Source organism: Coffea arabica, chromosome 10e, assembly GCF_036785885.1.
Source record: "Coffea arabica cultivar ET-39 chromosome 10e, Coffea Arabica ET-39 HiFi, whole genome shotgun sequence".
Classification (NCBI taxonomy): domain Eukaryota; kingdom Viridiplantae; phylum Streptophyta; class Magnoliopsida; order Gentianales; family Rubiaceae; genus Coffea; species Coffea arabica.
This window is the reverse complement of record NC_092328.1, coordinates 46,759,619-47,047,976: the sequence shown is the minus strand read 5'-3', so window position 1 is coordinate 47,047,976 and position 288,358 is coordinate 46,759,619. Positions and strand designations below refer to the sequence as shown.

At 34.6% G+C, this 288,358-nt stretch overlaps 21 protein-coding genes and 3 long non-coding RNA genes across 55 annotated transcripts; 12 read left to right on the top strand and 12 right to left on the bottom strand.

The window, feature by feature from the left end:
- Positions 1-7,658: 7,658 nt before the first annotated feature.
- LOC113711747 (WAT1-related protein At1g43650-like) lies at positions 7,659-11,313 on the bottom strand. 2 transcript variants are annotated; one of them, XM_027234937.2, is made up of 7 exons: positions 11,056-11,313; positions 10,878-10,940; positions 10,647-10,763; positions 10,316-10,550; positions 10,035-10,193; positions 8,700-8,851; positions 7,659-8,382 (listed from the first exon to the last, which is right to left on the bottom strand). In XM_027234937.2, the coding sequence occupies exons 1-7, from the start codon at positions 11,256-11,258 to the stop codon at positions 8,208-8,210; spliced, it is 1,104 nt and encodes a 367-aa protein (XP_027090738.1). In that variant the 5' UTR covers positions 11,259-11,313; the 3' UTR covers positions 7,659-8,207. The 2 variants fall into 2 exon arrangements, with proteins under 2 accessions (XP_027090738.1, XP_027090739.1); XM_027234938.2 differs by having other exon boundaries at positions 8,225-8,382; positions 8,704-8,851.
- Positions 11,314-17,956: 6,643 nt separating this feature from the next.
- Positions 17,957-23,727, top strand: LOC113710928 (uncharacterized). Of its 8 annotated transcripts, none has more exons than XR_011822174.1 (13): positions 17,958-18,733; positions 18,840-18,924; positions 19,095-19,134; positions 19,223-19,284; positions 20,094-20,165; positions 20,479-20,511; positions 20,866-20,918; positions 21,031-21,106; positions 21,182-21,354; positions 21,475-21,575; positions 21,651-21,754; positions 22,668-22,802; positions 23,174-23,727. It is a non-coding gene; the product is annotated as an uncharacterized lncRNA (long non-coding RNA). The 8 variants fall into 8 exon arrangements; XR_011822172.1 differs by having other exon boundaries at positions 18,836-18,924; XR_011822175.1 differs by having other exon boundaries at positions 17,962-18,924; positions 21,182-21,238; positions 21,331-21,354.
- A 19,773-nt stretch (positions 23,728-43,500) lies between these two features.
- On the bottom strand, positions 43,501-46,440 carry LOC113711582 (WAT1-related protein At1g43650-like). The gene is made up of 7 exons (XM_027234741.2): positions 46,238-46,440; positions 46,028-46,090; positions 45,741-45,857; positions 45,396-45,645; positions 45,087-45,245; positions 44,561-44,712; positions 43,501-43,903 (listed from the first exon to the last, which is right to left on the bottom strand). The coding sequence occupies exons 1-7, from the start codon at positions 46,438-46,440 to the stop codon at positions 43,735-43,737; spliced, it is 1,113 nt and encodes a 370-aa protein (XP_027090542.1). The 3' UTR covers positions 43,501-43,734.
- A 9,080-nt stretch (positions 46,441-55,520) lies between these two features.
- LOC140015298 (recQ-mediated genome instability protein 1-like) lies at positions 55,521-62,334 on the top strand. 2 transcript variants are annotated; one of them, XM_072067365.1, is made up of 8 exons: positions 55,521-56,217; positions 56,729-56,899; positions 57,344-57,489; positions 57,973-58,103; positions 59,135-59,493; positions 59,981-60,091; positions 60,173-60,288; positions 61,922-62,045. In XM_072067365.1, exons 1-7 carry the CDS (start codon positions 55,591-55,593, stop codon positions 60,242-60,244), a joined length of 1,617 nt encoding a protein of 538 aa, XP_071923466.1. In that variant the 5' UTR covers positions 55,521-55,590; the 3' UTR covers positions 60,245-60,288; positions 61,922-62,045. The 2 variants fall into 2 exon arrangements, with proteins under 2 accessions (XP_071923466.1, XP_071923465.1); XM_072067364.1 differs by having other exon boundaries at positions 55,523-56,217; positions 60,160-60,288; positions 61,922-62,334.
- A 708-nt stretch (positions 62,335-63,042) lies between these two features.
- LOC113714762 (pentatricopeptide repeat-containing protein At5g66520) lies at positions 63,043-71,053 on the bottom strand. 7 transcript variants are annotated; one of them, XR_011821900.1, is made up of 5 exons: positions 70,895-71,053; positions 67,952-70,104; positions 67,296-67,476; positions 66,264-66,711; positions 63,043-63,312 (listed from the first exon to the last, which is right to left on the bottom strand). XR_011821900.1 is itself a non-coding variant. In XM_072067363.1 (2 exons), exon 2 carries the CDS (start codon positions 70,005-70,007, stop codon positions 68,106-68,108), a length of 1,902 nt encoding a protein of 633 aa, XP_071923464.1. In that variant the 5' UTR covers positions 70,008-70,104; positions 70,895-71,053; the 3' UTR covers positions 67,634-68,105. The 7 variants fall into 7 exon arrangements, 1 of the variants encoding a protein (XP_071923464.1); XR_011821903.1 differs by lacking the exon at positions 66,264-66,711; XR_011821902.1 differs by lacking the exon at positions 63,043-63,312 and having other exon boundaries at positions 64,728-66,711; positions 68,075-70,104.
- A 10,202-nt stretch (positions 71,054-81,255) lies between these two features.
- On the bottom strand, positions 81,256-84,896 carry LOC113711728 (trihelix transcription factor GT-2-like). Its single transcript, XM_027234913.2, has 2 exons — positions 84,322-84,896; positions 81,256-83,562 (listed from the first exon to the last, which is right to left on the bottom strand). Exons 1-2 carry the CDS (start codon positions 84,660-84,662, stop codon positions 81,855-81,857), a joined length of 2,049 nt encoding a protein of 682 aa, XP_027090714.1. The 5' UTR covers positions 84,663-84,896; the 3' UTR covers positions 81,256-81,854.
- Positions 84,897-104,959: 20,063 nt separating this feature from the next.
- LOC113710980 (sm-like protein LSM3A) lies at positions 104,960-107,926 on the top strand. Its single transcript, XM_027234088.2, has 3 exons — positions 104,960-105,156; positions 106,310-106,405; positions 107,629-107,926. The coding sequence occupies exons 1-3, from the start codon at positions 105,037-105,039 to the stop codon at positions 107,707-107,709; spliced, it is 297 nt and encodes a 98-aa protein (XP_027089889.1). The 5' UTR covers positions 104,960-105,036; the 3' UTR covers positions 107,710-107,926.
- Positions 107,927-108,107: 181 nt separating this feature from the next.
- On the bottom strand, positions 108,108-128,125 carry LOC113710978 (exocyst complex component SEC5A). The gene is made up of 21 exons (XM_027234087.2): positions 127,498-128,125; positions 126,803-126,948; positions 126,627-126,718; positions 124,576-124,770; positions 124,366-124,493; positions 124,066-124,224; positions 123,004-123,108; positions 117,873-117,947; positions 116,462-116,593; positions 116,191-116,361; positions 114,969-115,058; positions 113,691-113,817; positions 113,406-113,616; positions 112,717-112,832; positions 112,397-112,631; positions 111,643-111,736; positions 110,213-110,290; positions 110,068-110,124; positions 109,689-109,838; positions 108,846-109,061; positions 108,108-108,572 (listed from the first exon to the last, which is right to left on the bottom strand). Exons 1-21 carry the CDS (start codon positions 127,984-127,986, stop codon positions 108,330-108,332), a joined length of 3,309 nt encoding a protein of 1,102 aa, XP_027089888.2. The 5' UTR covers positions 127,987-128,125; the 3' UTR covers positions 108,108-108,329.
- Positions 128,126-130,805: 2,680 nt separating this feature from the next.
- Positions 130,806-135,145, bottom strand: LOC113712788 (fructose-1,6-bisphosphatase, cytosolic). Of its 3 annotated transcripts, none has more exons than XM_072067463.1 (12): positions 134,798-135,140; positions 133,614-133,661; positions 133,439-133,513; positions 133,285-133,346; positions 133,118-133,184; positions 132,898-133,011; positions 132,621-132,716; positions 131,980-132,050; positions 131,848-131,913; positions 131,506-131,592; positions 131,301-131,376; positions 130,806-131,150 (listed from the first exon to the last, which is right to left on the bottom strand). In XM_072067463.1, exons 1-12 carry the CDS (start codon positions 134,954-134,956, stop codon positions 131,040-131,042), a joined length of 1,032 nt encoding a protein of 343 aa, XP_071923564.1. In that variant the 5' UTR covers positions 134,957-135,140; the 3' UTR covers positions 130,806-131,039. The 3 variants fall into 3 exon arrangements, with proteins under 3 accessions (XP_071923564.1, XP_027092162.1, XP_071923565.1); XM_027236361.2 differs by having other exon boundaries at positions 132,630-132,716; XM_072067464.1 differs by lacking the exon at positions 132,621-132,716 and having other exon boundaries at positions 134,798-135,145.
- Positions 135,146-144,199: 9,054 nt separating this feature from the next.
- On the top strand, positions 144,200-152,329 carry LOC113712444 (uncharacterized). 2 transcript variants are annotated; one of them, XM_072067383.1, is made up of 8 exons: positions 144,211-144,344; positions 144,608-145,085; positions 146,470-146,548; positions 147,557-147,705; positions 148,601-148,712; positions 148,898-149,083; positions 150,818-150,889; positions 151,024-152,329. In XM_072067383.1, exons 2-8 carry the CDS (start codon positions 144,610-144,612, stop codon positions 151,852-151,854), a joined length of 1,905 nt encoding a protein of 634 aa, XP_071923484.1. In that variant the 5' UTR covers positions 144,211-144,344; positions 144,608-144,609; the 3' UTR covers positions 151,855-152,329. The 2 variants fall into 2 exon arrangements, with proteins under 2 accessions (XP_027091673.1, XP_071923484.1); XM_027235872.2 differs by having other exon boundaries at positions 144,200-145,085.
- A 312-nt stretch (positions 152,330-152,641) lies between these two features.
- On the top strand, positions 152,642-160,190 carry LOC113711033 (protein WHAT'S THIS FACTOR 1 homolog, chloroplastic). Of its 9 annotated transcripts, none has more exons than XR_003453074.2 (5): positions 152,648-152,915; positions 153,493-153,998; positions 157,571-158,419; positions 158,617-158,718; positions 159,772-160,190. XR_003453074.2 is itself a non-coding variant. In XM_027234168.2 (4 exons), exons 2-3 carry the CDS (start codon positions 153,526-153,528, stop codon positions 158,373-158,375), a joined length of 1,278 nt encoding a protein of 425 aa, XP_027089969.1. In that variant the 5' UTR covers positions 152,648-152,915; positions 153,493-153,525; the 3' UTR covers positions 158,376-158,419; positions 159,772-160,190. The 9 variants fall into 9 exon arrangements, 1 of the variants encoding a protein (XP_027089969.1); XR_003453071.2 differs by having other exon boundaries at positions 158,617-158,791; XR_011821907.1 differs by having other exon boundaries at positions 157,571-158,435.
- An 862-nt stretch (positions 160,191-161,052) lies between these two features.
- LOC113711108 (histone H3.2) lies at positions 161,053-161,805 on the bottom strand. Its single transcript, XM_027234267.2, has one exon. It carries the CDS (start codon positions 161,645-161,647, stop codon positions 161,237-161,239), a length of 411 nt encoding a protein of 136 aa, XP_027090068.1. The 5' UTR covers positions 161,648-161,805; the 3' UTR covers positions 161,053-161,236.
- Positions 161,806-163,707: 1,902 nt separating this feature from the next.
- On the bottom strand, positions 163,708-166,948 carry LOC113711906 (actin-11). Its single transcript, XM_027235143.2, has 6 exons — positions 166,785-166,948; positions 165,634-165,704; positions 165,148-165,541; positions 164,446-165,059; positions 164,174-164,257; positions 163,708-163,964 (listed from the first exon to the last, which is right to left on the bottom strand). The coding sequence occupies exons 2-5, from the start codon at positions 165,691-165,693 to the stop codon at positions 164,192-164,194; spliced, it is 1,134 nt and encodes a 377-aa protein (XP_027090944.1). The 5' UTR covers positions 165,694-165,704; positions 166,785-166,948; the 3' UTR covers positions 163,708-163,964; positions 164,174-164,191.
- Positions 166,949-168,659: 1,711 nt separating this feature from the next.
- On the bottom strand, positions 168,660-172,598 carry LOC113712764 (uncharacterized). 3 transcript variants are annotated; one of them, XM_072067385.1, is made up of 4 exons: positions 172,329-172,598; positions 170,138-171,738; positions 169,505-169,672; positions 168,660-169,285 (listed from the first exon to the last, which is right to left on the bottom strand). In XM_072067385.1, the coding sequence occupies exon 2, from the start codon at positions 171,659-171,661 to the stop codon at positions 170,153-170,155; it is 1,509 nt and encodes a 502-aa protein (XP_071923486.1). In that variant the 5' UTR covers positions 171,662-171,738; positions 172,329-172,598; the 3' UTR covers positions 168,660-169,285; positions 169,505-169,672; positions 170,138-170,152. The 3 variants fall into 3 exon arrangements, with proteins under 3 accessions (XP_071923486.1, XP_071923487.1, XP_071923485.1); XM_072067386.1 differs by having other exon boundaries at positions 169,505-169,615; XM_072067384.1 differs by having other exon boundaries at positions 169,505-171,738; positions 172,329-172,597.
- Positions 172,599-174,349: 1,751 nt separating this feature from the next.
- On the bottom strand, positions 174,350-186,952 carry LOC113712353 (probable pre-mRNA-splicing factor ATP-dependent RNA helicase DEAH4). Its single transcript, XM_027235742.2, has 16 exons — positions 186,602-186,952; positions 185,915-186,007; positions 185,715-185,819; positions 185,351-185,568; positions 185,139-185,191; positions 184,855-184,971; positions 184,535-184,626; positions 178,535-178,621; positions 177,935-178,149; positions 177,746-177,838; positions 177,335-177,458; positions 176,559-176,706; positions 175,847-175,916; positions 175,434-175,594; positions 174,983-175,158; positions 174,350-174,870 (listed from the first exon to the last, which is right to left on the bottom strand). The coding sequence occupies exons 1-16, from the start codon at positions 186,799-186,801 to the stop codon at positions 174,720-174,722; spliced, it is 2,103 nt and encodes a 700-aa protein (XP_027091543.1). The 5' UTR covers positions 186,802-186,952; the 3' UTR covers positions 174,350-174,719.
- LOC140015047 (uncharacterized) lies at positions 179,739-180,744 on the top strand. Its single transcript, XM_072066878.1, has 2 exons — positions 179,739-180,245; positions 180,575-180,744. Exons 1-2 carry the CDS (start codon positions 179,741-179,743, stop codon positions 180,607-180,609), a joined length of 540 nt encoding a protein of 179 aa, XP_071922979.1. The 5' UTR covers positions 179,739-179,740; the 3' UTR covers positions 180,610-180,744.
- Positions 186,953-191,138: 4,186 nt separating the features above from the next.
- Positions 191,139-192,066, bottom strand: LOC113713034 (uncharacterized). Its single transcript, XR_003453418.2, has 2 exons — positions 191,928-192,066; positions 191,139-191,764 (listed from the first exon to the last, which is right to left on the bottom strand). It is a non-coding gene; the product is annotated as an uncharacterized lncRNA (long non-coding RNA).
- Positions 191,741-193,557, top strand: LOC113713033 (dammarenediol 12-hydroxylase-like). The gene is made up of 3 exons (XM_027236734.2): positions 191,741-192,230; positions 192,373-192,560; positions 192,657-193,557. The coding sequence occupies exons 1-3, from the start codon at positions 191,741-191,743 to the stop codon at positions 192,861-192,863; spliced, it is 885 nt and encodes a 294-aa protein (XP_027092535.1). The 3' UTR covers positions 192,864-193,557.
- Positions 193,558-198,635: 5,078 nt separating this feature from the next.
- LOC113713029 (dammarenediol 12-hydroxylase-like) lies at positions 198,636-201,383 on the top strand. 2 transcript variants are annotated; one of them, XM_072066614.1, is made up of 4 exons: positions 198,636-199,824; positions 200,485-200,508; positions 200,659-200,846; positions 200,935-201,383. In XM_072066614.1, exons 1-4 carry the CDS (start codon positions 198,846-198,848, stop codon positions 201,232-201,234), a joined length of 1,491 nt encoding a protein of 496 aa, XP_071922715.1. In that variant the 5' UTR covers positions 198,636-198,845; the 3' UTR covers positions 201,235-201,383. The 2 variants fall into 2 exon arrangements, with proteins under 2 accessions (XP_071922715.1, XP_027092530.2); XM_027236729.2 differs by lacking the exon at positions 200,485-200,508 and having other exon boundaries at positions 198,642-199,824.
- A 1,584-nt stretch (positions 201,384-202,967) lies between these two features.
- Positions 202,968-205,812, top strand: LOC113713030 (dammarenediol 12-hydroxylase). Its single transcript, XM_027236730.2, has 3 exons — positions 202,968-204,483; positions 205,016-205,203; positions 205,292-205,812. Exons 1-3 carry the CDS (start codon positions 203,508-203,510, stop codon positions 205,589-205,591), a joined length of 1,464 nt encoding a protein of 487 aa, XP_027092531.1. The 5' UTR covers positions 202,968-203,507; the 3' UTR covers positions 205,592-205,812.
- A 3,025-nt stretch (positions 205,813-208,837) lies between these two features.
- On the bottom strand, positions 208,838-239,141 carry LOC113713035 (uncharacterized). Of its 3 annotated transcripts, XR_011822159.1 has the most exons (7): positions 239,015-239,141; positions 238,704-238,854; positions 236,375-238,257; positions 224,508-230,006; positions 214,106-218,139; positions 209,626-212,504; positions 208,838-209,462 (listed from the first exon to the last, which is right to left on the bottom strand). It is a non-coding gene; the product is annotated as an uncharacterized lncRNA (long non-coding RNA). The 3 variants fall into 3 exon arrangements; XR_011822160.1 differs by lacking the exons at positions 208,838-209,462; positions 209,626-212,504 and having other exon boundaries at positions 214,127-218,139; positions 225,973-230,006; XR_011822161.1 differs by lacking the exons at positions 208,838-209,462; positions 209,626-212,504 and having other exon boundaries at positions 214,127-218,139; positions 237,840-238,257.
- Positions 208,953-210,804, top strand: LOC113713032 (dammarenediol 12-hydroxylase-like). Its single transcript, XM_072068162.1, has 3 exons — positions 208,953-209,928; positions 210,071-210,258; positions 210,355-210,804. Exons 1-3 carry the CDS (start codon positions 208,953-208,955, stop codon positions 210,391-210,393), a joined length of 1,203 nt encoding a protein of 400 aa, XP_071924263.1. The 3' UTR covers positions 210,394-210,804.
- Positions 239,142-247,267: 8,126 nt separating the features above from the next.
- LOC113711133 (dammarenediol 12-hydroxylase-like) lies at positions 247,268-249,880 on the top strand. Its single transcript, XM_027234304.2, has 3 exons — positions 247,268-248,320; positions 249,156-249,343; positions 249,432-249,880. The coding sequence occupies exons 1-3, from the start codon at positions 247,342-247,344 to the stop codon at positions 249,729-249,731; spliced, it is 1,467 nt and encodes a 488-aa protein (XP_027090105.1). The 5' UTR covers positions 247,268-247,341; the 3' UTR covers positions 249,732-249,880.
- Positions 249,881-251,512: 1,632 nt separating this feature from the next.
- Positions 251,513-254,749, top strand: LOC113712011 (dammarenediol 12-hydroxylase-like). Its single transcript, XM_027235287.2, has 3 exons — positions 251,513-252,979; positions 253,503-253,690; positions 253,779-254,749. Exons 1-3 carry the CDS (start codon positions 252,004-252,006, stop codon positions 254,076-254,078), a joined length of 1,464 nt encoding a protein of 487 aa, XP_027091088.1. The 5' UTR covers positions 251,513-252,003; the 3' UTR covers positions 254,079-254,749.
- The last annotated feature ends 33,609 nt before the right edge of the window (positions 254,750-288,358 follow it).

Below are 288,358 nucleotides of genomic sequence, written 5' to 3'. Positions count from 1 at the left end.
CTATATATAACCCCTCATAGTTTGAACTGAAGTGTCAAAGTGACAGAAATGATTATTTGTAACGGAATTCATGAAAATGTCGAAATTACCCTTGTTTAAAAACTAAATGGCTAAAGTGATCTAAATATATAAACATAATATGCATGATACTCTAATCTCATATGATTTTATCATATAGCTCTCCTTACGGTTATCAAAATGCAAGGCATTCTAACCCCTTATGGTTTAGTGTTTTATCATATTACTCCCTTATGTTTTTCAAATTATATACATAACCCCCGTAGTTAATAAATAATTTTTAACTTTACATAGAGGTACTTTTGACATTTTAGTTGACTTCGTTATGGAATGTAAATTCCTTTATTTAGACACTTTAATCCAAATCATGAGGGAGTTATCTATAGCTTTTGAAACCATAGGAGATTATGTGAAAAAGCGCTAAACCACAAGGAGCAAAGTATATTTTGCCCTTATGTTTATGGATATTCATCGGTTGATAATTGGGAATTCGGTAAAAGAAATTTTGGTAATTTGGGAATTGATTTTTTAAAACCAATGTCCGATTACTATCCAAACCTTAGTTTGATAAATTGGATCAGAGAACTGGTAATTCGGTAATATCTGAAATTCAAGATACCAATAGTGAGTTAAAATATTTTAATTTTCTCTAAAAAATTATTGTAAGAAAATAATATCTCATATATTTTTTCAATAAAATTCAATCAACTTAACTCAAACAAACATGATATGCAAAAAAAAAAGGGTTCATAATCCTAAGTTCTAACTCATTATCTCAATTCTTAAACAACATTGAAATAAATAAGAACTTCAAATTTAATGGTTAAGCTCCGACGTATCAACGTTCATTAAAATTTTGCTTCCAAGTATAATTATAATTAAGTTAGCTAATTATTAATTACTAATTAGTATTTAGTGATAGGATTAAGATTTACTCTTATATTTAGTAATATACATAAGTGGGCATATATTCTACTTTTGCCTTCTATTGATTTTTATGCGAAAGAATGGTTTTCACTTAATTGTCCTTGAAATTCTAAGTGGGTATGGACTCCCTCCTTTAATGTTAATGTGCTAACCTTCATTAATTTTTATTTCAATAATGAGATACGGGGATACTACATCTATAAGCCGACAACCAATCACTACAGGCTAATTCCACAGCCACAAATTGGTGCAGAATCGCGAACTATTACAGCTGTGAGTATTGTGTTTGATCCGCTTAAGTCTGATGCGTATAGACTAGTATGTGTGCTGTCAAAAGCAGTGTTCCATGTAAGGGAAGGGAAAGAATATTTCTTGGTACATTCATCAGAAGCTGGAGTATGGAAGGAATGTACGGATGTCAAGGGGTATATTGGAATGGTGCTCTTTATTGGAAGACCTCTAACAGATCTTTAAATGTTATATACTGCATACACTGTCAGTGTATATATTATCACAATTGGATAGATGACACATGAGAAAATTATAAATTTTAAATTCAAAATTTACACATGTGTCATATATCTAATGATGATAGTGTATATACTAACAGTGTATATAAGATTAATCTTATATATATAGTTGTGGAGTAGTGACTAGGTCAAGCTATTGTAGGTTTTTTTTTTTTGGTAGTAACTAGCATTATCTCATGTGAACCAGATCCATGTTTTCAAATTCTACTTTCTTAAAGATGGAAGTCGTAACCAATTGGCTGGATCCGATCTCTTTATGGGTTTCCATTAGATTGTTTTCGGGCCAGTTTTCTCGATGCCATCTGCGTCGTTCTAATTAGAGGGTGTGTCATGTGTGTGTGAGTTTTTACCGCTCATGGTAGAAAAAAAAAAAAAGATGGAAGCCGTAGAGCCTTCTAATTTTTGTTTCAGCCCATCAAAGTGAACTAAAAGATCCAAAATCAAGGCCCAAAAACTAAAAGGTCCCAAAGTGAGCCGAAGGCATTTTAATTGTAGTTAGGTAACCTTAATTCTGTTTACAAGTCATTTGCCCGACTTGCGAAACTTTAACAAAAATTTTCAAGCCCAGTTAATACTAAGAAAGAAACTTAATAGAGTCCTTTTAAGCCTAATCCAATCTTAACGCAAAATCCAGCCTTATTATCTAAGGCGAAGCTTTTACTTGAGTCAATCTACAGACCTGACAGAGAAAATGAACTCGTAATATCGGCCCATTCTAGTGATTGGATTTTGGGAGGAAACTTGGCCAACTATCCAAATATCACAGATGTAAGTGGGAAAGATCAAGATAGAAATGTCACAAACGGCTATGATTATCTATACGGCAATAATGCGGAAGCGGGTGGTTTGGCGTAAAGAATCTATTATAATTCAACTAATGAAATATATGTTCACAGATAATTTAAACATAATCGTTTATAGATAATTGCTTGATTCAACCTTTTTGTTTGCTTTTTATGATTTTTTTGTATTAAATTTTTAAATTTATTACTACTAGATTTTGTTGTCAAATAATGAATCTACATAATTAGGTCAAAGCGAAGATTCTTTTTTTATCACTTGCACACACACGGAGTGTATGTAGATCACTAGTTGGAAGAAAGTCAATTAATCATATCATCCTATATATGGTAATAGAGTTGGAGTAATGCACAATAAATACAAACCTAGACATGATAACAAAGCTACATTGCATTTGTAATCAGAAACACTATGGTTGGGTGCAATCTGTTAAGACTTTCCCATTAGTCTTCATAAGCATGCGAAAATGCATAATCTACGAATCAATATTCTCCTTGTCTCATCAAAAGCTAGACCTTTCATTGTACCGTACATCCAAGAAATGATCCTATGATAGATAACAGGAATGCCATAACAACCCCATTAACTGAATTTCTTATCATGTTTCCCATTTCATTCAGAAAGATAAGACCATGTTTCTACGGTTGATTCTTTATCTGAATCCTCCAAAAGTCCTTCTTCTTGATTGTCAATTGAAAATTGGGTCACACTTGCACTAATCGTAGGCGAGATTTGACCGCTAAGCCATTGGCTACCAAGTTCATATTCATCCTCGTGATGATCACCACCATCTTCGCAAGTAGTGCCACAATTTGATGAACCATGCAATAAATTCAAGAATTCATCCAAATTTAACTTCTTTAGACTCCTTAAAATCTGCTTAGCCTTGAGATTGCTTAATCTTTTGACTAAAACAAGAATACCTTCCATAATTTCGCGCTCGAGCTCTTTTTCAATCTCTCTCCCGAGCTCTTCTCTGATTTGGAACTCCTCTTCTGAAAGATGGCTTGTGAAGAATGAACTTCTATTAGTACTTAAATCTCTTTCAGAAGGTTTCAAAATTGAAAACTTCCCTTGGCTTGAACGGTTATCGTCATTATCATTGATGAAGGCAAGGTTAGACCAAATGACCATGTTTTGATCATTTAAGAAAGGGGGCTCTAATGAATTTGATGAAAAGAAATTGGTGTTCATCTCCCAAGGAAAGATCTGATATTATAGCTAATTAAGGAGTCATAGTGATTTGGCTAAATTGAGTTCTATATATATACTTCAACAAGGTTTCACAAAATGATACGTTAAAGAAAAGTAGAATAATTATATGAAGATGATGGAATGTTGTGAATGCCGGCAACTCTTGGTCAAAATCATTCCCATGTGGAACGACCATATTCCGCCATTACTAGTCTAGTCCCTTTATTTGATTATCTTTTTCAGATCATCATAGCTTGCATGCATGGTTCCCTCTTTGTTATACAAGGTTAAAACTTTTTAATCTCTTAAAATTTGAGATTAAGGCATATGTAGCCTAGACAGAAACAGGCATGCACCCCAATTCTGACCGGCCAAAAACTATATTCAATAAAAAAAAATTTTCTTATGACCAAGTCATGCAAAAATTGAAACCTTTTTCAAGTTCTCATGGACTCAGTTAATATAAACTCTGAGGGACTAAGGCCGGACAAGGTTATTGATTTTCCTTTAAACATGCATTTTTGGCACATCTCTACATCATCTTGCATTCACTCAAGACTATATTAATCTCCTTGAAATTTAGTGATATAATTAGCATAATCAAGTCACGTAGATGAAATACTCTTCATTATATGAAGAATTAACATGCTTCCCATGAAATTCTTGGCTTCCCTTGGCTCAGTTAAACTGTGAGGGGCTAAGGCCCGACAAGGCTATTGGTTATAATTTTGAACATGCTTTTTGCACATTGTTACGTATCATCTTTCATTCAGTCAAGACTATATTATTCTTCAGAATTAGAAATGTACTCAGCATCACCAAGTCACATAGATGAAATAGTGTCCAATATATATATAATGAAGCTGCAACAATCAACAGCATTTGTGTTATACGTCCTAGAACGAACATTACTTGTGCACCCTTCACTTCTACACAAGAGTACTCAGAGAGGAGAAATTCATTCCATGGTATCAAGATGTTTGGACGATTGTAGCTTTGCCATCCATCACACTTTTTGCAGAATGCGAACCATCTGAAGGACTTTTCTTCAAGCATTTGATTTTACGTGCCTTTCCAGTATGGTTTGTAATATAATCTTTTCGCTTGACTCAGGTAAATTATAGATGTTAAAAAGGTTATTGTGGTTTAAGATAATAAAATAAACAAAATGGAATAGAATGAAAGAGTAGATAAGGTATGCACTAGTTCCCAATTGGGTACAATAGCAAATGAATTTTGTTTCTTTTTCGTATCTTCTAATAGAATACATTCCATCCAGCAGACCAGATACAAGATTCATCAGACTCCTGTAGTTGTGGAAATTTAGTTTTGTTTATTCAAGTAGGTACACATGACGTATATGTAGATATGTAGCCAGCTATCTATTTTATTTGGACATGCAATAATCTTTCGAAACGTGGCTGATGAATCCTTATCTGGAATTGAAGGTCTTTTTCAATCTATTCATTCCCTTATGGAGGAGTTTAATGTTTGCAATGCAAATTCGTACAGATATATTATTGTTAATTGGTTGTTTCTGTTGAGAACAAGTATTAGCGCATTACTGAATTTCGTTTTGCCGGCTGAGCAATTTGTGTTGGAAAACGTTTTGTGGATTAGTTTCTGCGCAAACCATCCAATTGTTTTGTCCCCTTATTGCCCGTGAAGTATACAGATGAAAGAGGAAAAAAAGAAAAAGAAGCCAGAATATGGTTTCGATAATTGGCAACTTTCAAGCTGTAGAAGGATAATGTGAGGTAGATTTTGAAGTCATGCTTCTGGTGTAAGTCAGTACATCAGATAAATCAATTCATGCAAGATTTTTGGAGTTAATTTCAAAAATAATGTTGTAACCAAAGCTACTTCTCAGCATGATACTTAATTTACTGGTAGGGGTGATTGAAGGCGCGGCTGAAAATTAGATTGAACAGTAGTTTAACAAAATGTTCTTCGAGGTAGTTGGTTGAGGAAAAAATTTCTCCACAAATTTAAAAAATGTGGAACTGGAAAACTTTTCAATCGAAATATAAAGTTAGACATTTTCAACCACAAAATTAGCTGCACTCTATCATATTCTCGTAGGGCAATACGGAAAACCAAGATTGAAGAATGAGTTATGATGTTTACTCCTAATCATAAGGCCTACAGAAGAAATTATAGCTCCATTCTATCCCAATTCAGTCCTGCACTCCTTTCCCTATATTCTTTTTTGGAAATTATAGCTACACATAGTTGATTTTGGCCGTTGTTATTGTTGAATTTCTATCAATAGTTGTCTTAAAGCCAAAAATTTTAAAAACAACTTTTTACTCATTAGGGACTATTACGAAGCATAGGTTAAGAGATGTAATCGAGTCGAGTCGAACTCGAGTATCGCCATACTCGAGCTTGACTCGACATGCAAGAAGGATGTTCGAACTCGAGCGAGTAGTATTATTGGAACTCGAACTCGAGCTTGATGCTTGCTCACAGAACTCGAACTCGACTCGCATGGGTTCGAATCAATGCAAGCCTTATTGAACTCAATCGAGTTCGAGTTAGAAATTTTCATTTTCTTGATATTTTTTGAGCAAAAAGACATTATTGACCTTTAAAAATTTTCAAACGACTTGAAACATTTCGTAAATTCAACAATCGTTTTGGGTATAAGGGTAATTTTAGAATAATAATATATAAAATAATTAAAATTAAAAAACTCGATAAGGCTCGACGAGCTTTCGAGCATTGCTTCTTGATACTCGAACTCGACTTGTTTGACTTATCGAGGCACTCGAACTCGGATTCGAGTCAAGTTTTTGGCTTATCGAGTAACTCGGTTAACTCGAGTTCGAGTCAAATTTTTGACCGGGCTGCTCGCGAGTTTCGATTACAGCCCTTCCAAATTGAATTACTCCAAAAAACTGATTTGGAGAAGGAAAAACAGAACCAAATGCTTTTTCACTTTCTAATCCCCTCAACACTTGCTTTAGTTGCCAATTTCTAATTCTAGATAGATTATGCTTCACCAGAAGACTAGATCCCTACGACCAAAAAGGTCAAAACTGAAATGTTGTTTGCAAAGACAATGGACTACATTAAAATTAGAACACAATTTCAGTGACTTTGCAAGATGAATCTCCTCTTTTAAACACTTTTCTAAATTAATTTCACTCCTGTCACCAAAATTAAGACTTGAAACCCCCCTTAGTGAGTGTCTAAGCACCCGTTAGCCACACCCGGAATGTCATTTTGGACGCATCTATATAGAACACACAGATGTATTTGTTTGTTATTCCCAAATGTTGAAAGTATTCATCGCAAACAAAATTTGCAAGTTTCGCTCCTCTTTTTTCCCGGGGGTTCTGAATTCTGATATCTTTAACGCTATTTAGTAGGGCCTTACATCTTTCTTAGGTGAAACTATTGATCTATATTTTATACTCCACCAAAATGTGATGAACATTATTTCTAAGGCAAGAGACCTATTTATTTCTTTCATAAGGTCAATTGCAATTTCTCCCCTTCCTCTTGATTATTCGCGTTAAGCACTCAACCTCCTAATTGTCTTTTAACTTATGAAATGCCAGCCAAATTATATTAGCCCTAAGGTATTTTAAATCCTTCACTAAAAAAAATGAGAAATTCTAGATACTATATATAGAAAGTACTTCTGATAGTTTAGGAGCTTCGGTACTATTCTCAAATCATTCATTCAGGGGACAAATTGCAATTAACCCTTTCTTCTAATCACACATACTAATTACTTATCCTACCTAACAATACATTCAAGGTTGGTGGATTGATGTACTAATTCGAAAAATATAAAATTATACACTTGGGCAATTGGTACAAGTGGAGAATCATTTAAGAGAAAAATTTTGTTCTAGTACTCATCACTAGCAGTCAGTGACAAATGCCAAACTTTTGCAGGGGAAAGCTATGAATGGTTATGCAGTACAATAACTTTCTTTTTAATATTTAGAAAGAAAAATTTATATATTTATTATTATTTTTTTGGAAATACTAACATGCACAGAAACCTATGCTCCAAGCTTCAAAGCCAGTCTCAAGTCATGGGACATCCGACAGCATTCAACTGATTACGATAGAGCAATTGGTGGAGGAATAGCTTTTAGCTTACTTAATTAGCTCCTATCATCGAAAATTGGCTTTAATAATACACTCTTTCATCAAAAGGAAGGAGAAAGAGAAAAAAAAGAAAAGTTTATATTAATAAATCACTTAAAGCTAAAAAAGATAATAATACATAATGACTGGAGATAAACTCGAAAGCTAGACTACAAAAAGATGACTTAAGATATTAAAGTAAAGTAGAGATAAAATATTGTGATGTGGAGTTGTGACTGGAGAGTCATAATGCTCTTTACTGGTTTTTTTTTTCTTCTTCTTTTCTTGGATATTGGATGAGAGTAAACTACAAATTTGCAATATAAGATGACTTTTGGTCCTTTGATCTTGTGCCTGAATAATACAAGGAGTCCTTATTTTCATCAGGGACCAATTAATTTAAGACTACTATATCAAGTTACCAATAGTACAAAAATTAAATATTCATTCCTTTTCTTTTTTGGGCAGAATTCATTCACTGATTGACAAAAAAGAAGTCACAAAGATTCTTGAAATGCATCTGTCTGCATTTCTAGTGGAGAATCCATGAATGTGGAGAATTGCCTCAGGCTCAGAGTTCCTATTTGATTTTAAGTAATATATATATATATATATATATATATATATATTTCATCTTTTTTCTTCTCCATCCTCATCACAGGTTGGTGTACAAGTGATGCACTCCAATGCAACCTCTTCTTTAGTCTGATTTGATTTTTCTTCACTTCCATGGATTTCAGTCTCTTTATTCTTGCCCCACAAAAAGCTGTACAGGCCAGCCACTAAAAGAACAGCCCCCAGAACACTGCTCCACAAATAATAAAAAACAGAAATCAGAATCCCACTAATCAATCAGGATAACCAATCACCATAGTCATTCAGATTTTAGGGTACAAGGAATAGGTTGATTAAGTAAAAAAGATGCTTTAAGTATTCTACTTGGAAAAGAAAGGTACAGTTTGTTTACATGTAAATATAAACATACACGTACATGTGAAAATTTGGTTGTCAAGACGTGACTGCATTTTGATAAATTGTGAAAGGCAGCAACAAGAGATTAAATTTTCGATGTTTTATTTGCACTTTTATATTTGTTGCATAGATATGATAAAAGTACAAAACCTGCCCCAATGAAGCGTCTCCTTAAAAATCATTGCTGAAAAGATTGCTGTTAAAAGGAGTGCTATCGGGCTGAAAATGGATGTAAATACAGGCCCTCTCTTGTCCACTACCCATACTTGCAACCAGTATGACAGCCCGGTGACTACAATGCCCTGCAATTGAAGTTAAGTACTGGTCAGTTTAAAGCCAACGTTTTATCTACTGATTTACGTGCAATAGACTGAAAACATTCATCTCCACCCAATAATTAGGTGGTGGTGTCGAATTTTTACACATATCTGATTGAAATAAGGTGACAACACAAAGAAAAAAAAAAGAGGTAATAAGAATGGGAATATAAGCTTAATTTTTGTGGTTGCTGTCTTGCAGAATCAAATTACATCTCCATGTGTTGTTTCTATGATTTTGGTTGGTGTAGAAGAAATAGGATCATATCACAAAGAACAGAACTGGAAATGAAATGTACAAGGCCTCTAACAACTTTTCTTTTCCTTTTTTTTTTCCTCTATTTTTAGGAATTTCAAATTTTAATCTTGTCCACGTCCCATTGGGATTCAGCCATCAGTATACAAGAGCAACGGCCACACTTTGGGATGACAAAGAATGGCTTGAACTGTCCTTGTCCTGGCCCTATGGCTAGCTACTTTTAGGACATCTCGGCCAGCATCTATGCCCTTCTATAGAAAGAGAGGGAAGAGAAACAGGGAAACGTAACACTAGGCTTGAGAAAGCTTCATTTGTTTGTCTAAAAAACTTTTTACACTAACAAGTTTGAATGCATGACAAATTATCACCGTTCAATTTTGGAACTGTAGTATGCATTCAAGGCGATAAAATTATTTCATTTTGAGGGTGTAGGAGATATTAACGCTTATTTTTAGATTCTTATTACTTAATTTTGAAATGAAATGGTACTTTAAGTAAAGCTTGAAAGAATAACAAATAAAGAAAATTAAGGGACATGATTATGTTTCATAAACTAGCTTTCCAATTGCAGGTCCATCAATCCAGACTAATTCGTTAGTGCAAAACAAGCTGTTTAAAAAGAGTGCTTTAATCATTCTGATGTGATTTCTGGTATGTACTAAAAGAAAGATCATTAGACTTTGATGTTTAAGTGGTTATAGTTTAGTTCAGTTTAGATTTGAAACTAGTGGAATTAGGCTTCTCAAAGAGCAACTATGACAAAACTTGCCACCCAAAAGTGATATTACCATCACAAGGCAAGGATACGATCAATATCCCAATCAAGTTTTTCTCAAGATAAAATGAATATATAAGAAATAAAAGAACAAAAAATGAGCAGATAAGTAAAGAAATAAACAAACAACATACACAATAAGCTACGGAGAGAAGATTAATATCCCATCCAAGTTTCCAGGAGGATATGTTCCGCTCCACAGCTGCGCTATAAGCTGTCGAAATCACGCAGCTGAAACAGCACTGCAATGTTGTTAGCCGAAGTTTTGCTGGATACTGCTTGAGAATTGAAGCCTGGAAATTTTTTTTTTTTTGGATATAGTTTTTTGAAAAAGAAGTTTAGAGATGGAATATTAGTCCATGTTTAATGGAAAAATAAAAAAACTTAATTAGGAAGAAAAGTAAAGGCTAAGAACCTGCATAATAAGCCAGATAGCCCATGTTAAGTTTGATCCAAGCATGAGAAGAGAACCTTTTATCCATTCTTCTTTAGTATAGGTTCTTGAAGAATTGTGTGAGGCTTCTTTGCCATGTTCTGAATACAAAGCAGGACCTTTGTAGAAAGTGATTACCATGGCCCCTGAAAGACAAATAACTGCGCCTAACACTTTGGCCATCCCATGCCATTGAGTAATACTTAGGCTTTCAATCCTGTTTACCATTACCAAAACTATGATTTTAATGCTTTTTTTTCTTCAGTTAAATTTATAGTAATATTAATTTTGGTAATTAAAGCTGGGATGATACCTTAAACAGACAGCCATGATGAAGACCATGATTGGTATATTATTGGTCATGGCCGTAGCAAAAGTTGCTGAGGTGTAATTCATTCCAGCATAGTAAAGATTTAAACATAACGTTACCCTGATATTTGTCCCATGGAGAACGAAAAAAAAAATTATGTTAGGAGTCAAATTATTCGTTTTTATTTACATAAGTGAAAAAAAATTGCATCAAGATAATGAAACAATTACATACCCACATAATGACACAAGAAACAGCTTGCAGAGTACATTGAGTGATAGTGGATGAGACTTTTGGCTGCACAAAATAAAGAAAGGAAAAATTTGAGTTAATCCATCAACTTTGGTCGATCGAGGAAAATATAAATTTGAATTAAAAAATTGTAAAATTTTCCAGTGCTTTTTACCCCTACCTTTCAAAGAAAATTGCGAAGGGAGCCAAGGCAAGTGTGGCTAATGCTTGTCTATAGGCAACAAATATTGAAGGTTTCATGCCTTCAGCTATTGCTGCTTTAGAGAAGAGGGACATGCCTGTGTAGATGAATTGTATAATCACCATGACAATACAAGGCTTATGTTTTTCCATGACTGCTAGGAAGTATTGCAATGCCATCATGTTGCCTTCTTAGCTGCTATCTCCAAATATAGTGATGCCGGTGAAGGGAAATGGAAGAGGACACACCAATTTATAGACCAATTCAGGAATTATTTTTCTTGCATGGATGGATACATTTTCAAAAGCCAATTGCATGAGCACTTTTTTCTAGCCCCATGTAAGCCACGTCGAGGGTCTGCGGTATGATGGACAATAGTGACATGATACCTTATAGCTTTTCATTATTTTATTTGAATGAATATGTTAGGTCTTTTAGCGATTAATAAAATCAAGAATTCTACGTCATATATACTTATACTGGATTATTGTTTGGAATACTAATCTGTTTTACGTTCTTAATTTAATTTACTATTGTCTCTTGCTTATTGTTATGAGTATTTATTGGCACTTGGATATGCCATTAATCGTATTTATAATTGTATTCCTCCACATGTTTTATCTCCTGACTACAGGCTGCATGTACATCTTTGAACACTTGTGTAGGGACATAGAAACTTGTACATTATTTGGTGGAAAAACTTTAGAATATTTCAATTTTCTAAGGAAAAATTTTTACATTTCATAAATATATTTTCAATCACTTTTCTACCTCACATATGTTAAATCATTATAACGTATTTTTTCATATAAAAATTTAAAAAAATAGCAAGCCAAGCGGCCCCTTAGCCTTTGTACTATATATGTGCATAAAATGAAATTCTACATAGGTCAAGAGAAATTTGAGATATTTCTTACTGTCTTTTTTATGATGAAATAAATGCAAAATATGTACGTACTTCACCTTATTAAAAAGGCAAGACATAGAAACTTGTTAGAAAATGAAAAGACAAGAATTATCACGAACCTGCCATATATATATATATTTACAATTTATGTGCTTTTATCTGTTAAAGCAAGTTATGAGGACTTAACTGATTTGTTAAATTTGATTGTGGTTCAAAGTTCATTGTAGTGCTTGTGTTTATAGCAGTTAAATCAAATTCAGATTGTGTTATCAAGATAGCATCAAAAAATTAAGGGTAAATTATATATGACCACTATGGATTCACATATTGCTATATGATCTATCTAATATTTCAAAATATCCACATCACCCCCTTATAGTTTCATGTAAAGTGAAAATTTGACAAAAATAAACTCCGTAGAGTCATAAAGTTGAAATATTGCTCTTAAACACTAAATAGAACAATAGCCATTGCTTTTTTCTTTGTACAAAAGCATAACAGAATTATGTGCATAAATGCAAAAACTATGATGAGTAAAGCGAATATTGAGGCAAATTGATAGGGTGTAAATTGTAGTTCATTTCTAGGTAAAAGTTACTAGATAACCATGTTATTTGAGTTTTATCTTGAGTAGAAACTACTTAATTTTGCTCTTATATTGTTCTAATTGGTGAAAAGCTCAATTAGAGAGAAAAATGACTAAAAATGTGGCGTGAAGAAACAATGAAAAAGGAAAAAGTCAAGAGGAACAGGTTTGGCAGGATTGACATGCTTTAGTATTTTGGCAATAACATAAGTTACACAAATTGGATTGAGATGATTCTTGATTAAATTTGAAGCTAAGAGAATACTCTACAACTTTTGTGAAGATATCAAAGTCCAGTTCTCAATTTTTCATAGTCAAAAATCCAAATTACTGAAGTATAGTTGCACGGCAATGCTCTTACAACTAGGTTTCCGTATTTTAGACATATCTTAGCTTCTAGACTTTCAAATGACTTGATTCTTATAGCGTTGGAAAACTTATTCAAAGGGCTATACCTTTTGTGTTTTGAGAAAGAATTGATTCGGCCTCATTGATGGTGTTTTTGGGCTTCAAAGAGGATCTGCAGGCGAACCTGTACCGATCCGCTGACGGATCTAAGACCGGTGCCGGACATTGCAAACGACTTCGTGCCAGACATCTCCAGATTCTTTGGTATTTTAAGCTCAGCCTAATAACATGCACCGGACATTAGGCTGGTCTTCATTGGATAAATGTGCGAAAACGCAATTTTTCGAGTCCAATAGAGCCTATTCCTATCCTGTTTAGGATATATCTTCAAGAAATCATAAATAGAAGTTCTTTAGGTCTTTTTTGGGTGAAAAACATTAGTCTAGCCTAGTTTTAACATCTTTTCATAGTTTATTCTTGAGAGATCAAGATCACATGGAGGCGGATCAAGGAGCGCTCAAGGAGAAGATTGGAGCAAGCCATTGAGAAGTTTTCTTACTCTTTCTCTTATCTTTATAGCAATTCTATGAATTTGTGATTTTAATTTCTTAATCATGTTAAACTAAGTTGTTGCTAGGGTTAGGGTTTTTATGAAGGAATTTGATTAATTTTCCTAGTTTAATTTCTTGCATTTTACTATAATTTATCTATCTTGATTTTAATTACATGTTTGTGATTGGCCATCGTAGACATGCTTTTAGGGTTTGTGTTGAACTGAGAAGGAATATACAATCTTGCACTAGATAGATCAACATATTTAGTCTAATTACGAGAGTAGGTTAGGATTTGTATGACGCACTTATATCAACAAAGTTTTAAAAGCTTTAATTGAATACTTGCGATCTCGAGAGAGAAATAAGATTTAATTAGGCATACTTTAGATGTATCAAGAGATAATCTAAAATGCAAGTGTGTTCATGGTTTGGTAGGAAATTAACTAGATAATTGACTCAAATTCTGGATTAAAACCTGAAACCCTAGACTCGTGTTTATTATTTTCTCACCACTACTGTATTTGAATTGATTATTCCTTTATTGCTTAGTTAGAAAATAAAACTCTTGAATTTGAATTTTGTTATTTTTCAGAATAATTAAAGTAGAAAATTAACTCGTCCCTATGGGTTCGATCCTAGAATACTCCAGGTAAATTATTACTACGATCGACCTGTGCGCTTGCAAGAAATTTTTTATCACAAATCATAGAAATATTAAGTGAATTTTATGATTCCATCATATGTATTTTTGAAGCTCATTTAGTTCAATCACCATAACTGTTGGTACTTTCATTCATTTTTTACATTACATAAAATCATAGGGAGTTATATGGATATTTTAAAACCTTAAGAGTCATACGGTATTATGAGAAACCACGAGGGAGTTCTATATAATTTACCCATAAATTAATTCATTATACTTAGAAAACCCGTTTTCATTTCTGAACATAAATTTTCTCAAGCTCATATATCCAAATATTAATTTTACCTTCTCATAGTTGCATGCCTCAGCTAAATCAACATGCTGTCAAGAAAAGGATGAGAAAGACCTTATCCTAATATATACGCTGGTCATGACCTATGTTTTCAGAACCGGACCGGATAGCGACTCGGCCGAGGTCAGGGGTCAGGGGTCAATGGGTTCGACCGGGGGTCGATAGGGGGTCGAACCGGATGACGTCATAAATAAAAATTATTTAAAAATTAAAATATTATATATATAATATCTAATAATATATTGATATTAATAAAGGTATATTCATATATATTTGATATTTCAAATATATTTAACAAGAAAATACAAAGAAATTAGAACAATCAAGTAGCAATTTATATTATTTAATAAATATTAACAAGTTTAGAATTAAAATTATGAATTTAATTGAAAAATAACATCAAATTTTAGGACAATATTTATAAAATATCAAATATTTGAGGTATATCAATAAGTTTTAACAATTTAGGGGGTCAAAACATAATATTAAAAAGTTTGAATTTTTTTTTAAAAAAATTACTGTTGAACCGGAAAAACCGATTTTTGCCTGGTCAAACCCGATTTTTGACCGAATTTTTAAATTTTCGATTTTTTAATATGACTCGGACCAGCTACCTGGCCGGTTCCCGGTTCGACCGGCCGGTCCGGTCCGAGTTTCAAAACAGAGGTCATGACTCATGAATACTTAAACCTTAGTTATAATTGACATCACGACTAGTTCAATGCTGTTGCCTTCACCAAACCAAATGTGTCAAATCAATCGACCTGGGGTGGCGGGTCATCTTTTATAGACCATATCTCTTTTGGACACAATAATCTCTAGTAAAGTTTTCGTAGTGGACACGATTGGACTTAGCAAAAAAGCCGGTATATTACGTGGGTTGTGATACAATGCCATTGAAATTCGTTGAGTAGATTAGCACTTACAGGCGTGCTCCATGCCTCCATATTAGAAAAAGGGCTACAGATATCCCTAAATCAGGTTTTGCTCTTTGACTTTTTTTTTCTTTGCAACTTTTTACCTTCACTAATGGATTCAACCCTTTATGCACAGCTCGTCTTTCCATGTTAAGGAAATGGGCGAAAAGTTAAAAATGAAAAAAAAAAAAGAAGTAACAGGACTTGTCCCTGCACAAAAATGAAAAAGATCTTTGAAAGTAGTATTAATAGATAATTTTAATTTGAGATTTGAATTAGAATAGAGTCAAAAAATGGAAAGCATAGTAAGAATTAGGGTTATCACATTCAATCCCTACTGAATTGGCGACCGAATTTAAGAATTTGGATTAGGTAATTTGGCGGATGCACTGATCGCATGATGCACAGTACATGTGTAAAATTTTAAATAGGTATGAAATCTGTAAGGAGTTTTTCCAATACAGCGCGCATTGATTTCGAATTCAAATACAAACTTCAATGGATAAGTTGTATCATACATTACTAATTACAATTAGTTCATTTTTTTTCCTACACAATTAATATCATAAGTTTAAACTAGTAAGTAGGAACCAATCAAGCATATATATTTAGTTATAACCATATAATAAACATTGATTTGTTGATTAATGAACTGTAAGCTTATCATTATCTCATTTAAGGGATTAAAAGTTCTATTAACGTGTAATTGAGGAGAAAGAAGGACTAAAGCTGAAAATTTATGTTATTTGGTGGTAGAAATTGGAAATAAAAATTCAACTAAGTGATATTAAGAACTTAGGGTCCCAATTAAATTGAATTCGACAGGAAGATTTTTTCCATTTTTTATAGTAAAGTAGAATGATTTTATTAATCATGAAACCAAATTTGTAGCAAGTGCCGATTTGTTGTTGAAAACAGTTAGTACTGTTTTTGCACTCAATTTCAGATCAAAAGGATAGATTATATATAATCCCTTGTGATTTTATATAATGTTAGATGACCCCTCTAAGGTTTTAAAATAGTCATATAACCCCTATGTGAGTTTATGTAAAGTGAAAAATAGACGGAATGCGTAATCAATCATGGCTATTAGACCGCACTTGCTCTAAAAGTGCATATGATAAAATCATAATATCTACTTAACCCTCACATGGTTTGTATAAATATTCATTTTACCCCCTATAATTTTTATATTTATCCATGTAATCTCATTATTGACTTTACCAAATAACTCCTGAAATTTTATTAATCAAATCAATAGACTTGCTATGCATAAATGCTTTATGAAGATACAGGTCCATTCAACAGAAGAATTTTCTATTCTCGAATCTCCAAGAATGGCATACGTGATTCAATTAGCTCATTGAAGTACAGAATATACGTTCTTGTGGGGTGCTTCTAGAGGTGTCAAAATGGGTGATTTGGACGGGTTTGGTTTGGGTAAAACGGGTAATGAGTATAAGTGAGTCAACCCATTTATACCCATTTAATTAGCTGGGTATAAATGTTAAGGTTCCTGTGGTCCGAGATCGAGAACGGTGAAGTGTCGAAGGATCAGATCCCATTTATACCCATTCAATTAGATGGGTATAAATGGATAAGTCAAAAAATGAATTGGGTAACCCAATTACCCATTTATAACCCATTTATTTTAACTTTTTGTAAATTCATTTAAATTCATTTTTGCAAACTAAATTATCAATTTATACCATCCTTTGCACCCATCATTAGTTTTAAATACTTACTTATAATGCTCAATAAGCCTAATTATCAATTTTTTTCCCATTCATACTCTATGTCACAAAATTACATACTATTTAATAATTCAACAATAAGAACATAAAAATTTGAACTAAGTACTATAAAAGTTAACATAAAAACTTAATCCAAAAATTTGAACCTTTAGCATTTTTTCGTATGTAAATTTAAAATTTTATTTTGAAAAAGTAAGAAAAGAGACTAAAACTTGTCATAAATTGGTAATGCTAAAAAATGAACAAGTTAACAAACTAAGATAAAATAAAATGATAAGATAAAACTAACAAATAATAATAATAATGAAATAAAAGTAGTTAACATTATGACAAAATGAAAAGTTTGAAAAAAAAAATGGGTGGGGAAAGAGAGGAGGCTTAGGGCCAGGGAAGACAATTCTACATGGATTAATTGGGTTTGATGGGTTACCTAATAATACCCGTTTAATAAATGAGTATTCTTAGATAATCCATTTATACTCATATGCAAAAATTTAAGATACCCGTACCCATCTATTCATGGGCGGGTATGGATAAATTTAGTTAAATAGGTTTGTTTGACAGCTATAGGTGCTTCATTGAATTTTCTGGTGGCATATTCTCAAGTACCTTTATACCCTTTTTTCCCCTATCCAATAATCAGCAAAACCCAAAGAAAATATTCTCTAGTGTTTTCATTTTGGTACTTTTTGCTATACTAGGCCAGGCAAAATTAGAAAGACCCAAGATTTATTGTGTTCCGTATTCATTGTATAGAACCGTTTTACAAAGGACAGAGATCAAAGCTTTTTAGCGTTTCCTTCACTTAGTCTAACGTTTTTCAACATAAGTAGATAAAGAGCCGAAGGCCTCTGATGACCTGGAATGGTTTTCGTCGTCCTCTCACGTGCCGCATATGTGAGTCACCAGCCTTTTTTTTTCCGCGCGATGCGCCAAATACTTCCTCTCTAGGGTTTTCTTAAATTTCCTCCGCCGCCGCCGCCGCTTTCTCTCTTCTCCCCTTCTCTCCTTCGCCTCACCTTTATCCTCAGAAGCTAAACCCATCCCAACAGTCCTTGATCAGATCTTTCCCTCTTCCTCTTGCTCTCAAAATCTTTATTATCTCTCCTTCTCCTTTCCTTCCAACTTTATTATTCTCATGTTTACTGCGCCTGCCTGCCGTCCCCAATTCCCCACTCAACTCGCCACACCGGCTACTACGACCAATTTGTCATGTCTCCCAGCTCCGGACGTCACAGAATTTAAAAGCTACCAGTTGCCACTTTCTGCTGGTCCCTAGGCTTTTCTTTTCTATCCCCAGCACTCCACCCGTCCATCCGGCCCAAGCTTACAGCTAGATGAAGGAACAAAGCATAGGCCTCCACTACCCGTGCCAACTGCCTATTTGTTCCGTGTTTTCATTTAACATTTGAAGCTTCAAACCCTGTAAACGATACCTAACCTTTTCCACAATCGTCTTTTATTTTCGTTCCTTGGCTGAGAGACTGCCGACTTTGTCTTGGCTGGGATTACTTTTGATTTGTTGACTTTTATTTTTCGGTCAAATATAGAACCGAAAGTGAAGCATTGACCGCTGCTTCCTCTCTATTGTTTCAGGTACTACCTTGGTTCTTCCGTTACTTTCCTTTAATTAGTGATTATTTTTCTCTCTTCTATTTGGTTGCGTCGATGTTTTGTCTTGTTTTTTCTGGAATGCAGCTAGAGTGTAGATCTGTGGTGGCCCTCTTAGAGATGATCTGAAAGAAAATCTTCAATCCCAGATCTTCAAGCTAAAGTAGTAGACTGAGGTATGTGCGATTTTCTCTAATTTTTTCATTTCATAGGATTTTTTTCTGAATTTTCCTGAAATTTTTTTAGAATAACAATATTGATTTTATTAGAAATGCCTCTACCGAAATTTTTCTGGCTGCTTTTCAAGTTTATTATTGCTAATTAATTGGATTACTGGAATGGACAGGTTGTTGCAGTTAAGCAATTGGATAGAAATAGATTTTAAGGTAACCGGGAATTTTTGGTTGATGTTCTTATGTTCAGTCTTTTATATCATTCTAACCTTGTAAATTTAATTGGTTACTGTGCTAATAGGGACCAGAGGCTACTTGTCTATTAGTTCATGCCCTTGGGATCATTGGAAGATCATCTTCATGGTATCATTTCAGGCATTCTTGTTCATTATCTTGTCAATTGTTTGCGGTTTAGTTATTGCATGCATTTTTAAGTTAAATTTACATGTTTACTGAAATTTACAAACTGCATAAATTTTCTTAAGGAAGGCATGATGACCGTGTAAGTTTTGTTTAGTGAGTTAATTGGGTTTTTTCTACTTAAACTAACTTTTATGTTGATTGCTCTTTCTTTACAATAATGCCATTTATAAGGAAAAATAAAATGCATAACTAATGAAGCCTCAAGGATAGAGCTTAGGCTCAAACTTGCTTATTCTAGGTATGGGGGTCAATATTCGTTTCAGGAAAAGGGGAAAGGTGGGGTTGGGGGCATATAAGTGGCATAGTATGGTGAATGGATGGTTTGGTGTTTTTAATAGTGGTGATAGCTGCTAGCATTGAAGAATCTTAAGTCCTTTAAGGTACTGCCTTCATTATTTTGTCATTTCTCTCCATTTTTTTTCCTTCCATGTTTGAACTATTGTGGTGTTGCTACTTTTTGTAATTATCAGCTGTTCTTTTTGCTTGTTTCATGGTTGTTTGTTTTGATTTTTCTGCCCTGAAATTTTCTGTTGGTTTTTTGTCCGATAAAATCCATCTAAAGATGACTATTATTTGTGTTAGTATGGCTTCTGCCTCCGATTAGTGATGCAAATTTACTTCTTTTTCAATATCGAACCAGCCATTGCATTTAGAATAATGTCTTATTTAACTTTCTGCCTTTTGTTTTCCCTGTATTCTATACTTTTAGATGATTTATTATTGTTTTCCTATTATTGTTGATCTATTAGGGTTCAGCTGCAGAAAGTGCTTTTTCGGGGATTTGATGAAAGTTCTTGGCCACTCCAAACTAAAACCGGCAGGTATACTGTACAAAAGATAAAAGGGACAATTACCTGCCATATTCATTCTTTTGTAGGTTAATACATACTTGAACATTTAAAATTGTACTTATGAGAAAATTGGAATAGCTACTCAAACTTGGTATATTTGTAAAATTTTGACAAGATTGATAAACATGCTATATTGTTTACATGGTATTTTTCTTACTTGTATTTTGCTAAATGGTTTAAACCATGCCATGAGATAGATGGATATATTCAATAATGCACTGGAATGTTTTCTATTTTCATGCTTAATAGTTGCTATTAATTCATTTTCTATCTTCTGTTGCAGCTTCTAGAAATAGCTCAAGTTCCTGATGAACATGTGAGATTCAATTTCTTCTGGTTTCTTTACCTTTTAGCGAAATGCTTTTAACTGTTGGCATACTGCATACAATCTTGTGCAATTTAAACATTGTTTCTTTAAATAACTATTTCTACATAAGGAGGTCCCAGGATTGATGTATGTAGGGGTATAAGCATGTTACATATAACCAGTTAGGTTAATCAGTATGGTTGTTTACTTAATGTGGAGTTAGATCCATCGACCTATTTAGGCAACTAAACAAGGGTATCCAGAATTAGCCCATTCTTGATGTAACATCTTTTTCTTGGGTTACACAATTTCATAGGCATCATTTTGATATTAAAGGATTATGCTGCTCCTCTTTTTTTACAGGTGAATGAATTCAAGTTGATAGAGAAGTTCAAAATTTTCAATCCCAACAACTTGTAAGTGTTATGCTTCTCATTTGAAGCTAAAATATTATTTGCTTCAAGCACTGTGGGCAATGCTTCCTTCATGGAAAATGCAATGGAATGATATATTTCTGCTATCATACAGATGGGTGAACTTGAAAGCAATCAAAAGACTTGTACAAGAAAGTGCACTGAAGATGTAGATTATTCCAAATCCAAAGGTTCTATTTCTTAACTATCTGTTCTGCATTCTGCCAATGTATTTGTTCTTCTATTTAATTTTGTCTGATTAATAGGAAGTAGATGGGGTGAAAGTTCTTCAACTTGAAACTGCTACTGGCGCTACAATAAGGGTACATTAACCTTATCTCTTGTTATTCATTTAAACATCTTTATTTTCCATTTCTTTCCATTTAGGTTTATCAATATGGCATTTCACATTCAGTCTCCTCTCTACCAACAACCAAAGGTAAGAAGTAAAATCATTTACTTTCAGCCCCCACCCCCAATCAGTTCTTTGATCATGCTATTGAATTCTGTTTTGAATACTATATGAATTGCTATTTATTCATGCATTTAACCTTTACAGTCCGACCTGTACACTTTGTCTGATGATGGCTATGTGGTCTGCAACGAGGCTAGGAAAAATCCAACTAACCCAACTATGAATTGGGACCTGAATTTAAGAAGGTTGAGATTTTAGCCCCCTATCTTTCTCCACAGGTTGAATTGTTTATATAGCTAATTGTTTTTTCACTTTTTTAGGTAGGCAACTTCTTAAGTCGTATCAAGTCTATTCCCAGTATTGTTGAACTAGACAGCCTAAAGATGAGTGGTGATGGTGGTTTGGATCTGGTATCACCCTGAAGGTAATACAAACTAACTACTTGTCTCCCTATTACTCTGTTTCCCTGTTACCCTGTTTCTGAAGCTTTATGGATGTATCTGTTCCTTGAAGATTTTCTTGTGATGTGGCAATTTGTGGTTGTACAGTGGTTTGTTATTTCTTATTTAGTGTCCATATGGCATATGCATTAATTTCTTCTTTTCTTTTCTTTTTCCCCTTGTTTTAAGGGGAAAGTGACAATAACTGCAAAACCTGGAACCAAATTAGAAATTCCAGACAAAGTTGTAATTATTGATAAGGTAATATATGCAGCCGACTGCCTTAAAAATTTGGTTCACCGATTCAAAAAAAAAAATTGGTTCATGGTGCATAGCAATTTGGCTTTACATTCTCTATCTATTGCCAGGTTATAAATGGCCTTGAGGATATTTAAGAGGTCTAATTCTCTGGAATTGATGCATAGTTTTGCCATTTTTAACGTTGAAAGAAATATTTGTTTCCATTTGTTTTCTTTGTGCAATTTTTTTTTAAAGAGAAGGTGCTGAAAATTCAAAAAGTGATTGACTACTTTTGAACTATTTAAAAAGATTATTTGAGAGATATTTGGTGAATTATGGTCCATAAGAAAGAATAATTGGCACTGAGAATATTTCAAGCAATAAAAGATGAAATCCCTTCAAAAGTTGTATAATTGAAATTACATTGTTGATGTTAAGTTCCAAATTTTGAACTTTAAGTATCATCAACTCCAAACTTCATATTTATAGGGTGAACTGGTGGTTTAAGAATTATTCTCAATTTCGCAGAATGACGTTGGATGTTAATGTAGGAAAAATTTAATCTGATTGAAAAATTCTTTTGTAATAATCCATTGTTCATTCTCTTCTGCTTGTTATACATGTACTTAACCCAAATCGTCATTTGGTTTTTTGTAGGACTGGTTCCAAAACTGAGCTTGCTCCAGTTTCAGTTTCAACAGGTTCTCGCACTGATGCAATACCATATTCTGGGAAATATGATAGGGTAGTTGGCATGTTGGGTACAATAGAAGCCATCAACGTTCTAAAGCGGTATGTTGGCTAAATTGGCTTGACTGACTCTTGTTAGCCCTCTTGAATTCTTAAATTGTACCATGGCCCAAAATTCAAGGTTGCAGTTGTTTGCTGGTTTGCTTTACCTAAATTTTTCGCTTGTTCGATGGTAGGTAATTTTTTTACGGAGTTGGAATCTTAGAGAATTGCCTTTCCCCCCTTTATGTGTTTCTTGGATCCTTGCTTTACTAATGCTGCTATGCAATGGTCTTAATGCTAATTTTTTCATCTTTTTTCCTTGTATGCTTTGTTCTTTCCCTTATGCTAAATATCTGGCTGTGATTGTTTGCTGCTTTTTGATGTTTTATCTTTTCTGGAGTTTTGTTTGATTTCTTTTGGATTTGTCATAGAGATGTTAAAAAGTAGGAACAAGTTTTTGGATACAAATCTGGAGAAAGTTTGTGGAGCTTCCCACACATTCATTTGGCAACCAAGATACACGTGATGCTTCGTCTGCAGCAATCCACCATGAGAACAAAGCTGTCATGTACCACTGCAAATATCCGCTTTTAAGGTTTATTGATGACTTCATTTTCATGTCAACGTCAAAGAAACGGGCCTCTTTGTTCTTCTCCCGGTTGCAAGGAGGATTTCATGGATACAACTGCTATACGAATAAAGGGAAATTTGGTGTAAATTTTGATATGGATCATGTATCAGGATTCAGGTCAAATAGACTCTATGTGGGTTAACTCTATGGTTGACCATAGAGTAAATTTTGAAATGAAGCTTATGGATTTGAAGCTCAAGATAAGATAGCTGATTTGGATTCCTATTTTCGTGAAACAATTTTGCCTCCTACTTATTCATGTATATTTATATTTAGCTGTGTACACAAATTATTAACTGACAAACATTTTTGTTCCATGAATCCATATGTCTAAGTGGGCATATTTTCTGTTTATCCCAACGCGCGCAGCGCATTTTATGCCTCCTAGTATTTGATAAAGCTACCAATGGAGCACGACAATTGAATGATAAACTTTTGTTTGAGAGCTTCTTTTTCGCGTTTCTCTGGTTCCATTGGTAGAAGAAGAATCCACATTGACCCGTAGTTAGAATGAAAACAAAACGTGATTTTCTGCATGTTAAGCTATATCGAGTGGATGGACACGCCAAAATGAAGAAATCTGACGCTAAATTTTTCTAGGGCAAATTACATTTTATCCCCTCAATGGTTTGATGTTTTTGTACATAATCTCTTTATAGTTTTAAACCTATATATAACCCTTTTAAGGTTTGAATTAAAGTGTCAAAGTAATGGAAATGATCATTCGTAACGAAACCTTTCAAAATATTGAAAGTACCCTTGTTTAAAAATTAAAATGGCTAAAGTGACCAAAATATATAAATATAATACACATGACAAATTAACCTCGTATGATTTTATGTTTTACCATAGAACCCCTTTATGATTTTTAAAATATACATATAACCCCCTCTTTGGTTAATAAATAATTTTCAACTTTACACAGGGGTATTTTTGACATTTTAGATCACTCCGTCATGGATTGCAAATTTTGTTATTTTGACACTTTAATTCAAACTATAAGGAGGTTATGTATAACTTTTGAAACCGTAGGAGGGTAATGTACAAAAAAATACTAAATCACAGGGGGTAAAGTGTAATTTGCCCATTTTTCTTTATTGAAAGTGATATTTCATGTTTCGATAAAGCAAATGCAAAGTATGTTGGTTCTGCTTGTCTATTTTTAGGCATAGCTGCAAGACTTCAATAGCTTCTTCACGAAATTGTAAAAGCAAAACATGTATTTTTTTTCCCCGTTCAAAAGACAGAGGAAAGAATAGATTTGTCACCAAAATGAGTTAGTTGGAAAAAGTAACCAAATTCTACTCAGTAGTGGTTGCAATCAAATGACACTTTTTCGACATATAAGGCGAATGAGATTAATGCCTTTCAACCAATTAATTCAAAAGACACGTTTTAATTCTTTTACAGTTGCAGCAGAAAAGCGAGTCTTCTCATTTCTCTTGCTGGACAGCCATCAGCATTAATCATTTCTCCTCCCCCCAATGCGCAAAATCCAGAATTATATATGTCAAATGTACAAAATTAGGAACTTGGATACTTCGGATTTGGATTTGCTTATTCTAGATTTACTGAATCTAAAACTGATAAGGAACTTGTGGGATTATCTTAACGTCATGGTATGAAAAGAAAACTACCATGTTGATCCTTTTGGTTCGATTATACACACATTTCGGTTAAAAAGCATGGAAAGTAGACATGGACAGAATTTTGCGACATCATCGTTCAAAGCAAATACAAACGGGTTTTGCTTTATTCAAGAAGAAAGACATGGTGCAGCTGCTGGCTTTATTATCACCAAAATAGATGTGATTGATCAAGAATAGAGTGCAAAGTTTCCAAAATTAAGAGTTTAGTGTGCAAAATGCCCAAAATTGAAGTTTGAGGTATAAAGTAAAAAAGTGATACAAGTTTAGGGGTGTAAAGTAGAGTTAGTTTATTTTGTACAAGTTTATTTTGTGATTTTGAAATCATTTTTGTACAAGTAGAGTTATTTTGTGAAATTGTCAAAAATCAGAAAAGATTAGAAGTTTGTTTATCACTACTCTTGAGATTTTTGATAATTTCACTAAGTTCCCTTGATATTTCAAAAATTACACCTACCTCCCTTGCTTTAACATGATGAGTAGAACATGAAATTAACAACAATTGACTAAGGCAAAATGATTATCCATTACCATGATATAAAATTAAGGAATTAACAATGAATTTGGAAAAGTAGCAAATGAAAGCTAAATGAGTTTCTACGTTAAAGTCAACTTTCAATGCCCAATTCCCAAGATTGGTACATCAAATGATTTTTAAGGATGTAAGAATTCTAATCTTATATTAATTAGGAAGGCAACTGCCACGCACACATGGAGTAGCTGCTCATGTAAGTTTTGAAACTACAAATTTACGTATTTTCGATCATCTATAGAAGTAGAAATTTTGTCATATAATGATTCTTGAATATTGTTGGCTCATAAAAACCATGGCATAGGAAAAAATAACAATAATTGAAAAAAAAAATGACATGAGAAACCTTCCGTAGTTAAGCACAGGATAATTCATATTATTTGTGATTTGCCTATTGAAAATACCAAACCATTGGCACATTAAACTGTTCATTGTAGGACCCTAAATAATCTTTATTAAACAGCGAATAATAAAGATTATTTAGGGTCCTACAATGAGCAGTTTTCACAACATCCTCTATGCATCTTCAATTACCAAAGAAAAAAAAATCTTTATTAAACAGCTCTCACAACATCCTCTATATATCTATTTGATATATGTTAACCACGTAATGCTATTTAATATAAAAGTTGTACATGTTTACACATGTAACCCCAGTTGCAGCATATTAATAAACAAAACTATGTGGTTCCATTGATAATTTATAAATGATTTTTTTTTATTGGGGGAGGGGGGGTGGGGGAAGGATTCTAGACAAAGTTTTAAGTTAGCTTTTTAATATGAATTTTTCCGACAGGTGACTACTAGACATCCATTAGTTTTTTTTTATATATATAAAACATGAGTCAATATTATTAATCATCTATCTGGAAATCGTTCAGCATGATTTACTTGACAAAGTAATCTATACAAATGGCAAAAAGTACATTGAACATATCACAGATATATTTGATGTGAAAAATCATAAGATTTAACAGAATTACAAAATATAAAAGATTACACTGTGAATCACAAATCATCAAATCTAACCAATTAAACGAACCACTCTATAGATATCTGTGCATGTCTATTTCCTCAGATCTGCTATCCAACTAGTTCAAGTTCAAAACTGATGTTGAGATTTAACGAGAAGACCCAAGAAATTTTAAATATAACATAACATATAGATCTGAAGAAATTTTTAGATCTGAGAAAATAAATAACAAAAAAAAACTAAACAAAACTCTCACCAGAATAGTTTGGAACAAAAGAAAACTCTCATTAGGATATCCTAGGAGAGACTTTATTAAATAAATGTAAGAACAAAGAAATAGGAAGGGAGAACAAAAGAAGATAGGAAGGGAGACCTTGACTTAAGACCAAGATCTCCCTCCTATAGAGGAAGAAGAGCAGAGAGAAGAAAGAGAGGGAAGAGAGAAAGTTTAGGTGTTTTTAATAGCCATACTAAACATCCATTAGTATATTTAAATTATATCTAATATATTATGTGATTGCACATACTTATATTATTTGTACTTTCTGCATTTCAGCACTTTTCAAAATTAACTATGCTCTTGTTAAAAATAAGCACTTTTAATGAGTGCCAATGGAATATCCGATAGCCAAACCCTTTTAATATACATGCCATGAATATTAAGTGAAATTTAATGGGAAAACATCATTTATGCTCTTCTATTATCTGTTAGCAGAAAGTCTGAAAATTGTATTACTATATCAATCTCTTACGGTCAAATGTCACTTTAGAAATGAAAAGCAACGACTTTCTTATCACTACCAACTCAATGCCCTTTACGTCTTGAAAGACATCTTATCAAAAGTTAAGAGGTGTTAAACTATGATTAAATACTTCGAAAGTTCGATTCACCACACACACCCTAGTCAAGTTGCTAGTCTCCTCCTAAAATTTATCATTACTTAACTGAGAGATTAGAAGACAAGATATTGGAGCTTTTTATTGGTGGAAAAGAAAGATCGATCATGCAGCAGAAGGCAATCAACCGGGAAAGAAAGCAGTATCACTATAATTTGTCCCACCATTTCTTTTTCTTTTGGAGGGTGTGGGGAATGAGTGACATCATGATTTTTCATGAGTTTCAACTTTATGGCATGAATTAATGGATTTTTTTAAATGGATATCCAAAATGTACTCGTTAACGCACTTAATTTATATCAAATTTGTCATATACACACACAATCAAATTAATTTCACTCGTTATGTTTATACACTTTTCTAAATAAATACTAACAATCTTATCAAAAAATTAATAACGGATAAAACTCTTAGCACCCTAGACACCGTCAAACTCAAAATTAATTTCAAGAAATTATTTAAAGAAAATATTCCTATTCACATTTCTTATCTCAAATACCTGCCAGCTACATTGCCATGCATGGTTTGACTTTTACACGTTGAAACTATTGCCCCAAGTCCTATTTTAACGTGTCAACTATCTGTGCCTTACAAGTAAATTCACAGTTTCAGTATATAGAATTTGCCGCAAGTAAATACATGCAAAAGACTTCAATTCATCTATTTTATGAGTTGTATGAGATTATGTCATGAAATCAATTACAACATGCGACTTTTATTTTTATTTTTTTTGTGCTTAACTATTAAATTCTAGACAATAAAATTTTTAAATCACATAAAGGCAATGAAAAGTTTTTATGACCTTAGTCAATCCTGACATAGATTATCTAACAGCAGTTGCACCTGCAGTTACTGAAAGCCTTAAGACAATTGCAACAGTATGAGTAAGAAGAAAAGTAAGCACTTATAGAGAGAGGGCACCAAAAGAAAACATTATTGGACAATTGATTGACAAAAAAAAAAGGATTGAAGATCCCTTTTTTGAGCCATGTGTCTCGTAGTTATCAACTGCGATAAGGTTTGAAACAGCCTGAAAGCACATTTTTCTTGACAGAGTTCAATTCTCTCTTAAAGATGTTCCCATAAAAGTTTATTCCTCAATAGAAAAGAATAGTTTGATTGGTCCAAATCCAATATGGTTCTGAAGTGCAATCTTTTACGTCTAACTTTTCACTGTTTGTCACCACAATCAACCAGGGGTGGCAATTCGGGTCCAAATCAGGTTGGCGGGTCGGGTCTGACCCGAACCGTCAGAAAACTTGTTGACCCGAACCCGACCCGTCAACCCGTGACGGGTCAGGTATGCTGATCCGAACCCGAAAATTTCAGGTTGGCGGGTTGACGGGTCGACCCGAAATGACCCGAAACTTAATTTTAATTTATTAATTTATCACTGTAATTTCTAATAAAATCAATTTCTCACAAAACTAATTACATAATCAAGTAATAAAAATTTAAATAAATAATTCCAAACCAAATCTAAAATAAATTAAACACCATAAAAGTGTTTTATCCCAAACAAAATATAAAATAAATTAAAACAGTATAAAAGTAAAAAATAATATAATATATTATTTGTCCAAATATAATAATTTCAACTTCACACAAATTAAATAAATTCATTTAGGATTAAGTAATTAATGCCTTTGAAAAAAAAGAATAACTTAGTTTAGTTAGATAAAATTATTTTTATGTTTATTAAATTATTTTTAATTCGTAAACGGGTCATATCGGGTCATATCAGGTCACCACGGGTTGACCCGAAATCGACCTGTTTTCTTTTCGGGTTCATCGGGTTCAACCCGATTCTGACCCGAATTCCCGAAACTTCAACCCAAACCCATTATTTTCGTGTTAGGTTCGTGTCGTGTTTTCAAGTCGTGTCGAAAATTGCCACCCTTACAATCAACATTGATTAGCTGAAACAGTCACAGAATTCTAGGATTTGATTGGTCTGAATTACTCCTTCCTTACCAAATTTGTTTGTCGCAATTCGAGATTCCAACTTTTTAAATATCTAGCTTTTTACAGTTTGTCAACACAATTATTAACTAAAACAGTCACCGAATTCTAGGATTTTTTTTTTTTTTATCGACACAGGGGTGTCCGGGTCAATCCTTACGGGACCCGACTAATCCCCTGCGGCCCGGGCCCGGCACCCTAGCCCGGCTCAAGCACGATATGTGCACGGAGGAATCCAACAAAGCAAAAACTCGAACTCGGGACCTAGTGGTCACCGGTTGGAGGTGCTACCGCTGGACCATTCACGCGGGGCACAGAATTCTAGGATTTGATTGATCCAAATTACTCCTTCACTATACCAAATTTATTTGTCGTAATTCTATTCCAACATTTTAAAGTAGTGTCTTGATTGTAACGTTAGTACTTGTATTTTTAGTTTTGTCCTCTAAAGTTCAAAATTCAAAATTCAAAATTGAATCTAGCATAAAACATAGGTTAAGGTAGAGATAACAGTTGAAAAAAAAAGATAAAAAATAACTTAGACTTTGATAAGAGACCGATAAGCGCGAGATATGTATATAACAATTAAACTCAATTCACAGTTTAGTTTTACATTTATAAATTTCTAAATACTCTACATGCAATTTTTTGCTAGTATACGGGTTGTGAGCGAGTATAGGGTATTAAGGATCGATTCCTCAAAGAAGACAGGCGACTACCGGCACTACTAAAATTTTTTTATTATTTAAACTATCAACAAATTAACACAAATAAACTAAACTATAAATGGATAGATAAATGCAAATAAAAACTCCTTGGATAATGGAATCCCTACCTATTCATGTTAGTGCAGCTCGCTAACCAAATGAGTACCAAAATCTCGACTAAATTATGGTGTAATTTACTAATATACGTGATACCCGCTTTCGCCGGTGTATCAATTATACCTATAAGTAATTCATACCTACTTTTGTGATCATAAAATCAACTACAAGTTTATTCACTTCTATGAAATTACATGGAACAAAACCACAAATATATACCTCTACTTTCGTGAGTGTACTCTCTAGATTTAACATTTTTATGAACTAGTATCAAATTTCAATTCTCATTGCAAATCTAACACCTTTAGATGATCATAATTAATGGCCAATTAATCATGATTATAAGAGCAAAAGTGTTAAATAACTCAATCAAGATAATAGTATCAATCAACCAAGAAATCAACACCAAACAATTATAGAAAGTTCAACCAAATATCCATGACATGTACTTTAAAATAACATCACAAACACAAAATCCAAATCTTGCATTAAAAAATTTGGAGTTTAATACAAAGATAAAGATATGGAAAGAAGAGAACCCTTGTTACTAGAACTTCTTGGACCTCTCATACTTCATCTCCCTTGACCTCCTTGTTGAGCCAATACAAATATGGATACACCATAACTTACTTACAATACTATACTAACCTACACTAAATGAAGAGAAAATAAAGAGAGTTACATTTGTTAAAGACTTGTGTCTTGTTTCAAAGGGCAAGAGTACACAACCCTTTGGTTGTTCTTCTTCTTTCTCCCAACTATCTCTCTTTTCTCAAGTTAACTTGAACTAACTATTCTTAAACTAGAAGAACTATGTAGTATATCTTCTCGGTCTTCAAGAGCCAATCTCTCTCTTTTCAATAATGTGTTTCTTTGTTATTAAGGGTCAATAATAGAAGCTCCTAGATCCTTCAAAAGTTGGTACAAAACGTTCTTTTGTGTCTTGTCCAAAATAAAGAAAGAAAGAGAAGCCATGCAAGTTGGCAACTTGCAGCCATCATGAATCTCTTTAACGAATCCCTGGAGTGATTCTCTTAGGGATTGTGGGGAATATTTGTGAAATGACATTCTGGACATAAACCGCGGGAGAAACTGCGGGTGGTTTCCTTGAGGGTTTCTCTTCTCTTTTTTTTTTTTTCTTTTCTTTTGCACTACTTCTTTTAGCATTTGTTGTGACTTCTCAAGCTTCTCATCCTTACTCATTTCACTTTCAATTAAACTTAATCATTTTGCCTACAAAAACAAAGAGGTTTTGCAAGTAGAATGATAAAAATCACAAGTAATTCATTTATCAACTCAAGGTGCAAATTAGTGACACAAAATGGATAATTTATACCAATTAATCTTGCAAATTGACTCAAAAACAATATGAAACACATTCAAAAAGATCATAAAATTAGCACTTATCAGAGACAAATATTTTGGGACATTCTAGAATGAAAGGTTGATCCTTTTAATTAGATGGAGAGAGTAATATTTGAAGAATTGCTTATGGATCAAGTCAAAATTTTTTTTTTATCCTTTCAAGTTAGTTTTTGGATCCATTCAACTGAAATATGTCAATTATGGTTATTATGTGATCAAATAAAAGTCACATGCGTGTCTAACAAAAGTTACAAAGAACTTGAATCAGGTTGCTTATGGATCAAATAAAAAAAAATGTATGCTTTCGAGTTAGTTTTTCGATCCATTCAACCGAAATATGTCAATTATGGTTACTGTGTGATAAAATAAAAGACACATGCGTGTGTAACAAAAGTTACAAAGAACTTGTGCTATTGAACTTGAATCAGGTTTCTAGGGTAACTAACATTTATTCAAAAAAAAAATGTGAATCAGGTTTCTAGGTTTATTTTCTGTCTCCAGCAATATCTATCAGTCAGGTGCTTTGGATAGCATAATATGTAAGTGGAAAAGTTGAGTTACAATCCAGACTTTAAAACATTGTGTGTGTGTGTATGCCACATTTTATTTATGTTGTTTTCCCTAAAGTTTCCAGAATTCGTGCTTATACAGATGTCTTCAAGATTAGAATTCCCATTTTTCTCATCTATGAAGATCTTTTGGATCCTTATCATAAAAAAGAAAAAAGTGAAATAGAACCAGGCTTCCATCTTTAAGTGATCACCATATATTTAAGGGCAGAACTAGCTACTACTATTCCCTTCCGACTGTATTTACGAAACAAGATTACTAAAACCCTACCACTTTCTTTAAAAATGGATTGCTCGTCCTACTAAATTGTGGCTTATCTTAGTATGGAAGCCCATGACAATTTACTTTAAAAAGCCAGTCTTTCTTTTTTCCATTGATTTCGAGACAGCTCGCAGGCAATAGGGATCTTTGCAATCAACTTGATTTTGTTTTGTAGTTTTTGTTTCTATTTGAGCTAAAGCTTTTAAGCCTTTTCAAGATTCCAAGCGGATCCTTTTCACTTTTTTGACCCAAAATGGACTTAGATGGCTTTGTAAATCCTATATAATCACTCACTTTCTTCAGTCAAATGAGACCTTAGCTGGACTAGTTTACTGCAAAAAAAAAAAAGTAATTGAGAAGAGGATTATTTCACATCGAATTTCAAATTTGAATAAAAATTATATACTATAATTCAAATTTACTTGCACAAAAAGTATTTTTATATTATCGGTGTAAGAATAATTAACCTTTTTTTTCAAAGTAGAGAAAAAGACTTCTATGCATTGTGACATAATCATTGGAAAACTTTAGAATAATGCAGTAACGTATCAGTCAATAGAAAGAGAGGACTCTTGTTGGCTAATTGAGTACAGTGTTAAAGTGGTGCATGAACAGTCCACTAGTGTTCGTTTTCAACAAATTTTAGAAAGAGTGAAAGAGAACAAAAGGTGTAGCTTTTGCCTTTTTTTGTTGCCAATCTGTATTTTCTAATTCACAACTTTTAAGGTGGTTTTTCTTTTCATCTTGTCATCTTCATAAGTAACAAAATATCTTCCACAGACCCTTCTTGATATATATATATATGTGTGTGTGTGTGCGATTCTAGTAGAAAGGGACGCACATTATATTTGTAGCAAGAAATTTAAGAGGAATTATTAGAAAAAGTTAACATTATCTATTAAACAAACTCATTGTCCACTACTTGAAACTAATGGGAAAGGATGCTGATAGTTTTGTCGATCTTAAATATTGATAGCAATACTATATATATATATATATATATATATATATATATATATATATATATATATATATATATATATATATTGCTTAACTTGGACTGTCTCAATCCACTACTCAATCAAACATGATAGAAAACCTTCGAAAAAGAAATCAAATTCTCTAGGACAACAGCTTTATTGTTGTTTTTTTTTTTGGAATAATAAAAAGCTAAACAGATAAGATATTGAAGCAAAAAAAAAAGAAAAAGAAATCAGTATACCTTTCCATATTCGAAACTACCATCAATTGGCAGCCTACAAGTGTTTACAAAAACACGTCACTTCTAGAAACTTCAATAATGTGGTATTCCAATAATTTGGCATAGGAAAGTTTGCCACTGACTGTAGATTATGTTCTTCTTGGGGTTTGCTTGCAATAACAAGATCCGACCCTTTTGCTGCTTTACGATTTTCTGATTCAATCTCTTGTTTTATGGCTTACCCTCTACCGTATATATAGTGCACAAATGTTCCATTCCATCCACTAATCAATTAAAGATGAAAGAAAAAGGTGCATTAATTGAGAATTGAGAAAAATGCAGTTTTGGTACCGAAACTTTGACGCACGAGCGGTTTTAGTTCCCAAATTTTGGACGAAAACAAATTTGGTACCCGAACTTTCAAATTTTGAGCACATTAAGTACCCTTGACGATTTTTTTCCAAATTATTACCGGAAAAAGCCATGTGATAGTCACATGTCCGGCCGAAATGGAATTAAAAAAGGCCAAAAATGCAGTTTTGGTACCTAAACTTTGACGCACAAGCGGTTTTAATCCCCAAATTTTTGACGAAAACAAATTTGGTACTCGAACTTTCAAATTTTGAACACATTAAATACCCTTGATGATTTTTTCTCAAATTATTATCGAAAAAAGCCATATGACAGTCACGTGTCCGGCCACAATTGTATAAAAAAAGGCCCAAAAAATGTCAAATGCCATTATAATACTAAGTATTAAATTTAAGGACTAATAGCGTAATAAAGAAAAAATTCAAGGACTAAATAACAACACATGAGTCAACAAAACCCAAGAACTGATACAAATGAGCTCCAATTCCAGACAAATTTTGTGACTTGATTCTTAGATTAATGTACTAGAATTGGAGCTCATTTGTATCGGTTCTTGGGTTTTGTTGACTTATGTGATGTTATGTAGCCCTTGGATTTTTTCTTTATTACGCTATTAGTCCTTAAATTTCATACTTAGTATTATAATGGCATTTGACATTTTTTGGCCTTTTTTTAAATACAATTATGGCTTGACACGTGACTGTCATATAGATTTTTTTGGTAACAATTTGGAAAAAAATCATCAAGGGTACTTAATGTACTCAAAATTTGAAAGTTCAAGTACCAAATTTGTTTTTGTCCAAAATTTGGGGACTAAAACCGCTCATGCGTCAAAGTTTAGGTACCAAAACTGCATTTTGACCTTTTTTTTTCCATTTTCGCCGGACACCTGACAGTCACATGGATGTTTCCGGTAACAATTTGGGAAAAAATCGTCAAGGGTATTTAATGTGCTCAAAATTTGAAAGTTCGGGTACCAAATTTGTTTTCGTCCAAAATTTGGGGACTAAAACTGCTTGTGCGTCAAAGTTTAGGTACCAAAACTGCATTTTTCTCATTGAGAATTCGTACCAGGAAAGACATGCAATAATCTTGGCCCCAGAATGCTCGGGTTATTAGTTTCTTTACTTGAAACATAGGTTCAGATATGATGATCTTGTGTACTGCATATGCTATTTTTGGTGAGATGGTGTTCGTTTTCAATGGTTTCCAGCTTTGGAAATATGTGAAGGAGTTCCACCTTCACAAAATGTTTAATCAAGATTAAAAAACAATAAGCTCCAAATCTCTCTTAAGTTAGCCAACATGGGATCTGCTGGTTCAACATCCAAATGTTCTAGCCCCGAGCCCCAGGCTTGTTCTTGCCCCTTTAGAAAGCCAAGAAGTCCGCCATCAACATCAAAGATCAAAACATAAATTTTTACATTAAGATCCACCACACAACTTACATACATTTGAGGTTAATTATTAATGGATGGAAAGAATCCTTTTCGCCAAATTGAAATCTGAATTAGTCCAAGTTCCTTGAGCACTTGGCGAAACTCGATAGAGTGAACTATGCAAGACTAAGAATAAATGGATCAACCATAATTAAATAATGTGTGACTAGATTGGTAGCTAACCCTCATTGATATATATATATTTTTGGATGGTGGTCCAAAGTTTGAGTCAACTCGGTTCCGATCATTGTTATGGGTCAGGATGTGCCCCTTTGATTAAGGTTCTTATCATACATCCACAATGAAATTGACCTTTTGTGAGGAAATGATCTCGTCTTATCTTTTCCATAAGATCTTAATATATAGTTAATACCCTATTTTTTCTTTTCATTCTACAAATTTAGTAATCAAGTTGATTTTCCAACTTGCCTTACGTTTAATGTCAAGATCGATCAGGCAAGTAATGGTTGTCTTGGTCGACAACTAAAGACATAGAATGCGAGGTGGAATTGGAATCTCCATCACAATCTGAGATATCGACTGAGAAATCGACAAGGAGAACAGAGACACACACCAAGTTGATTATTTTTTCAGAACCTAGATTCATGGAATTATACGAATTCCAAAAAAAGCTGAACAGTGCCGAATCCAGAATTAGATATTAAACAAGTACGTAGAAATACTAAAAGATATGATGCTTATATCTACAATATTGCATATAGTCATTATGCATTTCTATTGCGAAACGAGTAATAAGATGCACAAAACTGAGGACTTGTTAGGTAAACGAATATGGCAGGCTCATTAAAATACAAAAGTGATAAATGATCAAACAACATAATCGGTTAAGAACTAAAAAATAAGTTGTTGGTTTTTATCTTTTATTTTCTAATTTGAAGAACTCCTAAACAAAAGAAATACTGAAAACCAAAAAAAAAAAAAAGAAATCTAAATATTTTTTATTTTCGAAACCACCATCAATTAGCAGCCTCAAAGTGCTTCCAGAAACATGTCATATCAAGATAACTTCAATAATCAGATATTCCAACAATTTGGCATAGAAAAGGTTGCCACTGACAAGAATAGGGTTTCTTTTTTAGGTTTTTTCGGTGCTCTTGCAATAGAAAGATCCGATCCTTTGCTGCTTTACCATTTTATGCTTTCATCTCTTATTTTATGGTTTACGTTCGACTTTGTATAGCGTACAAATGTTCAAACATGAAAGAAAAGATGCATTTGACAATTCGTACTGGGAAAGACATGCAAACTCTTTTGGCCCCAGGAAGCTTGGATTATTTATTTGTTTCTTATTACTCGAACCATGAATTTTTTTTAAAAAAAAAAAAAATTAACCATGATGAGCTATCAGATAGGCTATTTTTGAGATGGTGCTCGATTTTGATCTTAGTTTTAAACATTATATAAAATGCAAGCTCTTATTTTAATTTTGAAAGAGCTTGCATTTTATATAATGTTTAAAACTAAAATAAGAAAAAAAATAAGTTCATTGTCTCTTAATTAGTACCTATTAAACACCTATTAGACAAATTCTATGTCAATTAATCCAAAGAAAGAATTAATTTTGAACTTCGTATCAATAAGCACTATTAGTTTGAAATTTCCATTTTAAGGTTTTACTTATATAATTGAATATAAACAGCTTTTCCATTTCAATGTGTAGCTTCTTTCAATTTTTTTTTTTGATAAAACATAAGTCAATATTATTAATAAACTTACTGGAAATCATCTAGTACAATTTGTTTGATAAAGAAAGCGACACTAATGGTAGAAAATACATTGAACATGTCACAAATATATCTAATATGAAAAATTATTAGATTTAATAGAGTTACAAAGTAAGAAAAATTATACTATGCATCACAAACTATCAAATTTGACCAATTACATGAGGTGCTCCATAAATATCTTTGCATGTCTGTTCACTCAAATATGTTATCCAACTTATTCAAGTTCAAAACTGATGTTGAGATATGATAACAAGATTCAAAAAATTCTAGATCTAACATATATATCTAGAAATAATCTTATATATGAGAAAAAACAATGAAAAACTAAATAAAACTTCCACCAGATTAGTTTAGAAAAGAAGAAAACTCTCACCAGTAAGCATTAGAAGAGAGCAAACTCTTACTAGAATATCGTAGAAGAGGCTTTATTAAACATAAAATAAAAATAGAGGAATAGAAAGGGAGATCTTGGAACCCTCTTACGAAGAAAGAATGATAAAGAGAAGGCAAAAAGTAGAGAGAAAGCACAGAGAATAGGTGGATCGAGAAATTGGATGTTTTTACTCTTTCAACTAATATAAATGAAAATGTCACCAATGTAGGTACTTACTCCTAGATAACAATTTGAGGAATTAAACCTCTCAAATTTAGAAATTATTGTACCATGGAATTATGCAGAACAACCTTATGGATTCAAGGGACCAAATTAGCCCATAACCGAATAATGAGTGCCTAACGCAACTATCCGCAATTGATATTCAAATAATTCGTACGTGGATGCATTAATTTATTTTTTTTTTTTATGAAAATGTTACTAATTCAGTCGATTTGTCAACTTGCTTTAAATTAAATGTCAAGATACCTTAGGCAAGGAATGTTTGTCTTGTTCCTCAACTAAGACATACGAGAGCGGCGGAATTGGAATCTCCATGAGAATACCAACTAGGCAAACAGAGCAAAACCCACAAGTTTACATAGAACCAAAGTTTTTAGAATTATACAAATCGAAAAAGCTAAAAGGTAATGAATCCAGAATTAGACACTAAAGCATGCAGTCGAAGTTGCAAAAGATTATACGGTCACATCCAGAAAGCGTAGAGTTCATTTGTATATTTATCGCAAAAAGAGTAAAAAGATGTAGAAAGCTATTAGGTAAATGAAAATGATAGGCTGATTAAAATTTAAAAGTGGTTAATCAAGAATCGGATAATCTAATTGGTAAACGATGACTAAGTTTCTTGTAGATTGCTTAGAATAAGTAGTGTTTTAGCAACCTCTAAGTCTAAGGTATATATAAATATGGTTAAGGAAGCTTAGATAAGTATACGCCATGCAACCTAAAAGGTGAAAAGTAGTGTAACTTTTAAGAAAGAATGGAGGGTTATCGTCTCCAATCAAATTGCAAAGCACGTAACTAAACATTAATGGTGCATTTAGCATAGGAGACTTATGCTCTATTTCGAAGTTGAATGTCTACATGTTAACCACATACGCTTCACTCTTCTTTTGGATATACTTTATTGTTCTAGCTACTACAAAAGAATTATTGTATAGCATTTGTACGATGTTAAAGTAGGCTAGTGTCCCTTTCATACTTAATTAGGTGGCTTTAATGAAGTTGTGGAATTACAAGAAAGAAGAGAAAAACATTGCTATTGGTATGTACTTCAAGGGAAAATAGATCTTGCTGGCCACAATGGTGGTTTCTTGGGCATTTTAGTTGGACCTTTTGCATATCTACTTCACAGGAATTGAAAAGATTGTAACTTGGATTCAACACCATCCGATTTTTTGTCATGCTATGAAAGATACACTAAGAATTTCTCGGTCCTTTTGCCCAAAACCCTTATCATTCTCATTTACAATAAAGCACTAGGAGCAAAAATTGATGATTGTAAGCAGCTAAATAAGCACTGCATAGTTGTAAGGCGCAGTATTGCGGGATATTCTTTAGTAATATATCCCTAAAATTAATCAAGAGCAAAAATTCAGCGCCTTAATAGTTCTAATTATTATTTAAATTGGCTGAAAAATGAAAGGAATATTAGCTGGAAAATTAAACTTAAGCATATGTTAAGAGAGTATTAACCAGCTGGATGAGCCAGGCAGACCATGGAATGTTGGACAAGAGCATGATTAGGGAACCCACTGCCAACTACCTTTGAAGAGTAGGCTTCACATTGGAATTTGGGGTGTCCTGATAATGGGCTTTAGAAAACTTTATTAAATTCAATTGAGGCCCTTTAACAAAATCAAACTCCATAGCTCCAGAAAGACCAATTTGAGAACCCAAGGCCTTTGCCATTCCATGCCTTTTCTTTTTAGACACAATCTCCATTCTATATATGCCAGTTTGAGTAGGGAGGCCCTCATGGTCAGCTCGGTTGGTTACGGAAACCTCTTTAGGAACCGTTGTCCAGTCCGAATCCCATGATTACTGTGTTCGGGGGCGATGGGGCCTCTCCTCTCGGACCGCACGGGGATTAGTCGGACTGAAGGCCCAGAAACCCCTTGCGTAAAAAAAAAAAAAAAAAGTTAGAGTAGGGGAGAAAAAAAAATAAGGTAAGTTTGTCCAATCACTTGAAGAAGCAAAAATACATAAAAGACATGTACAGTGCATCGCTTAACTAAATCATTGTTTAGCCCCTCGGGGTTAGATCACCTGGTCTTGGGATAGCCATTCAGGTCCCAAGGTCCAGGGTTCGAACCTCTCTTAATGCCTGAGTGCTCTTGGGGGGAGGGGTACTTCAGGTGCAGGGTGATTAGTCTGGCAAAACTGGAAAAACTGGAATACACCCTGTATTGACAAAAAAAAAAAAAAAAAAAAACTAAAACATTGTTTTCTTGTAAGCAAATCAAGGTGTTGATTGACTTGTTTTCTTCACTGAAGGAACTGGGACTTGAGATTTGGAAGGCGAGATTAGTAAAATTATACACTTCTAAAGAGTCTCTTATGTGTTTTGCAAAACTCTTTGGGGCCAAAAACTAATATTTCCGAGCATACAAGTGAAAAGATTTACTTTTTTTCAGAGGATATAAAAAGAATTCTAATATTTTGGGTTCCGGGGGAGGGGGAGATCTACTTTCTATAAGAATACAAGCAAAAATGTTTTAAGAGGATATAAAAAGAATTTGTAAAATGTTGGGGGTGGCAGCTTCTTTCCTACATCTGCTGTGGTTGCCTCAATAGAATTGCCATAACAAACGTTGTGGCAGGAACTGTATTTGTTGCTGCAGCTGCAAATTAAATGTTGCTGAGGTATAATTCATTTCATAGGAGTAAAGATTTAAAATCAGTGTAATCCTGAAAGTTCCATAGAGAATTATCGTATAAAGCTATGTTGAAATAAAAATTTGAGAATATTAGAAGTAACAATATCGGTATCAGAGAAAAAAGAGGAATTAAGCACGTACATGCCCAAGTAAAAGATTTTGTACACTATGACATACGACAAGAGGGAAGTCCTATTCCTGAATAAGGGGGAAAAAAACAAGAATTAAAAAGGGAAACAGCTCCTTTTTCTAAGAAAAACAGAATTAGAGTGAAGACATATATATATATCCATTTGCAAAACATGAACAGATGAAGAAAAAGGCTGTTTTTTTTGAAGCAACCTATCGATCGAGTAGAAGAGAAAAATGGAGCCAAAGCAATTGTTGCAAATGCTTGGCGGTAGGCAGCAAAGACTTCCTTTTGAGATTGCTGCTTTGGAGAATAAGGCATCGCCTGCATAGATTATCTCCACTAAGTGCACTGCAAAGTACGGTTTTTGTTTCTCTATACAGTTTGAGCAACCATTTTGAACCTCCATTTTTGGCTGACTATTTGATAGCTCACCTGCATATCCAAGACTTGCGCTAAAAATATGGCTGCACATAGTCTGGAAAAAGGAATCAATATGGGACTTTAGCATCCATACGCATGAAGAAAGCAATCTATGCATCTAAATGCACATTTTTTTGCATACCTATGGCTAAAGAAAAGGTACAAAAAATGGAGACAATGTATATTAAAGTCTGTCAATTTGGAGCGATGACAACAATGACTTGCTAAGCTTCATATATATATGTAGGGAGCAGTATATTCATGCAATGCTTTAGAAACAGGTACCATTTCCACTATCGTGAAATATACATTTGAGTATTAATCATCGTATGCTTTACCTGAAAATAGGTAAAGGCTTTTCATCGGTCACTGATATCAGGGTTTTTCTTTCTTTTTCATTCTTTCCGCACCTAGATAAATTGGAAACGCTTCCATGTCCACTGCAATCCAACAAATATCGTACCAAACATTCATTTTGAGAAATCGTTCCTTCTCAATATAATATATCCGCCCAAGACATTGTCCAAATATTCGGTGCATGTCTATAAGCTCAATCAACGAGCAAGAGAATTATTGAACGTGTAATTTATATAGAATTAATTTTAGTTGACTGTTAATGTAAGAATCATATTACACTAATACCTTTATATGTATATCACACGATTAAATTTAAACGTGTAATTCATTTTGCATATGTAGCATGCATCTGTACTTGTTAATGTGGGAAAAAAAAAACCTCTACACTGACAATTGACGGTACATAAAAAGTTTATTTCCTTGTATCCATAGAAGTTATTTCCTAGTTGGAAACCTAGCACAGTAACAATATTTTTGAATTTTGACTTCTCCCATCCGTCATTTATGTGTTTTGCAGTCCATTGCTGCTACTTGTACAACTCCACTTTCTTCCTTGTTTGATTCTGATGTTTGGTCTTTTGCTGTTTATTCTTCACTTTCTTTGCTTTTCCCCCACAAGACGGAATAGAGACCTCCAACAAGCATTATGGCTCCACAATAACTGCCAAATTCGACAGGAAGGGTTAAGAAGCAAAGTAATTTTTTCCTTTTCTTCTGCTTGTTTGCTGAATAAAATTAGCCTTGTTCACATGATAGTAAAAAATATGTAATCCTTAGTAACCCTCCCAAATAAAGTATCTCCTTCCACAAAAGTGCTGAAACAATAGCTGTAACAATCATGTTCACTGGGGTGAACATGGTAGTGAAAACGGAGCCTTTCTTCTCTACAGCCCAAAGTTGCATCCAAAAAGCTATTCTAGTGACAATCAAACCCTGCTAGAAAACAAAATCCCCAATATGTGAGCAAGAAACTTGGTGTAGGAAAACTAAGATTTTTGAAAAGTTGGAAAGCCAAAAAATGTGGATCATGTAGGCTGATGTGCCGTATGATTTAGAGCTTGAATATGCATTTTCAGCAACTCATGATTCGTCTGAAAAGGACCTGCCAATCCAACTAGAAAAGATCTCGTCGTTTGTGCTTAAAATAATTAAGCCTCATGATTCATGATTTTCAGGGTGGATTTAGTTTACTCAATTCTGAAGCCTTCTTTTTTTCAATTAGAAAAGATCTAGTTAGCATCAGTAGAATAATTGGAGGAGAATGAGATTGGACAAGGGTTTTTTTTTTTTTTCAGCTCACTTCTTATATTGACATAGCCAGAGAAATATACACAAGAAAGGTTTGAGTCAAAATTTGAATGTTTTCCTTCTACGTTTGAGTCATGATCAGTAGGTAATATTGAATCAGAAACCATTTGGTCCTATTTTCTACCTGAGTTGGCCAAATTGAATAGGTTTGCCTGATCTTGTAGCAATTGGATCGGTAAATCAGAAATTATAGCTTACTTTCATTAAATAGGATCCATAAATCCTCAGAAGTTCCCATGTTTTGGAAAGATTTGTCCATGCATCCAATTCGTTTGTTTGTGCTTTCTGAAGCCTTTGATTCTTCAAGTTTCTTTATTAGTATTTATATGAGTTTGATTATTGTGGAGGTCTGAGTACATTATATTCACTGAATATAATGTGAGTTTGCAGTTTGCCCTTCACCTTAAACTACTTCTACCTAAGGTTGTAATCTTTCTGTCAACTTTTAATTTCTTCATTCTATTCTCAATCTTTGACCATCAGCTCAGTTAAGCCCTTAAAATATTTTTGACAAATTAAATGCACCATTTCGCCCAAAAAATGTAATTAGTATTTGACTTCTTATTTTTGTACTAATATCCAACTTCCTGACAGTTAAGCCCTTTAAAACAATTTCTTTATAAATTTAACGTTTTGCCCCCGCAAAAGATTAAAAATATTTGAGGTTATATAATTAGATTTTAGTTGAATTAAAGTTTGCTCCATCAAAAGAAATTTTTTGGTTTCTCCTACAACTCCATAAGCTCCGCAGTTCTATTGGATTTAATTTATATTAGTACTACAAAAAATGAACAGGACCCTATAAATTATTTTTGATCATATCTCGTAATTTTGTACATCCATGGAAAACCATAAACCATTGAATACAAACTATCGTGAATCAAACTATCAGTTTCAGAAATCATTTTCAACATAATATTCGACTTAAACATCATCCTAATCTCTGGCATATGTCTATGTGACAGAAGTTGTTTCCTAGTTGGAAAGCTATCTACATCCCCACATTTACACGGCAGTAAAGACAAGCATGCAACAAAGGAAACCTGGTACAATTACAACATTATTGCATTGTCACATCCATCACTTATTTACATTGCATTTTACGACTACTACTTGAACAACTCCAGTTTCTTCCTGTTCTGGTTCTGATATTTGGTCTTTTGCAGCTGCCCCTTCACATTTTGCTTCTTGGTTCTTTCCCCACAAGACGGAATATAGGCCCCCCACGAGCAATATGGCTCCACAAACACTGCCAAATTGGATAAGAATTAGGTCAAATGCAAAGTCCTCCTTTTCATGTCATATGCTTGTTTTGCTCACTAATTAGTCCTGTTTTGCGTGACAGGTTTTTTTTTTTTTTTTTTTTGTGTTGGCATTATAAAACTTTATGTACACTAACGAGTTTGGGTGTATATCATATGCGCAAAATGAATTATGAATGTAGCTAATGTATAATGCTTGCAAATCTCTTAACATAAGAAAAGGTCGATAATGTGATAAATTAGATCAGTTGCATCTACATTGGCATGTACAAGTTTTGTTAAAATAAGACCAGTCTATTATATATTAAAAAGCAATAGAATTAGATGCAGTGCTTTGAAACTCAAACTAGCAAGAGACTTGGTCGAATTTAGGGATCAAAGATCAATGGATTCAACAAGTTAAATCGAATATAAAAAAAAAATTGAATTACCAAAAAAAGAAAGAATTAGAAGAAAGCCCTAAAAGCCAAAAAAAAAAACGTACGCATAACATTTGATTTTTAAGAAACATAAGAAAGACGTAGCTATATTTTTTTTTTTTGAAAAAAACATATCCATTATGAGTTTCCATGAACAAGATATGCAACGAACAAACAATGCACGCACGAACTCTCAAACTAGTACACATAAATGAGAAAATGCACCTTCCCAGATGAAGCATCTCCTTCCATGCAAGTACTGAGACAATAGCCGTAATAATCAGACCTAACGGGGTGAACATGGCAATGAAAACGGGGCCCTTCTTGTCTACAGCCCAAAGTTGCATCCAATAAGTGATTCCAGTCACAATCACACCCTGGTTAATTAGACGAGTGAATCCAAATTTATGAGCAAGAAACTTAGTGTAAAAAAAATGAAAAAAAAAATGAGATTTGTGAAAAAATTGGAAAGCCATTAAAATGTGGAGCATGTATTCAGTCGTGCAAGTCAGTTCCTAGGCTATGATATTAATCTTGGTGTCAAATGATACTTGGGGGTCACCACGTTAAATGGTTTGGATCATGACTCATGAGGCACTGAGGCAGGCCAACAAACTCTTGTCAGCAGTTTTTTTTTCTTCTTCTTCTTCTTTTTTGTTTGTTCTGGTTGCAATTTAAAATTGCAAAACTGAGTTATTTAGGATTAATTTATCATACAATAGGAGAAACTAAATAGAAAAGGGAAGCATACACAATATGCCACGGAAAAGAGATTGATATCCCAGCCAAGCTTCCATGATGATATATCCCTTTCCATTGCAAGGGCGAAAACTGATGATTGTAAGCAGCTAAATAAGCACTGAAGAGCTGTAAGACGCATTTTTGCTGGATATTCTTTCACAATAAGTCCCTAAGCAGAAACAAAAGCACTTCTTGAGCACCTTAATTAGTGGTTTTATTCATTGCACTGAATTGACTGAGATATGACAAGAGAATTAACGGAAACAAAATTAAACTTGGTATTGTGGCTTAGAAAATTAAATCAGAGAGAGAATTAAACCAGTATAATGAGCCAGGCAGACCATGCAGTGTTGGCCAACAGCATGATTAGAGAACCCTTTACAAACTGCCCTTGGGAAGTAGTCTTGATATTGGAGCTTGGGGTGTCCTGATGATGGGAGTTTGACCAGTCCATGAAATGCAACTGAGGCCCTTTAACAAAGGCAAAAACCATAGCTCCAGAAAGACCAATTAGAGAACCCAAAACCTTTGCCATTCCATGCCTCTTCTTTATAGACAAACTCTCCATTCTAAATTTCAGTCAGGAAAAAAGAAAATGAACCGATCACTAAAAGAAGGGAGAAGTACATCATGAAATTGGCCAAAAAGTTATTTGACTTGTCACCTTAATAGAATTGCCATAACAAATGTTGTGGCAGGAATTGTATTTGTAGCTGCAGCAGCAAATGTTGCTGAGGTATAATTCATTGCATAGGCATAGAGATTTAAACTCAATGTAATCCTGAAAATTCCGGACAAAACTTTGGTCTAGTTAAAAGCCATATAAAAAATATGAAATTTGGCCATAAAGTTGTACTTGGAAGGTATCTAGCCGTTGAGAATCTTAGAAGTGACAATCTTTGTTTTAGAAAAAGGGGAAAAAAAAAAAAAGAGGAGGAAACATATACGTACCCGAATAAAGAAATGAAGAAGATTTTGCACACCGTGACATATGACAAGAAGGCAGGCTTGTTTCTGGATAAGAAAAAGAAGAAGTATTAGAATGGGAATCAGCTCCTTGTTTTCCAAAGCAAGTTAGAGTGAAAATGAGCATATATAACCAAGTTTGCTCTCTAGAATGTGAAACAGATGGAGAAATTAAGAAGGATTTTTTGTAGTAACCTATCAAGTAGAATAGCAAATGGAGCCAAAGCAATTGTCGCAAATCCTTGGCGGTAGGCAACAAAGACATATGGATTCATCCCTTTTGAGATTGCTGCTTTGGAGAACAAAGCCATGCCTGCATAGACAATGTGTACAAAGAACATTACAAAGTATGGTTTTTGTTTCTCTAAACCCTTTGAGCAACCAATTGAACTCTCCATTTTCGTCTATATTTGATCTGATAGCGCACCTGACATCTATATATATATAACCAAGGATAGTGGTACATTATTAAGTTAGAAGTTGAACACTTGGGACTGCACAGAGAATATGACGTAATTCGGAAAAGAGATCAACATGGAATTATAGCAACCAAATGCATGAATGAAACAAGTATGCTTCCAACAGCACAGTTTTATGTACCCGTGTGCATTAAATTGGAGACAAGTAATGTAAGATCTGTTACTTTGAAATGATAACAACAATGAATAGCAAACCACTTGTATGTATATATATGGTGAGCACTGTGAAATGATAACAACAATGAATAGCAAACCACTTGTATGTATATATATGGTGAGCACTCTCTGAAACTAGATAATTACACGTACCTTGCACGTAAGCTAATTAATAAAAGTCTAATCGCAATAAACTGCATGTTGAAAGCTAATAAATAATAACTCTTTTTTTTTTGGAAGGACAACCTTTTGTTTGTGTTTTTTTTTTCTTGGACAGTTGAAGGAGAACCTTTTGTATTAATTTAACGCATTTAATAATATTTTTTGAGCATCATTTAGTTTGTATTCAAATATCAAGAAATAGAATATTACTTAATTTTCCCAATTCCTAAATCAACTAGCTTAAGGATAGTGGTGATGTCTTTCATTGTCCTCAACAATACCCATGGGTTTTTTTTTTTTTTTTTTTTTGGGTCCTACCTTTAAGATTCATCTCTCATACAATTAAGTTATTATTTTGGCAAATAGGATAACTTGACTTGTTACTTTCATGAAAATATCAAAATTTCTCCCTTAACTTTGTTAAGAATGAAGGACAACTGCGATATACTACATCACACGACTAACAATCTACAAGACACGAAAAAACGAAGAGTGGCTCTATCTATTGCAAATTTATGACTATTACATGTATCAAGTTTTTTTTTTTTTTTTTTTTTAACCAAGGTTTCAGCTTCTGAACGTGAAATATATGCTTGGCCTATATTATACATCCATGGTATTTTTGTTTAGAATTATTCAAGAAAATTTTTTCGATTACGCATGAAGGATTTGTCTAATAAGTGCTCAATGGGCACTAGTTAAGAAAGGTTTCGAATGCTTAATAGGTAATTAGTTCAACGAGGTCTTAAATGTTAGTTTGAAAAAACAAATTTAAATTAGAAAATGTCTGAATGCAAGAGTGAATAATTAATATGAGTGTGTGCACTTAAATGATAAACTGACCATAGATCATGTGTATAAATCAGTGCCTATTGGGTTCCAATTATAAAAATCCTAAAAGGATAAACCTACAACAAGATGCATGAATTAAATAGCAGTTCGTTATTACAAATTTGATAATTTCCTGCATGAAGTTTTTACCAGGGTACTATTCCAATAATATCATCTCAACTTGAAATATATGCTTGATCTATTGTTTAGATTTTTTTTGTTTTTTTTAAAAATAACATATTAAATATGATATATAGAAGACTAATGAGGCTAAGATACCGAATTTACTTGCTTAAAAATGCTCAAGGATTTGATGAGACTTTAGACAAGTTAAGGACTAAATGAAGTTATGAATCCGCTTAATTTGTTGAAGTGAAGGCACCTTTGGGATATATTCACCATGATGGGATGTGCACTAAATACGATGTTGTTAGGATTAAAACTCACTTATTAGTGGGATTAACTATTCATATGCTCCACAGATCGACTTAAAATCTGACCATGTTATTGTGGGGTATCTTTTATTTGCTTTATTAGTTTCACATTAGACCTGAAATAGAAAATTTTTGCCCAGGATGTATTCTGTAAGATGGTTTATTGGCAAGTCTCAAAAAGTTCATTATAACCTAAGCAGGTGCTTGGTTCGTACTCCATGGTTGGTACTAAAATCGGCTTACTATATATAGGTTTAGGTCATTCATCGTTACATGTTTGGCTTGAAAATGGAATAGGTTTTACTCTAGTAAAGAGCTAATCAACTTGAAATCTAACCTCTAATTGGTGAATGATAATGAATAAGATCTAACCCTTTCATTCCCACTAATTAATTCAAATAGTGATTTAGTAAAGAATAAGTATGGGAATCATTCAATTTGATACCTATTTCTACTGCTATTTACCAAACACCCCAAATTTATTAAATTCAACTGCCATTCGGCCATGGATCGAAGCCCTTCTTATTCACAGATACTCATTCCAGGAATACAAAATGTTTGACAATCCCAAACAGCTGTTGTCTCTATTTTTTAGCTAAATTTGAAATTCCATGACTATTTGCCTGATCAGCTCTGTCTCTGTAATTGTTTTTTAACACTTTTGAGTGTAATACATGCATACATGTATACATATAAATATATGTATGTATGGATAAAATGAAAACAAACCTATAACAACTAAGATAAACAAAAAAAATAACAATTGCCAAATATTAATATATATATATATATATATATATATATATATATATATATATATATATATAAAAGCAAGCTAAAAAACATGTGTATGGACATTCTTTTACAAATGGAGGTTATATTCTGGCAAAACCCTTTTGACAGAATTGGTGGAGCACTCGAGTAGGCCTGCTACGTACTGACATGCGTCCCATTAGCTTAATATGTGCATGTTAGACAAAAAATGCGTAAGCAAGCAATTTCGAGTAAGCAACTATGAGTTGAACGGAAGAGGGCAGGAGCGGTCATCAGATAGACCGCTGCTGTGCTGTTAAGGGCCAAGATTTGACCACAAAAACTTGTAAGGTCTAGATAACGGACCAGTTGAGTTACTTGAGCATACTGGAAATAGTAATTGACTCTCCTAGCTTATTTCAAGGATATTAAGATTTCGTCGATCAGATCGTCAAATGTCGAAAAATCATGCAAACGTATTCAGAAAATTTGTCTGTCAAAATGATGTGGAGGAAACTACAGACTACTTAGTTTTTTCGTTTCTTATAGTTATCTATATAGTTCTGACAAAAGAAAATAGCATTTATATGGTCCAATTTGTTCTTGGCCGACCTCAGTACAATAGCGTTCTTAGGCACAAGGGTCCTGGTATAGTCCACAGTCAGAGGCACAAAAAGGAAAAAAGAAAAGAAGTTGGATGCTCAGTAACAAAATCATTTATTGCTTGTATAATGATTGTCTTTGGATAATCAGTATTGGTTAACTGTAATCCAAAAAGAAAAAAAAACTTCTAAAATTCAAAATAATCAACCACAGGGAGTTAAATCATATTCATTTTCCCCAAGAAAACTGCAAAACAAGTTAAGTATAAACTCCTCAACCTTGCATCAAAAGACTTTGAGATCTCCATTTTGGTTATTAGAAATAAAAGGATGATGCTATGTGAATATGCTTAATATTGCAAGTACTTCGTGGTATACATCCAAAATTTGTCTACCATTTCCTTCTTCCTTATCGTTGGATCAAATGACTTTTTTCCATCTTCCACTTCTTGCACCATTTCCATCATTCCATGTAGACCTGTCAATTGAGTTCGGTTAGCCCGAACTCAGCTCGATTGACCCTAAATTTAGTGGATTGAGTTTTATGCAATGTGAGTTGAGTTGAATATGGATCAAAATATTTTGTCCGATTCAATTATGAGTTGAGCTTGAGTTGTACTAAACTCAGCTCACTTAATTCTCGATTTGAACAATATATATATATGCTAGGATTCATATGTGAGAATTAAGAAGATTTGTTTATCTAAATCCAATCATATAATTAAAATTTAGATGAGTAATTTTATGATAAATTATTCTTTTTCGATCTCTAATTGACAGGTTTATGAACATTATGGTAAATTATATTATTTTTGTCATAATATTCAAACTTTTTTTTAGATATTATAGAATGTCTATAGATTAGCTGTTGTTTGATTTAACAAGATTTTGTAAATGTGAAAAATGCATGAGGTGAGTTTGAACCTGCTCGAATTAGCCCAAACACCCGACTTTTTGTGTAAGCTGAGCATATGTAACAAAAATATGAGCTTAACTAAATTAAGTTTGAGCTCAAAAAAAATGATATTTTATGTGAGTTGAGTTCGAACATGTTAAATCCTAGTTCACGTTGACAAGCCTAATTCCATGTCGCCAAAAAACTACGACCTACAAGTATATTTTAAAAAGAGCCCTTTATTGTAGATCAAATCTATGAGATGAAAGTTCTTATTACTGTAGATCATTGTGTTTTAGTTGACGCTAATTAATCCTAGAGTCCTAGAGAATTTGGTCATCTGTCCCTATAACCCCTTTAACCATTAACTGACAAGGCATCATTATTGTAGCCAATTGTGAGCTGACATATGATGGAGAAGATCTTCATCTCATTTAATAAACAGTGTCTAATAGCATTAGAATGAAAAAAAACCATTGCCCGACTCTATTGCCGCCCCTAAAAAGCAGGACAAAAAGTAAAAGGATAATCCCTCGGACGTTGCCATTCATTTTGCTTTATGTTTTAACTTTCAATCCAAGTTAGAAAGTGAAAGGCATTTGACACTAACTTTAAAAGGTTAGCGCATCTTTTTCTTCTTTTTCTTGACTTGGACTTCATACATTGCTTAGTTATAATATTGATCACATAATTTATTACAATAATGAACAGTTAATTACTATAATGTATTATTGGCAGAATATATATTTCAGATTGATAATCAGCAAGCACTTTCCCAAGTCTTTTGCTTGACTTGGGGCAGGTATGGTTAAGATCTCCGTGAGATTGTCTGGTTATTATACTTCTTACACGATTTGGTATTCTCTATGTCTAACCTAATTTCATGGTACAAAGATAAGTACACCAACTTAATGTATTTGTATACTTGAATGTATAATTGTAAACCGGATTTTAAAAAGAAATACAACAATTGCACTGGTTACACCAAAGTTAACCACAACTATCCAATCCCCTTTCGTCCGTATTTTTGGTAAACATGATCCTAAATTGTCTAGATATTCATGTTCTTGCTTTTCGTCTTTTACTCGTCTTTTTTTTCTTTTGTATGTTCGTCCTGAATCCAAACAAAAGGGCAAAGATTACCAGTTTTCTCTCCTCAATGATGACATGCCCCTTATAATCTACCGAAGTAATCAGCTTGTCCAAGAAAAGTTCTGGAAAAGCAGCTAAGGGAGAACATCAGCTCATAGTGGCTGATGAAGGAATTTACATTACCAGACTTGTGCTCCATATGCACATTTCTTTCCACATTTCGCAAGAATGCTTAGTTGTTTGAATTGATTGGATATTGAAAAGCATGCTTCAGATATTAGGACAGCAATTGCCACATGGTTATATCTACATGTCGAGTAGTGCAGGTCAGAGATTGCAGCTCTGGTTCTTGCACATTTTTCTTCTATATTATTAGGTAAACTTGAATATATATTTTCTCTGGTTTGCTAAAGCAGCAAGGTCTAATCCTCCTCTTTTCTCCCCTTATGTCAATAAACACATAGAAACACAGATATTTTGCATGTTTTCTTCCCTACTTAAGCTGTCTGCAGCTTTATCTGAATAAACAGAAGAAGAAAGTTTTCAGAATGACTTCCTACACAATTTATCCAAAAAGGATTTGCAATGTAACGCGTGTATGGATCGCTCTACCAGTGCTGCTGCTAGTTCTGATCCGATAAGACAATACAATATTCTCGTGCTTTTAATGCTTCTCATTCTTCAACTTGGCTATTTTCAGTAACTTGAATTATTATGCCACTGCTAATGAAAATATAGACAGGAGAGAATGAAATGAAAGCGATGCCCCAAGCAAGATTGAACCAGAAGGTGGCATACTGAGATTCGGGGGGTCATGATGATGATGTTCATTACCGAAGGGGCAAATAGATTAATGCATCACAGATGCGATATTAGATGAACTATTATCCAGTTGGATCGATAACCATTCTCTAAAATCAAGCACGTGTCTATATTTCTGCTGAAATTCTGTGCGATTGTTACTTGACGGAAGTGTTCATTACTATTCGGCATCCCCACCACAACTGCATTATCCATTAGAGATGACCTTCAAAGCATTATAGGTGACTTCTACGTGGGGACTCTAGATATGACCCCTATTCTAAATTGGTTTACTTTCCTAAATCTTCAGTAATACTGAATGAAATTAAACCAAACTATCTTAGTATTTAATTTCGTAATTCTTTTAGTTTCTTGTTTTAGTGTCATGTTTGTTTAGTTTCCATATTAGTTTAGAAAATCTTAAATCTATTCCAAATAAGTTGCAATTTACAATTGTGTTTGTTTAGGAAGTTTAGCAATCTATAAATACTTCTAGTGTTTTATTGTTTACTTGAAAAGAGAGTTGAGAAAGTATAGTTTTGAGAAGTTGAGTTGAATCGTAAAACTGAGTTTGAGAGAAAGTTTTTTAGTTCATATTTATGAGTTGTCGTAAGCGAAAAGCTACAACTTGATATTTATTATTATTGAGATTTGAGTTAATAAAATTATTGAATATTTGTTGTGTGTTTTTATTTTACTTATCTTTTGTTATATTTTTATACGTATTAAAATTATGAGTAAATTTTATATACACTGACAATATATACACTATCACGATTGAATGTAAGATACATGAGTAAAATTTGAATTTTAAATTTAAATTTAGATGAATTGTCATGCATCTAATGGTGATTGTATATACAGTGTCAGCGTATAAAAGATTAATTCTAAAATTATTTCTGCTGTGCGTGTTTTTTTTGTGCTAATAAATACTTCTGCCTTATAAGTATTTCTTCATCTAAAATATTAATTGCAACCATACAAATGATTGTCAACGTCTTCATTCTCGAATTGGGATGAAATCATAGACGTGAAATATCAAAAGGGGTAATCATATATGCTCACTAGGCTCTACTAGACACAAATGTCAGTTTTCTGGTGACAAGGAAAAGCATGTTGAAGAGAAAGGAAGTGGCACGATTTATTCCTATTCAACATCTGAATTTCTGTGCTGATTTTTTTAAGCATCAGCAACTGCACTACAGAGCAGGCACTTGGCAAATCACTGTATGCCTAGTGGTCTTGATATGAGGCTGTCATGTCGCAATATTGGATGCAAAGATAAACATCATTTGGGCACTGTTCTTAATACTCCAAAATAATTGTGGATTTTACCATCAATAATTTTTTTGGGGGAAATCGAACAGTTTCTATTCCCTGAAATAGAAAGAAACTTACATATAAAACAACATTTACTTTTCGTATGAGCACCAAGACTGGTGCAACACGTAGAGACTTAATTATGTCTCCTTTTTGTCCCTTGAAGAATTCCGACCTCTATAGGAAAAGTATGTTTGTGTAATACAAAGCAATCTCATGTTTGAACTTATGAAGCACAAATGCGTTTCTAGACGTGTATGTCTTCTTTTTTTACGAAGCATAATACTTTATTCGGTCTGTCGGGCACTCAATCATGCGTTAGATGTAATTCAGGTGTTAAATTTTAGAAAAATAAATTTAATTAAAGAAAATATATAAATATAAAAAAAGATAATAACTATTAATATGAGCATTATATAATACTTCAGGTATTATTTAGAGGTATTAACGGGTGCCCATAGGAAACCCTACGTTATTTTATTACCTATAAATATTCATTGTCAAGATTAAATTACATGACCAACCATATTATCCTAACAAAAAGTAAAATGCTATGTTGAGTAATGTAACTTAACCATGACTAGACATGTCAATGAGTCGGGTCTTACGCAAATCCAATCTAGATCCAATATATTTGGATAAGATTTGGATTTAATTTCTGAAATTCAGACCCTACCCAGACCAAGACCCTATAAGAGAGTCGTGGGTTTGGGTAAGGTCTGGTTTTCTAGAATCCATATCCAAATGCAGACCCATACCTGACCTTACCCAAACTCATATATATTTAATTAAATAATATATATATATTAGAAAATTTATAAAATACTATAATATTTTATGGCTATTGGATCAAATACAGTAAGATTTTATGGCATCAGAATCTGCATTTAGTGTTGATGGCTGGGTGATTGATGAGAATTGCTTTTAGATGTGGTTGAAACATTAGTGACTACTGATGATTGGATTGAATCAAAGAAAAAATGAGTAAGTATTTATAAATCTTCTTATTCTATTATTTATTTGCCATCGGTCTTTAATCAAATGATTTTTATCTCATTCACTATTTTAGTGCTGGATTGTGAGACATTTGCCAACATTGAGGTTTAAATAAGAAAAAGAGGTACAAAATTACTTTTTTTATTAAGACTAAATATTTATATATGTTATGGTTGTTTTCTTTTTTAAAAACTAATCCTAATTGTCATTGTAATTGGTACAAACTTTTTCAAGAAAATGAGAAAAGGTAAAGGCAACCAAATGAAAATATTGATGTGGATGCAGTTGAATCTTTAAAATAATATAGAAGTAGTCAATAATAATTCTTTCTTTGAGTTCAAAATATTGCATTCAATTTGTTGAATGTTAATTTTATTATTTGAAAACAAAAATTGGATGGTATTTCTATTATTTATGGATTCTATATATTTTTAATACATTTTTACTTTAGTATTTTCAGAAAATACCTATGGATGCCCATTGAATATCCAGATCTATAAGGGTTTGGATATGGACTTACTTTTTCAGACCCAAAAGGGTCTAGATCTGGGTCTGAGTCTAATTAAATTAAATGGGTCTGGATCTGAATTAAAGGGATCCAACCCAAACCCTACCCATTGACATGCCTAACCATGACGACTAACATGATTTACAGAGAGCTATTAATTTATCTCTACCTGAGCATTTTTTTGATAACTAAATTATGTGTTATTTTTTGGGTCAAAAACTTATTTATGCCTTTTGCACCACCTGAAGTTGAGAGGAAAGATCAATTAGTAAAGGAGATTATGAGGGATAAAGACCACAAAAAAAAAAAAAAGTTCCAACACAAAACCAATGGACCAATCTGGAATTCTGTTACATCTAGAACATTTACTAAAGCCCAAATTTGGGGAAACAAAAGAAGCCCCAAACCTGGCCCAATAGGCAATACGAGCACTTCAGTCTAAACGGCGTCGTTTCATTCTCTACCGTTCAAACTCTCAAGGGAGGGAAAAAATGCTCAAAACAAATCCGGAAAAAAAAAATGCCGCGAAGACGCCTCCGGGTAGTCTCCTCTTCTTCCTCCGACGAAGACGACGACGTCGTTTCTATCCAACCTCCACCACCACCACCCTCCCACCAAATCCCCCACATTCTACCCGAAGAAGCGTCAGAAGAAGAAGACCAAATCATAAACGACGACGTTGGAACCCGGCTCCAAACCGTAACCCTCAGCTCCTCCAATTCCACTTCAAACACAAATTCAAACTCCCACAACCCGACCCGCATCACCGAACCCATCCCTTTCCACATTTCCGATGACGACGTGGACGACGCCATCATGAACGATGTTCCTGATCCTGACTCTATTAACCCTAGCACTGTAATCGGGAATACTAATTTTGTGAGTAGTAATCCTAATTGCGACGGAATTGACGGGATTTTGCGAAGAAAGGGGCTAAATTTAAAGAGGGAATGGTTTGATGGGTGTATTGGAGCCCTAGAAAGGGAGGTTCCTGGGTTTTCGGGTAACTCCGATGATTTGGTGAAGGCGAAGATTTGTTTTCAGCAGTTCTTGAATGTGGATATGAATTTTTGTGGGGCCGGCGTGCTTCCGAGCAATGTGGCTAGCTTGCATTTGGTTGATCTTAAAGGACCCTTTGTCTTACAGGTGAAATTTTGAATCATATCCAAAAAAGGAAAATGTTTTTGAATTTATAGCATTAGAGCTAAATGCTGCAAACAATTGTAGAATAGGGCATCACTTGGTTGATAGAATTCTTTCCTAGGATTGTCTATAGCTTGCCTTTGGGTGATCTTAAAGGAAAAGACCATTTTTGCTTACAGGTAACAATATTGAACCCTCCCAAAAAAAAAAAAAGATAAAGATGGTGAATTTATAGTATTAGAGCTAAATGCAGAGCACAATCATAGATATTAAGTCCTTGGGGTGTCGAAGAAGAGTGTTTTGTTTAAACTCAAAGATTGAATCTGCATATTGTCGACTGTCATTTGGTTTCAGCTTTATTGAACTATTTAAAGATTTGACCCCATATCTTGTAAAAATGGGATCTTTTTCTTTTTTGAATAGGGGCATAAAGTCATGCATGAGTTTGTAGGGAAAGAGTGGACGGGACGAGTTTTGATTGATGTGACATTTGTTGTTTAATATGTTTGTGTAGGTAGATGAGATAGTGAATATCAGCTGTCCGCTTAAGGATAGGTACCAGGAGATGGCTGCAGGAGTAAAGAGATGCCTCAAGTTATCAATGACGGATGGTGTTCAGCGCATTTCTGGCATGGAATACAGGCCTATTAAAGCTCTTGAAGTTCTTTCCCCTGCAGGAATGAAGGTTTGTTTGAAATTCATGCACTTATGAAATTATTTGTAGTGGCGTTCCTACTTCCATGTCGACGAAAAGAAATTGAGAAGTATGGTGTTCAATCTGTAGGAAAGGGCTAATTAACAACTTGGATACAGTAGGAAAGTACTGTTGTTCAATTTGGAGGTGTGCTTCTCAATGCAGTAATAATGTGGTCTCATTGAACAGGAAAAAGTTACATGTATATACGTGGAAAAATGCCTCGAATAGGTTCTGGATAACAAGCTTGAGATCATAATAAAATATAATGGATACACCTTTCTGTTGGCTATGATAATTGAATCCTATTCTATTTGCTGCTTGTTACAATGCACTAAAAATTGTGGTCTTCATTTTGTTTGATATTTTTTTTACTGTATGCTGTTTTGGGTTGTGTTTACCCAATTTAAATCATGATATAGATCACTGTTGCAGGTTGCTATTTGCAATGTCAATGTGAGACGTGGCATATTGATGTTGGTCCCTGAAGTTATTGAAGTTTTAGGTGGCAAAGTTGAGGAGTTAGATGCAGCTCGACAGAGACTTGTACAGGAAGTAAATAAACCACCAAGGGGAAAAAGGTACTAAAAAGAGTCATCAGATACACATATGCATGTGTGTGTGTGTATGCGTCTGTTGCAATTTTGAATTTTGATTCTCATAATGCATTTGCCATCACTTTGGAGCTTTTTATTGATCGTTTGTGAATCATTTTCATTGTGTTAGTACTCGTTTTCCTGTATCTCATAATGCAGACTGGGTGTTGCTTTCTTCCATTACCTTCATGTTATGATTGAAATTTTCTATGTAAAAAGACTAACTTGCATGGATCAGGATACTGTAAGGTGATGGTAATCAGCTCAAACCAGGAAAATTGACTGGCTGGATGGTTTGTTGGTTGATGGAAATTCTACTTTGGAAATTCTTTTTTGCTCTTGCTGCTTCTGAACCTGTGATCCTCTTATGATGTGGTTTTTCAAATGTCATTAGTTTAGTTGGACGCCTTTAAAACATTTTGGAAGTGTTGTTTCAATTTTCAACCATTGACCTTAACCGAATATCAGAACCAGGACAGGGGTAGTTCCTCCATTAGCTACAAGAGCTACTCGTGCTGCATGGCCTGCAGAAACTGTCAATGTACAAGAGCACATTTACAACTCCAGAACGACTATGCCTCTTCAGGTTGAGGAGCCAGGTAATTACTTCCCTCCGGATCTCTTCACAGTCAGGTAACCTATAAAAATCTCGAGATTCACGAGCTCTTAGAAAACATAGATGGCCAAATTGGTCAACTGTGTCCATGTCTAAGCATCATAAGCAATTCACGGTGTCTACTAATTTGAATGAGCATCCTGGAGTCTGTGAACTGAAAGAACACTTTCATGGTTTACCTCCTTTTGAATGGTATATATTTATAATTAACTAGCCTAAAATGTGGAAGAAAAGGTGTGAGAACAAATCAAATTATTCACAACCAGAGAGTATGTAATGAAAATTTGAATAGTGAGACTGGGATATGCTCTCGACAACTGATCTCTTAGGTTAATATGCTATCTCAAAAACTTAATCTTTTTGCTTCTAATATATCTCCAACCAATAGACTGTAGTATTCTAATTAGACGAAGCTCAGATCATTGGGCTCAAACCATTTCAAATCCATAACCTGGAAAATGAAACGAGCCAGAGCAAGCATATCCCCATTGGAAAAGCTTGGTTCATGGGGAGGTATCTCTTTAAGGCTAAACAGAACGTATCTTGCCATGCATCAGACTCCTAGAAAATTACTTAATGATAATAATGTTGAAAGACATTGAAGTGTCCTTTGTGCTCCTTAATACTCTTGAATAAATGCTGTTATGCATCACCTAGTTCGAAGATATAAAGGTCAAAAAGAAAATTAACATAAGCACTTCTGGGCTTATTTATCTTTTAAAATAGTTAAAGCAATAGCAAGGATTTTGACAAAGATACCTTATTATCATCGGCATCCTCTTATTGTTTCATTGTTCATATTTCTTTCTTTTTCCAATATAAGAGGCATGGGATGATATTGTTTAATTGCATAACTCATTTGCTGGATTGACCATGTATTGCATAAATATCTAGCATGTTATCATGTGTAAGCTGGAACCTTTCCACTGTGAAAGCTGATATTCAAAAGTCTAGATCATAAGACTGGGTTTATTTTCCAGTGCAGTTCAGAGTAAGGTTTTTTACTTGCCACAGGAATTGCATCTGGTATTCCTGCTAGTGATGGGACTGAAGATCGCCATAGGACCGATGCTCAAGCTATTTCACCATCTGCTACTGAAACCAATGAAGTTCATATGGCAACTGAGTCGGAACAAGATGTTGATAGGATAAATAGAGAACAGAATGCTGTTTCCAGTTTTAGGGAAGAGGCTGGACCTAACTTATATTCTAGTGCAACCACGGATGTTCAAGAAGCTCATATGCTTGATGAGTTGGAACACCCCTTTTTATTAACAGGAGATAATGAATCCCCATTCACATACTTGGCAAGTTTGTTGGCTATGTGGGCTGCAAAGCAAGGTGATGTTGCCAGAGTTGAAGGGAAAATTAAGGTATGCATGTACTTTGTTAACTGTATTCTGTCTTAACTTTGATGTTGTTGCACCAGGTCATTACATTAATTGCATATTTTCCTTAACGCAGTTTTCTTTCTTAAATTGGCATTTGACTGTGAACACGTTTTTAGAAGTTGTACTACTTGTGTTTATATTTTATAGGTATATAAATTTAGCCGAGAATTTGGAATTGCCTTTTCTTTCCAATTACTGCTCTCTGCAATCAACTGAGTTTTAAAATATACATTTATGCATTCTTTCTATTTCAAATGCACTTTGACTCTCTCTTTCTCCCTCCCTCCCTCCCTCCCTCCCTCCCTCTCCTGATATTTTGGAAGTTTTGCTTGTCAAGTTTCTGAGAGAAATAGATCCTTCTTCATTTGTAAATGCCTGCTCTTTTATTTCAAATTCCATCAATCTCTCTCATTTTCGAGGTAAGTTCCTCATAAGTGATGAATGCTGTTATGTGATTGCACCTTTGTAGTGCTTTCTTACGGGTGTTAAGGGATTCCAATATAAAAGGAGGACCACATATGAGCTTCTAGTCTACATTGATGACGGCAGCCTCATTTCGGAGATCCTTATTGATCATAATGTGAGTAACTTAGTCTCTTTGCTATCCGAGTTTGTGAGGGTTGCGTTTTGAATTGATTGAAGCTGCAGGTCGTTCAAAAAGGGATTGGCTATTCTCCAGAGGAGGTTTGTGCCGCTCTTGCTTCTTCAGACGCTAGGCGAGTCAGTGAGATGAAGGAGACATTAAAACAGTTTCAGAGTTTCCTAGTAAATTTTGAGGTAACATGTTACTCTTCCTTTGTTATCATCAGTTAATCAGTTTCAGTTTTCATAAGGCTGAACAACAAAACCCCCTTCCATGTTCGATTCAACAACTTGACCTTTTGCCTTGGTAACTATATGGACCCTTCAGTTTAGGCTCTGTTTGGAAGAAAATTTAGGGGAATAATTTCTTTTAACAATCAGGCACCAGTCTTGAAAATGTTGTTTTTGGTAAATGTCATGCCTTGCTTCTGTTTCCATGGGTTTAGATGGCATTGTTTTTGGAATTTTAAAGATTTTCCATTTCTTTTCATGCTATTCCACATTTCAGAAGTTTTTCTGAATTTTGCTAAAATTTTGGATGCGATAAACAATGCGGAAATGCAATTCTCCTGTCACTTATTGAAAACAAATGGAGTGCCTGGTAAAATTTCATCTGGGTCCTTAATGCTTGAATTACAAGAAATAGATCCCTGAACTTTAACCTGACTCTGTACTGTGTAATTCTGAGATGCGAATGTGTTGCAGATTATGAAGATACTGCAGTCCTGTAGACTTGAGCTTTGAAATGCTAAATCAATGTACAGCATTATATCTGTACCAAGATCCATGTCCCCCTTTTAAAATTTTATTCATTCACTTCTATTGACGTCAAGACCTAAAAAGTCATGTTTATAATGCATGTTATGATAAGCTTATTTTTCCACTGTTACCTTCTGATATATCCCCAAAATGCATAATGCATGTAAGTGCACTCTTCAATTACTCCCTGATGCCCTACCAAGAAGAAATGGTGAGAGAACAATAGCAGGAGAGACTGGGGACAGGGAGGAAGAGAGACACTCAGAAGCACTACTAGCAAGAAGAAGATAAAAAGTCAGCTGTATGTAAGAGTTTGATATGGATTGTTAGTAATCATCTGTCTTTGTGCATTGCAAAGGGTACTTGGTCATTTCTTCGGCCACATGGACTTGTGTGTGACAGTTATGCATTTTCTATATTGTCTGTGGGTCAAAATCAAGGTTTGTAAAATCGGGATCCTACGTAGGATCGATTTTAGTTTCACAGGATCGGATCGTAGGATCGGATCGTAGAATCGTAAGATCCTACCAAAAGCTCTTAATTGCAATTAAAGGTTGCAATTCTTTGATAAATTACAAATATACCACAAATATTTTCATTTATTTGCAAAATGGAGCTTCGTATTTCACAAATTTACAAAAAATTGTAGGATCGTACGATCCTACGATCCTACGATTCTATACGATCCTGAACGATCCTGCACGATCCTACACGATCCTGCTACGATTCTATACGATCCTGCAAAAAATTAATATGATATGCGACTCTGCATACGATCCGGATCGATTTTGGTTATCCAGATCGTAGGATCGTACGATCGTACGATCCGGATCGCGATTTTGACAACTATGGTCAAAATATGCTCTTGATAAAGACCTGAGTATCGAAATTTTCAGTTCTTGTTCAAATTGCTCAACTTTTTATCTTTGACCTTATCTGCTTCATACGGATATAATGGGTGTCTCAAATTATCTCATGATAATTCACTATGTCATGAATTTTCCATGTCAAAGTTTATCCTGTAATTCTTTTGGAAGGTACTTGTTAATGCTTGCTCTGCAATTTCCAGGGAACGATGCTTGTAGAGATCACTGCAACATCCTCTATTCCTGTCGCGACTGAGATGAATCAAGGTTGCCCTGCATCTGATGCTTGGTTGCTGCTTGAAAGACTCGGCAGATGTGGTTCAGCTCAGCATCAGCATCAGCAGAATTCTCATTTGAATGCCATCGTCTTGTCCCCTTGACTGGAAATATACCCTTGATGGGGGCTAAGGACCATAGAAGCCTGTAAGATTGCATATGGCACAAGAGGTGCTTCTTAATACCATTAACACATTTAAACCTGTAAGAACCAGGACAAACCAAATTTTGGTGTTCACGTACAACCGGGGTGCAAACACCTCTGCCCTCTATTCATCCCGCACTTTTCTTACTAGTTTTATATTCTACAAAAATTGTTTTTTGAGTTTTATAAGCATGACACGTGATTCCAGTTTGGCATCATATATCATTCATTTCAGATGAGAACTTGAACGAGGACATAAAACACTAAAGGCGCCGCAGAAAATTTGTAAAGCAGCTAAGGTGGGGGAAGAGTGCAGACGGAAAATTGAGGTGCCAAGCGCGCTTAATCTGCATTCGCATATCAACTTTTTAGATGCTTTTAGTTTTAAGTAACATCAAAAGTATACAGGCATGAACATAAACTACATGGAGAAAATGTATTTTAGCAGCTTGAATCAATAATGTTGCAGCCCTTAACGTAAGAAGCATATGCATGGACTGGACAATACTTGTCCAGAGACCAGGTCTTTAGGTCCTTTCAGCAGCTTGGAGAATATTGAATCCTTTTGCATAGATAATAGAAGAAAGCCTACGCTTCACATTTGAGCAGGTGCCCGATCATGTACACGTACAGATCGGAAATAGTCATTCGCAGAAGACAATAGCATTAGAACTACAAAGTTATGCTGAACCAATCTAAGCACACACGTATGATTAAAGAGACTAACCAATACTAGACAAGTGAGCAAACATTTAGCTACCAAGATTTCTGCAAAACAGAACTGAATATTCATTTCCTACCACATCAGTTGACGATTTTAGCATGCAAATTCTAGTAAGTTAATCATTTCCTAATTAGTAATGGTTTGCCACTTTGGGCTAAAAGAAGCTCATAAAAGCACAATGACAACCAAATGACGAGTATTACTATTCCGATTATGTATCCACTGTACTTATCAGTGAAGAGGAGGCTAAGTAAAGTAGAATTCACGTTGCTCTCTCTTGCATTAACACCGTTTAAGATAGTAAGAAGCTGAGATAACTGTGACTAGATTACAAGCAAACTCAGACAAGCCAGCATGTTCTGCTATAGCTTAAGGATGCACAAATCCGGCACACTATATCTCACAAAAGCTTAAAAAGACACCAGCAACTGCAGTGCTCCTAGAGATGGCTGTTCAAGCACCAAATGAAAACATATTAAGTCATGAAGGAAAAGTCCTTTAAGACAGCACACTATATGCAACAAAAGGATGCAAATTTCTGTAGACAAAGCGAAGCAATTTTATCAGTCAGAATGCATAATTTTCTCTATTTGCCTGAGCATTTTGGATGTACATTACATATCATAATGCCAACAATTCAGCAAGAATTTAAGACATGACTAGTAATTGTCCTGTTCTAGATCTGCCAACTACCACCTTTAGTTGTGGAATACAGCAAATTACCTTAATGTCCATATGACAAATTGGAAATCAACAACTTTTAACTCCAAGACAATCCCACAAGGTTATAAAACTTGGATTTTAACTAAATTTGTTAATGCTGCAATATGACAAAGTCAGAAACAAAGAGCTTGTAATAAAGACAAGAAACAAGAATCTTCCAATTTTTTCTTCTCTTTGAAAAGTACCAAATTTCTTTGTGAAAATCCAAATGCATTCTGTAAATTTACAAGTATACATTTAATTGACAAACAGTTGGATCCATGACCTCCAACTAATAGTACAAAAATGTATCTTTCTTTGCCAAATGCTATATGGTTATTCCTTTTTTCAGTAGAAGATAATCAGAGTGCAGCATCAATTTAAGAATTCAAAGCTGATGTGTTGATGGGCACATTTAGTATTTTATAGCTAACAATCACAAATCTCTTAACTTTGGCAGAACCATGTTCTTACAGGTTTTTCAAATTAAGTTACCCACACCAGGGGAAAAAAAAAATCAGAAGAAGTTCTAAGAATAAATGTCCTCCTATGTGGTATATCAAAATGCTTGGAGAAACTACAACTGAGGTTTTCCTAGAGATAGCTATACTAGCATGATCTCCACTCAAATTGATATGCATAGGTGCAAACGTTCATAAAGGCACAACGATATAGGCAACTCAATCATGCAACCTCATCTGTACAGTTTAGAGTGCATGATTTTCTATATTAGATTAAAGAAAATTGAAGTTCAAAAATATGATACATATTCTAATGCTCAACTTTAATTGACATAATTTAAGGATATCATTGTTGGTCATCTTATTTTAAATTTGTACACAGCCAGCCCCGACTTTTAGACTATTGCACAACAATATAACTTTATATTACAAAATCGAAATCAACAATTTTCAAACTCCAGATATTTTTTCCAACAAAGAAGAAGAAGAAGAAGAAGAAGAAAAACCTTGGTGCAAAAACAACAAAAAATTCGTTGTGGGTAAAAGACATAAGGGCAGTTAATTTCATATTTTCCTACTTTTTCTTCTTTTACTGCACATGCGAAATTCAAGTGAAAAAATATCTAACGCATCCAGTAATTTCACAATGGTTATTGACTGATGTGTATGTCTTCTTTTTCTATGGTTACTTGTTTAATTCCTTTTAGCAGAAGATAATTGAGTCTGTTAGCATCAAAATCTCAAAGCTATACATTGATTGTGCACATTTAGCTTTCCACAGCTTACCATCACCCAAAATCGTAGGCACTTAGGATATTCTCATTTTTTTCACATTCTTCTCAAACATCAGCTTTAGATTAATTGCTCCAACTTCTAAAAAAAATGAAGTTTACTTGAAAAACCACCAAGGACTTTACCACGTTGTATTCATCTTTGTTTGCCTTTAGAAGCTACCATGTATTGATTTCAATTTAGCAACATTTGATGAAAGGGAAAATTAATTCTGATTCATACAATTAACAGTTCAAGTTGTATTTCTATACCCAGAGAAGAAACCATAGTTTAAGTATTTAATATACGTTTTCTGACCAATTAAAAGTGATGTGATTATGTACGTAGTTCTTATTCTTTAATACTTTTCCATGCCATGCTTTGCCTCTTGAAATCTTAACTGTTTAAGCATTAGGGGACACAGAAGTGGATTTGTAAATGTAAATAGCTTACATAGGGACAGTAATAGCAATCACCAAAGAGGGCCATAAAACAATTTTCTACCATGGTTCATTTCTTCTCACTAAAAAGAAAAAACAATATATATATGTATATGTATATGTATATATTCAGAATAAAGATCATTTTGACCACAACTTTTTTCACCTTGGGACAAATATCAATATTTGTAAGACTTTGACCACAAAAATGTATGGAAAAACTTATTAATGCTTCAATGCCATCGCTTCGAAATAGTTATTTGCAATTTGTACAACCACATACCAAGGTGTACTTACATATTCTTTTGTATATTGATCAACTTATAGATTTCACACTCACATGTCATGACACTGAAAACAATATCAACCAAATACTGGACTTACTATATCTGGTCTTCAGATAAGAAAGACAAAAAAATTACAACAGTGAAAAATTGAAGAAATAAGAAGGTACTCATGTTTATCCAAAAAAATTAGGCACTAGTGTTACTTTCTATTCTCCATATCACCTCGATCAATTTACTGAGACCCTAACGCATTAAATACATGTTATATGGGAAAGAATGGAGATTAAAAACATTGCATGAAGCAGTCAATATCATGCTGTTCAAAATCTTGCTTGCTTTTATCACACTGTTAGCACAGAAGTTTAGTTTACAAGTGTTAAGGACATCTATCTCCTTTTTGGTATGTGAGGTCTGATGAAATAAAGATTGCACAAAGAATCCCACCCCCACTCCAAATCCTCCACCCCTTAATTAGTTGTCAAAAACATTCAATTATTGAAATACAGAAAAGGAAGTACATTTATAGACTATTAAATGTATAACCGTTTCTCGGATTTCAAAAGTTTTCCTCCTCTCAAATTTTTACACTCTTTAGATCCGGTGTAGTATAAAAAGAGAAGGCTATGCTTCTTCCTTGGTACAAGAAAATTAATCCCAAAGTACATTTGCTATACACACACATATAGCTTCCTGCATATTTTCACTTATCTTCTCTAACATGAAAAGAGTTGTGTTTTACCATTTTCTCAAAACAAAGGCAAAAGAGGAAGAATGCATCAGAAAGGGTCAGAACCCTCATGTCCCTGAATGGCAAATGGTGGAGAAAAGAGCTGGCACTCCTAACACCATAGAAAATTTCCTATTCCCGTGGGAGATGAAGTACGTCATCACAACGAAAGACCTGGGGTTTTCTTTTGAATTGAGTCCGATGCACGTTCAGCAGCACATCCTCAAATACTGGGCCGAATCTGATATATCAAGGTTGGTGAATGATAGAGAGGAAAAGCGACTCTTAATACGTGATATGGACACAAACACCGAACACCGCCTTAGTTTGACATGTGAAGAATCTGGGAGATTCACTATCCAAGGAAACTGGAACAAGGAATTCGTGGAACGACGGAATCTAAAGAAGGGCATGTTGGTTGGCCTGTATTGGGACATTTATTCATCAAGTCTCCATTTCTCTGTCTTGGACAATATAGGACATTAAAAAAACATCCAGGAATGAAATGTTTTCTAAGTGTATGCTTACAATTTAAAGGGTCTAAATCATGTATAAGGGGGTGAGTTTCATCTCCCCCAACCCTACCCTGTTCAAGTCCCCAGCAACCCCCACCTTTCAATGATGGGTCCCTTATGAATATGAATTATCTTGTGTTCATTTAATGTCACAAAGGAATTATCTTTCCACCTTTAGTGATAAAAACGTCTAAAAAGTGAATAAAAAGGCTAAATAAGAAGAGGAAAAATGATCCTTTGCTCTCTCCAATTTTCCCTAATGGATTTGATTTTCCTCTCCCATAATGAGATTCCTACCATTTCATCTGATGTTGAATTTTCTGTAATCATTAAAGGCAAAAAGAAACCAAAAGCAAAAAAAAATAATAATAATAATTAAGGGCTGTGGCAAAATGGGAAAGAAAGGATGAGTTGGGGTCTTAAATGTATTTAATCTACAGCTTCTCAGCTATAATGCACATACAAGGATTACTCAGATGTCAATGTCAATATGTGTGGGTGTTTATGTGGAAATGTATATAAGACTTACATCTGAAAATTTTTTGTCGCGGTCTAGTCAATTTCTTGCAGTCTTAGAAGTTGGAGAGATCTTCTTGAACTAGAAAAAATCCGGAGAGCTGAGTGGTTGGTTCCTTACAGCAGATTCTTGGAGGTGTTGCTGTTTCTTTGCAATGACTAAGAGTGTCTCCAAGTTCACATATAAGCAGGTGCTTCATCAAATACATTAAACACACAATTACAATCGGCGATATTAAAAGTAAATACAAATTATGTCTAAAACAAGTTGTCTGGACACGAATGCGAAGTCAAGAGCAAACCAAGACATACAAATACCATGGAGCTATCAAGATTTGTTACACACAAAAGTTTAAATAGTGCCAAATTTATCACTCCATTGCATTTACAGATATCTACTCATTGTCTCACTACTACATCATTCAGTATATTTGCCTGATATGAAATTTTAGTAAATTAAGCATTTATACATGACCGAAAAATCAACAAATACCTAAAATTCAGGTAGAGAGCTATTTAACATTAATGAAATATAGAGTACCCTAAGTCATCATAAACTCCCTAATGCTAAAGACACTCAAGTGATCAGAACTCTCCTGTCAACTTTTGGCTAACTATTAAACATGTGATGAGTTAACAAACTTGCAAAAAGCCTACAGTAGGTATAACCTTTGGCAGCCATATCCATTCAAAGCAGTGAAAACACCATAAAGAAGCAACTTCATGTTCAAGCTTTAGAACAAGCAAAATGGGTATGGCCCCAGAGAAATTAGATTTCTACTGTTTGCATACTTTGCGTCTTCATCTCAAGTACTCAAATCATCTACCAATAGTCTTTGCATGAACAAGTACCATTCTTAAAACAATGGAACCTGTTCCTGTCACGCACAACAATCTCTCGGTTAACAACATCAGATATCAGTTTAAAAGCAGCATGACAGTCTTCACATACACGAAGATTCTTCATTATCCTAATAGTTTCTCCAGGTGGTGTGTTTATTATTCCAAAAACTAATGCTAACTTTTCACTGTGGTGGTACAGAATCTTCTCTTTTTCTGCCTCTTCTATATCCAATAGAACTACCGAAGTGTTTGGTACATAACCTTTCAGCCTTAGTTGCTGAAGCAAATTTTCCCAACTTGCATATATTTCCTTCACTTGAGGATGACTTTCATCACAAGCCACAAACTCATGGACCAATCCTGCCACAGTGATTGAACTCTGACCAGGTGTCTTCTTCACCCCTTGATCTCTCATCAACTTTCTAACTTTTGCAGCATTCTCCCATTTCTTTGCATTTGCATAAATGTTTGACAAAACCACATAATAGCCATCATTATGTGGGTCTAACTCATTGAGGTGAACTATAGCTTCTTCAGCCAGTTCAATGTTATTGTGGACCCTACATCCACCGAGAAGAGCACCCCAAACAACCGCATTTGGCCTGAGAGGCATGTTCTTGATGAACTGACGTGCCTCTTCAAGAAGACCGGCACGGCTTAATAGATCAATCATACAACCATAATGTTCAATGCGCGGAGCAATGCCATAATCCCTGCTCATGCTCATAAAAAATTCCCTCCCCTTCTCTACTAACCCCATATGACTACACGCATGCAGGAGCCCAATAAAAGTGACCCCATTGGGCTTTGTTCCTGTCTGAACCATCTTGGAGAATAGTTCCAAAGCTTCCATAGCCTGCCCATGCATTGCTAGCCCTTGAATCATGGCAGACCATGAAACAATAGTTCGTTCATCCATATTCTCAAAAACAACTCGAGCAGCCTCTAGACAACCGCACTTGATATACATATCAATCAGGGTATTACAAATACGAACATTTCTTTGGTAACCACTTCTATTAGAGTACTCATGGATCCTCCTCCCAAGATCAAGTGCACCTATATCAGCACAAGCTGCAAGAACAGCCACCACAGTTACCTGATTAGCTCGCAATCCTGCCCCTTCCATCTCCATGAAAAGTTCAATAGCCTCTTTGGGCTTCCCACACTGAACAAATCCTGCAACCATAGCAGTCCATGACCTAACACTCCTCTCAGGCATTTGCTTGAACAACTGAGATGCTGCATTAATATCACCCCTCTTTGCAAATTGTGTGATCATTATATTCCAAGTCACGACATCTCGCTGATGCATTTTATCGAACAACAACTTAGCATCACCTCTTTTCCCACAAGATGCATATAGGTGAACAATCATATTTTGCAAAAACAAATTTGATTGAAATCCAAGTTTCTCCATGTAGGCATGAACATTTCTCCCGTGTAAAAGATCCAACAATTGGACACAGGCCTTGAGAACATAAGAACAAGTAAAACTATCTGGAAGCACATCATACTTCCGAAGTTGACAAAACAACAAAATTGCATCAAATGGAGAGCTACTCTCAGCGAAACTCCTTAAGCAGCCATTCCATACGGTAACTTCAGGTTTATTAACACAGTGGAAAATTTTTTGAGCATGAGGAAAGCTAGAGCTGAAAGCACACACTGAAGCAACTCGGGAAAGTGGAAGAACCGAAAGAGGAGTACCAGTCTTGATGAGAAGGGCTTGGACTTGTTTTAACTCAGATTGAGAGTTGAAGTTGTAAAGAGGACTGCTTTTGTCATAGGACGTCCATACTGTGGTTCCATTGCTGGTTTCATGCAGTTTAGGGCAGGAGAGTGTGTTGGGAGAAGACAGAACAGCAAGGCAGTGAAGCATTTCAAAGTTTACACCAATAACATCCTCAGCAAGGCTTGGCTGCTTGCCACTAACTCCAGACGTTCTATCCAAAACTCAATCATCAGCCACTGGGTATCTACTCCAAAGACAGCAAAAGTTAACCAAATCAATTAATTTTACAACAAAAGCACGGTGCTAAACCATTTCCCACAAAAAGCATATTGAGTTATCATCCGAAAGAAAGATTTTAACAGAAAACTTAATTTCACTGGAAGTTAAATGTATTGTATAGTGGTGTACTTCTTGTGAGAGGGGATTACGAATGCTGAATTCCAATGAAACTTGGGATGCGTAAAACTGAAATATGAATTCATTAAGTCATTGAATTATTAAGTATTAAATCAAATATATTTGAGTATGTATCGCATTCAGTGATAAATAAATAGCTTATCACTCATTTTTTGAAACAAGTTTTGTTTAGAAAATTCAATGACGCTTAATTAATTCGATTGTTCAATTTTTTATTATCAAATATGTTTGAATATGTTAACAGTTTAAGTACTGAATTGCATTATCAAACAGAACCTTAATCACAATCCTCGAATTAGAATGAGCGTTTGATTCTCACAGTCCCTTTCCTTCTAAAACAATCATTAAATCCATTACTGATAATTGTTCTTCAGTATTGACAAAACTATTACCATTGAGCAGATTAAGCAGCAAACTGTTACAGATTAACCAGGCCTAAAATCAGTTAAAGGAAGAAAACAAGAATTCTATCCACCATGTTAAAGTATAAAACTCAAATGGCTAATATAAACAGAACCCAGAAAAAATAATTAGAAATGTCGTCTGTATCATCAAGAATCATAGCAAGTCAAATCAAATTAGCAATAAAAAGACAGATTTTGGAATGAAAAGATTACCTTGCAGGCCAGAATTGGCGGAGATGGGGAGTTGTGGACTGTTTGTTTACCGGGCCGTTGATGGGGATGAAGGGTGTCTGGATAGCGTGCGAAATGCAAGAAGAGTAACCGGCATGAGTGATTGCATGGTTGTTTTTTGGGCGTACTTAGATAAGTAGGTGTGTACATGAGATAATGTTGCATATTTGAAGAAAACATTTCCATTAAACCCAAGCAAAAGCACAAACGTTTAATCTTGCGATTAATCATTCTCACACCGTGTTAGTGTAAGAATTTGTTTATAGGGGCGGGTTTGGATGAATACTACATGTGTATAAGAAGGATTTGAAATTCATATATGATTGCATTTGAATAGAGGGATTTGACAAAAGATTTGAAATCTTCTTAAATTCTTCTAATTGTGTAGATTATTTATGAGGTATTTGAATTTGTAAATCATAAATTATTATAGTGTTTAAAATGTATTTTAACAACTAGTGAATTATGAAATTAAATGCCTTTTAAATGATTCAAATAACTAGAAAGATTTAGGTGGATTTTAAATCCTTCCTTAAATTCTTCAATCCAAACAACTAGAATGATATGTGTGTTATGTGTATATACCTACTAATCAAAAAAATGTAATATTGTAGGAAAGATTAATTCTTATTTTTAATATAAAGGAGAAGAGCACAAAAGGTAAGAGTGATAAAGGGATAGATCACAATGCAAATATCAAAATTTTATATGATATAATTGACTCACAAGTGACTAGGTAAAAAGAACATAGGTGAGGGTTAGGTTAGCTTGTAAGGTGGGAGGGATTGTAAGTAGGAGGTTTTGGGATTAATTAGTTTTACTAAATTAGTTTACCTTCATATTTGAGTTTTAAAATCACTCCTAATAAAATTGAAATTCAAAACGTGCACACCTGACATACATCCATAACCAATAACGTAAACAAATAGATTAATAATACTTTGCTCCCTTGAACTATAGGGATAGTCCCATTTCACCCCTCTAAACAAAAAAATATATATATATGCACTTTACCCCTATCCTAGTAAATGTTGGGCCCTCAAAACATATGAAAATTTTGCTTTTAACTTTGCCCTTTATATTATTCACACATTGCTCCCTTCAACCGCAAAAATCTACAGTTTGCTTTAATAATTAGCAACTCTATATATTATATATTAAACTGATAAGAAAGTTATAGTATAATTATAATACTTAAAACTAACATACTTTTCACCAAAATATTATTGATGAAAAATACCACATGTGTATATGTATGTATACATATATATATATAATAAATTTTCTATATAATTACTTTACTATCAACATTTCCTTGCAATGTATTTTTGTAAGTTTTCATCAAGATAGAATTAAAAACTTCCACAGTAAAAAATATGCTATAAATAATCTCATGTGCCATAATATCTTTTGAAATATATAAAATAAACTTTCAAATCTTTAACCTCAAAAAATTAAAACAAAAACAAGTTACATAAAAATTTAATAAATTTGATATCAACAAAACAAATATTGTAATTTAAAAACATATTTATATCTGTTAGGTTAATTAAGTAAAAGCATGTAATTGTTATTTTTTTATGTTTAAACTTATATTGAACATTATCTTTTGATGCTTAGTTTTTGACAAGTATTTTTAAATTTTTTGTTGATAATGTTTTGTCAACATTTTGTTAATATCAAATTTACTTAATTATTGCATAACTCTTTTTTTTTATTCTTTGAGGTTAAAGATCTTAAAGTTAGTTTTAAATATTTCAAAATATTATTTGTAAATATTATTTATAGCACATATTTAACTATATATGTTTTTAAGTCTATCTTGAAAAAAAAAATTACAAAATTTTGCATTGTAAAGAAATGTCACACAAAGTTTATTTTGATAAACTATATATATGATACTTTTCATCAATAATGTTTTAGCATAACGTCTGTTAGTTTTAAACATTAAAATTATATTATAACTTTCTTATTGGTTTAATATATTATATATAGAGTTGTAATTATTAAAACAAAGTGTACCTTTTTTTTGGACTAAAGGGAGGAACAAAGTGAGAATAATACTAAGGGCAAAGCTAAAAGAAAAATTTTCACTTGTTTTGAGAGCCTAACATTTACTAATGTGGGGGCAAAGTTTATATTTTTTTTCAAGGGGCAAAATATTACTACTTCTATAGTTCGAGGGGGCAAAGTGTTATTAACCTTGAAAAAGTCACTATATTGTCGGTGCGTACAAAGTTAGCGGGAAAATCACAAAAAGTTCCCTTAAGGTTTGTAGTGTTTTGCACTTTACTCTGTAATATTATCATTTTGGCACTTTATCCCCTTAACTAATAGTCAAAGCATTCAACTAATAACTGTGTTGATAGTTAACAAGCAAAGGGCAATGATATCCTTGATAAAATAATGGATAGACAAAACTACCTACGAATTTAGGTCGTGCAATGGTTTTTCCCAAAAATACCCTTTTAAGGGGGAAAAAAGACCGCTCTTACTAATGTATTTTGCAAAGGAAAAAAAGAAAATCATATGTTTGATGATTCTAAATTTTTTTTTTGTTTTACAAGTTGTTTTGGGTAAAGTTAAAAAAGACATTAATTTATTGTACAAATTATACCTTGTAATTTGAACATCCAAAAAATCTCCTTCGGGGATTTTCCAGTGTTCATGATTCTTTTAAAGGTGCTATTTTACCACATCCACAGGTCTTTTGATTTGGTTCTTTTAGATGCTGTGATGAATAACATCAAGAAGAAAAGCAATGCAATGAATCTAAAGAAGTTTGAGACAATTTTTTCCCTTTTTCGGCTGCAAATGTAGGACTTGGAAGTTTAAAAGCTCTGATGAATGGTGAAATGATAACAAAATATTTCTGGGTTTAAAGGGAAACATTTCTTTATAAATAATAGATGGGGGCATTTGCACCAGAAATTTTAACAGTTTAAACAGGAGGCATTTTCATCTAGTTCAATATTTCAACAGATCATTTGCTAAGATGGACTAATAGAGGGGATAAAATGCCAAAAAGATAACGTTAGTGGATAAAGTACAACAACACCACAAACCTTAAGAGGACTTTTCATGATTTTCCCAAAGTTAATCTAAATAAAAAAGCTGGTTGATAATATTTTGGCCCCGAACTTAGGTAGTAGTCACACTTTACCCCTCTAAACTTTAAATAAATACCTTTAATCCCCCATGAAGACTAGTGAAAGTTTGAAATATAAAAAAAAAAAAGCAAGTACAATGATATTATTGCCCTTTTATTCATGAAATTATTTATAACTTAATATCATTTCCTTTCATCGCCAAAAGATTTATATCTTCTCTATCGTATCAATTATATTAAAATATTAAAATAAATAAAGTTAAAGAAAGTTAATATATAGTTTATATCCTTGAAATTTTTCCTGTTAGATTAATGTTTACTTCTCTATATGTTTTATTCAATTTATTAGACTTTAAGTCAAACAAAATGGATAAATAACACAATACTGAAAATAAATACAATTACCAAAATTTATATTAGGAAGAGATTTGGTATCTGTGTTTATTTTAGTATTGTGTTATTTATTCTTTTTTGTTTGACTTAAATTATAAAAAATTGAAAAAAGAATATATAAAAGTTAATACTAACTGACAGGAAAAATTTTAAGGATATAAACTAAATTTAAATTTTATTTAGCTTTTCCCAATTTGATGTTGTTGGCATAGAAAAATCGATGAGATTTCAGTTTAGTGGCTGAAGTTGAGATCCCAAAACCTAGACGTTTTAGATTCTAATTCCTCTGTCCTCTCCTCGTTTCTTAAATCTTATCCCTCCCATGCTAAATTTTTTTTAAAAAAATGGTTAATAGATAAAGAAGATGTATATTTTTTTTAGTAATAAAAGGAAATGATGCTAATTTCATGAATAAATGGACAATACTGTCATTGCACTAACTTTTTTTTTTATATTTTTAACTCTGACTAGCTTTCATGAGAGTAAGGGCCTGTTTAGGGTTGCGGTAACTTATTGAAAAAGTACTTCTCTAGTCGAGTTTTTAATATAAGTGCTTATCAACTGCTTAAGTGCTTTTAAATATATTGTTTAGAGACATAATTCAATAAGTACTTATTGTATTAGATAATGTGTAATTTGAAAATTTCTAAAAGTGTTTATCTCTTTATTTGGTTCATAATATAAAATAAGATGATTAAATTTGATGTTTTATTTTTAAAATCATAAAAGCTACTCTAAAAGTACTTAATTTGAGTTTTTGCTAAAATTACTTTTAACACCAAAAATTCTACTCTTAATTTTATGGGATAATATTCACCAAATGCTTTAAAAGCATTTTTAGCACTTAAAAGCATTTTTTTACTAAAAGTACTGCAATCCAAACGGAGCCTAAAATATATATATATATATATTTAAGGTTGAAAGGGATAAAGTGTAAGTACCCTCAGTTCAGACTTCAGAGGGACAACGCGTTATCACGCCTAAAAAAGCGCATAAATTACATGGGACTTGGAACATCAGTGCTGATTTGCTTTTTGGCATTAAAAGCACTTATTTGAGCCAAGAAGCAATTGTTGACCTTTTCGTGTGCCAGCAACGGTTACATGAACACCATTGACATCTATGAACCCCCAAAAGTTAGGTGTAACGGTTTGAAATTGACACTACTATTTCCACATCTGGTGCCTTGGAAAATATGGTAAAAATATATTGTCAGTTAATAATATATACGATGAGGGTAAAAATGGATTGTTCATTAATAATATCTACATTAATAGTAAAAATTTGATTGTCAATTACTAATATCTACATTATTTCTATTCTCACTTATATTAAGGAACAACCCAACTGGGTCCATATCATCGTGAACTCTCCTAAAACGAGTTGATTGCAAAGTTCCTACTCAAATAAACTTGCAATTAAAACTCATTTCTTGGTAATTTACTTTATCTTCTATAATTTGAATCAAAGTCTAGGGATAAAGATTTTAAAAAAGCCGGAAAAATTGATACTTACTTCTACTCTGACTTATACTTATATTAGAGGAGGGTCAATTGCGCTACTTCTACTTTAATTTATATTGGAGGAGGACCAACTAGGCTAATGCTACATAGTCTTTCGATTTTACGTGGCCAACTCACTTAATACAAGTTGATCGTAAAGCTCCTACTCAAGTAAGCTTGCAAAAGAGCTCATTTTCCTGCAATTTACCTTACCTTCTATAATTTAGAACAAAGCCTAAGACAAAGAGGATTAAAAGGGCAACAGATGCTTGCAAATAACTGTTCAGATTCTGCAGAATGAGTGCACAGAACAACGGACCAAGAATGGTACAATGCACATGCAGAACTCAGTGTGAAGGAGCCACCATAGCTCAATCCGAGGAAGCCACCATAAATAGAGGCCACAGTAGTGGTTAAAATAGCCATTAGATTTGGGATATGACTGTAATTTTTTTTTTTTTACTACAATGCAGATTTATTAGATTTTGAAGTTTATTTGAACATGTGTTTTGAAGGAAAATATGTAAATGATAGGGTGTAAGATTAGTTCTCTATCACATGATATATATTTTATAGTTTGAAGAATATTTTCCACATAGCAATTTTTTTTTTTCCCAAAGGCATTCATTTTACTAGTATGTCAAAATCAAAATTAAAAAAAAAAAGTCATTGGGGTAATACAAATTTAAACATACCCTACTCTTCATTAATTTCTAAAGCAGACATTTAATTGGTTAGTACATGTACTACCTTTCGTACCATTCATATTAAGCCGATGGCTACTCTCTAGCATGCATACCTACGTCAATAATTTGTAGTACGGAAAATAATCATTCACCTGTAACTTTGTGACTCTATTTTGTCTCATTTAATTTCGATATTCCAGCATCCGCAAAAATCATTTTCAGAATTTTTTTACATTAAGGTGTTGGAACTGAGGAAATTTGTAAAAGAATGAACTTTCTTTTTACCCTTTTTTTTTTTTTTTCCATTTTATTCTTTTGGGTAGACTTGGGGCCTGTCACACCAGCACACGGATGCTTTGTATCATCAACGTAGGAGACAACTTAAATGCTTTGCAGAAGCATTGCAGGTAATTATAAAACCCTGAATGTAAAAGTACTAAACTGTCATTTCATTCAGGAATCAGGACCATGGTTCTGTTCTGTTAGATCCAATCTGGTGTTGTAATTTGGACACAAGTTCTTAAAAAGCTTCCATCTCTCTCTCGAGTATTGTGACAAAGCTGGTGAAATCCTAGACACTTGCAGGAAGATGCTGTTAGCTCAGAAAACTCAACTTTGAACAAACTCAAGAACTGAATAATAGTGCTAATAACACTGCTATATATACATACATACTTAAAAGTTTCATCATGATAGTAATAAGGTTGTATTAACATTTTATATGGCATGTTTGAGCAATTTCCACGAAACAAACTAACAAAGATATGTTTGTAAGCATAAAATTAAAACAAAAAAGGAAAAGAACTCAAGAGTGTTGTTGGATCGAGCACAGTGCTAGAGACTAGAGTTGTATGATGGTTTCAAGTTCCAACATGGCTGTTGGAACAAGCAAAAAGCAGACAAAACAAAGATGGATCACATTTCAATCATAGTGGTAATTTGATGATTTGCAGTGCTGAAAACAAGGAATGATTGGACTTTTGTGTTTGATGGGAAAGCTTAGAAATGAGGTGAGATTAAGAAAACAAATAAATTTGTCGATAATACTACTATTCCCTCCGTGTTTCATTCAGACTGTTCTATTTTCTATTTGGAAATATTTCAACATATTTGCCATTTTTTCAAAGTCAAAGTTACTTTTGATTTCTTTTTTTTTTAATGTTATCTCCACCTTTATTTATATTTATACTGAATTTAAACTTTCGAGAGTAATTCTAAAAACAAATTCACTAACATGATCATCAAATCACTATTTTAAAAAAAGTTAGAATCTCGAAATGCGACAAATAATTTGGGACGGAAGAAGTACTTGCTAGTTCTTACTTTTTATACCTACTTTTTTTTTCCATTTCTCTTTTCTATACGGAAATCGATTGAAAATAATATCTATGATTAGTTTTTTGCCCTAAAAAGGGATTTCCCTTACAACATTCTCATTTTTTCGCTTCTCCACATCCTTCATCATTATTGTTTCAAGCAAAACATAGAGCACTGCTAACTTCCATCATCATCAAGTGAAATTTCTGAGCAAAACAAGTTTCTTAAATTCACAAGCTAGAACTTCATTTTTCCTCTTGAATTGACTCACCTTCTCAAGCGTCCACAGCAATAAACAAATTTGGGCCATTTTTCTACTGCTTAGAAACCATCAATTGTTGAAGTTCTTTGTTGTTTCATCAACTCCACAATCATCACTGATCTGATGCTCAAATCAATAACAAGTTGGAAAGATTTTAGTAAATTGCCAAGATGACTTAAATGCTGGTCGAATTAGCGTGGAGAAATCATATCATTTTTCATGCATAAACCTAATGATCATGGACATATGTATATGGTAGACGATAAGCTTCATACAAATTCCTTGACCATTTCTGAATCTTAATCGAATCAATCAACAGAATTAACACTTCAATTCCTCGATCGATCACAAAACCTAAAAGGGTTTCTGAAACATGTTTGAAGATTTTGAGCCTAGCCTATACGCAATTGGAATCCAACTACCTAGCTAAACCCTAAAATGGGCAAAGATTCTGTCCATGCATAATCAAATTAATTAAACTAAGCTGCATGCTTACAACAAGCTCACAATAATTAGGTCATCTATAGTGTATACTAGTATAAAGAATATCAAAAAGCAAATTATATATGTATATTATGTATTATTAGGTTTATCTGCTAAAGGGGTGTTTGGGGGGGGCTAAAGGGAGGAGGGAGGCAAAGATTAGCACAAGTTGATGAGAGCATAGACAGATAGGGCAGACCATTAAATGGAATTTACAACCGCCACCCAGCAAAGTGGCAGTGACGTTAGAATTTCTGCGTCCAAAAAAAGTGATAAGTTTGAAAACAGAGAGAAGATAAGACTTTCTGTGCGTAAGTGTTGACAGCAACGGGAGCCTGCATGTCATATACTCCACTGTTCATCAATAACAGAACAGAATATCTAATGCTGTCCAGATACTAAATAATATATTTCTTCACCACTCAATTTTTGGTCCCACTTTTGGATGGTAATAATTTCCCAAGTCTTTCAATAATTTGGGTGGGGAGTAATTATGTGCAATCACAAGTCAAATAATTTATATGGGTTCAGATTTGGGGTATTGTTCTTGAAAGTGAAATTGAATATTAATTATTTTGCCAAAAGGCAATAATAGTACTCATCTTTCCTTCTTTCTTTTTTTTTTTTTTGGGGTAAATTTCAAGCCAAAAAACTCTTTTGCGACGTTTTTGTTTGAATTTTACTGCACAACATTTCAAAGTTGAAGGCTGCCGTTTAAAAAAAAAAAAAAGCGTCCGGGGACCCTAGAGGAGGAGGTGTTTTCTGGAGTTTTATTGTTCAAGAAAACTTTAAAAAAACAACTTGGGATGTGCAAAATGGACACTAGCAACCCTTATTAGAGAAGTACAAGGGGAAGACACCAACACTTTATTTATTGACCCTTTTCCCAAAAATAAAAAAAGAAGAAGATAAAAGCATAACCTTATAGACATGGATCTTATTCTTATTTCTTTCAAGTGAAAAGCTATTCTAATGTGTTTGAACATTTATTTATTTTTTTCCTTTTTTCACTTTTAGCCTAAAGGAAAGATGACCACCATTGCAAAAAAAAAAAAAGATACTATACTATCTTTAAGCCAAGTGATTTAATTTTCTCTTAATTTCTTGACTACATGATTTTGGTTTTTTAAGACTTTGTACTAATCACCTAGAAAAATTGAAAAAAGAAAAAAACAGTAACATCAAACTAATACAGACATATATAAAAATAGACCTTAACCCAACAAGGCAACAAGTAGGGGGAAGTGCAAGAAAGTTGGGGTGGGGATGTGGGGTTTGTTTCTGTTTGTCCTTGACAATTCTCTCCATTGGTTATATCAGGCAAGAAAAATAATGGAAAGCATCATGAAGAACTAGACAAGTGAAAATTCATGTCCTCCTGATTTCATTCTGCACCATCCGTGATGATTACTTGATCAACATTTTGGTTCTCTAATTAAAGTCAACCGATCAAAACTAAAAATAAAAAAAAAAACTCCATATAATTACATAATTCCCAAAAGAAAAGAATGATTTGAAGTTGGATAGAAAAAGAAGGCATCTCTCACACTTTGCCTTGTGTAGAATGGTGACCCTCTGCTAGAAGGGATCATGTGTCATGTTGGAATCTTCTTAATTGTGTGTGGGGGCCCTTTTTTGTCATGGGAGACTAGCTTAAAGCTTTCTTCTACTAATTATAATTAAGCCCTTTTAAACTCAGATTAAAAGGTGCCTTAAGCACTAGTTAACAAGTACTTTATACAAGAAAAGTGAGACAACTGAAAACGAGGCTTCCTGCACTGTTTTTGGAATGACGAACTTGAATGAATCATCATTCCAATCTCATGAAAAACTTGTTTGTCATAATAATTAAGCAGATGGGTTATTATCAACCAATTGGAAAGTCGGATGGGAAAACTTCACCAGTCTAATTAAATCCAACCAACCAACACGTACTAAAATCAGTCACTATATTTTGTTTCTATCACCTCACAACACAAAAGTAATTAAAATATCGTGTTGTTGGAAAAAAAAATATATACATCACAGATTTATAAAGTTTGGATTGGGTTTTATTTCTCTAAATTTATTTGCTTACATCATCATTCTAATTTCCAATACACCTTTTTACTTTCCCAATTACCTTTTTATCTCACATACATCACATTACAAAAAGTAATACAGTAAAAATATCTCTAATAATTCACAATCCAAACAGACCCGAATCAAAGAAGACGCTCTTTCTTTTGTAGCTAGGTGAACCCTTCTTGAAAAACTTATCTAAAATATTATGGTTTCTACATCATTAGACTCGAAGATTTCGATTTTAAAAACTTTCTTGGAATTTGGAAAGGCATAAACCTCTAGATTTGACATTTGGATCTTAAATATGCATAAAGAAAAGAAAAAAAAAAAAGCATATGGATCTTAGATATTAGCGTTTAAGCATACTTCAATAAGTTAATAATTGAGCACTTGACTTGAGAAATTCAGTGACATAATATAAAGTATGCTCATTTTTAAATAACACCCACATGAAAACCAGTGCTTTCCTTCAGTATCAATGACTATTTTAATGAAGCAAAGAATCACTAAATGTACCCAACAAAGTCTGCTCATCAAAAGACAAAAACACTCTAATTAACCATTTTGTCACATTACACCCCCATTAACAGAATGAAAAATTTAAATACAACCACTATCCTTGTCTGTGTTTATTAATTGAAACTCCTCTCTCTCTCTCTCTCTATCTCTATGAATTTACTTATTTTCTCAAAACAATAAATAAATTATGAAAATTAAACTTATACCAAGCTAACCACTGTACCCTTACAACACCAAACCCCCCCCCCCTAAAAAAAACCCCCCCAAAGAAAGTAAAAAAAAAAAAAGAACCAAATTTTTTTTAAAAAATAAAAGTAAATTTAAACAAAAAAAAAGAAGGTAAAAGTAAAACACCATCCTTTTTTTCCCATATGTATTTCCACTTTCTTTTTTATCTTTACTATTTTCACCACCAGCCAGCCAACAAGCCACCCATCATCTCTGCAGCAACAATTTCATGCCTACCGTTTTTCTGACCCACTGATTCCTTCGTTCTTCTGGCATCTTCCTGCAAATCTGTCCCACCTCCCAAACTCCTCAGTCCCGTTGTCCCCTTTCTTTTTTTTACCACCTCGGCCTCTTTCCTCTTCCTCCATGGCCTCATTCGCTACTCGACTGTGGTCGCCACAGACGAAGCCTGCTTGTTTGTCACTATCTCGTATCCTGCTCCTTCATCTTCGTCCTCATCTTCGTCCCCATCATCTTCGTCATGGTCATTTTCATCCATGTTATCGCTCCCGTGATCCTCCATTGCAGAATCCGGCTGCTGCTGCTGCTGCTGTTGTTGTTGCTGCTGCTGCTGTTGTTGATCCTGTTGTAACGGCCACTGTTGTTCTGGTCTAGCCATGATTGGCACCATGGGATTCTCGGGTTTAACATTTGGGTATCCAGAGGCAAATGAAGTCGTTTCCCCTTTTGCTTTTTCTCTGTATAAAGCATCGAGCTGGTGGAAATATGGACAAGTTTTTGAATCCTCGGGTCTTTTCTTGCTGCTCTCCTTGACTTTCTTGAAGTATTTGTTGATGTTTTCCCACTTCTCCTTGCATCTCTTGGAATTTCTGTTGTACCCCAGTTTACGCATTCCTGATGATATTTCCTCCCAGAGTGGCCCCTTGGGTCCATTTTCTTGATACTTGACGTCAAGATTGGTTCGCATACGAATCAAAGCTTGAACTTCAGCCTTAGGCCAGCGAGAAGAGCTCGGTTGCATGAAATTCTGAATCCCGTTATCCGTTTTATTAGGACTGCTTTCCAGATTCCTCGTTGGCGCGGCCCCCATTGTTGCTTGTGTGGGTGGTTGTGGTGCAACTGCAGCAGCAGCAGCAGGTGGTGGAATTGGTGTTACAGGCGTTGCTTGTGGGACTGATACCGACATCGACGGAGGAACCATAGGCGGCGGAGCAGGCGGCGGGATTCGAGTTGTTTCTGGCAATTGGAGTTGCGCTGGAAGCCGAATTGGAGTAGTATTAGGATTGTTGGGGTTTTGCTGTTCAGTGATCTTTTGCAAGAATGCAATGACTGCTGCATCTTTCGCGGCCGCCATGGATCTTTCTTGGACTAAAAGATCGTGTTCTCGATTAATTCTAGCCATCTCTTGAACTCTCCACGCCTCTTCTCTTATCATCCGGTCGCGCTCCCGTTTCTCTAGTGTGTCCAAAAACTTCTTCTGCAACTCCTCTTGCTTGTCGATCACATTCTTCATTAGTCTCTCGAAAAAATCCTTCCATTTCCTTTTCCTCAAATGCCGCCTTCCGATATCCTCGTCGGACGAAGTAGATGAAGATGAAGAATTGGACAACATACTCGTCGATAAACTGGGATGATGAGGAAAACTAGTGTTGCTCGGATGATGATGATGATGAGGAGGAGGAGGAGGAGGATTTGCAGCGTTCGTCGTTGGCGGCGGCGGATGCAAGTGTTGTGATTGAGAAGGTGGCAGTGAAGGGATGGTGGGAATAGCATTGCTAGTAACATTTTGGGGCAGAAAGTTTTGAGCAAAACTTACTGGATTTGGTGAGAGCGGAGCCGATGAAACAGTGCCATGTGATGAGATCGGAGGATTTGAAGCTGCAGCCTGCATTGGCACGGCCATTGCCGCAGCCGCCGCCGTTGGAGGCTGAGGCCTTGTTGGAGGTTGAGGCAATTGCATTGAGGGATTAGTCTCAAGTGCCTCCAATTGATCAAAGAAGCGATAAGTTTTGCCATCTGCTTTTGAAGCTCGGCCTTCTTTGGTTCTCTTGTGGTACTTGAAAACATTCTCAAACTTTTCTTTACACTTCTTTGAGCTCCGTTGATAGCCAAGTTCAGCCATTTTCCTGATAACAACAGTTTTTGTCAAAAGAAAAGGAAAAAAGGAAAAGAAAACTCCATTTTCTACTTTTGTCCCATCTTAAATTCATCGATAAAGCAAGCACTTAAGGAAATCTCACATAAAATAAACACGAGAGAATTAACTATAAGACTCTTTAAGTGCAAACAAGATAATAATTAACAGACGAATCAGAAGGAAGAAAAATGAAAGAGCCAGGAAAGGTAAGGAAAACAAGCAAACTTGAGAGAGCACATTTTTATCATGGGAAAAGAATTCATCAAATATTCAACCACTCCTTTCCCGTCCCGCAGAAGTACTTTTCATTCAGCTTGAATCGTGCTAGTAAAACGAGATGAGATGAAAGAAAGAAGTTCAGGTGGGCACAGAGTTAATTGGATCAAGGTTAATTACATGATGAGAGAACCAAAACAAAGAATTTACTGCCCCCCTTTGTTCTTTTTAGCTTGAATTAGAAAGAAAATGCCAAAAGGAAACCAAAACAGATCAGCGAAAACCCCGGAAAATGCAAAAATCCGGAGAAACTGCTGAATTTTAGTAAGCTGAGCTCAAACACAATTGCCCCTTTAATCAAAAAGCCATAATTCAATACAAACATTGATCCACAAGGGATCTTTTACTCCACCCCAAAAAAAAATTTATATTTTCTTGAAAAAGAAAGAAAAGGAGAGAGAGAGAAAGAAAGAAAGAAAACCAGCTCACTTGAACAATTCTGAATTCTAATCACTAACTTCAGTATTAATACCTGGAAACTTCTTCCCATAATGGACCTTTAAGACTTGAGTCTCTAAAAGCAACATCCATTTCAGACCTTATTTTTAGGAGGGCCAATGTTTCTTGTCTAGGCCACCTATTACCCCCAGCTGCCCTCTCACCTTCTTCAATCCTTGCCTTTTCATCCTCACTGAATCCACTCGGGATTGCTCCTCCCGTCCCACCGCCTACTTCGCCGCTTCCACCACTATCATGGGGAGCGGCTCCAGCTTCTATTGCTGCCGCTGCCCCAGTGGCCCCCGCAGCCCCGGCCTCAGCTGAATTGCCTCCTATTAGGCCACCAGCTGAGGAAGAAGATGTGCCCAACATCATGACAAGAAAAGGAAAGAAAGAAGAAGAGGAAGAAGAAGAAGAAGATGAAGAAGAAGAAAAGCTCCTTCTTTTGCTGTTGTTGTGGTGATGAGCCTTGCCCTCTTGGGGGGCAATTACAGCTGAAAAATAAAAAATATACTTATCACTAAAAGATGGTGAATTCTGTGGGTTTTATGAAGATGAGGGCGTGGTGAATTTAATAATTTATTTCGGTGGGATCTGCCTGTCAATCTCACACCCTCCCTTCCCTTCCCTTCCCTATAAAAAAAAAAAATTTTTTCCTTCAGCAAAAAAAAAAAAAAAATATATATATATATATATATATATATTGCCTTTTTTCATTCAAGAACTCTCATGGAATCTTTACCAGTAGCATCAGTACTGCAAGATCTTGCAGTAGTAATAATAATAACAACAACAACAATAATAATTCGCTTCTTTTTCAAATTTCGGGATGAAAAAGGTCGAAACTTTAAAGAGCACCCACAAGGGGTCGTCACTTGGGCTGTCTGTGGAAACTGAATAAAAAAATATATATATATGACGAAAAGATTAAATGTGTATAATATATATATATATAAAAGGTATGTGTATTAGTAGTGTATGTATGTAGAGAATGAATGTATATACCAATAATACGTGTAGAGATAGATGTACAGGAATGGGGGAAATGATCAGCAAAGCAGTAGCAGCAACAGCTGCAGAAAGCGACGATGGTGATAATAAGTTGGTTTTTGTCTGTCCAGCTAAATATAGTTAAAAGCCGGCCCATGTAGGTCAGCTTTGCTTTTTGGGCGTTTTGGAATTCAGTGGCTGTTGGCTAAGCTTTGTGGGGGGGGGGGGGGTTTTTGTGAAATGACCATAATGGCCCTAACATGAATCCCATTCCAGCCATTGACCCTTTCTTTTTTTTTCTCCTCTCTCTCTTTTTTTACACATCCTGCTGCTGGATGCTAATCTGAGTCAATTTTTTTATTGGATCACCTGATCATTGATCAGGGATTTTCTCGTGTAATCTCAGTATTTTTTTAAAAAAAAAAAAAAATTGGGGGGGTTGTCGTTGGTGGGATGAAATTACGAAAGTGCCCTTTTCGAAGGGTTTTTGCCTGGAGTGATTTTTATTACAATTGATATGAGGGTTTAATGGATTTAATCTTGGGAGACTATGGTGCTTGTGCAGCCACGTATGGTGAAAGGGACAATTGGGAAGTTTGACAAACTCGGTTTTGATTGTGGCTCATAAGAAAATTTTTTTTTTTGCCTAAGTAGAATTTCGATAGGTCTTCGTAAAAGTGGGTTCCATTGTTGAATTAAACTAGTTAGATGTAGGTCATTTTATTAGGCAAAGCCATTTATGAATTGAAGTAAATAGTGGCCAATTCTGTTGGGTTTGCAACCAACCGTAATAAATATGTGTGTCATGAAAAATGTTGCCCCAAAAAAAAATAAATTAATTGGGATATCCTCTCATCTTCCCTCCACACTTGTTGTGTTTGAAATTATATCCAGAAAAAACTATTGTTCTAAATTTTGTTTAAAAATTGTGCTCTTTGTGAAGGTCAATTGATTGATTCCACAATTATGGGATGAAGATGAACAATATCACATAATAATAGTAATACTAATACATCATGCAGTTTTGGAGCAAGCAAGTCTTTTTCTTCACATAACTGATGGATCATATGATTTTAGCAAACTTTTTGGTCGTGGTATGATCTTTTTTTCCAAATTCCAATGGTGGAAGATTGAGTCGATAGCCAATTAATTGGGAAACAGAAAAACAGGAAGGAATGAAGACCAGCTGTGCTCAGTCATGATTTTCTTGCAACTAATCATTGGAAATTTATTGCATTTCATAAACCCTGAAACAAAGTTCAAGAAACTCATTGAAGTGCGAGCTTTTTGGCAAATCTTTTAAGAAGAGACCTAAGCACATAAGAAGGTTAATAATAATGAAAGATAAGAAGAAGATAGTAAGTTGACTGTTTGAAGTTAACAATTAATTAGTACTATATACATATGGATTAATCTTTTCTACACTGACAGTGTATACACTGTCAATACACTGTCAGCGTTGGATGAATGACAACTATGCAAAATTTGAATTTGAAATTCGACTTTTGCACACATGTCGTGAATCAAATGTTGATAGTGTATATACTGTCAGTATATATAAGATTTACTCCATACATATAATCTCCTAGTTTGAAAAGTGCAAGAAGATGAACCGTATATGAAATCGGAAAATTAACTTAAAAATATGAGAATAACGGTTTATGTTAAAATTAGAGATTAAGTGAATCTCAAGTAACAAGTTTTTTGAAACTAAATCTGGCTATGTTCCTGTTGGGACAGAATTTCCCTGTTAACCAATTTAGCATAGAAATCAATCTATGCTGAAGTTTTGTGTTTTTTGTCAATTGTACAACTTATAACTTGATGTTGAAATTTATGTGTAGGGATACATGTATATTTCCAACCTGCAAAACTCAAAAAGTCATCAACTTATATGCTCTTATATATTTCATCTTTGATTGAGATCATATATAAATATAGGATTTACATTTATCACTTGTATAAAGTTCCCAATTCATAGGAATTTGATTATTTTTCAGCTTGAACATGTTAGTGAAGAAAATTCAATTATACACTGCAATCATAAAATCGCGTTCCATCTTAAGAGGAGGCAATGTGAAAGCTTTTCCAATTATTGGCAAAAAAAAAAAAAAGTAAAAAACTCCTCCTGTCCTTGCTTCTAATTTTCCTTTCAAATCAATTTTTGTATAACATTTTCTTTTCTACTTTGGTAACCTCCTACCAAAGGACATATGAGAAAATTAAGTTACCATGTATGTCGCCTTTTGGAAGTTTTGATTTTTTTTTTGACTTTTCAAAAATTAATTAATTTGCAAATCTGGAGGCGGTCCAAACATTTCCTTGTTTGGCCAACTTGAACGGTATTGTTACGTGATGAAAAGAACTATTGTGGAAGAAGGTAAATGATTGTTCAATCTGGACCATCTCCAACCTATTTTTCACTAATATTGGCCAAGCTTGAGTAGTTTGTGAATAGGTCCTTATTGACCTGGTTTTTTTGGCAATAGCCTAACCTATTGGTTAAATGGATTGAATTAGTCGATTGGCTCGACCAATTCAATCCATTTTTTTTCCCCTTAACTTCTTATCTTTCTAGCTAGGTCTTTTAACCAATCGGTCGCTTAACTTAGAGTAAAATTTTTTTTTCAATAGTGCCATTTTAGCTTTATTACCTTGCTTTTGTTTTGTACAAGCCTATCATTCCTAATATGTCTTTTTTTTTACGACAACGATGACATTTTTATAACCTAATATATCCTAATTTAAGGGAGATGGGAGCCTACAGAGACTGTATAAGGGGCTAATAGGTATAAAAACCTACTAAATCAAGGAAGTGCTCTTGCACCTCCTTTGGATTTTTTTCAAAGCAAGTAGAGTTCGAATACCTGACCTACAGTCCTCTTTTTGGTGGCCACTGAACCAAATCTCGGTGGTTCCTAATATGCTATTCATTAGTAGTAAACAATTAATCGCTTTAGCCAAATGATAACTTTGGAAGCAAGAAACCAGCTCAAGCACATTATTATGTTATTCCAAAGATGGGATCTATTAGCTGTCAATGTTGAAAGTTTTTACCGACATGATGCTGCTGTTAATATTTTAAAAGAAAAAGTAAGAGAGAGGTAAATGCATTAAAAAAAATTCTATGGTAGAAAAACTCAAAACATAATAAATAATGCACACCCCAGTTTGCGTATGATTGCAAATAACTCAATGGCACTATCAAATTATGAACATACTACTATTAAACAACATTTTTTTTAAAAAAAAAAAAAAGAGTAAAGAAAGCAAAGGAAGGAGCGGCCAACCAATAAATAATTCAAAGTACTGGACCCAATCAATCAATAAGCCATTAAATGCACAAATCAACAATAATTACACACTTATGAATGGGCTATACTCTTTACTATCATTACGTGTAAAATTTAAAATCGGATAAGAACATGGGGGGAATCAATCATGTACTAGGGCTATTTTGGTCAACTAAAAAATCAACAAATATCAAATTTTTTTTTTAAAAAAAAAGAGGGTTCATCCGAGGGCATAGTGGTAATTTCGCATGGACCAATATGGTAGGTAAACATCAGAGGCAAAATTGGTATCGTCTATTTTAGAGAGAGAAAATGGTGACTAGTCTTCTTATCATCAATTACGTACCCTTCATCTCTTTCTCTTTCTCTTTCTCTCTCTATATGTATAGGTTTTTTTTATAAATGTTATGCATATCTGTATGTATACACATACATGTGTACACTTGTAAATATTATGGACTCATATGCGATTGCTTGCTTTACAAAACAACAAAAAAATTTTTTTTTACTAGTTTGTTTTATGTCTGCGCTTCGCTGGCTGTGTGGGATTCTCTCTAGCTGTCGGAGATGCCTTCCCACTATGCCACTAAATTTACGGGTTCAACCGTACATGTCTCTCTTTTAATGCCTGCCTACGCCCTTATCCCTATCCCTCCAAGATACATACACACACATACACACACCACACATACATATACATAATTTTGGCTAGTGAATTCAAATTAAATTACTTATGAAATGATAATCTTACAAATTATTGGTCAATAGATACCCGACAATGTGTAAAAGATGAAAACATGACGTGTTACAGAAAAAATGAATTTTGCTTTGACGATATATTTTGTTGCGATTAAAAGCATTAAACATATTAGTGATAGCGATTGCAAGGCGAAATTCATTGTGGATATTGATGTGTAGGTGTTTGTTTATGGGTATATATGTACAAGTATTTAGTGCGTGTATATCATGTGATTTTCAATGAATAAAAATGTGTATATAAATGTGTATATATATATATATATATATATATATATATATATATATATATATATATATATATATATATATTTACTAGTAAAGGGTAAATGGGCGGCATTCACTTTATTTGGCCTTTCATTAATTCATAAGATTATGATTCTCTAGGGTAGGGTTGGCATTTACAAGCCAGTTACAAGTGGGTCACATGCCACAATCAAAGATGTCACCGAGAATGTAAAATCTATTTCCCACACGAAAACAAGAATATGCCCGCAGCCACACAAGCACATATACTCGTACATGCCAGCACAAATTGGCTTCACCGGCAAAGATGGATTACTTTTTCATAAAAGATGAGTGTGTTCGAATTATATTGTTAATGTGAGATTGTATTGGTGAGCAATTCGTAAAAATCTCTACAAACGACCTATAATTTCAGGAACATTCTCCAATCTGCGATGATGACCGGAGTCTAACCTACGCAAAACTTTTTCTTACCCAAATAAAAAAAAACATATATTCATGTACTTTTTTTTTTCCACACTACTAGTAACGGTCATACAAATTGATAAGTAAACGAAATAACTTTTGTTTTTTCAAACAAAAAAAATTTATGTTTGTGAAAGGAAGGAATTGGAAACAAATATATATATATATATATATAATTTGTGACGGTCCCGTTTGGATTGTTATTTTTAGGAATTTTTTTAAAAATGTATTATAGCAATTTGGTATATTTGAGGTAAAAAAGTGATTAAGAAATGTATTCACGAAAAATGTAAAAAATTTTCTACCGAAAACCACAATCCAAGCAATTTTTCACTAAATTATGGATAGTTGTCAAGTGGTACGCATCGTTGATTACGCGTTATAACATTGTTAAAGAAGATTAAAAGATTAGTTAGTTGCTGCCAAGCACTATGCAAATTTGATTTTGTTCCAATAGATTGATTCTCTCTAATTTTTTTAATGTGGATTAACGTAAATTTGATCGTTAATAAGTCCAGGAATGTACTTCGAGTGTAGTTGGAATCAAAATTTTCAACACAATTGGAATCATTTGTTGCTCAAATCTGTAATCAAATGTTCATGGGAGTAGTTAGGTTTAGAACTGGGATTTCATTAATCATTGTAAATTGTAATTAAATATTACCATGCATTTGAGAAGTTACGTGGTATGAGTTGGATGAGGCTGGATGTCAACATCAGAAAATGATAATGAATTAATCTTGGTTTTCAATCATTTCAAAGCTAGCGTTGTAATTTTTGACATCCACCAAAAAAAATTTGGACTTAATACTTTGATTGGAAATTGGAAATTGTGGACAGATTTCTTGTTCTTACTACTTCCAAATGTATGCGTTGAGGTGTAACTTTGTACCTACCCTTTCATTACATGTTTTGCACCAATCCTTAGTTGACATCTGAAATTCGAGAATCTTACTTTCAGCTTTCACATTCATGAGAAAGAGACCATGTTCCTTACACGTTATAAACGGTATAGCATGTAATTTGCATATTGTGGATTATCTTCAAATAAATTTAGACTTTGTTTGGATTGCATTTTTTGAGATTTTTTGTAAAAAAAAAATAACTGTAGCGATTTAATTTATGCAAAATAAAAAGGTAATTGAAAAATACGTCCACAGAAAACGTAACAATTTTTCTTTGAAAATCTGCAATCCAAACACACACTTAATGTAAAAGAAGAAAAATCAAAAGGGTTTTAAAAACTTGCTTATATAATTATCTTTAATCAAAAGGGTTTGAATAATCTAGGTCGAAAAATAAATAATCATTGTCTATTATTCATAAGAAATGAGCATTTTCCTTTTCTTTTTTTTTGTTGGGGCTTCTTGTGTTACCCTTGTCCTATATTGTTTTTTTATAGCCACCGCATTAAAGCTTCTCCTTTCTCTTTCCCTTTTTGGCACTGCAACCCAGAGATTGATGGCTCTGAGATTTCAGGGACTACTTAGGTTTGTTTGTTACCATATGCACCCAAAAATTGCACAAGTTGAACAAAAAAGATTGCAAGTTCAGTTATTCCCGTAGTCATCAAACAGTGGCAGTTTTCAAAATTATGAATGAGGTTGTCTTTTACAGCACAAAAACTGCAAATATTTCAGCTCCCTTTCTGTAAAGAGAGTTTCCCTTTTGAAGTCACGGCCTTCTCCTCAATATACCCTCCAAAAATAGCAAAAGAGAGCCCATGTGCCCCATCTACATCCCACAAGGGTGTGGTAACAATTTCTTGATTAATTACGTATGGCATTCGGAATTAAATTTAGTTATGCATGAGTCATGTCAGCCTTTAACTTACTTTACGTGTGAAATCTTCTATCACGAAACACACAATAAGTCAAGCATTCAAACTTTCTAATTTAATCCTACGTGAAATAGTATGTAGGTGCATCGCTAAATATTGTGTGTACATATACATATACGTACAATACAGGGTTCTTCTATTTTGTGCTTTCAGGGCATAACAAAAAAAAAAATATAGTAACAATTTAAAATGTAAAGACGTTAGATCAGGTCGGGAGCGATGTTGGAGGTTTTTCCATCAACTCGCCGTTTTTTCGGAGTGAACAAAAAAAAAAGAAGAATAAATATACAACACATACAATACAGGGTTCTTCCAAGGTAATTAATCTATGTTTACCAAAATTTGATTTATACGTGCATGTACGTAAATGTAAAAATCATGTAAATGCGAGGGGACGAACTACTACATATTAAAACCAATATATTATCGATAATTGAACGGCCAATTTTTTTGACTATCGAAAAAGTTCAGTGGCCATTCGAGTAATTGTTCTCGTTTGATGGAGAATTATCATGTGAAAGGAGGGAAGTTTTGCCTAGACGGAAAGACACGTCTGTCATTCAAGTCCCAACAAGGAGTTAACTATTAAGGCGTGTGACATGGACCAATATGAGCTGTCTGATCTAAACATTGCTGGCCCCATATGGAAAAGCTACAATATTCACAAAGGGGAAGGGGGAGTTTAATTTGAATATGGTAGGCATGTGAATGTAGGCATAAATCATGTGTCATCCATGTGGTTTAACCTCTCCTTTTTCTTCAATTTTATCTGGCAATTGGCAATAGCTAAGCAATTCCACAATCCCACCCAAGTGGATTCTTCATGTTCTCTCTTTATCTCCTCCCATCATCCTACCTTTCTTTTTCTCTCCTCCACACCCCTTCCCCCCCCCCCCCCCAACAAAAAAAGAAGAAAACCTATAATAATAATACTCATAAGAACAAAAGTGATGGCTATTTTTTTATCAAAATTTTACATTCCCTCATGGAGCCCACAGAGGAGAATTTGTGACTCAACCCATTCTAGTGACCATAACCATACAATTGACCATTTGCATCAATTGGTTTTCAATGAATATCAATTATTGAATGTGACCTGTCAACTAGGCTTGTTCATCATATTTACTTATACTACCTCTTTAAGTTATTATCCATTAATTGGGGACTGTCAATAATGTTATGTTTGTGACCAATCAAACAAAAAAAGGGATCAAACTAAACATCTAAATCAAAATTTTGACAAAAAAAAAAAAAAAATCTTACTCATAATATCATATTGTCAAACCCCCGTTAAATGCGGAGCCCCAAATTATAGTAGCAGCAGCACATGATGGTTTAAATTCAGCGTTTTTTCTTGTCAAATTAATGTTACTACTATCTTCCACCGACCACTCTACATCAAATAAGCAAATTCAATTGTAAATTCAGTAAGACGCAAATTCAATTGTAAATTCAGTAAGACGCTTCACTTGTAACTGAAAAGCCATCTGTTCGAGCCATCGAGAGGGTAAGTGGGAAACCATTATGAATCCTTTTTTTTTTTTTGTAAAAAGCAAAAAAAAGGGGGTAATGCAGTACGTATGATGAAATAATCTTTTCATTATTGTAACTGGTTTACGTATTGTTCCCTTAACTTTGTTCTTCTTGAAAGTTTGTACTACTATAGTTGGCAGGAAACTATTCTTCAAGTGTTGGCTCTGGTGCTATATTCTTGATTCTAGATCTCTCTAAAAGCATAAAGCATGTACTAATTAAGTTATGCACATATAAAAATATATTTAATTCCACTGTAAAATTAAGCTTAGGAATGGAGCAAAACCAAACCTTTGCCTCATTGGCAAGATATGCTATAGCATGTGCCAAGCCTTAATTGCACACCTAAATAGCTCACTCAGACAAAGCTACCTTTAGACTACACATGAAAAGAATTATGCTAATGTGTTATTAACAAAGCATGATAGCATGTGAAGTTGCTACAAATCCATCATGTAATCCACATGCCAATTGTTGATAACAGTTTTAAGGCTGGCATTATCAATGGGGTTTGTACTGTCACTGAGCTAGTTTAGCAAGCTAAGCTAACTCATCAACACACACACACACACACACTCAACTCAAAAAGTGTGTGTGAGATTGGGAGAGACTTTGCAATCATGCATAATGCTCCAATTGGATTAGTTGGATAAGACATCCCATGAGAGCAAAATTGGTATTAGATTCTTGCTTTGGGACTATGTTAACTTAGCTCTAGTACTGCATGTGATTGGGATGATTTATTTTTCATGGCATATACAAGCTTTTGAGTTTTGAGTGTTTGGTATAGGAAGCTAATTAAGCACGTCTAAAAGAGAAAAATGAAGTTTGGCGGTGCCAAACATTGCCCTGCTAGGGCAGTTATACATTCCTATCCAGGCTACAGGTTTTTTTATTCTCACCAAGGAATAGCCTAAGATTGATCAAGCACCTTTCTTGAAGCTTTTCATGGATTAATACACAAGTTTATTTTGCTAGAATTTCGTTCAAGAAACAAGGGACAAGCCACGAATTGTTGGAAACAAAGTAGGGTTTCTCAAAACTTGCAAATCTTGGCAGGAAGGAGCAAATGCTTTGAAAACTCTCAAATCTGTAGGAGGTGAAAATAGAGCTCTTTTTTTCTTCTTCTTTTTCATCACGGGGCGGCCGGAGAAGAAGAAACGGATCGAGAAATTAAAATTGATATGATCAGTTGTCATATATGCAACTAACTATTTTCTCCCGATTAGTTGGATTAATGACAAAGAAAGACAAAGCCAAACTGCTTAAACTCTAGACGCATTTAATGCTTGTCAAAGTAGTTTTGCATACAAGTTTAGGGAATCACGTCAAATACACTACAAGCATGAACTTTTCTTGTCTCTAGGGAATTTGGCAGGAATCGTAAAATACTCGAGCTAGCGTAATAAAACATGAACTACAGTAGTATAATTAGATGAATGTCTGATCTGCACAACAAACATACATCAAATGAGAATCCAGGAGAAAAAAACAAGAAAAGGAGGAGAATGGCAGGCCGAAAATGAGAGGAGAGCTAAAAGAACTTGTCCTTTGTCAAAATTCTTGGCAGCTTCATTCAATTTTTTGTAGAATTGCTGTTGACCTCGTCTGAAGATCATATGTATGCACCTTCTATTCCATTCAATTGATCAAAGTCAACTGAGAATCAAGTGGATACAAACACACACATATATATAAGACATATTAACAAACCTTCTTGAATTTTTCTTTTATTATTATTTTAAAAACAGTGATCGATCAGCACCAAGATGGAGGCTGGCCAGTTTGTGAATTCCAGGAAGGAAAAACAAGAAGTTGGACTAATTAATGGCGGACTGGCTTAGAGATAGTGATGGAAGTTCAAAATTTTCTTGGAATTGCTTTTACCTCTTAAGCCTAATACGACCGTAGTTTAACTATTTGGCATGACCCTTTTACTTATTTACTTGAAGGTTTTCTATTTAGAAATTGTACATCCAGTCCATATTGCAGATAATATCAGTAAGGATTTTATGTAAGGTTAAGAAAGAAGCCCGCGAGACCTGATCTACCCGTCAAGGTTGAAACTCCAAAAATTAAATTTAAATTTCGCTATCTGCAAATTTCTTCTAATTATATAGCAGTATTGATTCCACTATTTGTGGGTGAATTGTGAGTTATTTGTTTGTGTTACTGCTGCCATTTTGAATTTCTTGTAATATATTATCAAAAAAAAAGATTATTGCAAAGTCACCAATTAATTTGTACCACTACTCTCCACTACACCAGCTATAATGCTAGCTACTCTTTATACGACAAGAATATGGTTGTCTATGCATTAAGTTAGATTTTTGGTGATTGTACCTGCAAAATTATGGTACTCAAAAGTATTACTTCATAAAAGAACAAAATTATAAAAAAAGAAAAAGCTACTCCTTCATCAGAACTAATTATAATTATTCAGATCATACAACCACCATTAAGAGTCGAACAAGATCTAAATTACTTTTCACATGCATTAAAAAGAATTTTTTTCAAAAAGAAAGAAGTACTAAAAGGTAATTAAAAAGAAGGAAGAAACCAAAAAAGAAAGAATAGATGTCATAGCGGCGTAACAATGATTGACAAAGAAAGTGGTGGAAGGGGTCCCTCCCTGTTGCAAGTTAGGGGCCCATATGGACCAAAGAATGCACTCCAAAAAGCCCATATTCAGCACCAGAGTGAACTGATGGTAAGAGTTCCCATGTGCTTGCCCACAAATGCACATTAACACACACACATAAAAAAAAACACACACACACACACACACAGAGAAATTATTGTATATACACATACATACATATGTGTGTATATATATATATATACAAGTTCATAAGTTCAGTGTGTGTGTGTGTGTTTTAGATACATACATATGTGTGTATATGCCAATAATTTCAGTGTTATATATATATATATAGACACACACATGCATGGGCTAAAGCCTTTAAAAAAACACACACACACATACACATACACACACACGTCCACTTCTCTTTGTTATTTAACTTTGTTACTCACGTCCACTTCTATTCTCTGATGTGAGGCATAGAAATGGATAAGCTTGATTAATGTTCCATGTGTACTTTATAGGGGTTTCTTGTGTCTATTTTTGATAAAGATAAAACATCAGCTGCTGCCAAGGACTTTCTCCAGTCCTGCTTTTCATAGCACAAATAAGATACTTGTTGTCGCAAAATTGATATTGATCATTTAAACTATGCAGCAATCCTGCCAAATGACTTAGGTTGCATCGACACCAAAAAATGAGATATTTTGAGTGTGCGATTGATCCTCAGATACAATTGTGTTTTTCTCTGCCAGTACTAAAGATTTTGTGCCACTAAAAAAATTCCATTTCACAGAATAAAACAAAGGGTTAAAAACAAAAAAACCCCCTGTGATATACCTAATACACAGAAAAGCTCCTCGTGGTTTCAAAATATACAAAACGACACCTCATGTTTTGAACTAAATTGTAAACTAACAAAATTCGTTAAACTTAACAAAATCCGGTAAACTTAACAGAATCCGATAAATTTAACGGTAAATTTAACGGAATTCTGTAAGTTTAACGGCCAAGACCGTCATTTTCGTTAAGTTTGATGAATTCTGTTAGTTTACAGTATAGTTCAAAACATGAGGTGTCGTTTTGTATGTTTTGAAACTACGGAGGGCTTTTCTGTATATTAAGTGTACCACAGAGGGATTTTTTGTTTTTAACCCTAAAAGAAACTACTTTTTATAGAAGATGCAATATTATCTGCTTTTTCTTATTTGCACAAGTAAGTTGAATATGATTATAGTTTGTTTGTTTTTTAGTTCTACTTTTACTTAGTTTAAAGCTGAAAAATTTAAAAATACAAATACCACATCTACTCTTTTCAATACCATTTTCTTTTGTTCATTTTTTCCCCCTTTACAATATATGCAACTCTATTTGAGAATCAATTTTGCAACTAATAAATAAAATCTGGAGTCAAATCATGCTCGTTATCTACCTAAATTCTCTGCATTGAGACCTGCCAAATCAATTGCTCGTGTCACAAAAGTAGAGCTTTAAATGGACATATAATTTAATGACAGCAAGGAAAAACCGGAGTACCAGATAAGGTCAACTTAATGCTTCACTGTTTCATAATTCTTGCTTTTCGCAATAGCTCTAATTTAAACCTACCTTCTTCTAGAGCTGCAGCAATGTATCTATTAGAAGATAATTTTGAAATTTTTTGTATCGTTCGGATCTATTGCATCCATCAAATTGCAATTTCTAGTGTATGTCTAACCTGCTAACAGGACAGGACAGTGATGTAAATCAAATTATGCCAGACGATTTCCACCAATCTGCTAATAAAATTTACTTTTTATGAGGAAAAAAGAAATTTTTTGACCTACCTTCTCTAGTAGAAGTCATGCTAGGTAGCTACAAATTTCCAACCTCATGTAGACCATGACTCCATGCCAAATAAAACATCAAAATTTTCTTAATTTAACATTTGCCTAGAGTTTTCGTTGAATGTATAACTTCCCCTTCCCCCCCCCCCCCCCCCCCCCCCCCCCCCTTCCAAAGAAAAAATCCCAGTTCGGACTGTACCGAACACTGACCTGTCTCGTGCATGAGTTTTTTTGGTTGGTTCATGAATGCACACTTTCATTTCCCCATTGATACTTGAAAGGAACAAGGAAATTGACCCTCACTACCACAATTTGGTGGCCCGGCAATGGCCGCATGCAATTGTTTGAGACAATATGGGACCTAAACCGTGTTGCAGTGACGTGGCTTACATCCGAGCCATATATTTTAAATTTATCATTTGGTTTTCAAATGCATTTTGTCTAAGATTTTTTTGGGGGGGGGGGGGGGGGATTTAAGGGAGACTTTAAACCTTCATGGAAACCTAATTAATACTATAAATTACTCTTATCAGTTGAAATGGAGGAGGGATTTTAGCTGAAGTATGATTAGTTAGGAATTTATGGGTATTAAGAGGCACCATCTTTTGTTCCGTGATCCATCAGAAGAAGCCCAAATGGTTAATAGTATCCTACGGTGGGAAATTAAAGACATAACCGCCTTCCAACAAAGATCCTAATGTTTTTGTACTTTCGGGCAAAAATGATCAGTGAATAGCTATGGAGAATGGACCATATCCAATAGGGTAGCCTTCTATTCCTCAAATTAGGAGAGTACCTTGTATAATTAGCATAGACCTAACAAGGGATAAGATGCACTGAAAATTTGTCAAGTTCTCCATCACCAATAAAGGACCAACATATCATAAGAAATGTTTGAAAGTTCATTTGGTAAGTAAAAAGAGTAAAGTAGTGCATGTGTTCATGCCTTTGATTAAAAAGCTTTTGTAGTAGTTGTTTGGGTATTAATCTAAAACTAGTTGATGTTGTTGAAGAGAGAGTTTGTACAAAGTAGACGAGTTACTAAGATCATTTTATCAAGAATCCAAATTGAGGCAATCAAAATCATGCATGTGTATCAAAGTTTATGAAAGAGGTCGTTCTCCTTGTAACAAGCTTGAGGAAGGAATGAATGATTGATGTAGTGTACCCTAATATAATGGTAAAGTTTTATTTGCTTTCATGACACGTCAACTCCTTTGAAAATTCAAGGGTAAGATAGTGATACAATGCCAGATAATTGGTTCTGCTATTGCAATGATTTTACCAAGTCTCTGCCGAGGGAAAAGCAACGTCTAAGAATCACACGGTTATCTGACTAATTAGCTGTCACTTGATCTGAGTTCTGGAGAAAGGATATTCAAGTTGTAATGTATGTAGAATTATGCGATGTGAATACTCTGATTCTAGACAAAAAATACGACAATCATAGACTAATTAGGTAAGTTTTTCTTCAAAAGAGACTCCAAACTTTACAAGACGGAATAAGCAAAGGAGAGAGATACATTAGAGGACTTCCGAGTCGAATCAATAATCTAACAGTTACCCTATTAATCATAGTTATAAAACCCGGCCCGGTCAAACCCGTCATTGGACCGGGCTGGGTCTCTAATTAGATCAATTAAGCAATGGAACCGTTGACTGGTCAACGATCCAATGGTTCAACCAGATTAAACCAAAAACCTGGCCGATTTTGTGGAGAAACCGGTTTTGAGGAAAAAATTTTACCAAGTTTTTTGTTGAGATTCAAACCTATGACCTTAGGTCAAGGTTGATGACATGCTCACCACTAGACCATTTTGCCACATGTTAGCTAAGTATCATTCTTACACTATATTAACGTTTTATCAATTTTATGTTTATTCTTTTTTTATTTCTTCAAAACAAATTTATTTGGAATCTTTTAATACAAACTTATGACCCCCAAATTCTATAAATTATAGAATAAATTTAAAAAATAACATATTACTTAATTTATTTTAAAGACAAATATTGTTTTTAATAATTTTTTGCACTTAAAATTCGTAAGTAACCTAGATAATTACACTAAACATAGATAAAATTTTATACTTGAAGTTTGGTGGATTACTAATTAAATTTATGTTTTGCTGATTCTTATATGAATTAATTATTCTATAGCAAATTAAATTGAATGAGCATTTGTTATGACATTATTTATTACAATTTATATCATATATCCTATATCAAAAATTACAAGATATAATATTTAAATATATTTAGTGATCCACTGATTCAACAACTCACCTACTGGTTGAACCAATGATCCGTTGACCTGCCTCCCTTTCCGGGCCGAGTTTAATAACTATGCTATTAATGTCCCCATCGAATTGTACTCCATATTCCGTACTAATTTAGCAAAATTAGTACTCCGTACCCTCAACTGAATTGCAACTGAGAAAAGAGTAACAGCTTTATGTAAAATCATGGACTAGTCTGAGCTAAAATGAGGCCCACATATGAGTAGGTCAAGTCAAGTTGGGCCAAGACAAGCTCAACCCAGTTGACACCAAGCGACGATTTCTTTTTTTTTTTTTCTTTTTTTTTTCATTTGATGTAGAAAATCAAATTGGAAAAAAAGAAGAAGCTGCGTATGCAATTCCAGAAATGACTTTAAAACTTATGAAGCAGTGATGCAATCATTGTATATCAATCAAATGTTCTTGTGGCTGTACAAAACAATTTGGTTTGATTTTAAGTGCAATACGGAATAATTGATAGGAAACCATTTTTGTCACATATTCATTGTTTTAAAATAAAAAAGAGAGAGAGAACGAAAGATATTGGAGTTGACCAATCCAATTTTGTACCCAATATGCTAAAAGAGCTAAGGTTAGGTCTTAACATCACCAAAATATGAGTACTTTTCAATAAAAAGGATGGAATTTTCTTGCTTTGGAAAGCTGCCCAAATGAGAAAGTTGCTTGACCCAGAAAATAAAATGATGTAATTATTAATTTTATAGGGATAATTTCAAAAACCTCCCCTAAGATTTGTGAGAATGGCTATTAAGATCTTTGAGATTTTGAAAATTACACTTGCCTCTTCTATTTATTTAAAATGACGATACTAGCCTTAGCATATTAATGAAACTCTCTTGTTTCTTATATTTATACAAAAGTAGGTTTTACAATTAGTTTTTCCTTTTCTCTTTTATTTCTCCCTTTTATATTTTGCTAGTGAAACTACATAATTATGAATATCTTCCTAGCCTCTATCGAGACCAAATATCGAACTAGTGACTTTTTTCTTTTTAACAACTTTGAATGTAATTCAATTTTTCAGCTGATCCTTTTTTTCCCCTTTGGTATCAATATTAACAATAACTCTAAAAGAAATAGCCTAAAACCATTATAAATTTTTGGTAGTTCTAATGCTAAAAAATCCACAAACTCTAAAAAAATTATGGCAACAGTTTCTTCTCCATCTTTGGAAAAACTATGGGCCTGTTTGGTACCCTAATTTTTTACCAAGTTTTTTAGCTACTAGTTTTTTAACAACTTTTGCTACAGGAACCCCAAAAAACTTTTCAAAGTTTTTTACTTACACATTTCAAAAATACACAAAAAATTTCCCAAAAACTTTTCTTCCTCCCTCACCCAACCACCACACCAGCCACCACCCCCACCACCTCTCCAGGCGCCGGTAACCTCAAAAAAAAATTTTCTATCCATCACCCTCACCCCTTCTCCTCCCCTCTCCCTCCTCTGCCACCCTCCCCCTCTCTGCTCTGCGATCTGGTCGCGCAACCAAATTGCAGAGCAGAGAGGGGGAGTGTAGCGGAGGAGGGAGAGGGGAAGAGGGGAGGGGAGGGGAGGGAGGGAGAGAAAAAGCTAAAAAAAAATAATGCACAACTGCCGGCCAGATCGCGTGAGAAGGAAGGGGAAAGGGAGGGGCGGCGGAGGAAGGGGAAAGTGAGAGGGAAGGGTCCGGACCAGATCGCGTCGGGGGAGAAGGAGGGTGGCTGGGGTAGGGAGGAAGGGGGAGGGGAGGGGCGGCGAGGGAAGGAAGGGGAAGGGGAGGGTCCGGACCAGATCGCGTCGGGGAAGAGGGAAGGAGAGGGGAAGGGAGGGGCGGCGGGGGAGGGAGAGGGCTGGGGAGGGGAGGAGAGGGAGGGGTGGCGGGGGAGGGAGAAGGGAACAGAAAAAAAGCAAAAAAAAAAAAAAAAGGAATCACCTGGAAGTCTCTGACATGGAAGTCTCGGGAGAGGGAAGGGGGTGGGAGAAGGGGAAGAAAGGGAGGAAGGAAAAGAAAAAAGAAAGAAAGAAAAAAAAAAAGAAAAAAGAAAAAGAAAAGGAAAAAAAAATTCATCTTACAAACACCTAAAATTTTTTCTTACAAAAGTTTTTCTACAACTTCTACAGTGATCTACAGTAAAATTTTATACAAACAGCCAAAAAACTCACCTTCCAAACAGGCCCTATGTCTCCAGTAAAGCATTATCAAAAGTAGCCTATCTTAGTAAAAAAAAAATTTTGTTGTTGTAGTTGTTTATCAAACAAAAAAGAATAGTATTGAAAAATTTGAATTTTGTTCCTTATAATTGTGCTAAATTATTTTACAAGGGAAAGTAAATTAAACTTTATTCAATTAGGCATTTTATAGTATTCATTGAAATTTTTGACCAAGTCAATGTTATTTTGAGTTTGGTAATATAAGTGTTAAATCAAGAGATGTAGGTGCAATTTTTGAAAGTTTCAAAGAATTTAGTGAAATTGTCAGAAACTTCAAGAGAAGTTTCCAAAATTATCCCTAATTTCAAATATACAAAATTTGGACATAAGTAGCCTAATGTCTTAAAAATTTACATGTAAGTTAGAAAATTATTTTACAAAACCATCATTATAGTTTCAAGGTACTTTAACACTTAATTAGAAATTTCTGATGTAGAGTTGCAATAAAAAAAAATTCAACTTCACATCATGAACGGCATATTGGCACTCTCGTCTAAACTCTAAAGAATACATGTACTTTGATTAAGGAGTTAAAAGGGTAAAAAACCAAAACCATATTCTCAATTTTGATCATTCCATCCATATCAAAACTTAACATTATTGGACATTAATTGGCCTTTGACACAAATATTGTAGCTAGGAAATCACAATACATTAGTATAATTTAATTTTCACTTAGGTCTAAACCTCATTGAATAGTGTCTAAAATTTTCACCTTGTACAAAAAATAGTTTACAAATTACAAGTAGGGGAAAATGGCCAATTTCGTCCCTATACTTTTTTATAGTGTCAATTCAGTCCTTATATAATTTTTTTGGCCAATTTGATACCTATACTTATTTTGCGATACCAATTGAGGAACGCTGCGGCGGCGCCACCACGTAAATTCGATTAACCTACTAATTGAACAACTAAGCAGGGGTATTTCGGACACTTCACCGCTTCTTCATTTTTCACCTTTTCTTCTTCATCTTGCTTATCACCATCCACAGAAGCCATAGCCGAAGTAACAGATCCATAGCCGGAGTAACAGATCCATCTCACTCCAACTCGAGGACAGATGCTGGTGACGTACGCGAGACCAGGCTTTCAGCAGAGTCCTCAAATACACAAGAAGGAATGTCATCTTGATTATGTGGCTGGGAAACCGCCATTGAGCTAGACTGATTATTATATTCATGATTGACATTAAACACTTCTCAGACGCATTTTGATCAACCATGGCCCTAGCTTCAAATTCAAGTCGTTTCGCTTCAGAGGCTCTTGAAGCTTCCTTTATAAAATAATAACCCGACCAGATCCTCTTTCCCTTAAACGGGTTGTGAATTTCTACAGCCCATTTTCCCCATTTCCTCTGCCTGAGACCTTTGTATTTGGAAGAGGAAGGCCTTGATTGAGGTTAACTCTACAGTTTAGCTAAACCAGTCTTCTTCTTGGGGTTGTTTTTCTCCGCATTATTGCTCTTGACAGGAATTTTTAGCTTCCTGTGCAACAGCCATAGCCACAGGCTAACCAGGTTGCCTTTTCAACTCCACAATAGGGAGAATAATTCTTTTCAATCACCCTTTCATCATCTAATGAATCAGTATCAGTAGCATTCAAATCGTAACAAAAGACCCGAATCTTCCTCACGGGTCAGTACCACTTCCAGCAGAATCTGAAAAAGTTTGACAAATTCAACAATCAAATTAGTCAAAATCAACTCTTTACTACTGCGCATATAACTAGCATCAAAAACCAATCCAAAAATCAATGCTAACAATATGGATTTCGAATTAGACGCCCATTTAGCTACCTTCATCTGGATTCGGCTGAACTGGTTCCTGATCATCAGGGGCCTGAGGTGGTGGCGGATCTTCGGCTTCTTGAACTGGCTGCTGCTGCAGCTTCTGCAGTTGTGGTTCTTGATCAGCTGCCATCTTCGCCGCTTGATCACCTCCAATCCTACGCGATTGTTTACGCCGCGGTCGGCTGGAATGCGGGGCAGAATGCTCCTCACCACTTTGAGGAATTGAAGTTCGTTTCTGTGCAGCCATTTTTGGGACTTCTTTTTGTATTTTCCCTTTCTTCCTCCCTCTTATGGTTTCCTCTGGCAACTTCCAAACCACCCCTTCTTTAATGGGTTGCGGAGATTATTTGGAAATAAATAAAAGGATTGAAGAAGACGATGGTTGCAGGCTATGGGGACGATAATTGACTGGGGAGAGTGATGGAAGAGTTGCTGTCTTTTGCTTCTTTTTTATCCTTCTTTCTGCCTTTCGAAGTTGGAACTTGGAAGAACGGTTCAACCCAGCAGTGAAGTGTCCGAAATACCCCTGCTTAGTTGTTCAATTAGTAGGTTAATCGAATTTACGTGGTGGCGCCGCCGCAGCGTTCCTCAATTGGTACCGCAAAATAAGTATAGGTATCAAATTGGCCAAAAAAATTATATAAGGATTGAATTGACACTATAAAAAAGTATAGGGACGAAATTGGCCATTTTCCCTTACAAGTAGTAGTAACTTTTTTTTTTTCCTTTGAGGGTCAAATAGTAGTTACTTCAAAGTGTGCACACAAATCCACATACTCCAAGTATTAGGAGGGTTAATGTTGTTATTTAGTAAAAGACCAAAGAGGGTCATAGTTTTGGTTACTAAGCAGTAGCATAGAACCAAAGGCAACATAGCAAAATACAAACTAAAAGTGTGTAATCATCAAAAAAGGGGGGAATTGGAGGTGGTAGACAAATGGGGAGCACGGAGGAAGAGAGTGCAGTGAAGGAGCCATTGGACCTCATCAGACTGAGCCTCGACGAGCGCATCTACGTCAAGCTCCGCCACGACCGTGAACTCCGCGGCAAACTCCATGTATGCTTCTTTCCGGTTCTTGATTATTATTATTATTTTTTGGGTCTGTTTCTTGTTTTGTTTACCTATTTTTGTATGTGTTCAAAAGCTACCTATTTTCTTGTTTGTATGCATTTGTATGTGCAAAAGCTCGCTCAACTGGGTTCGATTAAAGTTTTGTTTTTGATTTTTGGGAGCGTGCCCTTTGGGTTTTACGAGTAATTTGTGATTGAGCATTTTTTTCAAGCCACATCGAAAGGAAGAAAAGGGAAAAAAGAAGCCAAGAGAGTAGTTTTTTATGTTTTTATGCAACATTCTGCAGTGGATTCACTTGGATTGGATCAAAGTTCTGCTTTTGATGATTTTTTTTTTTCAATTTTGGCGATTTTGCAGCAAACCCTTTTGGGTTCGATAGGAAATTAAAGACTGTAGAATCAATTAAAAGGAAGAAAGAAGTCAAAAGAATGTAATTTAATGTCTGTGGAGACGTTCACGTAGACAATATGGATTCAATTGATTGATTGATTTATTTGTTTGCCGTTTGGTAATTTTGAAGCAAACTCTTTTTCTAAGAGGAGTACTTCGCTATTAAGCAGTAGAGTGAAAACAAATAAAAAGAAGAAGAGAGAAAAATCTATTTTTGGGCAGTCGAGCTATTCTATTTCAGAGATTTTGTCATGGTGGAAAGGGGAGGAAAGAGAAGAAAGAGTATGTGGGTTTTCTGAGTTTATGGGGTTTATTTACCTGACTGCAGTCTGCGAACTTTTTAAAATTCACCTTCGTTTCCGGTGATGTATTGACTATAAAAGTATGTCCTGGGTTGATGATTGAAAAAAGTTTTAATCATTCTAATTAGTCAGTATATGGTGAGGCTGCTGCATATAGTCCTTCTAAGCCCATATTGACCAGATCTTTGAGAATGGGGTCTGGGTAGACTGTTTGAGATTATGCAATGTGATGTTTGTGGTGATGGAATTAGAGATTCTTGTTAGCCAACTCATGCCTCTTGGACTTGCTTACTTTCCTCACGCAGATTTCAAGGTAACTGGATTTCTATACAAACCGTAGATTTATTCTATTTTTAATTATTTGCCGCTCTTCTGATAAATATGTTAAGTATATAGTCCACGCTGTCCTGCAATTTATATTCTTCTGTGTGTTGGAAAATTTTCAGGCCTATGATCAGCATCTAAACATGATACTTGGCGATGTTGAAGAAGTTGTTACAACAGTGGAGATTGATGATGAGACTTATGAGGAGATTGTCAGGGTAAGCATATTTTTATCTCGTGTTGCTTAATTTGTGTTTTTTCTTTTGATGCCTTGAGCGGTTTAACTGCCGCCTTGTCTAAAGTATGAACCATAAATGCATGATAAGTATGTTTGACAGAAGGAAAGAAAGTGGAAGGGGTTTACAACTTGATAGATTATGTTGACAGAAGGAAATAGAGTTAATAAGATTTTGGGACATAGTAAATGGGATTTTAGGCAAGAGAATGGGGCTGGGAAGATGAAATTCTTCCTTCTATTGATATGAAAAAAGATTGCTTATAGTCTCACTCCTATCTAACCTAGCTGATTAGCAATTTCACTTTCATGGCATAGAGATAGCTGACTATGCAAGTTTTCACTATTGGCTTCTTCACCAAGTACCTTGTTTTGTTGAAGCATTACTTCTGTTGCTCCCTTGAGGAAACTATCATTCAATATGAGATATCTATCTAGTATGAGTGTGCCGAATGACCACTTTTATCACGTCCATGTCATGACACAAGGATACATAAATGATTAAAATAAATTATAGTTAGCCAAGATGAATGCAAGTGCATAAATTGCTGCAAGCACAAGATTAGAAGGTAAAAAATGCAAAGTTCGATATTGTGAAGATTCTCTTTAGGCAGGTATGGCATGAGAGGAGTTAGTCTCTAATTTCTACTCTTGGTCCCTATATCAAAGCACTGATGACTCGATAATTTGTAAAAAGAGTTGACGAAATAGGATATCTGCAAGATACAAAAAAAATCTGAACAGTAGTTGATGTCTTTTTGTACATGCAGACTAGTCAATTCTGTGGCTTAAATGTGTGTACCTCTTTGTGTATGTATATAGTACATAAGTTTCTCCATGCTTGCTTAGAACCAATGAGTTTCTTCCCCCATATAAACAGGCAAATATAGACAAAAGAAGACAGAGAGAAACATCACGTAGAGCACTGGTGCAAACAGATTTTTCCTGATGAGAGCAGTGTTACTTAAAAGCAACATCTTGCTTATACTTGTATGAAAATGGCCATCACTAGTTCCAAAATATACCCCAGATTTTTTTTTTTGAATTACACTGATCAGCCAAAATTTTAAGTGGAAGAATTGAGCTTTTATTTGGGTAAAAGGAAGTGTGTTGCAAATGATGTATTAAATTGTGTTTCTTAAGAAACAAAAAAAGTTCTGTTTATCTGTACACTGCTTTCTAACATTGGTATGTTACCTGCTGCAGACCACAAAGCGTAATGTTCCGTTTCTCTTTGTAAGAGGAGATGGCGTTATCTTGGTGTCGCCACCGCTTAGGACAGCTTGAGGAAGAGGAGGATCTTCTCTTCATTAGTGTCGTATTACTACTACTACTACTGTATTGCTTGCCTTTTCATTATTTGTCAGTTTTAGAATGACTGACTTGAAGCAGATTCAGCAATGATCAATGGAATGAGATTTGAATGCAAGAAAAAAAAAATTTTTATTTTTGGTTGGATTGTACAATCAAATCTTAGTTCATCGATTGAACCTATGTTTGGGAAGATGTTGATTTGGGCTTTCTCCATTTAACTATTCGTTCATCATGTTGGCTATTGAAAATGGTTGTGGTAGTACTCATCGTAGCCTTACTTGTTGATTTAAGATGACTGCAATAAGCAGATCAGGTACACGAGTCAAATTTTATAGGGCAAGAGCCCTCAACTCCAATCAAACAGCTCTCAATTAACAAATTGGCCAACAGAGAAATATTTTACAGTTTCAATCTGTAACAATTCAGGCGTAATAAAAACTCGTACAAAATCATGCTCTTGATGCAAAATGGGAGGAGAATAGACAGGGCCAGCTAGGAAAATTTCGTAGTGGGGAAGGATTTATGAATTAACTAGAATACAACAAATTACAGAATGCGGTTGAAAAAGAATTAAACAAGAATCACAAAGTTAATCATCTACGCCTATGCCTGGAGAAACTTGGGGACCCAAAAGATTGAGAGCTTCTAAAATTTCGACTGGGAGAATCCATTCCTCCTCTAAAAGAGTCCATTGGCCCTCTAAAAGAAGCATAAGCTGCTTTTGCTGATTCTGGAACCGAGTCTAGAGGAATTGATTCCACAAAACATGCTGTATTAATACGCGTCCTCTCAAGTTCAGCTTGAAGGAGCTCGGCACTATACTGCTGGGCAAGTGCCTATAAGAATCAAAGCCAATTTGGAAGCAAGAACAAAAAAATCAATAATATCATTTTTCATAAACATTGAACCAAAAAGAAAGCCTGAGGCACAATTATTATGAAAATCATCTTTCAAGATATGAGTTGATCTTGAAGCAAAGTAACTGTCATGTAGGGGGGAAGATTTGAAGCGAAAGCAAACATCTGAAACATAAAAAAAAAAAAAAAAAAGGCATAAACTCCTGGCCAAGAGGTCCAAGAATGTTGCAAGAAAAACAGAGAGTTCCTTACTATTAGGTCATCTGGAGAGACAGTCATTCCTTGCTGCCTTTCATCAGCCATGACATCATCACTTCCACGTGTAGGACGACGTTGATGACTTGGAGTTTCAACAGTTTCTGAGACGCTCTCGGTTGCTTTTTCCAATAGATCTCCTTGTAAAGACTTCAGAGATTCTCTTGCATCTGAAGTAAAATATGGATTCAATATTGTCTCAAAATACTCCAGCTGCAGAAAGTTCAAGACCATATTCAACTGTTAGAATAAACAATATTCTGAAGCATCATGGAGAGAGAAATTGAATATGGCTGATTAACACCGAACAAGAATACACCATGAAATTCAAGTTCTGTTTCTTTTGTTTGCAAAAGTTCTTTATAACTTTCAACAACGTCTGTGAAGGTAAAATACACTAGTGTCTTTCCTTTTCTGGTAGTTTTCCCCTTTCTACTTATATTTCCCTTCTACCCTTTTCCACACCCAGTTCACCATCCCACAAGCCTCCCACAGAAAATGAAGTGAAAAACTGAAACAAGTTGTCAGTCCATTGCATTCTACCACTTTCAATTGGCATTAGATCATCATGAACCGAACCGACTAACAACTGCATGGGAAATATCTACAACATGGGTAGCAGACATAATTAGTTATTGCGTTGAAGACACATTTACAAGAATTTGTAAAGGCTAAGGATTGGGGAAGTCTTTGAGCAAGGGGTGTTCCTTGTGGGGTTATATCACTTTAACAACTTGATGGAGTGTATGGCCTTCTAACCTCATAAAGCTCAGTGCCTTACATCAATAAAAATTACAAAATTAGTATTAAAAAGAACTAAAAGAACAATTATCAATTCACCTCAAGCATGAGCTGACAGAAACCATTTGCATCCAATGCCCTAAAATCTTTCATCTTGTTCTCATGGAAAATGCTCAGGAAAGTGTCAATCAGGCCTTCAACAAGGATACCAAGCGTCTTATCCAATAAAGGCTTACAACAAGCAAAAACCTGCAATTGAGAATTAAAAGAATGATTTGGCATGACATGTCAGAATATTTAACAATTAGTTTTTCTTGAGAATATCCACCAAATTGTCAGCGAAACTGCAGACTTGACTATTTTTGGTTCCTTATGGTCCATAAAGCCAATATAGACATAGAACCAACAAGAACCATCAGCTAGGCATACATCATAACAGAAAGGTTTTCAATGAGCCTGGAAAAGCATGTAAAAGTACCTCAGCATGCACAGCCACCAGAGTGTGCAGCAACTCCACAGTCACATCTCGCACACCCTGCAAGCATACAGAAAAGTAATTAAACAAACATGTCTTTGAAACCTAAAAGAAACAAAAGTCAGAGGAGAATAAAGTGTGTGCTCACTTTGACAGTAGGTGCTCCGCCCCATTGAATTCCAGCATCCAGCAAATAGTTCACAGCAGCTGTTCTGATCAAGTTTGTCTAAGACAAACAGTTGACCCAAAAAAAAAAAATTCCAGTGCAAGGAGGTCCAGCATTAATAATAGGAAGAAATGGAGTTGTCTACTATGCTACCATCATACATGAGAGAGTTAAACCAGACCCATTTAATTTTGCTATCATATTCAACCGCTTGCCAAGCTCTATATGCACTCCAATTTATCCTTCACAAATAAAAGTTTTGCAAGGTTCAAACATATAAAGTCTATGAATGTCCATCGATTTTTTTTTTCCTCTTACCAGATTTCTTGAATATGCATTTTGTTAAAAGCTTGCAATGGGACCTCACCTTTATGGTAGCACATAAAAAAATACTTCTGGATTTAAGATTAGCTTCAGTAAAAGAATATAAAGGTTATACAATAAGCCCAATCCTCAAGATACAATATTCTATAAATTTCAGTAAATCTTTACGAGGCAGGCACAAAAAGTAGCAGTGTGTTTTTCTTGGACAATCTTAGTTGTCATGGTTGCAGTATAAATTAACTCATCAACAGTTACTTTGATGGGAAGGTCAATTAATTCCTAAAAGAACATTGTCGCTTTTAGTAGAAAGGCAGATCTGAACATGTTAACAGAACCAAAAATACATTTATGTGTGTGTTTGTCTATATATATTAGGTCAAGAAGATTTTGATATAGATGTGATTACTTGTTTCGTCTCACTTCGTCATTTGTGCAATGACATCTTCTACCAACTCATTTGACCCACAACAACAAAAACATCTCAGATTTGATCCAAAATAGGGGTAACAAAGTGAAAAAAAAATGAAGAACTGTGTGTGCACAGATAGCCGACATGACCAGTCATCAATTTTTACACTAAAGATAGATACATGTCTCCAAGTTCCTCAAAAACCTAGTTGGAGTAAGGATAATGGATAAATGCATGACAGTCAGATGAGCATCCACTGGACATGGACACTTGCTCCAACAGCAAAGATTATATTAGACAGAGTTTCTTATCCTGCTAATTTTCTCACTACAGTTATCTTTTCAGCCATGGGCACAGATTGTGTTTCCTGAACCTCACTAACCACCTTCCCATCTAAACAGGATCGCAATCGCAAGCAGGCGAAGGAAGCTGCACACTTCTGATTCCATATATAACTGATGATAAAATGGTCATCTCAGATTAATATTCTACTACTGTCCATCACAGAATCAAACAACTAAAAGTTTAAGTTTTAACTCAAAAAAAATAAAATTTAAACTGTAAGTTCCATCAATTAGACAAAGCAGTAGGTGCATATAGAAGATCAGGTACTGGAGAATACAGCTGTACAATTTTTAAAGGCATCCAAAGATTTGTAAATGCTCAAAAATGCTCATACCTTTGCAAGAGTATACTGTGCAAGCACCTTTTCTTCAAGTCCAGAGAAAGACATAATCAACTCTTGAATGTCAGTGTCCTCCTCATCTTTTACCCTAATGGACATGGATAAATTAGCCCACCGTCACAAGTGCAACCACAAGTTTGAATCAGAAAAGCTACCTTTCCAGCATGACTCAACCATTACCCAACATAATAAGAACTTCGAAAGAGGTATAATAAAGAGTACACATGTGCATCCCACAAATAGAGGAGAAAAGGGTTGTAAATTTCTAATTCTGCTCTGGCTGATAATCTGATACTTTTCTTGTGTCCTAGGAAAGGTTACTCAGGATTATCATTCAGACTACATAGGAAGAGGCTAGCAATTTCTTCTTCTTTAGACATTTTTCCTTGCCATCTGCTTTGCAGGGGGTAACGGTTGGGAGAACACTAGCAAACTAATTGAAAATCATGGTAAGCAGATATTAGTGGATTTATAGATTGATTGAAAGACAACCCAAACAAAATATTGCCTCAACCAATGTGGATGAAAAAAATTGTGCAAATGTAACAAAAAATATAAATGCCACATTCAATCCAGCTTAGACAAGTCATTCACAACCATATTGCTAGCAATTGCATCAACCCTCTTTCTGGGTCGCACTAGTCATTTTAAAAATGATTTACACACAACAGAGAAGCCTAGTATCACACAAAACATAAGAGAAGTTTTGGTCCCAGGAAACATTCAAGTCAAGGGACTATTTAACTACCTTGGAGGGAGCCATATCTGTTTGTACTTGAAGTGTAATTCACGAGCAAGTTCATCTTTGCAGTATCCAATATTGCTCAGGACCATCAGCAGCTGTTGATGTGCATCGGTGACACTTCCTGGAAGGGGATCAAATGATTTCTCTTGAAATTCACTAGAATAACCATTTACAAAACCTGGACTTCCTTTGCTTGTTCTGTTCTCTGCAAGCTCGCTGCCAATTTGCTCCAGATGAACTAATACAATCAGAAACTACACTAATTAAGGTTCCATTTTTTCGGCTATGATTTCCACCAATGAAGCATCAACTTATCTTCATACCATTAAAATCCAGCAAACAGTTTAGAAAGGCAATTCTAACAGATTCTTGTATTTCTTGAAGATGCAAAAAGATGTCTTCTGACCTCGTCGCCTCATTCTTCAGAGACTGAATCATCCTAAAAGGTTAAAAATTAAATAACTGCATTACAAGGATGATACGAAATAAGACAGTTGCAAACATTGTTAGATGCTAAGACGTTCAGAATGGACCAAGTTCATAATAATCTCAAACATACTTTCAAACATTCACCAAAAAAAAAAAAACCCTGCAACTCCATGCGTCCTATACACTTCTGCATTCTCACCTCCCCCCCCCCCCCCCCCACCTTCCTTTCTATTGCATGGGTTGGGTGCATGGATGAGGTGGGATGGGGTTAGAATAGGCTTGGGGAGAAGGGCAAGGGAGCAGCAGTGTGGCGATGGTGAAGATCTTAGAAGTCCTATGGTATTGGATTGTAGGTGCTTCCATTCAAGCGTGAGCAGACTAACATACAAAACATAACCAAGAAAAGGGCAATAATTAATCTTTATGCATATCAAGGTGTCTCACCTCAGGGACTTCAAGATAAAATTTACAATACCTCTGTAATTCATAATCTAACCCAATTCTACAACGGTTGAAGAATTTTCTAGCAAAGTAGGGAAATTCTCTCCAATAACAAGTAACAAAGAAATATTTTCATACTTACTCATTGATCTGATCCATTGCTGACACAATAAATGCACGAAATGCCAGAGGCAAGGAAGAGATAGTGTAAGGAGATTTATTCCTTTCCAAAATAGACACAGGCACCCAAGATTCATCTTTCGATATCTCTTCTGTTGAAGTTCGCATCCATGAGCAGAGCCGTAGAATGTATATTTTTGTAATCTCACACTGAAGCGTTCGGAGAACTGTTACTGTAGATTATTACAAAATACATTAAAACAATTTCAAAGATAATAACCTGAAGAAAAAGAGGATATGCGAATACCAGCAATAGAAGGTGCTGATTCTTTTGCTTCGAAAGCTTGGCATGCTTTAGATATCTCTTTTAGAGATGCAATCAGTGATGGCCGAAGAACATTGGAGTCTTCGAGGTCACGGAATGTGTTGAGAACCTGGACAAGTACTTTGAACATTTAAGGGTGTTTTCATCTAATATTCAAGCGTTTGAAGGAAGAATGCTAAAAACAAGGAACAATCAGAAGAAACATGCTCTAAAGAGCATAAATGCTTAACTGACCTAAAATAACAGGTTATGCATATAATAAATGTACTTGGATAGACCAACATGAACCTTAAAAACAGGTTAAGCGCACAATATATAATAGCCGAGATAACCAACTTATCCCTTGAATTTGTACAGCCAGTGACACTTCAGCTCAAACAAGTCAAGCTCGAGAAATAAAGTTTCTTATGTGGCTGATGTGATGCTTGAACTAAGGAGGAAGTGCCAAACATTTACTGAATGTTTAAGTTTCATCAGCAACACTCCACACAGATGATCGGAAAGGGATGCAATGGCTTTCAACCAGGTCAAGTGGCACCTTGACATATGGAAAATAAATAAAAATGTTTGAATGTGTTTTCAAGAGTCAAGACTCCTGCTTTGATAACAAAATCTAGTTCCTTTCATTTCAAAATATACAATGTCCTCAAAGAGTACTCCACTATGGTGGCATTGCACCTTCAACAGAGGGAAAGGGCTTTAAAGTCATCTAGAAACTGAAATGACAGAGGAAAAAGGGGTGAAGAAAGTCTCATTTTCTCCTAAATCTTTTCTCTCTTTTTACTCTCAGGTATGGTTCGTAAAAGGATAAATAAACTATGCCTAAACATCTTCACTGTAACTGCTGTATTCAAGATTCTGCTTGTCACCAGAAGGGCAGGCAGAGACTGCTGATATGCATGATTCTTTTGTATGATCAGTTCATTGCCTTTATGTTAGTGTAAGAGCTACAATAGTCATTTGCATGTTGAAGACGTGTGTCATTAAAAGTATTTTGGCCTTTGATCATTTAAGGGAGAAGCAGTAGTGTTCCAGTCTTTCCCTTGAACATCAAATTTGACCCCAGTGCACCTCTTGGGCCTTTACTAAACCGTAAAGTCTATTAACCTACATGACTAATGTGTCCCCTTCTTCATCCATCTTGACCTATAAATTTTTATCTGAGTTTACTTAAATATTCCACATCAATGTCCAGTGTGGTGGTAAATATGCACTTGAGCACATTACACTTCTTCAATGAATTTACTACGAAAATCTTACCTTAGACTCATAAGCTGATAAAGTATTGCGTATCATCCCAGCAACTTCATCAAGAGAATGACTTGAGTACTTTCCATCAGCAACTTTTTCCTGAATTTTATTTGCATAGTTATTAGTGCTTGAATCAGAAGATAGTTCTGAAGACTCGAAATAAGAAACAGAGATACAATCACATAAAATTTCAAGGTTGATTTATTCCTAGTAAGCTATGAAAATTTAAATACCAAGCTTTCAACAGCGGATTAGCATATCAGCACAACAAAGAAAATGTAGATGTTCTACTCAAGATCACGTCATGACATTGGAATCCTTTCATAATGACAAAGAATTCTAATATTTGAGAAAGATGGAAATGCAATTGACCTTTGAATTAGTAAAACAAAAAAGAAAACAATACACACACACACATATATATATAATATATGCTAATGGTATGGTAATTTTTTCTTTATTTTAGTTCAGTTTAAATCCTTAGGCCAACATGTACTTGTGGAGAACTGGTGGCAAAACTCCCAAGTATCCTCAAGCTTTACCTGGTAAGCTCCAATCCATCTAGTCTCATGCTATCTTGTTGAAGAAAATGTGAATTCCCACAATCATAATTCCAAAAAATACACATGCTAGATAGTGTCACGCCCAACATTTACAAATTAAGTTACTCAGGTACAACAAATGTTATAAGTTTAAGGGAGCACTCTCCCATTCAGGGTATATGGATTCATGCAACGGGAAAACATAAAGGCTTAAAAATATGTCATTGTGCTTTTCTTTCCAAATATCACAGAAGAAAGAACTTAATACCAATACCTGTAAAAATTAAAAAATCATTTAATCTCAACATAACCTTTCACGTTTAGGACTAACCTTCTGGCTAATCACTAACACTGTTCTCTAAAGTTTACAGATAAAACTAGAAATTAAGATGCTAAATATTCAAGAAATGTATCAATTATAGTCTTGAAATAACATTACGAAAAAAAATTACTCGAGATTTCCTTTATCCAGCAATAAGCTTAGCAATTAAAGGAAAAGAAAATAGAAGAAAACTGCAACTCTTAACCATGCCACAAGCATCAAATCAGAAATGAAGAATATTATAAGAAAATAAAAATCAAAATTTGATGATGTCGCTAGACCCACAGGCCAATTCAAAAGAAAAAATTTTCAAGAGATCCACTCTATAATTGATAATCAATGAAGCATCGGGATAAAAGATGAAAACCTTAGCAAATTTCCCCGTAGAAACAGCAAGGGCTACTTTCCAAAAGGCAGGTACATGATGGATAAGTACAGCAGTCAACCGACGGATGTACCTTCCTCTTAGGGCATCAACTTCTTCGCTAATCATGCCAAGTGCTTGTTGATCTCCCACATGTGTGTCATCTGCATCCAACTGACAACCACACATCCAAAAATGTCAGCATTATGGATTTCTAAATGAATTGGCAATCAGAAAAAAAAAATTATATTAGGGTCATTAAAACTGCACTTACAGACTGGTCTTCTTGAATTTGCCTCCATTTTGCATCCGATAGAGCTTTTTCATGCATCGCATTCTGCAAAGCCTCCATTCTTATTTCATGATCTACAGTGCACTTTTCAAGCAAACCTCGAATTCTTTGATTCTGACAAATATACAACATAGTGTAATTCAGCAAAATGTCCTGCTGCTCAATGTGATCAGAAAATTCTTCCAACTTACATACTAGTATATCAAACAAGAAATTCTCTACAACCAGTGTGGAAGTGGAACTAGCATTGACAAATTTGTGGTTTATAGAGTTGCAAAAACACAGTATGACTTGCCAGATCCTTTTGAAATTATGAAGAGTTCAAAGTTGTTGCCGCTCAAAAGAGATGAGGATAAATACCATACATCAAGAACTAAAGTAAATGTAATATATTGGACGCACTCTTACTCAAATGTTTCTCATTCCACTTCATGCTTCTTTTCAAGTACCTCCCATGACAAATGGCCAGAGTTTCATATAAGTCCATTGACTTCAACTATACAAATTACATTTTATGGAAGTATATGAAAAACCTATATGTTCTATAGGAACTTTGGTTATTTTTCTCCCTCTTCCTATTTATTTCATTTTATTTATTCATTACTCAGTTTTGTTTAGGAGTTCTGCTTGCTTGTTGCGCTACTATGGGTTAACCGACTTGGCATCAGAATCTTGCAAATCAATTCATTCATCCATCCAAAAGTAGTAGTCTTCTCCTTTTGGGCCAGATGTCGCAGCAGGGTACACATGCAGTTTCAGTTAAAAAGCTATTGGAGTTTGCTACTATTTTGAATGATTTCTTTCAGAAGCTGAGATCTAACTACTAGAATTTATAGCCTGGTTACGTACATCACAGGACTTTATAAACAGATGAATCACGTTCAAGAATAAAATACAGGATTTACTAATAGTGATTGATCAATTATAGGGTTTCCATAAAATATGATTTTGCTTCCTGATTTGCAAATCTATGGGTTTCCTTTGTCATGTCTACAATAACCACCTTGTAGTTAAACAATTCTGTTGAAGAAATCTAGCATTCCACAAGTGTTAATGTTTTAAGTAGACATAAATGTTCAAGTTAAATAATAAAGAATTATTCATTAATCACGCAAATAATTCTTTTTACTGGAAGATGGAATCTAAACCACATCAGAAGTAGTTCACTTCAGTTCCAGTGGAAGTAATCTCCACAATCATATCAGGTACTTGTGTCATTATACTAAGGACATAGGTCATAGAATGCCATATATTTGCCCTGAGGAACTTCATGTATATAGTAGTTGTTTTCTGCCAAAAGTATCAGGCAATCTTGAAAGTGACCATTTTACTACATCCTCCAAACAAATTTAGAAAGCAAGTTGTATATTTTACGAGAATAGAAGTTTCTCACCTGTATACTAAGGTAATGCCATACAGGATCCGACCCAGGTTCCAGCTCCAATAAAAGCCTTACAATGTTTTCAAGCTACAGAAAGCATCAAAACCAGCATGAACAAACATGACAATATAAGTATGTACAAGCAGCTCCATAAAGCAGGGTAGATGCAAGTGCATGGATTTCTGACATATCCAAATGAAGAACTACGCACCCTAAAAATGCAAAGATGCATTAATCAACAGCTATAAAATGATTAGAAGCCAGGAGATATGTCAACAGGTATCTTGGGAGGAAAACATCTAGTCACACTATTATGAGTGACCAACTAGTATTTATAGGAGTACAAACCTAACAGACTATTTACAAGAATACCCTTACTAATTTATTATCTATAAGAATACTAATATTCTCCTAACACTCCCCCTCAAGTTGGAGCATATATATCATAAGCACCCAACTTGTTACAAATATATTTCACCCTAGAGCCCCCTAAACTCTTAGTAAATACATCAGCCAATTGATCTACAGACGGTACATGAGATGTCTTGATGACCCCGTCAAGCAATTTCTCTCGAATGAAATGACAATCAACTTCAATATGTTTTGTCCTTTCATGAAACACTGGATTAGACGCAATATGAACAGCCGCCTGATTATCACACACTAAATTCATAGGCTGTTTATGTTCAAACCCAAGTTCCAGTAACATGCTCTTCACCCAAACCAACTCACACACAGTGTGAGCCATAGCGCGGTATTCAGATTCTGCACTTGATCTGGATACAACTGTTTGCTTCTTACTCTTCCACGACACTAAATTACCACCAACAAACACACAATATCCTGTAGTCGATCTTCGATCTGAGGCAGAACCAGCCCAATCTGCATCACTATATCCTTCAATATCATTGTGTCCATGATTTTGATACAGCAACCCTTTTCCAGGAGCATTTTTAAGATACCTGAGAATCCGTATAACAGCATCCCAATGACTAGTACGAGGGGTATCAAGAAATTGACTCACAACACTCACTGCAAACGAAATGTCAGGTCTCGTTACAGTGAGATAATTTAATTTACCCACAAGTCTTCGATATTGCTTAGGATCATCAAGTAATGCACCTTGATCTCCTGCTAATTTCACATTGGGATCCATAGGAGTATCCACAGGTCGGCAACCTAACATCCCAACTTCACTCAACATATCGAGTACATATTTTCTTTGACATAAATAAATCCCATATTTAGACCGAGCTACCTCAATACCCAGAAAATACTGTAGATGACCTAAATCCTTTGTCTGAAAGTTTGCCTGCAGATTGGATTTAAGTTTCTGAATCCCCACAACATCATCACCTGTAATCACAATGTCATCCACATAAACAACTAATAAAATTTTACCAGCATTAGAATGCCGATAAAATACAGAGTGATCTACTCCACATCTTGTCAGACCGAACTCCATGACAACACTACTAAACCGGCCAAACCAAGCCCTCGGGGACTGTTTCAATCCATATAAGGATTTTTTCAAACGACAAACCAACCGCGGATTCTCCCCCTGAACAACAAATCCAGGAGGTTGTTCCATATATACCTCTTCTTCCAAATCTCCATGCAGAAATGCATTTTTCACATCCAACTGATGCAATGGCCAATTATAAGTTGCTGCCAAAGAGATAAGAAGACGGACAGAGGTAATCTTTGCAACAGGAGAAAATGTTTCTAAATAGTCTACTCCATACACCTGAGTAAATCCTCTAGCTACCAACCGAGCCTTCAATCTATCAATAGAACCATTAGGCTGCACTTTTATAGTGTACACCCATTTACAACCAACAACAGGCTTACCTGAAGGACGAGGGACAAGATCCCAAGTACCATTTTGTTCCAAAGCAGACATCTCTTCTTGCATAGCTAATCTCCAACCAGGATGATTAAGAGCATAGGTAATAGACTTAGGAATAGAGATAGAATCAAGAGAAGCAACAAAAGAAGAATATGACATAGAGAGACGAGAATAAGAAACAAAATTAGAAATAGGATGGGAAGTACAATGTCTCTTACCTTTGCGTAAAGCAATAGGAAGATCTAACTCAGAGGAGGGCGTCATACCTGGATTTGAAGATTGAGAGTTAATTGGTGAAGTGCGTGGCATATCAGGAACTTTCTCAACCATGGAACGACGAGAGTAAACTTGAAGATGAGGACGAGATAATCGAGCTATGGAATCTGGTGGACTAGACAACTCAGGTAATAAAGGGGAAGGGACTGGTAAAACAGGAGAGGAAAAAGAGGGACACTGGTCTAATTCACAAGACATACTTTGCTTGATAAAATACGGAGTGGATTCAAAGAAAGTAACATCAGCACAAGTAAAAAATCGATTTAAAACTGGACTGTAACATCTATACCCTTTTTGCGCTCGTGTATATCCTAAGAAAATACACTTAATAGCACGAGAATCTAATTTATCCACCCCGGGAGCAAGCTGATGAACAAAGCACACACATCCAAAAATACGAGGAGGCAATTTAAACACAGATTCATGAGGAAAAAGAATGGAGTGAGGTAATTGACCTCCAAGAATATTAGATGGCATGCGATTAATTAAATAACATGCAGTTAGAATTGCATCACTCCAAAATTGTTTGGGCACATTCATGTGCAACAATAGTGTTCGAGCAATTTCGATTAAATGCCCAATTTTTCTTTCAGCAACTCCATTCTGTTGTGGAGTGTGAGGACAAGAGGACTGATGAATAATACCAGACTTAGTCATAAAGGTATTAAAAGGAGTGGAAAAATAGTCTTTCGCATTATCACTGCGAAGTATACGTACAGGCACACCAAATTGATTCTTTATTTCTGTAACAAATGCACAAAAAATGGAATATAATTCTGAACGATCTTTCATTAAATAAAGCCATGTAACTCTGGAAAAATCATCAACAAAGACTACAAAATATTTAAAACCTAACTTTGAAGTGACTCGACTAGGACCCCAAACATCAGAATGAACTAACAAAAAAGGTTCAGAAACCCGTTTATTGACTCTAGGAGCAAAAGAAACACGATGATGCTTTCCTAACTGACAAGACTCACATTCTAACGAAGATAATTGATTCAAAGTAGGAACCAACTTTTTCAAATTTTGTAAAGACGGATGACCTAAACGACAGTGAATTTCAAGAGGAGAAACAGTAGCAGGACATGCTATCGGACCATTGAAGTTGAGAAAATAAAGACCATTATGCTCATGCCCTCCACCAATCATCCTCTTTGTCTTCAAATCCTGAATGACAACAGAATCAGGAGAAAAAGTAACTGTACACTGTAGAAATTTAGTGAGCTTACTAACAGACATTAGATTAAATGGCAAATTGGGTACGTAAAGAACAGAAGATAGCGGAAGTGATGGATTAATTTCTACAGTGCCTAGTCCTTTAACTTTAGTAGTAGATCCATCAGCTAAAGTAACATGAGGAAAGGGAGTTGACTCTTGAAAATTAGAAAAAATTTTAGAGGTACCTGACATATGATCAGTAGCCCCGGAATCAATAATCCATGGGTCATTACCTTTTTGTGCTAAAGAAGCAGAGGGAAGAGATGCGTGATTTGTAGCTTGGTACTGTAGGAATTTAACATAATCTTCCTCAGATATAGTAACAGTTTTCTGGGACCCATGTGTTGAAGAACTTGATTCAACTTGGTCAGTGATAACCGTATTAACAAACCTTTCAACCATAGCGAATAGCACATCAAACGAAAGAACGGGTCAAAACTTGAGACAAACGCGTGAACAGTAACGGCATGAACAGTAACTACGTGAACAGTATCGGCGTGAACAGTGCCGTGAACAGTATACGTGAACAGTGCCGCTATGAACAGTGCGGCGTGAACAGTGATTTGCTAGATGTTTTACCCTAACCCTAGGACTTTTGCTCTGATACCATGTCAACAGGTATCTTGGGAGGAAAACATCTAGTCACACTATTATGAGTGACCAACTAGTATTTATAGGAGTACAAACCTAACAGACTATTTACAAGAATACCCTTACTAATTTATTATCTATAAGAATACTAATATTCTCCTAACAAGATATAAACAAGATCTCTGCACGCAAACACACACAAGCCAGATCATTTTAACTAATACAGAAATTATTTTGCTTTCAACAAATTTCTGACCTTCCTTATTTTAAGTTACTTTTGACCCTCCGTATTTTTGGGAGGGTGGGGGGGCCTGGGCTGAACAAGTAATGCTTCACTAATTGTTCCTCAAATCAGAAGCCTAATCTCCAGCCCAACTGTTAGTCCTTTGACCATTTACACAGCTTTGTTGGTAAAACATATCCACTATAAGACAAGAAAGCAATTTTTTCCCCCCAATCACAGTGATTCACGAATCTATTCTACCAACAAAAAAAAAAGTATATAAGAGTTTTGGTCATGGCCCACAAATTAGTTCATTAAACATTCCAAATTATGCTCAAATTTAAATTTCTACTTGTTTTTCTCTTTGTGATCAAAATCTTGAAATTCACCAACCAATGCAGAAACCAGCTACTGTATGAAATGCAAGGAAAATTGGGCCTAAGCCATATGTGTGTCTGCCGTTGCACATCTGTCCTTTCCACAGAATATAAATTTTTCCAACACAACCAACAAAATACCTTGTCTCAAACCATATTGCTTTTCTCTTAGGTTATTATGCGTGTGACACTACAAAAGAAACTGTATTCCAGTTTTATTTGGGGAAATGACTCATTAGCAAGCCATAAACCACTAAGCAGGCCAATTATACAGTCCTCTAATACTGATCAGATTTTTTTTTTTAACCAATTCTACAGTCCTCTAATACTGATTAGAATATTTTTACCAGTAAGCAGGCCAATTCTACAGTCCTGTAATAATGATCAGAAATTTTTAAGTCACTTCAGAAAGATATCTGCATGTACTATCCAACTTAAACCATGAGACACCTTACTAGCATTCCAATCTTTAATTTTCACATTTGCCAATTCACGGCATAAAACTCACTTCAACAAACAATTTGGAAGAAACAAGCATATTTTAATCCTTATTTTTTGCTGATGTTCATGCACACAGAATTCAAAAGTAGGATAGAAGAACTTTACATTTGTCAGTTCAATATGCGGATCTTCCATGGATTTATAAAGCATGCCCTTGAACTCTTGCATTACTTTTTCAACCTCCTCAAGTACACGTTTAAGAATTCCAACCTGTAATATGTGCTATGTAAGTAACCAAACAGGGCATACTTATAGAAACATCTAGTATCATTGGATCTAACTTGTAGTTTCTTTACACATTAAGGCATGCTTCATTACATTCGTAACAAGACGTTTATCAATAAAACATAATAGCCAAAAGCATACAAATGTTATGGACGCAATAATGCATATCCCTTATTAGAGACAGATTCTTCACTTTGCATTATAATGAAGGCACAAATTAGCTATGATAAGATAAACTGGCTCTAACTTTTGTTAGTCATGCTTTTATCAATTATAGAAATTTTTGACCCTGCTCCAGCTAAAAAAAAAAAAAAAGATCTATAAATTATGATAAAAGCATGACTAATTTCAACAAAAAACCATTCCATTGACATGTCCTCGCCCAATATCAAGTATATGAACATAAAAGCAAAAAGTTTTACAATTGAAAGCAAAATCAAAGTATGTCTAGATTTATATTTGTGTCACTCTGAAGTCTCAAAACAATGGTGGAAGGTAGATTTGATGTTGTCGCCTACAACTAGCATCCCTATTTACCAGGCTAGGAACTTCAGTTCCTTAAACATTAAAGTACTAAATGACAGGTAAAGACATGGTATTCTCCAAAGCCTTCCCAGGTTCTTGGTCAGAAAGGATATCTGCCTCGTTAGGAGGAATTCAACAGAAAAAGATTATACCAAGTATAAGAGCCAGCAAAAGATTGCAAGTCATAGAACTTGTGATTGTCCGCAGCTTATTCACACAATGAACAAAACTGAATTAATTTGACAAGCCAAGTGACCAGAAAAGAGATGTTGAGCTTGACACATATATGCGTTAACAAACTGAGAAAACTAAAACCTATAAAAAGAAAAATAAAGGAACAAGATACACTTAATGAAATTTGCAACTCATATTATGCCGATAACTAGAATGAAAACACTCAAGGGACAGATACTGTACATGGGAAGGCAGAACAATGGATTTCGCTTTCCTGTACTCCCGAACTGCTAAGTCATATTCACCCTTGCTAATATTCCCACGAATTGCGCTTGGCAAATTAAATAGAGTCCGGAATCTCTGCAGCATTCCTTGCACAGACCTGATCTTTTCTGCTTGAGCCTACATAGCAAATTAAAGTTGTCAATTTGCAAAAGGAAGATAAGAAAAATAGAGTGAAAGAAGAAAATCAAGACCCTTGAACTGGACATCTGTACAGGGATCAAACTCCAAAATCAGTATGGTATCGAACATCCTACTAACCTGTCTCTCAAATAGAGACTCAAAAGCGCGATTAGCAATTGAAGTGACTCCATGTATGCAATTAAACAAGTGAGACGTCCCAGAACCCTCTGGGTCTTCTTCTATTCGTTTCAACTTTGACTCAATATCTGTTATCAGCAAAGTTAGTCTGATTATCATCCAGACTTTGTATGCAAATGAAAATGAATTCTGATAATGCAAAATACTCACCATCAATTGTTGTTTTACAAGAAACAAAACAATCAAAATTTTCTTTCACCAACTGCTTTTTTGCTTGTGTACGCCCTTGAAGATCATTTTTCAAAGCCAAAGCACCAGCTTCCAAGTCTGCTGCACTAGTGTCACAATGTACTCGGGAAAGAAAAAGCCTTGACTCAAATTTCTCTGAGTAATAATTTAACCTATCTGCAATATCCATTGAAGCCATTATAAGGAACTGACTACCCAGTGTCACCACTGACAATAAGTAATACAGTGAGACTTGGTAACCATTAACTCCAATACTTGTTCTCAACTTCTTATATTTCATGACATATTATATACTTAAAAAACAAAACAACTAAAAGCTAAAATGCATCAATAAATGCTGATAGATTCTGAAATTAAAGATCAGCAAAATTTCTCATTAACTACTGATGAAGAAAAGGAAGTCAAGGGAGAGAAGTAAGATAGTTGAAAGGTGAAAGAAGAAATGAAATAGAACACATAAATAGACAACCAAAGAATACCTATATTCCTTTCTTTTGATACAGAACCAAAGAGTATCTCAACTAGCATTATTTCAAAAGTACACAAAAATAACCATTTACATTGTTGGATTAATAAGCTTGACCAAGTCTCAAGATTACTGTGTGCTAAAAATGTCACTCAGCTAATGCACACGTAAATAGGACCAACTAAATCATCCAAGAGGAACTCGTCAAAAAATTTTACATGAGAGCAACATTCACTTTTAAGGCAACAAATTAATATTTCCTCTGACCTCAGGGATTCCCAAAATTAATATATACTCCTTGATGCAAGTCTTAGTTGCCATACACAAATGCAAAAAACTCCAACAAGAAGGAACGAGTATAGAACTAAATAGAAAAGGCACAAAAATGAGCAAACAAATACAAGAAAAAAAAATCCACGAGCCCATTCTTCTCTTCAATTTGCTTTGTTCTAAAGCATTTTTAGGACACCATAAGACAAGAAGCCAGCCTTCTGGCTGACAAGTTGCCATAGTGTCAAATTTAGAAAAAGACTATTGCAGTTTTTGCCACTTTAAAGGTGATATTTTCATTAACTCCTCTTGTTGAGACTTCCACAAGGTCCTTGCCGAGGTTTATAGCTTTCTGCTCTACCTTTTTTTCTTGCTTTCTTTAAGTTTCGCCCACATATAATTTGCTGGCATTAGTAAAGTTCAGATTTTGGGGTTTGTCCTGTATCACTGAACAATCTATTAACATCTTCCGTCACTTAACCATAATATGAACCTCAATCAACCTGCAGATATGCACAACTTAACTCCACTAAAGATCATACATACCTTAATATGAACCTCAATCAACCTGCAGATATACACAACTTAACTCCAATAAAGATCAAACATACCTGAAGGGTGACAGATCAAAGATGCACTAAAGTTCTAAACCCTATAAAAGAAGCGTGCCCCCAAATATAAAGCAACAAAAGGACTTAAAGTTTCTGAAGCCTTAAAAACAGTATAGAATGCATAAGCATGAATTGTTTGGTCAATGGTTCCATGTCCTCAAACAATACATCTACTTAGCTCCGCTGAAGGTGTTTGCAGGTCACTCAGCCTGAAATCAGGGGATTCTATCCAACTAAATATATTAACTACGTTCAAATTGGAATAAACATTGAAAAGTCCAGCAAAATAATGGGAAGTTAAGAATTTGTTGTCAAGACATATGAGCAATAAACTTCCTCTATTGCCCAGATAGCAAAGCTACTCTTTTTCAAAGATATGGAAATCGATCTGTTACCACTGAGTACAAAACTTACAATCATCCTGGTGTAACAGACAAATGTAAATGTCAAACAATTTTTATAGATTATTTGATAATTCTATTGAAGCAATATAAGATGACCAAACAAAAAAAATGCAACTTTTGACAAGGAAAATTATTTCATATTAATGTATCTGATATATCAGCTAAGACTTCTTTACCAATCTAGTATCTGATGTTCAGATTTTTTTTATAAACTTGTTCTGGTTAACATCAGTAAAGAAGGTTCTAGTTAAAGCTGCATACCACGAGCATTGGCATCTAAAGGTTCTTTATCAGCCATGGATGATGGGGGTCCTGAATCGCTCATCAACCTGAATGTCTTGTGATTAATTATCCTGAAACATAATAATCAAAAGCAGATGAGTAGAAACAAACAGTGAGAGGTGCGCTGCAGCATTACCAGCACAAAAAAACTTTACCCCAATCCAAGAGGATCTATCCACTCAACACCACGTGGAAGCGACTGTAGACTGCTAAGCCCCTTTTTAGCCAATGCAGCTGCCTCAATCTTTGGAACAGCTGGGACTGCTCGCGTTTCCCTCATCTCACGAACCCGCCGTCCCAACTGGCCAAAAAGTTTTATTTCAAAATGCCATTTACCAAAATGAAGTATACTAACTAAAGTTTAGGCGAAAGAGTTTCCCCTAATTCAAAAAGGAGCCCCAGCCAATCAGCATTGGCTTACTTCACTTCACTTCATAAGAATTAATAAGCACGAAAGACTATCATTGAGCACGATACAGGCCTTAAATTAGAAAACCATAATTCTCACAAAAAACTCCAGTAAATACTGATCCAAACATCCCCTTCCCCAACTTCCCACCTCTCCCAAAATTATAAAATCAGAAAATAAAAAAGATGTGGGTATAAACCATGAGAAAACAAATTACTTGAAACGCCTAGAGTGTGCATAAGGGTCGGGGTATCACCAAAAATGAAAACAAATACACCAAAACATGAAAATTACATCAATCCATCCAGGATGTTTTGTTTTTGTTATAGGAAGGGGAAGGCAAGACCATATTGACACCTATAAGCTGAATGCTGAAAAGGAAGCAGAACAATTCTGAAATGGGACCAACAAGAACTGCTGAGTATATACTCAAAACTTCACCTCAGATTCATCAACGTGCTTCCAGCAATCAGGCTCACCACCATCCCACCTATCATCATCCCTCCCTCCTCTCTCTCCTCCGCTCCCAGCCCGTCCTCTCCCCACAAACCTAGCCCTGTCTTTCGACGAGGAATCCTCATCGCCGGACGAAATGCTAAGCATCTCCACCTCCGAATCATCATCATCCTCCACAACCTTCCTCTGCTGCTGCTGCTGCAGCACCTGATTACTCCCACTCCTATTACTATTACTACTCCCACTCTTCTGCTGCATCCTTCCCGTCGCTACATTCGAATTCAAACTCGAATTCCTCCCAGCCGCCACCGCCGCCGGCGCCGGAGCTCGCTGCGGCGCTGGCTGGACGTAATTCCGAACAGGCTTCGCAGGTTGTTGTTGAGAAGACGGCTTGCGGTAATTGAGATCGCGCTCGGCCTGCTCGCGCAACGCGATCTGCAGGAGCTCGTCTTCGTCGTCACTGTCGCTCGACATTTATTACTGCAGTTTTGGAGATCTTATTTATTTTAATATTTTTAAAAAATATGTGTAGATACAGAAATGTGTATGTATAGGCGGGCACGCAGTAAAACGTGTTTGTGCGTGTGGAGTTTTGGATCGGTGGAGAGTTTGTGGGCGAAATGATTAAAGAAGTTCAATAAATGCCGGGGGAAAATTATGCAGGTGGGGAAGGGGACGATGAAGAAGGGGCAGATTCGGTGTGCTGGTCAGATTCAGGTTTTTTCCAATCTTGAATAGTATCTATTTGCCACGTGGAAATTTAAAAAATTATTCTATCTTCTTCTATTTCAGTTTAAAATTTAGGTTAATAACACTTTGGCCCCCTGAGTTTTGAGACTAATCATACATATTTTATGACTCTCAACCTCAAAAATATATACATTTCAGCGCCTTTGGATAAAAGTCAAGATTAAAATTCTTAACTTTACCAAACAATAAAATAGGTGAGTGTTATGACTTATCACAACATTGCTCTTTTGTTGCCGAAATTTTAAAAAATAATAATAATTTTAGTTTATTATGATTGCCCTTTTTTGCCCAAAAAAATTGAAATTTGATTTAATCTTCAATTTTTGCCTCTAAATTTAAAAATAATGCATAAGAACATGTTTATAAAATTTTGGTTAATTATTTACTAATTGACTAATTTGACAAATAAAAAATGACAATAATATAATTTTAACGGTTTACATAAACTAATATAAGAAAAAACTATTTTTTAAAAATAACAAGTTTAATAATCTTTGCTATTTATCATTATTCTATGATTTAAAATCTAATAAATTAAACAAAAATACATTAAAAAATGAACATTAATCCAACAAAAAAAATTTTAAGGATAATAAACTAAATGTAAACTTTTTTTTAGCTTTTTATCAATATGATATTCTTGTACAGTGGATGCCATATAGATAACGTATATGATTTAACAATAAAAGGAAAAGTAATAACAACCCATAAATCAAAGGGCAATAATCTCATTGCAATAATATATACATTTCTAACATTTGAATAGTTTTCATGAGAGTGAAGCATATATTTTTAAAGTTGAAGGAAGTAAAACTCAGTTATCTCTAAAGTTTAGGGGGACCAAGTGTGATTAACCTCAAATTATATGCTTGTTGAGTTAATTACCTGATACAGCTCTTCTAAATCATTGAAACTCCCTCATAGATGTCAATTTTGCTTTACAAGTGAGATTTCATATACAATTATTTTCGTGTAAGATAATGTCTTATATCCTGACGGTATATATACTTTCACCGTTGAATGCATGATACATAATTCGAATTTGAATTTGAAATTCAAATCTTATTTCAAACTCAAAAATATTGCATTTGTTTGGAGCTTCTAGAACATATAAGTACATAGACATTGACCAAGGAACCTTAGTGGGAATCTTTGGTTGAAGCTTAGTGTGCAAGATTTTCATGGTACCAAATATACGCTGTAAATCAAACAGGAAAGTTGTTACAAATGTCAAGCAGATCAACAAAAAAGAGCAGATATATTAACTCAAGATATTATGTAATATATGGATTACGCGTCTATAAGTTATCATGCAGCCGCCTTAGATATTTTACATTATTATACTTTTCAAACTTCTGCTTGTATCATTTGCTACAACAAATTACCAAAAGTTGAATACCCAAGTAGTTCCTTATCTTTTCCCTTTGCCTTTCCAAGGGTACGAAAATCCGTAGCAGTTTCACATTTTGACTGAAAACAAGAGCATGAATTGGAAGAAGAAAAAATATTTTGACAAAATGTCGGTGTACTTGGAAGCCTGTTTTTTGATGGGGTTTTATTATATAAACTTTTTAACAATTTTGTCTACAATAACCTTAGAAAATACTCTACTAAAGTTTTAAAATACACACCTAAAAACATAAAAAATACACGTCATATTTCTCTTCTACCAATACCCTCCCCTTCTAGCCTACCGTCTCGCTGGCGTTGGAGGTCTCTTTCCCTCTCCTCCTCTCTCTTTTTCCTTCTCATCCCTCTCTCCTTGCCTCTTTCTCCTACTCTTTATGTGTGTACTTATATATTCTTTGTGAGGTCGAAATGTGAGAAGAATTTTTCATTGGTTGGGTTGACATTCAATTGTAGCTTAGATAAGGTTAATTAGAGAGTTGTAAAACTCTTTGACTCAACTAGAGAGTATGGAAACTTAGTGCAAGCAAAGGGTGAGTCCTTCTTTGTACGAGCTGATTTGTATGACCAACATTGGAAGAACCTCTTTGTAATTCTTAATTGGTTGAGGGCATTCAATTGTAGGATAGTTAACATTAACTTGAGTAAAGTTATAAAACTGTTTAACTCAACTAAAGAATATTCAGAGCGAGCAAAGAATGAGCTTGCGTCTGTATAAGATAGCTTGCTACGCCATCAATTGAAGAAACTACTAGTAGAAGAATCAACTCTAAATTTGGAAGAAGTTTGGAAGTGTAATTGGTTTGTGTTTCTTTTATTTTATTGCTCGCTTCTCTTTTATTCTATTGTATTACTTTATATGCTTGAGCATGTGATTACTTAAGCTATTTTTGGATGACAAAATTGGGCAAAAATTTATAACCATTCGCTTGATTTGTGAACAACCTAATTCACCCCCTTTTCAGATTGCTTAGAGCCTTATAGGAGTTACAAGGGAAGCTGCACGGTGTATAGGTAAGTTTTTGCTCTCTCTTCTTTGACAGATTGCGAATTGTTTTAACTTTAAGTAAGAATAATTTTTAGTACGGTATACCAAAAGAAGATGTTTTAATCAGTAAAGATGTACAAGTGAATAATGAGGTAGAAATCTACACATGCTTCTTTATGTCAACATATGTGCATAGTGCATCTCTATGTCAGTTGTGATAGTCACTGACATGAACCACAATCTTGACACACAGAGTTTACCGCAATACAGTAGTTTTGCAACTTGAAAGAAAAACTAAACGAACAGTTTGTTTTGCTCCAAGAAATTAGCAGTCAAAGCCTCCAGATGGACCAAATCAACAAGGTAAAAGAGTTTCACATATCTATGCTTTCTGCTCTTCAGCGTAAAGTGCTTTGATCTCTTCAACATCATCATAACTACCAAGAAATATTGGTGATCTTTCATGAATCTTCTTTGGAACTAGGTCAAGTGCCTGCGATAAGAATATTTTTCATTACATACCAAACACATCAGGACATCCTGATTTTGATTGGTTTAAGAGGTGTTTCTCCTCAAAAAAGAACAAATGCATCCACACTCTTACAGTTGTTATGTCACGCAGATTAAAGTTAAGCAATCTTACCCGTTCCTTCCCAGTAAATGCTTGTCCTCCAGCTTGTTCCATCAAGAAAGACATCGGGAAGACCTCATATAGAACTCTGTTTCAGAGGTGCACCAAATTTATTGGTTTGGATGATATTTGCTTCAATCAAGCTCCTTAATACCCATAGTTATGAATGGAAAAAAGGATTTATCCTTGGTATGTTTACAAGAAAGATGAAACTTACCTCAATTTCCCGTTAGGACTTTTCTTATCAGCTGGATACAAAAAGATACCTCCATAGAGCAATGTCCGGTGAACATCGGCTACCATGCTGCAAATGATATTGAAGTATAAGAAATTAGAGGATTGAGGTTGTCTTATCTCATTAATGCTGAATTTTCTCATGAATCCAGACTTTTACAGAATTCAGCTCTTCAAAGATTCTAGCCTTGTTTCTTCATTTTCTTGGCTAAAGGGGAAAGGGAACAGAAAGGTTGCTGAAGTTGTATGGATAAAAGAAATCTCCAGCAGACCCCTACTGATGTTGTCTCTTTTAGAATTAGCCTGCGAGAAGAGAAATTAGTACCTCCCAATGTATCTTAATGATTTAGCTGATGAACCATCTTTTGGGAACTTGCATTTCTCCACATACCTGAAATTCAAATATGTTAGACCTGAGATGAAGGCAATGTTGACTTCTACATGCATTTAGACATACTTAGCTGTCGGAGCATCCCAGTTCCTTGCATTTCCCTCATTTACAGAGTATATCTTTCCTTTCTTTGGAATCTGAGCAGAAAAAGCGCAATTTGAGACCAGTTAAACAAACCAAACAGAAAAAATTATGGAAAAGAAATCAGAGACCTAATTATACAATCTCAAGATCAGGCAGTATGAACAAACTGATGCAAATTTGTCTGGAACCTAATAAAACCTTGATTACATTAAACATGGTAAGAATTTGGACAAAAAAATATAAATTTCAGGTGCACGTAAGACTTAACAAAATTATCACTCACAAATGGTGTGTTTACAGATGGTTAAGTTGTTATAATTAACATGCTAAGAAATTGATGAATATGCTGCAAGATAACGTTCTGGACAGATCGCAAGGGAAGGAGCGGTAATAAGAGCAAGAAAGACAGAACTATTGCTCCAACAAGTACATGAGGATTTTTGGAGAATGTCAGTGGATTCGCATTGATACCATGTACTCTTAGTGATCAGTAGTATTCTATGCACCAGACAGCATGCAATTGTCCACGTTTTGGAGTAATCATTTGCTTAACAATGCAAAATAAAGAGGCCGATCAGAAGAAAGTATATGGTTACAAGACATTTTCTACGCAGTTAACGTACTTTTTTTACCTTAATATCTGGATGAGTCAGTATGAACTCTCCAAGAGATGGATCAAGAGTAAATCCATTAACACCACTTCCAGTGCTCAACACAAGCTGTAAGTCATCAATCACAAGGATGAAACAACTACCCTTAGTTGCTACGATCATGAAAGACACGACCACATCAGACACATAATGTATTCCTAAAGCCTTAATAGTATTCATAACAATTTTCAGATCTCCTACAAAACAAAAACAGAAGGTAGACATATGTAACAGAATGGAAAATCCATACCGTGCAAGAGCTACCGTACATGCAGTAGCCAGCAGCTACCATGTCCTTCCCAGGCTGCAACGCGTCTTCTAATTTTGGTTCACTGTGATCTTTAATCATGTAAATACCAAAAATCTAGAAGAAAAGGGAAGATTATCAATGATGGCAGCATTATCATATAATTTCTTGAATCAGGATCTATATGTTCAAATTCCTTGAAAGCACATGTTGACAAACATACAGTTCCAATTGAGACACCACAGTCGATGTTGGAGGATCCATCCAAGGGATCAAACACAACACAATACCTGTTGGAGTTGTAAAGGTTATTTCAATATATCAAACCTCAAAAGAACATGTCCTTGAATACGAGAAAATTTACAGAAAGTGGAAACCATGAGCACGCACTTCCCCCGCTTGGATGGCTCCACAACAATGGCCAGTTCATCTTCTTCAGAGACGAGAATGCACTGTTTAAAAATTCCAGAGTTGGGCATAAAATTTAACACGTTCTGTATAGATATTTGATAGCAGGAGGAGAAAGAAAAACAAAATGACTTACTGTTCGACCGCTGCTGACCAGAGCTTTGACAAAAACTTCATTTGATAGCACGTCAAGCTTCTTTTGCTCTTCACCCTTAATTATGAGAGTTTATCCAGCTTATTAGTCAATGAAGGAATCGATATGGAGAACTCAGAGGCTATTGCAATATGAACCCAAATTATGCTTAACTCACCTGCACATTTGTCTCACCTGCAAGCCCAATCAGCTTGGCCAAGCCTGCCTGCAAAGCATATACTTCAAACAGACAAAACTTGAAGCAGAGCAGAAAATCCCAAATCACTATTGTTCAAGCATTTCATCTAGTCCTTGACTCCCAAATTAGAAAAGGCATGAGAATCCTGCAACTAGTGACTATTCTGATTCTGGAGCTTCCAATCAGCATAAGCAAATGGACAATAACTTGGACCTAAAAGCTCAAAAAAATCAATGCATCTATTCCTTTACGACTCCCTACATCTTCATATTTGAGGCACTAATGCTGCCAAACTCGCTCTGAACTGTCATGCTGTCTATTCCACATATAGCAATTAAGCAAGGACTTATCATCTGGAATCTAGTCTACACTCAATCCAGTCCTTGATGCAAACTAATCCTTTTTATCTTTAGAACCAGAAAACTTTCAGTGAGAAGCCCCAACTACTAATGCAACAACAAGAAAGATGCACATCAATATGCATGACCATATATATAAAACAGATCTTTCAAAAAAGATTTAATTTGGTTTCTGATTTCTAACTAGAAGATGAAAACATCCCTAGCCAGCTCTCCTCCACAAGATGAAACTCTCCTAGTTAATCAGCAGATTTGTGCACCATATATTGCTGCATACCCCAAATTTCAGCTAGGGAAGGAAAATAAGATATTCATTGCCGTAAACTGTAATAATAACAATGGATTATTACACAGATTAGTACAGATATCTACTGAATTTGTGTATCACCCGTGTGAATATTCTAGTGTGTAAAATTCAAATACAACGAGTATAATATACAAGTGGCAGTACAGTTGATAGCTGGCGATTATATGACCACTACATAGTGGAGGAGGTCAGGAGTTCAACACAAGTGGCCATCGGGACAACCTCCTCAAACTAATCAAATACAGAACCCCAACAAAATTGAAATACAACCGAAAAGATTGAGAAACAACGAAAGCAATTTTCTTGGTTCATAGGAAACTCTAATCCTTTCGACCAAACAACCAAAATCGTTTTGGACCTGACGTGAAAAGAACGAAATCTTGTATCATGCAAGACATGGGATTTGTGAATACTTTAGAGTAAAACATGAAAATTTACTCACACAATCAAACCGAACAGAGGGAAAATGTTCAAGAAAAGAAAAGAATTCTGGGGACCTTGTTGACAGCAGAACAAACGAACTTGCAGCCCAGAACAATGTGACTGAGCAAGATAGTGAAATCCCCGCGAGATTCAGCGTGCTTGGACTGCTCGTTCAATACAAACCTGGTTATGGTCATCAAATCAGTCCTGTGTGCATCCGCTGAATGATCCATTTCTTGTTTTTTGCAGCCTTACAAATTCAAATACCAATATGAAGATTATCAAGAATTGATGGGATCGATGGAATTTGCTCTTCTTATCTTAGGAAATAGTAGGCTGGAAGCAGTCGAAGTCACTGGTGGTACTCAAATCAAGGAGGAAGGACTAGGAGAAATAAGGCGCAGCTGACGAGGCCACACGAAGACAGAGGATAGAGATCCATGCATTTATATACTTCCCACCTCCTGAGGTTATTATTAATTTCCGGCCGTTGAAGATTTGTTTAAATTATCATATATCTCCCAATTGGTTGTATTTGATTAGGGGAACCATTTAATGGGTTGACTTGGTACTGAAAAAAAAAAGTTGTTTTCTCCTTAGATCATGGAATTACAGGTTGTATAATGTTTATGAACAAAGACAAAGTCCGATGGTATGGATACGGATGAGCTAGACAGCCTAGATTTAAGCCCCCTGTATAATGGGTGATTTGACAATGTTCTCAGCCGTTGAGTTATTAGAATTGGAAAAGGTTAATTGATTGTCCATAAAGTCATAAGGTGTTGAAGGTTGATAGTTTTATTTCACTATTATAGATTCAATTTTTGATCATTCTATACTTTAGTTTTATTCAACCGCAAGTATTTTGGCACCTAATCCCTCGTTTATGATTAACCATTTTTGGTTTATTACTTAAAGCACACACAAATATAAGTCGTTTAAAGACAAATATTCCGTCATAAATTGAACTTCACGAAGTTCAATCACAAATAAAACATATCAAATTTAAAATTTTTTTTCCTGAGATCTGTATTATGTGATTAAATTACCGTTTTTAAGCGTTTAAAACAAGGGTCTCTCTTCAAATAAAAGCACAAGAATAAAGAGTTAAATATGGGGAAAAAATTTAAAAAATTGTGACAGCTTATGTTTATTTAGAGAACTTTATAAATTATCAAAGGCTATTTGGTATGTTTATATTAGGGATTGAACTCGAATGTGCTATTCAAAGTGCAAGTGTGTAACCAATCTCAAACCAACCACGTGACTTGTAGTACTAAAATATTGAAATTACAATTATTTGAATTTTTACTAAGATCTTCTTTAATAATTCATTTCAATATTTTAATTTAACGAATTTAAATTTTAATATATTCATTTGTGTTTGATAATAAAAAATTAAATATCTAAATTAATTAATTAAATAACACTGAATTTTCGAGATAAAACTTACTCTTAAAAATAAGTGATAAATTATTTACTTATCACTTAATATGATATACATTCAAATGTATCATATTTAGTATTTAATGATTTAATAATTTAATAGATTCACATTTTAAATTTATCAACACACTAAGTACTAGTAATTTAGAAATGATTCTTTTTTTTTTGGTGAAAAAGAAATGATTCTAGCTGTACTACTCCTTCAGAATCTGGACAGTCACGGTGGTAACGTATACGTATACCAACATGGGACAACCGTTCTTGAAGGTTATGTGTATTTTACACATAGCATAACTTTATTTATACATGATGTAACTTACTTTCAACAATATATAATTTTAAAACAAAATTTTATGAATTTCACATATATTATTAAAAACGAGGTACAAGATGCGATCGCTCAAGAACGATCCGCCCGATGACCGTCTCTGCCCCAAATCCGGGATGAGGTTATCTGATGTCAACGAAGTTGCAGATGACACGTGGTAGAAAAAGGAAGATTCATGGCATCAGTGGTGGTCAACTTGCTGCAGAGGATAACGCCTCTCGGCGTCTTCTTTATTCTTGTTCTTATTCGGATGCCGCCTCAGATTTACTTCTCTGCCGTCACAGAAGCCGTTAAGACCCATCGCATCGCTTTCATCACGGACGGGATTCTGATCTAACGGCTTACGATGTTGACGGATTTCGAGGAAATTTGTACTTTTTGATTATTCTGGCTATATCTTTATTTCTGTATTTATTTACCTAGGAATTATATTTAGGATAGGGGTAATAATTCAGGTACCGATAACGTCATTTTCAGCTGCTTAATTATTTTGGTTATTTTTTTGCTTTTCCTTATATGGGTTTTCCTTTCTTTCTCTTGGTTTGGTTTTGATTATCATACTGCAGTTTAAGAAAAAGGAAAGAAAATTATATTTTCCCTCAGTTTTTACGCCAAATTAGAGTTTTTTTTCTGGTTCAATAATTGCATCTATTAATTCATAGCATTTTGTCTCTCAAGTCCCTCTATTTATTACTTTTTTTTTCCTTTTATTTGGTGCATATAAATATGGAAATTGGATGTAACCGAGTATTCAATAAACTAGGATTTTTTAGGGTCACTAGAAGCAACAAAATTAGGGTAAAACGTCATCACTGTTTCAGCTTTGTTAGTAGTTTTATTCTATTTTCTCAATTTTTTTTTGTTGCTTCTCTAGGGATTGTTTTCATTATGAAACATGCCCCGACCCGAACTCTTTAGATCCGAGTTGGCACACCAAATCAGAGGAAAACGACGCGGTCCCACACAAAGTTTTCTCAGGCGAGTCACAGATTGTTCCACAAAGTATTTCAAAAAGCAATTTCGATCCCAAAACCTTTTGTGTCTCAAAGAATCGCTGCTATCACTGAACCAATCCCGTGGGGTTATGTTCTAGGGTTGCTTCCTATTATCTTTATTATGAGTACTAATTGTTTCTTTTGAGATTTTTGTAATAGTTTGGAGAAGATTAGGTGTCTTTCCTCCATCTCTATGTCGCTTCTCACAGCAAACTACCTTGTATATATGAATATTAACTCCAACATATATTATTAACCTTAATATGATTCATAAAAGAGAAATTATATGTAATCTATTTAAACCAAATTTCTCAACACTGAAATGCTTCAAAGTTAGCATAAGACCATAAGACAGTGTAAGTGTGCTCAAACTTAGATATGGTTTAATTTGTACAATTTTAATTAGAAAACTTGCTCAAAAGATAAACCTCGTTAAGCTTGGAAAAATCAGAAAACTAAATGTAAGGAGGTAGGATTGGAAGTAGAGAAAAAGTTTAGGAAAAGGAGAAGCAATTTCATGGCTAATTGATCAGAATATAGACGAAAAAAAAAAAGGTCAGACAACTACGGTTCTGACATTGGATCTGTATAAATCTATGGGACACAGCCCGGCACCTGACACACCAATTTTTTTTTTTTAAAGTTGTCAGGTGCCGGGCTGTGTCAGCCCGGCACCTGACAGCTTTGGAAAAAAACTTCATTGTCAGGTGCCGGGCTGTATCAGCCCGGCACCTGACAGCTTTTTAAAGCTAATTCAATTTTCTGTCTTATGATTCAATTGTTAAGAAGCCGCAGAGTTTTTGTATTTATGAGATGTCGACTAATAAGTGGTGCTTCTTAGTTGGTGGAATCTCACCTTAGTATCCAGTTGTTTAAATTTGTTTAATGGATTAATTAAATTAGTTTAACTAAAATTGATGTATTTAGCATAACTTAAGTATAGATATTAGTGTTATTAGTTTAATACAATTTACTTTATTATGCAAATTAGTTGATAATTAGTTTATGTTATTTAGTAAACAATTATTTGAATTAGTTTAGTCGATTAATTAGTTGAATTAATTGTGGAATTAGTTAAATTTAAGAGGTTCGATTAAATGAATTTAGATGTATTTGGCGAGGTTAGTTTATGTTATTTAGTATATGTTATTAGTTTAATTAGTTTAAATGAATTTCGATTAAATGAATTTAAATGAATTAGTTTACTATTTAGGGTTTAATGTTTAGGGTTTTAGGGTTTAGGGTTTAGTGTTTAGGGTTTAGTGTTTAGGGTTTGGGGTTTGATCTTTTGCATGATGCAACATGTCACAAATTGGAATTGATAATTACTAATCATATCACAATTTCAGCCTTACGCTATTTTCTTGAGAATAAAATGAGAAACTATAAATGAAAGAGGAAAATTCAAAATTAAAAGAATATGGATACTAGATAATTGTATTTCAAGTCAAGTGATTTGAATATTTTTTAATCATTTAAGGAAAAGATAGAATTCTACAGTTTCTCTTTTTCAATTTCAATCATTAAGATATCAATTTTTGTGAAAAAAGAAGAAAATTTAAAGAAACAATAAAGTGACAAAGAAAATATAATACCACAAAAAAGGAACAAAAAAATGCCAGAGAAAGAAGAGTTAATAATAGTATAGGTATAATTGTGTCCAATGCAAGATAAAGCGAGACAAAAAAATTGTTAGGAGCTACCGTGAAAAATGATATATATTTTAAGAAATTTAATTACGACGCCTGGATTTGCTTGGATTGTAAGTTATTTGGGATATTTTTACTGTAACACTTTTTGTGATGTGATGTATATGAGATAAAAAGGTAATTGGGAAGATAAAAAGGTGTATTGAAAATTGTAATGATGTTGTAAACAAATAAAATTGAAGAAATAATGCTCAATCCAAAATATTATAAAAATTTTTGTCAAGATGCCTTGACCCAAAAAAATTTTTTTTTTCACCTTTTGCGTGTTTGTAAAAGTTGAATGTCAAATGTGTTTTTTATTTTTATTTTTCTATACCGATTCAAATTTTGACTCATACTTATAGCAAAAGTTACAAGCACCATTCTCATTGATCTAAACTAAAATAAGCCCAGCTAGTAATTTTGTTTACTTTTCCTATTTGCCTCTTTTTTTTCCTGTGTATAATTTCCGGCTACCCCGTTTCCTGAATCAGCAGCAACATATGCAACTTGAGTTGGAATCCGTCAATACTTAGTTATGCTATAATAATATTGAACTCTGCAAGGGTACATACTAGATTCAATTCCATGCCAATTTTGACACTTTCTTTGTCAAATTTTTTATTTTGGTTGACCTTTATCAGATTATATAGTGCCCTATTCAAATTAATCTTCATGCAACACAACTTTTCGGGTCTCTCTCTTTCTCAACCAAAACACAAAATGGATATCTTTGGTTTGGGATGCTTTGATGGGCGCCGGGCTGTGACAACTTAAAAAAAAAATAAAGTGGTGTCAGGTGCCGGGCTGACACAGCCCGGCACCTGACAACTTTTTTAAAAAAAAATTGGTGTGTCAGGTGCCGGGCTGTGTCAGCCCGGCACCCATAGATTTATACAACCCCATGCCAGAACCGTAGTTGTCTGACCCTTTTTTTTTTACGTCTATATTCTGATCAATTAGCCCAATTTCATCAGTTAACATACTTTTCGTATTGAGAGGCAATTTGACATTGCCCTTGAACTTTAATTCAATCTCAATTACCTCCTCATGTTTTACACTTGGTAGATTTGCAAAGGCCTTAAAGGCGAAGCTTAATTACTCGGTAGATTTTTTGTCTTATTTTCTAATCCACTCCCTATCCTACTTTTGATTATATTGTCATGTATCCTTCATAAACATCTTATATTGTAATCTTTTTTTTAAGTCTGTTATCTTGCATTTTGTAACCTAAAAATATTACAATGGGATATTTATGAAAGATACATGACAACGTAATAAAAGTGTGACAAGAAGTGGGATAGAAAATTTATTGCATTTTTTTTTCACTACTAAGCCCCAGCTTTTGAATAATAGAACTAAAAGCTTATTTGAGGGAAAATTTCACTTTTGCTCCCGTCAAACATCACTTAAGCTCAATTTGCTCCCTTGGCCCTTGGGTTTCAGTACTAAACAAACTTCCACCCTATAACAGTTTAGGCTGTATGTTTAACCACCCACTAGTCTGAATAACTGAAAATACAAGAATGTCCTTTAAAAAGTACACATTAAGTTGAATAATATAGTTATGAAAATTAAATGATGTTAAATTAGTTCTTTTATGTCTAAAGATAACACAATTGTTTAAATTGGCATTTAAAGACTCTGTATAAGATAAGAATGCAATATGTTTTCCACGTAAAACAAACAAAAGTACAACAATTGCTCTCTTTATTTGTTGCATAATTTTGTAAAGATTAAATCTTGTATATACTGACAGTGTATACACTATCATAATTGGATATACGACACATATGCAAAATTTGAGTTTCAAATTTAAATTATGTGTCATGCATCTAATGATAAAAGTGTATATATTGTCAGTGTATAGAAAATTAATCCTTTTGTAAACACAAACAAGAAAATAACAAAAAGATAAAGACAAGTGCATGACCCATCCTTTTTTTTTCCATTTTATAATTGTATCTACGATCATAACGGAATAGTTTAGCATAAATGCATCTACGTTATATAACACATGGAATATCCTTGAGATAGCGTTTGTTTATAAGGAAAAAATGTAAAAAAGTGAAAGAAAGTTATTTTTTTCTTTTATATGACCTTTTTACCATGGAAATTAAAAAATTTTCTCACTTTTCTGCATTTTGTGTCCTACAAAATTTGTAGAATTTTGGAGGAAAATTGTTGATTACTCGCAATAGTTTGAATAACTGCCATTCACTATACATTTTCTTTCAAAAATTTTCTTATCAAATAAATATACATAAGAAAGTGATTTTCTCTTTCATTCATTTCACTTTCCCACATAACTTTTCCTTTAATAAAAAAAAAGCCTAAGGCTAAAAAATTAGGCCTTGTTTGGATTGAGATTTTTCCCCAAAAAAATTTTATGTTTTCCGTAAATATATATTTTTTAATCACCTTTGTACCTCATACACATGAAATCGCTGCAATGCATTTTTCTATAAAAACTCCAAAAAATCGCAATCTACCCAAATCGATAAAATGATTTTGATTGACATCCATTCACGTTAGCAATATTGCATTTTTGGTTGCGATAATTCTTCATATTATCTATAGAGAGCAAATTCAGTAGAAGCTTTATCAAAGTTTATTTTATAAAAAAAAAAAAAGGAAGTTTATTTTACAAAAAATAAGCAAAAGTGGGCACCCATCGTGACATGTGAAGGGCATGACTTTACGAGGTACTCACAGCTGCATTCCATGAAACAAGTGGGTGTTTGTTGTATCATTTTTTTTTTTTTCCATGAAACTGTCAAAGAAATATACTCCCATTGGAAATCACAGAAAGAATTAAGTTGTCCAAATCTGGCTACAGGTGTATCATAGACAATTAACATTTCTGAAGGCTGACTGGGCACATCGGGCCAAGTGTAAGGAGAGGTTTTAGTAGTTAATCTGGAAGCATTATCCTTGAATTTTATGCTTTTTGTATAAACACACTTACTTGTTTTCGGTCCCAAGACACCAAAAAAGGAGCTATATATACACTTCATGCAAATTAATCTCTTCCGGAGTTCTATCCTTGAGTTAATCCAGAAGCATTTTGTCCTTGAATTTTATGCCTTTTACATAAATACACTAGCTTGTTTTCGGTCTCAAAACACAAAAAGGTTATTTTGGCAAAAGACTCCTTTCTCTTCATGCAAATATCTTCTGGATTTCAAGGCGTAAATACGATTTCATCTCAAAGCAAATTCTTTCTTCAACAAACAAAAACAACAATAGACACATGCAATGCACATGGAGGAGGAGGACGACCATGCTTTGCCAAGAGCTCCGATCCTTGGTGCTTTATAGCACTAACTTTCTAATTAGAGGCTAAAGGGTTCATGTCTCTTTGAGTACTCACTAAATGTGGATGCTCTTATGATGGTATTGCCCCTGTTCTATAAAGGTTTTATGGTACTAGTCTTAGTTGATGTAAAGAAGAGGAGTTTGCTCTAGTGTAAAACTTCATTTCTTGATCAATGTAAAAGTTCTAATTTTGCTCCCAACAAAAAAAATCATACTAAGCTTCCATTTTACATTCCTTTGGGTCTCGAGACCATGTAGCTCTTATCATACTGAGGGCCTGCTCTAGTTTATTTGAACTTTTTATAATCCATTTCAGGTGGTGGTGCTTGAAAAATGCGAGAATTGGTAATATATGCAGTCACGAGTCCACCATTTTTAGGGTCTGTCTGCGGTCACCCGCTAACATATATTTCAGATGTCATATGTTTTGCAAATGATTGTTTGGATTGTGATTTTTTACAGAAAAACTTTTACATTTCCTGTATATAATATTAAATAGAAACAGTATATAAATGCACGGAAAAGTAATAATTATTAATACGTGTATAATTGAGCACCCATTAGAAATATCCTTCATTTTAACCTAAAGTCTTGCTATTAAAAATCTATTTTCGGAATTGAGCCTTCAAATTTAAAGAAATAAACTAAACAAACTTAAGCAATGCATAATTACATATATCGTTAATGTCACGTGTATGACTAATGATATTATCATCAAATTCTCTTGGGAAACACGAGGAAAAACAGCTCAGAATAGAAATTCATGGACTGAAGACGTAGATCTCGAATCATGATGATTCCATCATAAGAGATCCGCATCCAAGTCATAAAAGTTGAATATATCCAATCAAATCCATTCGTTCCATAGCAAGAATCTCAGACCTCAAAGGAGACGTTATTGGTTCCTCTCCGTAAAAGGCAAGTATTCCTTCTCCCTCACCTCACCTTTCTTTCATCACCCAATCCATTGTTTAATTACCTCTCATGCCAACAACCTACTTAACCACCCTTAGGGAAAAAATACATGAAAAAAAAATACATGAAATTAATTCTTGAATATATACTATACACATACCTAAATCAAAGAATATCTTGAACAAAATACCTTTTAAAACTCGGTTCAAGATACTCCCTCCGTCCCACTTTGATAGTCCTGATTCTTTTTTCACACAGTTTAATAAAAAATAGTTAACTTTGTTGGAACAATCAATTTAGGTAGCTATTTTCTTAAAATACCCTCACATTAATTAGAGTACAACTTTATGAGAACTTGAATTGATGGTAAAAAAAAGAATCAACTCTCATTAAATGGAGTAGGTTTATAGTAACAACAACTTACATTGAATAAGGGTATTTTAGGAAAATTAAAATACAATTACATTCTTCAATTGGAAAGTGGACTACAATTTGGGACAGACGAAAAAGGAAAACAGGACTGTCAAAGTGGGACGGAGGGAGTATTAAACAAAAATTGGGTCAAATTCAAGTACATAGCCAAATAACTTAAAATGTAAATATAAATAATTCATGGAAGTTCAAATAAACCAATAAGTAATCCAACGCTTTTCTACCCAAAAAAAAAAAAAAAGTAATCCAACATTTTAGACGATTTTTAACTCATTACAAGACGATAAAGCCTGACGACATCGTTTCCACATCCTTTCTCATTACCTGGATTCTCCTAGAACGACATCGTTTACCACAGACTACATTCCGTTTTCGTTTCATAATAAAAAATCCACCTCAATTTAAAACTTTCCGAACCCAGTTCAGAATGCGTTATATAATCAGCACCTAGATACACATCTATACAATACATATCTGTGTCTATAATCCCTAAATCAATGTTTGTATAATAATTTGATTCAGTTTTCTGTTTCAGTGATCTGTGTATTGAACATCATCTTATTGACTATACTTCTGTATTTTGTATGTAAAATCAGATTTATACAGCAGAATTGTAAACCCCTGATTGTTTTTTTCTCCTTCTTTTGTTGAGTTAAAACCCTAATTTTTGTTAAAGATCAAATTTTTGATTGTCTTATCTGATTTATTCGTACATTATTTATATATAAGTTTTAGTTTCAGTTGATTTGGTTAATTAATCAGAAATGGTGGATCAAGAAGAGGAGGATTTGAAGATGGCGTTGAGGATGAGCATGCAAACGGAGCCGCCGGAGCCGAAGAGGAGTAAGCCGGGGGAGAATAGTTCGGCCGGCGGTGGGGAGGAGTCGGTGGAGTCGCAGGAGATGAGGAATCGACGGATGAAGCGGGAGTTAATGGCCGGGGCAGCGGAGAAGCGGATGATGGCAGCGAAGAATGCTGCTAACGCGGCGGCAGCTATGCCGGCGACTGTGGCGGTGGCAAAGGTGGAGAAGAGCGGTGGGGAGGAGAGAAGGTGCGGTGGTGGAGTTGCGGCGGAGGGGGTGAGTAAGGAGAAAAATATTGGCCTGTTGAAATGTGAGAATAGAATGGGGAATTTGGGGAAAGAGCTATCTTTGATGGAGTCTCAACAGTTGTTTTTGATGATTTTTGGAGGACATGTCACAAAAGATATACTTGCGCAGTGGAGTAACCAGGGCATTAGGTACTGATCATGATTGTTGGTTAAAGTTTTGTTTTTCAGTGTCGTTGATTTTTTTCTTTGTTCATCATTTTGGGGACTTCATTCGTTACTCAAATCACATTGCGTTTAGTTGTATTGCCATATTTTTCTACAATTTCTTGGCTTATCAAGCTTGTTATGTTGTATATTCTTAGTGAAGGGTGCTTGAATGGTGAAGTTTTGTGCTTTCCTGGTTTTCTGATAGGCACTGACTTTAAAGTCCTCAAGTAGTTTCAATAGATTCTTCCATCTTTTTATGTAAAAGGTCATTACTCCATTGGGAATCAGTAATTATGAGTTCATTGAGAAGATTTCCAGGAATGAGAGAAGGAATTTGGCTCTAAGATGTAGTTGTGCAATTGTTGTCAAGAGTTCTGCAGGTTGAGTTACTTTGTGCTGTTTTAGAACTGCAGAATTCAATTGAATCATTGAAAACTTGAATACTTTCTTCCAAATGGCGGCATTGGCGATATTGTGAATGCTTTACTTGCAAGTTTTGGTTCTGAGATGCATGATCATTTTTTAATATCCATTGAATGCTTTACTTGCAGGTTTTGGTTCTAAAATGCATGATCATGTTTTAATATCCATACAAGAAGGATGACTTTCCGAAGAGTTTGTTACACGTGTTCCCAATTAATTGTCAAGTGTCATAGTTTGACTGATGTGCACATTGAGACGCTTTATTTTTCATGTGTAATTTAGTGCTCACTTTATTTCCCTTTTCAAACGTTATATCATTCCATTCTTGTTCTGCGATATTCTCACATTATTTTCTTTCATCATGTTGTACTATTCTTGTTCTTGCATGGTTTTTTAGAACCTTTATCTTATTGTGCTTTTGTTCTTGCGAGATTCTGTCTTATTACTTATGTTTTTAATGCTTACACTCCATACTTGTTCTCGTGCAACTGTGTGACTCATAATGAATCTCAGAGGAAACATTAATAAGAGCACCGACAATTCACCACAAATGTTCCCGAAGTTATATAGATGAAAAGAGTATAGATTCAATTTTAAGAACTCTTGTCCTTGCAAGGAGCAAATTTTTTGAAAGACGATGCGCTGGCTTCTAAATTGGAAAAATACCTGTATGATCCTTACACCCTTTACTTAATGCTACTATTTGTGATAACTTTTTTCTTTTATTATTTTGGTTCTTGATTGCGTGCTTACTATTTGGCCACTTTTTGACTCGTGTACGTCAACAACTGTCACGTGAAGTCCGATGTGAAACTTTTGTCATTTACTTATCCTTAATTGCCAAATGATTTCTACATATCCTACTTGACGTTTTTGGGTTTTCCTTATATTGAATTGTATACCTGTTATTTGCATATCTTATGGGAATATAATTTCTCTACAGGTTTAGTCCTGATCCAGAGACATCTATGGGCTTAGTTCAGCATGAAGGTGGGCCCTGTGGCGTCTTAGCAACCATACAAGTAATGCTTTGATTCCTCTACTTTTAGTTTCCTATCCAACTATAAATCGTATTTGATTTTTTGTCAAAATTTATGATATTTTCTTGTCGTAAGATCCCATATCATTTAATTAGTTACGCTATTAATGGGAAGGAGGTTTTTGACGGACTTGTGACCGGATTGTATAGCGATACAGTTTTGACTTTTTATGTGAAATAGTTGAAGATTTGTTGGTATCTTAATTTTGAAACTGTTGTCAAGAAAAGTGAGTGAGATTGTGAATGATAAGGTGTCATATTTATACATGGTTTAAGTTCTGATATTATATGTCAGACTGAATTTCTTGAAATTGGAGATTTGCGGAGATTGTCAAACTTTATTGAATGTTTGTGCAAGTTTAGTTCACCCAGGATAATTGACGTTGTGATTTACCAATCTTGTTAATTTGATTGGTGACTAAATTTGAAGTTTCTAAGTTTTTACCTACAAAAATGAAAATTTTACTTTGAGACTGTTGGAAAATGATATGACTCATGATTTAAATGGTCTAGTTATCATATGATTTGTGTTTATATGAGTTGTAATGTTGGAAGGATCATTCTGAATAGCTCTTACACTAAATTTGATGCTTAATCCAAAGAAGGTTCATTCACTTGATCTCTCTTGTTGGAAAATTAAGTTAGCATTGCAATTTTATGGGGTCCTGTGGACTGGAGTTACTAGATATTGAAATTCAAATTCAATGCAGGACTCGAATTTATTGTTGATGCATTTGACACATTCATATTTTCTAAAACCTCTAAAATCCAGGAGTACTATAGCCTCTGCTGACTTATTACATTGTAAGCAATTTTGCATCTCCAGATGGTAATACATCTAAGCTATGATGTTCAGATTGCATTTGTTGTAACTAACACCGCTTCCACGCTTTCTGCCAATTTTGCTTGTTCCTACTTAATGTTAGCCTTGTTGAGTCTTGTTTCACAATAATAAGTTCCTTGTTTTGACAAAATATGTTTTCTTGTGCAGGCTTTTGTTCTCAAATATCTTCTTTTCCATCTAGAAGATTCAGGTGATTCTGCACCAGGCATTGCCAGAATTACAGATCCAAGATCCTCCAAAAGTGAATGCATTGCAGCAGATATTTTTTCTTCCCTTTCAGAAGACAGAAAATCCAGGTCACTAATCTCTGATTTCTTCCCTTCAGCCCTGCGTGTCCTGCTTGCTATCTTTCTCTCTCTGTCATTTCTCTTTTGCTGCTTGTCAACCAAAAAGGTAGGGACAAGTTGAGGGTTATGGTGTGCTGCTTATGGTTGACAACCTTATGTCTTCGCTGTCATTGTATCTGAGCAGCACACAATGTTAGAGAATTTTAAGGATTTTTCATATGATCAGCTGCAGATTGTTAAGTAGTAATCAACTAGATTGTATATTAGTTGGAAGGATTACCTACTCAACAATCAGCTCCCAACAAAACCACCTGTAGCATGCCTCTATAAATTGTAAGCTAGTTTTTTCCTATCTAAGCTTTCATCTAAGAGTAAAAGGGAGAGGCAACAGCTAACTTTTCACAAACTACCAGTATTGGAAGGACTTCAATGTAATCTTCACACTGTTGTCTATGTATGTTTCACCCTCAACTTCATCTTTCAGTTTGTATGTAGAGAGGGAGCTAGTACGCTTATCTCTTTTCAACCTGCCTCATTTAACAGGTTGGGGTTTTATTTTTTGTATCTCTTTAAAATTCAACCTTGTAGACCACCCGCAATCTGATCTTAATGCTCTTTTGAGTTCAGTCTCTCTGATCATTGACATAAATGATACCCATTGAAGTTTTGTGTGTACCTTTTGATTCCACTACGCCTTCTTGAAGTTAATAGTTCAAATCTTTAACGTAACATGATTTGTATGAGTTTGGCTTTTTTTTTTCATCGAAGATACATAATCTTGGTTAAGACGGTAAAGTATCAAGTGATGTGATGTGAAATTTTTGCCCTTTATTTTCAACTGTCTTGTGTTCTCCCTCTCTATCATTTGTTCAAGTATTAAACAACTTTTGTCTTTTTGTGGCAGAGCTTTGGTGAGAAGCATGTGTGAAATACTCTTTCTCTGTGGAAATAATGAAACAGCTGTAATAGCATCCATTGGTGTTCTTCATGGTGATGAGGACAGTTCAAAGGATGAAGTAAGTTTGTAAAGAGTAGCACACTTTATTTGATTTGTGGTTTCGCCAGCTTGAAAGTGCAGTTATTGAGTCATAATTTTTGTGTTAAATTATTCTTACAAAGTTATTATGTCTTGTGGATCTTATGCTGATAACATTTACTCATGAGCATTCTTTCTCATAATTCTGTTTGACACCCAACACAGGTCATCTTAAAAGTACTTGAAGGATTTGCAATTGAATCAGGGCTTGACTTGCAGAAGGCCCTGAGAGTGGAAACTTATACTTCAAGGACTAGTGCAGTACAAAGACTTGAAGCAATGCTTCCCATTTTCAGAAGTCGTATGGGAGCAATCCTGTTCTTAATATCTGCTCTGCTGTCTCGTGGACTGGTTTGTTATATCTTCTTGAGAGTGCTTACTTCATGTCTTTATTTTTCTTAAATCATTAGGAAGAAGCTACAATTCCTCTATGTGATTTGGGTTTTAGGCTTCATCTGAGTAGCATGCTATCATGATTGCGAACGTCATTGTTATAGGATGAGCTATGATACATGAAGTTCTATTGTGAATCCAAGGTGATAAAGCTCTTATATAACTGAATGGTTGGGAAAGAGGGGGAAAGAAAAGGAAGAAAGGAAAAAATATTTTTGTTTTTTAAGGGAAAAGAAAGTCCCGAATGAGCACACATACTTTGAGAAACTGGTAAGGCGTTTCCTTTTCTATGCTTGGTGCTGCTTGAGCTGGACCTATTCTGAACCAAAGTTTTGGATCTATGTGTACCCAATGAGGTATGCAACTCAATTATCATGAGTGCCAAAAGGAAAATATGTTTTCCAAATTTAGGAAAATATATAAAAGCATAGAATGCTATTGATAAGAAAACCCTAATTTTAGTTGGCAGAGAGGCGAAGGAAGCTAATTACTTGTAGGTTAGTTACTTTGGTTCTAGTGCATATATTGTGAACTTTGCAGGAATTATTAATTCTTACCCAGGCAATTTGTAAGGAGAAAAAATGGCAATACTCGAGGGACTTTCCTGTTTTTATATGGTTGGATTAGCATAATTTTGATACCTTGGATGTTCATCATGTGCATGCATCATTTCCATGCAATAAATGTGATCCATGGTTTGAGTGGGTGATTTGAGCATTAGTAATTATTTGTTTTTGGAGAAAACTGGGCAGTGATTAGTGATCATGTGTAGGACAGCAACTAACTGGAGTTGAACTGTCATTGATAACAAAATTTTACTCCTTTTACTGTAAATGGTATATGCTTGAGTTTTGACCTGGCATAAGTTTTTGTTAAGATATAAAAGATGTGTATTAGGTAGTAGAAAATTGAGACAAATGGGAACTAATTTTAGAAGTTGCATTCTGAAAATAAAAAAGTACAGTCAATTTGGAATAGGTGGATAACTTTAAGGAATTTTAAATTGATTTCATGGACCATATCAGTGGATGCCTTGCATAAATGGAAGATCCAAATGAGAATGTTCATCAAACAAAGGATTTTTGTCGCTTGCTTTGTCAGCTTAATGGCCTTCATTGATTCTGCTCTAATCTCGTATATAAACTGATCTCATTTTTTAGACCATTCTTTTGGAAACTGTGGCAGATTCTTAAGAATTGGAGAAGATGTTTAATTTTGGCTATTGTGTGGGTATGTGTGTTTTTTCTTTTTTCTTTTTTTTTTTTCTTGTGAGTCCCTGAAATATGTCACTGAAATTGTTAATCCATGCAGTTATGCTAAACATGTGTCAGTCAGCTAGTTTATTTTTACACCAAGTGATTATTTTTGAAACTTTCTTTCCTACACTGAAATATGACGTGCTATTTGTCGGTATGGAGTGAGATGGAAGTGCTGCAGACTGATGTCTATCTATGTATGCAAAATACTATTTCTTGCGTCCAAGTCTAGAAGTTGCTTGAGTGCATTGTAGTGCAATATTGGAAATGTCCTAGTATTTCACACATAAAAAGCATAAGAGTTCAATGATTTCACATGGGTATATCTATCTAGAAGTTGCTAAAGAAGTGCACCCACTCGTATATGTATATTTTCTGCAGTTGTCTGTCATTTATTAACACACACAGTATTTTCTTTTTTATCCCGTTTGGACAGGATTCAGTTCAAGCAGACAGGGATGATCCTAGTCAACCACTGGTCACTGCTCCATTTGGGCATGCCTCACAGGTAAAGTGTGAGCTTCAAGAAAACTAATATTTTCTCCTTTGCAATCATTCAAGATCCTCTCTTGATGGATAACCATAAAGGGTTTGCGTCTTCTGTGTTTGGTTTCAAATCAACTTAATGGTTTCTTGGAACAGGAAACTGTGAACCTCCTGCTTTCTGGGAGGGCTGTTGCAAATGTGTTTAATGGAAGGATGGACCTTGGCAGTGGCATGTTCGTCAAAGGCATTTCATCAACTGTAGATGTCGGATTTCTAACTTTGCTGGAGTCGCTGAACTTCTGCAAAGTTGGTCAGTATTTAAAGTGCCCAAAGTGGCCAATATGGGTTGTGGGCAGTGAATCTCATTATACAGTTCTATTTGCTCTTGATACCAAGGTTCAGGAGGAAAATGAATTTGAAAGCAGAGAAACAAGGATCAGGAGGGCTTTTGATGCCCAAGATCAGAGTGGAGGTGGTGGGTTCATTAGTGTTGAGGGTTTTCATCAAGTTCTGAGAGATACAGGCATTAACCTTCCTACTGAGAAGGTGGAGCACCTTTGTAATACAGGTTTTATTGTATGGAGTGAATTCTGGCAAGTTCTTTTGGATTTGGATAAGAGTTTAGGAGGTTTGAAGGATTCAACTGGGATGATGGGCAAGAAGGTATTTGATCTGTATCATTTCAATGGAATTGCAAAATCAGTCCTCAATGGAAGCCAGGCAGCTTCCGGAAATGAAATCCCAATACAAAGACCAAGACTAACCAAATTGCGGGTTTCAGTGCCTCCAAGGTGGACGCCTGAGGAGTTCATGGCAGATGTAGCAGTGACCTCCAGTTCAGGAATCAATGAGCCTACTAGAAAGGAGACTGCTGCTGAGGCGTCTAAACCTGAACCCTCTCAGCATGCACCTTTGGTCGACTGCATTAGAACGCGATGGCCTCGTGCTACTTGCAACTGGGATGGGGATGCACCAAGTATTGTTTGATTGGTTACCTACTTATCTCCTTGCTGTTCATTCGCCTTGCCGGGGATGGAGGTCCAGAGTCTAATACTGATCGGAAGTAATCATGCAGCATCAAAAGCGACAGCTTACTTTCAATTCCGCGCTGGAGATTTCTGATGAAATAGAGGATGTTCAAAGCTGCAGCATTTTTAAATAAAAAATGCAAGACTGTTTTGTAGTATATGATTGTAACTTTTTTTTACATTCTAATGTAATTTGGAGCTTTTTTTTTACTCTGAAGGGGAGAAATGAATTTTTTGGTATTGGTTGTACCAGCTTCCCGAATTCATTTGTATTCAAAACTTCTTAGCCATTGATTAGAGAGTCCTGATTATGGGGATGGCCTTAATAACTGTCGAGTAGGTGATGCCTTGTGTTGTAACTATAGAGACTACCCTCATCTCCTCTATCGATATGTACCCATTTTCAGGCTTATTCAGAACCAAATTTTGTGAAATTTTCAGTTTTTATTGATTTTCGTTCGACAAACACTAAATGGATCTGTTGGGGGCAGACTCCTATATTGATCTCCCGGAGTATTTGTAAAAATGATCGAGTATGTTATTTAGACTGTAGAACATTACCTATTTCAGCAATTTCTTGAGTGCTGAAAAAGGTATTTTATATTTTGGCATTGTCATATCGGTATTCACAGGAGGTAAACTTAGCAATTCTCTAATGCTATAGCTAACGTGGCTAGTGATGATTAGTTTTTGATATTGTCGAATAGCAGTATAGTAGGACTAGCAACCATAAATTAGACTTATTATTGTCTTCTTTTTTTCTATTTCTTCTTCCTCCTCGATTTTTTTTTTTTTTTTTTGGGCTCAATTAGACTTATTTACACTTAACTTCTTTTTTCTTTTTTCAACTTTTGTCCATCCCAGGCTACAGACCACAGTGTTCGCGTTCCAGATACACTCTACCTGATTTTGCCGTATTTGGGCTCATAAAACCAAAAGAAAAGGCAAGAAGAACCAGGAAACTGACGAAAGCTGCTAAACTGCCAACAATTATACCACTTCCCATCCTTCCGGTTACAGGTTTCTATAGTTATCTTCACTTTTTCAATTCTTTCCTGAATTGATGTTATGGTTTTTTTTTTTCTTTTACTTGCTGAACTACTTGAATCTTCTTATCTGGGCTGTCAAGAATCGGAATGGAGAATCAAAATGTTTGAGCAAAGAAAGCTTCTGCCCCATTAAGAATAGCAAAAAGCATTCTTCTTCTTCTTCTTTTTTGAAGTGTTGGGGGTTTTACGTGGACTTTGGAGCTTAAAGATTGCGTTGTGAGGGGGGAAAAAACAAGGAAAGACAAATGATATTAGAAAGCTATAGTTGAATTTGGAGTTGCGTTTGAGAAAAAAATACATGAGGTGGATCAAAACTTTTGATTTGGTTGAGAATGTAAAGTTCCTGGAATTAAAATAAAGCTCTAAATTTGTTTGTTCTCGTTGGTATGTTTGAAGAAGGCCTAAAGTTGTTTAATTGTGATATAAATTGAAACCAAAGTTCGAATTTTTTTTCTTCTTCTTGTTTAATTTTTAGTAGGTTTATATGAATTTTGCGTATTTTTTAAGAAGTTCTTTTGATTAATTGTAGCATTACATTCTGGGCTCAGGTTACCTAAAGTTGTAGAGCATTAAAGGTGTATATGAGATGTAATTCGAAAATGGCGATAGGCAAGCATCTCAGAGGTATTTTGTATTGGAACCTTGGCATATTTGATGGCCCATATAGGTCTCACGTTCACAGGAAATTTTCACTCTGGTCAATGAAGAAAGATCCTGATCTTGAATCTGCTTTATCTCGCAACCGTCGTTGGATAGTAAATAATCAAATTAAGAATATCATTTTTCGGTGCCCGAATCAGGTGGCATCAGTCAAGTTTCTTCAGAAGAAGTTCAAGACTCTTGATCTTCAAGGAAAAGCTCTCAATTGGCTTAAAAAGTATCCCTGTTGCTTTGAAGTCTATCTTGAGAATGATGAGCAGTATTGTCGATTAACAAAACAAATGATGGCTTTGGTTGATGAGGAAGAATGTTTGAAGGATATGCAAGAGCCTGTGTTTGCAGAGCGATTAGCAAAGTTGTTGATGATTAGCTCAAATCAAAGGCTTAATGTGATTGTTAGGAGAATATTAGTATTCTTATAGATAATAAATTAGTAAGGGTATTCTTGTAAATAGTCTGTTAGGTTTGTACTCCTATAAATACTAGTTGGTCACTCATAATAGTGTGACTAGATGTTTTCCTCCCAAGATACCTGTTGACATGGTATCAGAGCAAAAGTCCTAGGGTTAGGGTAAAACATCTAGCAAATCACTGTTCACGCCGCACTGTTCATAGCGGCACTGTTCACGTATACTGTTCACGGCACTGTTCACGCCGATACTGTTCACGTAGTTACTGTTCATGCCGTTACTGTTCACGCGTTTGTCTCAAGTTTTGACCCGTTCTTTCGTTTGACGTGCTATTCGCTATGGTTGAAAGGTTTGTTAATACGGTTATCACTGACCAAGTTGAATCAAGTTCTTCAACACATGGGTCCCAGAAAACTGTTACTATATCTGAGGAAGATTATGTTAAATTCCTACAGTACCAAGCTACAAATCACGCATCTCTTCCCTCTGCTTCTTTAGCACAAAAAGGTAATGACCCATGGATTATTGATTCCGGGGCTACTGATCATATGTCAGGTACCTCTAAAATTTTTTCTAATTTTCAAGAGTCAACTCCCTTTCCTCATGTTACTTTAGCTGATGGATCTACTACTAAAGTTAAAGGACTAGGCACTGTAGAAATTAATCCATCACTTCCGCTATCTTCTGTTCTTTACGTACCCAATTTGCCATTTAATCTAATGTCTGTTAGTAAGCTCACTAAATTTCTACAGTGTACAGTTACTTTTTCTCCTGATTCTGTTGTCATTCAGGATTTGAAGACAAAGAGGATGATTGGTGGAGGGCATGAGCATAATGGTCTTTATTTTCTCCGTCTGTAGATCAATTGGCTGATGATTTTTCCAGAGTTACATGGCTTTATTTAATGAAAGATCGTTCAGAATTATATTCCATTTTTTGTGCATTTGTTACAGAAATAAAGAATCAATTTGGTGTGCCTGTACGTATACTTCGCAGTGATAATGCGAAAGAATATTTTTCCACTCCTTTTAATACCTTTATGACTAAGTCTGGTATTATTCATCAGTCCTCTTGTCCTCACACTCCACAACAGAATGGAGTTGCTGAAAGAAAAATTGGGCATTTAATCGAAATTGCTCGAACACTATTGTTGCACATGAATGTGCCCAAACAATTTTGGAGTGATGCAATTCTAACTGCATGTTATTTAATTAATCGCATGCCATCTAATATTCTTGGAGGTCAATTACCTCACTCCATTCTTTTTCCTCATGAATCTGTGTTTAAATTGCCTCCTCGTATTTTTGGATGTGTGTGCTTTGTTCATCAGCTTGCTCCCGGGGTGGATAAATTAGATTCTCGTGCTATTAAGTGTATTTTCTTAGGATATACACGAGCGCAAAAAGGGTATAGATGTTACAGTCCAGTTTTAAATCGATTTTTTACTTGTGCTGATGTTACTTTCTTTGAATCCACTCCGTATTTTATCAAGCAAAGTATGTCTTGTGAATTAGACCAGTGTCCCTCTTTTTCCTCTCCTGTTTTACCAGTCCCTTCCCCTTTATTACCTGAGTTGTCTAGTCCACCAGATTCCATAGCTCGATTATCTCGTCCTCATCTTCAAGTTTACTCTCGTCGTTCCATGGTTGAGAAAGTTCCTGATATGCCACGCACTTCACCAATTAACTCTCAATCTTCAAATCCAGGTATGACGCCCTCCTCTGAGTTAGATCTTCCTATTGCTTTACGCAAAGGTAAGAGACATTGTACTTCCCATCCTATTTCTAATTTTGTTTCTTATTCTCGTCTCTCTATGTCATATTCTTCTTTTGTTGCTTCTCTTGATTCTATCTCTATTCCTAAGTCTATTACCTATGCTCTTAATCATCCTGGTTGGAGATTAGCTATGCAAGAAGAGATGTCTGCTTTGGAACAAAATGGTACTTGGGATCTTGTCCCTCGTCCTTCAGGTAAGCCTGTTGTTGGTTGTAAATGGGTGTACACTATAAAAGTGCAGCCTAATGGTTCTATTGATAGATTGAAGGCTCGGTTGGTAGCTAGAGGATTTACTCAGGTGTATGGAGTAGACTATTTAGAAACATTTTCTCCTGTTGCAAAGATTACCTCTGTCCGTCTTCTTATCTCTTTGGCAGCAACTTATAATTGGCCATTGCATCAGTTGGATGTGAAAAATGCATTTCTGCATGGAGATTTGGAAGAAGAGGTATATATGGAACAACCTCCTGGATTTGTTGTTCAGGGGGAGAATCCGCGGTTGGTTTGTCGTTTGAAAAAATCCTTATATGGATTGAAACAGTCCCCGAGGGCTTGGTTTGGCCGGTTTAGTAGTGTTGTCATGGAGTTCGGTCTGACAAGATGTGGAGTAGATCACTCTGTATTTTATCGGCATTCTAATGCTGGTAAAATTTTATTAGTTGTTTATGTGGATGACATTGTGATTACAGGTGATGATGTTGTGGGGATTCAGAAACTTAAATCCAATCTGCAGGCAAACTTTCAGACAAAGGATTTAGGTCATCTACAGTATTTTCTGGGTATTGAGGTAGCTCGGTCTAAATATGGGATTTATTTATGTCAAAGAAAATATGTACTCGATATGTTGAGTGAAGTTGGGATGTTAGGTTGCCGACCTGTGGATACTCCTATGGATCCCAATGTGAAATTAGCAGGAGATCAAGGTGCATTACTTGATGATCCTAAGCAATATCGAAGACTTGTGGGTAAATTAAATTATCTCACTGTAACGAGACCTGACATTTCGTTTGCAGTGAGTGTTGTGAGTCAATTTCTTGATACCCCTCGTACTAGTCATTGGGATGCTGTTATACGGATTCTCAGGTATCTTAAAAATGCTCCTGGAAAAGGGTTGCTGTATCAAAATCATGGACACAATGATATTGAAGGATATAGTGATGCAGATTGGGCTGGTTCTGCCTCAGATCGAAGATCGACTACAGGATATTGTGTGTTTGTTGGTGGTAATTTAGTGTCGTGGAAGAGTAAGAAGCAAACAGTTGTATCCAGATCAAGTGCAGAATCTGAATACCGCGCTATGGCTCACACTGTGTGTGAGTTGGTTTGGGTGAAGAGCATGTTACTGGAACTTGGGTTTGAACATAAACAGCCTATGAATTTAGTGTGTGATAATCAGGCGGCTGTTCATATTGCGTCTAATCCAGTGTTTCATGAAAGGACAAAACATATTGAAGTTGATTGTCATTTCATTCGAGAGAAATTGCTTGACGGGGTCATCAAGACATCTCATGTACCGTCTGTAGATCAATTGGCTGATGTATTTACTAAGAGTTTAGGGGGCTCTAGGGTGAAATATATTTGTAACAAGTTGGGTGCTTATGATATATATGCTCCAACTTGAGGGGGAGTGTTAGGAGAATATTAGTATTCTTATAGATAATAAATTAGTAAGGGTATTCTTGTAAATAGTCTGTTAGGTTTGTACTCCTATAAATACTAGTTGGTCACTCATAATAGTGTGACTAGATGTTTTCCTCCCAAGATACCTGTTGACAGTGATGAAGCTGAATGAATTGAAGAGGAACTTTGGCTTTCCCGATGACTACTTGATTAGAATTGTACCAAAGTATCCTGAATTATTTAGAGTTGTTAATTATACTGGAAGGAGAAGTTCAATGGAAATCGAGCTCAAAACATGGAACCCTAATCTAGCAGTTTCTGCAGTTGAAAAAATAGCTCTAAAGGAGGGTCGACCTCCAAGTTTTTCTTGTTCATTGCCTTCTTCCTGGGTAAAATCTTGGGAAAGGTTTGAGGAATTTAATTCAACACCATACATTTCACCATATACTGACCCTGGTAGTTTGGTGGAGGGATCAAAGGAAATGGACAAAAGAATTGTGGGTTTGGTGCATGAATTATTATCACTGACCTTGTGGAAGAAAATGTCAATTCTCAAGCTAAGCCATTTCAGAAAAGAATTTTGCTTGCCTGAGAAGTTAAATGTCTTGCTGCTTAAGCATCCTGGTGTCTTCTATGTCTCAAATAAATACCAGATTTACACAGTCCTTCTTAGAGAAGGATATAGTGGATCTGAATTGATTGACAAGGATCCGGCAGTCATAGTGAAGGATAAATTTGGAGAACTCATGCAGGAGGGGCTTCACGAATATAATCAAAGGCACTATTTGCTAAATTTAGAAAAGAAGAGAAAGAAAGGCATGATCACATCCACACCTGAGAAAAAGAATAATTTGAGAAATGAAATGTCTGAAAATGAGGATCAAGGTGGAGATATTGGTGGCATATTTGACCCAGAAGAAAGAAAGCGATTTTACAAAATTCTCTTTGATGACAGTGCTCCATGAATTTCAAACAGAGCTCTGCACATATAACAGGATTCTGGCTGCTAGTGAGACATCTTTTCAGTTAATTTCTGACAATCTTCTAATGTGGAAGTAATAAGTCATTGAACATATTTTTGGTTTTAAAAAACTTCATGCAATTATTATTGGCAGAAATGAAAGTTCTGTATGATTACTTGACACCAAAATCACTTCCTAAAGTTACATTGTATGCTGTTTTGCTTCGATGGTCTTGCTGGTTCAGGAATAGGTGAATGGCCATTTTGTTGTTCTATTCCAATATGCTGGCTGTGTTGATCATGGGATAGAGGAATTGTCTTCCTCGTTATACTCCACAAGAAAAGAGGTGCAGTGTTGTGGTATTCTTTGTGGTCTTTAATTGCTATGAGTTTGAGGACCTGAACTTGGTTTTTATGTTGGTGAGTGATTTTTAATCATTTTTTTTTGGTACAGTTGATGGTCAAATATACTCAAAGATGAAATTACACAGAAACATACTTGAATTAGTAAAAAAAGGTCTTTATTGTCCTTGGTGCGTGTTTGGATGACAAGTTATTTTGTGTTTCAGTTTAATGTCCATTGGACTTTTAAGTTATACGCTGCATTTAACTGCACTGGGAAAAATCTTGGTCCTTCAAACTGAATAATTTCAACCTATGGTTTGTAGTTAAAGCAATTTCTTGCCTTGAACCAAATCCATATGTGCAACTTCCTTTAGTTCTTTTAGTAATTTCAGCATGCCCCAGACTAAAATTTGGAGCCATCCCTACATATCGACAAATAGGCAGCTAGATGTCTATCTCAGATATGCTCAGTATGGGTGAAGGCTAATTACTGCAAGGCAGTTAATAGCTCTTGGATGTTAGAATGGCAAATTCTTGCTCCTTGGAGATTCCCCAATATAAAGCAAGGTGTTGGAGTTTACAAATTTTAGGAATTTCTTTTCTGATAAGTTTGCATAAGGGCCTCTAAAGAGGATTGAGGGCAAAAAGGCTTTTGACTTGATTATGCTGAGACACATACACATCTGTGTGTAAATATTGACTCTGACCATAAACTTCTGCTGCTAGAATATGAACTTTTGATGTAACTATGTATCTGTCATGTTCATTAAATCCATTAGAAATCTGTGAATTAGTTTTAAAACTAGTTACAGAAACAGAATAGCGAAGTAAGATATAATAAGCTCATCTGCATATGTTTTTAAATATTTTTTCTATCCACCTTTTTGGGGTATCTTTCTGATTCATCTCAATCGATTTTGCATCTCATGATCGGTGGTCACTCTGATGGTCAGTTTAATATCTTGAGATTTGATTTGAGATGTGAGATATGGTAACTTGACCTCCATGACCGTTAATTGTGTTTTATTGATATATGGTACCATGTACTTGTGCAGTGTCTGGGCAGAAACCCATGCTGAAGTACTTGAAGCCTTGGGTGCCTCAAGAGTTGAGTAAGATGCCAAGAGCACGTGGATATGAGCGAAAGAGATTCTAGGCTGGAGGGAACTTTGCAGATGTCATTTATGGTATGATTCTTGATTAACACCGTTCAAATCATGTTTAATTTTTTTGGCTGTAGAGGTAAACATAACCAGTTGTTAATGCGGATCATCAGCCCTTGCACTTTAATAGGTTTGTGCTGAATACAAGCACGGTTGCTTAAGGATGCTCACTGGTTCATGTAGTTTATCTTTGTTACCCTTTCATTCACCATATATGTAATATGTGATTGTAATTTGTAAAGGCACCATTGTTTCTTCTGATAAAAAAGCAGCGCACATCCCCCATAAATGCAAGTTCCTAATATTTGTTCTTCGTGGCTCACTTTTAAGTAGCTTACTTATCTATTTACATTGTAGAAATCCTCATCCCAAGTGTTCTTTAGTCGAGATCTAGTAATTGCAGAAAAATGAAGAGCTTCCTTGCTATAGCCTTGCACCTGATAATGGTCATGTAATTATCTTATCATATGCTCTGTATGTTTATGGTTAGCAATAGGTAATTTGTTTAACCATAAAGATTCAGTCTCTTCTTCATACTGTCTTTTAGTCCTATTCCTTGGACCATCCTTCGCTGCTCGGTCATCCAGGTGATTATGTGGTTCTTGCCTATGTAACAAAGGTTATTACTGTCTAATGATTCTTCTAGTCTGAAAGGCTTTTAACAGTATTTTACTTGTCAAGAAAGTTTAGATGTCAGCATAACTAAAAGACATCTTTCAATAATAAAAATTCAGAGGCACAGACTCATAGTCAGATTAAAGCAGATAACGTAATGCAGTTGGCACAGATACTCATAGTCAGTCAGATTAAAGCAGATAACGTAATGCATTTGGCAGCAACCTTAGCGTCTAATTAATGGAACCTCTGTGCTGAAGTTTCCTCGTTGAGGTACATCATAAAAGTCAGTTTCTTGGGTCAGTTTACTGGTGGCAAGAAAGCAGGTGCAGCAACTTGTTGCGTTAATGGCCGTGATAGTGTGGTGGGATATCGACAGCTATACCAGCTCCATGAGAAAGATCACTGCAAAAGTTATATTGAATTTGTTTGACACAATAATCTTTCTGTAAGTTCTTTTGGAACAGCTCCAAAAGCAACCATGCAAAGACGGGCGCTACAAATTACTGCATCAATTATATCAAATTGTTATATTATAGAGTAACAGTACTAAAAGACTGAAACAAACATCATAAGATTTTCATTCATTTCACCGCCAAATTTTCATTACGAAAACAAGCCACAAGGCAGAAGAACATACAACCAGCCCATCTCAACATTTCACTGATTTCCTCCAACTAAATCTAAATTTATCGTCTAGATCTAAAATAAACTGAACCCATTATCGAAAATCACAAGTTACTCAAGCCCTTTCACCCCTAATCCTCCTAGCCAGCTGAATATCCTTAGGCATAATAGTAACCCTTTTAGCATGAATAGCGCAAAGGTTAGTATCTTCAAACAGCCCCACCAAGTACGCCTCAGCAGCCTCCTGAAGCGCCGCAACAGCACTGCTCTGGAACCTCAAATCAGTCTTGAAATCTTGAGCAATCTCCCTCACAAGCCTCTGAAACGGGAGCTTCCGGATAAGAAGTTCAGTGCTCTTCTGGTACTTCCTGATTTCTCGCAGGGCTACGGTTCCGGGACGGAATCTGTGGGGTTTCTTCACTCCGCCGGTAGCTGGGGCGGATTTCCTGGCAGCCTTTGTGGCCAGTTGCTTTCTCGGGGCCTTGCCTCCAGTGGATTTGCGGGCTGTTTGCTTGGTTCTGGCCATGATGGAAAGATTCGAGTCTTGGGTCGTATATGTTTGTGAAAATGCCTGAGCTGAGAGAGATTTCGTGAAGATTGTGATGATTTGACGCTTGGGGAAGCAGAGTATTTAAAGATGAGAATGGAGTGAAAATTTTTGAAGTTTTCGGGGGAAGAGTTTGGCGGGGGTGAAAATGGATCGTTGGATTTGAAGGAGGAATGGACGGCTCAGATTCGAAATCAGTTTACTGACGCGGATCGCGGTCCGGGTGCCTTTCCTTTTCCCTTTCCCTAAGCCTTGTGTAATTGTTTTAGGCGCATGAGGTTCGTGGCACTATAATTACTAATGGGTAGTCAAATTAATTATTTGTTCCAGAGAATTTAAGCTTACATGGATGGAGTATTAGTCAATGGAAGAAAATGGAAATTACTAATTACCTGTAGTATTAATCTTAAGGTTCAAGTGAATGAATTTTCTTGACTAACTTGAACACGTGCCTGACTAAGTGACCTTTCACATTTGTTTGTAGCACTAAACAATTCTTCACCAAAGTCTCAATAGCTAAGATGGTTACCTTCACTGGGCTTTAAGAGCCTGTTTAAATTGCTATTTTCTCCGAGTTTTTCTATATAAAAAATGTACTGTATTGATTTGATATATAGAAGGTAAAATAGTGGTTAAGAAATGAATCTATAAAAATGTAAAATTTTTTTTAAAAAAATGGTAATCCAAACAAGACCTAAATTATTCTCAACGATAACGCTTAAATTGTGGTGCTAGTAGTTCCTTATTACTTTTCTATCATTACCTTTTCATTTCAAACTTTCAAGGGAAATGGCAAAGAAGGAAAGAAAGATGAACGAAGACTCATTAGTCATTCAAAAGTCTATTTAGAAAGTCAATTGTAAAAGCCAAATCATCTTTTACTTTGTGATTTTCTTAAAACATACGTCACATTTTGACAGTTTAACATTCCAATGACTTACATGCATGTCTCTCACGCGCTTTATTTGATCCTAATTGACTGATTAATTGTTAAATTCAGCCCAAATTGAGAAATTAATTGCCAATTATCCTTAATTGGCTGAAAATTAATTGACGAAAGGTGTTTGTGATGAAATAATGGGGATAAAATTGGCTCATCCCCCAAATAATAGGAATAGAAAAAAGGTAATTCTTCCCAAGCTAGTCATTTTATTAAAGTAACTTCGATGGATATCATGCCCCAAGCAAGGTTTGTAAAATCGGGATCCTACGTAGGATCGATTTTAGTTTCACACGGATCGTAGGATTGTAAGATCCTACCAAAAGCTCCTAATTGCAATTAAAGGCTGCAATTCTTTGATAAATTACAAATATACCACAAATATTTTCATTTACTTGCAAAATGGAGCTTTGTATTTCATAAATTTACAAAAAATTGTAGGATCGTACGATCCTACCGATCCTGCTACAATCCTACGCGATCCTACATAGATTAATATGATTTGCGACTCTGAATACGATCCGGATCGATTTTGGTTATCCGGATCGTAGATCGTACCCGGATCGCGATTTTGACAACTATGGCCCCAAGCTCCTTGCCACAAGATTATGTACAAAATCAACATAATAAGACAAACCCAAAACGCTACCAAAGAAAGGAGAACAACCAATATTCATGTTTTCCATTTTTCTAGGTCCAATTTTATTGAGATCGTTTGATTTATAAAGTCCAATTTTATTGGTTTGAATCCTTGAATTGGTTTTACTTGTTAAGCTTAGAGAAATATATATTGCATTTCTTGTTGACTAACTTGAAGACGCGTTTGTTTTGAGCATTTGACCAGGCATTTATTCTATCACCTATTGAATAAGATTAGAGAATTCCTGACCAAAGCCTTTTGCAGAATAGCAAAGATGGTTCAAACAGCTTGTTCTACAGGATTGGTATGTTTAACATGTGCTGGAAAGTACCTAAAGCAGCAGCAGCAGCTGATTACTTTTCAGCCATCCGGATTACAGAGCATAATGTGATAGAATGGTGGAAAGGTATCCACCATGACAATTAACTTTCTGGGATATGCATGACTCGAGAGACAGTATCTATGAATTTCGGTTTCAACGCCATCTAATGTTTACATTCCAATGCCTCAACCAACACATATCATAAGATACACAGAGTAATGGAAGCAAAGCTAATCCATTGAACGTCAAAAGACTAAAATAAAATGCCCACAACCTTATAGCAATTACTATGTATGGTCTAACAATGTACCAAAACTGCAAGCCAATCAATCCAAGCTACCAACCAACAAGCTTTCTCATTTGACCAGAATTAACACCAGAACGCACTCTTCCCCTGGAATAAGAGCGGATCCATTAGTCATGCACTGGACGACAATTTTACAAGATCGATCTCATGGACAAACCACCTTAAGCAAGGAAAATCTGAAATAACTGGCTAACTTCCCATTACACTATTGCTTCACCCGTATTTCTACTCATTCCCAGCTGAATAAACTTGACGACTCATTCAACACGATACAGTAAATGGACAAGCAGACTTACCAAGTTTGCTAACCAGCTTCAGAAGCATTTTCTGTGAACAATTGCAGGACCGGATTCATCGTATTCAGCCTTTGAGATCCACATCTGCATGATTAAACACAATACAGCAGGATTGTCAAGCATTGGTCTGGATTCCAAAAACTCAAAACAGTAGATATACATCCATCCCCTTCACTGTTATTGTTAGATTTAAAAATTTCCCTCTTTTGTTTCATTTAGTCGTCGTTGATTAATTAATTCTATACATGTGAGCCAGCAAAGGAGATAATTACCTGTTGGAAGGTACTTAGGGATGCCAAGATGGAGCCTCCAATCCAAACACTGTACTTCCTCTCGGGTGGCGCGACCACCTTGATTTTCATGCTACTGGGAGCAAGAGCAGTTATTTCCTTACTCATACGATCAGCAATACCTGGGAACATAGTTGAGCCACCGCTGAGCACGATATTTCCATATAGATCCTTCCTGATATCTACATCACACTTCATGATTGAGTTGTAGGTCGTTTCATGAATTCCGGCGGCTTCCATTCCAATCAAAGGAGGCTGGAATAAAACCTCTGGACAACGGAATCTCTCAGAACCAATGGTGATCACCTGTCCGTCTGGTAGCTCATAACTCTTCTCAATTGAGGAGCTGTTCTTTGCAGTCTCAGCCTCCTGTTCAAAATCTAGAGCAACATAAGCAAGTTTTTCCTTCACATCACGGACAATTTCCCGTTCTGCGGTTGTCGTGAATGAGTACCCTCTCTCTGTAAGAATCTTCATAAGGTAATCTGTAAGATCACGACCAGCAAGATCCAAACGCAAAATGGCATGGGGAAGGGCATATCCTTCATAAATAGGAACTGTGTGGCTCACACCATCACCAGAATCAAGAACAATACCTGTCCAAGAAAGAAAAGCAGTATTGTTATTTTGATAAAGAACCGACAAGGGCAAAAATTTCAATTTACAGGTCAACATGAAACATACCAGTTGTACGGCCACTAGCATACAGAGAAAGGACAGCCTGAATAGCTACATACATGGCTGGCACATTAAAGGTCTCAAACATAATCTGAGTCATTTTCTCCCTGTTTGCCTTGGGATTAAGAGGTGCCTCCGTGAGGAGGACAGGATGTTCTTCTGGAGCCACACGGAGCTCATTGTAAAAGGTGTGATGCCAAATCTTCTCCATGTCATCCCAATTACTGACTATACCATGCTCAATGGGGTATTTCAAGGTAAGAATACCTCTTTTTGACTGGGCTTCATCACCAACATAAGCATCTTTTTGTCCCATTCCAACCATGACACCAGTGTGCCGGGGGCGACCAACTATACTGGGGAACACTGCCCTTGGAGCATCATCACCAGCAAATCCAGCCTGCATAGTAAAAGTGATAGGAACTGCAATGAAGTGCTGTAGATAGACAGAAATGGATAACCAACATGTGCGGCAAGAAAATTATTACTAACCTTAACCATTCCAGTACCATTGTCGACAACAAGTGGTTGAATTTCCTCTCCCTCAGCCATCTTACCTTAGCCTGTTATGGATAAACCGAATAAATAATACACTTTGGAAGAAGACTACATGAAAGTCAGATTGCATAGGAGCCAAAACCAAAGCATTTACCCAATTGAAGCGTGTGATAAATGTTGAAGCATAATGAACATGTATAGATATAAAAAATTGCACGTTCTAATACAGATACATTTGTAAAGATTGATAGCTTTAAATTCAATTTCTAAATCAATGATACAGACATGTCGACTCCTGAAAATTATTTTGGTAAGCAAATTTTTTTAAGGTTAGAAGAAACAATTGAAAGTGTAAAGCTCATAAAAATTGCAATTCTTGGTCATTTGCTATCTGTAAACAATTCATTAGTTAAAGAGAATGAGAAACTGAATTGATCCACTCCCACGCTAGATGGCGCTAAACACGTAGATAAGAACTAACCATCCTCTTTTACTCTTAACGACTTGGACCAAATATGAATCCGATCATTATCAAATCATAAAAAAAACATAATCCTCTGATTTTCTGAGTTGTAATTTCTCTTCAAACAAAACAAGGTCAAAACAAGAACCAAAAAGAGAAAAACTGAAACTTCAAAACATAAATTTTCCAGGATGAACATACAATCTGAACTTCTACACAAGGTATTTACCATAGCAGTAAAACTGCAACTAAAGAAACGATCAAAGCTAGCTAAAACATGAACAACAAAAGGGATAGCAAGCACAAAAAAGAATAAGGAATCAATTTTTATGAAGATTCTTCTAAATATCCAAGAAATCAACCAGTAGTCAAAGATCATCATTAATTAGCCAATAACTACAGATCATCCCACAGAACATCTACAACATATTTACACATAATACTATGCAGATCGGAAGTATGAAAAATCAAGAATTTCACTTCACAGATGATCAAGCCAAAATTTTCAGTCAATCGATACTCAACCAATAAGAATATGACAATCAAAGCCACATTTAAGAAAAAAAAAAAAGCTTATTTAAGTCCAACCCAGTTCAAGAAACTAAACAGAGGTACCAAACCTCAAAACCCCAAATCAAATTCATGACAATCAGAGGCAACTCAAATGAAAATACAAGCTTACCTTGATAAAAGCAAGCGGTTGCTGGGTGTTTTTTCTTTCTGCTTTAGTTTGTTGAGAGAGAAAAAGGGCTGGCTTTTTCCAAGAGAGAGCGCAGTAGAAACACTGGGAAGAATATTAATAGGGAGCAGAGAATGATGACTATGATGACAACTTCTATATTTTATGCTCCTTCAAATGAATTGAAATTCAGACCAAATGCAAATGAGAATTCTCCTACTCATTTTTCTTTTACCTCAGAGTTAATTGCAATATGCATCCCTCAACTATAATTTATTTTGTCATACCCCAAACAATCAATTTTATGGGACATTTTTTCCAAAACAGTTATAGTGTGATTTTGTTATGTTGTTTAATAGAAGCACTTCATAGCCATAATTTACATCAGTCCACACTCAAGTTCTCTTATTTAATTAGGGATATTTTACCATTTAATTCAAAAAAATATTATCAAAATTTATTAATTTTAAATCGATTTGAAATATTCTACAAATTGATAGCAAAATGCTAATAGGTGATTTTCCCGAAACACAAATTTGCAATAAACATTATGTTTTTATTTTACAAGAAAAGAAAAAAAAAGGTCTAACCTTTTACTTTACAGTTTTTTAGCACTTATTTTGTAAAAAAAATTATTTTCCTAGGGGATGGCTAGTTGGCTCTTTCGGCCAAGAATTTGTCATGATAGTCACTTTCTAAGAAAAGAATGAAAGGAAAAAAAAAAAAAGAGCAAGAATTAAAAATTATCAAATTTGGTTGATGGATGACTTTTGACTAAGCACCCATATGCTTTCCCATTAACTTCTTTTAATTTCTTACAATTAAAAAAAGGAAAGCTTTGGAAACTAAACTACCTGAAATATTTTTTTTTGGGAGTAATTTCCATTATTTTTTCCTTTTTTTGGTTCCTATTTGTTTCATATCTTTTATTCCATCACATCACTTTTGAGCAAAATAAAGATAATAACCTCAAATGAAAAAAAAAACCCCTCAAATCTAAGTATTTCTTTTTTTTTTTTGGTGTCTATCCTCTTCTTGTACCATTGACTATTTTGTTTTGTTTACAATTACATGATATTCAATTCGGCCCCCAAATCCCTTTTTTTTTTTCTTTTTTGAAGGATTCGGCCCCCTAATCCTTACCAATTTGATCTGATTATGACTACTATAAATTGAATAATGAGCTACTTTGGCCAATCAAGGAGATTGGATGAAATCGTGGAATTGCCATTGCTGGATGGTGCTTTTTTCTTGTAGTGGAGAACCATAAACAATAATAAACAAATGGAGAGGAGGCTTTGGTAGATTCTCAATTGTGCCATCTGATCAGATGACAATTCAAACACGTCCACACTCAAAACTTTGTAAAGAATTCAGTTGAATTTCAGAAAAACTTCATTATAGATTAGCATCAGATTTTTTATGCAAATTTACATGATTATGTCCATTTTTCTGAGAAGCATACAACATTTGGGATTAAGAGGAAGAGAACAAACCCTTCCAAAGCTCCTTTTTCTTCATTCTGGACAGGAATTATGAAGTAGACAAATATTTGTACAAACTCTAACCTTGAATCTTGATTGCTTCTATTATTAGATAAAAGTCCAACCGGAGAAAACAGCCCATGACTTAGAAAGTAGCCAACCTTTAGCATCTGGAAAGTCGGCTGTCTGATGCAATAAGCATGTGGATGAACCAGTGAGAAAGCTAAGCAAAGCGTACTTTTCTTTGATGTCATGAGTGGAAGAGATGTTCATTTGGACCTCTTCAGCCGACCAAACGAAAAGGAGTTTGTGTTTTCCAGTGTGATTGCTTCCACATTGTTTGTAATCATGTTTGCCTCTCTTACCACTTCTTTCAAGGGGATAAAGGAAAAAAGAAGGGTAAAATACAGTTTCATATTCGTCATTAGCATGCTTTAATGTTTGACAAACTCTCTAAGAAAGAAGCTCAACTATTGCTTCAGGAACAAACTCTTCAAGTCCTAATGTCAGACCTGAATTTCAAACACTACAACATAAGACACTGGTGTTACTAGAATATAGTCAATATGCTAATACAAGAAAGGAGAGCAAGTAAATTAAGGCATAGGCCAGCCTATGCCAGTAAGGAAGTGGAACTTTGTTTATCTGATGTTTTGTAGCTCCACATCCTCCCATGCTAAACTGATGACACGACCGGGGCCTCAAAAGCAGGGGTCACGGAGGCACTTTAAAAGAGTGACGTAGCTTCATCTGCATGAATCTTTACTGTTGTGCATCATACAAAAATTGAAACAAATGATGGCCTCCCAGATAATAACTTCTTATCAGGGTACTCATCCTTCCCAGTAAAGTGAGACTAATAAACTTATCCGAAACCAGGTGCAATATTAAGGGTGCTTTAAGAAAGATCTCTGATACAATATTTGCAGAACCTGAACTTCTGGGGAATGCAATCCTGCATTACTTATCGTTAACACCATATTGCAAGTGAAGAGATTGTTCCAAATTGGGATGCAGTATCTGAAAACATATCAAGTACCAATTAAGATGATTGGCATTGTGCTGAATGTGTCATGCATGGGAAGAAAAGACAAAAGCAAAGGGAATTAGGTATAGCTGAGATGTTCCAAGACACTTGCGAATATACTATAAGACAGATATGAAGAGAAGAGATCAATAATGAAAAGAACACACTATGGAACAGAAACAGCAAGAGACTTGAAAGTTAAAAGAAGATACCCCTGTGGCAGGTCTTCCGAATAGGATTAGCAGAGCAGGTGAGGCCCAGACCAGATTACTAACAGGTCTACTTGGGGGAATGACATATGCTCGGGAGGCCATCCTGATAAGCTGCATTAGAAGACATGTACTCCTTCCAGAGTTGATCAACTTTGAGAAACCCAATGACTGAGACAACTTCATCAGGATAATCAACTTGACAGAAGTCAAATACAGTCATGGTAACAGGAATCAAGATCACATAATATCGATGAGAAAGTGAAGTAATGACCTCACGTTGATAACTAACAGACATGCATCAAGAATTGGCCAAACAAGAAGTCATTACAATTTTCAGCAGTATATGCAGCGATAAATGAAATCCCTCTATTTAAAAAAAAAAACTAGCAAGGAGTACATCATGGTTCAAAATCAAATTTTAGATACCTATGAGAGGTGAGTGGGGTTGAGCCAAGAAAATTATAAAGTACGTCACAAACAACACTGAAATTTGGTCAAAATAGGATGAGTCAATTGGAAACTAATGAATTTTCACTGTCAAAATGAAATATCTCAAGCAAAATGTATTTTAGCACCACAAATAGATCTGCGCACAACACTAAAAGAAGATAAATTTATACTGCTACGACCGACCTGGAAGAAGATACACTAGGAGTTTGCATTTGCATGTCCCCTGGAAGGTGGGAGCGTTGCTTGTAATCTCCTTATCAGCTTGTCCAGGTTTTGCAATTTATCCATCTGTCCAATCTGCAGTAAGTACCTCTCCAACATTCTATATGATAGCTCACTCATATGTCTACCTCTCTCCAACATTTGCTTTGAACAATCATAAGCTTCTTCAAACCTTCCTCTGGAACATAATCCAGTCACAAGAAGATCTAAAGCATGACTGTGAGGACAGTGTCCTTTCTCCAGTAAATAACTCCACAAATTCACACCCAAATCAAGTCTTTGGTTCTCACAGAAGTATTTCATTAACATAACAATTGTCCGTGTCTTTGGCACAAAATTTCTCTCAATCATCTTTTGATAAAGTTCCGAAAGAGCAGCAATACCATATGATCTCATTAATCCCAAAAACATTGTGTGATATGTAACATTGTCAAGCCCGATATTTTTGTCCTCCATTTCATTCATTAGAGCGGCAGCCGATTTTACATCTTTACACTGAAGGAGAGAGCTCAGGAGGGCATTATAAGCCCCAATATCAGCTTTCAAGTTTCTCTTGGAAATTTCATCAAAACATTCTTTTGCCTTTGTAACATTTCGAGCTATCCCAGCACCGTGAATCAAAGTAGTAATAGTCTCTACTGTGGGCATTATTTTACACTGTTCCATTTCTTCAAAGAGTCTCAAGGCATCGCCAAGATAACCTTTTTTACAGTAAGCATCAATTCTAATGCTATAAGTCACACTATTGGGCTTAAAACCTCTTTTAATCATCTCATGATAGAACAACTCAACCGAAGTAACACCGCCTGATTCCTTGAATCCCAAGAGCAAAATATTCAATGTTTTGGTGTTGGGAGAAAACCTAGTGTGGAGCTTGTTGAAAACTGATCGTGCTTCTTTCATCTGCCTTTGTGTGCTGAAAGCTCGAAGAAGTATGTTGAATTCTTCACTCCCAAATTGCTTCCCTGAAAATATACCCTTCTCCATCCTCTGAAATGCTTCAAGAGTTTCTTCATAGGACTGAAATTTCGCAATTCTTGATATCATGATGCTTATCGATTTGAGAGTAAGCAGGATAGGGTGTTTATCCCTGATTGTTCCCATGAGTTCCCAAGCTTTGTCAAAATAGCGCATTCTTGTAAGTATGTGGAGTGTCTTCTCAAAAGCATCTGAACTTGGAACATAATGAGGCTGACAGAGACAAAACCTGAAAAATTCATATGCCTTAATGCCATTTGAGTGCGCACCAAACAAGTGACCAAGGACATTTTCCACAAAGGTTGTAGACAGAACACCTGGAGGTATCTCACGGCGAAGTGTGGAATGCAGCCTCTTATCAGGAAAAGGATGGTCATTTATAACTGTAGCAATTCTTTCAATTGCAACATCCGTCTCTGACAAACAGTGAAACCAGCTAGTTTGTTTAAAGGCAATGTTTAAGTTCCGATGAATTTGAAACTTATTTGTTTGTATTAAGAAAAGCATGATCTCTTGCTTCACTATAATAGATTGGAATCATGAATTCGAGCTGTAGTATCAATAACTTGTATCATCATGGAAACCTGTTAAAAATACACAACATCTTTAATAGTCTTTCAGCAACCAAATTTGCGAATCAAAAAGAACAATTATTAATGAGCATGGCATGCTCTCAATGAACAGATTATCAAACAAACAACAACACGGTCTGTAAGAAGTTCAACATTACATTTTTAGCTTAAAGGGTGTTTCGAAAGTATCTTGGATACACAATTCATGAAGAAAGTAGATCCTATTTCCATCCTAGCCGTCAATTTTGGCTTCTTCTATTAGTAAACAACTATCCCATCAGCAGAAAGAAGCTCAGAAGCCATTCTATATAGGCAAGATCAAAATTTCGGACTACAATTACGAACGTAAACATGGAAATAAATAACAAATTCCACAATGCGAACAACAAAATTAAATTAAAAAACATTTTTAGGTAATAATATGTATGCCTGTTCAGTGAGAGTGTCTGTCTAAGCAGCTTCCAAAAATCAAGTATGAAAAATACCAAAGCTGAACCAAAAAAAAGGGTTCTAGCCAAAAAAAAAAAAAAAGATCAAACAAAAACAACTGCTGTGGAGCAATAGATGGAGTCTAAAGTCAAATGAAACAAGCAGAATAGTACCCAACAGATATGCATCGGTAAATCGCTATGTTGAAGCCCATCTATCGCAATGGAAGCAATGGCGATACAAGCCCGTTTATATGGAGGTTTTACCCATTTAAAGTGGAGAAAATCCGGCCGCAGACGGTAGAGAAAGGGGTGGAATTCAACCGGGCATGGAAGTGCAACGGAAAATCTAAAGCAGAGGGTTTGTGGATTTAAAATTGGGTTAAATGCACTAAACCCCTGAACGTTGCGCTTTGCCGGAACTAATTAAATAAGTACTTTGCGCCTTAGTTGATATTTCAAGACAAAATTATCTTTACTATTTTATTTTGTTTCTTTTTTATTTATTCATTCCCTTATTTCTTTCCCACTACTTTCTTTCATCTTTTTTTTTTATTTTTTACTATTTTTATTTTTTCACTTCTCTTGGGTAACTATTTTGTTTCACTTTCCTATTAGTATTACTAATATATATGCTTATTATAATATTATAATTATTTATTACTAGAACATCCCTTCTTGTGTTATTTATTGACACTATTAAAAAATTCAAGACGGCGTAAAAAATTGATATATGCCTATCATAATGAAAAGAGTATATATTACCAGCAAATTAACTATTTAAAAAGATATTAGCAAACTAGAACTTTAAATTACTTAATATGTAAAAGTATATCCCAAAAAATAAAGTAACTAATATTTTAATCGTTTTTATGTATAGTTGATTAACCACTATGTTATTATGAAGTGTATTCCAAAAAAAAAAAGTAACTAATTTTTAATTCTTTTTATATATATAGTTGATTGACCACTAATATATGTCATTACGATATGAATTTGTCAATGTTGTTACTAAAAATTAATTTATTCTAAACTCTAGACCTATTAATTTAAATAATATGTGAAATAGTTTATGCACTTAGATAACATATACTTTATTATAACATAGATTTTAATGATCATCATTACTTCCAATGACAAAAAGTAAAAAAGATAGAAATGAATAAAGAATCGGTTTAAGAAGATTAAAATTGATAAATAAATAAAAATAGCAAAGAGAAGAAAGTAGTTATTCATAGGAGAGAAGGGAGAAAAATATGAAAATATAAAGAAAAGGAACAAGTAGAAAAGTATAAAAAAAGAAATAAAATAATAATTAATATGGAAGGGGCTTTTTTATCCTAAAATATAAAGTAGTGGGAGCAAAGTTGCCTATTCATTCATTGAGTGATCTCTCCTTCTCTCTATTTATTGATACGGTCTATATTGTAAACACCATACAGATTACAAATTCTTGTGGTAATCACTAAATTCTATAGAAAAAAGACCTATAAGTTGACCATACTAATTTAAGACAGTATAGCAATTAAAAATTTGATGGTGTGAAGAGTAATGTAGAACCAAAATTGAAAAAGCAGGCACAGCAGCTTCACATTTGAAGTAGGTGAGCTATAGGATGTTGTTGTTATGTTAATTAGTACGGGTGTTAAGGAAAAAAAAAACGAAAAATCAGCCTAACAAATTTTGTTCGGATTTTTTTTTTGCCGACAGTGTGTTTGGATTGTAAGTTTTTTGAAATATTTTTACTGTAGCACTTTTTGTGATGTGATGTATGTGAGATAAAAAAGTAATTGAGAAGATAAAAAGGTGTATTGGAAATTGTAATGGTGATGTCAGCAAATATATTTGGCCAAATAATTGGCTGTCCAAACACATTACAGTATAACCTAATCTATCCTATTCTACAGGAAAGGAGAGCCTAAAGAAACTGTGTAAAGAACTAATATATATATAGACTTGACTAGATCAAAAGGGTACTCTAATACCACCTTTAAATTTTTTTTCACTGCAAGTAAGGTTTGAATCCCGACTTACAACTAAGTCCTCCTTTGGTGCCCACTGAGCCTTGGCTCAGTTGTTAAATTTAGTTCGGATTTTGGATTTCAGTAAATTGGAATTTCATAGATATCATAATCCTCAAGAACGAATACAATGTACAGCTGAATATATCAAATCAAAGAAGAAGTTCCCACGAGTTGAGACCATATTCTGTTACCATTATATCCTCAATGATCATTACACTAAAGTTGAAACAAATCTTTTTTTCCGTACTTCATCCACATATTATGAATACCGATTTACAGAGATTGCCAGTGTAACCACAGAAAATTCTGTGAGCTCTTATTTCTACATAGGCAAGCCCTATCAACAATTGTAAATTGACTGATTTTCCATTGGGGCTACCCGTCCAGTAAGGCGTCCCCGGGTGCTGTCTTATTCTCAGCTTTACAAGGGAGAAAGTTCCATGGAAACCTGAATCTGAGAAATCATGATGATCAAGAAGCTAGGTAGCACCAACATATTCCTCGGCAGAAGTAAGACTTGAGTTCGTCCAAGTTATTTGGACTATTTAATGCCTTTACGTGCAAGAAAACGCTCACGAGCTGCTTGTATCTTGCTATCATGGTCATCTGGAAGCTTAGGAAGACTACTATTTTCCTTCCTCAAGTCTGAGTTCTCCACATGAACGCTCTTTTCAGGCTCAGAGAATCCACCACTGTTTCGAAAAAGAATAAGTATTAACCAAGCGAAAAAAATGAAAGAAAAATGCAACTTATTAATGCAGAAATACCAATCCCTTGAAACAATAATCTTTCGTGTAACTACACCTGAGTTTTTCGACGTTTAGCTTCTCAAGCTTCCTTGTGATGGGCATGACCCACGGCATTTCAACTGCACAAACATTGCGCATAAAGGGACGTGTAGTGGCAATAAGTTCGTGATACACTACATAATTCGGGAGCATGCCCTCCTCATCTGTCCTCAATACAGAGGATGGGTGCACCTGGAAAAGGAAAATGTGAAAAGCAAATGTTTAAGATCCCAAAGCTCAAGGCTCTAGGCAACACCTAAAGGCAAATGTTGGACTAAAAAAAGTAATATACCAGCATGTATCTAAACCAAGCAAAATTAACACTAGTCTCTTTTGGCACTTTACCTTGGCCAAACAGAATTCATTTCATCACATAAGAACAATTTCACATTAGAAATGAAACATTTATGCAGTTTTGTGGCACAGTAAATGACAAATCAAGTTGCAAAATTCTTCTAACACCCTACCTGAACTAGTTGAGACTTAAAACCAATAGTTCGATAACCATTATGACGAATCATTCTCTCAGCAAGCTGATTGGCATAGCCCGCGCATAAAGCTTTTCTCAAATTCTTATAATCCTGTTGGCTTTCTCTCCTTCCTTTCCTTGTTCTTACGTCCAATGACTCTGTTATTTATGGACAACGCAAACTGAAAATGAGACATAATTCTTGACAAAAGTAATATATCGACTGATGTTAAAATAAACAACAAAGCACAAAAGCCACAATCTTAGATGACATGGTAGAAATCTATCATCAGTGTTAGTGGAGTTCGAACTAAAACAACATAGTAAAAGAAGAATTTTAGATAAGTCTAGTGAAGATAAAAGCTCAACAGCTATATGTAACACAAAGGCATAGTCTTGATCATGTCTGACCTTTCGCACTTTTCTGCATTATCTGAGATAACTGTTTCCTAACATCCTTGACAAACATCATTCCCCGCACCTGAAACCAGTAAATTCATTGCCAAATTATATATTTCATAGCTAATTCAAGTCTTCATAATACCGAACCATTGGGTCAGCCCAGTGACTAGGGGAGAGCTCGTAGAGTCTTCCCTGCTGCCAGCAGGTTCAGGGTTCGAATCTTATGCCTGGCAGTTAGGGTTTTGGGGGGGGGGGGGGGGGGGAGGAGTGGGAGGGGGCGTGGGAGGGATAAAAAAAGAAGTCTTTATAATACAGTTAGAGAAAAAAATTGTAAATGCATGTTAGTTGTATATCCTACATTGATATTCCAAGGATTTCCAGCCATATATACATAAGATGTTGGGCCACTCCACTCACAGCCAATTGGTTTTGAGATGGAAGTCCAAGTTATTTAACAATGCAATTAGAGGTTATTGATCAACTTCATATATTTCTCCACTACAGCAGGTAAAGCCTTAAATTCAGAATGAAAAACAATTCCATATGTTTACTTCATTTCTCCAAATTAAGTTACTTTGCCTAAAGCCTGAGACACCAATCTAAAATTCACGATAATATGTGTCTATGGATGCATGGCTCATTACATAACCAGAAGATAGACTGATAAACTGAGCAAGATTTTTGAAACATTAAGGCCAAAAATAAAAGACATAAAAGACACCTGCAAATTGTTATCTTTACACCAGTCCACATTGTAGTCAGTCCGATGCCACTGCTCATATATCTGAAGCAACTGGATGTGATCTCCCCATCCAGAACCATCAGGAAGGTTCGAAGGAATATGCTTTCTCTTCTTTTCAGAGATCTTGCTACAGAACAAACATCAGACCAATAACTAAGTCAAGTAACTTTGTGACGAAAAATCAGAGCAGCATATACTTGTAGTTTGCAGACAAGCAAATTATTAAGCAAAACGGTGAGATTGACTCAAAAATTTATAAGGTTCCTGACCTGTCACACCGTAACCAAAACAAAATGATGTCCACCTTAAAATGAAAAAAAGTTGGTTTTCTTTGCCTTTGGCTCTCGTTTTTCCTATTTTGCTTTTGATTTCTGTTGTATCAGTCAAAAACTGGAATTTCTTCTTTGACAACTTAAAATTTGCTTTAGCTACTTAGCATACACATTATATCTGCTCCTACTTGTATGAACAATTAAATGCCACAAGACTAGAACAATCACATTGTGCATGAAATTAAAAAGAAAAGAACATGTGTCTATCTTCAATCAGAAGCAAGAAGCTAGAAAGTATTAGTTTGACTTTGCTTTCCTGAAAGACAAGGCCTTAAATTTCCATTCAGAAAAATTGAACACCAAGTGTTTTTCTTTGTAATACCAGTATTTGCTTAGAACTTGATCAATGTTTCAACCACGCAACCATCTAGCTGATAACCACAAAATAATAAGCATATAAAAGCCACAGGGAAACAAGTCTACCTTCGACCAGAAATTAATGTTGTTTCAGCAGATAGCATGGCGGCTACAGTCAAAGCTTGGGATAAGCAGCCACACTCATTGGCTTCCAAAAGGGTCCTGGAAAGAGATGGTTCCAAAGGGAGCTCTGCATAGACCAATAATTTTCCAGTGAATTTATCATTCACAGAGAGAGAGAGAGAGAATCTTCGTCAGAATTGAATTCCAAATTTTCTTCTCTCTAAACAATACAATCTTCTAAAAATGAGATACAGTATAAGCCTACCTAGAATACGTCTACTCCAACTACTTTTGTCTTAGTGGTTGAGTGCATGGCTCTTCTTTAGCTCATTTGTGTGTGTTATTCTAAGTGGAGAATGGTTGAGGTAATATTGATTCATATAGCAGTGTAAAAATCACATGAGAGTTCTATACCAGCCATTGTTCGTCCAAGGCTTGTAATTGAACCATCTTCATCAATAGCATCAATCAGATATAGCTGTTTGAGAGCATCTTGCAAAGACTCAGCTGCAGTCAAAAGAAATTTTCAATCAAACAATGCATCACATATATCAATATCAACAGAAAAAGGTGCAGTGCTATGATATAAGAAATGAACCGCACAGGAAGGAGGATCAAGAAAATCAAAACTTAGGATATCTATGTCAGGAAGGTCCAATGACTTCAAATAAAGAACACTTCCAGCAAGAGAAGATCTCTGTATTTCAGGGATTGTAGCGTCCAAAAAATCATCATGATAAACAATTGAAGGGTACAAACGATAGCATTTCCCTGCACGTGTCCTTCCAGCTCGTCCTGCGCGCTGATTGGCTTGCACCCTGCATTACATCAATAGGTGGAAATTACTATGCATATATCTAAGACTGAGAATAAAATGCCCACACCGAGCATTGGAAGTTGAACACTAGAGTTCAGTTCAAAGGAAAGACCATATTTATAGTTCTTGTGTTTTGTTGAAAAAGTAAATATTGCCAACAAACAAGAATGTCTAAAGTAACAAAATTGCCATAACAATGATTCCTCCTACATGCAAACAGTTTTCCCTCTATGAAAGATTGAGTCTTTCAAGAATGTCATTAAACTCCAGTATTTGAGTTAGAATCAACATGGGACCAAACTCAAGCTTCAACATTAGCCTATGATTTCATAAGTAAACTGAATGAGATAAACATAGTAAAAGACAGAAAAAGTAAGTTTGCTTACTTGCTAATCTGAACAACATCAAGAGAGTACATTCCAGTTGATGGATTGTACTGCCGTTGCTTCACATAACCAGAATCAATTACATACCTATCATGTAAGCCACATATAAGTATGAAAGATAGCTACTAAAACTGGAAGAAAAGGGGGCCAAAAAAAAAACACTCTTTTCACATTCTCACATTATAGATACAGATTCCACAGTAAAGAGTAAAATGAAGAAACACAACAACAAAAGGAAAGAAGACAAACTAAGGGATAGAGACAAGACAATCCAAGTCATTCAGCACTCCAGCAATAGAACAATGTAGCTGTTGAGATCTAGAATATCTTTTTTCTATGTATATCCCATGATTTCTGCTATATCCCATGATTTCTGCTCTATTTTAGGATAGAATAATTTACTCCTAATGTATTTTAGGATAGAATAAATTAGCTCCTAATTTTTTGGAAATTACAGATTTCATGGAATTGACAAAAGTCAAATTCCATTTGTATAAATGTTGTACAGAGTCTGGAACAAAAGATATGACAGAACAATTCAGTTCTTCTTTTTGTTCATGGTATCAGAGCTTTTGCTCTTGGGACCTCTTCTTGTCAGCCTTCATTGCTGAGAACTTTCCTTTTTTTCAAGTCTTATTGCCAAGTGCAATTTCCAGCCTTCATTGCTGATTTTTTCCATTAGGCCTTCATTGCCAATTTTTCTTTGAAACCTCCACCATGTCTGAAACTGAAACATCAGAAATCCACTCCAATACCAAATCAGAGGAGACCTCAAATATTCCACAAACAGGGGATTTGCAGAGTATCCAGGCAGCCTACAGGCTCAACGGGAAAAACTATTTGAAGTGGTCACAATTTGTTCAAACATTTCTCAAAGGAAAGGGCAAAATCAGCCACTTGCTTGGAACTGGACCGAAAAAGGGAGATCCTAAATTCGCTGCTTGGGATGAAGAGGATTCTATGGTCATGTCATGGCTGTGGAATTCCATGTTACCTGAAATAAGCGATACTTGCATGTTCCTACCAACATCTCAAGATATATGGACTACTATTCGACAGACCTATTCAAAGGCAGGAGATGCTGCCCTAATCTATGAGATCAAAACAAAGATCTCAACCACTAAACAGGGCAACCTTTCTGTTACTCAATATGCCAACCTTCTGCAAAATCTATGGCAGGAACTGGACCAATATCGGCGTGTTCAGATGGTGTGTAGTGAAGATGCAGCCACCTTGAAAAGCTTTATCGAAAAGGATAGAGTTTATGACTTCCTTGCAGGTCTGAATGTGGAATTTGATCAGGTCAGAATCCAGATATTGGGGAAGGAAAGATTATCATCTCTGAATGAGACAATATCATTGATTCGAGCTGAAGAGAACAGGCGAGAAGTCATGTTAGAGCCTAAAACATTAGAAGGCTCTGCAATGATTTCTACAAAGTCAAATAAAGACACAATTTGGTGCACGTACTGCAAAAAATCAAGCCATACGCGAGATGATTGCTTCAAACTCCATGGGAAGGAACAAGTCCTTAGTCGTAAAGGAGGATTCAAAGGGCGAAAAGCCCACTTAACTGCTGGAGAAGACCAAACACAAGAAAAATCCAACCAGGCTGGTATGGGAGAATTCAAGAAAGAAGAAATCGAAAAGCTAAGAAACCTCCTAAATTCCCTTGAAAAGTCCTCTAGTACGTGTTCATTGGCTCAATCAGGTAAGTACCTTAACTCTTATGCTTTAAGTGCCTCAAGCATGTCTTCTCTAGGCTCTTGGGTCATCGACTCAGGAGCTACTGATCATATGACTCACAGCCCAATCAGATTTAGAACATACAACCCATGTCCTGGAAATAGAAAAATTACTGTTGCGGATGGATCTCCTATAACTGTTGCAGGCCAAGGGACAGTAAATCTATCAAATTCTTTGTCCCTAAATAATGTGTTGCATGTCCCAAAATTGTCCTCCAATCTCATATCCATCCATCAAATTACCAAAGATCTGAACTGTAGAGTAATTTTCTATACTACTCACTGTGTTTTTCAGGATTTGGTTACGGGGAGGACGATTGGACTTGCTAAGGTGAATGATGGGCTTTATTACCTTGAGGAGATGAGTGGCAACAAGAAGAACAAAAATCAGTTATCCCTCACCTGCTCCTCAAATAATAAATCTGAAATTTGGCTTCATCATTTCCGTCTTGGTCATCCATCTTTTATTCTACTTAAAAGCATGTTTCCTTCACTTTTCAAGAATGAAGATGTTAGTAGTTTTCATTGTGATACATGTGAAATTGCTAAACATCATAGACTATCATTTCCATTGAGTAATACAAGATCTACGAGACCTTTCTCTTTGATACATACTGATATTTGGGGGCCTTGTAGAATTTCTAGTATTTCTGGAGCAAAATGGTTTGTCACATTCATTGATGATTGTACTAGAACTACTTGGTTATTTCTTATGAAAGAAAAATCAGAAGTAAGCAGTATTTTTCCAATGTTTCATAAAATGATTTGTACACAATTTGGAAGTCTGATTAAAAGAGTAAGATCTGATAATGCAAGAGACTATGTTAATCAAATTCTCTCATCTTTTTTCCAAAAAGAGGGTATAATACATGAGTCATCTTGTGTAGATACACCCCAACAAAATGGGATTGCTGAACGAAAAAATAGACATTTACTCAATGTGACTCGAGCAATTTTGTTTCAACATAAAGTTCCAAAAACTTTTTGGGGGGAGGCTGTTTTAACTGCTGCACATTTGATAAATAGAGTACCTTCAAAAGTACTAAATAATCAAAGTCCCATTGCTGCTCTTTCTGTTTTTTACCCTGATTTTAATGTCTCTTGCACATTGTCACCAAAAGTGTTTGGTTGTATTGCTTTTGTACATGTTCATGCACACCAAAGAGGGAAACTTGATCCAAGAGCTTTAAAATGTATTTTTGTGGGATACTCAAACACAAAGAAAGGATATAAGTGTTATCATCCTCCTTCAAAAAATTTTTTTACCTCCATGGATGTCACATTTGTTGAAAATGAACCTTATTCTCAAAGTAACAATCCTCATCCCCAGGGGGAGAGTTCTTGGGAAGATAAGGAATTTCTCCTTGATCTTCAAAGTCCTACACTAAACTTAAAGTCTTTCAAGCCTGACCATACACCAAATTCTAAAGGAGAACATACTAGCAGTGAACCTGAACCTGAATTTGAAGTTGAACATGCCAGTAAAGAAATTGAACCTGATCTTGCAGCTGAGGGAAAATCTGGTTTAAATCCAACTACACCACTCAAGGTCTACTCAAGGAAGAAAGTTCATATTTCTGAACCTGTGCAAATCCAAGAATCTGAACCACAATCAGGTACTGAAAATTCTGTTCCTTTGTGTGTTCAATCTGACTCTGCTCCTTGTGAATTTATTGATTTAGACCTGCCTATTGCTGTTCGAAAAGGAACACGAGAATGCACTAAGCACCCAATCTCAAATTTCGTGTCTTTCCATAGACTCTCTCCACAACATAAAACTTTCCTTACCACCATCAACTCCATTTCAATCCCACAAACACTACAAGAGGCACTTAGAAATAAGAACTGGTTACATGCTATGAAAGAGGAAATGAATGCCCTAGAGAGAAATAAGACTTGGGAAATTGTAAACCTGCCCAAAGGAAAGAAAACAGTGGGGTGTAAATGGGTGTTTACTTTGAAATATAGAGCTGATGGTTCATTAGAAAGGCATAAAGCTCGGTTGGTTGCAAAAGGATATACACAGACATATGGGATAGATTACCAAGAGACCTTTGCACCCGTTGCAAAAATGAATATTGCGCGTGTTCTTTTGTCTTTAGCCGCTAACTTTGGTTGGTGTTTACAGCAATTTGATGTTAAGAATGCATTCTTACATGGGGATTTAGAAGAAGAGGTGTACATGGAACCCCCACCGGGTTTCAATGAAATGTTTTTTAAAAAGAAAGTGTGCAGGTTAAAGAAAGCATTATATGGATTAAAACAATCGCCAAGGGCTTGGTTCGGAAGATTTACTAAAGTGATGCTAGCAATGCAATACAAACAAAGTCAAGGAGATCATACTTTGTTCATAAAATATTCAAAAGGAGGTGTTACAGCTCTACTTGTATATGTAGATGACATCATCATTACCGGGGATGATCCAATTGAAAGAGAAACACTCAAAAAGTGCTTAGCAAAGGAGTTTGAAATTAAAGAACTAGGGAGGCTGAAGTATTTTTTAGGCATTGAGGTGGCATACTCAAGTAAAGGCATCTTTGTTTCCCAACAAAAGTATGTCTTAGACTTGCTTAAAGAAACAGGCAATCTTGGATGCAAGGCAGCAAGTACACCCATTGAGCCTAACTTGAGATTGAATGAAGAGAAGGATGATAGCACAGTAGATAAGGGAAGATATCAGCGGTTGGTTGGGAAACTGATATACTTGTCCCATACAAGGCCGGACATAGCATTTGCTGTAAGTGTAGTAAGCCAATTTATGCATGATCCAAGAGAGAAACACTTGCAGGCTGTCAATAGAATTCTATCCTACCTCAAAGGGACACCAGGTAGAGGAATTTTGTTCAAGAAAAATGAAGGATTGCTCATAGAGGCATATACTGATGCTGATTATGCAGGTTCTGTTGTAGATCGTAGATCAACTTCAGGATATTGTACATTTCTTGGTGGGAACCTAGTGACATGGCGGAGTAAGAAGCAATCGGTTGTTGCAAGATCAAGTGCGGAAGCAGAGTTTAGAGCTATGGCTCATGGAGTTTGTGAATTGCTATGGCTCAAAATAATACTTGATGATCTTAAAATCAAGTGGGAAGGACCTATGAAACTCTATTGCGACAACAAGTCTGCCATCAACATTGCACACAATCCAGTGCAACATGATCGCACAAAGCACATCGAAGTTGATAGACATTTTATTAAAGAAAAGCTGGACAGTGGCATGATTTGCACTCCATATGTAGCATCAAATAATCAATTGGCAGATGTCTTAACTAAGGGAATGCCAACTTCCAACTTTGAAGACATTACATGCAAGATGGGAATGGAAAATATCTATTCACCATCTTGAGGGGGAGTGTTGAGATCTAGAATATCTTTTTTCTATGTATATCCCATGATTTCTGCTATATCCCATGATTTCTGCTCTATTTTAGGATAGAATAATTTACTCCTAATGTATTTTAGGATAGAATAAATTAGCTCCTAATTTTTAGGAAATTACAGATTTCATGGAATTGACAAAAGTCAAATTCCATTTGTATAAATGTTGTACAGAGTCTGGAACAAAAGATATGACAGAACAATTCAGTTCTTCTTTTTGTTCAGTAGCTTTACCTCATTAACCAACTTCAAATTGATTGCAAGCAATCTCATCCCTTTTTTTGGGTGAAAGGGGAGGGGGTGTGGTTGGTTCAAGTTTTCAGACCAGCTGCTATAGAGGATACACGTTTTACTACACGAGATAAAAAGCCGGATAATCACTGGATGTTCAAAAATTATCATTTTGAGTATTTACATCACCATGCTGTTTCAACAATGTGAGCTTGCGCGCACTAGAGAGAGAGAGAGAGTTCAAGATCTTCACAAAGTTTCTTTCGGTCAATGCCACAAAACCAATTTTACCTACTGTAACCCAAAAATGCTCAACAAAAATTACTTCTATATTGCAAAACTTAAGATACCTCAGAGTACAAAAACTTATCTTATTCAGAAGAAATGGTTAACCTGTTAGGTTCACATTATATTAGGGTTGCTAAGGCAAATTTTAAGCACAAGAAAAGGCATTATATTAGGGTTGCTAAGGCAAATTTTAGGGTTGCTAAGGCAAATTTTAAGCACAAGAAAAGGAATTATATTAGGGCTGCCAAGGCAAATTTCAAGCACAAGAAAAGGCATCAAAATCCTCAAGGGTTAGCAAATTAAATAAAGCAGATGTATTAGAAGTGCTCGATTGCCACTTAAGTGATAGCTTGCTTACACAACACCATCAACCGTCAAAGAAGTTTCAGCAATATTTGTGGCTACTATTAATCGCCTACAGTTTGGAGGTGGACGACTAAATACGCGAACCTGTAGAAATAAAATAAAAGTAGAGTCTCAGATCTACAGAAAACATAAGAGATTGAAAACATTTAGCAAGCTTTCATTGTGTATTAAGTTCTTTAAACGAAAAGAAAAAAAAAGGTAAATTACAGGACAATTATAACATTTGAAAGCTTCAGAATCTGAAGTCGGAAGCAACCACCAAGTAGCAAAATGAGGATGAAAAAGGCAATACCAAGGAGATGAAAGACTTGCCTGCAATTCAGGAGGCAAAGATCCATGCAGCGGAAGAACTATGGCATCCATGCATGAGCCTTCCTCAAGGCTTTGAATTCTCTCCTCCAACTTCATTACCAGCTTCTCTATATCATCCTACAGGTGATATTTAAATTCCAATAAACTAAAACTAAACAAATGCATAATAAATTAAAGATATATAAACAATTAGTGACAATAAAATGTGTAATCCTGTGCAAACATAAAGTACATAAAGTTTTGAATATATTAGCATAATACAATTCCAGGAAAATGGAAATAACCTGTCCAGTCATAAATATAAGAACATCTCCTTCCGGTTCCTTAACATGTATATCTACCAAAACAAGCTGTCAGAAAGACCACAGGAAACAGCTAACTAGACCAAATAATTAAGTCACTGGTGCATGTGATGCAATGGTAATCACAAAAGTTTGAAAGTAATAAAGTAGCTTTTAGGGTAAAAACTGAAATGCAAAATTTCCTTCAGTCTTACCGACGGCTGCTTTTAGAGAAGCATCAATGTAATTTTTTGGCCGTTCAGAGCTATGCAGTATTTCCACAGGAAATAACTTCCCTGGGACATTGAGGATGGGGCAGTTAGAGAAGAATCTTGATACTTTTTCACCATCAAGAGTAGCTGAAGTGATTAGAACCTTTAAATTGGACGCTCGCAATTTAACCAAACGTTTCATCAATCCCACCAATATATCCCTGATAAAGATATTTCGGCAATTTAAGTTGATTTAAGTTGCTGACCAACAGACCAAAACAAGAATAATGGCTACAACAAACATGCAGGCATTACAGAAATCCAAATCTAGTCTATACATTGTAAGAAGGAAGCAAATCAAACATACGTATTCAGACTCCTCTCATGAGCTTCATCCAATATTATTACTGAGTATTGATTCAGCTCTGGATCGGAAAGACTTTCACGAAGAAGGACTCCATCGGTTAGGTATCTACATATAAAGCATTCCATTTTATAATTGCAAAATCAAGGAAAGAGAAATACATTTCTAACAGAATCAGATTTTTCACAAGTAAAAGCACTTACTTAATGCATGTTTTCTCTGAAGTTCTATCTTCAAAACGAATAGCATAGCCCACTTCCTCTCCAAGTTGAACACCAAGCTCCTGGGCCACTCGACTGCATGCAAAGACAAGCAGGAAAAAGGGGACGTGGGAAGTGGGGTTGGGAGGAGAAAGAAAGATGTCAAGACGTTTGTATGAATTAGAGTACATTATATCCAATTCCTCCAAGAACTTACAATGCACACAAATATATGTGAACTGAGCCACAGACTATAAAAAACAAATGTGGCATCTGATTCCAGTAATAACTTACTATCTTTGGAAAACTAGTAAATCTATCTATAATTTTATTGAATAAAAAAGCAGCATATTTCAGTAAAGAACCCAATTTCAGAAACCATGCCACTATATCAAGATTAAAATCACTAGAATCCGTTAACACCATAGGAATCCCTAAATAAGATTAGTTAACTAGAAGTCAACGACATCAGCATTACGACTTTGATAATATCATTAATTATTTTTAATTTATGCGAACCTAAAAAATCAAAATTTCAAAAGCAGCTTATATTATCTCATTTTTTCCCTATTCCAGCTCCTCAAATGAAAATTTAAACAAAAATAAAGCTCAAAAAAGGTAAAAGAACCAGAAGAAAGCTGGTAGTTCCTCAGATATCTCATTAAATTTTGGAGATTTGGAGAAAATTACCGAGCAACGGAGACAGCGGCAACGCGGCGGGGCTGAGTGACGGCGATGGCTCCGGATTTAGTGTAACCTCGTTTGTGAAGGATTTGAGAAAGTTGAGTACTTTTCCCTGAACCAGTCTCTCCTATAATCACAGCCACAGGGTTTTTGTCCACTGTTTCCACGATTTTATCTTCGAATTGGCGTATCGGAAGGTTTTCCATTGCTCCAATTTCAGTTTCCCAATCGATAATCTGTAGATGATTGATTGGGGCTTTGGTTTGAGGAGAAGAGGGTTTATTAAGGGTTTCAGAAAGAGGAGAAGAAATGGAAGAAGAAGAAGAGAAGGCGTTATTTTGGAAGTTTAAACGATTCAAAATGCAGCCGCTTTTATATGGTATAGTGGCCAAAGGCGCGTAATGCGTAATATGCACAAAAGCCACGCCTTCGATGTAAATTTCAAATTAAGGTTCAAGGACAGAGCACTAGGGGATTGTTACGGAATGCAGCATAGCAAGGTCCAGGTGTGATCTTCTTAGTAAAAATATTAGTGAGTGCTTCAATGTCAGTGCACATCAAGTGCAAGAGAAGAGCATATCCTAACCATGTTCGAGAATATTAGACGATTGATCATGTATAGATTGCAAGAAAAAATTGAATGGATACCAAAGATTAAGGGCAACATATGTCCGAGGATATATGATGAAGTAGAGGTCATAAAGTCCAAAATAGTTTTGACTTTGAAGCAAGCACATCCAGCTGATGAAGGAATATGGGAGCAAGCACATCCAAAATAGGAATATTGGATTGTAAATCTTAATTGTGGAACATGCACCTGCAAGGAATTGGACTTAAACATGCATACCTTGTGTTCATGTATGCACTGCATTGGTTAGGTTATGTGCACACATATTACAGTATAGATAGTCATAAAATAGGATATAGTTATGTTGTTATGCCAGCTCCAAAACAGAAGGATCGGGTGGATTCACAATCTGATCGAACAAACACTTCACAATTAAGAAGAAGGCCAGGAAGGCCTAAGAAGGTGAGAAGTAGAGGTCCGGATGAAGAGACGGGTAGTAATGCTACAAGATTGATGATAACTATTGTAAATGAGCTAAGCGGTATCACTATATTATTATATGAGTAACAAGAAGGGGGATTATATACCATTGTAGTAATTGTACACAAGTAGGATACACCATAAAGAAATGCATCATCTAAAAAGATTCAATGGACGACAAACATCTAAGAGTGAATCACAAGTAAATTTCAATACTCTTTATGTTGGAGGGTGCATAATAATATTACTATCATTAATTTGAATTTTTTTTTGTTGGAGGGTGATAGGGAAGTTGAGTTAGCAGTTAATAGTCTTGCAATATCTGCAGCTTTAAGTCAAAGCAATTCAACTACTGTAGCACAGTCGAGAGGACAAGGAAGGGACACAAGCATGGGGTAGTAGAGGTGGAGGTAGAACTCTAGGGAGTTCTAGTGGAGTCAAAAGAGGTAGGAGTGCAGGATGAAATTCGACAACTTATTATAGAGTTGCAAGAGCAATAAGTTGTGTTAGAACAATAGTCGACAAAAGGAGGGTAGGGGAAGAGGTAAACAATTTGCTACTTATTAAAGAGACAAACAACAGCCAGTGGTAGAGGTGGGAGGGATGGCAAGAGAGTAGTAGCGAATTATGGAGTAGAATTATTTGGAAACTGCAATGGTATAAGATATATCCACAAGAAAATCATTTATACTTGCTGATCGGGTATTTAATCTCGACAATTCACTTTAATGTACATAGTTGCATCATGATGTTTTAGAGTTTACTTAACAAACTTGCATTTTCAGATAATGAAAGCAGTAAATGTAGGTTGATCACATATTCAACCTACTTATCTTGTATGTGTGACTATTTTTTGTTTTAGTTTTGTTTTTCCTACAAAGTTAATTAAGTTTGGGTTACTTATGTGATTATTTCTATTATACAGACACAAAAGACAAGGCTTGGTCCAATAATCTTCTCTTCTCAATCTTTTGTTGTTGGCTTTCATGCATGTGCATCAAGCATACCGGTGAAACAACTATTGCTTTGTGTTTGGTAGACTCAATTAGTAGTATGGTAATGGTATTTTTGTGATTTAGTCTTAGCAGGCTTCTATATGGGGCCTTAAACGTCATGCTTTGATACCTTTTGTTCGTTGCAAGACCTATAATATATTTAACATATGATATGTTAGCTTGTGAAGAGGCAGTAATATTTTGTCAGAATCTGTTGTTTTCTTTTGAGAAGAACCTTTTGGTTTTAATAGAATGTCACAGCAATTGTTTTGGATTAGCTGTTTTTTGGGGTGTTTTTTAAAAACTTTGCAGTAGCAGAGTTTTTAGAGTATATTTTGGAATTTTTTACAAAATATTTTGGAATATTTAAGAGTAGAAGAGTTTTTAGAATATATTTTGAAATATTTTTTAAAATTTTAAAAAAATTTAAACTAATTTTTAGATTACCTTTTAGAGTACATTTTAAAAATTTTTATTGTATTTGAAAAACTAGTTTTTGAAAAATACTCCAAAAACAGGGGATCCAAACAGAGTAGGACCTGTAAAACATCAAACGGAATATTTCTAGATGGGTAAAGTGCGTATTCTTTTGATTGAAGGGGGCAAAGTGTCATTATACCAAAAAAGAATTAAGAAAACACACATCATAAGAAAATGAGGTGACAAAATTAATCATATTATTAGCAAAATGGATTGTTAATATCTAAATTTTGATCAAAAAGGGGAAAGGTTTATCCTAAATAGTGTCATACATGTTCTCTTTTTTTTTATATTTTTATTTTAAAAACATCATAGCGATGCTAGTTAGCACGATAGCTTGTCCTTGGGGTGGCAATCGGGTCGGGTTCGGGTTGGCGGGTCGGGTTGAGGCCTAAGTATAACAAAGAACCTGCTGACCCGAACCCGACCCGCCAACCCGAAACGGGTCAGGGTACCTGACACGAACCCGAAAATTTGGCGGGTTGGCGGGTCGACCCGAAATGACCCGAAACTTTATTTTAATTTATTAATTTATTACTGTAATTTCTAATAAAATCAATTTTTCACAAAATTAATTACATCATCAAGTAATAAAAATTTAAATAAATAATTTCAAACCAAATCTAAAATAAATTAAACACCACAAAAGTGTTTTATCCCAAACCAAATATAAAATAAATTAGAACAGCATAAAAGTAAAAAATAACATAATATATTATTTGTCCAAATATAATAATTTTAACTTCACACAAGTTAAATAAATTCATTTAGGATTAAGTAATTAATGCCTTTGGAAAAAAAGAATGATCTAGTTTAGTTAGATAAAATAATTTTTATGTTTATTAAATTAGTTTTAATTCGTAAACGGGTCACATCGGGTCATATCAGATTACTACGGGTTGACCCGAAATTGACCTGTTTTCTTTTCGGGTTCATCGGGGTTCGACCCGATTCTGACCCGAACTCCCGAAACGTCAACCCAAACACATTAATTTCGTGTTAGGTTCGTGTCGTGTTTTCGGGTCGTGTCAAGAATTGCCACCCCTAGGCCTTGTCCTAATAATTTAGGCTCATACCTGCTAATCTATACTGGAACTTTTAAAGGCTTCAGTTTCCGTAATAATGCGTCTATTTAAATTTTTCTTTGTCCAATTATAATGGTCTGGGTAAACAAATTTTCTACTTGACATTATGACAACACGTATTGAATAATCATATACAACGAGCTATTATCTTTATTGGGTAAAAGTAAAATGCCAAATTCATGCAGTGATCCACCTTTGTTTTGTAACATCTAATCCGATAACTAGCTCTAATATATAATTGACAATGAAGTGCGGTTTAATTAGAAAGACGTTTTATCAGTAATTGACAAGTCACGGATTCGAATCATCAAAAGAGTAAGTAGAAAATCACTATTGATTCAGAACTGTTTAAAAAGAAAAAAAAAACTCTAAAATGTAATAGTCCTAAGCCAAATTCCAATTCTAACTTCTAAGCATGATAGAACAGGATTTTAGTGTACTAATAATTATTTGAATCCAACCAATGACTGCTTGAGCATCAAATCATTTGTATCAGAAGTTTAATATTACATCAACATGGAAAAGGGTACCTTTTAAAAAAAAAAAATTTAATTAGTGTGTGGGAAATACGAATACATTGGTAATGAGGAAACACTTTTCTTTTTCTTTTTCTTTTTAATTTTTATTTTCACTTCTTTAATTGTACATTAAAAGAAATTACTTAACGAAGGACCTCTAATCACCAAATTTTTTTTTAATCTCATCATTTCTTTGGTTAGTCTGCAAGAATTAACTTACTGTCCAATTAATTAATGAATATTCAATATAAACGTACAGTTAACAAGTTTGCATTAATGGTCATTGTCAAGCATTTAAATGAACATAAGTTGCTAAATGATCCAGACAAATCAAGACCTATGATTAGTTGTTAATAATTCAAGCAATTATAGTTAGTCGACAGAAAGATTCTTATCAATGTTAGCTGGAAATCAGTATATGTAAGGATTCAAATATGCAATTCATTACTAGTTTGAGTAACTGTGCTTTCCTTTCTTGATCTAATCTTTGCTTCCCGTCTCAAGACTCTCAAGACAGCTAGCAAAGGCAAACATGGTGATGGAATTTCAGCATCTCCTTCTGCTTCTTTGGTTTCTAATTCCAATCCTATATCTGTTTCTTCACCAGTTTATTTTGAGAAAAAAAATCTCAAATTTCAAAACCCAACTTAGCTGCTGAAAAGCCAAGGCTACCGCCAGGAAGATCAGGCTGGCCTCTTGTAGGCGAAACATTGGATTTTTTCTCCAGAGCTAACCAAGGTTGCCTTCATAAGTTTGTAGCAGATAGGAGGAAGAAATATTCCTCCAATATTTTCAGGACATCATTGATTGGATTCCCTGTGGCCATCTTCTGCGATGCTGAGGGCAACAAATTTCTGTTCTCCAACGAGAATAAGCTTTTCAAGCATTGGTTGCCGAGCGCATTTGACAAACTCTTTCCCAAGTCAAATAACAAGCTCAACACTGAGCACTCAAAATCACTGCGTAAACTCCTGGCGTTCATTCTTAAGGGCGATGTGCTTCGATAGTACGTTGGTGAAATGGATGAAGTAATGAAACATCATCTGCAAACAGATTGGAATTGCGAAAGAGTAAAGGTTAGTGATGTTGCAAGAAAGTTTATATTTAAATTGGAATGTCATATATTCTTAGGAATCGAGAATCAAGGAAAGATTGATAAACTTCGAAAGGGTATCGAGGAGGTTACGGATGGTATGCATTCAGTACCCTTAGATGTTCCAGGATCAGCTTTCCGTCGCGCCATTAAAGCATCAAAGCTGATGCGGGAAGAGTTTGAGGAAATGATCAGGCAAAGAAAGATTGTCTGCCTGGATTCACCATCGGGAAAAGACTTCATATCGCACGCTCTTCAAGCTACAGATGACAATGGACAGCCGTTTAATGAAGCAGACATTGCTAGCCATTTACTAGGTGCGCTTCAGGCTGCCTATGGAACCTTACACCACACAATCACCAACATCATGATGTATCTAACAGAGCATCCAGATGTTTACAGCTCGGTCTTAAGAGGTAAATCAATAGCTAATTCTGCTCCTGCATCTGTATGTTTACGTTAGGATGAAACAGAAGAATATGTTTTCATTTGTTTGAAAGATTTTCAAGCTAAAAGATCTTTGCTAATAGTAATATGTTTTCCATGAATGGGGGAAAGAGCAAAAAGAAATTGCACGTCTAAAGAAATCAAAAGACAGACTCAGTTGGGAGGATCTAAGGAAGATGAAGTATTCATGGAATGTTGCATGTGAAGCTCTGAGACTGAAATCACCAGCACTCGGGGGATTCAAAGAGGCAATTACTGATGTGGACTATGGAGGATATACAGTCCCTCAAGGATGGATGGTAAATAAATTTGACATTCTTCTGCCTTGTAAATCTTGAGATTAATTTGTTTTCAATTACCGGCCAAGGATAAACATTTATGTTTGATGTCTGCAGATGCACTGGAATGCATATGCCACGCACATGAACCCAGAATACTTTCCTAACCCTGAAAAGTTTGATCCATCAAGGTTCCAAGGGGATGGTCCATCTTCTTATACATTTGTCCCCTTTGGGGGAGGAGCACATATGTGCCCTGGATATGAATATGCAAGGCTAGCCATATGCATTTTTCTGCATAATGTGGTGACCAAGTTCAGATGAGAAAAGCTGATTCCCAATGAGAAGATCTTGCATTATCCAATTCCCCGCCCTGCTCAGGGCCTTCCAGTTCTCCTTTATCCTCTTTAAGGACTAAGATTAGACCATTATATGTTTCCTTCATCCCCTCTAATATGCTTATGATGAAAAGACTTCCAAATATTCTGTGTGAAGGTCATATAATGTTATCTTATGGAGATGAAGCAGGCTGTTGTGTTTCTCAAGCTGACTTTAGTCTATGATACTGGGCTGTAAGTAATTCGCATTAATATTTCCAAGTAAATTTCTACAACTAAGGAAAATATTTGCAGTAATTCACTAATTTGTAAACAACTAAGGAAAGTATTTGACTTTCCCATCGTCCTCGACGCGGGGCAAGCGGTCGTCGCCTGGGGGCACCCAGGGCATCTTCGACTTTTCAATTACTATAACTGAGGGTTTTTGGGTCTCCTCAGGCTTCTCCGGCCGCTTGGGCTTCTCGGCCTCCTCAGGTTTCTCGGGCGGCCTGATCTTATCTGGCTCCATGATCTCAGTGCTCTTAATGCCTTGGTCACCCATAATTTGTCGCGGATTTTCTCCGGGCTACAGCACACCACGGGGATGGTCACCAGATCTCGCTTCTCATCATATACATGGTCTCTGATTTCTCTTGTCCAAAAAAATTGAGCATCACCCCAAACAAAAAAAAAAAATCAAATTCTTGTCCGTACGAAATAAAGCCACTAACTGAGCAAAGACTAAAAAAGGGGGAAAAAAAAAGATGCAAAACAATAATATCACCACATTTGAGGGATGGTTTGGAAAGCTAGCAAGAGAATTGGCTTACCTTCTCAGCCATGGTTGATGAGGAAGGCAGTCAGTGACGATGGGTGGATCTGATCAAGAAATGGGAAATTTTTTCTTTCCTTTTGGGGGTTTTGTGGGGTTTGTGGGGAAGGCAGAGTAGGGAAGTGGGGAAATATGCTGATAAATGGCTGAATTAGACAGTAGGCATTACCCCATCATTGACATATTCCCAATTCCCACAAAAGCACGGCTCTAGTCATTACGTAAGGTGTTTCTAGGGATAATTTCAGGAGGTTTCTAACAATTTCACTGAGTTCCTCTGAGATTTAAATAATTACACATACCTTTATTGATTTGATAGTTTTAGTAACAAAACTTAAAATAATATTGAATTGGTCAAATTTTTAAATAAATATCCAAAAAAATATCCTTGTGTAATGAGTTTTAATTTACTTCCCTATAGAATTATAAAATTATTTAATGTAATTATAAGGAAAAGGTATCTAATTTTTCATGTTCATACCTACTATTTGATAAACAATTATAATAATAATTTTATCACTATGATACGATATTTTTTATAGTATTTTATTATGGATTTAGATTTATAAGATAGAAAATAAAACGTTGAAATAATTGATTCAGAGTTTATGAATTTTTCGAGTAATGGGATTATCATAATTTGGTATTGGTTTTGGGCAATTTCTTTTTGATTTATTGTTAATTTTAATACTAAAAAATAGAAAACAAAGATTAGTAAAAAACATTGGATTACGTATAAAGTTAACTCATAAAAAAAAATCACTAGTTCGATATTTAGTTATAATAGAAACTAGAGATAATAGTGATAGTTCTATAGTTTTATTGACAAAAAATTAAAATAAAAAGGAATAAGAAGAAAAAATAATGAAAAAATAATTTTAAAAGTCATTCTAAGTATAAGTATACCAAATAAGGGAATTTCATTAAAATATTTAAGGGTAGTATTATCATTTTAAATAATAAGAAAAGTATATATAATTTTTCAAACTTTAGGAAAGCTCTGTGAAATTATCAGAAATCTCAGGGGAGGTTTCTAAAATTATCCCCATTTTCTACTTACAAGTAGTTTGATTTACTATGGAAATTATGATCGAGCTTATCCATGCACCCCCCGCATAGGTCAACCATCCACATGGTGCTATCACAATTATTGTTTGGATAGTGTATTATTTAAAATATTATTTGGAATAATTACTGTAACACTTTTTGTGATGTGATGTATGTGAGATAAAAAGGTGATTGGGAATATAAAAAGGTAAGTTGGGAAATGTGTTTGTGATGCAAGCAAAATATTATTTGAAATAATTGAGGTATCCAAACACTCGTTTTCCCTTTTTTGGGGTGTGGCATCAATCTTCGACTTACTTGTAACTCCTCAATGTTAATATTATTATTATTAATTTAAGGATAATTTTTTTATACATTATCAATGTATAATTTTTTCTACACTAATAAATTTAAATCATATCACATAATATGAATTCTAATCAGATATATGTGACATATATTCAAATTTGTTAGTTTTTTGGATGTATAAAATATTAATCCTTATTTCAAGTAAGCGTTGTACGAGTTAGCCAGCTAGCTCCAAAGGTTTTTGCTTGTATGTTTCCTGAAATGCTCCTAAAATTACATTTACCTTTACCGGCAGCCAAAAGAAAAAAAAAGGTAAATCATACAAAGTAAAGCATGAAAGAAAGCCAAAAGCAAATGACGAAGGCGGAGGAAAGACTCTGACAACACCGACTGTTTTCAGGCAGACACGTACCAAACTTGACAATCAAAACTAGAGAAAAATGCACTTTTGTTACCCAAACTTAGCACTTTTAGTCTCCAAATTTCGACGAAAAAAAATCTAGTACCTAAACTATTAATTTTTGAGCACATTTAATATCCTTGACGATTTTTTCTTAAATTGCTACCAGAAAGAGTCACATGATAGTTACATGTCCAACAACTATTATATAAAAAAATGCCAAAAAATGTAAAATATCCTTTTAATAAAATTATTAGTTCTTAAACTTAGTATTTAGTGTTACAAGGATATTTTACTTAATAAAATTATTAGTTCTTAAACTTAGTACTTAGTATCAGAAGAGTAATTTACGTGACACTTAGTGTCAGAAGGAAATTTTACATTTTTTTGGTATTTTTTTATACAATAATTGCTGGACATATGACTATCACGTGACTTTTTCTAGTAGCAATTTGGGAAAAATCCGTCAAGGGTATTAAATTTGCTCAATAGTTGAAAGATTGGGTACCAAATTTGTTTTTGTCCAAAATTTGAGGACTAAAATTACTCATCTGTCTAAGTTTGGATACCAAAATTGCATTTTTCTCATCAAGACTATGACCAATAATGATACCTGCTCGCTTATAGCTGTGGATTTTTTGGTGAGTAGGGACTACTTTTAAAGTTCTCTTTGCTATCAAGTTCTAAATTTGAATCATAGTTGGGACATGGGACATAAAGGACGTAGAATAGAGTGGAAAGGTCAATATATATATATATATATATATATATATATATATATATATATATATATATATATATATATATATAGGGATAATTTCAGAAACCTCCCCTGAGGTTTCTGACAGTCTCACTTACCTCCCCTGAACTTTGCAGAATATCAGATACCTCCCTTGTCAGATTATTGGACCCTATTTGTGATATCATTGATGATGAATTGACAGATATACCCTCATAACTTTTGATATATTTTGAAGCTATTTTGACAGAATTAGTTAAATGAGTAATATAGAGATAACTTTTGATATAACTTATGATAAATACCTTCTATTTCACTTTACACTTTTTATTCGTAGTACAATCACCAATGAAGAGTTTAGCACTAGTGTTACCTTTCTTTAAAGTCATGTATTTCATGTTTTTTTTTGTAAGACAATTATCTAGTGTAACTCATTACTTATATTTGGGTAAATTTGGTTTTCAAAAATTCAATGACGTAAATTGTATATTACATCATCTCATAAAGTGATGCGACACAATTTGGGTTATTGAATTTTTTGAAAATCGGATCTACCTAAGTTCTGGTATTCAAACAAAGCTTGTTGAATAAATTCGACTAACTACAGTGTGAATTAATTTTTTTTTTTTTTTAAAATCTCAACTAAAGTATCTAGCACTAAAAAATACTTCATTTCATTTTTCACAGAGAAAATCACAAAAAGAGTTATTAAACTATTGAGAATTTGGTTATTTGATCGTTACATTATTTATTTAACTGCAATTGCCATTCACTCAATTAACCAAATAGTGAAAAAATTTTTGTGACCTAACGAGTAAAAATTTATACTTTTAATCACTCAAATTATAAAACTATACATTTTTTTTATATCACCAGAAGTATGTTTCAATTAATTGAATGATCATATTAGCTAAATAAATGTCTAATAGCTAAAACAAAAAAATATAAATAGCATTGTAACATTGCTTGAAGAAGCCATCTGCATTGTCTCTATCTGGTTCAACTTATTGCTTCTTTTTTTTGCTTTTGCTTTAGCTCAAGTTGTGGATAAGCAAAAAGGGCATATGTGGAACACAAATATCATCTCACTCCTCAAAATATTTTTTTAATGCTCATTTTTCTGACATAGGCGGATCTTGTTACTCCAACTATAAGTTCAGGGGAGGTATCTGATATTTTACAAAGTTCAGGGGAGGTGAGTGAGACTGTCAGAAACCTCAGGGGAGGTTTCTGAAATTATCCCATATATATATATATATATATATATATATAGCTACTCACTTAAAAGGAAAAACAAAAAATATCTTTTGGTTATTATGTACTAAAAGATTACAAATATTGTGAGCAAAATTGAACAAGTAGCTTTTCAAGACTATTTACCACAACCACTTTCATGAACCTTTTTTTTTTTTTTTGGGGGGGGGGGGTTTGGGTTGGGGGAGAAGGGCCAAAAATCGAATAATTGATAGAGCAGTGGTGAGAACCCTCCTAATTAACTGCAGCTGTTCCATGGTTAAGTTTTAGGTGTATCACCAATTCAAAAACATTAGGTACGCCTTGTTAGCATGTATGGTAATACTGTACAGAGGTTGACGCTGATGGTCAATTATTCAGTCACGACGACATTGCCAATTTGCCAGCGATATGGTAGGCATAATACAAACTAGATACGCATCCTTACATGGAACGATTACCCTGGAGATGCAGAATCCTTTCGAGTTTCCTCGTGTGCTGTTCTAAAATGTAAACCTTTTCTGCTTTTTTTTTTTTATATATATAATTGTCAATAATTTCTTTGGAGTTTTTTTTAATCAATATGACATAATACAGTGAATTTAATCATCAATTTAACCTGTTGTTTTCTCATTAACTGTTTATAGCCTATTGTCTTCTTATTAATCATGATTTTCTTCTAAACCAATATGTATATAAAAGATAGTTAAATTTAATTATCACACTTAGCAATATAATAATTGGAGATAATTTTAACACATACAATAATTAATTGGAGATGAGGAAAATAATTGGTGAATATAGTTGTAAACGGGCAGTTTTAATTTTAATTATAAAAAATTTTTAGATTTAATTTATTGAAAAACTTTTCGTTTTTCTTATTAGTTTCATGATTGAAATGCAATAACTCTAATTAAAAGAGATCAGGATAATTTAAGTATAATAAAAACTAAGATCAAAATATGCTTACACACTTACACTACCTATCGCCAAAACTCATTCTACTTCTTTTTAATGTGTTAATAAGTTCCACATCTAAAACCCAAAGATACAGAAACCACAATTAATTGGCTGCCGTCCAATGCTGAATTGGTCAACGGTACTTACATATTTTAAGACAGGAAGAAAGCCTTATGCTTAGTCTAACCATTATGTAGGAGTCTTATATTTGAAGACTGCCATCCCAAAATCTTTAATGCACAGATAATTAAAGTAAAGACTATGACACAATTCAATGAAACAATAGTCAAACTGACTTGATTACCAACTTGATCCAATGAAATTAAAGATTCTTTACGGTCACGGTTGGGCATTTATTTCAATTGTCTCTCATAAGTCTTGCTCATCAACCAAAGAGTTACTTGCTGCAGAGTGCAAATTTTTGCTGCATCATCTCCTATTCACATAAAGGTAGCAAATAACACTCACAATGATGGGATTATCATACAGTCTGTTGTTTCTTTTATTCCTCGTTCCTTTCGCATATCTGTGTTTTCCCAAGCTTTGGCTGAGGAAAAAGTTGGCCATTGCGAACAGCAATTCTTCTTGTCAAAACCAAAGGCTTCCACCAGGGAGAACAGGTTGGCCTTTACTAGGTGAAAGTCTGGAATACTTCACCAAAATTCGACAAGGTGTTCCTTACCAGTTTGTCAAAGATCGGATGAACAAGTATTCGTCCAAGGTTTTCAGGACATCATTGATTGGACAGCCCATGGTTATACTATGTAGTGCTGAGGGAAACAAATTTCTGTTTTCCAATGAAAGGAAATTGGTCCAGGTTTGGTGGCCGAGCACAATGGACAAGATTTTTCCCAAGTCTGATCATAGACCTAGCAGTGAACATTCAAATAGGTTAAGGAAACTGCTTCCATTCATTCTCAAGACAGATGTGCTTCGAGAATATGTTGGAATTATGGATGCTGTAATGAAGAAACATTTGCAGACAGAATGGAACTGTGAAGAAGTGAATGTGGGTGAAAAGGCAAAGAAGTACTTGTTAACATTGGCATGTAATATATTCTTAGGCCTTGATGATCCAGAGAAAATTGACGAACTTGCGAAGGGTACAGAAGATGTAGGAACAGGTATTCATTCCATGCCATTTAATTTGCAAGGAACAGCTTTGAATCGTGCCATTAAAGCATCAAAGCTTATGCGTAAAGAGGTGGAAGCACTTATCAGACAAAGAAGAAGTGATGTTTCAGAGTATGGTCCATCTTCGGCAAAGGATTTCGTGTCACACATGGTTTTGGCAAGAGATGATAATGGTCAACTCCTCAGTGATGGAGATATTGCTAGCCATTTAGTAGGTTTGGTGCAAGCCGGCTATACAACTATTCATAGCACAATCACAATTATCATGAAGTATCTTTCTGAGCTTCCTGACATATATACTTCTGTCTTAAAAGGTATGTTCAAGAACTAATTACTTAGTGCTTCAAATAGCCTGATCTGGATGTTCTATAATAACCAAACGATCAAAGGAAGAAACCTAATGTCAGCTAGAATGATGCTCAGTGGGAAGAATTATTGTCTTTGACCAGAAAGACAGTTGGATGAGTACCTAAATAGAGGAAATTACCTGACTAGCCAAGCATCCACAAATTTAGCGATCAGTTTGCTATGTTGTCTGATCATCCTGCAACACTGCTGTCGATAACAGAAAAAAGATAGAAAAAGGAAACTTAAATGGAATTTGACTTGGTTCTTGTTTATAATTGTTTAAATGGTAGATTCATGCTCTCTTTTGAACCATCAGTTTCATATTTGGGTGATTCCCTACAGTCAGGAGTTGTAACTAGAAGCACGAGGGTATTACTACTTTATTTCTGTCAGCACAACTGCTTCAGGTATAACTTGATTCGTTTCAAGCATTTATGGATGAGCAGATAATATATACTACTAATAGAATAGATATATACTTCAAATATAGTTTTCTATCAGAACATTCTGCTTCAGATATAGCTTGATGATGTCAAGTATCAATGGATGAACGTAAGAGAGATAGTACTAATAGAATAGATACTTCAAACATTCCAGGGTTTGACTCAAATTTCTACCCTTTGCAGCATCCATTCCCCTTTTTCCCACAGGTTGGTAACGTGATGCGATGACAAGAAGTTAGCTTTATGCATATTATTATTGAGGAAGTAGCAAATGAACTTTTTTTTTTTTTTTTGAATTCTGGATCTAGAACTAATCCAATTAGCATTCTCCATGTATATTGCATATACTCAATAAAGAACAAAAGGAGATCGCCATTATTAAGGAACAAAATGGTAGACTCAGTTGGGAGGATTTAAGGAAAATGAAGCATACTTGGGATGTAGCACTCGAAGTGTTGAGAATATATACACCAGGAACTGGAAGTTTTCGAGAGGCTATCACTGATTTTGTATTTGATGGATATACCATCCCGAGAGGCTCAAAGGTAAAACTCAATATTCGTCTCTCCTAATTCTTGATCTTAGTTCTTGGTTACAAAACGTTATATCAAAATGAGTGTGCTTTGCTTACAGATCCACTGGATTTTTGATGTAACACACAAAAACCCCGAGTACTTCCATGATCCTGAAAAGTTCGATCCATCACGGTTTCAAGGTGATGGCATGGCTCCATTTACATTTGTACCATTTGGAGGCGGAGCTCGTATGTGTCCTGGAAATGAGTATGCACGGGTATCAATACTCATTTTTCTGCATAATGCTGTGACTCACTTCAGATGGAAAAAGCTAATTCCTGATGAGGAAGTTTTGCATTATCCAGTTCCAAGGCCAGCTCAGGGACTTCCCATTCGCCTCTATCCTCACCAACCTTAGGCTGTTCTACTTCGTTTTCTTATAAAGTTTGCATGGATTGCCGTCTTTAACTTCATTTTGGCTCGCTTTTTCTATCTGTATGACTGTTGTTCAGATTTCTATCTTTCCTACATCAAGTTGAAGAATAAAAACTGTTTAGATCTTCCTTACTTTGTCAGTCCTTTTTTTTTTTTTTTGTCGAAACGATAGCTTTGTATTTCATATTCAACTCTTTACAGTATTTGGACAAAGGTTCAAACAAAAGGACAGCAGTCCTACATATGTCAATGATGCATTAGCATCTAAGAGTGCGACTAACCCATTCTTCATCTACCCAAATGTTAAGAGCATGCATGCTCAGCTTAATACTATCTACTTTCCCCGAATTAGCAAAAGAGAAAGAGCACTGATGAAACAAATTACAAATGGACTGAATGTCCCCAATAAGAGTAGAAACCCGCCAATTGTTATATCTTGAATCCATTATAGATTCCACCAGTCTTCTGTTGTCCAGCTCTACTTTGATGTGCCTCCAGCCTTGGTTGGCAGCTTTTAGTAAAGCTAGTCTCACAGCTTCTGCTTGATCTTGTAATGGATCCCCCGACATTCTTTCTCTGAGTGCCCAGGCTGCTTGTACTTGACCAAAGTTATCAGTTGCTGTGATTCCTATTCCCACTATAGGCTGACTTTGATCTTGTTGGGTATGAATCTTGAGTAGCATCCTCATGCCTCCTTCGTTCTGATGTTGATCAGTCCACTGTTGTACTTCTGTTTCCTGAGTGATCTTCCTTGGTTCCTTTCCTTTGTTAGCATCATCAAACTCCACCCATTCTTTTAGAGCCTTCTCAAACTCTCTTTCCTTTTGGTTAAATTCTCTATCATTCCTAGCTTTCCAAATCTGCCAGAGGATGTTGATGGTTGCATTCACCTGATCTGCATCTCCTCTGCTTTCCTGAGCTTCCAGAATTGCTGACCACCATTTCATGAAGCAACCTTGTAGATGATAGGATAGATGGGTGTGTTGTTAATCCTTGTACTTCTTGTTAATTTACGTCAGTACTTAACAGTGGAAGTAACCTCAATTAACATCCAATAGCCCCCAAGAATAAGTCAACTTCACTCTTCTAATTTTATTTTCTTAAAGTGTTCTTTAAGATGAATCTTGCCTAGCTAACAGTGTGCAAGGAACCTCATCCAATACGTAGATGGAAGCAAGGCTAATTAATCATTGCAGAGAAAAGTGTAACCCCTTATATTCAAGGGTTGATCCAAATAACTTTTGAGCAGAACTACGGGTTCAAAATGATTAATCTAAGTTATGGCCTTGTAAGATTCGTCCAATCCTTACACTCTCTTGCATAGTCAAAATCATAACATACGAGTAGCTAACATGTTTGCTCTATATCAACTGTAACACTTTAGACCTGAGAATCGATCCAAATAACTTTTGAGCAGAACCATGAGCTTAAAAATTAATTATCCAGGTTACTAAGTAGCCATGGGTTTAAATTTTTATACAATTCCTTTGCTAGCCACATTTTCGGTGTGAGACTAGGTCCTCACACAAAGAGTACAAAAATATTGGTCAACAAGCTTTTTTTTTATTACTTTTTCAGATCTTGAGATCATCAAGATGTTGCTAGCCATGTGGAGACTGCACATCTAAAACTTATAAATCTATTATTTAATTCCTCCACATCTCGGAAATTAGAGCCTTTGATGAAACAAATCTAGTCACTGTAATAACACAACGTCTGGTTTTGTTCATTTTCTTGGTTCTTCTCAAATGCAACAGGCTTTTTTTTTTTTTCTTTTTTTTTTCGACACGGGGGTATCCGGAACTATTGGGCCCGACTAATTCCCTGCGGCTGTGAGAGCCCTGCCCCAAGGTTCACAGCGCGTTAGCTCTCCCAGGGGTTGATCTAGTGACCTGCCCCTAAAGAGGGGACTACGGAAACCAGTCGATCTGCCCGGGGGGCTGCAACAGGCTACTTGAGTGGACTGATTTGAAGTTCAAAAACAGAACAACGTCTTTCAAATCTCCAGTTATCTATTTTGACTTCACTGATTTGAAACCTCCAGTGATATGTTCATCTACAAGTTAGCTGGAACCACCATGAATGCAGCTAGGATCTTTCTTCGTTTCCAAGATTTATCATACAAGGGTTTTAATCTGCAGTGAGAAACTTCATTCCAGGTCTTAGAGAGGTTCTTTTCTTTCCCTCTTCTTTGATGATCTAATATACGTTTCTCATCTTGGAGCACAAAGAATCAGCAAGTATCCTATCAAGGCAATGGAATTATCACAGATTTTTTTGCTTATTTTGTCGCTGGTTCTTTTTGTATATCTGTGTATTTGTAAGCTCAGTCTGAGAGATAAATCTCTTGTTGCAATCAGCAAATTTGCTTTTAAAAACCCCAGGCTTCCACCAGGCAGAACAGGCTGGCCTCTTGTAGGTGAAACTTTGGAGTATTTCTCCAAAATTCAACAGGGTGTCCTTGAAAAGTTTGTAACAGAGCGGAGGAACAAGTACTCCTCCAAGATTTTCAGGACATCATTGATAGGTTACCCCATGGCTATCTTATGTGATGCTGAGGGAAACAAATTTCTGTTCTCTAATGAGAATAAATTTGTCAAGCATTGGTGGCCAAGCACAATTGACAAGCTCTTTCCCAAGTCAAATAATAAGCCTAACACTGAGCACACAAAAGCGTTGCATAAACTCCTGACTTTCATTCTCAAGAAAGATGTTTTACGAGCATATGTTGGTGTCATGGATGCAATAATGAAGCAGCATTTGCAGATCTATGCCGAGTGCAAACTAGTGAAGATTGGTGATATGGCGAAAACGTACATATTCAAATTGGCATGCATTACATTCTTAGGCATCGACAATCAGGGAAAGATTGATGAGCTTGAAAAGGGTATAGAAGAGATAGCAACTGGTCTTCATTCAATGCCCTTAAATTTTCCAGGAACAGCTTTGAATCGTGCCATCAAAACATCGAAGCTGATGCGGGAAGAGTTTGAGTCAATGATTAGGCAAAGAAAGATTGATCTTTCGGTGCATAGTTCATCTTCAGCAAAGGACTTCGTGTCACACATGCTTTTAGCAACAGATGATGGTGGCCAGTTTTACAGCGAAGCCGACATAGCTTGCATTTTAGTAGGTTTATTGCAAGGTTCCTACACAACCGTTCACAACACAATTACTAACATCATGATGTATCTTACAGAGTTTCCTGATGTTTATAACTCGGTCCTACGAGGTAAGACCAATATAGCTGTTTATGTGTTTAATCTGGTCATGTTTTGAATATGTTCATAATAGTAACTAGTTGGTAGAGCTTCCTGATTTGCATTAATTCAACTGAAATAAATGATTTAATAGAAGTAGAATGGCAATCAATGGTAGCTCAGACATTTAAAAAGCCAATAGAACCAGAGATGCAGGCGTAATAGAGATAAAGATACATTACCCCAGAAGCATCTTGGTTCCAGTTTAGAATTGTTGTTGGTAATTTTCCAAAATCAAGACTTATACTACTAGATGCAAGATAAGCAATGGTAGTCAGCATAAGCAAAGATGCCCCCTGCACAAGTTAATGCTTATAATATGATATATTACTGGATAACTACTTACTGAAGATTGCAAATGATGAAATATGTAAGCTAAAGTATATGTATAGGAAGTAACTGAGAAACATTTTTTTCCTTTTCCTTCTTCCCAGTTTTAGAATTGATAATCGTTAAGTCAGGTGCTTCCTACATTCTAATATTTCTTACATATTCTGGGGAAAGAGCAAAAAGAAATTGCAGATCTAAAGGAGCCAAATAACATATTATGTTGGGATGATTTGAAGAAGATGAAGTATTCATGGCAAGTTGCATGCGAAGTTTTGAGACTAAAACCACCAGTACATGGGGCATTCAAAGAAGCTATCACTGACTTCAACTATGCAGGATATACAATTCCAAAAGGATGGAAGGTACATTCTGCTTCTGCGCTCCAAAATCTCAAGCATGGTACTTGATCAACAGAAATCTCAGACATGTCATTTTGTTTCACTTCTGCAGATTCATTGGATCGCACACGCCACACACAAAAACCCTGAATACTTTCCTGACCCTGATAAGTTTGATCCATCAAGATTTCAAGGTGATGGTCCAGCTGCTTACACTTTTGTCCCATTTGGGGGTGGAGCACATATGTGCCCTGGAACCGAGTATGCAAGACTTGCAATACTCATTTTTCTGCATAATGTGGTGAACAAGTATAGATGGGAAAAACAAATTCCTGATGAGAAAGTACTACATTATCCATACCCAAGACCGGCTCATGGACTTCCAGTTCACCTTTATCCTCACAAGCCTTAAATTGTCCGTAACTGTTCTTATTTGATTGTCCATTTCCCTTCTTCTCTTTTCTTTTTTATTTCCCTCTCGGCTCAGAAAGTGAGATGTAAAGGGCCAGTTGTTACCCCAAGAAGGCATTAACTACACTTGATTCGTGTCTTTTCTTGATCTGTAGGATGCATATCTAGCAACTAGCAACTCAATAGCCGTTACTTGTCAATCTACTGTCTCCTTTTGTACAATCATGAGTTTGACCCTTCAGCACAACCGTCAGCTTACGGAATAATTAAATGTTTTGTGAATGCTGATAAAAATTGGAAGTCAATTGGTTAGCAGGTGAGCTTTTGCAACCTGAATCATTGCCTCATGAACTTACAGAAGTTACAGGAGTACAACACTAGAACTCCCTCAAACCAGTGAAATATAATTTGAAAAATTGAACTTGCATTACTGTATCCTTGTGAAGTTTAAAAAATATTTGTATTTTTTATGGCAAATTAAGGAAGTGCTAGATTGAAGGTCCAATTCTCAAGCTCAATTCATCCAAAGTTGAGCAACATTTTCTCTGGGAATTGTGGACAAAATTAGCAGGAGCTGTACTCAAAATTATGATCCACTAGGAGCTCTATTCTGAATATACCAGTGCTCATGTAAAGTTCGTCTATGATAAATATGTATCCTATATCACGTTGGTAAGGGTTGTTATTCCTCTTTTTTTTTTTCAAATTGATAATTCCTCGTTTTAAAAGAAGGATGCTACACCCAACTAAAAACAAACAAAAGAAGAGGAAAATGAAATATACATTTCTAGAGGAATTGGATAGAAAGCGTAGGTTCTTGATACAACTAAATCTTCAAATTTATAATACTAAGAAGGTGACAACGAAGCATGGCCTAATTGCAGATTTTTTGGTGAGTGGAGACTGCTTTTAGAGTTATTTTCACTATCAAGTTCTAAATTTGAATCATAGTTGGAACGGAAAGGATGTAGAATAGAGTAGAAAGGTCAAATACATACACACACACATATATATAGCTACTCACTTAAAAGGAAAAACAAAAATATCTTTTGGTTGTTATGTACTAAAAGATTACAAATATTCTGAGCAAAATTGAACTAGTAGATTTTCAAGACCATTTACCATAACCACTGTCATGAACCTTTTTGTTTTGTTTTTTTTTTTGGTTGTGGTGGGGGGAGGAGGGGAGTGGGGGGGATGAGGGGGCAAAAATCGAATAATTGATAGAACAGTGGTGAGAACCCTCCTAATTAACTGCAGCTGTTCACCACTTAAAAAACATTAGTAGGCCTTGTTAGCATGTATGGTAATACTGTAAGATGCTGATGCTGATGGTCAATTATTCAGGAAGGCATTGCCAGCCATATGGTAGGCATAATACAAACTGGATACGCATCCTTACATGGAACGATTACCCTGGAGATGCAGAATCCTTTGGAGTTTCCCCGTGTACTGTTCTAAAATGTAAACCTTTTCTATTATTTTTTTAATATAATTGTCAATAATTTTTTTGGAGTTTTTTTAATCAGTATGACATAATATAGTGAATTTAATCATCAATTCAACCTTTTGTTTTCTCATTAACTGTTTATAGCCTATTGTCTTCTTATTAATCATGATTTTCTTCTAAACCAATATGTATATAAAATATAGTTAAATTTAATTATCACACTTATCAATATAATAATTGGAGATAATTTTAATGCATACAATAATTAATTGGAGATGAGGAAAATAATTGGTGAATATAGTTGTAAATGGGCAATTTTTAATTTTAATTATCAAAATTTTTTAGATTTAATTTATTGAAAATTTTCATTTTTCTTATTAGCATCATGATTGAAATGCAATAATTCTAATTAAAAAGCATGCAATAAATTTAATTAAAAGAGATCAGGATAATTTAAGTATAACGAAAACTAAGATTAAAATATGCTTATACTTTTCTACTCCTTATTGCTAAGGCTCATCATACTTTTTATATGGTAATAATAAATGATGATGATTGTCAAATATGTAGTCCTCACTCCATGAAGTACAATCATGATTTTGAAGCTAAGCTAATGGATTAAGAACACTAATAAATGGTAAAATGGGAATGGAAGCACAACATGATCAATGCACAGAAATCCCCATGAAAATAGTCCAATTATTACAGTCATCAATCGTTAGCGAGGATAAATGGTTATAAGCAAGCAGACGACTCTGAAGTTGTTCAGCAGGATAGATCAAAATTAGGAAATTTATATGATATGATATTATATTTTATTAGGTTCATAAGCGACTCCAAAGCTTACAAGAGTGCCAATATTATTTACACGATATTACATTTGAAAATTCAGAAGAATCGAGGTTGCAAATTAGCCCGCAAATTATATTGGTCTGGGTAAAAAAAATTTCTACTTCACATTATGACAACACGTGTTGAATAATCATATACAACGAGCTATTATCTTTATTGGGTAAAAGTAAAATGCCAAATTCATGCAGTGATCCACCTTTGTTTTGTAACATCTAATCCGATAACTAACTCTAATAATATATAATTGACAACGAAGTGTGGTTTAATCAGTAAGACGTTTCACCAGTAATTGACAAGTCACGGATTCGAATCATCAAAAGGGTAAGTAGAAAATTACTATTGATTTAGTACTGTTTAAAAAGAAAACAAAAACTCTAAAATGTAATAGTCCTAAGCCAAATTCCAATTCTAACTTCTAAGCATGATAGAACAGGATTTTAGTGTACTAATAATTATTTGATTCCAACCAATAACTGCTTGAGCATCAAATCATTTGTATCAGAAGTTTAATATTACATCAACATGGAAAAGGGTACCCTTTTTTTTAAAAAAAAATTTAATTAGTGTGTGGGAAATACGAATACATTGGTAATGAGGAAACACTTTTCTTCTTTTTTTTTATTTTTATTTTTATTTTCACTTCTTTAATTGTACATTAAAAGAAATTACTTAACGAAGGACCTCTAATCACCAACTTTTTTTTTAATCTCATCATTTCTTTGGTTAGTCTGCAAGAATTAACTTACTGTCCAATTAATTAATGAATATTCAATATAAATGTACAGTTAACAAGTTTGCATTAATGGTCATTGTCAAGCATTTAAATGAACATAAGTTGTTAAATGATCCAGACAAATCAAGACCTATGATTAGTTGTTAATAATTCAAGCAATTATAGTTAGTCGACAAAGAAAGATTCTTAACAATGTTAGCTGGAAATCAGTATATGTAAGGATTCAAATATGCAATTCATTACTAGTTTGAGTAACTGTGCTTTCCTTTCTTGATCTAATCTTTGCTTCCCGTCTCAAGACTCTCAAGACAGCTAGCAAAGGCAAACATGATGATGGAATTTCAGCATCTCCTTCTGCTTCTTTGGTTTCTAATTCCAATCCTATATCTGTTTCTTCACAAGTTTATTTTGAGAAAAAAATCTCAAATTTCAAAACCCAACTTAGCTGCTGAAAAGCCAAGGCTACCGCCAGGAAGATCAGGCTGGCCTCTTGTAGGCGAAACATTGGATTTTTTCTCCAGAGCTAACCAAGGTTGCCTTCATAAGTTTGTAGCAGATAGGAGGAAGAAATATTCCTCCAATATTTTCAGGACATCATTGATTGGATTCCCTGTGGCCATCTTCTGCGATGCTGAGGGCAACAAATTTCTGTTCTCCAACGAGAATAAGCTTTTCAAGCATTGGTTGCCGAGCGCATTTGACAAACTCTTTCCCAAGTCAAATAACAAGCTCAACACTAACCACTCAAAATCACTGCGTAAACTCCTGGCGTTCATTCTTAAGGGCGATGTGCTTCGAGAGTACGTTGGCGAAATGGATGAAGTAATGAAACAGCATCTGCAAACAGATTGGAATTGCGAAAGAGTAAAGGTTAGTGATGTTGCAAGAAAGTTTGTATTGAAGTTGGAATGTCATATATTCTTAGGAATCGAGAATCAAGGAAAGATTGATAAACTTCTAAAGGGTATAGAGGAGGTAACGGATGGTATGCATGCAGTACCCTTTGATGTTCCAGGATCAGCTTTCCGTCGCGCCATTAAAGCATCAAAGCTGATGCGGGAAGAGTTTGAGGAAATGATCAGGCAAAGAAAGATTGAGTGCCTGGATTCATCATCAGGAAAAGACTTCATATCGCACGCTCTTCAAGCTACAGATGACAATGGACAGTTGTTTAATGAAGCAGACATTGCTAGCCATTTATTAGGTGCGCTTCAGGCTGCCTATGGAACCTTACACCACACAATCACCAACATCATGATGTATCTAACAGAGCATCCAGATGTTTACAGCTTGGTCTTAAGAGGTAAATCAATAGCTAATTCTGCTCCTGCATCTGTATGTTTACGTTAGGATAAAACAGAAGAATATGTTTTCATTTGTTTGAAAGATTTTCAAGCTAAAAGATCTTTGCTAATAGTAATATGTTTTCCATGAATGGGGGAAAGAGCAAAAAGAAATTGCACGTCTAAAGAAATCAAAAGACAGACTCAGTTGGGAGGATCTAAGGAAGATGAAGTATTCATGGAATGTTGCATGTGAAGCTCTGAGACTGAAATCACCAGCACTCGGGGGATTCAAAGAGGCCATTACTGATGCAGACTATGGAGGATATACAATCCCTCAAGGATGGATGGTAAATAAATTTGACATTCTTCTGCCTTGTAAATCTTGAGATTAATTTGTTTTCAATTATCGGCCAAGGATAAACATTTATGTTTGATGTCTGCAGATGCACTGGAATGCACATGAACCCAGAATACTTTCCTAACCCTGAAAAGTTTGATCCATCAAGGTTCCAAGGGGATGGTCCATCTTCTCATACATTTGTCCCCTTTGGGGGAGGAGCACATATGTGCCCTGGATATGAATATGCAAGGCTAGCCATATGCACTTTTCTGCATAATGTGGTGACCAAGTTCAGATGGGAAAAGCTGATTCCCAATGAGAAGATCTTGCATTATCCAATTCCCCGCCCAGCCCAGGGCCTTCCAGTTCTCCTTTATCCTCTTTAAGGACCATTATATGTTTCCTTCGTCCCCTCTAATAATATTCTGTTTTGTATAACAATATTCTGCGTGAAGGTCATATAATAATGTAATCTTACAGAGATGAAGCAGGCTGTTGTGTTTCTCAAGCTGACTTTAGTCTATGATACTGGGCTGTAAGTAATTCGCATTAATATTTCCAAGTAAATTATTGATAATTCCCTGTGCTTCTTGCATCATATCACGTGATCCCTCCAAAATTTCAAAATATCCATATAAAATACTCCGTCTATGTAAAGTGAAAAATAGACAGAAAGCATCTCCGTCCATTGTCATCTAGTCAACTGCCTTAATCTAGTTTTTAACTAACGCAGACTGTGAAAAATAATATACCTAAGCTAAATCATAGTTCTAAGCATGGCAATAAAGGATTTTAATTTGGAGCAGTGGTGATTTAATTGAGTTAGTGGTGATATAATTGAAAATATTACATGACCATTCAGGTGTGTCACACATGCACAAAAAAAAAAAAAAAAAAAAACTTTTTTTTTTTTTATGGAAAATTTTGATATATTTATATTGTCGCGCCCCATTTTTTCGCGATGGAAAAAAGAAGGTGTTTATAAAAAGATGTGATTTTATTTTAAAACAAGTGACAAAGGACCTAGAATGGGACTTAAAAAAAATGCGACAATTTGGGTCCAAAATTTAGTCTAAAAGGGTTTTTTAGAAAAATAAGAGTCGCCACTTGGTATTGAGTTTTGGTGTACCAAGTCACCCAAAAATAAAGTAAAATAAAATAAAACCCTTTTGACAACTCCAGGTCTTTGAAAACAAGAGAAAATGGGTTCGGGAGTCACGGTTGAAGAAAGGGAAGGCAAAGGTTCAATTGACTCAAACCTAAGGCACCCTTTCAACCTAGTCTACGCTAGTTGCGAGGTTTAGTCAAAATTTTCCTAATCTAACCCTTAATTTTATCATATTTGGATGTTTCCTATATGGATGCAAATCTAAATATATCGAAAGGGACAAAATGTTCATTCAAGGGGTTTAATTGAACCAATCGCATTAATTGCGAAGGCCAAAATGATTCCTTGAAAGTGTCACGAATATGCAAATGATGAAATTAAAATAAAATAAAAGAAATTAAATTATATACATATATATAAGTGATCAAAGAAAAGGAGAATGCAACATAAAGGGTACGGGAGGCAAAACTCGTGACATAATTTTCTTATACATGGATTAATAGGGTACTTAAACTAGAAAGTTATAATCACCCATTTCCCATGTTTGAAAAATAATTATCCTAACATGAACAAGCAAATGAACTAGTTTAAATGAGATGCAATTCTAAATGACATGATTAGCACCTATAGCGGGTAGGGGATAATATAATAGGGAATATCATGCAAATGAGAAAAGATCCTAAAAAATGAAAATATGCATGAAAATGTAGTGAATAGCATACAAAGATGAATCTAGCGCAAGATGACCTAAAGGGTCTAGCGTTGGACTAGTCCATTTCTAAAAGTCCTTACTAGCGTTGGACTAGCAAGTAAGCGGAGGGAGAAACCACAACTAGCGTTGGACTAGTGTGGTGACATCATGCATTAACAATTCATAGTGAAACAAATAAAGCATAAATTAAAACAAATAAACACATAAGAGCACGTAGCACATAACACGTAAACATAATATCTAGATGCCAAAATCCTAAGAAAAGCGGATAAAACACATAACACATAAGCCACATAAACACGCAACCTATCTATTACATCGGGGAGCGCCTAACTACAATCTAGAAAGGAAAAATATAATGAAATAAATCTAATTATCCTATCTATTACATTTTGAGGTATTTAAATGCCTCTCGAATCATTATAAAAATTAACTGAAACATATGTAAGAAAATTTGAATGAATATTTAAATCAAATAAATAAAGCATATAAAGATATATAAACACATAGGAACACATAGGAGCACATAAGAGCACGTAATTGACATTGAAATAATAAAATAGGAGTACCTCCCGTTTGAAGTGGTGACTAAATGGAGTCAAATTGTCCTAATTATACTCACAATGAACAAAAGGATCATGGCACCAATTTAATTGAAAAAGAAAATAATAATACAAGCACTAAATTCGCACTAATATGTCAGACGTAAAGAAATTTAAGCAAATCTAAAAATTACAAGTTAAGTATATTCAAAAGTAGCATAATTAGCTATTAAAGAAAAGAAACAATCATAATAAAGAGAGTCAAAATTCATCAGGGACTGAATTGCAAAAATTGAAAAACTGTTGGGGACAGAAATTATATTTTCCAAAGTTCAGGGGTCAAAATTAAATGAAAGATAAAATTCAAGGACCAAAATGCAATTAAATTAAGGACCTTAGTGAAACAAATTTAAAATGTTCTGGGCCGAAGTGAAACTACTCCAAAGGTCAGGGGCTAAAGTGAAAATTTCGGTTTCTGATTTGGGCAAGGAAAGGCTATCGGGCCATCATTTTATTTCTTTGGGCCGAACACTGCCTAAGCCCAGCCAAAAGTCCAAGCCAAACGAGCAGGCTAGCCCATCTTTTTATCACTCAAGCCCAACAAAAACAATGCATGGGCTCTAACCTTCTAACCCAACCGAAACCCAAAAAAATAAAACAAAACCCATTTCCAAAACCCAACCAAAATTAACTCTTGGCCCATCAGAAAAAAAACATTAGCCCAATTTCTTTTCTTTTTTCTTCTTTCTTTCTTTCCTTTCTTTTCTTCCTTCCCCAATCGTTTCTTCTTCTTCTTGTTCGGCCAGCTGAAGCTTCTTCAGCTAGTGGCCATGGAGGCTGCCGGTGGCGCCGCCGCCGCCGACCGCCGCCGCCGGTGACCTCTCCGGCCACCAAAAATCCTCAAAATACACCTCCCCACTCCATTTTTCGCGTAGATTCCATTTTCGGAGTTAGTTTTTACAAAAGATGACCCAAAAGTGGTCAAAATGCCAAGAAATCAGTTCAGTTTTTATTTTTTTTAACCCCTTAAACCTTCACCAAAAATCATGAAAATTATACTACAACACTCTTACAACTTCTACAATACAACTATGATTTTTTATTTGACAAGAAACAACATAAAAAGGCTAAATTAAAGCAAAAACAGCCCCTAAATGAAGAAAAATACTTCCATGCCTTTAAAGCTCAAAACTCCAAAATATTTAGATATCCCAACATTTTCAGATCTTTGCTAGTTAATGGTCACCCATTTTGACAACAACATGCACAATATTCAGCTTTTTAATCCGTTTTTCCATTTCGGCATTTTATCAAGCATTTAACATGCATTCACAGGCCCATTTCTTTTCCCTTAATGTCATTCGTGGATTACTCCAAAATTTCAACAAACACCAGCAGCAACAACAAGAAAACAGCAGGAACAACCAATAATACATGAATTCAACATGATAAATAGAAAAGATGGGAAATAGTTCAATGGAAGTGTTAATACCTCTTATGACCTTAGTTAAAATTTTGATGAAATTCCAATCTCCTCACGCCCGATTGCTTGCCTTCTTGTGTTTGATTCTGTGTGTGTATATTGGGAGAGGGAAGGGAGCCGGAAGGAGCTTTTTTTTTTTCTTTCTTCTGTTCTGTCAGGGAGAGAGCCGAGAGATGTACATTGGGAGAGAAAAAGAGGAGCTTGTGTGTGTGTTTGGTCAAAATGATTATTTTTTACCAAATGACAAGAAAGTTGAGTGTAGGAATGGGTTAAGTGTATTTTGTGGGGAAAATGATGAAAATGTGTAAGTTTAGTAATAATTTGATTTTGACTTCATTTTTTATTTTTTTTATTTTTTTTTATTATTATTTTTTTTTAGTTTTATTTTTGTTGTTGTTTTGTCTTCTTTTTTTTTTTAAACAAACCTGCAAAATTGAGAAAAATGCACATTAAAATGCTAAAAAATAAATAATTCATTAAATAGAAAATTTTGAGAAAATATTAAAAATCGACAGAAATTTGGTGTCTACAGCTTGCCCCTCTTTGTCTAGAGTTTCAAAGAAACTCAAGACAAAGACGTAGACACCAAATTGCTTACCTGTCTCTTGTAACTGCACCTGAACTAAAATAAACAAGCCAACACTTGGCTGAAATTATTGGACAAAATGATGCAATAACATTGCAGAAAATGTGACCGAACTCATGTAGAGTTACCTACGTATCCCACCATGGGAATCAGGTCAAACGTAGTTCGAATGCAAGTGAACCACAATGAAACAAGTGCATTGACAAACTGCGGTCTTTGCAAAGTCGAAAAAGTTTGAGCTCTCAGAACTTCTAAACAGGAAATACAAAATGAATGTTAAAGCACAATTATTAACCAAATAATCAAGAGAAACGGTCAGTGGGATGCGACTCGAGCCTGCCGAGGTTGGTGGGATAAAACCGATGCCCAACGAAAATAAAAAATGGTCAGTGGGATAAAATCCGAGCCTGCCGAGGTTGGAGGGATAAAACCCATGCCCAACGAAAATAAAAACGGTCAGTGGGATAAAACCCGAGCCTGCCGAGGTTGGAGGGATACAACCCATGCCCAACGAAAATAAAAAACGGTCAGTAGGATAAAACCCGAGCCTGCCGAGGTTGGAGGGATACAACCCATGCCCAACGACAATAAAAAACGGTCAGTGGGATAAAACCCGAACCTGCCGAGGTTGGAGGGATAAAACCCATGCCCAACGACAATAAAAACGGTCAGTGGGATAAAACCCGAGCCTGCCGAGGTTGGAGGGATAAAACCCATGCCCAACGACAATAAAAACGGTCAGTGGGATAAAACCCGAGCCTGCCGAGGTTGGAGGGATAAAACCCATGCCCAACGAAAATAAAAACGGTCAGTGGGATAAAACCCGAGCCTGCCGAGGTTGGAGGGATAAAACCCATGCCCAACGACAATAAAAACGGTCAGTGGGATAAAACCCGAGCCTGCCGGGGTTGGAGGGATAAAACCCATGCCCAACGAAAATAAAAACGGTCAGTGGGATAAAACCCGAGCCTGCCGGGGTTGGAGGGATAAAACCCTTGCCCAACTAAAATAAAAACGGTCAGTGGGATAAAACCCGAGCCTGCCGGGGTTGGAGGGATAAAACCCATCCCCAACGAAAATAAAAACGGTCAGTGGGATAAAACTCGAGCCTGCCGGGGTTGGAGGGATAAAACCCTTGCCCAACTAAAATAAAAACGGTCAGTGGGATAAAACCCGAGCCTGCCCAACGAAAATAAAAACGGTCAGTGGGATAAAACCCGAGCCTGCCGGGGTTGGAGGGATAAAACCCATGTCCAACGAAAATAAAAACGGTCAGTGGGATAAAACCCGAGCCTGCCGAGATTGGAGGGATAAAACCCATGCCCAACCAAAATAAAAACGGTCAGTGAGATAAAACCCGAGCCTGCCGGGGTTGGATGGATAAAACCCATGCCCAACGAAAATATAAAACGATTTTGAAATAACTTTTGAAATTGCAATTTTTTTTTTTTTTTAAATTTGCCCCAGTGTAGAGGCCCCCTTTTTTCCTCTCTCTTTTTTTTTTCTTTTTTTTTTTTTTCAATGTTGATTTGGAATGTATTACCAAAATTGGAGCTCACTCCTTTGAATATTGGCCTTAGTGTAAATCATGTTTAACAAGTGCCATATTTTTCATGTTTTCGAGAGAACAGAAAGAGTGATCATATAATGCCACCACCATGTGATCCTTTGTGGTCTTTTTGGCTTTGAGAACTATGCAAGCATGATCTTTTGGATGTCAAAACTGCTCCCCAGGAGTTGTGCTGCAACTTATGTTGAATCTTCTCAATTTTCTAGCATCAGTCAGCCATACTCCACCGTGTATCACAAATCAACTTTTCTAATGATCAGATTTGAATGAATGGCCAGTATTTCAAGTGTCGGCATCTCGCTTTTCGTTCATGATTCTCTTGTGCTCCAAAATCTCACCTTGATGACCTTAACCTTTCGGATTTTCACAAAGGTCACACCTTTTATTTTATTTTGTTTTCATTTCCTATTTTTTCCTTTTGTTTTCCTTCTCTTTTTCTTTCTTTCTTTTTTTTTTTTGTTCCTCTTTTCCTCTTTTTTTTTTTTTTTTTTTTTTTTTTTTTTGAGAAGACATTCTTTCAGATTTTCACCTAATGAACAAATCTTGTCAACGACCTTTATCAACTCAGAAATGTATTTAAAGAAAGGATGGCATCAGCGCGACAACCCTTCCCATTTAAAATGGTGAAGGTGTATTGACATCAATTGCCATTTGATTAAGTGATTTTTATTAGAAATACCACTAAAGCGGAGGTCGAGACTTTATGATTTTTATGATGGGGTCATGTGGGGTGTGGAAAAAGTGTTAAGCCTTCAAAGCAAAATCTTCAAAGAGGTTTCAAAAACCCTAAGACCGCATTCTATCAATATTTGCCCCAGTATGAGGGTATTAAAACCGAAAAAATTGCCACAGTTTGGCTTTTGACTTTTTTTTCTTTTTTCCTTTTTTTTTTCATGACAAATAGGAGATAAAAATTTACCCCAGTATGGGGTTTGCAATCTTTAGGAGGGCTATCAAATGAAGGGTTAAATTATTCTGGAGGTTCAATGGGGAAAACTAGGGGTAAGATGTTCAAAGAGAAAAGAAGAAGGCTCGCCTTTGATCCGTCATAAATGTTATTTCAAAAAGAAAAATCACATAATCAGATAAAGAATTTATTACACATGTCTGAATTGATTGGCAGAAGAAAGACCTGTCCATCCAGTTCTGTAAGAATGGACGTTCCTCCGGATAGCACTCTTCGAACAATAAATGGCCCTTGCCAAGTTGGAGCAAACTCTTCTTTAACCTCCTCCTGAATCGGAAGAATTTATTTCAAAACCTTATCCCTCACTTCAAATAAGCGAGATTTGTCTTTCTTGTCATAACTAACGAACCATTCTTTGATGATAGCACTGTCCATGACAAACATTCAACCTCTTTTTCATCAATTAGAGACAGCAACTCATTGTGCTCCTTAATCCATTTGAATTCTTCTGCCTGAGCCTTTGTCAAAATATGCAAGGACGGGATCTCAGTTTTGGCATGTATTACCATTTCCATTTCAGCATAAGAGGGCAAGGTGTTGCCCCAACTTAAAAATGTAATCTCCAATGAAATGCTCCCAGAGTTCAATTGCAAAATTTGCAAAATTGAAGGAAAAACTGTCTTTTTCTTTTTCTTTTTTTCAATCCTTTTTTTTTCTTTCTTTTTTTCATTTTTTTTTTCATTTTTTCATTTTTTTCCCTTTTTATTATTCTCTTCTTTTTTTTTTTTTTCATTCCCCCTTTCTTTTCTTTTCTCTTTTTTCTCTCTCATTTTCTCTTTTATTTTATTCCCCTTTTTTCTTTTCTCTTTTTTTTTTTCAAGTTGGCTGCTGAAGTATGTACTCCTTTTGAGCAAATAGCCGACCCTCCACTTTGCAATGTAGCATTATTGCAATTTTTCCTCGATCTTAACCATAAACACCTGCACAATGGGGATTTTTCAAAGCACTTGAATTTTTTGATTTTTTTTTTAAGCAATGATATAACAATTAAGACTCATGTAAAGTATTGACTTATCAAGATTTAAAAATATATATATATATACTTTATCTTGGACATACCCTACAAATGAATTATAAAATTTTGCCTCAATGTGAACTTATTTGACAACAATCTCACAAATATATTGCAAAGAATTTGCCCCAATTTGGGCCTATTATAGAATTTTATCGAATGGTTCTCCATTTAACCAGACAAAACCAGAAAACTGTTTTTTTTTTTTCAAAATTTAGAAAGCTAACATGCAATGTGAATAGAAACTATATTTTTCAAATGAAAAAATTAAATGTCATATCCAAACTCATATAGAAGATTCCATGCTAAATCTCTCAAAATAGGACCAAATTGCAAAAGATCTCTTCCTCATTTTGGGATCGGTGTTGAGGGAAAAGGGGTCCCTTTTTTGTTAGTTCATCTTTTAGAACCAACCAAATGGGTATTATTCATGATTTTGAGGTGACTCAGGGGAATGGTATGTCAGGATTTGTCTTTTCTTTTTTTTCTTTTTTTTTTTTTTTTGTGCCCAAATTGTATCCAACACATTCAATATCACATCTTGGTGAAAGCAAATAACTTATCACTCTTATTTTTTTGAAAAAACTCAGTCAACATATAAACTATATAGGCTTGTAATATATGGGTAGAAACGATAGCTAAACATATGAAAACAGGTTATGGCCTTATGATCATGAGTGATTGGTAGATTCCTTAGAGACAATATTTTCACTTCAAATTGTCATGAAAAATAAGTCAACAATGGACTTTATGAGCTTGTAATGTGACTTGACAACGATAGCTAAAATTTTCAAGGACAACGCACTTAAGATTGCATTCCTTCCCAAAATTGCCCCAATTTTGGATTTAAAATCCGGGACCCCATTTGACTCTCTTTCTTATCAATCCTCTTTTTCTTCAACAATCACTAAGGGGAATGCAGCATGGGATGTCTTCGTATTTTCTTTCTTTTCTTTTTTTTTTCTTTCATCATTTTTTCATTTTTTTCATTTTTTTCTTTTCTCTCTTTTCCCCCTTTTTTTTTTTTTTTTTTTTTACCAATACTGATATCCCAATGTCAATGATAAAATTGAAAACTCCCTAATTTGGAGTGTAGATGGCCCCTGTTTCTTTTTGATATTGAAGACCAAAATGTCAATGGTAGAGTCAAATTCCCCCAACTTGTAATTTTTCTCTTGCAAAAATTTTGAGCATCTTTGCCATTTTTTCAATTCTCAAATCTACTTCCCCAGTGTGGGGGTGCGATCATAAGTGCTTTTGAAACGAACCACCAATTTAGGCTCAAATGAGGATGCAAAGAATGGATAGTGTTTGGATAGTAGAAACAACGGCCAAAGCATCATTCTTATTTTTCATGACAACCAAAGTAAAGAATAGCCCGTTGAGAAAATCCATTTCCTTTTGACGTGTAAAATTATGATCACTAAGGCTCTTATTTGAAATGAAATTGTACTTTTGAAAGGTTCAAATGGGAGAACAATTGATAAAATCTGTATAGATATAGAAACGAAAAGCCTAAAGTATCATTCCAAATTTTCAAAACAAATAAGAAATAATGGACATTTTTGCTTTCACTCAGATGTGGATTGAATTTGGTTAGACATACCGGACATTTTCATGGAAAAAAAAATTATCTCACTTTGAAGCTAGTCAGCCAATGCGACTAACCTTGGAGGTTCAATGGAAGTGGACACAAAAATGAAAAGGAAAAAGTGTCGGGGTTGATATTTTATGAGAAACTGTCAAATTTGAATGACCTCTTTTATTTCGACTACTCCCATTGAATAGTTTAGATCACAAATCTAGTGTATGCAAAGAATTTTGGGGATTAGACATACACTCATGAATTTTCGAACAAGAGGTCGAAAAATTTCAATTTAGCCTTATTCCTTAAAATCTATCAGGAAATCTCTCAATGAGCAAATAAAGAATGAATATATACAAAACAATAATTGTCTAAATAAAAACTTTATTATTCAAATGTTTGAAATTTTTTTTTTTCAAATATAATACATGTGAGCAAATAAAAATCTCTAAAAAATACATTTTCAAATATATAAACACTTTCTCTTTCTATCTTTTGAGACAAAATATGTTAGAAACAATGAATCAAAAGATTTTTGAGATACTTTACACTAGCGTTTTCAAATGGATTTTTCATTCATTTTTTTTCATCATCATTTTTTTTTTTTTTTTTTTTACATTGTAGGATCTGCCCAAGAATCAAGTAACACTTGTAATTTTCAAAATTTATCAGATCAAAAATATTATCAGATATAGGAAAAATATTTTTACCTTGTTGAAACAACTTTTATAAATGCAGGGGAGGGGGAAAAAATAAAAGCAAAATACCCAGAGTTAGTAAGCAAAACTGCAAAATCGGTATGCATGTCCTATGGGGGAACCCTTTTATGCCAAGAGTTGGCCTAGTATGAAAAATGCAATCCTCTGGGGTAAGCACCATACAATACCTGATGGATCCGATCGACTTATTGAGATTCAATGAAAAGACAATTTTGAAAAAACTGGATAATTAGAGTGACAAGAGACAATTTGTCCTAACAAAATGAGGACAAAGTCCGAATGGATTGATTGCTTTGATTAACACATAAAAAAATGATATCAAAATCAATTTAGTGTGTAAAACTTACTTTTGAAAGGATTGAAATGTCTCGACTAGTTTCTTCGGTGAACCATAGATCGAAACTTTAAAAAAGAATAAATAGGTTAAATGAATCGAATGAAATTGATGATTAGTTCAAAAATTGACTGGATTATCCTGAAAGTGAAAAAAACCGATCCAATGGATTGGATGAAATTGAGAATTTATTCAAAAAATTAAAATTGATTAAATGAATAATGAATTGAATGGAATTGATGATTAATTCAAAATTGATTGTATTGTCCTAAAAATGAATAAATTGGTCAAATGGATTGGATAGAATTGACAGTTTATTCAAAAATCGACTGGATTACTGACCAAATGAACAGAATGAAATTGATGATTTATCCAAAATGAAATTGAATGAAAATGAAATTAAAAATGAGCAAAATTGTAAGGATCGAATGATCTATAAAAAAAATTGATTCAATCATCTTAGATGTAAAAATGGAATGAATGAAATTGATGATTTATCAAAATCAATGAAATTGCCCTAAAAATAGGTAAACTGGTCACATGAATTGAATGAAATTTAATTTATTCAAAATTGACCGAATCACCCTAAAAAAGGGTAAATTGATCAAACGAAATTGATGATTTATTCAAAATTGACTTAGTCCTAAAAGTGAAGAAATAGGAAAAAATGGATTGGATGAATTTGATGAATAAAATGGTCCAATGAAATTGATGGTTTATTCCAAAAATTGATTGAATTGTCTACCCATTGAAAATTTTCAAAAATTCATTATGATTCATTAGTCTATGAGCCTTCGGAAATCAAGATTTGGCCTTAACATACATATCATCTCAACAATGAGAAATCATTTGTGAATTTCTTCAAGTCAATGTCCTTTAAGCAAGGGATTTTTACCAACTATGTTGAAAATGACCAAAAGATGATTGTTAGATGCTCATATTCTAATGTGCAAAAAAATTGCTCTGCCGTCTTCGAAAAGATCGGATCTTACCTTACCTCGTGCACTACCCCTTTGGACAGTACAAAAAATATAAACGTGCAAGTCTCATTGGATTACATATCCGAGACACAGAGTGGCTTATTTCTAACGTGGGATCCCCTATGCGGCATTCTCTCTATAGTTGATGCATGATGCCAGTTTATTAAAGCAAATAAATATGCAGTACATAAATGAAACGTGATCTAAAGGAACCTCTTTTTGTATGCCGGGGTGAGCTTAAAATGAAATGTATTCATGCTGCAAATGAGAAGCATTGAATTTAAACGTGTCACATCAATTAGGGTAGGCTCCTAAAGAGTATTATGCCAGGACTCTTATTTCCTAGGGCTTATGAATGCAATGGAAACAAGAACCAAGAAAAGTTAGTTCAATCAGATAAATACACATAACACATTGTAGCAAAACAATACAAAAAAATAAAGCAATAAAAGGAAAAGAGGGGTTGGATCCCTCCTCTCGTGAATAGTGTCCCTAATAAGGTAAGGCAGACTCTACTCTAGGTAAACTATCATGGATGCATGAGGTATTGGCTCACTAATGCATCTAGACCTGATAGGTTTTAGGTCCCCGAGCCTTCAGACTCGTAACCAAGGGTCATCAATCCCAAGGTTCGTTGTCGGTGGCTCGAGCGATTCCCCAAACACCGCTACGCACACATCGTGTCACGGCTACGTGTTTGAGTGAATCTATCAAAATCCTCAATCTTCAATTAAAAACTGAAGGCTATCAACCCAAAGTTTAAAATGGAAGATTGAGTGACCCCTCGGAACATGCTACGCACACATCGTGTCGCGATCACACGTCCAAGTGGGTCGCCTAATCCTAATAAGGTGGAGTGGCGTGACAAGCCACTAAAAAGAAAAGAAATGAGGGATAAAAAATAAAACGTATGCACGTATGCTAGTGCTTGGTTTGGAGGGGAGGAATCGAGAACCAACGCGAGGCTCTAGGGTATTATCCCCCCCACCCAAATGCAATGCAAAGCGCGTGACAAATAAGTAAATGAATAAACCATTCATCACATACATGAAAGACAAGGAACGAATACGAGTGTGACATGCAAAACATCCTAAAAAAGAAAAATGCAACCTAAAACATCCAAATTTGATAAATAAAAGTGTTAAAAAGGGAAAAGACAACTAAACCAAGTGCTTGGACTCTCTAACGTCCCCAGTGGAGTCGCCAAGTTGTCGCGCCCCATTTTTTCGCGATGGAAAAAAGAAGGTGTTTATAAAAAGATGTGATTTTATTTTAAAACAAGTGACAAAGGACCTAGAATGGGACTTAAAAAAAATGCGACAATTTGGGTCCAAAATTTAGTCTAAAAGGGTTTTTTAGAAAAATAAGAGTCGCCACTTGGTATTGAGTTTTGGTGTACCAAGTCACCCAAAAATAAAGTAAAATAAAATAAAACCCTTTTGACAACTCCAGGTCTTTGAAAACAAGAGAAATGGGTTCGGGAGTCACGGTTGAAGAAAGGGAAGGCAAAGGTTCAATTGACTCAAACCTAAGGCACCCTTTCAACCTAGTCTACGCTAGTTGCGAGGTTTAGTCAAAATTTTCCTAATCTAACCCTTAATTTTATCATATTTGGATGTTTCCTATATGGATGCAAATCTAAATATATCGAAAGGGACAAAATGTTCATTCAAGGGGTTTAATTGAACCAATCGCATTAATTGCGAAGGCCAAAATGATTCCTTGAAAGTGTCACGAATATGCAAATGATGAAATTAAAATAAAATAAAAGAAATTAAATTATATACATATATATAAGTGATCAAAGAAAAGGAGAATGCAACATAAAGGGTACGGGAGGCAAAACTCGTGACATAATTTTCTTATACATGGATTAATAGGGTACTTAAACTAGAAAGTTATAATCACCCATTTCCCATGTTTGAAAAATAATTATCCTAACATGAACAAGCAAATGAACTAGTTTAAATGAGATGCAATTCTAAATGACATGATTAGCACCTATAGCGGGTAGGGGATAATATAATAGGGAATATCATGCAAATGAGAAAAGATCCTAAAAAATGAAAATATGCATGAAAATGTAGTGAATAGCATACAAAGATGAATCTAGCGCAAGATGACCTAAAGGGTCTAGCGTTGGACTAGTCCATTTCTAAAAGTCCTTACTAGCGTTGGACTAGCAAGTAAGCGGAGGGAGAAACCACAACTAGCGTTGGACTAGTGTGGTGACATCATGCATTAACAATTCATAGTGAAACAAATAAAGCATAAATTAAAACAAATAAACACATAAGAGCACGTAGCACATAACACGTAAACATAATATCTAGATGCCAAAATCCTAAGAAAAGCGGATAAAACACATAACACATAAGCCACATAAACACGCAACCTATCTATTACATCGGGGAGCGCCTAACTACAATCTAGAAAGGAAAAATATAATGAAATAAATCTAATTATCCTATCTATTACATTTTGAGGTATTTAAATGCCTCTCGAATCATTATAAAAATTAACTGAAACATATGTAAGAAAATTTGAATGAATATTTAAATCAAATAAATAAAGCATATAAAGATATATAAACACATAGGAACACATAGGAGCACATAAGAGCACGTAATTGACATTGAAATAATAAAATAGGAGTACCTCCCGTTTGAAGTGGTGACTAAATGGAGTCAAATTGTCCTAATTATACTCACAATGAACAAAAGGATCATGGCACCAATTTAATTGAAAAAGAAAATAATAATACAAGCACTAAATTCGCACTAATATGTCAGACGTAAAGAAATTTAAGCAAATCTAAAAATTACAAGTTAAGTATATTCAAAAGTAGCATAATTAGCTATTAAAGAAAAGAAACAATCATAATAAAGAGAGTCAAAATTCATCAGGGACTGAATTGCAAAAATTGAAAAACTGTTGGGGACAGAAATTATATTTTCCAAAGTTCAGGGGTCAAAATTAAATGAAAGATAAAATTCAAGGACCAAAATGCAATTAAATTAAGGACCTTAGTGAAACAAATTTAAAATGTTCTGGGCCGAAGTGAAACTACTCCAAAGGTCAGGGGCTAAAGTGAAAATTTCGGTTTCTGATTTGGGCAAGGAAAGGCTATCGGGCCATCATTTTATTTCTTTGGGCCGAACACTGCCTAAGCCCAGCCAAAAGTCCAAGCCAAACGAGCAGGCTAGCCCATCTTTTTATCACTCAAGCCCAACAAAAACAATGCATGGGCTCTAACCTTCTAACCCAACCGAAACCCAAAAAAATAAAACAAAACCCATTTCCAAAACCCAACCAAAATTAACTCTTGGCCCATCAGAAAAAAAACATTAGCCCAATTTCTTTTCTTTTTTCTTCTTTCTTTCTTTCCTTTCTTTTCTTCCTTCCCCAATCGTTTCTTCTTCTTCTTGTTCGGCCAGCTGAAGCTTCTTCAGCTAGTGGCCATGGAGGCTGCCGGTGGCGCCGCCGCCGCCGACCGCCGCCGCCGGTGACCTCTCCGGCCACCAAAAATCCTCAAAATACACCTCCCCACTCCATTTTTCGCGTAGATTCCATTTTCGGAGTTAGTTTTTACAAAAGATGACCCAAAAGTGGTCAAAATGCCAAGAAATCAGTTCAGTTTTTATTTTTTTTAACCCCTTAAACCTTCACCAAAAATCATGAAAATTATACTACAACACTCTTACAACTTCTACAATACAACTATGATTTTTTATTTGACAAGAAACAACATAAAAAGGCTAAATTAAAGCAAAAACAGCCCCTAAATGAAGAAAAATACTTCCATGCCTTTAAAGCTCAAAACTCCAAAATATTTAGATATCCCAACATTTTCAGATCTTTGCTAGTTAATGGTCACCCATTTTGACAACAACATGCACAATATTCAGCTTTTTAATCCGTTTTTCCATTTCGGCATTTTATCAAGCATTTAACATGCATTCACAGGCCCATTTCTTTTCCCTTAATGTCATTCGTGGATTACTCCAAAATTTCAACAAACACCAGCAGCAACAACAAGAAAACAGCAGGAACAACCAATAATACATGAATTCAACATGATAAATAGAAAAGATGGGAAATAGTTCAATGGAAGTGTTAATACCTCTTATGACCTTAGTTAAAATTTTGATGAAATTCCAATCTCCTCACGCCCGATTGCTTGCCTTCTTGTGTTTGATTCTGTGTGTGTATATTGGGAGAGGGAAGGGAGCCGGAAGGAGCTTTTTTTTTTTCTTTCTTCTGTTCTGTCAGGGAGAGAGCCGAGAGATGTACATTGGGAGAGAAAAAGAGGAGCTTGTGTGTGTGTTTGGTCAAAATGATTATTTTTTACCAAATGACAAGAAAGTTGAGTGTAGGAATGGGTTAAGTGTATTTTGTGGGGAAAATGATGAAAATGTGTAAGTTTAGTAATAATTTGATTTTGACTTCATTTTTTATTTTTTTTATTTTTTTTTATTATTATTTTTTTTTAGTTTTATTTTTGTTGTTGTTTTGTCTTCTTTTTTTTTTTAAACAAACCTGCAAAATTGAGAAAAATGCACATTAAAATGCTAAAAAATAAATAATTCATTAAATAGAAAATTTTGAGAAAATATTAAAAATCGACAGAAATTTGGTGTCTACAGCTTGCCCCTCTTTGTCTAGAGTTTCAAAGAAACTCAAGACAAAGACGTAGACACCAAATTGCTTACCTGTCTCTTGTAACTGCACCTGAACTAAAATAAACAAGCCAACACTTGGCTGAAATTATTGGACAAAATGATGCAATAACATTGCAGAAAATGTGACCGAACTCATGTAGAGTTACCTACGTATCCCACCATGGGAATCAGGTCAAACGTAGTTCGAATGCAAGTGAACCACAATGAAACAAGTGCATTGACAAACTGCGGTCTTTGCAAAGTCGAAAAAGTTTGAGCTCTCAGAACTTCTAAACAGGAAATACAAAATGAATGTTAAAGCACAATTATTAACCAAATAATCAAGAGAAACGGTCAGTGGGATGCGACTCGAGCCTGCCGAGGTTGGTGGGATAAAACCGATGCCCAACGAAAATAAAAAATGGTCAGTGGGATAAAATCCGAGCCTGCCGAGGTTGGAGGGATAAAACCCATGCCCAACGAAAATAAAAACGGTCAGTGGGATAAAACCCGAGCCTGCCGAGGTTGGAGGGATACAACCCATGCCCAACGAAAATAAAAAACGGTCAGTAGGATAAAACCCGAGCCTGCCGAGGTTGGAGGGATACAACCCATGCCCAACGACAATAAAAAACGGTCAGTGGGATAAAACCCGAACCTGCCGAGGTTGGAGGGATAAAACCCATGCCCAACGACAATAAAAACGGTCAGTGGGATAAAACCCGAGCCTGCCGAGGTTGGAGGGATAAAACCCATGCCCAACGACAATAAAAACGGTCAGTGGGATAAAACCCGAGCCTGCCGAGGTTGGAGGGATAAAACCCATGCCCAACGAAAATAAAAACGGTCAGTGGGATAAAACCCGAGCCTGCCGAGGTTGGAGGGATAAAACCCATGCCCAACGACAATAAAAACGGTCAGTGGGATAAAACCCGAGCCTGCCGGGGTTGGAGGGATAAAACCCATGCCCAACGAAAATAAAAACGGTCAGTGGGATAAAACCCGAGCCTGCCGGGGTTGGAGGGATAAAACCCTTGCCCAACTAAAATAAAAACGGTCAGTGGGATAAAACCCGAGCCTGCCGGGGTTGGAGGGATAAAACCCATCCCCAACGAAAATAAAAACGGTCAGTGGGATAAAACTCGAGCCTGCCGGGGTTGGAGGGATAAAACCCTTGCCCAACTAAAATAAAAACGGTCAGTGGGATAAAACCCGAGCCTGCCCAACGAAAATAAAAACGGTCAGTGGGATAAAACCCGAGCCTGCCGGGGTTGGAGGGATAAAACCCATGTCCAACGAAAATAAAAACGGTCAGTGGGATAAAACCCGAGCCTGCCGAGATTGGAGGGATAAAACCCATGCCCAACCAAAATAAAAACGGTCAGTGAGATAAAACCCGAGCCTGCCGGGGTTGGATGGATAAAACCCATGCCCAACGAAAATATAAAACGATTTTGAAATAACTTTTGAAATTGCAATTTTTTTTTTTTTTTAAATTTGCCCCAGTGTAGAGGCCCCCTTTTTTCCTCTCTCTTTTTTTTTTCTTTTTTTTTTTTTTCAATGTTGATTTGGAATGTATTACCAAAATTGGAGCTCACTCCTTTGAATATTGGCCTTAGTGTAAATCATGTTTAACAAGTGCCATATTTTTCATGTTTTCGAGAGAACAGAAAGAGTGATCATATAATGCCACCACCATGTGATCCTTTGTGGTCTTTTTGGCTTTGAGAACTATGCAAGCATGATCTTTTGGATGTCAAAACTGCTCCCCAGGAGTTGTGCTGCAACTTATGTTGAATCTTCTCAATTTTCTAGCATCAGTCAGCCATACTCCACCGTGTATCACAAATCAACTTTTCTAATGATCAGATTTGAATGAATGGCCAGTATTTCAAGTGTCGGCATCTCGCTTTTCGTTCATGATTCTCTTGTGCTCCAAAATCTCACCTTGATGACCTTAACCTTTCGGATTTTCACAAAGGTCACACCTTTTATTTTATTTTGTTTTCATTTCCTATTTTTTCCTTTTGTTTTCCTTCTCTTTTTCTTTCTTTCTTTTTTTTTTTTGTTCCTCTTTTCCTCTTTTTTTTTTTTTTTTTTTTTTTTTTTTTTGAGAAGACATTCTTTCAGATTTTCACCTAATGAACAAATCTTGTCAACGACCTTTATCAACTCAGAAATGTATTTAAAGAAAGGATGGCATCAGCGCGACAACCCTTCCCATTTAAAATGGTGAAGGTGTATTGACATCAATTGCCATTTGATTAAGTGATTTTTATTAGAAATACCACTAAAGCGGAGGTCGAGACTTTATGATTTTTATGATGGGGTCATGTGGGGTGTGGAAAAAGTGTTAAGCCTTCAAAGCAAAATCTTCAAAGAGGTTTCAAAAACCCTAAGACCGCATTCTATCAATATTTGCCCCAGTATGAGGGTATTAAAACCGAAAAAATTGCCACAGTTTGGCTTTTGACTTTTTTTTCTTTTTTCCTTTTTTTTTTCATGACAAATAGGAGATAAAAATTTACCCCAGTATGGGGTTTGCAATCTTTAGGAGGGCTATCAAATGAAGGGTTAAATTATTCTGGAGGTTCAATGGGGAAAACTAGGGGTAAGATGTTCAAAGAGAAAAGAAGAAGGCTCGCCTTTGATCCGTCATAAATGTTATTTCAAAAAGAAAAATCACATAATCAGATAAAGAATTTATTACACATGTCTGAATTGATTGGCAGAAGAAAGACCTGTCCATCCAGTTCTGTAAGAATGGACGTTCCTCCGGATAGCACTCTTCGAACAATAAATGGCCCTTGCCAAGTTGGAGCAAACTCTTCTTTAACCTCCTCCTGAATCGGAAGAATTTATTTCAAAACCTTATCCCTCACTTCAAATAAGCGAGATTTGTCTTTCTTGTCATAACTAACGAACCATTCTTTGATGATAGCACTGTCCATGACAAACATTCAACCTCTTTTTCATCAATTAGAGACAGCAACTCATTGTGCTCCTTAATCCATTTGAATTCTTCTGCCTGAGCCTTTGTCAAAATATGCAAGGACGGGATCTCAGTTTTGGCATGTATTACCATTTCCATTTCAGCATAAGAGGGCAAGGTGTTGCCCCAACTTAAAAATGTAATCTCCAATGAAATGCTCCCAGAGTTCAATTGCAAAATTTGCAAAATTGAAGGAAAAACTGTCTTTTTCTTTTTCTTTTTTTCAATCCTTTTTTTTTCTTTCTTTTTTTCATTTTTTTTTTCATTTTTTCATTTTTTTCCCTTTTTATTATTCTCTTCTTTTTTTTTTTTTTCATTCCCCCTTTCTTTTCTTTTCTCTTTTTTCTCTCTCATTTTCTCTTTTATTTTATTCCCCTTTTTTCTTTTCTCTTTTTTTTTTTCAAGTTGGCTGCTGAAGTATGTACTCCTTTTGAGCAAATAGCCGACCCTCCACTTTGCAATGTAGCATTATTGCAATTTTTCCTCGATCTTAACCATAAACACCTGCACAATGGGGATTTTTCAAAGCACTTGAATTTTTTGATTTTTTTTTTAAGCAATGATATAACAATTAAGACTCATGTAAAGTATTGACTTATCAAGATTTAAAAATATATATATATATACTTTATCTTGGACATACCCTACAAATGAATTATAAAATTTTGCCTCAATGTGAACTTATTTGACAACAATCTCACAAATATATTGCAAAGAATTTGCCCCAATTTGGGCCTATTATAGAATTTTATCGAATGGTTCTCCATTTAACCAGACAAAACCAGAAAACTGTTTTTTTTTTTTCAAAATTTAGAAAGCTAACATGCAATGTGAATAGAAACTATATTTTTCAAATGAAAAAATTAAATGTCATATCCAAACTCATATAGAAGATTCCATGCTAAATCTCTCAAAATAGGACCAAATTGCAAAAGATCTCTTCCTCATTTTGGGATCGGTGTTGAGGGAAAAGGGGTCCCTTTTTTGTTAGTTCATCTTTTAGAACCAACCAAATGGGTATTATTCATGATTTTGAGGTGACTCAGGGGAATGGTATGTCAGGATTTGTCTTTTCTTTTTTTTCTTTTTTTTTTTTTTTTGTGCCCAAATTGTATCCAACACATTCAATATCACATCTTGGTGAAAGCAAATAACTTATCACTCTTATTTTTTTGAAAAAACTCAGTCAACATATAAACTATATAGGCTTGTAATATATGGGTAGAAACGATAGCTAAACATATGAAAACAGGTTATGGCCTTATGATCATGAGTGATTGGTAGATTCCTTAGAGACAATATTTTCACTTCAAATTGTCATGAAAAATAAGTCAACAATGGACTTTATGAGCTTGTAATGTGACTTGACAACGATAGCTAAAATTTTCAAGGACAACGCACTTAAGATTGCATTCCTTCCCAAAATTGCCCCAATTTTGGATTTAAAATCCGGGACCCCATTTGACTCTCTTTCTTATCAATCCTCTTTTTCTTCAACAATCACTAAGGGGAATGCAGCATGGGATGTCTTCGTATTTTCTTTCTTTTCTTTTTTTTTTCTTTCATCATTTTTTCATTTTTTTCATTTTTTTCTTTTCTCTCTTTTCCCCCTTTTTTTTTTTTTTTTTTTTTACCAATACTGATATCCCAATGTCAATGATAAAATTGAAAACTCCCTAATTTGGAGTGTAGATGGCCCCTGTTTCTTTTTGATATTGAAGACCAAAATGTCAATGGTAGAGTCAAATTCCCCCAACTTGTAATTTTTCTCTTGCAAAAATTTTGAGCATCTTTGCCATTTTTTCAATTCTCAAATCTACTTCCCCAGTGTGGGGGTGCGATCATAAGTGCTTTTGAAACGAACCACCAATTTAGGCTCAAATGAGGATGCAAAGAATGGATAGTGTTTGGATAGTAGAAACAACGGCCAAAGCATCATTCTTATTTTTCATGACAACCAAAGTAAAGAATAGCCCGTTGAGAAAATCCATTTCCTTTTGACGTGTAAAATTATGATCACTAAGGCTCTTATTTGAAATGAAATTGTACTTTTGAAAGGTTCAAATGGGAGAACAATTGATAAAATCTGTATAGATATAGAAACGAAAAGCCTAAAGTATCATTCCAAATTTTCAAAACAAATAAGAAATAATGGACATTTTTGCTTTCACTCAGATGTGGATTGAATTTGGTTAGACATACCGGACATTTTCATGGAAAAAAAAATTATCTCACTTTGAAGCTAGTCAGCCAATGCGACTAACCTTGGAGGTTCAATGGAAGTGGACACAAAAATGAAAAGGAAAAAGTGTCGGGGTTGATATTTTATGAGAAACTGTCAAATTTGAATGACCTCTTTTATTTCGACTACTCCCATTGAATAGTTTAGATCACAAATCTAGTGTATGCAAAGAATTTTGGGGATTAGACATACACTCATGAATTTTCGAACAAGAGGTCGAAAAATTTCAATTTAGCCTTATTCCTTAAAATCTATCAGGAAATCTCTCAATGAGCAAATAAAGAATGAATATATACAAAACAATAATTGTCTAAATAAAAACTTTATTATTCAAATGTTTGAAATTTTTTTTTTTCAAATATAATACATGTGAGCAAATAAAAATCTCTAAAAAATACATTTTCAAATATATAAACACTTTCTCTTTCTATCTTTTGAGACAAAATATGTTAGAAACAATGAATCAAAAGATTTTTGAGATACTTTACACTAGCGTTTTCAAATGGATTTTTCATTCATTTTTTTTCATCATCATTTTTTTTTTTTTTTTTTTTACATTGTAGGATCTGCCCAAGAATCAAGTAACACTTGTAATTTTCAAAATTTATCAGATCAAAAATATTATCAGATATAGGAAAAATATTTTTACCTTGTTGAAACAACTTTTATAAATGCAGGGGAGGGGGAAAAAATAAAAGCAAAATACCCAGAGTTAGTAAGCAAAACTGCAAAATCGGTATGCATGTCCTATGGGGGAACCCTTTTATGCCAAGAGTTGGCCTAGTATGAAAAATGCAATCCTCTGGGGTAAGCACCATACAATACCTGATGGATCCGATCGACTTATTGAGATTCAATGAAAAGACAATTTTGAAAAAACTGGATAATTAGAGTGACAAGAGACAATTTGTCCTAACAAAATGAGGACAAAGTCCGAATGGATTGATTGCTTTGATTAACACATAAAAAAATGATATCAAAATCAATTTAGTGTGTAAAACTTACTTTTGAAAGGATTGAAATGTCTCGACTAGTTTCTTCGGTGAACCATAGATCGAAACTTTAAAAAAGAATAAATAGGTTAAATGAATCGAATGAAATTGATGATTAGTTCAAAAATTGACTGGATTATCCTGAAAGTGAAAAAAACCGATCCAATGGATTGGATGAAATTGAGAATTTATTCAAAAAATTAAAATTGATTAAATGAATAATGAATTGAATGGAATTGATGATTAATTCAAAATTGATTGTATTGTCCTAAAAATGAATAAATTGGTCAAATGGATTGGATAGAATTGACAGTTTATTCAAAAATCGACTGGATTACTGACCAAATGAACAGAATGAAATTGATGATTTATCCAAAATGAAATTGAATGAAAATGAAATTAAAAATGAGCAAAATTGTAAGGATCGAATGATCTATAAAAAAAATTGATTCAATCATCTTAGATGTAAAAATGGAATGAATGAAATTGATGATTTATCAAAATCAATGAAATTGCCCTAAAAATAGGTAAACTGGTCACATGAATTGAATGAAATTTAATTTATTCAAAATTGACCGAATCACCCTAAAAAAGGGTAAATTGATCAAACGAAATTGATGATTTATTCAAAATTGACTTAGTCCTAAAAGTGAAGAAATAGGAAAAAATGGATTGGATGAATTTGATGAATAAAATGGTCCAATGAAATTGATGGTTTATTCCAAAAATTGATTGAATTGTCTACCCATTGAAAATTTTCAAAAATTCATTATGATTCATTAGTCTATGAGCCTTCGGAAATCAAGATTTGGCCTTAACATACATATCATCTCAACAATGAGAAATCATTTGTGAATTTCTTCAAGTCAATGTCCTTTAAGCAAGGGATTTTTACCAACTATGTTGAAAATGACCAAAAGATGATTGTTAGATGCTCATATTCTAATGTGCAAAAAAATTGCTCTGCCGTCTTCGAAAAGATCGGATCTTACCTTACCTCGTGCACTACCCCTTTGGACAGTACAAAAAATATAAACGTGCAAGTCTCATTGGATTACATATCCGAGACACAGAGTGGCTTATTTCTAACGTGGGATCCCCTATGCGGCATTCTCTCTATAGTTGATGCATGATGCCAGTTTATTAAAGCAAATAAATATGCAGTACATAAATGAAACGTGATCTAAAGGAACCTCTTTTTGTATGCCGGGGTGAGCTTAAAATGAAATGTATTCATGCTGCAAATGAGAAGCATTGAATTTAAACGTGTCACATCAATTAGGGTAGGCTCCTAAAGAGTATTATGCCAGGACTCTTATTTCCTAGGGCTTATGAATGCAATGGAAACAAGAACCAAGAAAAGTTAGTTCAATCAGATAAATACACATAACACATTGTAGCAAAACAATACAAAAAAATAAAGCAATAAAAGGAAAAGAGGGGTTGGATCCCTCCTCTCGTGAATAGTGTCCCTAATAAGGTAAGGCAGACTCTACTCTAGGTAAACTATCATGGATGCATGAGGTATTGGCTCACTAATGCATCTAGACCTGATAGGTTTTAGGTCCCCGAGCCTTCAGACTCGTAACCAAGGGTCATCAATCCCAAGGTTCGTTGTCGGTGGCTCGAGCGATTCCCCAAACACCGCTACGCACACATCGTGTCACGGCTACGTGTTTGAGTGAATCTATCAAAATCCTCAATCTTCAATTAAAAACTGAAGGCTATCAACCCAAAGTTTAAAATGGAAGATTGAGTGACCCCTCGGAACATGCTACGCACACATCGTGTCGCGATCACACGTCCAAGTGGGTCGCCTAATCCTAATAAGGTGGAGTGGCGTGACAAGCCACTAAAAAGAAAAGAAATGAGGGATAAAAAATAAAACGTATGCACGTATGCTAGTGCTTGGTTTGGAGGGGAGGAATCGAGAACCAACGCGAGGCTCTAGGGTATTATCCCCCCCACCCAAATGCAATGCAAAGCGCGTGACAAATAAGTAAATGAATAAACCATTCATCACATACATGAAAGACAAGGAACGAATACGAGTGTGACATGCAAAACATCCTAAAAAAGAAAAATGCAACCTAAAACATCCAAATTTGATAAATAAAAGTGTTAAAAAGGGAAAAGACAACTAAACCAAGTGCTTGGACTCTCTAACGTCCCCAGTGGAGTCGCCAAGTTGTCGCGCCCCATTTTTTCGCGATGGAAAAAAGAAGGTGTTTATAAAAAGATGTGATTTTATTTTAAAACAAGTGACAAAGGACCTAGAATGGGACTTAAAAAAAATGCGACAATTTGGGTCCAAAATTTAGTCTAAAAGGGTTTTTTAGAAAAATAAGAGTCGCCACTTGGTATTGAGTTTTGGTGTACCAAGTCACCCAAAAATAAAGTAAAATAAAATAAAACCCTTTTGACAACTCCAGGTCTTTGAAAACAAGAGAAATGGGTTCGGGAGTCACGGTTGAAGAAAGGGAAGGCAAAGGTTCAATTGACTCAAACCTAAGGCACCCTTTCAACCTAGTCTACGCTAGTTGCGAGGTTTAGTCAAAATTTTCCTAATCTAACCCTTAATTTTATCATATTTGGATGTTTCCTATATGGATGCAAATCTAAATATATCGAAAGGGACAAAATGTTCATTCAAGGGGTTTAATTGAACCAATCGCATTAATTGCGAAGGCCAAAATGATTCCTTGAAAGTGTCACGAATATGCAAATGATGAAATTAAAATAAAATAAAAGAAATTAAATTATATACATATATATAAGTGATCAAAGAAAAGGAGAATGCAACATAAAGGGTACGGGAGGCAAAACTCGTGACATAATTTTCTTATACATGGATTAATAGGGTACTTAAACTAGAAAGTTATAATCACCCATTTCCCATGTTTGAAAAATAATTATCCTAACATGAACAAGCAAATGAACTAGTTTAAATGAGATGCAATTCTAAATGACATGATTAGCACCTATAGCGGGTAGGGGATAATATAATAGGGAATATCATGCAAATGAGAAAAGATCCTAAAAAATGAAAATATGCATGAAAATGTAGTGAATAGCATACAAAGATGAATCTAGCGCAAGATGACCTAAAGGGTCTAGCGTTGGACTAGTCCATTTCTAAAAGTCCTTACTAGCGTTGGACTAGCAAGTAAGCGGAGGGAGAAACCACAACTAGCGTTGGACTAGTGTGGTGACATCATGCATTAACAATTCATAGTGAAACAAATAAAGCATAAATTAAAACAAATAAACACATAAGAGCACGTAGCACATAACACGTAAACATAATATCTAGATGCCAAAATCCTAAGAAAAGCGGATAAAACACATAACACATAAGCCACATAAACACGCAACCTATCTATTACATCGGGGAGCGCCTAACTACAATCTAGAAAGGAAAAATATAATGAAATAAATCTAATTATCCTATCTATTACATTTTGAGGTATTTAAATGCCTCTCGAATCATTATAAAAATTAACTGAAACATATGTAAGAAAATTTGAATGAATATTTAAATCAAATAAATAAAACATATAAAGATATATAAACACATAGGAACACATAGGAGCACATAAGAGCACGTAATTGACATTGAAATAATAAAATAGGAGTACCTCCCGTTTGAAGTGGTGACTAAATGGAGTCAAATTGTCCTAATTATACTCACAATGAACAAAAGGATCATGGCACCAATTTAATTGAAAAAGAAAATAATAATACAAGCACTAAATTCGCACTAATATGTCAGACGTAAAGAAATTTAAGCAAATCTAAAAATTACAAGTTAAGTATATTCAAAAGTAGCATAATTAGCTATTAAAGAAAAGAAACAATCATAATAAAGAGAGTCAAAATTCATCAGGGACTGAATTGCAAAAATTGAAAAACTGTTGGGGACAGAAATTATATTTTCCAAAGTTCAGGGGTCAAAATTAAATGAAAGATAAAATTCAAGGACCAAAATGCAATTAAATTAAGGACCTTAGTGAAACAAATTTAAAATGTTCTGGGCCGAAGTGAAACTACTCCAAAGGTCAGGGGCTAAAGTGAAAATTTCGGTTTCTGATTTGGGCAAGGAAAGGCCATCGGGCCATCATTTTATTTCTTTGGGCCGAACACTGCCTAAGCCCAGCCAAAAGTCCAAGCCAAACGAGCAGGCTAGCCCATCTTTTTATCACTCAAGCCCAACAAAAACAATGCATGGGCTCTAACCTTCTAACCCAACCGAAACCCAAAAAAATAAAACAAAACCCATTTCCAAAACCCAACCAAAATTAACTCTTGGCCCATCAGAAAAAAAACATTAGCCCAATTTCTTTTCTTTTTTCTTCTTTCTTTCTTTCCTTTCTTTTCTTCCTTCCCCAATCGTTTCTTCTTCTTCTTGTTCGGCCAGCTGAAGCTTCTTCAGCTAGTGGCCATGGAGGCTGCCGGTGGCGCCGCCGCCGCCGACCGCCGCCGCCGGTGACCTCTCCGGCCACCAAAAATCCTCAAAATACACCTCCCCACTCCATTTTTCGCGTAGATTCCATTTTCGGAGTTAGTTTTTACAAAAGATGACCCAAAAGTGGTCAAAATGCCAAGAAATCAGTTCAGTTTTTATTTTTTTTAACCCCTTAAACCTTCACCAAAAATCATGAAAATTATACTACAACACTCTTACAACTTCTACAATACAACTATGATTTTTTATTTGACAAGAAACAACATAAAAAGGCTAAATTAAAGCAAAAACAGCCCCTAAATGAAGAAAAATACTTCCATGCCTTTAAAGCTCAAAACTCCAAAATATTTAGATATCCCAACATTTTCAGATCTTTGCTAGTTAATGGTCACCCATTTTGACAACAACATGCACAATATTCAGCTTTTTAATCCGTTTTTCCATTTCGGCATTTTATCAAGCATTTAACATGCATTCACAGGCCCATTTCTTTTCCCTTAATGTCATTCGTGGATTACTCCAAAATTTCAACAAACACCAGCAGCAACAACAAGAAAACAGCAGGAACAACCAATAATACATGAATTCAACATGATAAATAGAAAAGATGGGAAATAGTTCAATGGAAGTGTTAATACCTCTTATGACCTTAGTTAAAATTTTGATGAAATTCCAATCTCCTCACGCCCGATTGCTTGCCTTCTTGTGTTTGATTCTGTGTGTGTATATTGGGAGAGGGAAGGGAGCCGGAAGGAGCTTTTTTTTTTTCTTTCTTCTGTTCTGTCAGGGAGAGAGCCGAGAGATGTACATTGGGAGAGAAAAAGAGGAGCTTGTGTGTGTGTTTGGTCAAAATGATTATTTTTTACCAAATGACAAGAAAGTTGAGTGTAGGAATGGGTTAAGTGTATTTTGTGGGGAAAATGATGAAAATGTGTAAGTTTAGTAATAATTTGATTTTGACTTCATTTTTTATTTTTTTTATTTTTTTTTATTATTATTATTTTTTTTAGTTTTATTTTTGTTGTTGTTTTGTCTTCTTTTTTTTTTTAAACAAACCTGCAAAATTGAGAAAAATGCACATTAAAATGCTAAAAAATAAATAATTCATTAAATAGAAAATTTTAAGAAAATATTAAAAATCGACAGAAATTTGGTGTCTACATATATCGCTTGCAATAGTGTTATCTATAAGAGTCATTGTCCAGTTCATTATCTTTATGCTGAAAACCAACGTCAGAATCTTACCAGAAACAGCAAAAAAAGTGAAATACTTTTACATGTACCCTCCAACTTTTCACTCCATTAAGAGTTAAGACACTACTAAATGCCATAGAAAAATACACGCCTGCTACTCTGCAGCGTTAATGCGTCGTCTAACATGCGTACACTGCTTTACTTTATATGTAGATGGATAGATAAAATAGGAGTAGTAATAATTCACTAATTCGTAAACAACTAACGAAAACGTTTAATTGCCTTTCCAAACTAATTCGTCCAATCACCTTTTCCAAGGGGTTTTGGGCGATGAACTGGCTCCTTCGGCTTTTCAATTACTACAACTGGGGGTTTTTTGGGCTCCTTAGGCGGCTCCACAGGTTTCTTGGGCTGCTTGATAATAATCCTAATATGTGACTCCACGATCTCTGAGTTCTCCTGTCCAAAAAAATTGAGCATCACCCCAAAAAAAAAAAAACCCTCAAATTCTTGTCCGTACAAAATAAAGCCACTAACTGAGCAAACACTAAAAAAGGGGGAAAAAAAAAGAGATGCAAAACAATAATGTCACGATCATTTAGCAAGAGAATTGGCTTACCTTCTCAGCCATGGTTGATGAGGGAGGCAGTCAGTGACGATTGGTGGATCTGATCAAGAAATGGGAAATTTTTTCTTTCCTTTTGGGGGTTTTGTGGGGTGGGTGGGGAAGGCAGAGTGGGGAAGTGGGGAAAAGGACGTAGGCAGGCGGCAATATACTGATAAATGGCTGAATTAGACAGTAGGCATTACTCCCATGAGAAAAATGCAGTTTTGGTACCTAAACTTTGACGCACAAGCAGTTTTAGTTCCCAAATTTTGGACGAAAACAAATTTGGTACCCGAACTTTCAAATTTTGAGCACATTAAATACCCTTGACGATTTTTTCCCAAATTGTTACCGGAAACATCCATGTGACTGTCAGGTGTCCGGCGAAAATGGAAAAAAAAAGGTCAAAATGCAGTTTTGGTACCTAAACTTTGACGCATGAGCGGTTTTAGTCCCCAAAATTTGGACAAAAACAAATTTGGTACTTGAACTTTCAAATTTTGAGTACATTAAGTACCCTTGATGATTTTTTTCCAAATTGTTACCAAAAAAATCTATATGACAGTCACGTGTCAAGCCATAATTGTATTTAAAAAAAGGCCAAAAAATGTCAAATACCATTATAATACTAAGTATGAAATTTAAGGACTAATAGCGTAATAAAGAAAAAATCCAAGGGCTAAATAACATCACATAAGTCAACAAAACCCAAGAACCGATACAAATGAGCTCCAATTCTAGTACATTAATCTAAGAATCAAGTCACAAAATTTGTCTGGAATTGGAGCTCATTTGTATCAGTTCTTGGGTTTTGTTGACTCATGTGTTGTTATTTAGTCCTTGAATTTTTTCTTTATTACGCTATTAGTCCTTAAATTTAATACTTAGTATTATAATGGCATTTGACATTTTTTGGGCCTTTTTTTATACAATTGTGGCCGGACACGTGACTGTCATATGGCTTTTTTCGATAATAATTTGAGAAAAAATCATCAAGGGTATTTAATGTGTTCAAAATTTGAAAGTTCGAGTACCAAATTTGTTTTCGTCAAAAATTTGGGGATTAAAACCGCTTGTGCGTCAAAGTTTAGGTACCAAAACTGCATTTTTGGCCTTTTTTAATTCCATTTCGGCCGGACATGTGACTATCACATGGCTTTTTCCGGTAATAATTTGGAAAAAAATCGTCAAGGGTACTTAATGTGCTCAAAATTTGAAAGTTCGGGTACCAAATTTGTTTTCGTCCAAAATTTGGGGACTAAAACCGCTCGTGCGTCAAAGTTTCGGTACCAAAACTGCATTTTTCTCTTACTCCCATCATTGACATATTCCCAATTCCCACAAAAGCACGGCTCTAGTCATTACGTAAGGTCCAAGGGTAACGAAGGTGTTTCCAGGGGAAATTTCAGGAGGATTCTAACAATTTCACTTAGCTCCCCTAAAATTTAAAAAATTACACATACATTCTTTGATTTGATAATTTTAGTAACAAAACCTAAAATAATATTGAATTGGGCAAATTTTTAAATAAATACCCAAAAATATCCTTGTGTAATGAGTTTTAATTTACTTCCCTATAGAATTATAAGATTATCTAATGTAATTATAAGGAAAAGGTACCGAATTTTTCATGTTCATACCTACTATTTGATAAACAATTATAATAATAATTTTATCACTATGATACGATATTTTTTATAGTATTTTATTATGGATTTAGATTTATAAGATAGAAAATAAAACGTTGAAATAATTGATTCAGAGTTTATGAATTTTTCGAGTAATGGGATTATCATAATTTAGTAGTGATTTTGAGCAATTTTTTTTGATTTATTGTTAATTTTAATAATAAAAAATAGAAAACAAAGATTAGTAAAAAAAATATTGGATTACGTATAAAGTTAACTCATCAAAAAAATCACTAGTTCGCTATTTAGTTACAATAAAAACTAGAGATAATAGTGGTAGTTCTATAGTTTTATTGACAAAAAATTACAATAAAAAGGAATAAGAAGGAAAAAGAATGAAAAAATAATTTTAAAGTCATTCTAAGTATAAGCATACCAAACAAGGGAATTTCATTAAAATATTTAAGGGTAGTATTATCATTTTAAATAACAAGGGAAGTATATGTAATTTTTCAAACTTTAGAGGAGCTCAGTAAAATTATCAGAAATCTTAGGGAGGTTTCTAAAATTATCCCCATTTTCTACAAACAAGTAGTTTGATTTAGTGATGGAAATTATGAGCAAGTTTATCCATGCATCGCCCCATGGTGCTATCACAATTAATGTTTTTGATTTTTTGGGGTGTGGCATCAATCTTCGACTTACTTGTAACTCCTCAATGTTAATATTATTATTATTATTATTTTAAGGATAATTTTTTTATACATTATCAATGTATAGTTTTTTCTACACTAATAAATTTAAATCATATCACATAATATAAATTCTAATCAGATATATATGAAATATATTCAAATTTGTTAGTTTTTTCGATGTATAAAATATTAATCCTTATTTTAAGTAAGCAGTTGTACTAGTCAGCCAGCTAGCTCCAAAGGTTTTTGCTTGTATGTTTCCTGATATGCTCCTAAAATTACAATTACCTTTACCGGCAGCCAAAAGAAAAAAAAAAAGGATATCATACAAAGCAAAAGCATGAAAGAAATCCAAAAGCAAATGACAAAGGCGGAGGAAAGACTCTTACAACACCGATCGTTTTCAGGTAGACACGTACCAAACTTGACAATCAAAACTAGAGAAAAATGCAGTTTTGGTACCCAAACTTAGGGTCTGTTTGATAACATAAAAAAGTGCTGAATCTGAATTTTTTTAGACATTCAGATGTTTTGAGTGTTTGATAAATAAAAATCTATTTACTGAATTTGTTAAGCAGTGCTAAACCTGTGTGTATTTTTTTCAGTACAAGAATTCTAACTGAATGCTTAATTCTGATAAGAATCAATAGAATTTACTTCAGCTATCTTATCTTATCTATCAAATCTATTATTGTTTGTTAATTATGTTCAAAATTCTTATCTAACTAGTTTTGTACCCGTTCGTTGAACGGGAATCGTCGAAAAATAATAAACTTTAGTCAATTTATAAAAATGTCGATATAAAATACATATTTTATGTATAATCTATTATAACTTGTCTTAAGTATATTACTATGTGTGCATTGTAATGTAAAGTATTCTTATAATATAAATTTGAACATCTAATTCAGTGAATAATAATTTAAAAATAGAAAAAATAACATTCAACAATACCATAACATTCAAAAACTTGAAAATAAATAAAAAGTGCAATAAATAGTATCAAATAATATTCTACTATTCAGAAACTTGTTTTTGTTTTTTTCTGTTTGAACATTTTCCTCGATTTGTCCGTGAAAATCAGCATTTATTGATTTTCTATTATCACTGCACGATAGCAAAGTGGGATAACTAAGTATAAAAAAAATAAATAATTTATCGCATTCAAGTTTGTGTATAACAATACGTATAAAGATTATAATTAAGTAAACGGCCAGAGTCTTTTAATTAACTAATGAATTTGCAGATATATCTAATAGAGATATTTATGTCTCTTGTATTTATATCGCATTACTTTCCAGTGCCTTTTGTTTTTGGTTGTTTTTCCTGAAGGCAAATTAACAAACATCGTAGTATATGATCACAAAAATCAATTAACAAACATGTTAGAAAAAATTTTACAAAAATAACGATGAAAGTACTTGTTTAAATCCTATGTCTTCATACAAAACAAATAGAAAATAAAACAAAAAAAACAAAATTCAAGATATGTTACTAAGCTCTTACAATTGAAGATCAACATGCCTTTTATATATATATATATATATATATATATATATTGAAAGAAGATGTACCTGATAATCAAGAGGAGTGGAAACCCAAAATCGATGCTTTAATATGCCAACCGTTTGCACAGGAAATACCTAACCATGAATTTGATGCTTGAAATCAATATATTAGAGGCTATATGTAGTGTAGACATAGGAAATAAGAATTGATAAGAATACAAAGAGATATTGATAAGAATATTAAAAGTATGTTTATCTTAATTTAAGTTGCTTAAAATACATAACTTTGGGTAGGAAATAAAAATCCTATAATATTAAGAATTCTTATAGGAAATAAAATCATAAACGTCCAAATAACTTTGGGTAGGAAATAAGATCTTATGTGACCCGTACTATGCACGTATATAAACCTGTACTTAATAAATTTACAAATGCGTTATCAAGATAGATTTTACCGACCTTAAAAGACCACCTCCACTATATCGAATCCTTTAAGTGCATGGACTCCTATGGTGTGGGTCCACACACGAAATACACCCCACCATCTTGTATTGTGATTAAGGAATTATTAGCAGAAATATATTAAAAAAAAAGACGGGCGGAGGACACTACGGACGGAGGCCTTTCTCTTGGATTGGAGGACACTACGGACAGAGGGTCGGGTAGGGGCCGTCGGGGTGCAAAACTTTAACAAATATCTAATGTTTTGTCTCATCTTTCTTTAGCTATGATAATGGGATTTTATTTCTTTGGTTGATGACACTCCATTTTCTTTATGGACTTTTCCAGAATTTTTCAATCAGATGAAGTGCCATTTCTCTTTGTACAACAATTATGCATGGGGACTGTGAGTCTTGTAAAAACTTTCTCGGGCTAATTTTCTTTAATTTCCATGTCTAGATTGTTTGTATGTTGTTCTATATATGGGTAGATTATCTTAAAATAAAAAAGATCTATGATAAAGTTGTTAAAAAAAAAGAATAGGACACTATAAAAAATATATATTATCATTTATTCCTATATATAGATTTATGTCTCTTTTATTTATATCGCATTACTTTCCAATTTCTTTTTTGGGTAGGAAATAAGAATCATATAATATTAAGAATTTTTATAGAAAATAAGAATTGATATATATATCCAAACAAAAAAGGAGCAAGCCATGTAGAAAACTACTTGCTGTTTCGTTAAGCCCCGTAGGAAAGAGAAAATATGAAGGGATAAGTATGAGAATACGATTTTATTATATATATATATATATACGATTAAACAACATAATATTTTCAATCTAACAATTTTTAGTTTCTCTTTTCTCCTTTTTTAATGACTTTTACATATTCTCCATACTCCTCATATAATATATTTCATATTTTATATTAATTTGATTTAAAAATAAATATTATCATTTTCATACCTAACAATTTTAAACTAATTAAATCATAGATTCTATTTTTGAATGAACGGATATAAGAGCAAAATTGTCAAATTAAATTTATTAAGCATTCAGCTATAAATATTTATCAAACAGTATAAATAGATTTAGTATTAAAATTCAGACATTCATATATTTTTTTCAGTGCTTAAAATTCAGCAAATTAATTGTTTCAGTATTCAGATTTCAGACTTCAGAATTCAGATTCAGTTTTATCAAACGGAACCTTAGACAGATGAGCAGTTTTAGTCTCCAACTTTCGGAGGAAAAAAAATCTGGTATCCAAACTATTAATTTTTTAGCACATTTAATATCCTTGACGATTTTTTCCCAAATTGATACCAGAAAGAGTCACATGATAGTTACATGACCAACAACTATTATATAAAAAAATGCCAAAAAAATGTAAAATATCCTTTTAATAAAAATATTAGTTCTTAAACTTAGTATTTAGTGTCGCAAGGATATTTTACTTGATAAAATTATTAGTTCTTAAACTTAGTACTTAGTGTAAGAAAATAATTTTCGTGATAGTTAGCGTCAGAAGGAAATTTTATATTTTTTTGGTATTTTTTTATATAATAATTGCTGGACATATGACTATCACGTGACTTTTTCTAGTAGCAATTTGGGAAAAATTCGTCAAGGGTACTAAATTTGCTCAATAGTTGAAAGATTGGGTACCAAATTTATTTTTGTCCAAAATTTGGGAACTAAAACTACCATCTGTCTAGTTTGAATACCAAAACTGCATTTTTTCCAACAAGACTATAACCAATAATGATAGCTGCTTGCTTATAGCTGTGGATTTTTTTGTGAGTAGGGACTACTTTTAAAGTTCTCTTTGCAATCAAATTCTAAATTTGAATCATAGTTGGGACGTAAAGGAATTAGAATAGAGTGGAAAGGTCAAATATATATATAGCTACTCTCTTAAAAGGAAAAACAAAAAATATCTTTTGGTTATTATGTACTAAAAGATTACAAATATTGTGAGCAAAATTGAACAAGTAGCTTTTCAAGACTATTTACCACAAATACTTTCATGAACCTTTTTTGTTTCTCTTTTTTTTTTTGGGGGGGGGGGGGCGCGGGGAGAGGGGCCAAAAATCGAATAATTGATAGAGCAGTGGTGGGAACCCTCCTAATTAACTGCAGCTGTTCCATGGTCACCAATTCAAAAACATTAGGTACGCCTTGTTAGCATGCATGGTAGTACTGTACAGAGGCTGACGCTGATGGTCAATTATTCAGTCACGAAGACATTGCCAGCGATATGGTAGGCATACTACAAACTGGATACGCATCCTTACAAGAAACGATTACCCTGGAGATGCAGAATCCTTTCGAGTTTCCTCTTGTGCTGTTCTAAAATGTAAACCTTTTCTGCTTTTTTTTTTTATATAATTGTCAATAATTTCTTTGGAGATAATATAGTGAATTTAATCATCAATTTAACCTGTTGTTTTCTCATTAACTGTTTATAGCCTATTGTCTTCTTATTAATCATGATTTTCTTCTAAACCAATATGTATATAAAAGATAGTTAAATTTAATTATCACACTTAGCAATATAATAATTGGAGATAATTTTAACGCATACAATAATTAATTGGAGATGAGGAAAATAATTGGTGAATATAGTTGTAAACGGGCAGTTTTAATTTTAATTATAAAAAATTTTTAGATTTAATTTATTGAAAAACTTTTCATTTTTCTTATTAGTTTCATAATTGAAATGCAATAACTCTAATTAAAAGAGATCAGGATAATTTAAGTATAATAAAAACTAAGATCAAAATATGCTTACACACTTACACTACCTATCGCCAAAACTCATTCTACTTCTTTTTAATGTGTTAATAAGTTCCACATCTAAAACCCAAAGATACAGAAACCACAATTAATTGGCTGCCGTCCAATACTGAATTGGTCAACGGTACTTACATATTTTAAGACAAGAAGAATGCCTTATGCTTAGTCTAACCATTATGTAGGAGTCTTATATTTGAAGTCTGCCATCCCAAAATCTTTAATGCACAGATAATTAAAGTAAAGACTATGACACAATTCAATGAAACAATAGTCAAATTGACTTGATTACCAACTTGATCCAATGAAATTAAAGATTCTTTACGGTCACGGTTGGGCATATATTTCAATTGTCTCTCATAAGTCTTGCTCATCAACCAAAGAGTTACTTTCTTGTGAATGTGGCAAATATACGTAGTTGTCAATGAGAAATGCCACTTCAAATTGTTTGACTTAGTTCCTTTCTGCAGATATTGATCTAATGTCTTGACAAAAAGTATCGTGCATGTATCTGAGCGAAGGAAGCAAGATTGTCTTATAGTTTAAATCATAGCCGCCGGTAGTCAAAAGATGAATTCAATTGCGCTAACGGATTTTCTGTGTCATTCTCTGTTTTATTTTTTATTATATTGCTATTTCTCCTTCATAAATATCATGTTTTAGTTCTTTTTTGTTTCTTTAAGATCCAATAACTATTAATTCAGTAATACACAAAATTTAACAAACTCAAAAAATCAAAATGCATAAAAAATGAGATTTTTTATGCATTTTCTGCTGTATTTTTTAATTTTCTATTATATATTGCTTTTTTGAAGCTGTAGTATTTATTTTTTACTGAATTAATAGTTATTGAATTATAAGGAAACAAAAAAGAACTAAAACATGATGTTTATGAAGGAGAAATAGCAATATAATAAAAATAGGACAGAGAATGACACAGAGTGTGGGACAGAAGATCCGTTGCGATTCAATTGCCTTATGGAGATTGATTTTTTCTTATGTTTTCTTGTTCATCAACGTGCTTCCATTGGTTATTTAATATCATCACTGATCTCACTGCAAACTACTAATACTCGAATTAGGACTAATCTTAGCAGAAACGGGGTTAAGGTCAACCAGCAATTATTTATTTATTTTGTTTTTTTATAGAATTTTGGAGACATGGTTAATATATAAGACCGCTATGGGAGATGGGCCTTGCTGCAGAATGCAAATTTTGCTGCATCATCTCCTATTCACATTAAGGTAGCAAATAACACTCACAATGATGGGATTATCATACAGTCTGTTGTTTCTTTTATTCCTCGTTCCTTTCGCATATCTGTGTTTTCCCAAGCTTTGGCTGAGGAAAAAGTTGGCCATTGCGAACAGCAATTCTTCTTGTCAAAACCAAAGGCTTCCACCAGGGAGAACAGGTTGGCCTTTACTAGGTGAAAGTCTGGAATACTTCACCAAAATTCGACAAGGTGTTCCTTACCAGTTTGTCAAAGATCGGATGAACAAGTATTCGTCCAAGGTTTTCAGGACATCATTGATTGGACAGCCCATGGTTATACTATGTAGTGCTGAGGGAAACAAATTTCTGTTTTCCAATGAAAGGAAATTGGTCCAGGTTTGGTGGCCGAGCACAATGGACAAGATTTTTCCCAAGTCTGATCATAGACCTAGCAGTGAACATTCAAATAGGTTAAGGAAACTGCTTCCATTCATTCTCAAGACAGATGTGCTTCGAGAATATGTTGGAATTATGGATGCTGTAATGAAGAAACATTTGCAGACAGAATGGAACTGTGAAGAAGTGAATGTGGGTGAAAAGGCAAAGAAGTACTTGTTAACATTGGCATGTAATATATTCTTAGGCCTTGATGATCCAGAGAAAATTGACGAACTTGCGAAGGGTACAGAAGATGTAGGAACAGGTATTCATTCCATGCCATTTAATTTGCCAGGAACAGCTTTGAATCGTGCCATTAAAGCATCAAAGCTTATGCGTAAAGAGGTGGAAGCACTTATCAGACAAAGAAGAAGTGATGTTTCAGAGTATGGTCCATCTTCGGCAAAGGATTTCGTGTCACACATGGTTTTGGCAAGAGATGATAATGGTCAACTCTTCAGTGATGGAGATATTGCTAGCCATTTAGTAGGTTTGGTGCAAGCCGGCTATACAACTATTCATAGCACTATCACAATTATCATGAAGTATCTTTCTGAGCTTCCTGACATATATACTTCTGTCTTAAAAGGTATGTTCAAGAACTAATTACTTAGTGCTTCAAATAGCCTGATCTGGATGTTCTATAATAACCAAACGATCAAAGGAAGAAACCTAATGTCAGCTAGAATGATGCTCAGTGGGAAGAATTATTGTCTTTGACCAGAAAGACAGTTGGATGAGTACCTAAATAGAGGAAATTACCTGACTAGCCAAGCATCCACAAATTTAGCGATCAGTTTGCTATGTTGTCTGATCATCCTGCAACACTGCTGTCGATAACAGAAAAAAGATAGAAAAAGGAAACTTAAATGGAATTTGACTTGGTTCTTGTTTATAATTGTTTAAATGGTAGATTCATGCTCTCTTTTGAACCATCAGTTTCATATTTGGGTGATTCCCTACAGTCAGGAGTTGTAACTAGAAGCACGAGGGTATTACTACTTTATTTCTGTCAGCACAACTGCTTCAGGTATAACTTGATTCGTTTCAAGCATTTATGGATGAGCAGATAATATATACTACTAATAGAATAGATATATACTTCAAATATAGTTTTCTATCAGAACATTCTGCTTCAGATATAGCTTGATGATGTCAAGTATCAATGGATGAACGTAAGAGAGATAGTACTAATAGAATAGATACTTCAAACATTCCAGGGTTTGACTCAAATTTCTACCCTTTGCAGCATCCATTCCCCTTTTTCCCACAGGTTGGTAACGTGATGCGATGACAAGAAGTTAGCTTTATGCATATTATTATTGAGGAAGTAGCAAATGAACTTTTTTTTTTTTTTTTTGAATTCTGGATCTAGAACTAATCCAATTAGCATTCTCCATGTATATTGCATATACTCAATAAAGAACAAAAGGAGATCGCCATTATTAAGGAACAAAATGGTAGACTCAGTTGGGAGGATTTAAGGAAAATGAAGCATACTTGGGATGTAGCACTCGAAGTGTTGAGAATATATACACCAGGAACTGGAAGTTTTCGAGAGGCTATCACTGATTTTGTATTTGATGGATATACCATCCCGAGAGGCTCAAAGGTAAAACTCAATATTCGTCTCTCCTAATTCTTGATCTTAGTTCTTGGTTACAAAACGTTATATCAAAATGAGTGTGCTTTGCTTACAGATCCACTGGATTTTTGATGTAACACACAAAAACCCCGAGTACTTCCATGATCCTGAAAAGTTCGATCCATCACGGTTTCAAGGTGATGGCATGGCTCCATTTACATTTGTACCATTTGGAGGCGGAGCTCGTATGTGTCCTGGAAATGAGTATGCACGGGTATCAATACTCATTTTTCTGCATAATGTTGTGACTCACTTCAGATGGAAAAAGCTAATTCCTGATGAGGAAGTTTTGCATTATCCAGTTCCAAGGCCAGCTCAGGGACTTCCCATTCGCCTCTATCCTCACCAACCTTAGGCTGTTCTACTTCGTTTTCTTATAAAGTTTGCATGGATTGCCGTCTTTAACTTCATTTTGGCTCGCTTTTTCTATCTGTATGACTGTTGTTCAGATTTCTATCTTTCCTACATCAAGTTGAAGAATAAAAACTGTTTAGATCTTCCTTACTTTGTCAGTCCTTTTTTTTTTTTTTTTTTGTCGAAACGATACCTTTGTATTTCATTTTCAACTCTTTACAGTATTTGGACAAAGGTTCAAACAAAAGGACAGCAGTCCTACATATGTCAATGATGCATTAGCATCTAAGAGTGCGACTAACCCATTCTTCATCTACCCAAATGTTAAGAGCATGCATGCTCAGCTTAATACTATCTACTTTCCCCGAATTAGCAAAAGAGAAAGAGCACTGATGAAACAAATTACAAATGGACTGAATGTCCCCAATAAGAGTAGAAACCCGCCAATTGTTATATCTTGAATCCATTATAGATTCCACCAGTCTTCTGTTGTCCAGCTCTACTTTGATGTGCCTCCAGCCTTGGTTGGCAGCTTTTAGTAAAGCTAGTCTCACAGCTTCTGCTTGATCTTGTAATGGATCCCCCGACATTCTTTCTCTGAGTGCCCAGGCTGCTTGTACTTGACCAAAGTTATCAGTTGCTGTGATTCCTATTCCCACTATAGACTGACTTTGATCTTGTTGGGTATGAATCTTGAGTAGCATCCTCATGCCTCCTTCGTTCTGATGTTGATCAGTCCACTGTTGTACTTCTGTTTCCTGAGTGATCTTCCTTGGTTCCTTTCCTTTGTTAGCATCATCAAACTCCACCCATTCTTTTAGAGCCTTCTCAAACTCTCTTTCCTTTTGGTTAAATTCTCTATCATTCCTAGCTTTCCAAATCTGCCAGAGGATGTTGATGGTTGCATTCACCTGATCTGCATCTCCTCTGCTTTCCTGAGCTTCCAGAACTGCTGACCACCATTTCATGAAGCAACCTTGTAGATGATAGGATAGATGGGTGTGTTATTAATCCTTGTACTTCTTGTTAATTTACGTCAGTACTTAACAGTGGAAGTAACCTCAATTAACATCCAATAGCCCCCAAGAATAAGTCAACTTCACTCTTCTAATTTTATTTTCTTAAAGTGTTCTTTAAGATGAATCTTGCCTAGCTAACAGTGTGCAAGGAACCTCATCCAATACGTAGATGGAAGTAAGGCTAATTAATCATTGCAGAGAAAAGTGTAACACCTTATATACAAGGGTTGATCCAAATAACTTTTAAGCAGAACTACGGGTTCAAAATGATTAATCTAAGTTATGCCCTTGTAAAATTCGTCCAATCTTTACACTCTCTTATGTAGTCAAAATCATAACATACGAGTAGCTGACATGTTTGCTCTATATCAACTGTAACACTTTAGACCTGAGAATCGATCCAAATAACTTTTGAGCAGAGCCATGAGCTTAAAAATTAATTATCCAAGTTACTAAGTAGCCATGGGTTTAAATTTTTATACAATTCCTTTGCTAGCCACATTTTCGGTGTGAGACTAGGTCCTCACACAAAGAGTACAAAAATATTGGTCAACAAGCTTTTTTTTTATTACTTTTTCAGATCTTGAGATCATCAAGATGTTGCTAGCCATGTGGAGAGTGCACATCTAAAACTTATAAATCTATTATTTAATTTCTCCACATCTCGGAAATTAGAGCCTTTGATGAAACAAATATAGTCACTGTAATAACACAACGTCTGGTTTTGTTCATTTTCTTGGTTCTTCTCAAATGCAACAGGCTACTCTTTTTTTTTTTTTTTTGACACAGGGGTGTCCGGAACCATTGGGTCCGACTAATTCCCTGTGTCTGTGAGAGCCCCGCCCCAAGGTTCACAGCGCGTTAGCTCTCCCGGGGGTCGATCCAGTGACCTGCCCCTAAAGAGGGGACTACGGAAACCAGTCGATCTGCCCGGGGGGCTGCAACAGGCTACTTGAGTGGACTGATTTGAAGTTCAAAAACAGAACAACATCTTTCAAATCTCCAGTTATCTATTTTGACTTCACTGATTTGAAACCTCCAGTGATATGTTCATCTACAAGTTAGCTGGAACCACCATGAATGCAGCTAGGATCTTTCTTCGTTTCCAAGATTTATCATACAAGGGTTTTAATCTGCAGTGAGAAACTTCATTCCAGGTCTTAGAGAGGTTCTTTTCTTTCCCTCTTCTTTGATGATCTAATATACGTTTCTCATCTTGGAGAACAAAGAATCAGCAAGTATCCTATCAAGGCAATGGAATTATCACAGATTTTTTTGCTTATTTTGTCGCTGGTTCTTTTTGTATATCTGTATATTTGTAACCTCAGTCTGAGAGATAAATCTCTTGTTGCAATCGGCAAATTTGCTTTTAAAAACCCAAGGCTTCCACCAGGCAGAACAGGCTGGCCTCTTGTAGGTGAAACTTTGGAGTATTTCTCCAAAATTCAACAGGGTGTCCTTGAAAAGTTTGTAACAGAGCGGAGGAACAAGTACTCCTCCAAGATTTTCAGGACATCATTGATAGGTTACCCCATGGCTATCTTATGTGATGCTGAGGGAAACAAATTTCTGTTCTCTAATGAGAATAAATTTGTCAAGCATTGGTGGCCAAGCACAATTGACAAGCTCTTTCCCAAGTCAAATAATAAGCCTAACACTGAGCACACAAAAGCGTTGCATAAACTCCTGACTTTCATTCTCAAGAAAGATGTTTTACGAGCATATGTTGGTGTCATGGATGCAATAATGAAGCAGCATTTGCAGATCTATGCCGAGTGCAAACTAGTGAAGATTGGTGATATGGCGAAAACGTACATATTCAAATTGGCATGCATTACATTCTTAGGCATCGACAATCAGGGAAAGATTGATGAGCTTGAAAAGGGTATAAAAGAGATAGCAACTGGTCTTCATTCAATGCCATTAAATTTTCCAGGAACAGCTTTGAATCGTGCCATCAAAACATCGAAGCTGATGCGGGAAGAGTTTGAGTCAATGATTAGGCAAAGAAAGGTTGATCTTTCGGTGCATAGTTCATCTTCAGCAAAGGACTTCGTGTCACACATGCTTTTAGCAACAGATGATGGTGGCCAGTTTTACAGCGAAGCCGACATAGCTTGCATTTTAGTAGGTTTATTGCAAGGTTCCTACACAACCGTTCACAACACAATTACTAACATCATGATGTATCTTACAGAGTTTTCTGATGTTTATAACTCGGTCCTAAGAGGTAAGACTAATATAGCTGTTTATGTGTTTAATCTGGTCATGTTTTGAATGTGTTCATAATAGTAATTAGTTGGTAGAGCAGGCAATCAATGGTAGAATGGCAATCAATAATATACCTGATTTGCATTAATTCAACTGAAATAAATGATTTAATAGAAGTAGAATGGCAATCAATGGTAGCTCAGACATTTAAAAAACCAATAGAACCAGAGATACAGGCGTAATAGAGATAAAGATACATTACCCCAGAAGCATCTTGGTTCCAGTTTAGAATTGTTGTTGGTAATTTTCCAAAATCAAGACTTATACTACTAGATGCAAGATAAGCAACGGTAGTCAGCATAGGCAAAGATGCCCCCTGCAAATGATGAAACATGTAGGCTAAAGTATATGGACATTATATTTACTATAGGAAGTAATTGAGAAACATTTTTTTTCTTTTCCTTCTTCCCAGTTTTAGAACTGATAGTCGTTAAGTCAGGTGCTTCCTACATTCTAATATTTCTTACATATTCTGGGGAAAGAGCAAAAAGAAATTGCAGATCTAAAGGAGCCAAATAACATATTATGTTGGGAGGATTTGAAGAAGATGAAGTATTCATGGCAAGTTGCATGCGAAGTTTTGAGACTAAAACCACCAGTACATGGGGCATTCAAAGAAGCTATCACTGACTTCAACTATGCAGGATATACAATTCCAAAAGGATGGAAGGTACATTCTGCTTCTGCGCTCCAAAATCTCAAGCATGGTACTTGATCAACAGAAATCTCAGACATGTCATTTTGTTTCACTTCTGCAGATTCATTGGATCGCACACGCCACACACAAAAACCCTGAATACTTTCCTGACCCTGATAAGTTTGATCCATCAAGATTTCAAGGTGATGGTCCAGCTTCTTACAGTTTTGTCCCATTTGGGGGTGGAGCACATATGTGCCCTGGAACCGAGTATGCAAGACTTGCAATACTCATTTTTCTGCATAATGTGGTGAACAAGTATAGATGGGAAAAACAAATTCCTGATGAGAAAGTACTACATTATCCATACCCAAGACCGGCTCATGGACTTCCAGTTCACCTTTATCCTCACAAGCCTTAAATTGTCCGTAACTGTTCTTATTTGATTGTCCATTTCCTTTCTTCTCTTTCTTTTTTCTTTCCCTCTCGGCTCAGAAAGTGAGATGTAAAGGGCCAGTTGTTACCCCAAGAAGGCATTAACTACACTTAATTCTTGTCTTTTCTTGATCTGTAGGATGCATATCTAGCAACTAGCAACTAGCAACTCAATAGTCGTTACTTGTCAATCCACTGTCTCCTTTTGTACAATCATGAGTTTGACCCTTCAGCACAACCGTCAGCTTACGGAATAATTAAATGTTTTGTGAATGCTGATAAAAATTGGAAGTCAATTGGTTAGCAGGTGAGCTTTTGCAACCTGAATCATTGCCTCATGAACTTACAGAAGTTACAGGAGTACAACACTGGAACTCCCTCAAACCAGTGAAATATAATTTGAAAAATTGAACTTGCATTACTGTATGCTATGGTATAGTGACCTTGTGAAGTTTAAAAAATATTTGTATTTTTTATGGCAAATTAAGGAAGTGCTAGATTGAAGGTCCAATTCTCAAGCTCAATTCATCCAAAGTTGAGCAACATTTTCTCTGGGAATTGTGGACAAAATTAGCAGGAGCTGTACTCAAAATTATGATCCACTAGGAGCTCTATTCTGAATATACCAGTGCTCATGTAAAGTTCGTCTATGATAAATATGTATCCTATATCACGTTGGTAAGGGTTGTTATTCCTCTTTTTTTTTTCAAATTGATAAGTTCCTTGTTTTAAAAGAAGGATGCTACACCCAACTAAAAACAAACAAAAGAAGAGGAAAATGAAATATACATTTCTAGAGGAATTGGATAGAAAGCGTAGGTTCTTGATACAACTAAATCTTCAAATTTCTTATCCTTATACTATATAAGAATGAGTTTAGGGTAAAGATGTTCTTTGGATTTCAACCGTAAGGGTAGGGCTATTTTGGGAATGTAAGAGTTTGAAGTGCAATTGGAATATTGAATACAAGTCATTATAGCTAATTTAGTTTTGTTGTAATTACTTAGATGTCCTTTTAGACATTTAAAGCTAGGGGTGACAGATATCCGATTGAACATTGGGTATAACTAAATTTAGCTTGTGTTTTAGTGAAATAACATAAAAGCCCTTCTAATCATTTAATTGTATTAACATCCAAGTCTCTTAATTTCCTAAAGCATTTCTTATCAGTTATCTGCAAACTTATGATATATAGATATTAAGACACAATTAATGCCAATTAGTAGAGAAGTTTGCTTTCTTGGCCGTTACCCCCATTGTTCATATTCATTTCATTTACTTACAACTTTCTTTCACCACAATCATGTAGCTTATTAAATTTGGATATTGCTATATTAGCTACTCCTCTTCACCATTTTGCAACACCTTTCTTAATAAGTATTTTCTTTAGCCAATCTACTTTTTGCTTGTAAGAAATCTCAATAGGTATGTTTTTTTTAACCAATCTACTTTTTAGTTGTAAGAAATCTGTAATCTTGAAGGTTGTATGTGTGATAATTTTTTAGTAGTTTAATTCAATTGTCCATATTAGATAGGCATGATAGGGAGGAGATCACATTTGTTAATTATTATTTGTGGTTTAAAGTAAGTTTATCATTATAAATTTTCCCATATGCAGATTGCATCTACTTTTGTTGTTTTAACTATTAGTTATGATAATTTTCAAATTGTTTGTTATTTTATTGATGATTCCATTTAAGCAAATTTTTTCCTTCATTTGATTTGCCAATAGGTTTAACTATCTACTTAAAACTATTTGGCTGCAAATCTAAAGTATGTACTTCATTACTTTTAATTGTTTTCTTGAATTGAGTGGTCTAAGATGTTTTAGTACTTTATTTGACGTGGTTATTCCTCTAAATTAGCATTTTAGTTGTTGTATATCTTTGCAACTAGATCAAAAACTGATATTTAGTGATTGTAATCCCTATCCAGAAGGAGATGCTTTACTATATGTTCTAAATCATACAATAAATCATAATTGATGGATTGGTGAATGTGGAGATTTCATGATGATATGTCTTTGGAATCAATATAAATTCAAGAATTTGGCTTGCAAGAACCGAAATTCCACTAGCAATGATTTTCTTCAAATATGCTAATTGTTCAAATCTCACTTATATGACAAGATAATGTGGTGGATTGCCCTTATATTAAGATCAAATTCAAAATAAACAATAGATTTTAATATCCATAAAGTGCATAAGCATATATAAATAGGTCTTTTATTTTATTAGGTTAGATGCAAAATAGTTGATCGTATCTTATAATTTTGTTTCATTGCATATTAGTATATTTTTTAACTCAATATGTAACTTATGATTTTTCTATTTAACATCATATATTAAAATTGTCATACTTCAATTCTTATACTACAAAATACCAAATAATAATTATTAATCATATTTAATTATAAGCACTAAACTCCCACGCGTCGCATGGGCTTTTCCTCCTAGTTATAATACTAAGAAGGTGACAACGAACTAAACGAAACATGGTCTAATTGATAATATGCTTCACCTGTAATCAAGAGGTTTATGGGTTCGAGTCATCACATGAATAAGTGATGAACCATTATTGATCCTCTTAAACAAAATATGACACTAATGATGCGTTTGCTAAAATTGAAATCTAAAACCTGAAATCTGAAATATAAAGTTAGAATCCGTTAAGTGAATTAATTATTAAGTATTAAATCTGTTACATTTAAGAGTATATCATATTAAATGATAAGTGAATAATTTATCACCTATTTTTTGGAGCAAGTTGTGCCTAAAAAATTCAATGTTATTTAATTAATTCAAATATTATATTTTTTATTATCAAACGCATTTAAACATAGTAATATCTGAACTCATTAAATTTAAATATTAAATTAGATTATCAAACAGGTTTAGAGGTCTTTGGTCTTATTGGAAACAAACGTCACGCTTCAGTCTTCCAGGACAGGAAAGGCGTCTCCCACTCCAACGACATGGTTACTGTACAAGTAGGGAGGGTTTTCCTAATGCTTAAAGCGCGGTCCGACATTTAAATAGCAGACCACGCCATCGGGAGCTTTTCAGCAGCAGCAGAGAGTAGCTCAAATTCAGATTTGGAGTAATTTCAGAAACCATCCTTGAAATTTCTGACAATATCACTTAGCACTCCTGAGGTTTCAAAAATATCATTTGGTTCCCTTATTTTTAAATTTTTTAACATTTTAAACCCAATTCAAAATATACTATTCAAATACTCATTTTAAGAAAAAGAACATAGTTTCTTCCCTACCTCGCCCTTCAGTTGCCTCACTCTTACAAATCAAAAGGTATATTAATCAAAAGTTCAAAACAAAGACAAATTATGAAGATGTAATTATGATGGAATAAAATATAACAGTTGTGACTATAAGCAGAATTTTTTAAACTACAAAAAAAAAAAGAAAATTTTATTTATTATGTTTGCAAACTAGAAAAAGAAATTTTTTTTGGTCTTTTTTAGGGATCAATTATTTGGTGCTATAATAGGGGGTCGATAATTTTGATGGAAAGGTAGATTTTTTCTACTGAAATGTTGCAATTTAGGGGATTGATCATGATTTTAAAACTCTGATGTCGAGCCCACATTTATTTTTTGACATTCTAATTAGCTGCCTTTTAGTTTACCAAATAAAGAAATCTTTCCTTTATGTAAGCTGTTTTGAGTGAATCTAAGAAATTTTATAAATAATTTAGTATTTTCATATTTTTATCCATATCGATGGCATGGAAATTGAAAATAGGAAAAGTGTTTAAAATTGTATTTATAACTTATTTGAGATGGCTAAAAAAATTAAATTGTAATCCTCTCGAGATGCGAAAAGAAAAAGTTATTTCATTTATACTGTATTATGGATGATTTTTACGTGTTTTTATAAATTATTCATAAATTAAAATTTTTAATATCTTTTTGTCTAAATTATAAGATAAATTTTGTTAGTGGATCTCCCAACCCCAATAAAAACTTATAATTTTTCATTAAAGAAGTAAACTGGTATATTTTCAAATGTTCAGGGGATTTCAAATTGGTTTGTCATGACAATTAAGGAAAAATAACAAAAGGACAATTTTGGAATGAAATTATCTATACACACCAAAAACTATAGTTTTAGCATTATATTATGAATTGGGTTGGTAATGTTACAAAAGTTTGAAAATAAGGGAGACAAGTAATATTTTTGAAACTTGAGGAGTACTAGGTGATATAAGATACCTCAAGGGAGGTTTCTAAAATTATCCCTTTAGATTAGACCTTGCATTATTTTACGGATCATTCTACTCAGAAAAATTTCACAAAACAGATCTAGGAAAAGATCATAATGGCAAACTAAATTGAGTCAGTTGACCTTTTCGTTACCCTCTATATTATCCATCTTAGGCTGTTAGGCTTGTAGAAGTGAATTTTTGTTTTGACCAATCGTTGATTGTTGGGAAATAAAACTTTTGATCAATGTTTACCAATCTTTTCCTATCCCAGATTCTGAGTTGTAACTCCTAATCTTCTGCCAAGGATCATAACTGTCCTACTAGGCTTCGCAATCATATCATCATTTCTCAAATTCAAGTCTGTCAGGAATGTTCTCCCTTCCAAAGCTGATAACAGATTGTGCAGGGGGATGCCTGGTTTACAGAAGACTATGAGAGTTACTGGACATATGCCATAATGGAACACCAATCAATTCTCTAGAGTAAAAAAAGGGCTTGTTCTGTATAAAAATTAAAAGCTCAGAGAATCCTCTGTTGGTTCACTATAAATCTCTTTTGACTTGTGAACGTATGGATATTTCATCACTCACTATATTAAGGTGATTTCATTTGGAATCTACACCTGGTGATTAAACAAGCAAGTGCACAAAGGCCTACATAGTTCAATTCATTAACGTGGTAAACACAAAAGTTGCATGTAATTGGAGATTTCGTTGTCCTGTCAATATTCTTAAAATTGGCAATGCTTTGCTTAAGAACTTTTAGTCCAGTCACCAGTGCTTCATGCATGGCACTCTGGTTATAGCTCAGAAAGGCTTGGCTCTTACCTTTGCGTTTTCATTTTCTTGACTACCCAATTCCATTTAACTACAAAAATAACTCAATTTAAATTTGCCGAGCAAATTTCCTAGGTACCACTGAACTTTTTCAATAGTCAAAATGTGGTCACTCAATTATTAATAATATGTTTTTATCCACTGAACTATCAAAAATGTGAATTTTGGACCATTCCGTCTGATTTCACTGTTAATTCTATCAAATCTAAGGGTCTGCACAATTCAAGAGACATACTATTAAAAGTTGGGCAAATTATATTTTACCCCCCCTATAGTTTAGTATCATTTGTACATAACCCTCCTATGGTTTCAAAAACTATATATTAACCTCTCATGATTTGAATTAAAGTGTCAAAGTGACAGTAATGATTATTCGTAATAGAACCTTTTAAAATGTCGAAATTACCCTTGTTTAAAAATTAAAATGACTGAAGTGATCAAAATATATAAACATAATATACATGACATACTAACTTCGTATGGTTTTATGTTTTACCATATAACCCCCTTATGATTTTCAAAATATACACATAACCCCCTATGGTTAATAAATAATTTTCGACTTTACATAGGGGTATTTTTGATATTTTAGATGACTCCATTATGGATTATAAATTTCGTCACTTTGACACTTTAATCTAAATTATGAGGGGGTTATGTATAACTTTTGAAACTATAGGGGGGTTATGTACAAAAAATACTAAACTACAGGGGGATAAAGTACATGGCTTTATACATACTATTAGTTGTTGCACGCTAAATACTCCATGCTTATTCAAATTAAAATAGATTTATTTTAGTAATAACAAAAGATGCCTTTTCCTCACATTGCCTCCCTCAGCATTTAATTGGATCAATTGCACACCTGTGCTATTGCAATCTTTCCAATTAGGTATAACCGGATCCGAAGCCCCGTTTCTGGTTTAACTCATGTTCAATGCATGTGGTTTCATCAAGTGACCAAATCACTCCACAGTTTTCTAATTACAAAATTCTTTAATTACGTACTGTTGATGAAAAATTTTCTAAAACAATCTCCTAATACCCTATATTGCTAAAATTCCAATTCTTTTTTGCAACTTCAGAGTCTATTATCCTAGTTGAAATTTAATTTTATATATATAAATATTAGCTTACGACTTCAATTTTTGTATCTCTGCTAACACTGCAAAATGTATTGAAAAAAAAAGTTATTGTTTAGTACATTATACTTTATATTTTATTAGTTCAAAATTTTAACAATGATTGCAATTATCCAGAGATTTTGACTTATTTTATTAGTTTAAAAGTTTGTCGATACTTTATTGTGAAAATTACTATAGCATGGGGTAGTTTCCTCAGTTCAAGAACCATATTCCTTAACACATGCCAAATCCAATCTGACGTTGTGCAGTTCGATCCATTTGTACCAAATTGAAAAAATCGTGGGAGCACCGGGGATGGATTGGTTCAATTAAATATTTGAGGGAAAATGTGAGGAAGAGGCATTTTTGAAGGGGGTTTATTGGAATTAACCTAAAAGTTTGTAATGTAACCTTAAAAACATGAAGTGCCCAAGGGAACAGGTATTGTAGTTGATAGTACTGAAAAATTAATTACTAATAACTAGATCTTAGCCAAAACCCCAACAAAAAAATATATTAATTACTAATAATTAACATGGGATTAAGGTTGAGAAGATAATGACTCTTCCTAAATTAAATACTGTCTATACTTAATCTATGCTCAGATAAATAATGCTGAAACATAATCAATAACTAACATGGGATCATCCGTAATTAGGCATGAGATAGTTATTGCTTTAATTAACCTTAAATAAACAGCATCTATGAAAATTTCAAAAGTGGCACATTTAGCTAAAACAAAACTTGTTGCCCTCTGATATAACATATACTCCCTCCGTCCCATTTTGATAGTTTTGTTTTCCTTTTTCGTTTGTCCCAAATTGTAGTCCACTTTTTCAATTTAAAAATGTAGTTTTCTTTTAATTTTTCTAAAATACCCTTATTCAATGAAAGTTGTTATTAGTATAAACTAACTTGTTTAATATAGATTGTTAACCTACCTCATATAATACATTTAGATTTAATGTGAAATAATATAAAATAAGGATTGATTCTTTTTTTACCATTAATTCAAGTTCTAATAAACCATCAATTCAAGTTTCCATGAATAATTAATATAAAGTTGTACTCTATTTAATGTAAGAGTATTTTAGAAAAATAGCAACATAAATTTGTTTTTCCAACAAAGTTAACTATTTTTTCTTAAACTGTGTAAAAGAAAAACTAGAATTATTAAAATGTAATAAAGGGAGTAGTATCGTTCAAGGTATTATAGATGTTTCAGCAATAGATATATAGAAGACTGCATGCCAAATAGGTCATTAATATTGTGGGAGTACTATGAATTTGACAACTCAACTGCATTTATTAACTACTTGTAACTAAAACCTGAATTTGATCTTGATCCGAATTTAAATTTTCTTAACTTTCACAAAAGTATATGCGTCAATTTAGGTGGACGATTCACTTTCACATTTAGAACTTCAAACTCAATTAATACTCGTATTTAGTGCTTGGCAAGTTGGCATAATGACATGTATAATTTATTGCTTCATCCTTCATTGTCGAGGTGATGGTTCCAATTAGTGTGTGCTTAAGTACCTAGTGACTAAAATATAAAGGAAAAAAAAATAAAATCTCAAACGGGGGGAAAAGATGAAAAGAAACCAAATGAAATTAGAAATTATAATAACAAGGAATTGAATGAGGAAGTAAAGAAGGACGTAGTGCAGTATATAACTTTAGTTGAACGCTTAAAGGGAGGGAAAAAATAACTTATTATTCAAATAAATTATGAGTCACGAGTTCCTCAAGATGAAATAGATCCAAACTATACCCTTTGAATTACTTTTTCAAATAAAAATTCCTTAAATAGGTTCTTGGAAAATAATATTGATGCGCAATCCAATTGAACTACTGATTTCCTCGTAAATATGTATTTGTTCCACATTAAGTATATTAATCATTTGACACTTAAAGGAAAAAATAATTTATGGTTTACTTAAATTATGAGTTGCAAATTACCCTAGAAGGAGAAGATCCAAATTATGCAGTTTGACTTGATATTTCCAATAAAAATTTCTTTAATGGGGTTGATTGAGAATAGTACTGATTCCCAAATCCAATTAAACTACCAATTTCCTCATTAATATGTATTATGTTTCATGTTGAGTAAATTAATCAATTGGTGTTGTTAAACATAATAAAACTAATTATCTATTCTTTCTTTTTAACTTTTTTTTTATATATATTAAATCAAATTTATAAGAAAGAAGGAAATTTGTGGCCGTTAAACGGCATTATGAAACATTTGGGGTTTTATTTAGAAAGTGGAGACCACAACTTAGATTAGCTGGCAAAGACGGTGCCATTTCCCGCCTCTGTTCTTCCCGCACTTGAACCCAGAGGAGCCATTACAACTCCCTGGGAACTTTGCCATCTTTAGCAATGAGAGTTATATTCTTCTGCTATACTTCTGCAGACATTTTAACCATGACCAAGAAACATATGTTCCCACTGAAGATGACAGCTGCGGGCAAGAAAAGCCCAGATTGGCGAGCAAGAAAAAGGAGTAGCAAGAAGAGCAATCCACCCCCACCACCACCACTACCAGCCAGGCCCCAGCACAAAGAAGAGGAAAAAGAAGAAGAGGAAGAAGAAGAAGGAGAAGCAAGGAGAAGAAGAAGAGGAAGAAAGGAACCAAGCGAGTTTTCTTCCTCTCTGCTTCTGCAAAATAGCACAACCACCACCACGACCACCATTTCCATTTTTGTAAGTTCCTAAATTTCCAGTTGAAATATTATCCTTGTTTCTGTGAAAGAAATTATCTAAGCAATTGTGACATGAGATGATCCTCTTTCGTTAGCTAGAGTTTAATCTCTGAGTCAATTGTTCTAGCAAGGGAAAGGCACATAGTTCTATCTGAATATTACTTTAATTGTCAAATGCTAATCTTCAATTTACTGGAACCTAAACTTCCATTCCTAAATCAGAGTTGCCAAGAATATGTTAGAATTGTCCAAAAAAATCTGAAAAGGTTCAAAATCCATAATAAAGTTACACAATGGAGTTTCTTACGCTGTAGACAGTGATGTATCCAATGGTGTGATTGAAATTTAGTACCTTTATTGGAAATTTCCAAGATTACATAGCTTTAAGATGAAGTTTTCCATATGATGCTAGAGGTGCTGAATTAGCTAGGACAATAAGAAATGCTACCGTGATTTTTTTTAGGGATAGTTTCAGAAACCTACCCTAAGGTTTCTAATAATTTCACTTGGCTCCCCTAAGGTTTCAAAAATTACACCTACCTCCCTTTTCCATTTAAAATGACAATACTAATTTTAATATTTTTAATAAAACTCTCTTGTTGCCATGTTTATGCAAAGGATGGATTTTATAATTTTTTTTATCATTTTCCTTCTTATTCATTTCTCTTATAGTATTTCATTAGAAGTATAGAAGAACTATCAATATTGTCCCTAATATATATCCAAATTAAACGTTAAGTTAGTAATATTTTTTTGGTAACTTTTAATATCCTTCAATTTTTTTTGTAGCCCTTTTTCTTGGGTATCAAAATCAAGGATAAGTCAATAATGATTAAAAACAAATGGCCCAAAATTATTACTAAATTATGATAGTTCTGCCACTAAATTAGTCCCTAAATTTTTATTAAAGAAATAGTCCATAAAATTTAAAAGAAACAAAATAGCACTTTCTTCTCTATTTTAAAAAGAATTTATATTCCCAACAAAGAACTATGAAAAATACCCTATTATAGCAAAAGATTTATTATTATAGTTGATTATTAAATAACAAATATTAGTATGAAAAACTTAATACTCTTTTTGTTTAGACGAACAAATTGAACTTTGTAAGATAAGGACATTTTAGGATATTCATTATATTTTTTTACTCTATTTTAAAGTTTGGTTACCAAAGTGTCAAATCAATGGAGGTAAGTGTAATTTTTAAAATATCAAAGGAACTAAGTGAAATAGTAAGAAACCTCAAGGGTTGTTTCTGAAATTATCCCTTTTTTTTAATCATATATATATATATATATATATATATATATATAATAAAGTCGTATTCTCATTCTTATGCCTTCATATTTTCTCTTTCCTACGTGGCTTAACGAGACGGCAAGTAGTTTCTTACGTGACTTGCTCCTTTTTTGTTTAGATATATATCAATTCTTATTTCTTATACGAATTCTTAATATTATATGATTCTTATTTTCTATCCAAAAAAGGAATTGGAAAGTAATGCGATATAAATAAAAGAGACATAAATATCTCTATTAGATATATCTCCAAATTCATGCCAATAATTTGTATACTGCATTGGGAACTGAAGTAAATAAGAATTGTTATCACTACAAGAAGTAGAAAAGTAACTAATTTCAAAAGGAACCATTAGTATAGAAGTCAATATCTGATGTTGAAAATAGGATTCTTAATAGATTTTATTATTAAGTGCGTTATCAAGACATAGTGCATAGCACGAAATTTATGGAAAAGAAAAAGTTAATTGAATCCAATTAACTATATGTATTTGACCCATACGGTCAAATATAAATTCCTATTTGAGCACGGGTTTGTAAATTCCTATAAAACCGGTCGTTGTTAATCAAAACATGCAGGTTATACTCATTGTTAGGTTATAGGATTCACAATACATCTCTGCTCAGTTGGTGGGGAGTATTTAGTGTGTGGACCCACACCATAGGAGTCCTTGCACTTAAAGGATTCGATATAGTTGAGGTGGTCTTTCAAGGTAGGTAAAATCTATCTTGAGAATACACTTTTATTTCCTATAATAATTCTTAATATTATAGGATTCTTATTTCCTATCTAAAGTTACATACTTTAAACAACTTAAATCAAGATAAACCTACTTTTAATGTTCTTATCAATATCTCTTTATATTCTTATCAATTCTTATTTCTTATGCCTACACTACATATAGCCTCTAATATATTGATTTCAAGTATCAAATTCATGGTTAGGTATTTTCAGTGCAAGCGGTTGGCACATTAAAGTATCGATTTTGGGTTTCCACTCCTCTTGATTATCAGGTTCATCTTCTTTCAATACATATTTTTTTTTTAAAAAGCCATGTTGATCTTCAATTGTAAAAGTTTAGAAACATATCTTGAATTTTATTTTTTTTGTTTTTATTTTCTGTTTGTTTTTTATGAACACATAGGATTAGTAATATATCTTGAATTAGTAATAAATTTATCTTATATTTCACATATTATATCTCACATAATATTTTTGCCTTTAATTTTGATAAATCATTATCAGATTGGTGGAACCGACAACCAATACCAACCTGAAGCATCTTCTTCTCAGATCCCAATTAGTATAACAGATGATTCTAATCAACAACATTTTAATACACTTCATATGAATCATTCATCAGAGTTCAACAAAAATCACAGAGGAAGAGAATCCTCATAAAAAGATTTGCATGAGAAGGTAGATTTAATATACTATTTTACTTTCTTAAATTATAATCTTTACGTATTGTTATACACAACTTTGAATACGATAAATCATTTATTTTTTTATACTTAGTTATCCTGCTTTGCTATCATGCAGTGATAATGGAAAATCAATAAATGCTGATTTGCACGGACAAATCGAGGAGAATGTTCAAACAGAAGAAATACAAAAATAAATTTCTGAAGAATAGAATATTATTTGATACTATTTACTGCACTTTTTATTTATTTTCAAGTTTTTGAATGTTATGGTATTGTCGAATGTTATTTTTTTCATTTTTGAATTATTATTTACTGAATTAGATGTTCAAATTTATATTATAAGAATACTTTATATTACAATGCGCATATAGTAATATACTTAAGAAAGGTTATAATAAAATATATTTTAAGTTTGTATTTCATATCGACATTTTTATAAAATTGACTAAATAGTTTATTATTTTTTGAAGATTCCCGTTCAACGAACGGGTACAAAACTAATTTATTTATTAAAGCTAGAACTCTCTTTCCTTTGCTTCGAGTTCATGGGACTAGTGACTTTAGCATTCCTTTCATTGCTGGTTGTATATGGGAACCAGTTGATACACAAGTCGCTATCTCATTTGAGCTAGTAAGCAGATGTCATAATTGGTTGGATGTTCAAAGTAATTCTTTTAACTCTTAGGAATCTTTGCCTATTGACAAGTGATTAATTTACGTAATAATTGTATGATATTTTATATTATTTTTAGTCACTTTAGTTATATTATTGGTAGAATATGAATCATTTTGGCTATAATTGGTGAAAAATGCTTTTAAGTGATTAAATGAGGTTTTTATCACTTTTTACTTGGATTTTGTGTATTTTGACAGTTTTGACACATTTTCGTATTTCGGCTATAACTTGAGCTACAATGATCGGATTAAGATGATTCTTGAACCAATTTGAAGATAAGAGATAGATCTACAACTTTGGTGAAGACATCTAAATCCAGTTTGAAGGTTTTCCAGGTCAAAATGCCGAATTACAATAGCAAATTTCTACTGGTCGAAACTGGAACAGGGCAATGAGCAGGTAAGGGTATTTCGGTCATTTCTCAGCCTACACAGATCCAAATGAGGTTATTCTTGATGCATTAGAAAGCTAACTCAAAGGGCTACAAGTTTCATGTTTTGGTCAAGAGCTAAATCAGCTTTTATCATCAAGAAAAATGCAGTTGAAATTGAGTCAAAATCGGAGCAGAGCTGGAAATTGAACAAGAAGTGACCAAATGGTCACTGTATCAATCCGGCCGGAATTTGGCCGGATTTAAGGCCGGATTTCTTGCCGGATTGCGGTCAGGAAAGGCTGCTCTGTACGCGTAAAACTCAATTTCACTCCCACCAACTCACATGTGATGCTATACATGTGAGAAACATTCCCAGCTGTAAAAGGGAGATGTAATCCTCATTTCTTGACCACCTTTCATCATAAAAGAGCCAAATTCATTGCAAAAAGGAGATTGGAGTCCATTGCAGAAAAATAGAGAGGGAGCTACGGGAGAAGCTTGAAGTTGCAGAAATGTAGCTCTTTCATCTTCCTAGTGTTAGTTTAGCTTAGTATAGAGTAGTGTAGCTTTTCCATTCTTGTTTATTATCTAGATTAGGATGAAGATGGAGGATGAAGAAGGCAAGGAAGAAAGCTCATGTGACAAGGGTTGTATTCCTTCCAAACTCTTTATCTTTTGTATTTGATTCCAAGTTTAGTTAATATACAAGTTCTGGATTTTGTGTTCATTATGTGTTTCTAAAGTTTATGCCTTGGGTTTGGTTGAACTTTCTATAATTGTTAGTGTTTATTATTTGGTTATTTGATTGCTATGATTTGAGCAAGTTATTTAGCACTTTGGCTCTTTAAATCATGATTAATCTGGTACCATTAATTGTGATTATCTAAGGTGTTGTTTCTGCAATGAAAATTGAGATTTAACACTAGTTCAAGAAGTGCTAAACATAGGGAGTACACTCACGAAAGTAGAGGTGCATCTATGTGGTTTTAGTGATTCATTTCATGTAATTTCACTGAAGAAATGAACTTGTAGCTAATTTCATAACCATGAGAATAGGTATGGATTAGTTATGAGTATAATTGATTCACTACGAAAGTAGGTTTCACATGTTTAAGGAAATTACACCATAACTAGCCTAGATGTAGTAATTAATGATCCAAATATAGCACTTGCATGAGTAGTTAGGGATACCACAACCTAAGGAGCTTTTATTTGTCATTTTGTATAATTTCAGTAGGTTAAATTTGTTATAATTCATTGATAGTTTAAATAATAGAGAAGCTTTAGTAATACCGGTAATTGTTCACTCTTCCCTGTGGGATCGACCCGATATATACCCTAAACTACTAGTTGACCTGTATACTTGCAGTGAACGGGTGTAATTCGGTATTTTTTAGCTTGCACGTATGTAAAATACCCGTCAAGTTTTTGGCGCCGTTGCCGGGGAAGATTTGGCAATATCGGTGTGAAGAGTAACTTTATTAGTTTAGACATATTATTAGTTATACTGTGAATGTTATTTTCTGTGTTTTATATGTGTATGTGTTTTATCACCTATTCTTCTTACTAATTTTGCTCTTAAGTTGTTTAAAAGCAATTTTAGGTGATGAGAAGGGTAGGACAATTTGGAGGACAATGCTTGAGAAATGGAAGATTGGTAATGGATGGTTACCAAGTGCAAGGCTCCTTTAATAGAGGTAACCAAGAATTTACTGAATGTATGTCTTTTGAAGATGGTTTAAGGTGTTTAAAGACTAAATTTGATGTTATGATGTTACAAGTTCAAATGGACACAATTATGCATGAAATTGAGCAAGGGAGGAATGTTAATACTTTTAATTCTTATCATGTGATTTGTGACTTGTGTGGAGGTTATCATGCTACTAATACACAAAATGTGGATTATTATGATAAATTAGAGCATTACAATCCTTGTTTTGATCATATGAGTTACTTACTTGTAAGATTGGGTAAGGATGAAAAATTGATTTGAACTTGTTATAATTACGGTATAATTGGCTCTCCTTTACTTGATATTATGAGTACTTGAACTTAATTGAATAATTGCATAATGGTTATTTACTCTGTTTTGAGGAAATGAAGTTGAAATGCTACATATATTTATTTTCAAATTTTGGATCATTGTTGGTTTGTATTTTTATTGCTTGAGGACAAGCAATGATTTAAGTGTGGGGGAGTTTGACAAGTGATTAATTTACGTAATAATTGTATAATATTTTATATTATTTTTAGTCACTTTAGTTATATTATTGGTAGAATATGAATCATTTTGGCTATAATTGGTGAAAAATGCTTTTAAGTGATTAAATGAGGTTTTTATCACTTTTTACTTGGATTTTGTGTATTTTGACAGTTTTGACACATTTTCGTATTTCGGCTATAACTTGAGCTACAATGATCGGATTAAGATGATTCTTGAACCAATTTGAAGATAAGAGATAGATCTACAACTTTGGTGAAGACATCTAAATCCAGTTTGAAGGTTTTCCAGGTCAAAATGCCGAATTATAATAGCAAATTTCTACTGGTCGAAACTGGAACAGGGCAATGAGCAGGTAAGGGTATTTCGGTCATTTCTCAGCCTACACAGATCCAAATGAGGTTATTCTTGATGCATTAGAAAGCTAATTCAAAGGGCTACAAGTTTCATGTTTTGGTCAAGAGCTAAATCAGCTTTTATCATCAAGAAAAATGCAGTTGAAATTGAGTCAAAATCGGAGCAGAGCTGGAAATTGAACAAGAAGTGACCAAATGGTCACTGTATCAATCCGGCCGGAATTTGGCCGGATTTAAGGCCGGATTTCTTGCCGGATTGCGGTCAGGAAAGGCTGCTCTGTACGCGTAAAACTCAATTTCACTCCCACCAACTCACATGTGATGCTATACATGTGAGAAACATTCCCAGCTGTAAAAGGGAGATGTAATCCTCATTTCTTGACCACCTTTCATCATAAAAGAGCCAAATTCATTGCAAAAAGGAGATTGGAGTCCATTGCAGAAAAATAGAGAGGGAGCTACGGGAGAAGCTTGAAGTTGCAGAAATGTAGCTCTTTCATCTTCCTAGTGTTAGTTTAGCTTAGTATAGAGTAGTGTAGCTTTTCCATTCTTGTTTATTATCTAGATTAGGATGAAGATGGAGGATGAAGAAGGCAAGGAAGAAAGCTCATGTGACAAGGGTTGTATTCCTTCCAAACTCTTTATCTTTTGTATTTGATTCCAAGTTTAGTTAATATACAAGTTCTGGATTTTGTGTTCATTATGTGTTTCTAAAGTTTATGCCTTGGGTTTGGTTGAACTTTCTATAATTGTTAGTGTTTATTATTTGGTTATTTGATTGCTATGATTTGAGCAAGTTATTTAGCACTTTGGCTCTTTAAATCATGATTAATCTGGTACCATTAATTGTGATTATCTAAGGTGTTGTTTCTGCAATGAAAATTGAGATTTAACACTAGTTCAAGAAGTGCTAAACATAGGGAGTACACTCACGAAAGTAGAGGTGCATCTATGTGATTTTAGTGATTCATTTCATGTAATTTCACTGAAGAAATGAACTTGTAGCTAATTTCATAACCATGAGAATAGGTATGGATTAGTTATGAGTATAATTGATTCACTACGAAAGTAGGTTTCACATGTTTAAGGAAATTACACCATAACTAGCCTAGATGTAGTAATTAATGATCCAAATATAGCACTTGCATGAGTAGTTAGGGATACCACAACCTAAGGAGCTTTTATTTGTCATTTTGTATAATTTCAGTAGGTTAAATTTGTTATAATTCATTGATAGTTTAAATAATAGAGAAGCTTTAGTAATACCGGTAATTGTTCACTCTTCCCTATGGGATCGACCCGATATATACCCTAAACTACTAGTTGACCTGTATACTTGCAGTGAACGGGTGTAATTCGGTATTTTTTAGCTTGCACGTATGTAAAATACCCGTCAAGTTTTTGGCGCCGTTGCCGGGGAAGATTTGGCAATATCGGTGTGAAGAGTAACTTTATTAGTTTAGACATATTATTAGTTATACTGTGAATGTTATTTTCTGTGTTTTATATGTGTATGTGTTTTATCACCTATTCTTCTTACTAATTTTGCTCTTAAGTTGTTTAAAAGCAATTTTAGGTGATGAGAAGGGTAGGACAATTTGGAGGACAATGCTTGAGAAATGGAAGATTGGTAATGGATGGTTACCAAGTGCAAGGCTCCTTTAATAGAGGTAACCAAGAATTTACTGAATGTATGTCTTTTGAAGATGGTTTAAGGTGTTTAAAGACTAAATTTGATGTTATGATGTTACAAGTTCAAATGGACACAATTATGCATGAAATTGAGCAAGGGAGGAATGTTAATACTTTTAATTCTTATCATGTGATTTGTGACTTGTGTGGAGGTTATCATGCTACTAATACACAAAATGTGGATTATTATGATAAATTAGAGCATTACAATCCTTGTTTTGATCATATGAGTTACTTACTTGTAAGATTGGGTAAGGATGAAAAATTGATTTGAACTTGTTATAATTACGGTATAATTGGCTCTCCTTTACTTGATATTATGAGTACTTGAACTTAATTGAATAATTGCATAATGGTTATTTACTCTGTTTTGAGGAAATGAAGTTGAAATGCTACATATATTTATTTTCAAATTTTGGATCATTGTTGGTTTGTATTTTTATTGCTTGAGGACAAGCAATGATTTAAGTGTGGGGGAGTTTGACAAGTGATTAATTTACGTAATAATTGTATAATATTTTATATTATTTTTAGTCACTTTAGTTATATTATTGGTAGAATATGAATCATTTTGGCTATAATTGGTGAAAAATGCTTTTAAGTGATTAAATGAGGTTTTTATCACTTTTTACTTGGATTTTGTGTATTTTGACAGTTTTGACACATTTTCGTATTTCGGCTATAACTTGAGCTACAATGATCGGATTAAGATGATTCTTGAACCAATTTGAAGATAAGAGATAGATCTACAACTTTGGTGAAGACATCTAAATCCAGTTTGAAGGTTTTCCAGGTCAAAATGCCGAATTACAATAGCAAATTTCTACTGGTCGAAACTGGAACAGGGCAATGAGCAGGTAAGGGTATTTCGGTCATTTCTCAGCCTACACAGATCCAAATGAGGTTATTCTTGATGCATTAGAAAGCTAACTCAAAGGGCTACAAGTTTCATGTTTTGGTCAAGAGCTAAATCAGCTTTTATCATCAAGAAAAATGCAGTTGAAATTGAGTCAAAATCGGAGCAGAGCTGGAAATTGAACAAGAAGTGACCAAATGGTCACTGTATCAATCCGGCCGGAATTTGGCCGGATTTAAGGCCGGATTTCTTGCCGGATTGCGGTCAGGAAAGGCTGCTCTGTACGCGTAAAACTCAATTTCACTCCCACCAACTCACATGTGATGCTATACATGTGAGAAACATTCCCAGCTGTAAAAGGGAGATGTAATCCTCATTTCTTGACCACCTTTCATCATAAAAGAGCCAAATTCATTGCAAAAAGGAGATTGGAGTCCATTGCAGAAAAATAGAGAGGGAGCTACGGGAGAAGCTTGAAGTTGCAGAAATGTAGCTCTTTCATCTTCCTAGTGTTAGTTTAGCTTAGTATAGAGTAGTGTAGCTTTTCCATTCTTGTTTATTATCTAGATTAGGATGAAGATGGAGGATGAAGAAGGCAAGGAAGAAAGCTCATGTGACAAGGGTTGTATTCCTTCCAAACTCTTTATCTTTTGTATTTGATTCCAAGTTTAGTTAATATACAAGTTCTGGATTTTGTGTTCATTATGTGTTTCTAAAGTTTATGCCTTGGGTTTGGTTGAACTTTCTATAATTGTTAGTGTTTATTATTTGGTTATTTGATTGCTATGATTTGAGCAAGTTATTTAGCACTTTGGCTCTTTAAATCATGATTAATCTGGTACCATTAATTGTGATTATCTAAGGTGTTGTTTCTGCAATGAAAATTGAGATTTAACACTAGTTCAAGAAGTGCTAAACATAGGGAGTACACTCACGAAAGTAGAGGTGCATCTATGTGGTTTTAGTGATTCATTTCATGTAATTTCACTGAAGAAATGAACTTGTAGCTAATTTCATAACCATGAGAATAGGTATGGATTAGTTATGAGTATAATTGATTCACTACGAAAGTAGGTTTCACATGTTTAAGGAAATTACACCATAACTAGCCTAGATGTAGTAATTAATGATCCAAATATAGCACTTGCATGAGTAGTTAGGGATACCACAACCTAAGGAGCTTTTATTTGTCATTTTGTATAATTTCAGTAGGTTAAATTTGTTATAATTCATTGATAGTTTAAATAATAGAGAAGCTTTAGTAATACCGGTAATTGTTCACTCTTCCCTGTGGGATCGACCCGATATATACCCTAAACTACTAGTTGACCTGTATACTTGCAGTGAACGGGTGTAATTCGGTATTTTTTAGCTTGCACGTATGTAAAATACCCGTCGCCTATGTAGTTGCCCGTAGGCCTTGTGCAATGCAAGGAAGCTAGACTAGGATCTTTCGATGGGAGGGCATTTTCATCATCCAGAGCTGTCTAAGCTGGACGGAAGCTAGATGCATGATGATCATCATAGTTGAAGGAAGCAGGCAGCAGTAGAGCAGATTGCGATTAGTTAGTTAAGTAGTTATCAAGTTGGGCTGTTAGTTAGGACAACGACATCAGTAGATATTATAACTGGAAAGTTAATTAGTGCAAGTGCAGAGTATTGAGAACTATTGAAAATGTGATTGTTGTGATACTTGAATCATGAGTGTTATTTGAATTCTTCTCAATAAAATTTCTCTAATTTCTCTCCCAAGTTCTCCCTCAATCTTCTTAACTCTTTCTGTGTTCCAATCTTTCACATCTTCATCTTGCTTTCTCATCCCTAATCAGTTTAGTGACAACAAAACTCCGTAAGTCATTTATGAGCACTAAATTAAAAGAAGTCTTTTCCCTTGTTTACTCTATTGTGTCCTGCTGCGACAGCCAGTTAGCAGTTACATTCCTGGCCTCTGCTTATTCCACTAAACGCCTTTCCCTTGCTCTAAGTTAGTGTTGATGCTTCTCTAATGACGATATCTTTCTGAACCTTGTTCTGTGAGCTAACTATAATCTGGATGATCAAATTTTCGCGTAAGATTAATTTGATCATGAGGAGACTTTCTATTAGCTGTGCGCTTTCATTTTTTTCCCAATTATTCTGTTCATGGATCCACTGCATTGCTTCTTGTTGGAATATTAGCATTTTCGTTGAGAGAATAACCGTTGCAACTTTTTCATTTTTAATTATATATAAAAAAAATGGTAAATAAATTAAAATTTTTTTGAACATATTGGTTAGGTTAACAGTGGAGTAAAGTACCTAGAATTGGGAGTAAAGCGATTGTATCACCAGAATTGGGAGTAATGCCATAAAACAAAAGGGTATTTTTGTCCAAAATTTGTTAACATGTTGAGTTGAATTACCTATGGAGGTGAAGTGGTTAAAAGATAATGTTAGGGGTAAATTAATTGTTGTGATATAGCTTTAGTGGGTAAAGTGATAATAACCCAAAAAAAATCCATGAAAAGAAGTAGACATTACACCTGTCAAGACTCACAAGTCCCCTTAAGCTTAGAAATCCAGAAGACACTTCTTGCTTAACATATATTATGTGCAAGCTAGAAGCTAACAAGTTTAAGATGAAGCAAAAGCTTGGTATCTTGTTTTATCACCTTAGGAAACAAAACTGGACTCACAGCTCCTTAGTAATCAACAGAAAAACATAAATGTCAGCATGAAAACACAGAAGGACAAATCCGCAGTTTGGAAGTTAGACAATCTAAATTCAACCTTAACCATCAACTAAAAGCTGACAACTGCAATCATTTCAGAAATACTCACAACTTCGGGGCAGGTCCTAGAGGAAAAGCCGGGGCCAAGGGTGGTGGGATAGGGTGGGAGCAGGGCAAGAGCAGAAAACAACTAGAGAAAACTTCCTAATATGTCCTATAAGAGATAGCTGAGTGCAATCTTGACAATGCCATTGAACTTCCAGGTCTCATGGGTGATGAAATCTTCACCAACAATGGTAGTGGGTGCTTTAAACTATGTAACTTCTACATTAACTACAATAGGAAACATTTTACAATATGTAATTAAGCTTATAGAAGTAGCCATGACTCAGATATTTCTTTGTACCTATTGTATCATGAATCAGGATTACGAACAGTTTGCAGAACATAATATCACTCAATAATGTTGTTAACAGTCTAGCTTTGAAACATCGCAAATACATATATCATTATAACAAAAAAGCCAAAGATGAGCCAAGTAGAAGTACACGTGCATGTAGATTCCTTTGTTCTTGGGGAAACCAAGAAACTCCTATCATCTGCAAAACTCCAAATTTGCTATTTCAACATGGTTTGCGATAATTAGATTTTCTTATTGTAGAGAATCCTTAACTACTTGTCATAAGCATGAAGTTGTACCATTGACAACGTTTATATATGTTTCAGGACATGCATCATTTAAAAATGTTGGAAACTTTTCAAAATTTGTGTGGTATACATAAATGTAATTAATGTATATTCATTCATGTTTTGATACATGTATAGTATTGTGAATGTTTCTAAAATGTACATTCATTTATGAATGTGTTCATGTATATGGGAATCCTTGAATGAAAGGATAGATTCATGATTTAATCTTAAGATCATGAGATGCATGAATTAAAGTGTATGAATTTGTACACAATACTTTGAATCTATTCATACAAGTATTTAATGAGTTCCTTTGTTTCTTAAACAATCTTCCTATATAAAGAGGTCAAGTAGAGAGTGATTTGCTGCAGAAAATCACTTTCCTACTATTGTATACTCTCTCAAAAGCACTCCTTAATTCAAAAGGGTTTGTCTTGCTTTGTGCAAGAGTGTAAGACAAACAAATTTCATCTTATCTTAAAGGATATTTGTCCAAGGGTTTTGCACGTCATACCGGACAAATAAAGCCTAAAGGAAAGTGATCTTCTATCACGATTTGAAGCCAATTCTTGTCACAACATTTGCCAATTCGTTGCAATTATTCTCAACAATCTTTAGGCTTTACTTTATACTCTACAATGGCTGGTACCTTGAAAGAATTGGCATCCAACATTATCAAGCTCGAGAGATTTGATAAAGAAAATTTCATTCGTTGGCAAAAACGTGTTCGTTTCCTTCTCACTGCACTCAAAGTGGTCTATGTTTTGACCACACCAAAACTATTTGTCATCAATCCTGAGGAAGAAACTCTTGAAGGCATCCGAAACCGTCAGAATTGGGAGAACGACGATGAAATATGTCGTGGTCACATCCTCAATACCATGAGCGACAGCCTATTTGATGTCTACCATTCAATTACTACCGCCAAGGAACTTTGGGATCGTTTGGAGTCCAAGTACACGCAAGAAGATGCTACAAGTAAGAAGTTTCTTGTCTCGTCTTTTAATAATTATAAGATGGTAGATAGTAAGTCTGTTATGGAACAATTTAGTGAGATTGAAAGGCTTCTTACTCACTTCACACAACGCAATCTACACATGGATGAAGCCATTATTGTTTGCTCTATAATAGATAAATTACCACTTTCTTGGAAAGATTTCAAGAGAGACCTTAAACATAAGATAGTGGTTCAATCGAAGGATTGATTTCAAAGAACCTTCTGACATGTGCCGAACCTGTGCAATAATAATTACTAAAAAATCCTAATTACCACCACAATTAATTATAGAACAAATTCGAATACTGGAGCAGGGACCCTAGGTGTGCAATGGATACTTGATTCACCCTGTTCTCGATGAGTTTGCTTGATCCGATATACCAGAATTTAATATAAAAATATTAAATTGCATACAATGGCAAGTAGGGTCGATTCCACAGGGAACGGGCAGGAACTTGTTTCTTTCCAAGTCAATAGACTAAAATAGGGAGATAATTAATGGGATGAAAATAAAAATGAAATAAATAAAATTCAAAAGCTAACTCAAAAGTTCGATTTAGTAAAAATAGCAATTAATAAAATTCAACCCAAATGGTCAACTGCTCAGGCGCGGTCCAATTAAATGATCATCGATGCAAAGATATTTCACTCATTCGTTGCTAGGTTGGTTATAGTTATCAACAAGCTTTGACAATCAGTTCTTCCTTACTTTTTCGATAGTCAAGGTACGACCTGTGACGGCCCCACCTCCCCCTAGGGCGTACCCCAGGGTTCGGCGGGTCGCCTGCCCAACTCTCGCCGGGACTCAATCGTTCACTACAGTTCTCAATTAAAATCGGAATAAATCACAAGAATAAATAGGGCAACGATCCAAAACTTAAAGCGGAACTTATATACATTGCCATCTCCAAAAGGAAGTATAAAGATCGAATATACAAAGGTTCTCCATCCTTCATACGTCCAGCCCGTGCCAAGCACTAGGCGAGAACCACTACAAAAGAAACAAAAGAACTAGACTGGCTAGTCTATGCTCTCATCCTGGTCGCCGTCCCCTGTTAAGGAAAACAAAACTAAAGGGGTGAGCTAAAAGCTCAGTGAGGTTCCGAACACATAATCAAACAATCAATTCAAGACATTAAACATGGAGTATCAATAATTCAAGAAATATTTACAATGGAAAGCGATAGTAACACATTCATTAAAAGGATACGGGCTCCCAAGGAGCTATTCGTTTGTTCGTTCGTTCCCCTGACATTTCCACTTATTCCTCCAATCGTTTAAAAATACATTTTTGTAAGTAGAATCCCTCGTTCATCCTTGTGTTCGTTCATCCCTTTCCGGACGTTGACCGGACTCCATCTATCCGGACGTAGCCGGACTCCACCCATCCGGACGTAGCCGGACTACAAGCTAATACTCGAGTATACCAAATTCACCCAAGGTCACCATATCGCCCGACCGAGTCCGCTTCTGACTCGAGTCGATCGGTAACGAAGGGCAGGGCCCAATTCAGCCAAACGGCTTACATTCATGCGCAACTAGCATTTAATCATTAATCATTGAAACTTTCACATTTATTTAGGTCGAGTGCGATAAAGTACACACTCGCCTAGAAAACTCGTTTTAACAATCATTGAAAGCACTTCACACATTATCAATCAATAATAATAAGCCAATAAGTCAAGAAATATAGCAAACAAGGAACACTCACCTAGTTATGCAAAATAACGTGTAAAATATCCTTCCGAATATTACGCTTAGTCACCAGTGAAACCTAAGATTGAACAAGAGAACACATTACAGTTTATCGAGCAAAACATTTAAGGGGAAACGAAGAAACCTGACTAATTAGGAGTAAAGCGTGTAAAGATGACTTTCAAGTAAAAGAGGGTTGTTTGGACCCAAGGATAAAAATCATATGGAAAAGGAAGACTCTTAAAACCGTACTTGAAAGTAGTTCACTTGTGGTCGATAAAACCCTAACTCATACTTCTATATTTTGGGTACGGAGTAAGTAAATATTTGGCGTTTCAAATCGAAGAGGTATCATGTTTTGGAATGGTAAAACGGTCGTAGTATTTGCCAAACGAAAATATACAAATTTAAATAGAAACTTAGTCCTTGAGTGAAAATTTGGGCAGCACACCCTTTGTGTTTACCTAATTTTCCAGCCATTTTGGCTTCATTATTTCCTCAAATCAGTCCCAACATCTCGTACAAAAATAATCTCATTTCCAAAATCCGTTCACTAGGCTTAAAGTCATTCAAGTCATTTAGCTAGGAAAATGACCGGAAAGGAAAGTCAAGCCCTAAAATATTCCAATAAGCACAATAAGACTCGATTACAAGTCATAAACCAATTCCAAATACCACCAAAATAGGGCTCCATAAGCATACATAAGCATTAGAGGAAATCAGAAAAATCCGGAAATGGAGTAAGTGTTAACCCGGAAAAAAACAGTTTTTGACGTCATTATGCGGTTTTGGTACCAATGGCACTACGATTATCGGATGAAGGTGCAAGACCCACCGTTTCGAAACTAAGAGATAGGGTTACAATATTACAGAAGGTCACTCAACCCAGTTTTTGAGTGTAACCAAATCAAAAATGCAATCTACTACACCAGAACCGCAAAAACAGATTCACAGAACGCATTCTAGTGCAAACATCATAAATCAGGTTACCTAAGTCCAAATCCAGAAATTTCAAAGCCATCCGAAAGCTAGGAAACAGGGCTACAATTCATCAGAAGACCTCAACAATCAATTCGGAAGCATTCCCAACCAAAATAACCAATTACAGACGCAATTCTCACATTCGGGTAAAACCAGGGCAGCAAGGGTAATTCCATCTTTTCTCAAACTACGCTACTCCGATTGACCTGAAATTTTGCAGGCATCTCTAAAATATCATTCCCTACAGTTTTCATGTTTTAACCCAAGGTCAATTCGTCCTCTAACTATGAGCTACAAAACCGGGCAGAATGTAGAACATTAAAACCCTAACTTTTCAATTTTCTTCCAAAACAGAAATTTCTTGCAATTAACCACTTTTTCCACCTTCTAGCTTCCTTAAATATCATTTCCAATCATCATACATGACCACATAATCATATCCATCTGAAAACAGAAAAATCATCAATATTTATAAAACTTCACAAATTTCATCCAAAAATCACAAATAACCACTAAAATCATCACTTAAACTCACATAAGCCATCAATTGAACATTAACAAGATTAAAGGAAAGGTTCCTTGGTCACTTACCTTGCAAACCCAAGAAAAGAAGCAACTTGGTACCTTAGCCTTCCAAACCACTTCACAACCAAGCTTAACTTCACTAAACTAAGAGGTTTTATGAAGTAATTTCAAGTTTAATCGGTTGGAATTGAAGATTGAGTGAGATGAGAAGCAAGAAAGTTGAGAGATTTTTCTTCTTTTCCTTTGAGAGAGAGCCGGCCATGAAGCTTAGAAATAAGAATGATTTTTGGCAATTTTTTTTTGATTTATTTGGTAAAGTAGTGAATAGTGTAGTCAAAGTCCAAGAATTAGTCACCAAGTGACACTTGTCACTTCATTTAATACATGGTTATCCTTTTGTCTCTCCACTCTCATCCATAACAACCTCTAATAATCTCTTAGCACCTGCTAAATTAAATCCGGTATACACAACTTAACCTAATTGGTCGAATTTTACCGAACTTTCCGCACTAGCGGGTCCCACGTCCGATATACGCTCTTAATTTCACATGAACTAACTTATACTAGGAAAATGATTTAAAAACTTTATTTGCTCATAAAAAAATTATCTGGGGAATTTTCCAACAAAGAAAAGGTATAAAAGTGTGCAATTAAATAAAATAAAGCCTAGAAATTCAGAAAATTTTTGGGTCCTCACACAACTATTGAATGCTTCCCTAACCAGAAAATAACCCTAGGTACGACCGTAGGAATTTAATTCTCCAGTTGCATTAAAGTTAAAAGAACCCAACCCTAACCAATAAACACGCTAAGAGGGTTTATTTAAATTAGATCTTACGTTTCCCATCATAAAGCCAATTATGGTGGTTGCCACTAGGTATCAACTAAACGAACAATTACGGATTCAATTTAATTAAAGTGACAGTAGGCTATTAGATTAAATCAAATACCCGGCCATTGGTATTCAATTAATAAAATACCCATGAACCATTAATTCAGGAAACGCATGAATAACAACAAATTGAAAGAAATAATGAAGATTCGATTAGATTTCACAGATATTATGGACCGCGCCTTCGCGTCGACCTTTGGGTAGAGGAGAAAACTAGCCGCTCCTCATTGTATCAATCTCGCGTGATTTGATTGATTCCATTCACTTAATTACCAATAAGTTCCAAAGGGAGAAATAACGTGGCGGCAGGTGAAAAAGGCCTTGTCTCTTTTGGGTTTCGACTCTGTACTGGAGCCAAAATTGCCGAACAAGACTCACAAATAATTGCCCAGAGCAATAGAAGCAAAAACGTCTCAATCGAACAAAACCAAAAAGCAAGAGAAAGGTTTCCAAGGTCTGACAGATGGGAGAACGAGAAAACTAAAGCTAATGTAGTGATTCATCGTGAATCTGGCTTTTCTATTCTTTTATAGCCGCCGCAGGAGAAGTCCACTAGACGTCCCCTTCAAAGTTTTTTCTCTTTTGGGGTTTTAATGCCATGCGCCTGGTCCACGTGGACCACTTTTGGTTTCCTGATGTTTCACTTGTTTTACCAATCCCGCGGTCCGGCTTTTAGGTGTACCTCTTCAGTTTCTGGCATGGGCACGCCATGAAATAGAGAGTCTTCTGGAAATTTGCCTCGTGAAAGCACTTTTTACACCAATCACCTACAATTCATACAAATATGAAATATGAGCAACATCTCAATACTTAGCACAGTAAGTAGCCAAAATTAGGATAAAATAACAGTGCAAAATGTGCCAAATAATTGCTCTATCACCTTCACTATGATAGTGGTTCAATCGAAAGACACCATTATTTATGCATATGAGTGTCAAATTATTCGGTGACCTTTTAGAAATCTATTTTCTAAATTTTGAAAATGGCGGGGGATTGTTGGAAACTTTTCAAAATTTGTGTGATGTACATACATGTAATTAATATATATTCATTCATGTTTTGGTACATGTATAGTATTGTGAATGTTTCTAAAATGTACATTCATTTATGAATGTGTTCATGTATATGGGAATCCTTAAATGAAAGGATAGATTCATGATTTAATCTTAAGATCATGAGATGCATGAATTAAAGTGCATGAATTTGTACACAATACTTTGAATCTATTCATACAAGTATTTAATGAGTTCCTTTGTTTCTTAAACAATCTTCCTATACAAAGAGGTCAAGTAGAGAGTGGTTTGCTGTAGAAAATCACTTTCCTACTATTGTATACTCTATCAAAAGCACTCCTTAGTTCAAAAGGGTTTGTCTTGCTTTGTGTAAGAGTGTAAGACAAACAAACTTCATCTTATCCTAAAAGATATTTGTCCAAGGTTTTTGCACGTTATACCGGACAAATAAAGCCTAAAGGAAAGTGATCTTCTATCACGATTTGAAGCCAATTCTTGTCACAACATTTGCCAATTCGTTGCAATTATTCCCAACAAAAAATGCATGGTCAGCTTCAGCGCACACGAAGTGCACCTCCGATTTTACCACCTCAGGTTGGAACTTTTTCTTACATTATCCTATTCATCATCTTTGTAATTGACTCCCTACTTATATATTCTTCTTTTACAACTTCAGGTTGCCAGGAGCGGAAGGTCAGTTTACTGGTTAATCTTAAGTGAAAATAACTTTAAATACTAAGAATTTGGTTTCTAACATATATCAACTGCAGATTCTTACCCCTGATAGTCATCCAATGGTTCCATAATTTGTGGAGGATTTTGACCACCTACTTATATCCGTGGATATTTGGGAATCAACTATGGAGGATGCTGACCACTTATGTATATCCTCGGACTCACAGGTACCGTATTGTTTGATAAAATGCATTCCTTTATACCTTTCTTTAACCCACCTAAATTATAATCTCATGGCATAAGGTTTTCTCTTAGGTTCTTCCTACCTATTTACAATTGAATTATGGAAATCCACTTTATCTAGTTTTTACATTGAAGTTAAAATTATATATCTAGCTTTTACTGTATTAAAATTATGGAAATCCACTTAATCTCATGGCACATTTTGATCTTATTTTTTTGTGCCCATATTATTTTATTTTATTTTGATTGTGGTATTAATTAAAAATATGAAAGATAAATTACCTTTTACCCCCTGTGGTTTGATAATTTACCACAAAACTCCCTATGATTAAAAAACTCATATATAACCCTTTCATGGTTTGGGTTAAAGTGTCAATGCAAGTTTTTCTGTTAAAACTAATAGTCAATAGTATAAAGTCAAAATCAAACTAATAAATTGATAAATTTATCTTTTCATTACCTTCTTTTCCTTCAAACATAAAAAGAAGAAATTGAAATAAAAAATAGATAAATTAGAACTTGAAGATACCATTAAAGATTTGGTTTGAACACCTATAATGATATTTATAGTTAAAAAAGATTTCAAATTTTTTGTTTCTTATTTATTTGTTTTATATTTCCCTTCCATCTTTTTTATTTCTTATTTACTTTTTATCTCTCTTGTAGGCCAAAATATAGGTTTTCAAAACCATATCTTCTCTTCCCAAAAGAGAGAGAGAGAAAGAAAAGGAAAAAAGAAAAAAAGTAGTGAAAGGGTGAATTTGTTAATTTATTAGTTTAACTTTGATATTTTACTATTGACTGTTAGTTTTAACAGAAAAACTAACAGGGACATTTTAACCCAAGCTATAAGAGAGCTATATATAGGATTTTAAAATCTCAATAATTATGGTCATTAAAATAAAAAATTCCCTATTAGAACTATTTAGCATCCCTTATGCTCCATCCTCAATTCTTACATGCATCAAAGTCTCTTATGCGAAATAATTGCTTACTCCAAATAGTGTGATCAATTGTATTAACCACAATTTTAAGATTGTAAAAACTATTAGTATAAGAAAATAGATGCTCTTAGAACAAAAGAGAAATATATAAGAAGAAAAAAGTCCATATTCATTTGAAGAATCTTGATATAAATATCATGAGACAGACGTATAATTATGTGCTTTTTATCAGTATGAAGAAATACTAAAAGAAGAGTAAAAATAAAAGAATCCAATTGTTTCTATCAATTGACAACTAAATAGCCAATCTAAGATAATTAAACAGTATAAATCATTTATATTCTTTAATAACCTCAATAACATTTAGAAAAAATATAAATAATCCAAATTCAACAATGCACCTCACCTTGTTCAATTCAAATTCAAAAAAAAAAATTAAAAAGTACAACTGGAAAGATATAAAGTAGAATAATTAAATGTACATGCGAAGTTGGATGTAAGTATGGTTCATATATTTATTCTTAAATAATTAATTCATTCTAATTGTACAATTCCATTTCATTTGTCTTAGCAAGGAAAAACAACATTCAAAAAGTTATGGCAAACAACATTCAGAATGTTGATACGAATTTTTTTCATTTGTTAAAATTTGTTGATTTCATCAAAAACTTAACCATGATTTTATTTTTAAGAAAACACACATTTAGGCTTTGGCTGGTAAATAAGCTTCCAAGGGGTAAAGGAAGGAATGAGTGTGGTAAAAATTATTAGAACGATAAAATCTAACAAGCCAATTTATTTACTCTAATACCCCTCCAAAAATTGATTTTATGGTCTAAGTCTTTACTTTGCTAATAGTTATGAATTCTATTTACTCTAATACCCCTCCAAAAATTGTACAGTATTAAAAAGTAATATTATGATTTAATGGCAATAGTATTGTGAGTATATAACAACTTCAATGAAACATAATCGTATTAGGAATTGTTTATCAAAATTGAATCCATAATTTAACAAAATGCTCAAAATAAATTCAGAAAAAGAAAAAAGAAAACTCAAAATTCAAAAATCAATAGATCAAAGAGTTCATGTTTAGATACTCTTTGTAACAACAATTGGTTAAATAAATAAAAAAATATAAATTATTATATTACCAGGTAAATAATCAAATTTGACAAAAAATTTATATCTGAGAAATGTTATATTTGGGTTAATATAATGATCACGTGCAAAGTACGATAACTATTACTAGTTATAACTGAAAATTATGTTTTAGGCAACAACCGCTGGACGTACGTGCTGTTGGACAACCACATAGGCGCACTAGGAGTGCACCTACAGGTATCGGGGAGCCTCAAGGTAGTTTTGGAATCAGAGGAGATGAGCTGCAGGGCGTCGGTGGTTCTGGGATTATTAGACAGGAAGTGCCTTCATTTACCACCGAGATCGGACCTGCATCTGAAACTTCTTCAGAGTCTGAGATCGAACAAGAGGTTCATGCACATGCTATTACCATTCCTCTTGATCCAATTACATCAAGTGCTCCCATGCCACCTTGATCCAATTTTTGTATCTCTATTAACATTGCAAAATGTATTGAAAAAAAAGTTATTGTTAAATACATTATACTTTATATTTTATGAGTTCAAAATTTGAACAATGATTGCAATTATTCAGAGATTTTGACTTATTTTATTAGTTTAAAAGTTTGTCGATACTTTATTGTGAAAATTACTATAGCATGGGATAGTTTCCTCAGTTCAAGAACCATATCCCTTACACATGACAAATCCAATCTGAAGTTGTGCAGTCCGATCCATTTGTAACTAATTGAAAAAATCGTGGTTGTGTGACAAGAAAAGCCAAGATCAGGGGTGAAGCAAGAAAAAGGAAGAGGAAGATGAACAATCCACTCCCACCACCACTAGCCAAGCCCCGGCACTAAGAACCGCCATTTCAAGAAGAGCTAAGAGCAAGGAGAAGTAAGAAGAAACAAGGAGGAGAAGAAGAAGAACGAACCAAGCAAGTCTTCTTCTTCTCTGCTTCCGCAAAACTTATTGCTTTGACTAGAAAACTTTCATTTTCTTCGAATATTGATTGTGGGTTGTTTGATGAGAACCAGTAGAGAGGCTTCATCAAATTTATACCGCAGTGTGCTGTAGTCGGATTGAACTTCTATTTTAAAAGACACAACCAGCACAAGGTTGTTAACCTTACTGGATAAGTTGCACATACAGTGCACGTTCATTGCACATTTGAAAACTCATGGATAACATAGACCAAATAGAGAAGTCAAAAATTTTAAACAACCATTGACGTATACAAAGTGTACAGTTCAAGAACCATATCCCTTACACATGACAAATCCAACCTGATGTTGTGCAATCCGATCCATTTGTATAGCATTGAAACAATCGCAGGAGCACTTGGAATGGATTGATTCAATTAAAAATTTGAGGGAAAATGTGAGGAAGAGGCATTTAAGAAGGGGATTTTATTGGAATTAACCTAAAAGTTTGTAATGTAACATTAAGGGTTATTATCATTTTATCCCCTACACGTTTAATGCCAGTATCAATTTTTCCCTTAACGTTACTTTTTAGTCACTTTACTTCTAAAACTAACGGTCAAAATTAACAGAGTCTGTTAATTAAAGTGAAAAGACATATTTATCCTTAAAATTATTATCATTTTACCCCCATAAACTATAGCCTTATTATCAATTTATCCCCTAGAGTTATTTTTTAGGAAATTTATCACACCATTAAATCAACTTAGCAAGTTAAAATACTTTAGAACAAAGTACCATCCCCTTTGTATAATAAAAATAATAAAAAATTTAGAGTGACTCTTCTCTTTTTTAGTATTAAGAAAAAAAATCAATGTGTTAATCTCTTTTTTCTTAACAATCTTATTAATATTAAAAAAAATAGAAAGATGGGGAGGGGAAGGAAGAGAGAGAGAGAGAGAGAGCTCGATTCTTTTTTAAAAATAGAAATAAGAAAGAATTAAATACTTCTATTATTTTAAAATTATTTCACTTTTCTTTTTATCACCAAATTCCAATTCTAATCCCAACAACCATAAAATAATACGATAATGTTGGATTCTTCTTTATTTTCTTTCTTTACAAAATCTAATTTTCTGTTTTCTTCTTTCCTATCTCCTTTTATTTTCCTAGTATTAATAAGTGTTAAAAAAGAAATTTGAGAAAATATTTTTATTTTTATGTTTTTGGATCTCTTAAAGTGAAAAAAGGAAGAATAACCATTCCAAATTTTTAATTTTTAATTATATATAAAAATGGTAAATATATTTAAAAATTTTTGACCTTATTAGTTAGATTAACGATGAGATAAAATGTCTAGAAAATAATCTTAGAAATTAAAGTGATTGTATCACTATAATTTCAAGGGATAAAGTGATAACAACAATGTGGTAATGCTATAGAATAAAGGGGTATTTTTGTCCAAAATTTCTTAACATGTTGAGTTGAATTACTTATGGGGGTGAAGTGTAGTAATGATATAGTTTAAGAAGGTAAAGTGATAATAACCCTAACCTTAAAAACATGAAGTGCCTAAGGGGAACATGTATTGTAGTTGATAGTATTGAAAAATTAATTACTAATAACTAGATCTTAGCCAAACCGGGCATCAAAATATATTAATTACTAATAACTAACATGGAATTAAGGTTGAGAAGATAATGACTCTTCCTAAATTAAATGCTCCCTATACTTAATCTATGCTCAGATAAATAATGCTGAAACATAATCAATAACTAACATGGAATCATCCGTAATAAGTCATGAGATAGTTATTGCTTTAATTAACCTTAAATAAACAGCATCTTTAAAAATTTCAAAAGTGGCACATTTAGCTAAAACAAAACTTGTTGCTCTCTGATATAACATATAGTATCGTTCAAGGTATTATAAATGTTTCAGCAATAGTTATATAGAAGACTACATGTCAAATAGGTCATCAATATTGTGGGAATACTATGAATTTGATGACTCAACTACATTTACAAACTGCTAAAAATTACTACTTGTAACTAAAACCTGAATTTGATCTTGATCCAAATTTAAATTTTGTTTTCACAAAAGTATACCGTCAATTTAGGTGGACGATTGGCTTTCACATTTAGAACCTCAAACTCAATTAATACTCATATTTAATGCTATGCAAAATGAGGTGATGGTTCTAATTAGTGTATGCTTAAGTACCTAGTGTCCAAAATATAAGGGAAAAATTAAATCTGAATCACGGGGGAGAAAGATGAAAAAAACCAAATGAAATTAAAATTATAATAACAAGAAATTTAATGAGGAAGTAAAGAAGGCCAAAATGCAGTTTATAACTTTAGTTGGAAGCTTAAAGGGAGGGAAAAAAATAGCTTATTATTCAAATAAATTATGAGTCACGAGTTTCTCTGCATGAAATAGATCCAAACTGTACCCTTTGAATTACTTTTTCAAATAAAAATTTCTTAAACGAGTTCTTTGAGAATAATATTGATGCGCAATCCAATTGAACTATGGATTTCCTCATAAATATGTATTTGTTCCACATTACGTATATTAATCATTTGACACTTAAAGGAAGAAATAATTTATCGTTTACTTAAGGGTTTGTTTGGATTGTGACATTATTCCAAATAATATTTCGCTTGCATCATAAACACATTTTTCAACCCACCTTTTTATATTTTCAATTACCTTTTTATCTCACATACATCACATCACAAAAAGTGCTACAGTAATTATTTCAAATAATACCCTATCCAAACAGACCCAAATTATGAGTTACAAATTACTTTAGAAGGACAAGATCCAAATTATGCAGTTTGTCTTCATATTTCGAATAAAAATTTCTTTAATAAGTTGATTGAGAATAGTATTGATGCACAAATCCAATTAAACTACCAATTTCTTGATTAGTATGTATTATGTTTCATATTGAGTAAATTAATCAATTGCTGTTGTGAAACATAATAGAACTAATTAACTATTCTTTCTTTTTAACTTGTTTTTTTTAAGTATTAAATCAAATTTATAAGAAAGAAGTAAATTTGTAGCCGTTAAACTGCATTATGAAACCT

Coding starts and splice junctions, on each gene's coding strand:
- LOC113711747 (XM_027234937.2), bottom strand. CDS start 11,258: ATGATGGCATTGCAATACTTCCTAGCAGTCATGGAAAAACATAAGCCT. Junction 10,194..10,315: donor CTATCTGGCTTATTATGCAG/GTTCTTAGCCTT, acceptor AAAAATTTCCAG/GCTTCAATTCTCAAGCAGTA. Junction 8,383..8,699: donor GAGACGCTTCATTGGGGCAG/GTTTTGTACTTT, acceptor TTTGTGGAGCAG/TGTTCTGGGGGCTGTTCTTT.
- LOC113711582 (XM_027234741.2), bottom strand. CDS start 46,440: ATGGAGAGTTCAATTGGTTGCTCAAAGGGTTTAGAGAAACAAAAACCA. Junction 45,858..46,027: donor TTCTTCATTTCTTTATTCGG/GTACGTATATGT, acceptor CGGAATTTTCAG/GATTACATTGAGTTTAAATC. Junction 45,246..45,395: donor CTGCCTGGCTCATTATACTG/GTTTAATTCTCT, acceptor GTTTCTGCTTAG/GGACTTATTGTGAAAGAATA.
- LOC140015298 (XM_072067364.1), top strand. CDS start 55,591: ATGCCGCGAAGACGCCTCCGGGTAGTCTCCTCTTCTTCCTCCGACGAA. Junction 56,218..56,728: donor AAGGACCCTTTGTCTTACAG/GTGAAATTTTGA, acceptor ATGTTTGTGTAG/GTAGATGAGATAGTGAATAT. Junction 60,289..61,921: donor GTTTCCTAGTAAATTTTGAG/GTAACATGTTAC, acceptor TGCAATTTCCAG/GGAACGATGCTTGTAGAGAT.
- LOC113714762 (XM_072067363.1), bottom strand. CDS start 70,007: ATGCTTCACTGCCTTGCTGTTCTGTCTTCTCCCAACACACTCTCCTGC.
- LOC113711728 (XM_027234913.2), bottom strand. CDS start 84,662: ATGATGTTGGGCACATCTTCTTCCTCAGCTGGTGGCCTAATAGGAGGC. Junction 83,563..84,321: donor TTATGGGAAGAAGTTTCCAG/GTATTAATACTG, acceptor TGTTGTTATCAG/GAAAATGGCTGAACTTGGCT.
- LOC113710980 (XM_027234088.2), top strand. CDS start 105,037: ATGGGGAGCACGGAGGAAGAGAGTGCAGTGAAGGAGCCATTGGACCTC. Junction 105,157..106,309: donor AACTCCGCGGCAAACTCCAT/GTATGCTTCTTT, acceptor GAAAATTTTCAG/GCCTATGATCAGCATCTAAA. Junction 106,406..107,628: donor CTTATGAGGAGATTGTCAGG/GTAAGCATATTT, acceptor TACCTGCTGCAG/ACCACAAAGCGTAATGTTCC.
- LOC113710978 (XM_027234087.2), bottom strand. CDS start 127,986: ATGTCGAGCGACAGTGACGACGAAGACGAGCTCCTGCAGATCGCGTTG. Junction 115,059..116,190: donor CTACGGGGAAATTTGCTAAG/GTTTTCATCTTT, acceptor AATAAAATTCAG/GAAAAAGTTGCTGATGGAAA. Junction 112,632..112,716: donor CTGTTTGCTGGATTTTAATG/GTATGAAGATAA, acceptor TGATTGTATTAG/TTCATCTGGAGCAAATTGGC.
- LOC113712788 (XM_072067463.1), bottom strand. CDS start 134,956: ATGGATCATTCAGCGGATGCACACAGGACTGATTTGATGACCATAACC. Junction 133,514..133,613: donor CAGGTGAGACAAATGTGCAG/GTGAGTTAAGCA, acceptor CTCATAATTAAG/GGTGAAGAGCAAAAGAAGCT. Junction 133,012..133,117: donor GTGGTGTCTCAATTGGAACT/GTATGTTTGTCA, acceptor CTTTTCTTCTAG/ATTTTTGGTATTTACATGAT.
- LOC113712444 (XM_027235872.2), top strand. CDS start 144,610: ATGGTGGATCAAGAAGAGGAGGATTTGAAGATGGCGTTGAGGATGAGC. Junction 145,086..146,469: donor TGGAGTAACCAGGGCATTAG/GTACTGATCATG, acceptor ATTTCTCTACAG/GTTTAGTCCTGATCCAGAGA. Junction 146,549..147,556: donor GCGTCTTAGCAACCATACAA/GTAATGCTTTGA, acceptor TTTCTTGTGCAG/GCTTTTGTTCTCAAATATCT.
- LOC113711033 (XM_027234168.2), top strand. CDS start 153,526: ATGAGATGTAATTCGAAAATGGCGATAGGCAAGCATCTCAGAGGTATT. Junction 153,999..157,570: donor AATCAAAGGCTTAATGTGAT/TGTTAGGAGAAT, acceptor GTTGACAGTGAT/GAAGCTGAATGAATTGAAGA.
- LOC113711108 (XM_027234267.2), bottom strand. CDS start 161,647: ATGGCCAGAACCAAGCAAACAGCCCGCAAATCCACTGGAGGCAAGGCC.
- LOC113711906 (XM_027235143.2), bottom strand. CDS start 165,693: ATGGCTGAGGGAGAGGAAATTCAACCACTTGTTGTCGACAATGGTACT. Junction 165,060..165,147: donor TGCTAGTGGCCGTACAACTG/GTATGTTTCATG, acceptor TTTCTTGGACAG/GTATTGTTCTTGATTCTGGT. Junction 164,258..164,445: donor CCCTAAGTACCTTCCAACAG/GTAATTATCTCC, acceptor TTAATCATGCAG/ATGTGGATCTCAAAGGCTGA.
- LOC113712764 (XM_072067385.1), bottom strand. CDS start 171,661: ATGCTTTTCTTAATACAAACAAATAAGTTTCAAATTCATCGGAACTTA.
- LOC140015047 (XM_072066878.1), top strand. CDS start 179,741: ATGGTGTGTAGTGAAGATGCAGCCACCTTGAAAAGCTTTATCGAAAAG. Junction 180,246..180,574: donor GTGTTCATTGGCTCAATCAG/GTAAGTACCTTA, acceptor TGTGTTTTTCAG/GATTTGGTTACGGGGAGGAC.
- LOC113712353 (XM_027235742.2), bottom strand. CDS start 186,801: ATGGAAAACCTTCCGATACGCCAATTCGAAGATAAAATCGTGGAAACA. Junction 185,569..185,714: donor CATGAGAGGAGTCTGAATAC/GTATGTTTGATT, acceptor TATCTTTATCAG/GGATATATTGGTGGGATTGA. Junction 184,627..184,854: donor CTTTGCCTCCTGAATTGCAG/GCAAGTCTTTCA, acceptor TTATTTCTACAG/GTTCGCGTATTTAGTCGTCC.
- LOC113713033 (XM_027236734.2), top strand. CDS start 191,741: ATGGATGAAGTAATGAAACATCATCTGCAAACAGATTGGAATTGCGAA. Junction 192,231..192,372: donor TTACAGCTCGGTCTTAAGAG/GTAAATCAATAG, acceptor AATGGGGGAAAG/AGCAAAAAGAAATTGCACGT. Junction 192,561..192,656: donor CAGTCCCTCAAGGATGGATG/GTAAATAAATTT, acceptor TGATGTCTGCAG/ATGCACTGGAATGCATATGC.
- LOC113713029 (XM_072066614.1), top strand. CDS start 198,846: ATGATGGGATTATCATACAGTCTGTTGTTTCTTTTATTCCTCGTTCCT. Junction 199,825..200,484: donor ATATACTTCTGTCTTAAAAG/GTATGTTCAAGA, acceptor TACCCTTTGCAG/CATCCATTCCCCTTTTTCCC. Junction 200,509..200,658: donor CATTCCCCTTTTTCCCACAG/GTTGGTAACGTG, acceptor TACTCAATAAAG/AACAAAAGGAGATCGCCATT.
- LOC113713030 (XM_027236730.2), top strand. CDS start 203,508: ATGGAATTATCACAGATTTTTTTGCTTATTTTGTCGCTGGTTCTTTTT. Junction 204,484..205,015: donor TTATAACTCGGTCCTACGAG/GTAAGACCAATA, acceptor TTCTGGGGAAAG/AGCAAAAAGAAATTGCAGAT. Junction 205,204..205,291: donor CAATTCCAAAAGGATGGAAG/GTACATTCTGCT, acceptor TCACTTCTGCAG/ATTCATTGGATCGCACACGC.
- LOC113713032 (XM_072068162.1), top strand. CDS start 208,953: ATGATGATGGAATTTCAGCATCTCCTTCTGCTTCTTTGGTTTCTAATT. Junction 209,929..210,070: donor TTACAGCTTGGTCTTAAGAG/GTAAATCAATAG, acceptor AATGGGGGAAAG/AGCAAAAAGAAATTGCACGT. Junction 210,259..210,354: donor CAATCCCTCAAGGATGGATG/GTAAATAAATTT, acceptor TGATGTCTGCAG/ATGCACTGGAATGCACATGA.
- LOC113711133 (XM_027234304.2), top strand. CDS start 247,342: ATGATGGGATTATCATACAGTCTGTTGTTTCTTTTATTCCTCGTTCCT. Junction 248,321..249,155: donor ATATACTTCTGTCTTAAAAG/GTATGTTCAAGA, acceptor TACTCAATAAAG/AACAAAAGGAGATCGCCATT. Junction 249,344..249,431: donor CCATCCCGAGAGGCTCAAAG/GTAAAACTCAAT, acceptor CTTTGCTTACAG/ATCCACTGGATTTTTGATGT.
- LOC113712011 (XM_027235287.2), top strand. CDS start 252,004: ATGGAATTATCACAGATTTTTTTGCTTATTTTGTCGCTGGTTCTTTTT. Junction 252,980..253,502: donor TTATAACTCGGTCCTAAGAG/GTAAGACTAATA, acceptor TTCTGGGGAAAG/AGCAAAAAGAAATTGCAGAT. Junction 253,691..253,778: donor CAATTCCAAAAGGATGGAAG/GTACATTCTGCT, acceptor TCACTTCTGCAG/ATTCATTGGATCGCACACGC.